Source organism: Battus philenor, unplaced genomic scaffold (assembly GCF_028537555.1).
Source record: "Battus philenor isolate CCGP_79_NKW_IND1 unplaced genomic scaffold, ilBatPhil1.0.hap1 SCAF_13, whole genome shotgun sequence".
Lineage (NCBI taxonomy): Eukaryota > Metazoa > Arthropoda > Insecta > Lepidoptera > Papilionidae > Battus > Battus philenor.
The window spans coordinates 11475663-11764020 of NW_027181675.1; the positions used below are offsets into that span (position 1 = coordinate 11475663).

The 288358-nt window shown below is 32.4% G+C and overlaps 4 protein-coding genes across 4 annotated transcripts; all 4 read right to left on the reverse strand.

The window, feature by feature from the left end:
* Positions 1 to 1857: 1857 nt before the first annotated feature.
* On the reverse strand, positions 1858 to 3558 carry LOC137933600 (cytochrome P450 6B5-like). The gene has a single exon (XM_068777616.1). It carries the CDS (start codon positions 3385 to 3387, stop codon positions 1891 to 1893), a length of 1497 nt encoding a protein of 498 aa, XP_068633717.1. The 5' UTR covers positions 3388 to 3558; the 3' UTR covers positions 1858 to 1890.
* Positions 3559 to 29675: 26117 nt separating this feature from the next.
* On the reverse strand, positions 29676 to 170641 carry LOC137933276 (irregular chiasm C-roughest protein-like). Its single transcript, XM_068777157.1, has 15 exons — positions 170276 to 170641; positions 109243 to 109364; positions 47726 to 47875; positions 44995 to 45178; positions 42491 to 42685; positions 41583 to 41777; positions 39309 to 39380; positions 38671 to 38791; positions 37527 to 37670; positions 36464 to 36648; positions 35531 to 35686; positions 34485 to 34601; positions 33478 to 33511; positions 32586 to 32783; positions 29676 to 31061 (listed from the first exon to the last, which is right to left on the reverse strand). The coding sequence occupies exons 1-14, from the start codon at positions 170337 to 170339 to the stop codon at positions 32594 to 32596; spliced, it is 1929 nt and encodes a 642-aa protein (XP_068633258.1). The 5' UTR covers positions 170340 to 170641; the 3' UTR covers positions 29676 to 31061; positions 32586 to 32593.
* Positions 170642 to 191579: 20938 nt separating this feature from the next.
* Positions 191580 to 191891, reverse strand: LOC137933498 (uncharacterized). The gene has a single exon (XM_068777457.1). The coding sequence runs from the start codon at positions 191889 to 191891 to the stop codon at positions 191580 to 191582; it is 312 nt and encodes a 103-aa protein (XP_068633558.1).
* Positions 191892 to 200696: 8805 nt separating this feature from the next.
* LOC137933499 (kin of IRRE-like protein 3) lies at positions 200697 to 240336 on the reverse strand. The gene is made up of 15 exons (XM_068777458.1): positions 240229 to 240336; positions 239934 to 240040; positions 237982 to 238141; positions 212548 to 212697; positions 211376 to 211559; positions 210049 to 210243; positions 209008 to 209202; positions 208085 to 208156; positions 207022 to 207142; positions 206114 to 206266; positions 204993 to 205177; positions 204037 to 204192; positions 202587 to 202703; positions 201042 to 201075; positions 200697 to 200886 (listed from the first exon to the last, which is right to left on the reverse strand). The coding sequence occupies exons 1-15, from the start codon at positions 240334 to 240336 to the stop codon at positions 200697 to 200699; spliced, it is 2127 nt and encodes a 708-aa protein (XP_068633559.1).
* Between the last annotated feature and the right edge of the window lie 48022 nt (positions 240337 to 288358).

The window sequence follows — 288358 nt, forward strand, 5'->3', positions numbered from 1 at the left end:
ATGTATTGTATTGCACGCTCGGCGTTAGAGACATCGAAAGCTGTGTTTAGTTTAATGATTTATAAAGTATCCAAAATAAATTCATTGTAACAATATTTGGCCTAACATAAAACGAACAATGTTCCTGTAGGTTTTTTTTATATGAGTGACACAATTTGTTTGCGGGTATTAAATATTATATATTTTAAATTTACCAGACCAAACTGTCAGAAATTAGTTCTATTTTCAAAATTCATAAATTTCAATTTTAAAATTTTACAAATATCCTATAAATCAACGTCAAATTGAAATCGGGCTCTAGAGGTTATTGCTAACCGAAGTATATTAATTACCAAAGGCTTCCTGAAATAAAGCGTTAGTCATGCCATACTTTAATATGTTCTGATGCAGCTACCTTGATAGTCACCGCAGGGAGTATATACGTCCATACAAGAGGGCCGCCAAAACAAAAAGGCCTTTTGTGTGAGCATATCGCTCATAAAACCGATAGCCGTTGGGGCCAAAAGGTTCTTGAGTGACGACCACGAGTCTGTAGACGTGGAGTGAGAAGGCTCATCCACTGGGTGGACCGACGACAAAGTGAAGATCATGGGAAGACCCTGGATTTGGACTGCAAATCCGGTCATAGTGGCGATCTTTGGGTAAGGCATATGCCTTGAGTCTATCGGCTTAAAAAAATAAGAAGAAGCCCCTATTTCGTAATTGTTGGCAAATCGATTATTTAGTGTTTCTCTGTTTATTTTAGAAATTACTGGTTTTCTGTTATATTTGTATTCAGTACACGTGTAACGAGATGGCCGGGCGTCACCGTAACTCACTTCCGCGTTGACTACGATGCCACGTAATTACCCTTAGTGTTTAATTCAGCGTAACGTTTTGATTATAAGTTATCTGTACATCTACGTTTATATATCTTCATATAGATCTACTCCCAAACTCAGAGCATAGACCTCACCATTGCTCTCGGTAACCTTCGAGGCTTCTTGTAAGGCTCCACTTATAAAATACAAGTATTATATATTATTACAACTTGTTTTCTCTACAATCTAAACTATGACTCGCCTGTCACCTGTCCACTCTGTGGTTTGACAAACATCTTCATTGAAATATTATCTAAGAAATTCATAATAATACGGTACATTCTCATAAAGATATATACCATAGCGCCTAGCATAATCACCCCTTGCCTAAAGTCCTACTATTCAAACGGAATGCCAAACAAGTTTCGAGTGATAGATCGCTAATACTCCGTTGAGGGTCCAAGTGCCGTCACTTCATGATGTGCCTGTACCTGTACTGATGTTCTTCGTGCTTGGCTAAAGCAAACACTAGCATACGATGATAAAAAAGGAATCTCAAGACGCCAAGATTTGAAATCATGAAATTTTTAATTAAGTAAACTGTCTTTCATTCTTACTTATTTAATTTATATAGGTGTAAAATTATAAATTAAATTAACTCCTAAAACTTTAATATAAATGAAGTAAATGACATGGGAACTTTAGTATTGCCTGGAGTTTAAATTGGTACTGTATTCGTGATGATTATTTCATATTAAGCGAAATAACATATAGTATTTTTTTATCACACTTTAAAAATATTTGATTGCTATTGCTATTGTACAAATTATGTCATGGTAGAAAATATGATGTTAACATTTTTAGCTTTCATTAATATAAATTCACGCCATCTATTGAGCACTTTGACAGACAATAGTCGCTTTGAAATAGTTCTCATGCTTTTAATTTTAATAGGTGGCAGTAAATAGAGAAATCAAAAAACTTTTATTCAATCAATATTCATATTTATTTTATAAAAATTACAAATACAATACAAACATGTTTAATAAAAATATAAATTTCTACGTACAGCATAATTTCGCTTAGTTGATTATGAACTATTTTTATTTATTCCAGGCAATAATTTGACATCAACGTTATCAGGTCTCACTTGGAACGATAACTTTTTGTAAATAATTTCTTTTCCATTTATTTTGGTTCGTGGTGTGAAATATCTTAGCATATGAACAAGGCCAGTTTTGATCTGGAGCCTACTAAATCTGGATCCGATACACAGCCTGTTGCCTTTGCCAAATGCCATGTAAGTAATCGGTAATGTTTTGTTATTGAATCTCTCGGGATCGAAAACATCTGGTTCCGGATAGTATGTAGGATCACGATGTATATCATATACAGGAGTGTACACGTTGGTGCCTTTGTCGACTTTTATATTTCCTACGGGTAATACTGTGTCTTCGACACACCTTCTGGAAAGGAATCCAACTGGAGGGTACTTCCTCATTCCTTCATTCACGACTTTTTCTAAATATTCCATTTCATTTACAGCGTCATAAGTCAATTTGCCATTTGTTTTCTCGAAAACATGATCGATTTCATCGTGAACACGTTTCATTATTTCAGGGTTTCTTCCTAATTCCAATAACGAAGCGAACATTGCGCTTGCACTAGGGTCTACTCCTGCCACCAGGAAAAAGAACGCCTGAGCGGCCATCAGTTCGTCTGTTGGCTTCAGTTCATACTCTGTCTCGAGATCATACAATATCCCCTGCTTCTGCAAACTAACGCAGATATCAGCGAAATCATGTTTCTTTACATTCTCCTTCTCTCTTTGACGTATGACTTGCTTGATTACACTAATGAAAAAGTCTTCATGTTCACCAAATAATTTCAGTTTTAAGGCCTTAAACAACGTAGGGCTAATCGACGATAGGGAGAATTTGAAATTGCTCCAGAATGTTGGAGCCAGAGCTGTTCTGGCAGTTGTTAGGAAAGGTGAATCGAAAATAGATTCTGTTCCTATACCAAAAATGGACGCCACAATGGCAGCGCAACAAAACGTCGTTAAGGTATCAAAAATATTACCGTTCAGTTTTTCCGGATGCTTGTTCAAATAGTCGACGAAATCTAGACCGCTTCTATCCATAATGTAGTACATGTTCTTTAATTTGGCTGCAGTGAAAAGTGGCGTCATACTTTGTCTCATCAGCTTCCACCTCTTGCCATTCATGAAGAGAATGCTGTCCGCGAGTTTGTCCTCCTCTGCAACGTCGATTCCTCTATGGCTGAAGGACTTAAAATCGAGATGAAGCACATGTTGGACGTTTGTTAAATCCCTTACGAAGAGGTTTGGCGCGGAGAAGGAGGCCATTCCAACTGCTGGTTCGTCAGCGTATTTCTTATATATGTCGCTGAACAACTCAAACATTGGTCGATTCTTCACTATGTAATCCCAAAAAATTCCAAAGGTCTTACTCTCTGCGAAGTATTTGACGCCGCGTCTCTTCCAGTACCTCTCATTGTATTTTCTGTTAACGTAAATATACGTCAATATCACAACAGCAGTTAGTAATACCAGAAAGAGCAACATTATTAAAAGTGGTTGAGTATGTGTGAGAAAATTTCACAACATTTACAATTTATACACAATTTGCTCAATTAGGAATTTTTTGTTTAATAAATCACAGAACACGGTATTATCGAACGAATTTGTTCTGTCAAACGATTCCAAACTGCTTGGAACGAAGTACGAGCGCACGCTGTTATCTACCGACATTGTCTGGACACATTATTATTATTAAACAGAAATAATTGAAACAATCAAAGAGTATTTCACTATGAAGTGCCTATTCTGGCAAATTATTGTTACAAAGAAACATATTGAATTATTAATATCTGGTATTGTTAATAGTACGTTTTAAACCGACTTCTTACATAACTTCCTCTTATGTCCTATTATTGAAATTACGATGATGACTGTTAATAGGCGGCACTGATACCATCATACCAGATAACTATAATACCAGGGAATAAATGTAGTAGTATCTGAAAAAACTTATATTCATCAAAGTGTGTAGAAAATTAATCGCATTTCATTTCAGTTAACTCATATAAGACCACTTAATAATTCTTTAAATAATGACGATGTTACCATCTGTGTTCCACTGATTGTTTTGCTACAGTATAAAATGTATAAATTATTTTAAAATAATTTCACAGTTTTTGAGAAAAATAGTTCCCTTATGCTTGAATAGTGCAACAATATCTGGCGTGTGAGCAAATTGACACACACACACACATGGACATTATTTTATAATTCCCCAAATTTAGTTAGTTGATCTTTTCATTCCGGAGTCGCTTTTTTTTAAAAAAAAATATTATTGTATCCCCGTTAACTGGGGCATTAGCAGCAAAAAGGATTCTCTATATATCAAATTAAAGTTATTGTTTCATTCGTCTATGTTTCAATTTAACGTGTTTCATTTCATTGTGTTAATATTTGTTCTTACATCATAAGTGTTTTAGTTAAATTTGAAACAACTCTGCTACTTCAACTCGCTAATACTGGACTATGTCGACTTTCGTTGGATTAAGAATCTTCTTAATTCGATCTCACAAAGATATACCGAACATGGCCCTCTCAAAACGAATGCATGTCTACAAATTTTGTTAAATCTATCATATCTGGAACGTGCCTAGACTATGACAAATATAATCTTAAATTATCAAGAAATGATTAGTCATGATGAGTTTAAAATTTTATTATTTATTCCATTGTGTTCTGGCCACAATTGTGATTTAGTTACTTGCCAAATCAAAACGACAGCATTCTGTCATTATGCCCTTTGTAATTGATAACAAATTCCCTGGTTCAATGCTCCCGTGAACACTTCCCGTGTGTTATAACAAATAGTTAAATACTGCAGGAATTCAAGATAAATGAAGGTTAAATAGATATTATCGATTTATGCATAATGAGAGTTGATCCACCTATCGATATTTTAATCTAAAATGTATGTTCATAACCATCATATCTGTCCTTAAGCGCCCAATGTAAGGCATAGAACTCCCAAACATCGCCACAATGACCCGTCGTGCGTTGCCCGCAGCGACTTATCGCGACTATCTATCTATCTAGTGGAGGACCATCTTTCGGCTCGTGAACTCCACTCGAGAACCTTTGGGCCTCAACATACATCGGTTGCACGAATGATGACCCCCCCCCCCCCCCCCTTACTGCTACTTCAGACACGCAATTGATTTAGCTAATTCTGATTCAAATCAGTCAAAGTATTCACATATGTATTAAAGATTACTACAATTTTATCCAATCAGCTGATTTCGGTTAATATATGTGCCTTTATGAGACTGTTACAGCTTCATTTAATACAAAGCATACGAATACAGAATCTGAGTAGTAATATTTATTTAAATAACAAATCGGCGCATCGTCTTGTGACGTGTTTATATGCGATTTATATAAATATGTTTATTAAGATTTGTTCTAGAACGTAATAAATAATGTTTTAAATTTACATCGATATAATTAAAATAATATTTATGGTCTGATAAGTTCGAAAATAACTCTAGGCATGGGTCAATAAGTATAAACAAAAACATTATTACAATCAATATATATTTCACTTTTAGCGCCATCTTGTGATGAATAGTATAACTACGATAAAATTTATTATTAATATTACTTTTGCAAAAAGTTAATAATAGAATCGAAATATGTACCGTGTAAATATAAGGCATCTTACATTAAAATCGTTTGTTACAAGATTTTTACGAGTGTACGATATTATCCTTTGTTTGCTTTCTCGAAAAATAGCGTGCAATGAAGTTCTAATGAACATTGCTCGTCTTATTCAAAGGATAAATAGCAGTACCTCGTTTTCTCTAATACTTTTCGTTATATGTTCCATTTGGGTAAATAAATAGTTATATTATTATAAATTTGGAAGCTATATTTTCAATAGGCAATAATTAAAATATACGTTAAACCTTTACGACTAATGTAATGTAATGTAATATAAGCCTAGATTGCCTGAATAAGTTACGAAGAAATTTTTATAAGCTGCTTATAGTTTTAAAACATTGATTTATTTGTATAGATTATGTTATCAGTTTTGCAGCATTACACAGCACTACACATATTATAAAAATAAATGATGTAATCGTAAAAATGCCATCTCATGCAGCAATATAAATATTATAAAATTTGATATTGTGTAGAAATAGCCTAGCGTTTAAATAAGTTGAAGTGCCGGTGGACAAACCAGCACGCAAAACAGATGGTGTCTGGGGTCTTGTATTCCTGGAAGCTTTACGACAGCGTTGAACATCCACCCAATAGGTTGATGGACGACCTTGGTAAGATTGTCAAGGTCGACGCTGAATAAGGCGGCTTCCAACTGTACTTAGAAATATTTGAGGGAGGCTTTTAACAATCAGTGGATATCCCACAGTTGAAACGATGACGATAATAACGAATAAAATACATTTTTAAATACATCAAAATATTACAAATCTATTAAAATTATCATAATTTGAACTTGGAGTTGATAAAGTAATCGCAGATAAGTATGCTAATCTTAGCATTTTGTGTAAAAAATGTTTTGGCTTAGAATCATTTTTTTTACAATGATTGTAGTGTCATGAAGCAATAAAATCGAATAAAGTCACTTAAATGATAACCCCGAAACATGTGCGATAAAATTTTAATGATTAATGAAATTTTCGAACTTTCTAGATACTTTTAATTTATCACCTAGACACAGGTCCCTCAACAACAGGAGCTTGATTGCATGACGTCATTGTCTCTATTACGTATCTTATGTACATTTCAAATGTCTATCTAGAATCATTAATATTAATTTCTTGTATCGCGGAGATAACGTGGATATTACTGCTGATTTTTAAATTCAAAATATCTTTATTCGGGTAGACACATTTACACGCAATTTTGAATCGTCAATTATTTTACCATTATAAGTAGTAAGCTAATACTAGTTCGGAATGTTTATCTGATAATAAGAGGCGTCTAGAAACTCAGCATTCGCTCTTATGAAATGAAATTTAACATTGTTTAATGTAAAACCTTATAATATCAACCATGTATATGAAAAAAGTGACAAAGTTCCACACGTTTCGATTAAATAAAAACTCTTGAATATTATAATAAAGTTCATTTAATAATATAGTTAATTTTAGGTTTGAAACTAAGAAAGGGAAAGTCTAAGACAGGGGCGAGCAACCTTTTTAACCAAAAGGGCAATTAAAATTTAAATATTTTTTGGCTGGCCGCATATAATGTAACACTTAATAATAATTAACTAAAATGTATTTTTAATAAACATTATAATAAGAAAATATGTAAATTTTAACGCAAAATAAAAATAAACAAGACAAGAATGGAAAAACCAATCTACTTGAAAATTTTAATGAAAATGCAGTATTTATCAGTAGTTATTATTAATTATTTATTTTTAGGTTTAGCATGTACCACTATTTTATTATAATTAATTTTATAATAATATATTGATGAGAGAAAGTCTATAAAATAAATTCAATTTTTAAATGATTGGCAGGCCGCTTAAACATGTTTAACGGGTGGGTTTATTAAGTTTTATATGATGAAATTTATTTTCATTTCTTGTGTTTATCATGTATCTTGCAACATTTTTAGATACGAATTTAATTTTTGGTCAATAAATATCTTATATTTAATATGTATCGAGAGGCAACCGGTAAGGGAATCTAGTCATTAAGTGGTAAATAGCCCGCACAGATCTGTTTTGTTAAAAAAAATATAGAATTAGTTTCGGCGGCACTATCTCATATAAAATATCGTAAGATAAACTGCTATCAAATAGATAAAATAGACGAATCGAGCGGTATTAATGTTCGTTTTTATTAACGATTAAAACTAAGTCGATTTATCACCGCTTTCATGTGTATTTTTACAACACAACCGCTTTTTTTCTGGGATGGTAACAGTAGCCTTACTGATATTTATAGATTACTTGGGCTTAAAAGGACAGAGCAAAGACGGCGATGAGCCGTACCTCGTTTTGGTTAGGTAAGGCTCGAAAATTCTTTTAGGCGCTTTGACACAGGTCATACATATATTATTTTCGTCACCGGATGGGATAGATAATGAAATCTGTTTGCAAAAACGTTCATAAAACATTCAGAAAGAATAAATGCTTCTGAAGTAATCACTAATGCTTCCATTAATTGCATTTAATTTGCAAATGTTTCGTTTTGCATAAATCCTTCATACCTATAAGCAGAACGACGTTTGAATTAAAACAAGTTCTGTTGTAATAGTTACTTAATGCATGTTAATATAATCATTGTCAGGTAGTTATGTTATTAAGTTTAAATATTAACATAGGCTCCGCGTTATATAATGACAATTAATATTATTGTTTCTGTTGTTATTTGCATGTCGATAGGTATTGATAAAAACGCCATCTAGTGATAATTAGCAACACTAAAACAATGTGTTAATAAAATGTTTAATTATGAGTTATTATGTATTTTTTAACTAGTATCGGAGCAAGAGGGCGACGAACGCTTATATTTAGTTTAATAAATTGAGAATATATTTAAATTATAACTAATAATTTGGTTTTGAATATAGAGAAAAATTATTTTCCTTATAACATTTAATATGAACTATAATAGTGAGCTACACGGAATTGTATTGTCTTACTCAACATCTTTTTTTTATTTAGGACATAATATTCGCAGACTGTCCAGTATACAGGCTAATTGGTAACAGATGTAGAATTTTTAGCTAAACAATTAACAAATCAGCCTGTGTTGTATCTTAAGAGAAATCTTGAAGGCTTGTACACCTGTTTGCAATAACCTTTAAACTGATTTCTTTAAAATATGTTACATTAATTTATTTTTTATGTTGCAATGCGAGAGGAAATCAACTTTTATCAGTACAATCTGCAGGGATATATAGTAAACAATAATTAATTTTAATATATAGTTATTAAATTTTTAAATCGCCTTTTCTTATTATTTATTTTGGGATAGGGTGTACCTTATATTAATTGACAGAAAATGAGCTATACATATCCAATTAAAGCTTTTACATCTATAACCATTTTTATTCTGGATAATTCTCTGGAAACTCGTTTGAAAAAATTTAAAGTACATAGTTTTTTAATCAAGTTTTCAATTATCCATTTAGTTCAACTATTATTCATCATTGGTTTCATTTCAGCCGTAGGAGACCCATTCTTATTCAAAAATTAGGCTTGAAAACCTATATTAGTAATTGCTAGAAGCTGGACGTTTGAAACGACCTCTAGTATCTTCTGACATGGGTTTGTTTTCGTACGCTGTGTCCGTCATTGATCTGTACTCCAGAACCTTTAATCGACAGCGGCTACCTGTTCCGCGCGCTATTCGACCTGCCCATTTGAACTTGCCTATCCGCTAACCTATTTGTTACTTTCATTTGTCTCCCATTACTATCTATTCAAAAAGAATAGTTACTTATATTTTTAGATTTATAAATGTAAGGACTAATAACACATTTAAAAACATTTATTCGGGCAATGTTTTATTATGTTTATAAAACATCAATTAATAAAAATTAGCAATGCATTCGAGTCAAGACCTAATATTATCGCATATATAGTATTAATTAAGGAAAACGAGATGTTTGGTTACAATACTTAGAACAAAAATCGGTATGTAGGTGAGGGGCATACGTATCGCGTTGGCGCAAAATCGGCCGGTTATTTTTGATTTTAAACTGCTCTGTTTACTTTTCTTTTTTATTCTTAACTGCAGACATTGATGTTTTGGGAAACCATTTTGTGTTTTTTATTTATGTTTGAAAAGTTTATGACTAAATGTATGTGAAATCTGTGGTTATTTAAAGTTATAACATTTTTTTAAATGTCAAGCTGATATTTCATCGCGTATTATGAGAGTGGTAGCTCAGCGGTAGAGGATTATGACTTGTGATTGTAGGTCCCGGGTTAGATTCCCGTAATGCAATCTTGTATAATTTACACTTTGTGCATTAATTATTAGGATTGCCACACAAGTTTCCAGAGGATGATTCATACAGAGATCGCTAACCCGCCTACCAAATTTGGCGGTTATGGTATATCTCCCCATAGATATCTTTGGGGGAAATCTATGACTTACTTTGTTGCATTATTAAGTATGTACAAAAAATAACTTTAATGTTATCAGGCCCACGACATTTTTTATTCACTCAATATTTAACAATTTGTTTTATGTAAATTACAAAACATTAACAAATAAATATATCTGAGAAGGAAAAAGATTTAATGTGATAATATAGCTATAAAATTTTTATAATATTTGTCTAAATGATCACGAAAGAAAAGCTAGTTTGTTGTGGGTTCTGGGTTCAGGCGTCGAGCTGTTTGTCTGGCGTCTTGAGTTGACAAGATAATATACTCTAATATTTGTTAAAGAGATCACAAAAAATTATTCCGACTGAGTTAATTATATTTTGTTTTCAGACCAGAGTGCTTTTGGAACTCTCGTAAATTTATTTTAAGTTGAAGAGTGCTGTCATCGTGATTAGAACTATATGTTTGGATAGTATATGAAAATTAGTGTTATAATATATAAATATAGAAGAAAACTATGGAGTATAAGAAAACTACTTAGTTTCCATCGATAAATTGCTGAATTTTTAAGTTTTACAAAATATTATTTCATGAAAATAAAAAAGTCAGCAATGTATATGCATGTTCATATTTTTGACGGTAAATTTTATTAGTACGGTTCCAGTACTTATTTTCGATGTTTTTTATCTCTCTCGTCGCTTCTTTGCGAATGAAAATAAAGTGAAATACCGAAGTTTAATAGCGCAAATTCTTTCTACGTTGTCGTTTTATAACGATTGAAATCACAAGGTGCTCATACATTGCTTTACAAAAATCATATTGCAATTGTTAAAAGCTATTTAATAAAGCTATAGGTTATAGCGCATAGGCATATTATAGGCCTTTAAAGCTACAAAAGCATATGTTATAATGAACATATGAACTGGCAGCGGTTCAAAGCGAATCAACAACTATTGGTCTAGTGTGTGTAAGTCCTTATGTCCGACGTAGTATAAATAGAGAACATTCAAAGCGATGTTGGAGCTATTTTATAATGTTTATAGTTGACAAGTAGTATCAAGGTCCTTTATTTTTCGTTTTATTGAGGCTGAACTAGAAATAAATGCAAATTTTCTAAAACAGTTTTCATTGAAATGTGTGAACGTGTTCAAAGTAATTCTTATCATAGTATAGATTCGTATATTATATATTGACTTCTTTATTAATATATAAATATGTGTCAATAATAGTAAAGTCAACAAAAAGGTAAATAAGCCAAGATTGTTATACATTAGACTGTTATAATATTTCGTGTATATATATTTCTCCTTTCATTCTTCACAATTTCTTTCATTCATCACTTTTTGATCTTTCGTACATCACCTTATTTTCGGTGTCTATATTCCTTGTTAAATTTGGTTCTAAGTACAGACAGCATCTGTTTTATTTGTTTCCTTTTTAACAATTTTGTATTTTGCCAATTTTTATTAATTTATTAAATTACTTCGATAGTTGACTTGATATTTTATAACATTTTGTGTTCTTGTGGTCGGGTAATGATGTAAAACGTTCAACATGTCATGGAGAGGATTATGCCCCAAGCATTTGTTCAGGTACAGAAACGGAGACCACAAACTGTCAACCAAACATTCACTTATAGGTTGGACAGACGCTCAGACAGGTGATCACAAAACGCTTGAATCAAGCCGCTTCCAACAGGTCTTATTAGATATCTATGGAGGAGGTGTATATCTGGCAGTGAACGTTCTACTTCTGAAATGATGACGATAATGCGTAAATTTACTCAATTTATTCTTCGTAATGTTTTCTTAGAATAATTAGCACTGCAATACTTTCCTGCCAATCGTATTAGATTTACTAATATTACTCAGACCGGACAAAAAACACGATATGCGATTTTTTTTTAATTAGCAACACTGAAATAAATTTCGCACGCTGTGTAATAACAATAATATATTGATACTCCCACTGCTTCCGCGACGTATCCTGTTATTGGTTGATATTTTAACATTTTAGTTATATTTTTTCCATGGTCATTTGTTAAAATGTTGACAATGATAATTATGATAATTTTTGAATTACGTCGTACATTGAATAGTGCGTAGCTAGATCACGAAGTCTACGAATCAAATGCATCGCCTATTCATCATTAATGTTCTTTAAATATTAATACTGGTATGATTGACACGTGTCTTCCTAATTGATTTCAAATAGGACCGGTTGGAAGCGGTTGCATCCAGTTCCTTACGGCGACTTTAACAATGTCGTCTGTCCACTTAGTGTTTGGACGTTCAACGCTGCATTCGCTGGTTCGTGGTTTCCACTTCAGAACCTTGAAGTCCCAGTGGCTGGCAGTTATCTATTACTATTACTCAAAAAATCAAAATACATCATATCTTAGATTCTTTTTACACAACAACATTTCGTCTTTTTTGTTAACGCTTGTTCTTATAGCATCGTTCCTAAAACTCGGAAGGGAGATTTAATATATTATAAACGTAACATATCGTCATCATCTTGTTTTGCAAGGTGACGAGCATTGTACTCGTTTCGGGAGATGTCACGTTAAACTAATTATTTTATTAGGTACATCGGAGTACAGATGGGAAGAAAATAGCTTTTACGTACCGATATATGATGATAGAAAGAGACACTGTGTTGGCAACAAGACGGCACAAAAGTGTTCATATTTTATCACATAACTGCATTATGATAACATAAAGAGATGGCGGGTAAAATTAGCGTCGTCGAAACACACTTCATGCAAGGATCAAGCCGTGGTTGTCTTTGACATCCCAAAATAGTAATTGCTTCATGGAACGATTTTAGTGCTTGATGGCTTTCAAAGCTAATAAAATACGAGACATCTAAAGTGTAATAAACAGACCAGCTGCCGTTATAGTGATTTGATGAATGAATGGATTAGGAAAAAGTGAAAGGAATAAATGAATCTATGAAGAATAAAACATGAATGAATAAATGACATTAAGAAAGAAAAAAGATCAGGACGCAAATAATATGATGAATGTACCCGTGTACCCAAGATAAATGAAGTAAGCCCCTAAAAATGGAGGCCAAGAAATAAAATTAAAATTAAAAGGTCTTGAAGTTCTGGAGGGAGAGTTCTGGAGATCACAGACTGGCAGGAGAAGCGTTGGATATCCTCCAGGTTGACAGACGACTTTGTAAAGATCGTCGGAAGGTGCTGGATGCAGTCCGTTCGAAACCGGTCTAATTGGTAATCAATGGAGAAGCATGTCCAGCTGTGGGCATTCTACGACTGAAGCTATGATAATAAATAGAAATGTATCAAGCTGTTAGTTCTCTCGGACATTACATTCTCGGAAAGAAATGCTGAACAAATTCTGATTAATAGGAGAGCGAGAGTCCGTGCCGAAGTCTTGTGCTTATTCGTTCAATGGGACAATCAGATAAGTTTGCGGCTTTTCTAATCCGATCATATAACTTAAGTAATTTCTCCACCACAGGCTCACGACGGAGTCCTCTAGCTTGGTCAATGTTAAAAGATTGATCAATATTTGTTTTTAAACATAGACATGAAGCTTATTTTCGAAACTTACATTGGTTTGTTTTTTTGATGACAATTTTATTTATGGTTGTATTTACTCTCACTACAGTACTATTAACAAAACATTTACTTTATAAATTTATAATTAGTTTGCATGCTCTTCTTCGGCTTCCACCTCGCGAAGTTACATAAGAAGCGGTACAGCGGTATCGGTGACACTATGGCAGGAATAACCTATTATCTTGTTTTGAAATTTCTACTATAATAAAACTATTTTGAATGCCTAGACGATGTGATTCTCGCAATCTAAATTACATCAAAGCGGTAGGATTTGTTTCACAATCTGCTATAAAATAAAAGTACACGTTCATAAATATATCGTGTTTATAATGCGTGTTTAAAATAACATTTCGAATGTTTATGTCATTCAGGATGACAGTTCGTCCCACGAGTTACAGCGGATATATAAATAACACTTCAATTATATTTTTCTTTTAATAAATAAAAATTAATATAGATTATCTTTTGAGATGATTTCTTAAAGAAGGATTTGGAAGGAGCCTCTGTCATGTGTCGTCTGATGACCTTAACAAGGTCAAGGTCCTTAGCTGCGCTTGCGGTTCACTTCAGAACTTGAATGATACTTGCCCACTACTACTTCAAGCCGATCTGCTAGCCTAAACAACACTATATGTTCTAAGAACTTAACCTTTCCTCATTTCAACTCTGAGTGTTTGGATGAATGCTGATAATATTTTATAGGAATGCTTTAAATATCTGAAGATAAATTACCGATAGTTTATATTATACGCATTAATAAGTATAGTAACATTTTAAAATAAATTGCCCGGACTCAGGCGTAGTCTGATGAATACAAAATTCGAATCGTATCGCTTGTTTCTTTCCAGAAATCTTAGTGATTTCTCGGAACCGAGTGCGAGGAAAAAATCGTCTCGTATTGTTCATTATCCTTTTCGTATTATTTCGTGTATAATTGTTTATTTGTATCATTATTTATATAACAATAATTATTTTTTTTAATTCTGGAATAAATAACTTAAATTTTTTTATATAATTATTATAAAATATATTAAAAAATTTATTAACGTTGCTTTGCAAATAATAAAAAGAAACATTCAATTATCTGTTAAATAGATTAATGCGAAATTAACAGTTGGTGAAATAAAAATTAAAATAATTAGTTTTATAACAATAATTTAATTTATCTTTGAAATATTTCTAAGTATTATCTGAAATGTATCTAAAGAGAACTTGACAAAAAATTGTCCTTTGTTCCGGTGCAATACAATAGTAACATTGTAATACAATTCCAATACAAATTCACGGGCGTGATCATTGAATGCTCAGCATGCTTGTATAAGTAATGTTTGTCTGTACGTAGTGTTAACATTACATAAACGAATATGTTATATGGTGCATTAATTTTTACTTAAAACAGTCAAATAACTTCTATAATAATAAATTTTAATTACTTATAATATTTTATTAATTTGTAATTTCTTTTATAAGCCATGTTATCATTTAAGTCAAGACTTCAGACATTTATATTCCAATCATAGTAGAGCATTTGTTATCTACAATTTGGCAAGATTCAAACAGTTACGTTAGTGAACATTTAATGTTCTAATGTAAATGTAGAATCTAATTTGAATTGAAATCTACAATCATTGAAAATTCTGTTGAACCACGTCCAAAATTAATGTAAAAATTGCATTCACAAGGTAAATCGTAACGAAGTACTCAATATATAATAATGATTTACTTATTATTTTTTATTTAAGATTCACAAACTAGTGGCAACACTTAATGTCACGCGAGTTTGACGTTGGTATGAGCAAAGAGGTAGTCGTAGACTCCAATTGCATTAAATAAATAAGTAGTTCCTCACACTCTTAAATCATAAACAAGATTTTAAAATTTATTTAATCTTGTCAACGGATAGACGCCCATAAAAGATAAAGGTTTCTCCCAAAAGTGCATCTAGCGATATCTCGCGACCTTAGTTACGAAGTCGGACCATCTAGTAGGGGTCCAACCCTAAAAATTTAAGTTACTGTCATAATTTCATTTATTTATTATTCATTTAAAACAATCATATTTATGATTTTATTGTCGTGGGCAGATGAATTAGTTATAAACTCTGTTACAGCTACCAGTGTCTTCAATATTTAAATGATGCCTTCAGATAATATAGCTACACCGAAATTATTTTTGTTGTTAAAATGTCATAAATAATTTCTATCGTTCAAGTCAAATTATGTGTTGTACTATGCTATTATGAGTATGTATGCGTTAAGTTACATATCTCAGACACTTTTGAATTTAAACGCTAAACACGTTGCGAATGCCAATTTTATTCGAGTACCTCATTTGGGAGCTATCGTGCACAGTCAATGGTTTATCTTGCTAAGCTACTTAAAAGCTAAAATACTTAACTTTATGAGCCTCCAGGCATAATAATTTAATATAAGCAATAATTAATTAAGCATTTTAATAAATAATATAATAATGTAATATTAATTAAGTAAGAATAAGCCTGGCCGTTGGGGACAAGTTTCTGGAATAAAGATCACGGACTCGCATGCGTACTTTAGGACGTCTACCAAAGGTAAACAGACGACGTTGGAGGACATTGGATACAGGCCGATTTTACCCGATCCTATTGGAAGGATATGTAGAGGCTGAAATAATCATGGGTACTGGAGTTTCTTTAATTAGCTAAGAAAATAATTCACAACACGTATCAAAATTTAGAAAGCACAAGTCAACAAAGGGTACTAATAAATAGTTACTGAAAAAAACGGATTATGTTCATACTTCTTCCTTCGTCCATGTCGTTGTACTTCAGACTTCCTTACAAAAATACTGTTTAAATATAAGGTTTGGGACATTAGCGGGAGAATCTTGTTAATTACAACCTTTACATTATATAGTATGCGTATTATTTACGTATATATAAGTTTTAACAAATCTGCCAATTTGCTATGTTTGCACCACTCTAGATTGCCTTATAGAGAATATCTATACGTCAATCCACCATTTTTTCATTTGTTACTATTAAAATTGACTAGACGTAACTATCTTTATTGACTCTCTCTACATGGTTTTAATTTTGTAAATATTAATCATTGCTTAGTTGTAGCAAGATCAAACCTTGTGTTTTTAGGGTATAAAAGTGATTTAAAGATCATGTTCAATACACTTCAAAGATATAAACCATCGTTGAAAATATACCTTACTATGTTTATAGTGCACAATTGTTTTTCATCGTTTTTGGTTGTTAGAAGTTCGACGTAATCCTTTAATCATAAATTTTACGAAAAAAGAGGAAATTAATAGTTTTAAGTAGGCCTTAAAGTGCATGGCAAGCGTAGCGTAAGACGTCCACCTATAAAGTGGACAAACGACTTTGACCTTGAGGTCTTCGAACGACGCCGAATGCAAGCTCAATCGATCCTGTTGGAAATCTATAAGTGACTTCTATTGTAATAATTTTATAAAAGGTAGTTTTATTCTTCTGAAATGGCAACACTACTCGACCCCGTCACTCTTTTGTGACAACTTCCGATAAAAGGATTGAGAGTGGTGGGGTTGAAGCAGCGTTTTGATTATTGAGTCGGGAGCTCGGTCGCTAGTTCGATAACCATCGAAGTGATAAGTTGTCTAGTGGAAACTATGCTAGTTGACCTATAAGAGTATTAAAAGTGCTGTGAATTTGAGTTTTTCTGATACTATGTTCAGCAGTGGATGTCCTATGGCTGAATGGTGATGATGATAAAATTCAATGTAATCAAATTGAATGTAGTCGTTTTTTAAATACTGTAATAAATATTTATTCATTCCATTATAAAAATATTTATTTGGCTAACGCATTTTTGACAGAAGTCTCTGTTTAAAGGTATGTCGTGTGTGACGTACAGATAGCGATTTTGCATTACGGATGTAACAAGAATAATATTTATCTCACCGGTTATTCCGTTCACCAGTCACGTACTGCGAATCTAACTTAATAGTGTGGTATTAATGAATCAAGTATTCTAATATAGACTGGGTTCTTTAATACTTTATTGAGTCATTAAATATAAATAATGTTCTGTGAATATTGCAGTTTATTAGTTATAGTATTTTGAAATGTTTTTTTTAAGTAATTTTGTATACATTAATTTGGATTAGAAATTTAGTTTTATAAGTTTAGATTTCGTATTTTACAGGTATAAAATATATTGATTTTAACTTTTCTTAAATATAGAATCTAATGCTAATGTAATAGCAATATTTAATATTAAGTAATTGGGTGTTGTGGAGTGTAATGACCTCGAACGATTTTGCGGAACAAGTTTCTCGATAGGACAAAAACTTCTTATTTACTACCTGTGCCCGGGACTTCGCGTGGAATTTATCAAAAAAATATATTAATTTTTTTTTGTTAAGATATTATTCTAAAATAAACCTAGCATATATTACTCCTTTTTACATCAGGTACTTTCCAGTGTACCTAATGTAATAAGTAGTACCTCCCTTCAAAATTGGTCTTATTGTTTTAGAGATTAACCGGAATGAACACACACACAGACACACAAAAATTAAAAAATGTGTGATTTTGGTATAAGTAACGTATATACGTATATTTACATCCATGTTATAAAAAAATTAGTTATTATAATATTACAAACAGACACTCCAATTAATTTTTATTTGTATAGATAACCAAAAGATATAATTTAATGACATAGTACATACGGAATATATAGTACAGTATTTTTTTTCTATTATGATATCTTTTCGTTTCAAAATAAAAGGAAAGAAATGCATCTTACAGTTATCGATTTTGCTGACCGTGACATGTATAATTGTTAAATATTTAATTAAAGATTCGTAGAATACTAAACTTTGTTGCAAATCTTTGAAGGATTTTAAACTTCACAATCATATTATACTTAATAATGTTTATTTGTAAATATAAATATCGAAATAAATTGTATAATAAGTTAATTTACCTTTTGCACATACCAAGGCCCGTCATCTTCTATGAAGACCTTTGGGCAAGGCCTTCCGTGTACTAGAAACAAATCTTGCGTCGTATCAAGCTTAACTCGTCGCTGGAATGCGTTCATGAAGAACAGGTCCAAGCCATCTTTTAACAAAATGTCCATGTTTGTCATTTCCGCACACGTCTTCCCATGCATAACCGAACCCATAGGACAACATTTTCTAAAGCATTTCTTGATATTGCAGACACACCCGTGATTTACAATTTCACCGCTAATGTTTTTCGTGTAAATATAATTTGGCGGGAATGAAACGGCATCTTTGATTATTGTGCCGTCGTCTAGAACTTCACCGCCTGTGAGTTGTATACTATTTTTGTCTTCGCACGGCTGTCCACTTAATTCTGATACCGCGAGAATTAAAAATAAAAATGTTCGCATATTTATTCTATAGCGGATCGAACTCCGCGTATTTCGCGCACGAACTAGTTTGCGAATGTTTTTGCGGGAAGCGTGCGTGACACACTTCGGCGTCGGCGATAAGTAACGCTGCACTGGCTTACCGCAGCTCAGTCTCTCGTTTATATGGAGTGTTTAAAATGTGATCACTTAGTATATTTGCTCGCACGTTAATTGAATTACTGCGGACGCGATCCCTAATACTATTTCCACGGCGTTCCCCAAAACTTTAATGCCGAATGTTTAGAGCATTACATTGTAATACATTACAAATATCAAAATAAAAACGACTGTAAACAGAAAATAAATTTATATTTTTACGCACTTATATTTTAAAATTCGTCATAAATGTAATACGGTTTATTCTGGACATACTTAAACAATAACACTGCTTTTGTAGTGACTATACAGGGTGATTGGTTAAAGGGGTAAAAGCTCTAAATCTACAGCTTATATCATGTCAATAAATACTATTATGGCGCCCTGTGCAAAACTATTGATTGTTCGTGTAATCGATTGTGTTCGAAATAATAAATATCGTAATGATAATAAATTAAAAAAGCGTCTTCTAAATTCGCATCGCTACATATTAAAATTGATTATTGTTCCTGCATATTTGAAACTGCCAAAATCTATTGGCTTTTTGCAGTCCCACAGGAAAAAAATAATTGATGTCACATACTTTAGAGTGACCGTATTTACACCTATTAAATAACCTACACATTCAGCGCTTTTGTTTTGCACCTATAACAAATTACCTTGAATATTATATCTCAATTAATATGAGATATCTAAGAAAAGGTTCGTTCTTATATATTAATGTTTATCGTATAAATATGCCAGATTTTAATCTATTTTCATCTTCGTATAGCCGTGTGTATAAGCGTTTCGTAAAAGCTACTGAAACCATTTCAAAGCGGTCCACGCTTTCAATCTCCACGATCTAAAAAAAAACAACAGATTTCAATCGCGGCTAAAATTGAATAGTAGGGTAATAAATTTTGTTGAAAGCTCGAAGCTTTATTGAAAATGAGTTTCTTAAATTTAAATGAAATTATTATTTTGAAAAGAACTAATAGTTTTAAGTAAGATTTTGTACAAAAGATAAATATCATTTAATTATTTTTTTTGAGTGCTTCTCAAAAAGAGATTACTTTTTTTAATCTTAATCAGCTATTGATGTAAAAGATTTAAAGAGGTCAATATGTTGCTTCTTTGAGGTATTACATCTATTTTTCATCATTTTGTATAAAGTGATCACTAAAACAAGTTACATTATTTTATTTTTCCATTGGAACGCGACAAGATATCAACATCTAGCGCTACAAAGTATGTAGGGACAGATAGTAAACAATAATTAGTTATAATATGTAGTAATCTGATATTTCGAAAACGTTTTTTTCTAATTACATTATCATTATGTTGTGTTATTATTCCTGAAACCATTGACTTTTGGATATGGTGTCGTCATTGTTTCTGCCCAAAGACGTTCATTGCAAGGCATAGGCCTCCTTTAAATATATCTTTGGAGGATATACTATAACAGCGCTTAAAGCGTTTATTACAACGCTTATACAATAATAGCGCTTATAGCATGTATAGTGCTAATAGCATAGGCGGGTTGTTGATCGCGATGTCGTACGCAGAAGAAGCTGTTGCCCATCCCGTAGAAACTTGTTTGTGGCCAGTAGCAATCTTATACAATTAATGGATAAAGTGTGAATTATATCAAACACTATCTCGGGAATAGAACTCGTGACTTTGTCCACAAGTCTCTGGCCTATTCCGCTAGGCTATGCTGCTTGTTAGATTACGTTGCGCTCGGTTGGGGTTTGCCCTACTTAAATTGAGAGCAAGTAAGCTATGCATTTACCAATTTTAAGCTTTTACATCTATAATCAACTTGTAGTCTGACCAACCATTATACTCGACTATTTAAAAAGTTTTGATCAATGAATCTATCTTAATCTGCTTATTACTATATACATAGCACCCGCGAATCTAAACTTTTTTGATTCTTATTCTAAACTTAAATCTTATTTAATAATTTAAATTTAGAATGAGAAACAAATATAAAATCGAGATCATCGTTGGACTGTGGATACCTGTTCTCATTTGAGAGTATTATTATCTGAATTTTTCGATTCCACCGCAGACGTAAGACTTACAACTCCGCAACTGTTGCGTATTATTATAAGTAATATTGCGACTGCATCGTAACCACGTTCTCATTTTGCAATAACTTTCGTTATGCAACAAATACCGCAAGTTGTTTAAAATTATAACTATACAATATTCAAGCACGGAGGTAAATGTTCTTAATTGTTTTACATTTACAAAGTTCCATTAATATAGTAGCTAGAAAAGTAAACATGTCAACCACGTTGCACACGTGAATGCAATCTATTGAAAGGCCTTGTGGGACGTCGCGAATACATTGCCATACATTGGTCGGAAATTATTAAATGTTGCCAATGATTTCTTTAGAAATGTGGTATATTTTATTTAATTTACATAAATTTTATATTGTTTTACGAAATTTGTAACTCACAGTCGCCAAATGAAACACGGAGAAGACTATATTCAGGATTTATCTACGAAATGAAATTAGGAAAGAGATCTACAGATGAATAAAATTACCGACAAAGCCCAGTGTTTTGGTAAATTGAATGACAGTGAGCTGGCCACATAGAACGAAAAAAAAACAATTCAAAATGTGTACACAGATAAACAAAAATGTTGATGCATATTTAAAATGTTCGCCAATTCAACAATAAGCAACATATTATTTACTAGATAACTGGATCGTAAGTTAGAATGTACATATTATTTCTTCTGAAATTGTAACCAAAGAATATCGCGAAATTTAAAGCGCAGTTTATTGTTTTTATTGGCTGCCCCATTATGTAGTAAGTATACAATCTAAAGTTCTCTCAGCAGTGAGTTGCGACGAATTTAAAAGGTCCCCTAAATGCCGTAGGACCACGGCATACAGGGGGCATCCAGGGAACATATACGTATAGTATATGTGAGGTGGGTGATCCTATCTTTATGCAAAATTGTTATTTGGCTTTTATTCTTTTTATTATAGTAGCGATTACACTAGCTATCCTGATAGACTTTGAGGTGTCTAAAGTTTGATATAGCCAATAGAGAACATAAATTAATAAAACTGGTTCCAACACAATCACTTTATTTGTTTTGTATATACCGAAATGTGTTTATATACTAATTGTGTAGTGGTAATCCAGCGATAGAGGGTTTCGATTCTTAGGAGAATCGTATATAATTCGCACTGTGTGCATTAATTATACAAGATTACCACTGCTCACAAACAAGATTTCAAAGGATAGGATTATGGTATATTCCCATAGATATCTTTAGGGGAGACCTATGACTTAATTGCTAGATTAGCACAATATATTTTATCCAATTGCGTCATTGTATGCAAGCTTTTAGTAATTGCATAACGTCAAATATTTTATTAACTCTGTGTATTATAAGGAGAAAAAGTTTTGATTTGAATATTTTTCAAGTTTTTAATTTTTTTTTCTAGAACCTTCTTCGCATCTTAAAGAAAGCATGAGAATGTACTCGTACTAGCGGAATTAGTCGAGCCGTTCTGAAGTTTTGCGTTTGGCGATACATTCGGCGATTATTTTTTGGTATAAAATGAAAGCTTGCTAATGAAATTATAAAATAGAACTGAGATCTGGTTATGGCTGGGCGAAACGTGGTGTTCAATAGGAATTTATATTACAATTAGAGTTGTAGTTGTCGAGTTTGTTTTAACACTTATCATCAGTGAAAAGTTACTTAGTCCCACAGCTGGGACATAAAACTCGTCTTTTAGATTAAGTTAGTCCTGTGATTTACTGTAAATGCAGATTAGTGTCTGTCACGCGATTTCTGGTTGAAAACAACTTTGTTTGCTTAGTGCCCGTGATAATATCATTTTCTATCTAATCTAGCTCGCGACTGACGACTTATTATTGGTTATATTTATTAACCACTATGCTATGTAATTTCTTTTATACTCGGTTTCTGATATTTAAAAAAATTATATTCCGTTTAATAGAGGTGTAACAAATGCACCTTTGAATATAACTCTGATAGTTATTGACCAAAAAAAGCCCCATGAGTTCGGTTTTGGGCTTTTCGTAGATAAGCTCCCGTTTGAAACTCTTGTAGCTTAAAGTTAAACGTAATCAGATTGAGCTTTCCTGGCATTGTTCTCGTGATGTACGTGATCATATTAATAAGAATATGAATATAAATGCCAGGCAATCCAAACTTTGTAAATATAAAGATAGATAAAAGTTGTAATTCCTGATAATTGACTCATTATGTTAATGATCTAAAGTGGATAATAAAATGAATAAAATATGCTCAGACAATACTCGAAATGTAATAATATTTTATTACTTGTCTGTGCTAAAAATAAACGTATTAAAATTGAAGCCATATACAATGCGCTAATAATCACAATGTTTTTGTATTGCATTGGAAATGAATCATTTTGTTTTTGGTTATAAGGTGTTTATATATAATTTTTCCTAATAGATATATTTTTATGTCGGAATGATTACCTTGTGGTCACGTTTATGTTCAGCGATATCTTAGCTGAGTTGTGTCTTTTGTCCATTAGCACCACTACATCTCATAACACAGGTGCCCTGTTGAGTTAGCTGCACAAGATACCGAGATATTCACTATAGAGCAAAACATTACTCACTCTACACGATCTGTATTCGAGGGCGGCCTCTCGCCCCTAATCCTGAACAGCGTGGGCGGCAATCCGCGGGAGGATCCTGATCCTTCTTCGGATTGCAATAGTCCACGTCGTCGTCCCAAGCCGCAAACACAACAATCACACTATACAACTCTACACGGGTACAACTGTTTCCTTTGTGCGAACGTCATTGTGCTACTGGAATGCGAGTGGTCAGTAATTTTTGTTTTGATAAGTTCACAAACCCTTAAGTTCCATGAAATCAGTACCAACGAAGCTTTTAAAGGCTCCCGGTCTAACAGCATCTACTTCAACAGAAACAATAGTTAATCTAGTCGCTGCGTTGCTGTATTTCTTCATTTGGTTTCTATAAACATGATTTTTTAAAAATAAAAACAATTTGATTGTTTTTGAGGAACGAAAGTCACCGAAAAATCCAGCGAATTAGCAGGTTAAACTAACAGTGGGTAGAAGACCATATAGCGTGAAAAGGGAATTGCCCCTGGCCTTATGGTTTTGAATTAGAGACGGCCACACATGAGGTAGACAGTGGCTTTAATTTTGAAGTCCAATTCAAATCGTTCCTATAGTAAATCTCTGGAGCAACCTTACTTCCAATTATAAAAATTTTACGGCCGAAATTATAGTGATGAAGATGATTGGTATGCTGCCATAATCGGTATATACATGTTCAACAGGATTGCAGGAAAACTGAGTCTAACACCTGTTAATTATCGACGATTTTCGGTTACCATTATCATTATTGAATTATCCCTTGAAATTTAGATTCGAGAAAACACGGTGTAGTCTTGAAATAGTAATATCGGATAGTTCAATGCATATTAGTAACTATAAAAGGATCATACGACATTGGATAGTTAATGAAAAATCAATTTCGTGACAATAGTCAATATTTAAACCGCTGTATCGTCTTAGGAAAGCACAGTGAAAGCCGAAGAAAACAGTGCAGGGGTGTCGCCACCGCTTGCATCGACAAAGGATTGACGGTACGGAGCAGCCGCTACTGACCCCCGTCTCGCCACGCGTATTATAATAAATTATATAAAATCGGTGGTGGCGATTGACAGTTTTAAAGGCATTTTCAATAATTCGACGTTAACGTTTATCTTGTAAATGTAAATATACAGGGAAAGTTTTGTGATACTTTGATGACATATTTTACCAACTTTTACTAGGAACACTACAGTGGCATTGAATATAGCCATATTTGTATGTCATTTTCGGGAGTAAAATTCGTTAGTATTCGTTATTATAATACAGTTGGCTGTATTCGTCATTGTAAGCATCTGGGGAGTGTACATCGTCTGGGGAAACGTGAGTATCGTATGCCTCATGCTCATGCAAATGAATATTTCGTTGTTTTATTCGGCTATTGACCTTGAGGTTCGTTATTAGTATTAAAATGGAGTAAATTTACTTTGAAATATTAAAAGCAGATAGTTATCAATTATCAGAAGAATTCAGTATAATAATAAAAACTTACTAACCTCCTATAGCTTTCGCGGTTGAAATATAAAAGTCGTCGAAACAATGACCAATGAGTTGATGCATGGTGTTGCAGTAAAATTTAACATTATTTTAATGTTCTGAAAAAATTAAGTGTTTGGGCTCGGTGGTAGGATTCTTGATTCGTGAAAAAATCTAAAATAAGGCACTGAATTGCGCCGCTTGTTGCTATTATTTATATTATAAATACTTACCTTAACACTTATTTAAGGCATAGAAGTTTTTAAAGGATGAATATATAGCCCATTTGCTGTCAATTATTGTATAGTACGCCCATTCTAAATCATTGGTTGACATTTAATAAATAATGTAACGTTAATATAGTAATCAAAAGCGTCTTCATAATTAAGATTGTTGAATATTAAATTTTTATATTGTGTACTATATGTCCTTGCAGACTTTATAGGGAAGTTATTAGCTTGTCGCATTCCAATAGAAAAAAAAAAAAAACAACTTAATGTAATATATTTCAAAGCGTTCCCTTTATAAACTGATTGAAAACAAGTTTAAGAGCTTTTTGCTAATAAATTAGCTACCTAATCACCTCTTTAAAACTTTTAAACCTTTTATCAATCACCTAGAGTACTGCGGTGTAAAACGAGTAATAGTTGAAAATTGCTCATTATATTAGGGGGACTGGAAAGTAAAGTTGTTTTTGACGACATATTTTACATAAAAACTGATTGATTTTTACCGCTCCGAAATTTTTGTTTCATCAATTTGTATACTAGATGGCAAAAGGTTGTTGTAGACGGCTAATATATTGTTGATTAGAAATAAAAACTTGTTTAAAATGTAGTATTGTATATATAACTTAAGAAAGCGACATTACTTTCCGGTACCCCTAATATTTTGTTAATACCTGATTGTTTGAGGGTAATTATTGGTGGAAGAAAATATTTAGTTAAGGTTGTTTAATCGTGGGTATAAGCAAGGATGCACTTCCGGCTCAAGATATGTCTCGTCGATCTCTGAAGAAGTAGTTCAAAAAGTGTGACGTGTTCACCAAATTTTTGTTAACACGTTCACTGCGGCTTGAGGCCGATTCAGCCTCATGGTAGACTTTGCACTGGTGCGGCGCGTAAAACTCGTGTTTTCTCTCTAGTGCGGCGGCTGTTTACATTCAACCGAAACATGAGGCAGAAAAGGCCTCAACCGCACTACTAGGAAGTTCAGCTTGAGGCTGATTCGACCTCAGCCGCACCAGCTGAAAGTTCTTCAAAATTGGGCCCGCAGTGAACGTGTTAATGAAAAAAAATATTTCTTTGATATATATATTAAATACTGCGTTCTATTGTAGTAGATGCGGCCACATGATTTAGAAATCACAATTATGCATAACATTTATGACATTCAATTAAAGATGCCCGTAGAAATTTTTGAGTATTGCTTTTCCCTATCCACATTGCGTCTATCGGCTTGTGGTTGGTAGGCCCTCCACTAGGTGGAGCGATGACATAGTTTAGGTCGTGGGGTGCCGGTGGATAGAAGCCACATATGACCGGTCATCGATGCGTTCCTTAGGCGAGGCCTATCCGTGGCGTCTATCAGCTGAAATGATGATCACGATTGCTATTCCTTCTCTTCGTGATCAAGGTTGACTAGTAAAAACGCTTCTGCGTATTATCTACGCTTTTTTGTTGTTTTTATTTAGGTGCATGTCACACTAAATAAAAATCAGTTTCCGTATGTTGCAAATATAAACAACGAAGTATAAATGTAGAAAGTATAACTAAAACTATTAATTTAATATTTTGATTTAATCTTGTTTTTTATGGCATCTGTTGACGACATTTATGTGTAAAACATTGAACTTTGATTTTCTTTTTCTTGTCAATAATACGCATTAAAATAAGGACGGTACGTGTTTCCTTGTTACAAAAATACCCTGGATAAAAAGTCACTTTATTAGTCTGAACTTAGTAATTTTTAATACTGTAATTATTCAGTACAATTACTCCGTGAGTCAAATGGTTTTCGTCCGGCCCCGGTGATGATCCTCAGGGAAATATCCCGTAATTTAACTGCTTAATAAATAATTTTACGATGGTTTTTCGTGTTAACTCGTCACTCCGTCTAATGTAATTAGATCCTAGTATATTTTTACTACTTTTCTCGTTTATTTGCTAATAATTGTTCCCGTAAAATGTTAATACATTTGCCACATGGAAGTACTTGTTTAATAATTCGACTGAGTTAGTCCACACTCTTGTTAATTGTTTAAACTTCGGTAATTTTTTTTGTTATTGATGTCGAAGTTAAAATTACGGATTTAAATTATAGTGTAGATTTCTGAATTTATATTGTACATAGAATAAATTTTAACCAAGTTTTGTAAACTTTCAAAGAAGTAAATTATTTTTGATACGAAAGATATGTTTATATTTTTGCACCTAGCACGAAAAGTAAGAAGATGCCGTAAGAACTAATGATATAAAATCAGTCAATTGACAGTATTTGTAAATAAGTTTAAACCGTTCCATCTCTCAAAGAATATAAAAACAAACTATACAAAGATTAATAAAGAAGTTCACTAATCAGAAAGACACCAGACGATTAGCGCGTATTTAAATAAAACTGCATATTAGACAGTCTTTTATAAAAAATATATAAAACTGTCGTTTCTTATTGTTTTGTTGCATAAAAATAAACTATCAAAGAGCGCTTTGATTTAGAAGGACTTTAACAGAATATATCAGCAAAAGCGCCTGTTTTTATTTATTAGCAAAATTTGTTTCCTGTTTAAAAAAACACTGCAGTTAGGAGAATTACTGTAAATAATGTATAATAACATCAAAATTAGACTCGTATTAATTCAATTATGTTACGTAAATATTGCATAAAATACCTATTATCGCAATATGCAAAATTGGTACGTATCTATAACTGAAGTTCAAAACATTTTTCAAATAACTATCTATTATTAGCACTCTATAGTTTTATATAATATAATGTAAGATTAAACTTGTACAAAATAATATGATATATTTTTTATAATATATATGTTATATTATTAATGCAACATTTGTATTTTATAATTATTTGTGATTTGAGATTAATAATATAGAATAATTATTACGTTAGAAATAGAATAATTATTAGTTTTTTTGATGGTATTTAATAAAAGATAGGACTACTTATCTTTTACATTTTTTCGATGTTCTATGGCAGTAATGGTGATTATGATGATATTAAAATAGGCATGGTAATAAAAAAAAATAATACGTAAATTTATAGATAATTCGTTAAACTTCTTGCCTGGGCTATCACGTTGAGAAAATGTTTACATCTGGTGTATTTCATCTTGTGCGAAACGAATGTAGGCCTGTTATGAAAAAATAAACAGTTTGGTACGTAAATATTGTAAAGGTGTTCTTTTAAATATCACACCGTGTCACGGTGTGTAGGTTTTTCACCTAATGTTTAATGACAAAATAAAATATTTTAAATTTCAAAACTAATTAGTATAACCATTTTTTGCGACGGTATTTCACTGGCCTTTTGGTGTTTATAATTTTCTTAGGTTTGAGGAGTAAGGGAGCTAATGGTGCCAAATCTCGTCTTAGCAACTACGTTATGGTGTTCTAATCCGCCCGCCAGAGAAAACTACAACCAGTATAGATACAATAAGAAAGTTTTGATCTCAATATAATACACGTAAAATACGTTAACATTTTTCTGTTATATATAAAATCCGTGAGGAGTATTTTGTTTTTAAGAGATTTTCAGATTTAAATAAAAATTAACCTACGAAAATTTTGATTATAAAATAAAAAACTCACTTGTTGTAAATATCGACGATTATTCAGCTGATATTTTCTCTTGCATGTAGAACCTTCTAAAATCTTAAATCTTGATGTGAGATTTACTTCTTCGATTACTTTTTCAAAAAAATATAAAGGCTGTGCAACATCGATTATTAAATCCATTTCTGTTTCATTTTCTTGAAGTTGAACACAAAATCTTTTACTTTCAGGTTTCATTGAATAACCATAATCTAATGGACAACATTTTGATATACATTCGCTTGCACAAAGATCGTTAGACCGATTCTTTATTTTTAATTTGATTGTATTATGGCATGTAATAGTAAGAAATGTATTTAATAATAAATAGACAACGAAAAGAAAACTGTACATGCTTGGAAAATACTTAAAAAAAACTTCCTAGTATAAAATTACTTATTACTCGTCTATGTAACTTAAAAATAGCTATTCACACTATTCAGCCACAATTCGTATCAATAACAACGTCACCGTTGAAGTTGAAACTAACATAAACTGCAGTAGCTTTCATATTTTATGGCCCTTTGTAATCGTTATTGTTCATTAGTGTAATTAAGTTTGTGTATTTATTACCGCAAGAATGTCTCTTGCACTCCGTGTGGTCGACGTCTGGGGAATTAAGAAAACAATAGACAATCAATTAAGAGCTTTAATACTGTTAAAATTCAACAAAATATAAATGTACAATAATGAAACTATTTACATAAGGAATTAAACTTCAACGAATTATAAGTAAATGAAAGTAAGATATTATATAAATAAATGCAATTTTAAGTACGTTTCCTTTGAAATAGAAAATAACTCGTATAGTTTTAAACCGATGCTCAAAGTTGAAGAGAATATCATATAACAGTTCCCGGCTATAAATATTGCACATCGACCTTGGGAAAGAGACAATCGGCTGATTTCGGCTTCGTAGAATATTATCTCTGTGTCACACTTCCTATGTGACGTTTTCTCAGTCGTGCGACAGAGATAACGCTCTACGAAACTAAAATTAGCCGATTGTCTCTTTCCAAAGGCCGATATGCAATATTTATCGTCGGGTATTGTAAACAGTTTTCATGATATTTGAAGCGCTTTTAGTATATTATGTGTTATAAAATTTATAAAATTTCATTCAAGATTTTGCTCACTATTACATAGTATACATATTTGTGCAAACTCTACTAACATTTAATAGTAAACAGCGAGAGATATTTTTAAAAAGATATCAAAATCTGATTTATAGTTACATTCATACTTCTAAGGAGATCTAACTGGAGTCTTAATTAATTATTAAATTTCTACAGCATCTGGAAACACATGATCCAGATACGCTTTATGGCCGTAGCTCTGTATTGGTTTTGGTCTCTCCTTTCTAAAGTTTACCGATTGAGCATATTCTTTGCTATTTTTATCAAATATTAACGCTATCTCTCTCACTTTTCCGGGTCTTGGTCTGCAATCTTCTGTTTTCAGCATCCCGTTGTACTTTAAATATTTCCTGTTCGTCAATCATATTTTCTAAATTTTTTCTCTGCACAGTTTCCGTTGATTTTTGTGCAATATTTTCAACATCTCTTTCTCTGCGTGTTGATGTACGTTTCGAAATTGATTTAACGAAATCGTTGTCATAAGTATTCTTTCTAGATTCAATATGTCGCGAAGAACTTTTATCAAGCTTCCTGTCATTGTTTTTCTTATTTACATAATTTCTACTACTACGCGCGTAAGCATTAACCGAGTCTTTGTTTTCATTAGCTCTTACGATTCCAAAGAACGGATCTTTGGAATATTCTACATCAATATTACTTCTGCAAACGTAATTCTTCTTGTTACTGCTGCCTTTGCTTCTGTTACTTCTGTCAGATTTTCTGTATCCCGGTTTAAATGTGGATAATTTGTTATCGTTGTTGTTAATTTCGTTTGCAAAGTAACGTGGATCGAAAGCGTGAGTTCTTTGGTGAGTTAAGGGCTTAGAAAGTGATAAATATTTCGGCGGCTGTCCGTGCTTATTTATAGTTATATCGTATTGTATATGCGGATCTAGTACCGCGTATACGTTTTCTTTGGCTTTTCTTTCCAACGACGCTAGTGCTGCCTATAAAAAAAGAAAAGCTGCTTAAATTTTGTTACTTTATTATTCATATTAATATTCATTAATTACTCGTGTAAGCCATGAATGCCAAAAGAGCCCAATTTAATAGAAAAAAATGATCAAATTGAGCTTCTCTGGGATAAATAAAATTAAAGCGCCTTCACCTGCTTTGATCCCACTACAAATATTATTAACTATCTCAAAAGCAAAGGTTTATGGATGCTATTGAATTGATAAATGTGTATCGTGGGATTGTATGCGAATAGCAACAAAATACTCTGTGTATTTATTAATAATTGTTTATTGTAAAAAAATATAAAGCGGATTGTACTAATGTTAATTGCTTTGTGTACAGTCAAAGCTTAACTAGACTAAGGAGTGGTGTCGTAAAATTTCATAATTTAAACCGCATGACTTTTATCGCATCTAATAAAGTTAATTGATTGTGGCTTGTTATTCATTAGCTGTAAAGGATTTGGGTGAGATATGAGAATGCGCAAGGAAATTTAATTAAAGCTGTTATTATAGTGACAATAAATGCTTAACTACTAAAATATTAAAACGTGGTAGTTAGATCCCATATTACAAAATAGCTTATGATCAAGACACGCTGGTCTAGTGTATTGACTCTCTTTTGGATGGTTGTTTATGATATAAGAGAATATTAAGAAATGATCAATCATAAAATGATCATTTACTACTTTCTAATTCTTACAAATCCGACTTCATGTGTCTTGTTTTTCGGTCCAAAATGTCTTTAATGTAAACTGTAATACGTTTGTAATAGTTGGACCGAGAGTTATTATCAGAAGAATGGACGTAAATATCTTCACTTTACTTCTATATTATCTATAATTAGAGATCACTACATATGTACTGACTCATCACGACATCACTTAAACTATAAACCTTTAGATGCATGAAATTTAGTACAAATATTTATTTTGCCTAATAGAAATCAGCTAAGATCGGTTTTTACGTAGGATTTAAAAACTATACCGCTTGTAGGTATAAAACTTGGTTAGAATATTTTCATTTAGCCATATGTACATTCGACAATTTTCAATTTTTCGGTTTAGTGTAAAATAACCATTTGAGATGAATAATTTTCTTTAACATAGTTAAATATCAACATTGATTTTGAACAGATTGATAATAATCACATGTTATATTTTTCTCCGACCTAACTCATCATCTCATCAGGATTCATATAAAATAACTCCTAAAAATAATTTGGCTAGCTGTAAGAAACTGATATAACTATTAATTATTCTATGTAATTACACATAGAATAATAAATTTAAATCTGTCTAAACTTTACTATCAGTGAAGAAGTTTGGAATAAGCGCCTAAAGGAGTTATGGGTACGAATAAAAAGCATTTTTAAAGGATATAAAAAAGTTACTTTCTGCTGTTAAAAGTGTCTTTAGAACTATTAGAGGAGACATACGAATTGAAGTCTTTTATGGGTCAGTAAGGTTCATAAGCTATTAAATGACACGGGTGGGTGTTAGTGTGTGTCCACACCTGTGCGATCACACGGTGGTTGGTGGCTGCAGCACGACGGCGGCGCGGCGAACCTGCAGCGCGCCGGGGGAGTATCGCGCGCCGTCGATATCCATGCCTCCACCTACCCCCACCACACTTGCGCCGGAAGTGACTCGGTTGCTGGCATGCGACTGCGGCGTGTACACTGCATCCGCCGGAAGTACTTTCACGTCGCTACTGTTAGATTAAATTACCATTAAAATATTATTAAAGTGATATTTTAGCAAACCGTTTTATAGCGACTAATCGGCTTAGTCTATTTCATTTATCTTAAAAGACCAGGTCGATTACTAGCTGACCTGATCAAGTCAATTCAATAAGTACTCTCGCTGTAACTACTGCTCTGCCAAAAATATTTTAATGGATGTTTTGTCGATCAAAAGCGTGAAGTCGCGATTGGTGCCAAAATAGCTCAAGTTTTTGGAAGGAAGTTTTAAAACCTTGACTCATATCGTTCCCCAACCATCATATTCACCTGATTTGGCTCCGTGCGACTTCTGGCTATTCGTCAATAAAGTTAAAAACCGAATCGAAAAAGATCTTGAAGGCTACTCCGGAAAAAGACTACTCCGACTGTTTCAAGAGCTGGAAAAAACTTTTGCTTTTGTTTTTTTTATCAGATTGGGATTACTGCGAATAAAATTGATTAGGAAGAATAAATAAATAATTTAAATTTTATAAAAAAATACAATTTTATCACAGTATTATACATCTTGCTCAGATAAATTAAATATCAACTTATGTATTATTTGTATTTAATTTTAAAGTGATACTTATCAATGTTCTATTTATTGACAATCATTAACCTACGAAACTAATTCACTTAAAAAGTTTATGAAGATGTTGTTATTAAACGAATAGTAAGTCTCACCTGTTTAGTTCATCAGTCTTGTATTCGACGCTATCTGTAAAGAAATAATTTTCATATGATTTAATTGATTAATCAAATATTTGCGAATATAACTCATTCTCATTTTTGTAAGCAATATCCTGTGCTCGTAGTAAAATTTTATTTGCGTTATGGGCACCGGAGATATTTCAAATAGTACAATTAGCATATAATTTAAAAGAGAACTTCAGGATTTTTCAAATGTAAACTCAAACATTTTTTATTCAACAAACGATTGATTACACCTCTCGTTGACGTCAAGTGAAGTCTACTGCTTGTTCGAATAAAATGCCACAGACCGGAGAAAAACAGGCGAAAGGAATTCAAATAAGTTATGTTTTTCTATTATTTAAAATCACATATTTAATAAACATTGACATCGACTTATGGCATCATTTCCAAGGTGTGAACGCTATATTCCCAAGGTACACTATCTTCTATAAAGTCATTTATGGTGTGGTAAACCTTAGCAGTGATGGCGTAGCGGTAGAGGACTGAGATTTGCGATCGTAGTTCACGACTTTAATTCCCGAGGCATAGTCTATTTATATCAGTATATAAGATTTTCAGAGGATGGGCAGCAGCGTCCTTTGCGTACCATAATACCACACTGCGATCGCCAACCCACCAAGCATGGCAGTTATGGTTAACCCCTATAGATATCTTTGGGCGAGGTCTAGGCCTTACAATGGGCGTCTATTGGCTGAAATAACTTAGCATTGACGCACATATGCTCTTTTACATTTTTTTTGAAGTTTTGCCCAAAGGAAGGTTTGTTAACTCGATAAAGCCGAGTTTTATGCATATAGAATTTGTTTTTGCGGTATTTATGTAGTGTACATCACAATTAAAAGAAAATCCGTAATGTTTTTAAGGACATACAATAATTTTTCATATACGTATTGATAGATAATAATATTTTAATTTTTCTCCCAAAAAGTCTAAAATTGAATGTTAATGAAAATTTTTTTGAAAATAGAATATCTCACCTCTCTTCCGTCGACAGCGAATAATGAGGCAGAGTAGAAGAACCAGTAGAGCTGCGATGACCAGAGCGGCAGCGATCAGGGGTGCCACGTGGGCGGTTTCTGTTAGCGAAAAATTCTCTGCGTGAAGAAATTTCACGACTTTTCGTTAGACATTTGTGAGTTTAGAACAGATTAGTTGTAAATTTACTAATTCGAATAATGTATTACATATTATTATTGTTTCTTTAGATTACTTAAAGCTTAACGTAAATAAAATCCAGATGCAAACGATTATATAAAATTTGATGTATCTAATTATTGTTTGCTAAAAAGCTGTAATACAATTAGAGCATTTTTAGTTAGCAAGTGAAGTTTTTGACATCCACGTTATAATAGCTGACATGAGAGTCAATTAGTGCGGTGCTAATGAACAAATATATTTTCTCTATCGTCGTTTTGAATTTTGCCTTTATAACAGTGGCAATTTTTTTTATTTCTTTCTTCGGAAAATATTTTTAGTTGCGTTAATTATAAATATATGACACAGTAGCAGTAATAGAAGTGGTAGATTCTTTGTTAATAACTTGACATCCTGCGAAAACACTTGATTGACACAACCTTTGTTTGAATTATGAGAACATTGCATTGTTAAAAAACACGAAACGAAAATGTCACATATTCTAGTACCAGAAATATATACTTGACATAGGTTTTGATCTGTATATCAGAGCCCTTTATCCGTAGCCAGAGATCTAGACGACGGAGGTGGTTGCACCTCAACCCTACTCCAATCTCATCAACAAAGTATTGGCGACGGATCGAGCTTATTCTATAACTGGTGGGAAGCTGTCTAGTATGGGAACTCTGTCTTAAGACGTTGAAGCAGAAGAGAAAATCCTATGCGAAAGCGTATCAGTAGTTTTAGCAAAAATCATCAAAGAATATCACTAGCTCTTTGCCGGGAGGCGATTTCCCCACGAGACAAATAAGAATATATATTCGTAAAATAGGTGATGTACCTAAAACAATCTGAAAAACAAAGATACATTATTGTACCAAGCACGTACCATGCACGGTGAGAGATACAGCATGAGATGAGAAGCCTCTCTCGTTCTCGACGTGAAGTACGTAGACCCTCGCGTCGGCAGCTGAAACACTGCTTATAGACAGCGTGTACCGATAGCAGCCGTCAATGTTCTCTGCCTCCAGAGCTCTGTACCGACCTGGGAAGAAAATGTAGATGAGACTGGTAATCTTAAACGCAACAGTATTTATATACACATTTATTCTTCACTTGTTTACGTTAAGAGAAGAACGCCAAAAAAGACCAGTTTGATACATACTTGAATCAAAGTGAACTCTTTTATAATGGCCTCCTACAATTCAAAGCTACGAGGATTCTAAAAGAGACGAGTTAGTAGTCAGACGAGTTTCTTTTGTGATCTCTTTCATAAATTAGAGCAATTATTTCCCGAGCTCTTTTATCAATCTTCTATCAATCTAATAATTCTTTAAACCACGAGTATAATATTCTTCAACTTAATATATAGCTACAGGCGTTCTAACCGCAACCTGAGAAGAACACGCAACAATCTGACGAGTTTTTTTTATGAATACTTCTATATTATTCTTAATACAGTAATTAGAATAATTCATTCACAAGTATAAAAATATTAAAGATTTGTAGTTGGATTTTTTACTAGTTTTTTTGATAACATTTTTTAAATTTATTGCCTAACAATTTTTCGAAAGAATTGCACTCGCACTGTTGTGGCAATGGGGGTGACGCATCGCTTGTGCAACTGTCGGCCGTTCGGAAAGAAAGGTTCTCGAATACCGATCACGAGCACGGGAAGGGAAATCGATGGATGCGGGTAAAACAAGATCACCGGTCATCGAGGCGATCTTTTATGACAATGATGATTTATTCTGCGATTAAATGGATGAACTCGTCGAAGACAAAATATAAAGACTACCAGTGAAAGAAGAAAAAGAGTTACCCATATGTGAAGGCACGTTGAGTCTCAGACTGCCCCAGAGCCAGGAGGCGGCTCGAGGCGGCGGCTCAGCGCACACGGCCGTCTGAGCGCGCGCCTCGCCACCCGACCAGCCGTGAGCGCTTACCGCATCCGGCCCCACCGGTGGGCCTAGGATGTTTAGCGTCAACGGCGCTGATTGCTGTGACCTGGTGATCATAATATCATTTAATAAATTAGTAAAAATATATTTGATTTTTAATATATCATTAGTTAACTTTAACCTCATTTACGACTTTACTAGTGCCTCAAAAGAAACTAAAGCTTTTTAGCGTACAGAGTTTATGTTCATAAACATAAATGAAAGAGTTATATGTCAACAAGCCTGCCGCTTCAAAAGTTAAATCCTGTAATGCGTACATAATAAAAAAAGGTTAGTCGGCGTATGTAGTAGCGGTGAATGAAAGTGTTTCAGATGATTACAAAGTCTTTCCTTATGCAAAAACTAATTATGCAATTTTTCCTATTTATGGAAAAAATATTCTGATGGGTTGGCTTTAGAATCAAAGACTGGTGGATCTTGGAGCCAGGAGCTTTCCACTAGTTGAATTTTGTAGGAGTGTAGGTATTAATTTGTGATGCCATAAAATACTAGAATTTATCATTTCACAAAGTAAGTATTAAAAACCACAAAGTTTTGTCAACAAAAGTGTTATCTAAAATGTCGAGCATTAGTTGAAGATATATAATGATATATCTGTTTATAGGAAATAGTAGTATGTGTAGTAAAATTTGTTAAAAAAAATCAATGATTTTAAATTTGAACAAAACGTGATTTTAATTTAGAAATATTGAAAAAAATATTTATACAAAAATAAATATTACCGAATAGCTAGTAATTGATTTTAAATATTTTACTAAGTTCCTTTTTGCAATTCGATAATTAAGCAATGAGATATACGGACAACGCACAGGTTGTGTCAAAATATTGCGACAAGGTTCAGCTTTTCATATCCTATAATGTTTTTATAAAGACTTACCGTATTACCGTTATACATAAATTTGAATTAATAAAATAAATAAATACCTTTCTTCTAGTCCGATGAAGTTCTTGGCCACACAAACATACTGGCCGTGCTGCGTGTATGACACATTGTATAGCTGCAGCTGAGGTGTCGACGATATTAAATACCCATCTTCTAGAAGATTATTGATGTTTCCCGATCTTGGACTGCCAAAACACAAGATTTTTTTAATAAATACATAGATAAGAATAGATTTTTAGGATTAAACAAGTAGAGATATATATATTTAAACAAAGGTTTAAACTTCCCGAATTATTGACAACTATTAAAGTAGCACTGCCGATGACGATTGAAAGCCCGGACCAGGAAGTTGGGTTAGGAAGGAGAGACTATACCTATTGTAAAGTCGGAACTAACCCATAATAGTGCACACTAGTTGCAATACCCCGTGCCGGTGAGAAGTAAATCCCCTTAAAAATCTAATCCGGAATACGACTACTTTGCGGAAGCTAGAAGGATGAGGTTACGACCTTTAGAATAAAGAACTATGCAGAAGAATGAAGTCTTTTGAATTTAGGTTTAGTTTGTAAAACAAAGAACTAAAATAAAAAGGAAAACTATAAAAATATGAAAGTTAGAAATAACGTCGTTGTTTCACTAAATAGATTGTTATAACTTTTCTCAGATTTAAAGCGAATAGCACCTGATATTCTAAATTTCATAATCTCGCACTGAAATTGATCACGTACATTTAAATTAAAAAAATTGTTTTTCATTGTACCCTAAAAATGTAGATATTAAAAATGAGCGAAATACAATGAGAACCTCTTTAGGTAATGTTAACAAAATATAATTAAAAGTATTTATTAAAAAATTAACAACTGGAATTAACAAGAAGAAATTTAAACGAAAAATTACGTCTTCGAAAAAAATGTTTTGTTAATTAAGAAGATCCCGGGTACTAGCGTTTTTAGCTGTGGACGTGTCAGGGCTAAAACATGATGATGCACATCTACTTCATAACTGCTAGATTTTCTATGATTAATCTGAAGCGTGATATATATATTTTGGATATATTCCCAAGAAGGTGAGCAATAATTTGGGGAGACTGATGGTCACCAGCAAAATAGAGGGTAAAAGGGTATGTCCAAAGCATTGCCATAAATATGTGACGTGATAACAGAAGAAGGAGTATATATTTCATACCTGTGATACCACTGATAAGACGGGGCCGGATTCCCTTCAGCTTTGCACTCCAATGTCACCTGTGAGAACAGGTTTGCTTCAACCACCGTATCTGGCCCAACCCAGGTGACTCGCGGTGGATCTAGAAAAATAAACAGCGAGATAAAAATAATAAGAAGACAGATATTGCTAAATTTATGATAGAATTTCTTGCAAAACGACACGATGTAGTTAACATCTAAATTACAAATATATTTATTAAGGTTTCAGCATTTATGACAGAAACACATTGTCACACACATATAGTTCTTAATAAATTACTTTATATAGATATAGGGCTTTATATGACATAGGGCTCAAAGAAGATATTTTTAAATATATATTGGACATATACTTCATAAGAATAAGGCCAGAAGGGTTAATTTGATACAAATTAGAAACGCAATGATCATCCCATTATCTAGTAATATATAGACTTTTTTGTGATCAATTTCAAGGTCTTGTTCGGATCTTGTGTCTTGGCACTGGTTTTAGTGCCGTCTGTGTGTTTGATTATGCATACCCGTCTGTCTCAGCTCTTACTTGCGGTTTTACATATTTCTGTGCTGTGTTGTTGGATTTTATGAGAGTTACTTTAGTTTTAATTTGATTATACTTACATTTAACATTGACTTCAATTTTCACTGAATCTGAAGTACCTAACGAGTTTCTTGCTTGACATCCGTATATACCTGTGATTAAAAATTATGTTATAATAAAGCTGAGAAAAACCAAAATAGCAATACAAAAAGGGTTATTAGAGTTTTTTTATTGATATTAGCTGATTGGAGTAACTGAGAGACACTTGGGCAGGTGGGTAGATGAGCTTGTTAAAGTCATCGGAAGACACTGGATGAAGGCTATTTCAATTAGGATCACTATTAGATATCTGTGAGGTTGACCTATGTCTAGCACGTTCTATGGCTGAAGTGGCAATAACGACATTATAGACATCTCATAGTGCGTAGACCAATGAGGCATTGGCGACTTGAGGTTCTGGAATGGAGAGAGTGCAGCGTAGAGCGTGCACCTACAAATTGGAAAGACTTTCTAGTTAAAGTCGGAAGCAGTTGGAAGTAGGCTGCTTATAGCCGATCCTATTGGAAATCTGAATCTATACCCATGTTCAGTAGTGGACGTCCTGTGGTTAAAATGATGATAAGGACAGTCAAAGACATACACACCAATACCTCGCTTTACGTTATTTCGTTTAGCGTTTTTTCGAAATTGCGTCGCTGCTTAATTAGTACTAATTTTCACTATGCATCATTAGATTTTCGACGTTGCTTTGTTTTGGGTTCGAATTTTTAATTTATTATTTTGATATTTTCTTTTTTTATTCTATGGAGAACTAAAAAATAACGATTCAACCAGCGGAAGGAGTTTTAAAGTCCCAGGCGTAGTTATAAATATCAATTACGAGAAGGACAAACATTTTACCAATTTATTGTAAAAAAAAGCCGACTTACGACAGAAAACACTGTGGACTCATCTGTCAGTGATTAATTTTAATTTCGTTTTTCATAAATTAATTGAAACATTTATTTTGTTTTAATTGAATACGTTTTAATTTGTTTTTTTTTTGTATGTATGTAATAACATTTTATATTATTTTTGTTTATTAAAAGTTTACTCCGTTAAATTATCTTTTAAAAAATAGTATTTTCGTAACCATGGAACCAATTTTCGATCTTTACATGGTTTGCTATAGAAAATTTTAATTCACTTTGCGTCTTGTTTTTTGAGAACCTAGCCAAGACGTGAAGTGAGGTATTGTTTTATTGCTAAATTTTATAACTTCATATATAGTGCGTGTTTATTCATTTGATCTCAAGTTTTGCTAGAAGTCTTACTAATTTTACGAATTACTGGTTAAATTTTAATGATGATTTGTGGTATTGAACGTTCTTCTATTTCATTTACTATTTGTAAATGTAATGAGCAATTATGGTTCTTATCAAATTGTTTCGTTTTTATGAAGAAACATTGATAGAGCAAATGTTTAAACATGGCAATTATACCAATCTATTTTTTATATTTAATTTCAAAGTCTTATTGCGCAAATTGTAGCGTTTTGTATTAAGATTGTGATCAACAAATCGTTAATGCAAAATCACAAATCTTAAACTGTTCACGGTGCCGGCGTATAAACCGTCGTCTGATCTTATCTTGCTGCCATTAGATGGGATTAGGTACGAGAACTATCGATCCGTGATATTGTTTGTTCTTACAATGGCAGTTGTAAACATTTAGGGAAATTACATATAAAAAATTTATAACAAAAGTGAAGATTTATAAATTATGTATAGTTAATGTTTTTAGCTATTATGGTATATTATTGGCTATATTTATTGAAAAATACTAAGTTCAGCTTTTTTCAAAAACTTTTTTTTTTGATAATTATCGACAATTAAAAATATGTATATTTCTACACTAGCAAAATATAGATTAAATATGTTATAATTTAATTTCTTGAATATAGGTGACATAAAATAAGGTGTTATTTTACTATGTCTTGCACTTCAGATGGATGCTACAAAGTAGAAACGATCTGTGTATTGCAGATTGCCGCAGATTTACTGTCGTAATTTTGTTTACGAGTAATTAGTTTATGTATATTCGGTTTTAACTTTTACGAATTTCACAGCTTCTTCGAACTAGGAGTCCGCAGTTAACAAATGTTTAAATTATTCGTGGCACGCTATTGTAATGCAATTAGCATCGCAGCTTCAGTTAAGTTAGTGTAACTTTTGAAGTGTGGTTATCGAGTTGGTACATGCTACTTCTAGTAGGTTCTGTATCTTTAACAGAATCTGGATCTGCTTGTTATATAAGTGTACTAAGGGCTTGGTCTTTGTGCGAAGGATTGGGAAGTGGATCTTATAACTTCTTACCAGAGTGATTCCTCATCACAGGTGCTAATATCAGCTTGGAACCACTGGTAGCGATGACCTGCCCGTCTTTCGTCCACCAAACGTATGGTTTAGGGTTACCATCTGCTTTGCAGTCTAATGATAAAGCGCTAGAACCTTCTTCTAAGCTGGAGAGTCCACTTGCATCAGCGCCAAGTATGGAAACAACTGGGACAACTGTAACAAAACAAAAATAAAAATGTTATTTTATTGCCCCCCTTTATTTTGTTTTTTATTGCCTGTTATGTCGCACAGCTCAATAATTGGTTAGCTTAGATCTGTTTGCAATAACTAAGATTGAAAGCTTCCACACGAGTTTAGATTCAGGTTGTTGCATCATTTATTTTAAATAGATGGAAGGTCGCTAAAATCATAGTCGCTTCGTGGCCTGAAAGTAAATGCCCCCGAGATCTCTTAGCCTTGAGCTGTCAATTGAAACTCGCTGTGTATTCAGTTTCCTGCGAGGAATGAATCACGGCTCATGGCTTAACATAGGTAAGGCCGTGGAAAGTCACTGAATGCGAGGAGTGCAGGATCGGTCATCGTAGCGATTTTTTGGTAGACCTATGCCTTGCATCGGGCGTCCATCGGCTGAATAGAAAAAGAAGAAGGAAGAATTCGTTATTTATTTATTCCACGTTTAATCACTTAGTAAAGTGATAACTCCGAAACATGTTACACACTTTTTTATATGTCGAATTGTGACTGGCCAATAATTTCCGCCAGAGCAGTCTGTCAGCGCTGCTACTATTATAGTTATTTCCTGGTATTTCGTAATTAATGGTATTGAAGTGGTAGATAATTTTCAATGGTATTTATGAAAAAGGTTCAAAACCTTAAGGCACATTCAAATGTACACATACATTGCGATTAGTTTGAATGATACTCACAAGTGACATCGAGCATCGTATACGAGTCCCGGTAGTAAGGGGCCGGGTAAGAAGGATGGTTGGCTCGGCAAGTTAACTGTTTACTATGCGCCGACCTAGTCGCACCCATTTCTAGAACAGACCGAGCTGCCCAGACGCGCGGTCTTTCCACTTCCGATGCATTTGTCTGACTCCAAGCCGAAAGGCGGTCTTTTTCTGAAAATAAATAAAATATAATTTATATACATGGTAAATAGTCATTGGTGTAATTTTTTTAAAAATTAATAGTATTTTTAAATTCGAATTACTACAATTAAAATTAATTATTACTTACTATCTGTCCATGCATAATTAGTACTGCTACAAGTTATTGGTCTGTAGTAATACAATAAAAAAACTTGTAACATATATCAGACTGATAACTTTATAGGGGATGATTTGAAATATGTGTAGGTACTTTGAAGCTTTTACGTCTAAAATTAATCATTCTGTATATAAGAATCAATCGACGTTTCTGTTAGGCCCTCTGTAAAACGAGAAAGACAAGTCATTTCATTCCTCGTTTTTCATGTTTAGTGTTGATATTTTTTATCACATAAGTCACCGACCATGGGAGTGTAAACAAGTATGTAACAGCTATGAATACATAGTTTGCATATAATGTCACTATTTGTTAATATATTTAAAACAATGATTATATGTCATTCGGGACATAAATCTTAAGTTGATTTTTATCTTTGGTTAAAGTACATTATTAAATTTTTACATTATTAATACCAAGGGGTGGTGAAATACCAAAGCGAGCGGAATTTTATATTAATATTATTAATATTATTAATAAAATATAAAACTTAAAAATTATACGAATATAGTGCTAATTGAAATTCGCTGTCATGTAAGAAATGAAAAGACCAAAGTAGTGCTATATAAATAATTTATGCTATAATTTATTACAATTTTTCCACGTATAGATGTAAATATTTGCTAGAATATTTATAACCGTGCAGTATAAAGTATTATTTTAATCATAATACTTGGCAATAAATTTTTCTAACTAGCGTGTTAAGAATATTTTTGAATATGATTACAGAAAAAAAGTCTGAGTTGTTATATTTGGATCCCTAGTATCTGTAAATTGAATGATACTCTTATAGGTAAGCTATATTTGATTCTAATTTCTGTTGAATTGATGATCCTTATTAATTATATGAATAAATGTATAATCTCTCTGGGTTGAAAGCCACTTCATAAAGACAATGTATGCGCTATAATTTACTACGCAATTCTAGAGTACTTTGGAGGATAACTTTGTAGTAATTCATTTGTGTTTTAGTTGGTAACAGACAACCTAGATAGTCTAACTTCTAAAGGCAACGCCGCGAGTGTTAGTGAAAGTTATGTTTAGCATATCTGTAAGCGATATAATTAGATTACAAGTGTTTTTATGTACTATTTGATAGGAGGAGTAGTAGCCTAGCCATAAAGAGCTAAGATTTCCGATTGTAGGTTGATTCCCGAGACACATTATTATATAATTCAAACTTTGTGCGTTAATTATGTAGGAGTGCCACGACTCACAAATAAGTTTCCAGAGGATGGGCAGTAGTGTTCGTTGCGTACCATAATAATACACTACGATTTGCTGGGTGTAGCAGTTATGGTAAAATTCTCATAGATATCTTTGGGGCAGGCAATTGCGTAGCTGTGAGTGTCTATCAAATAAAAATAGAGAGAGAGAGAGAGAGAGAGAGAGAGAGAGAGAGAGAGAGTCTCGTAGGTGATGCAGCGAGAAAGATACAGAAAGATCTTAAATAGTGAAAGGCATTAGGAAAAGTGCGCAACCTAGCACTTCAAAAGAAAGATTATTCAGCGATAGTAATGCGAATAACTTTAAATATCCTGTGTGTAGTGATTAAAGAATAGTTACATAATAACTTACAATTACTTACGATAAAAGAGGAAATCACCTGTTATGTAAACATATAACATTTAAATATTATAATACACTTGCACATAAACTAGTCAAATTTAATCCCTATGTGTAACGCCGACTAAATCACATAATTTCACAAAATATGCTACGAACACAAACGCGCATTAATTTAAACTTGCAACAGGAGGATGGTCGCGCTATCTTGATTTGATACATTACACATACCACTTAATGTCCCGTAGTGGCAACAGTTTGTTGTGTATATGGTGATTGGTCATAGGTGTAAAAGCCTTAAGAAAGTGAGTACATAGTTTATTTCCTGTCTATTTACGTACTTATTATAATTAACGTTTATATAACGTTTATAATAACGGTGTCGGAAATATTAAAAACGTAATTATGATATAATAAGAAAAAACGTTTCAAAATTCGGATTAATACTTACCAATACACCTACAATCCATCACTCTGTATATAGTAATAAAGAAAAATAAAATAAGGCTATATCTAGATGCGAATCAACATAATCTAGATAGATGATGATAACGTTAGTATCTTTAACATATATAGGTCAGAGATATAGTCTGATTACCTAAATACCACTCGATGTAAGCTGGTGGGTTGCCGTATCTGGCTTCGCAGACAACGGTCGCTCTGGACCCGGCCGGAACGGTGATGTTCTGCCCCGGCAGCACATGGGAACCGTTGAAAAGGATCCTGGGCGATTGCGGAGGTACACGGACCGCTAACGCTGCAGGGGGACTTGAAAGGGCATCCTGGAACAATATGATAACTCTTATAAATTTTAGTTATTATTTGTAAATATAAATTTACAAATGTGTTTATAAATTATTGTTATTAAATTTCATCATCATTATTTTATCCGTATAACATAAAGACCGATTGAAGCATTTGATGATTGACGTTATGCTGCTAGCTGGCTTAGGCTTTGTGCAGTTTCATCAATATTGAGCCCGCGGAAACAGGGCGTCAGCGAGCTAAAAAAATTACTTCTGGTGATCGTATCCAGTTACATCGGAGATGTTCGTACCGAGAGAGACTATACCCGTGTAGGTGTATAGGGTTGTGACTTAAGTGTAGTGCAAGTTGTGCGTAGCAAGGACTGCTCAGCGGTCGGAAGCTATAAGGGCCGACCCTGTCCGCATTTGCTAGAACGTGGCCTAGGCGGACAACGCCGCCAGTGTCGTGGGTTTGTGTGATGAGTGTTCGGTCATCATGCTTATCGCTGTCTTGATGTGCGCTGTGTTGAGATGGTGACGGGTATTTGTATAAATTCCGCTTTGAGAGCCAAGTTTGTAAACAGTGTCTTATGACGACTTTAGTAAAGTCCTCTGTCTCCATTTCAGAACTTGTAACCTTTCCTTATGTAATCAATACATTTTTTTTAATTTTCACATTGACGCTGTTTAACAGTTTATAAAAAAGTTAAATTGGTATGGTAAAAACATAATTAAAATTATAACTATTATATAGTTACATTTTTTAATTTCTTAAATTTTTAATTTATATTAAAATAAATTAAAAATTGAACACCGATATCTTAAATAGTAAATGCAATAAATAGGTCGTATACATATACTTACAATTATATATAATCGAACGAAAACAAAAATCTTTGGATAAAGTTCTGAAATATAAAATAATTTCATAATGTTACAAAATTATATCGGATTAAAAGTATTACTTTCTATTCCCCAAAAAGGGTTTACTGAAAGAGACAGTAAGTTGGCGTTAAAATAGCTTCAGGCTAAAACACATTTTTCCCTTTATTCTAAATGACAATCCATTATTTAGTTATCAACGGATTTAAATATGGAATGATTGTGTTATCCAGAGAGAGTAATGGCTTCTATTGAAGTGGAATTAGTGAAAATATTAAAACAAATATATAATCTTACTACATAAGTTTGCTATTAACACTATATAAATATATTTATATATTTATATATATGTATGTATATAAATGTATACATATACATGTATACAAAAGATACAGAAAAGTGTAAGGGAAGTTTTTCAGTAACAACTATATACTTAAACATTGATTTACAAGCAAATTACTATTAAATTCTTTTTAATTGATCAGCAAGCTAGAGAATTAGGAACGAAATAAAGTTACTTTTTTATCATCGTTGTAGTGTATTACTTAATAAATTAATAATAAGGGAGAACTGCATATGTTAATTCTCTGTAAGGAAATTTTCGGACGTCTTGTCACAATAGGAGACGTTAAGTGGAATATTTTGTCAACGTTTCTGGCTTCCTTTGCGGACGCCGACGAATTCTGACATATTACGCCCCAGGGAGTCGAGTGAAATGCGATGAATTATCCACTTTAAAATATTGCGGGAGAGTGTTTTAACAACCAGGAAATATCTACGCTTATCGTCTAGCCACAGTAATATTAAAAATTAAATATTTGTATAAACTCGTCGGAAAGTTATTATTCCTCTTTAATAACTTTGAGTGCTTTACGAGGTTTAATATGTGTCACAAAATGACTTACGGTTCTGAAATCATGGTCGCCGCTGGTGTCTGAAGATTTTGGAGTAGGTTAACCTTAGATTTAATCATCAAAAATAGTTTATGATCTTAGTAACAGTTATTTTTGTGTTCAATTACACTATGAGATTTTGATTTACAACAAATATTTATATATATATATACCAAAATTACATTTTAAAATTTTAATTTATCTGTCGTGTATGTCTACCGATTTGTTACGGTAAATACCTGAAATAGCTGAACCGATTTTGATGGGACACATACTGGCGAATAGCTGTTGCAATTAGGAATAACTATGGTTATACTAACTTTAGAAAAAATCGTAAACCGAAAAAATAAAACCAATTTTTTTGTTAAATTCCTACATTACTTTCTACATATTCCTACATATAGTAAATAAATAACAAACTTGTGCCGGATAATTAAGTTCCATCGAATATTTATCATCATCATCTCTTCACCTGTAGGAAGTCTGCTGTTTTACATGACTTTCTGCAGAGATTTTCAATAGGATCTAATGTCATTAAAAAGGCGTTCATTCTTCTAATTTCTTCCATATCGACTTTCTCTCGCCTTCTTTTTGTGACGCACATAAGTAGCCGGTGTAAAAGTTTCTTAGTTAATATTATTATTAATAAATTAATAAAACGAATACAAAACTTATCTGCAACTAGTTGACGACTGTACCAATAATAATCTAGTTTAAGTTACGATTGTGTCATGCATAGATAAGGAAAGTTCCAAACATTAGTATATTTTTATAACATAGTTCTTCATAGCCAAATTCGTGAACAAACCTGAACATCGTAGTTGCTGGCGGTAACCTGGCACTGCCATTGTCCGTCGTCCAATTGCAACGTGGCGGCTCGCACCCACAAGGAACAGTCACCTCCAACTGCACTATGCTCATTCGCCCATTCGTATTTCCCTCTGTATATTCCCACAGGCTGAAAGAAAAAAATTATTAACTATAAATATGAAGTAAATTTATCATAATTAAGCTACGTACATGTTATTCTACGATATCGAATCAAGTACAAGGGAATTTTTTCAAGTATAAGGGAATTTTTCATGGCCCCCGTTATTAGATTCGACATTCACAAAAATATATTTATATACATAACAAATCAAAGTTAAAAGAAATTTTCATATTTTTCTCAAAGTAAAAGAGAAAATATCGATCATTTCACGAGTAATGTTGACTATTTCATTATTTTTAATGTAGTGGAATTTTAAAACGAAATTTTATATAACTTTTTATGATATAAAAGGGACCAATACCATTTTAATTACAATTCGGAATATTGCAAAATGTTTAAATTAAATTGTTTTAAACGAAGTAATTGTTCATTTTCCCATTGTACCTAAATTTGAATGTTAAAAATTAATCTATTTCTCTTAAATTAATAATACTTGTTCTAATTTTTTTTCGTATTGTGCAATCAGTCTCAGATTTTAAGCAGATTTGTTCCTTTTCGTCTATCCTGTTTAAGGCGTTCCTCTGCAGGAGATCATCCTTCACCATCTATCACCTAGTTTTTGTATGTCCTAGCTTCCAGTCGTCTAGAGTACCTGACGGTTGCTAATGCTAAGTCATTCAATTGATTTTCCAGTCGTTGTATATATTTATTCCTTACTACTTTGCTACCTCCTTAACAATTTTTATGTTTGGTACTTTGTGAATTTCTGGGTTCGTAATAAACTATGGCATGCTTGCTATATACAGCCTTACACATCAATCTATAAGTAAATTCAAGAAATTTGTTAAGCACAGATTCTGTCGAAAGGCATTTTACTCTTTTTCAGATTATATTTAGGATAAAGATGTTTGGCAATTAATTGTTCTAATTTTGAGCAAAAAATATTATTAATACTATCATAAAAAAAAATTACTAACCAAAGTTTCTAGTTAGTTCTCAGTAGGTGGCGCGCAACTTATAAAACTTAATTTTAAGTTTTGTGAATACATTATAGTTGAATAAGCGATTACATATGACTGTGGGTATCTTATATAATAAAGTTATTATAGCGTTTACTTTGAATTAGTACTCTGTACATGTTTAATTTAAAAGTTTTCTATAATTATATGAGTATTTTCGAAGGATTCGACTACGAAACATTACATTTTGAAGTAAATAAAATATTGAAACATATAACAACAACATATTTATATTTTCTTTTGTCTGTTATATAATTGTAAATATTGGATATTCCTTTTTGATCAAACTTGGTTATTATTCGTACATTTCGAATAACATATTCATCATTTTACGCAGGAATCAGAAATATGAATTCACAATTAAAAAAATATTCATTTTTCATAAAGAATAATGGCAGCCGTATTTATATTGGAATGTTTATAAATTTTTGTAAACTCGTACAATTTCACTTGTGTTGTTGCAAACATTTTCGTGGTACAGTTTTAACACGATGTCGTGATGACGTCACACTCGATTAATATGATAATGAAAACCAGTAATGCGAAAGGCGGAACGCGTAGGAATTTTAGATCAGAATATTTACCTTCCTTGATAGAGATAATTCTGTAATTCTATTATCAGACTTAGTTCTAAAAACTCTACGATGTCTGTAAAAATGATTAATGTTCGTACAAGAATGGCCTCATAATTTACATCCATAAGTGGCAAAAATACGATTGCGCTCTTATTAATAAAAATATAAATCTTCCTTGAAGCCAGCTTAACTGTTTTATAAGCCTCGTTCATTTTTTTAGACAAGGCGCCTTAACAACTGTGTAACGCTGATACCAAGAACAAACATGTAAATGTACATATTTTGTATTACAAAATTTTATCTTCATATATATAAAATCTAAGGACAGTACAGAGATCTGTAATAGGCATAACACGTAGCAATATGTTTTTCCGACGACATATTTAAGATCTCGGGAAGTCGTTGAACTGTGTATTTGTTTCAATTGTTCTGTATATAATAAATTTAAAAGTAGTGTAATGTTTGGGTATACGTATGACGTACGTTTACAGATCCTGATGGTGTAAATGAGTTGTAAAATCGCGTAATCATTTAAAATTATTTATTGTAATGTAGATATATATTTAAACATTAATAACGAGATCAAAATTGTTGGCGGACGTTGGATACGGGTAGCGCAATACCGGCCATGGCGTTATTTGGGAGGATCGGATGCCTTGCGTATGTACATCCATATTTAACATCTACTAGCACTAGATGGCTGCCCGCTCTATTTTTCCTAATTAACTAAGTCCATCCAACGTACATACGTTCAAAAAAAAAAAGAAGTTCAAGAAACTTCTATTTGCGATGAGATCGCCCTTAGCACTCCATTTTGTTTAATTAATTTCATTTATTCTTACGACGTGTTAATGTACAATGAAATATAAATAAATCAATAAAAGAACATTTTGAAATTATTGCGTCGAACGCTACAGATTTAAGTGCGTTACAAAAACATTAACATTATTTACTATTTAATATAACCATGTACCACACTAAGCGATCTAAGAGCGCGGCGACTTACCAATCCAGTGGAATTGTAATATGTAGAGGTCAAAGCTGAAGCTACCGACGAAGTTATTGAGTTTCGCCACTAAAAAATAGATTATAAGCTAAGCACTCACGAAATTTACAAATGCCACAAAAAAAAACCACTTGTTTTCTAGAATGTGCAAAATAAAAAGTCAACGTAAAATAGTTTTATTATATGAGATCATTACACTTATTTATAATTGTCGGAATCGTCAGTGCAACACTTAAATTTAATTTAATGTAAAATATTTAAGTTGGACATTTTTAGTCACCTTGAAAATGCTTTTAAGTATAGAATGCTTCAAAATTGTTCACGACTAACACTGTTGTGAAAGAAAAAAAATCTTGTCTATAATTACTTTAACATAGATTGTTCTGTATTATCGTTTATATTTAGAACGCTGTTTAACATAATTTTGTTTCATTTATTCATTAATATTTAACTATAAACATCAAGCAAATTTGTACTATGTCATAAGAAACTAATTTAAATTTATATTAGGTATTGCTTCTGGCGTAATTATCGTCACTTGAAGAGAAATTTCAAGTAATTTATACAAATAAATAAAATCGGTGTGTTTGTTTTTAATATTAAACTAACGGCTTTTTACAACATGGATATGTATTATATATTGACCATATACCAAAATTACTTAATATAATTTTTTTGTCTGTTTGTTCCGGCTAATTTCTGAAATAGCTGGACCGGACTTTTATTTTAGAAAAATTATTAAACGAGAAAAGCTTCATATTTTATTGTTAAATTCCCCGTGGACAAAGTCGCGAGCATAGCTAAGGTAAAAAGAAAATAAATTAAGCAAGAAAGCCTATAAAGCTTACTATAGTCGTTTTATGTGGAAGTGTCCACCAAGGCCAACTCTTACGATCTTTTGTCAAACTATAATAAATAAACGATGAAAAAAAGGTACCTTTACGCACCTAAATCCTGATAAATATTCATAAGCATAAAGACATTTCAATACGGGAGCGAACTGAATAGACTTAATAGACAAAACATGTTCAAAGAAACCGGAAGGCGAGCGTGGGTCGATTGAAATACGGGTGTGTTTCAATCGTTCTGTATACAATAAATTTAATAGTGCGTTAATATTTGGGCTTTAAGTATGACGTATATACTTACTACTATTGGCGGTGTACCTGAGTTGTATAATTAGGTTATTATTGAAAATAGTTTATTGTGGAGTAGACATATATTGAAACGTAAATAAAGATGTCAAGGTTTGTTAGCGGATGTAGAGAGATGCGGGTAGCGCAAGATAAGGTCATCGAGGTGATGTTTTAGGAAAGCCTATGACTTGCAGTGGGCATGTATCCGCTTATATTATGATAGAGATGGGACAATTTTCTTTTAAATAGTTATTCAATAGAAAAAAATAAACAGTAATGTTCTTGCGAACTAAAATATCTATACTTACCAATAAAATAAACCAATGTAATATTACAATGTATTATAAATGGAAATAATTAAATTAATGCATAGAATATACAATAATTGAAATGAATTCCGATTGTGTAATTATTAATTCTTACCAATGTTTGTCTAACAAACGTATTTTTATGTCAGACGCTCCGCTGTAGTTTCGGAAGGAATCAATAGATGGCGCTAATAGTCGAAGACCTCGCATTATGGTTTAACTCAGGCACTCGAATGGCGAGTAATTAGTAAAGAGGCGAAATAAATATGCTTTAAGTGCCTATACAACGAAATGTAATTATTTGAAATCATTGTCACTGTGCATACATAATATCTGTTAGTTATTTTCATAAAATACCAGTTTATTACTATGAACAGTGGTTAGCTTAATTGTAAAGGAGTTACGTTCTGGTCCAATTCACTGAACACCGTTGTACTATATAACATTGAAATTGATCGCAAAGGGTGGAGAAAGACATCGTTACTACACTGCCATCATCTAGGGTGTAAAATTCTGAAGACTATGTGACATTTACCTTTGGATTAGTTTGCAGGGTCCTTACCCATTTTATTACTATTACAAAACCATAAAGTTAATAATCTGTAATAATATTTATTTAATACATTTATATCGATGTACATATTTATTGACTTGAGGCTTTTAGGTTGTTGCAAGTATAAGATATTTTAAAAAAATAAGAATGTTCATTCATAATGTTGTCCGCAGATAATAAATGTAAAATGAATGTTAAAAACGACTGGAAATAGTGTGATACAAATGTAAATAATAAAAAATAAAATATTACCAGAAAAAACTCGTCAGTAAACAAAATCAACTGCTTAATTATAAAATAAGGTAACCATTATCAATTACAACTTAAAAAACCATAATAGTTTGTGACAACAGTTTTCTATATTCAGTATTCTTTAACTTAATACGTTGAGTAACGACTCAAAACTTTGGGTAAAGAACCTAAAGAGGTTCTGGAGTTGACCTTGATTCGATCCACGAGGTGAATAGTAGACCTTATTAAAGTCGTCGGAAGACACTAGGTGCCAAAAATATGTATGGAGGCTTATGTGTGTGTTGGTGGACGTCACACAGATTAAATAGTGATTTTTTTATCATCTTTAATTTTAAGTTATGGTTTTATTCATGTCTGGGTATATCAATCCCATTGTAACCATCATATATATTCGCCATAACAACATCCAAAAATCATTATGGAGGCAAAACACCAAGTAGCAAAATCGAATGGCCGCTTCCGACTTAGGTTCTGACAAAATACATTACAAGTGCCAACTGTAGTCAGGACTAAATTTCAGTTGCCTAGCCAGTGATTTTGTTTTACTTAGATTTGTGGCAAATCAAAATAATTATGATGAATACATGATTTACATTTCATTGAAAAATTAGTTCGTAGGTCAAAAATAACGTGCCTGAAATACGAAGATATCTTAATACGTATTAAACACTATGCAAACATTCTAGTTTTTTACCGAAGATAAGTCACTTTATAGGTTAATGAATGACTAAATTACACCTTAGTCATTACGCATATAGAATCTTGTTTATCAGACTGTAACTGAGTCATTGTTGTCTGCATATCTGGATGGAGCATGTTTCATTTAAGTGCTCTTTAAAAATGTTATGGAGTCTTCAAAAAAGTTTGCACATCTAATGCTTTTATGGGATTCGATCTTAGGCGATATGAAGTTTTATCACTTCTCTTAGAACTGACTTGTAAAATATGATCATAGATGGTGGAAATTTGGCGGTTTAAAAACGCGAATTCGGAAATATTAACAGTAAAGAACATCAAACTTATTTTGAAAAGGTCGGCTATTTAAAATCTTCTCAGTGAATGAAGGTTTACTCCGTAGTCGTGAATTGTGTACTATATTGTAGTTATTCGCCTGACAGAGTGAATAGCAGAAGTAGTAGCAGTAATGCACATATAAAGTAACATTTTAACGGTAAGTTATAATCAGATAAAAACGTGTTTACATGCATTTTTTATCTGCATAGTGTTAATGCGTTCTTTTACTCTTATGTTAGTTCTTACCTAATTGCTTATTATAGGACAGATTTCTATTAAATCTCTTTCTTGTAAAACATTGGAGGGTAATCAGAATATTATATAAAATGGATGGGAATTATCATCAACATAGAACAAAAATAAAATAAAATATGAATAGATTATTTTATTTGTGCAAATAACAAACATTTAAAAAGAGTAGTAGCATGTAACCGGTAAATAACGATTGTTGACGCTCCTTTATCGCTTCAACAACAACATATAACAACAATAATGCGATCGCAAACCCGCCTGTCGTGGCGATTATTGTAGATCCCTATAGACATCTTTCGCCTATACCTTGCAGTGGACGCCCATAGGCTGAAACGACGATACTTAATCTCATCCGTAACTTTCACTCGCCTTCGAATGTTCAGTTGAAAATGCACCATTCACCATGTTACTTCGTCCAATGAAAAAATATAGTATTTTTTTTTAAAATATTATACTGAATGTTATTCATAAAACTCAATGTTGAAGAAAATAAATTTATTACAAAAAATGTCTAGTTATTTAAAAAAGTACGTAAATAAATTAGTTCTCGTAATTTATGGCAGTAAGAGAGAGCCCGTGGTAGACTAAGCTCGTACAATATCCCACGAGACATGATGCAAAAAGTAACCTAAATATTTATTTTATACAAAAAACATTTGCTAACATATTCTTTTGAGAAATATGGTTGTGAAATTTTCAAATCATCATGTTAGTTTCTCGAATAAAAACTGGTAAAAAATTCTAAATTGTAAGGAATTTTTATATGAATAGAATTTCTAACAGTAATTTTAAAGACATTGAAAGTTATTACAAAAAAGGAATGCGACTAAGTTTATCATGGGCCCTTAAAATCGACAATGCCATTATGTTTATAAAATTTAGTTCATCTGGCTATTTTCTCCGTTCATGAGTGAGATCTGTAGATGTAGGCCGTAGTTGCACAGACTTATTAAGACTAGGGGCCACTCGGGCAAATCATGAACTGATGGCAAGCCGGCCGCCAGCAGTATAGGTGATTAATTTTTTTTGGTTTTATTCTGGAATAGAATTCAATATTTTTCGAATTTACGAGAGTATTATTTTTGCTGCCGGCGGGCCATCAGTATTCGACCGGCGGGCCGCGGTTTGTGCATCCATGATGTAGGCTGTGCTCGTAATTTTTCTACGAAATCGAGTGTGGAACAAAAGTAAGGGACAAAGTCTACCGGATTATCAAGTAGAAGTTGCAGTAGGCAGGCTACATAGTGCGCAGAAATTATATCCGCAGGGGTTTTGAGGCTCTGGATTGGCGAACACGAACCCGAAAGCTTTTCGACGCTACGTTGGACCCTTTTACGGTCGTCGAAAAACGCTGCAGCAGGCAGATACCTACCTATAAGACTTATTGGAAATTTTCGAGGTGAGCTCATCTCCTGCATTGGACGTCATACGCCTAAAATTATAATAACATAAGTGATCATTATAAATGATCAAACGTGATAAGATATATGTATAATTGGGTATTTAATCCAATAAGGTAACAATAGAATTTTTTTTTGTTTTAGATATAAAATACATTTGAAAATCTAACAACGTAGAATAAGTGTTGCGGAAAATTACATTCACTGCGTTCGTTACCTTGAATTAAATTTTATTATCTGTTTACTTAGCATGAAGATAGCGCCCGGCGATGGTCTTTATTTCGACTAAATTGCGCAAATTGACGAACCGTATAACATAGAACTTACTAGAAATATTTTTTTTTCAGAGAAAAGAAAATTATGTAAAACCTGGCACGAGGTTTCATATGTAACATGTACTTCAATTTTTAATACATATTAAAATAAAAAAAAAAAAAAAACATAAAAAATTATCCAATGTATTCTAGTAATGTATATGATATTTATTTATGAAAATAGTGAGATTTTAACGAGAGACGGGTCATCTCGAGGTAAAATTCATATTTCGGAGTACAGAAGGAGCTTATTGTAAACTACTAACATTACATAAAAATTATGTCTACTACAAATGCGCGTTATTTTTTATTCATTTTTATATTATAATAAAGCCCGTATGAATATCAACGCTACTGCCGTTTACCTCCCGTCCTTCCACTAAACGATTATGGAAATATTTGATTTTAAAATCTAAATTCTGCTACCGGACACTCTGTATAAGCTAATCTCAAATATATATCAATTAGACTTCTTTTTTCTTTGTTTTATCGTTGAATTTGAGTGTAAATGTTGTGGTCTCTTACAGTTGAGGAAAATGTCGCAATGAATAATATGAGTATGGAGATTCTTAAATACTTAAGAATCTCCGTACATATACACATGTAAGTTTTGGGATCCTTAATTGAATAATATCTTTGACTAATACTGTTGTTTATATTTACAGTGCGATTTTATATACGATAATTTGATGTTTAACTCAAAATTCATCTAAAACATTACATTTGCCACCTATCGTTGCAAGATATTTAAAAAAAAATATACAGTGTCGCAGATATTCTTTCGCCTATTATCAGATCTAAGTCATTTAACCAAACCGGTGGTAGACCATCTTAACGTCCGTAAGAGGTGGAATATATTCTATTAAAAATAAAGAATTCTTGAATAAGAAGAATACACACTGGTACGTCTCATTACCACTCTTATTTTTAGTTAGTTTCTAGATTTTTAAACGGTTTTATTTAGTTCGACCCGTACGGAATTTAATTGGGTCAAAATTAGAAATTGAAATTTAAGCACCCTCCCGTTGTCAGATTGATCTGAAATTTGGTACACACATTTAATATAGATGACAATATAATATAATAAAATCAATAACATTATAAATCTAAGATGGCCGCCGATACAAAATGGCGGATTACATAATTTTCCTTAACCCCCTCAATATGGGTATCAAATGAAAGAGCTACACTATGTACTACTAAACACGATGATTATGTCAAAATTTTAAATTCAAAATGGTCGCCGTTCCAATGTGGCGGACTAGGTACATATTTTTCCACAACCACCACAATATGGGTATCAAAAAACCGTTTATCTTAAAAGTTTTTTAAATGTATTTATTTCTGGTAATTACTAGTGACTCCCTTTATGTTTCTCATCTCCATCCAAAAGTTGTCAGGTAGAGATCGCCTCGAGTGATAAGACCGCCTCTTGTACCATATGAATTGATTTTTATTTTTTCCTACATATTGTCTATGGTGTACGAAAAAATGTTCATAAATAAATAAATAATTAAATGACAGTAAACTAATTACCAGTGCTATTTAAACAGGATACAAAATTCTAAATGTAATCTGCATGCACAGGGTATAATGTACTTAAAAAAACCTACTACAAAGTATAAATTGAGGGTGTCGGTTGGCTTGGAGTATTTTCAATGTTTGTTGTGATTCTAACGTCCGTTCTCGCTGTTGATATTCCACTTACGTACACCTCTCTCCATGTTCTTTGACGGAGGTTCGTTATGTTTGGAATGAAAACTTCACCTGTCCCGCCTGGATATAAAATGTAGACATCGTTTTTAAACATAGAATATATTCATTTAACGACTATTCATTCTTTTACTTATATATGTAGTTATATATAAAAACTGTTTTCATGTGTAAAGTTAACTAGTCAATTTTTGCTTAAGCATAAAAAAAATTAGGTACTCCGAAGACGTTGACGTCAAGAAGATGATGATTTAAATTCCGTGTTAATAAATCTTCCACATAAATACATGTTAAAAACTTATAGAGTCCATTTAAAATATAAATAATATTATGTAATGTAAGTGTGTCATATTCAATCAGTTATATTATATTATTATGGATATTTTAATCAACGATGTATTGTAAGTCTCATGTAGTATGTATCATATCACATTCTGCCTTAACAGCTGTTAGTCAAACATCTTGCACAAGTATGAACAACGCTTATTCATATTTGTAAACAGATTTGTGATTACAAATGAGAAGACAAACATACGTAGTTAATATTGGTTTTTTGTTTTGAAATATGATTGATTCCCATGTTGATATTAAAAATAAATATTATCATCATCAATATAATTTCAACCGAAAACGTTCAGAACTGTTCATAGAACTCTCCGTACATTTTTAGGGAGTTGAAATTCAGGAGTTATGATTTTATGTGAATCGATCTGATGTGCTGAGATCAGAGGGAGAGGGTTGAAGCACTTCTTACGTTCACTCTCTTACTACACTGATTTAGCTGGCTCGTTATATTTAGCTATTTTTATAATAGCTTACTGTATTCTGTATATTTCTTTCTCCCGTCCAGATCTTTTTTTCTTTACTGACAATCCAATTTTGTAACATCTTGTCAAACGTTTACGGCTTCCGCATCACGAGATACTCTAAAATTTTTCATTACTGCGTGAAAATATTTTAACATGAACACGCATTTTATACATACTTAAAACATTACAGGAAATAAGTGTAATAAAGGACGTAAAAGATACGTGTTGATAAATTACATCTTTCCTCTAGGTTGTTGAAATTTTTGGGGTAGGTATTCGTGAAAATATGTTAAGGGAAACTGGGGAAGCAAGCGCTATTTGATTTGACCCATGAGCGCGCGGTGGCGGAGGGACGGATGTGTGATGATACCAACCCTTTATGTGTGAGTATTGATAAACTGTCAGTCAACGTAGTGTATACGTGTGTGTGTGGCGAGAAAGAGAAAGGTAAATAGAGAAGAAGGACGCATAATCACCATGTCAGCCATCCAATGCAAGGCATAGGCGTTTCAAAAGATAGCGACAATGAGTGATATTTGCGTTCTCCACATCTAGTGACTACCCGCGAGCTTGACTATCTCGTCGGTCTACCACACTGTGTCTACTGGCTTGTGGTTGGCACTCAAGAACCTTTCGGTCCCAACTGTTATCGGTTGCACCAGCGATGTTTCCCTTTCTCTGATAATTTAGGCGAGCAATTCTTGAAGCTAGGTCGGTGAACTCATGACTTCCGTTGCGGAAACTCCAAGAGGGCTATCTCCATTGCTTTTAAGGACCTAGAGCCTTATTATGAGACTTACAACTTGTAGACATGGGTCAGAAGTGAGATGGGTTTGTAATTTTTTAAACATGGTATTATCACTTTTTTGAAGAACAGCACCACCACACTCTTGTTACATATCTGCGCAGTCTTTCCTTCACGGAAGACGATGGTAAACAGATTCCGAAGGCGTTCCAAGACAGGTCATCTACCTGTCTTTAGAAGTTCACTTATAATTTCATTCTCACAGGGTACTTTGTATCTGTTTGAGGATCATACTAATCTCGAACAGGCTGATGTCGTGAAGATTTTTGGTATAGCGTCGGGTCAAACAAGTCCGTGAGTCTTTAGTCAGATTGTTGATGTTGGTTGAACGAACCACGTGTCTCTTCAAAAGTGCAATTTTTCTAGCTATGTCGGAATGCATCAGTACTGCATCTACAGATTTTACGTTTAATTTGCGCCCACCGTAAGACCGTATTTTTATAAAGTATTTTTATTTACGCGGCATACTGGCCGAGTTTATCGAAATATACATTAAAAAGTATCCGACCTCAGTCTGATTAATTGCAGTAGCTTATTCGAAATAACACATATACAGCTGGCGCGAATGAATACGCATTACGGGAATGGAATGAATTAAAAGGAAAATATATTTTTTAATAAAACCAAGACAATGGTGAATAAAAAAGTTTAATTTTACGGTCATCGAGTGAAATCGAACATCTCTTTCGTATCGTCCTTTACAAATCGGTTCCGTAACGCAAACAAAGAGGAGACAACGGCGATTAATGATGACGTAGAACAATGGCGGCGGCGCAATATCCGGCCGGGGATCGGCGCACGCGCATCTTCGTGGTTTATCGACCGTAGTGTCTTAGACCATATGGCTCTATTCTTTTTTTTCTCCCTACACTTATTTAACGTATTTTAAGCAATAGCGTATCATATTAAAGATACCTTTCGTATTCTAAATATATTATATTTTTAATTCAGCAGTTTCGTTTCAAATGAAAATTGTTTCGATAGCGTAAGTACTTGTATTTGTCAACCATTTAGGTTTCATTAAAATTAGGTATCCCCGCCTGTCGTAAGAGGCGACTAAAATGTCATCGGATTCGCGGGGTTTGAAGGTAGGAGCCTTGATCGTCCACTCAATGCGAACCCAAGAAGGACAGCAACGCGAAGTGATCTCGTGCTGCTGCTGCTCAGCGAGGTTGCCGTGGGAGGCTTTGCTTCCTCCAGAGATCTCTCTTGGTACAGTACAGGCACCTGCAAGTACTATAGGAAATCTGGCTGCCCCTCTAGAGCGCATGAACACGACCACCGAGTGGTTTACGGTGGGTAGGAATTACACATAATGTTGCCCTTTCCACAGACGGCAGGTTATCTTGTGTTCATCCAGAAGATTCTTCTCCCCCCCTAAACCAAAAAAAGGTACATTTATTTATAGACGCACTGAACAAACTACAATGAGAAAGATTCATCTGATATACGCTTTTTGATTCCACAAATTTCAGACAATAACTTTATTAATGTAGCTAAGAACTTTAAACATAAAATACAGATTTTTATTTATAATATTGAAATGTAATTGGTTAAATACTTAAATTATATTCAATTTACTTTTTACAAGACGATGCAGTTACGGTTACTGTCTAAAACACAGACATTTTAATTATTTCCGCACATTATCTAACGTATATTTATATATTTTTACAACAGCGTTTATATTTTAAGATTTGTTCATTTACTTCCATAAAACAATAAAAAAATTGCAAACAAAATTTGTGCTACATTAGTATTGCCGTGGATAGAAAAAAACTGATATGAACAGAATTACAAAGAATGGTGGCATATATTGCTGTACTATGTAAGATAACGACCTGTATTACAAATATTAAATCAGATTAATTAAATTTTAGATTATAATAAGTATTGAAAGTACGAAACGTAGTTAAAATATAATCCTAATTAAGTACACGAATTATAATTTATTATTCTGTTTTGTTCGTTTCGAATTTCATATGATCGTGTACGTCATTCGATTATAATGCTACCGAATCCGCTGTACCGCGCATTAATTATGCGTGAGTGTAGGCTGATCTGTTCGTCAGACTCGCGATGACGCTCACGGGAGTGTCGCTTATTCTATTTTTTCCGTGGTTCCTATCTCGCTGCGTTACTATAACGCAGTATGAAGGTTTCGATAGCACTATAAAATTCTTTATATGTCATAAAATAAAATAAAGTATAACTAAATAGCTTTGTACAATTCTCTCTATCGAAACAAGCAAAATGTTTCTATTATATTACATTAAAAGAAATTAAAAATAAATTTTGAAGTAATTGTGATTTATTCTGGCTTCCTTCATAGTACTATTGTCGAAAAACAACATCGGCTTTTATGAAATAAAAAAAAATATTTTAAACGTATACAAGTCATAGAGTTCAAATTTCTGAATGCTGAGTGAGAGAGATAACACACGTTAACAAAGTATTAATTTTTGTTGTACGAAACCTAGAACAGTGTCACTGTAATAACTTATCAAGCGATAAGAAGACGTATAAATTTTTTTTTATATCTATTTTCAATCATCTATGTCAAGTAACATTAAAATATGTTGACATTACCAAGCCTATAACTTCTGGCAGTATAAAGTCTGCAGAGACAGGTAGTAAACCATCAGTTTTTAGAGAGCGGCCGCCCGCTTCCTAACCGCGAACAGCATGGGCGAATTGAGGTTGGATCTGGATCCCTCCTTGGCTCGCCTGTGGTCCACGCTGCTGTCCCAAGGGGCCACATACAACACCAACAAAAACAATATACAGCTCTACTCGGGTAGAACGCTTTGTTTCGTGCGAATAGCTTCATGCAAATCGTAAGCGCCAGACCAGCTTTTTTAATTTAACTTTTTAAGTTCACGGATCCTTCCGTGAACTCAGCTCCGATGAAGCTGTATAAGCCTGAAGGCTAACTGCAATAACATCAACAGAGACTAAGAAAGATAGTAAAAAATAATTATTATTTATATGTAATAAACCGAATTTTGAAAATGTTTTTTTTTTAATATTTTTATTGCGGTATTTATTACTTCTAATATCTTTGACTTTTGATAATATGATAGTATGTACTATATATTATTCAACAGGAAATGAGCAATACATTCACTCCTATAAAACTTTTACACTGATATAAAACATTCTGTGTAATGTACGCAGTTGTTTCGTGTAATGAAGGTTTGTATTGCTTAAAGAGATAATCTTTTGTATCTTAAATTCCTGTTTAATGAATATTTATGAAGGTGCCAATTATACCTTTTACGCGCCTTTCTCAATAATAATGCCTTTCCGAATTATAATGGCCGGGGTTTAAAACGACGGAGGAATGTAATCGTAATTTATTATACCGAACTCATTAGGCTAACCATAATATATAATTAATTGCGAACGTGATAATCGTTGGTTGAGATGGAAACAATAATTAAATCGTCTGTATATGATTTTAGAGGGCATGGATAATTTCATTTAAGAATCATTAGTGCGATGGACAGACGAGAATACTAAAATTATATAAAATACATGTGTAGAGTGCAAAGAGAAACATATTTAATCTTCAATAACTTTCAAATTGTACTGGCAAGTTGAAGTTGCAATGATATGCAAGCCTATCCTGCAGAATAGATGTTCACTGGGGCTTTAAGGTTTTTAGGGAGGAGACCACGGATCGATTACCAACCGGTCTCATCGAAAACGAGGTAGGATCGTATATCACAGAGGACATCAATCCCTGATCATACTAGATAGAAGCTCCCAGTGCTAACGTTTTTCGAAGTGGTAGTAGTGGTATTAGCCTGGCAAAGGCGACCGGCCAAGTCGAGGTAGGACCTTCTCGGGCGCCCTTAAGTCAGAATTCTAAATGGGTATTACCAACAAGTGACAGCCCAATCTAATCTCCTCGTGGGCTTAATTACTCCGTGGAGCGTTCACCAAAGCGATCTGAGCTCGTCGATCTGGTAAAATAGAATTATGTAGCGGCCCGAGCCAATGCTCCCCTGGGAGCCCTCGAGCTTGGCTATTTTAAAAGAGGTCTTGACTAGGCACACTTTGCACCCTATTACCTCATACCTTCGAAATTTGCAAATGCCATTTGGGCGGCAGTAAGAATCTAGTCATAAAAAACCCCCGGATAAGCAAGCGAAGCATAGGACGTCCATTTACAAGGTGGACCTTGTCAAGGTCGTTTGTAGACTGCCAGAAAGCCACATCCAACCGGTCCTATAAGAGATTCCCTATGTCCAACAATGGACGTCCTAGTTTGATTAGTTATATTTATATTTAATATTTAGTTTTATCAATATATCTTTAAAAAAATTCTATAGATCTCGTATATCTAAAATTAGAACTCATAGAGTTTTTTAAAATACATTAAACCTTTTAAATTAATAGTCATACCATATCTATGTATTTTCTTTGTTAAAATTTTTCAAAAGATATTAGTATAAATTGTGTTTAATCATGGAAGTGTTTCTAATAAACAAATTTAATTCTGTAATTACGCTAATGTGAAACGGGAGAGGTTTTTAATAAGATAAGAACCCATACGAATCAGGTAGTTTTATGTTGGCGAAGAAACTGTGTCATAAATTAAATTACATGTTATTCACTGAACCCTGGCCAGAGGATTTGATAAACTGCTCGAACATATCCGAAAGTTTTCACGCTCAAGATTTGTTCTAAAGATTTGCTTTCCTTGGTTGATACTAAGAAAAAGGGATGAAAACGGTATATGTCTCTATTAAAGATATTCTTTAATAAACCTTACTTTTTGACTTTCTAAGAACGTGATATCATAATTCTCACCCTGCATATCAACTTTTAAAGGATTCTTTCAATGCTGCTCTTAAAGCCTAGAGCCTTAAAGCCTAGTAAAGTTCTATAAATAAGCACCTAAAATCCTCTCGTAATAAAAATATTTCACTGTTTTACATTTTGCTTTCACCGCATACAAATTCACTTTGAACATTTTCCTAAATATTTCAATCAAGGTTGTAGTGCTAGTTCACCTTAGTTCTGAGATCGGTGGGTGTATTTATTTTCTTTGAACCGGTGAGTTATATTAATAATACATTTCAATGGTTTATAATGTATTATTATTATATTTATAATCTGTGTAAACATGAAGGGGATGAAACTTTTTATTGCATTTATTATTTTTTCCTTGGTAAAGCGATATGAGGACACCTTAGTACTGATTTGGGTAAATTTACATCGTTTAAAAATTTATAATTCATGATTTTTTATACCATAATCTGAAAAAAGTCGAGGGAGTAATTGAAATTAAATTCATAATTCATAAATATAAATAAGGTTTTTCCGTTGAACTTCTCTATAAGTATCGTCATCATCATTTCAACCATATAATGTCCACAGCTGGAAATCGATTTCCAATAGAACTGATTAGAAGCAGATTGATTTTAACATCACTCCACCATGCGGAAAGATGTCGGGCGATGCGCTTGTCAGTCCATGGTCTCTCTTCTAGATTCAGTAGTCCCTAGCGATCATCTATTCTGCACGCAAATGACAGACCATGTTTAATTGACATAACTCATCGCTAGTAACGCATATTGGACGTAAATTTTCATCCTAAAGCACTTAAAGATATTGAACGAGAACCGTGTAGGTGGAAGTCTTACGCTGCGATAACATTACAATTTACTATATGCTTTTTATCACGACCGTTACTATCTATGTAATACTGAAGGGCATACAAATATCATATTTAAAACAGGGATTTTGATTATTTTAATAATGAAATAATTTTTGTTTTCTAAAATTTTTGCTGAACTTTCTCCTGTTTCATACTTCACATTTTCTCCTAAACCTTTGTTCACAATCCTTTCTTTTTCATCTCTCATGCTTCTCAAAAATTATTACAATATTACGTTTTATTTACTTTCATTGCACTACTTAATAGTGTTTTGCAGTAATGTAAGTCGATAACGAATATAAAAGCTGAATAAAGTCGGTAACGTCGTGCGTAAGATTTATTATCAAAGTTATCAATGAAGGATCTTGATTTACAAAGTCTAATATATTGACCGTATTTGCTGTTGGTGGTAAGGTGAGAAGAAAACAGCAACTCGGCAACAGAAGAAAAATATATTTAAATCAAAAGGGTAGTGGGCAGAAGGCCTGGTCTGATTTTAAACTGTAGCTTGGTATGCCCCTGAATTTACAACATAAATTCGAATTGGCCCGGCACGTGAGACGTCACGTAGCTGGTGAACGCAATCTACACAAAGAAGCGCGTTGGTGCGTGAGACGTCTCCTAGCTGGAGAACGCGACCGAGGCCAGGGTCTTTCTCCCGGGCAATGGATGTAAACTGCTGTGGCTGGCGCGCGGGCGCATTGAAATGTTTGTTATAAAAAGAAAGGTCCGTTGAACAAATAGCACGCTTCCACGATCCCATGCCACTTGAGATGTACCGATCCCCGCCAAGGGTTCAACAATTTTTTGCTGTATTGCGATTTATGTGACATTTCTCATGCTTACATTTTTTTGGTTAAAATATTAACTAAGATGTATGGGACGCTGACATGCAACGTTGCAATATCACAGCAACTCGGGCTAAGGGTTGGTCTTTTCGGTCATCCATGTATCCAATCCAAGATGAAATGCTCTTTTGCCTTTTACACAGTCACTCTACGAAGCGTACGCTTAAGCCAACTAAAGAGCTGAGAAATGTGTAATAGATGAAATAAATAATTTAACAGCCTTAGCCAAGTCTCACAAAAGGAAGCTTTTGTGTTTAGTCACTTTAAATATAAAGAGGCTTACAGCCTACATGCTGGAAGGTTGTATGGAAGATCTTTGAGAGAGGAAGTTTTGCATTGGACCTTCTACGACTGAAATGATGAGTCGTATTCTATGCTACCTCGGCTGGTAAAACTTTTAAAACTTTCGAAAAAAGGGTAGGGGTTAGGGGCGATAGGGAATATAAAAAATACGATAATATTTTAAGAGGACATTTTTTTAAAGGTACGAATTATTTTTTGTGCCGTGGGAGATATTCCATTAAAGCTGCAGTGCCTATAGGCAGATCGCACGGCATCGCGTACAATTGTGGGAGCGCCTTCGCACTACATCTCGTGAATTCATAATACGTATTGAATGTTTGACGAATTAGAGTACAAGGACCTAGCACAGCCAGGGAGCTAGGGAACTCTTAGATGTATTCACGTACGAGCGTGCAATTATGATGGAATGAGTTTAAGCGTAGCTATACTCCCGGAGGCTTTCACGCTCGAAAACTCCGTTAAAATGTATGAGAAAGACGTTTTAGAGTTTAAACTGAATTTTCCGAAGTAATTTTACGTTGAACGAAGTTGTTTGAACGCCCGCGCGAAGTGTGTTTTGTTTAGCGTTTGTTCACGTTGAAAAGCATTCGAATCATTGTTTGGTAATTTATAACAAATTGTTTGGCTTTAATTTAAACCGTACAGGTTTTTGAATACAGAAGTTTTCCACAAAAGGGGGAATCTATTTAAATTTTTATGGGATTTTTAAAAAAAAGGCTTTTGTGATTGTAGTTTTTATATATAGACTTTATTATGAATATATCATAATTTTATTGTACATAAATATATGTATGGATAGGCCCGCTGATAGTCGTAATAAATTCACTGGATTCGGGTAGCACAACATCAGTCAGGATCTTAATAAGGCCTATGCTTTGCAGTGGTGGTCCATTGGCTTATATGATGATGACGATGATGATGTATGTACATATGTATAAAGCCCAAATAGGGTTATATGGTAGGTAGTGGCTAACCAAATAAAAGTATAAATAAAATAAAAGAATGCGCTACCTTTAAATTTTGTTTTAGTTGGTTAAAGCTGAATACTGCTTATTGTTAAAAATTTTAAATGCGCCATTGCGATGTGAATTTTTGTCTGTAGTCTAGAAATCACTAGCAATAAACAGTATTTTTTACTTTTGTTTTTATTTTTAAAGAATGTCCTCCACTCGTCACACCAGCGAATTTCGATTTCATTGGCGTTGATTTATGGGACAACCGTATCTATTATTAAGAATGTAATTACAGATTTTATATAAATCAATGAAATAAATAGAAGCAGTGACAATCCTATATTATGAATGCACAAAGTGTGAATTATATAAGATTGTGTTACGCGAAGCAAACTGGCGACATACGATCGCAAATCTTAGTCCTCTACTGTTGATCTAGTACTGCTCACTTTCTACTTTAAATATACGATTCCATACACATTGCCCTGAAAAGGCACATAAAACTAGCATTAACGATAAATAGAAAGTTAAACACTTTTTTTTTTAATTCAAGCACAACGAATGCTGTAAAAGAATTTCTGTTAATGGGAGTTCCCCGTTGCGAGCTTCCAGTAAATCTTTGTAGGCTTTAAAGGAAAGGAAGAACGTTCTCAGATAAAACAGCAAACGTTCAAAAGACCAGGCGTTATTATGTACTAGCGTAATGTTGAAGAGATACAACTTAATGGCGAGTACGTTTACTGCAAGCCTTTATTTCTGCTGCAGTAATTCGTAGAAAACTTACGCGATGCAATAGAATATACTGCACGGTGTTTTAGATAACTTTAGGATAGGGATCTACAGACCGAATTATAATAAATGATATTGTTTTATCATCATCCATTGCAGGAAATTCTCTATTGGACATAGAATTCTCCGATTGATTTTCTACAGAACTGGTTGTAGGTGGCTTGCATCCAGCGTCTTATGGCCTTCTTACCGAGATATATCCACATTGTGGGGGAACATCCTACGTTGCGCTAACTGATGCGTGGTCTCTGATCCAGAACTTAATAATTTTTTATGAAACACAGTTTTATTTTTGTTATGCATGTATACGGCTATGTGTCCGTTACCCACAGGGTTCTTTACTGAAATCAGTGCTCTAGTATAGCCTAGGACAAGGTGATAATTTTCCAATATGATCGGTAGGACGATCTTCAGACTCTTAAGAGTCACGATTTTCAGACTACCTTAACAAGGATGTCTGCCCCTTAGTAGTCCTAAGCTATGCTTCGTAGTTCGTGGTATATTCGCCTTTGCCTTGCAGTATTCGCTTATTGCTTATAAACATATAATTACGAAAAAGTGTAATATTCTTATTGGTGATCCGCGTTATTTCAAAATTGTGTAAAAAATTTTGCGTTAATATTTGTTTCTCAGGTAACAACAGTAACTTCTATTATTACTAAATGTTTGAAAGTTATATGATTTATTATAATGTGTAAACGTGAAGAAGAGGAATCTTTTTATTTTTCTCCTGGTACATCGTTATGAGAATATTTTGGCACTGATTTAGTAAATTTACATCATTTGAAAATTTATGATTCATAAATTCTTTCAAACCTAGAAAACATCGGAGGAGTTGAAAGGATATAAATTTTATAAAATTTGTAAAACGAATGCATTTCTGACTGTTGAGCTTCTCTTTTGATTTCAAGGTGTCTTACAAAATATCCAACCTCAGTTTACTAGATGCCTTCTAGATGGTTCTAGATGTTTATTGCTCAAGTATTACTGCGGCGTCCTTAAATATCTTAGTGTTATCATAGTTTTGTACCTAAATGATGTCTATGTACTGTTATCTATATTTATTTATTTAACTATGTTTGTATACATGTATGTGTGTGTGTAGTAATATATGTAATTTTAATGTACATACACACTAAACTGCCCTCTTCTTTATGTTTCACATCTCCATCCAAAGATTATCTGGTAGAGATCGCCTCAAGCGATAAGACCGCCTCTACATGAATTATTTCTCTTTTTACTTTTTTTTCTAATTATTTTCTATGTTGTACAAAAAAGTGTAAATAAATGAATTGATATAAGTACTCGTTCGCTAGGGCTCCAAGATTCTGAAGTGCAGACCATAGTTGGTAAGACGTAAATCTACAAGGTGAACAAATGATCTTGTTAAGGTTGTCCAAAGACATCTGATGATGGATATCTTTGGAAGGCTCATCTATATTAGTGAACGTCCTTTGATGGCGGAAGTCATGATTATGAGTCATGAAAATTGAGTTTGAAGTACGCCCCCCTTTTGTTTAAGTTAAAACGTTCATATCCTACTTCATTACCCTATAAACAACATGTAAACATACGATATTTCTTTCATAAAAAACGACACCACTTAGTGTAACTTAGTTTCTTTTCACACGTGTGCTTATTCTTTTCAAAAGTAAGAAAAGATTGAAAGACATTCCAATGGAACAAACTTCACGAGAGACATAAATACACCTTTGAAATCCTCGGCAATATACACCTGGAGCGAATTTCTTTTTTAATCTATTTCGTCTCGATTCCTTTCGAGAGCGTTCCAACACAAAAATATTGAACGCTTCAAGAACATAATCATCTCCAATACTCCATAATCCATTTAGTTGGCCGATTCACATCGCATACGTTTTGAAAAGACCGGAGCTATTCACACAAACAAAGGGGCGTTGTATTCGATCGATCTTGAGCCTCACTATCACATATTAACATCGTTAATGGCCGGGAACAGAATAGAGACCTTTTATTCATAAGCCGACGAAAGGAGCTTCGACGAATAAAAAGTAACTCCCCCGTTGTTCATAAGACGATTATATTATGCCGGTGTCGAAGGTGATAACTGTAAGAACATGCGCATTTAATGTTCAAGTTTAGAACGATGTTTTTTTTTAAAACTGTTAGTAAAGACATTACATTATAGTCTTGCTACATAACGGTTGAATTTTAAAATGTGTTATAAAAATTCTTTTTTGTACATATCTTTATGTATAGATTTTACTTTTAATATGAATATTGTGGTGACAGGTTTTGGTTTTGGAAGCTGAACATTTATATTTTATTTCTTGCACCGAATTTTAACTGTTTACCAAATGGCATTTGCAGATTCTTCGTTAAAAAAAAACATTGTTTATTTTTGTTAATAATGTTATTGATAGTACCAAAATAAATAATTATTTAATTTTGAAAATTGCTATTATTATCGAAATTAATAGACTAAAGAATGGCACTTGTCGACTATCTTTAAGTATATTAAATTTACAACATATTACTATACATGGTGATCGTTAGTTTTTTTGATAACATTGCAAATATTTAAATTTGTATTATTATTTGTTGACCTTTAAATCGTCTTTTTACTTCATAAACGCCCACTACAAGGCACAGGACTCCCCCAAAGATATCTTAGGGGGTATATACCAAAGTAACCCCGCTTAGAGGATGGAGTGGCGATCGCAGTGTAGTATTATGGTACACAGAGGATGCTCCTGCCTATTCTCTGGAAATTTGTTTAAGATCAGTGGTACTTTTGTATAATTAATGCAGAGTGTGAATTTATACAGGACTGTATCACAGGAATAGAACCTACGGCCTACGATCACAAGTGACAGTCCTTACCGCTAAGCTATCACTGCTTAATTTATTTAAGAAGTACTAATTAATAAAATTTGTCATATATCTCTGTCAGACGTAGGCTTATAATGGGTAAATAGTTCGTATCCTCTGGGACAGTTTTAGCCTAGATATGATTTTCGATGTGATTGTACTAATGATATTGAGTTTCAAAATATCAGATCGTATGTTCTCTAAGAAAATTCCGCTTACCAGTCTAACCCAATATTAAGACGTTATTAAAACACATAAAGATAAATACTTATGATAAAGCGGGTCAAGTGATGGGTATGGAGGTTATGTGTCGAAATTATCACTTGATTCTCGTAAAATGTTATGGGTTTTTACTCGCTGACTTTTGGCTTGATATTATAACGATATTAGCGGTCACAAGGGGTCCATTATTTAGGGTAGGGATCCCGACGTCAGTTAGTACTGAGCGATTATTTTATGATGTATGCTTTAATATCCCCTTATAAATATAATGTTTATATATGTACAAGATTGCTATAGATATAACTACTTTTTTAATAAGCACCAGATTTTTTCAAAATGATTTTTCCCAAAAATTACTTTCTCAAATTAATGTTTATGCTTGCTTACCTTTCTTAAGTGCCTCAATACAAGTATGCATTAAAATGAATATAGACAAAATGAAGTGGATATCTAATATCCATGTCCAGCCTACTGAAGTAATTGTTGGAGGTGCTACACTCGAAGTTGCAGACGATTATATATACTCAGGATAAACCGTTCAGATAGGTAAGTCCAACTTGTTCACTTGCCAACCCCAACTCGGATAAGTTCGGGAAACTTTAAACATCTCGTCGGAAATGCCACAGTGTCTGAAGACGTAGATCTTTGACCTATGTAAATATGTTGCCAGTGGTGATATACGGATCCAAAACGTGGTTGCTTACGATAGACGACATTAGAAGGCTTATAATCACCCAGAGCAATGAAGAGAGCTATAGGAGATCCCCATAAGAAAAATTGCTGCGTCTGCAGTGGCAGTTGGCGGGGAATCTCTTACAGCCGTTGGGGCCGAAACGTTCCCAGTGGCGATCACGCGCCTGCAGACGCGGCGTGGATAAGCCTTCCACCATGTAGGCCGATGACATAGTCAAGTTCAAGGGGAGTCGATGGAAGCGTATGACTTGTAGTGGGCGTATACCGGCTGAAAACAAGAAGAGTTGCTCGAAAGTGGTTCAAAAATACATATATCAATACAGTTCATATTGCCGGAGATTGTGTGATCACAAGAATGAGTGTATAGACTCATCATACTAGTAAAATGTAGATTTTATTAAGACCTAAACATACATTCTTATATAAAGGCTTTAATTGAAGCCTCTAGTGAAATTTAGTTAACAACTTAATGAATATGTGGACATATAAGTTAGTGAGAATCAAATATAGATTTGACGCATTTAGAATATAACACATATGAAATGTAAATATTGAAAACCTGCGTAAAGAATCATATGAATTACTCAATAATCATTTCTATAATGATCACGTAAATACAAAATATATTATGCCGTCGGAAAACTCAACAAGATAAACAGATTTAAATTTTGTTTTGAGAAAATTTACAGTTTACTTAGTGATGTACTTATACGACGTTATCATGAACTAATATCGTTTTATACAGGCACTAAATGTCTAGAGAACAAAGGCCAAGCACCACTTCGCGTTAAGTATAGAGAATCTTAATTAACTTAATCAGCTGGCTGGTGTTATGAAGGTGGTACAAAAGGTTGTTACCGTAGAAGATTCTAAGAAATTGAATTATGTTTACCGTAAACAAAGATTTATATAAGAGTTTTAAATATTACATAATGTTTGTTACATTTTTTTTTAGAATCAATTGATATAACTGTAAAACGCGAATCTCTCAAGAACGAGTCTCTAACTTAATGTTACTTCGTATATTATTATATTCAATAAGGGAACAGAATAAGTGAGCTCAAACCGGCAAGCCCAGAGAAGCACCCACCCATAAGGACAGATGCAAAGGTTGCTTCCAAACGATCTCATCCATACGGATGGCCTATGTCCTGCAGTGAACGTCATACGGCTGAAATGTTGATGATAGAAACAAATTCTAGATTAATTTGTTTTTTTACGATTTATGTATCATCTGTAGAATAAAGTCTACAGAATTTAAAAAAGATGTATTATTATTACCAATACCTAAAGACAGATCTCAGTTTTTAATATAGTATAGTTGATTATTGTGTGTATTATATATGTGTGTTGAATATTGATTTTAAGCGAACATTTTAAAGTTGGAGAATTTAAGGGAAAGTGAAATATTTTGTGAAGATTGATTAGGTGTTGCAATTGATGCCTTTTAGAAAGAGAGTAAAGAAACGTAAAAGAGCACTTTCTTCGCCTCGATATCAGGTAGCATATGTTAATTATTTGTATTTATATAGTATCTTTCCCACGTAAATATAATAGATTTGTAGGTTTGCAGAGAATTGTATGTATTTATATGTATGTACACCGTAAACTGCTCTCATGTCTTCATGTCTCTCATCTCCATCCAAATGTTGTCTGGTAGAGATTGCCTCGAGCGATAAGACCGCCTCTTATACCGTGTGAATTGTTTATTTTTTTCCCTCTATTTATTGTCTAAGGTGTACAAAAAAGTGTTAATAAGCAATAAATAAATAGAGCACATAGCAATAATATGGTCTTTGTTCATGTGTTAAGAAATTATGACCTTACCAATGTACGAAACAAGAAGTTACATTTTCTTGAGAATGTAATTTTTTTTGTGAAACAATTACATTCCCGGTCTTTATTGATACATTATTATATATTTATTGATTTAACCGACTAATATTACGTTATTAATAATTTGGAATATGTACTACAGTTATTTTTAATAAGTCAAAAATATTGGCGAGCGTGTGGATTGTATAAACGGATTAAATAATTAAAAATGATGGTGGTAATTTAATTATAATTTTACAAAACTTAGTAACAGTAAACGAATACGTAACATTAAACTGATGGAACACACGAACATACAAAACTGCAAAGAGATACTAACTGTCAATGTAAAAAGTATATATATATATTAAATAAAACAAAAAAAATAATAAGACTTTCTATGTAGCCCAGTCAATCGCCAACATTTTAATTTCATTTATACTATTCATCTGAATTTTTTTGTTATGAAAGGAAGAAATTGAGATCAAATATTTAGATATCATATTCCTCATTTCAGTCATAAAAACTCCACTGCTGAACATGGGTCCCACTACATAATCCATACATAAAAGCAGTATAAATCGTGTGTCTTACAATGACCTTAACATGCTTGTCAGTTCATGTTGTGGGCGGACGATCTACACTACACTTGCAAGTCCGTGGTGTATATTGCGCGTTGATCTTCCTAGTGACATTTGAACTTGCTAATATATTAATTAATAAAAAATAATACATAAGAGGATAATTTAAAAAAAAACCGTCAAGTTATTAATAACTCAGAAATACGGAGTAAAAAATTAATAAATAAAATGTGAATAAATTATGTTGGCTATACATATTGCAAAAAAATATGAAATATTATATGAAAATAGTGGTTAAGCTGCGGCTTGCGAGCTACGTGCGGCTCTTTGAACGATTATTTTTTTAACTCCAATTGATTGTCGAATTATTTCAATATTTAAATATATTTTACCTATGTCAGCTCTTGGGAAATCGAAACAAATAATTCTTGTGAATAATAATAATTATTATTTTACCATAAAATTAGCGAAAACCAAACGCCGATCATAATTAACTAACCGGCATCTTAAGTATTATTAGGAGTGCTGTCATATACGTGTACCATTATATCTAACTTCACTATTATACATACATTAGAGAATAATTAAAAAAACTGGCAATTTATTTATAACTCAGACATACGGAGTTATAAAATAATAAACAAAATATAATAAGCAAATATTGCCAGTATAATGTAATAAAAATTAAAAGAAATATTATTTAATAACGCGTGACATGAGTCACTCTAGGAGATTGAGTATGAAGGTATAAGTGAAGGCTTGCATGCTAATCTATTATGCATATGCAAGCACGTTTTCGAATATATACAAGGCTGACTTGCAAATATTTTATTTTATATATTTTTTAATATGGTTATACACTACATACCAGCAATATGCATTAGTTTTTTGGTTTAACTAACAGTTTTCACAGGTTGAAAGTACGTAACCTATTATTTTGACTCTTATGAATATATTAAATGAAAAACAAACACTAATTGAATTTATCAAAAATTCTGCCTTTTTTATTATTCAGTTATCATATAGAGTGCTGTATCCAAAAATTATGGGACGTATTACCTTTATTTTTATGAAAAGAAGAAGCACGTTGAGAGTAATCGTTTGCATATGGTAAGCACACTTCATTAACTAGACACAATGAGACTTGATTTCGACAATTTAAACATGGTAATTTCAATGTGAACATCGACCGTTTTGGCAGACCGCAAAAATCGAACCACAAAAAAGCCTAACGAAACCGTTGATACACAACGCTATTGCCTACTTAATTATTTATTTAATTATAAAACACCGCATCAGATACAACGATAAAATTATACAATATAAATGACCTACAACAGTTTTAATAAATCATTCACTTTTTATAAGCTAGCATAAATATGACCAGGGCTACATACGCCCACAATGGGCAAACATGTTTAATTTTGTACATTGTTAAAAAAAACAATTGTAAACTTTAAATGTGCAATACTATTGGCATGCCTATTTAAAATAAATGAATAAATTTCTTCTTACCCATATTAATGAAATTATAAAAATTTTATGTTAATATATTCCAAACAATTTAATACTTGGAAGACAGTTGATATAGGCTTAAGAGAACATGGCATAAAATATTATAACACGTTATAGAAAAATACCATATTTTTGATGATGAATGATTTTAACTATAATTATGAATATGTACTATGTACCGTACTGTACTAAGTGTCAAGAGAATGGGCAGTAGCATCCTCTGCGTACCATAATACTTCACTGCGATCATCAATCCTCGTGCTAGGCGTGAGGATTATGATATATCCCCCCTATAGATATCTTTGGAGGAGGTATTTACCTTGCAATAGTTTTCTAGGGGCTGAAACGACGGCGATCAATTTATACATTCACTCTACTCTACTATACTATATACCACCAAACATTCTGTACATTTTTATCATGTCTACACAAAGATTCAAAACAAAGGTCTTATTAAAATCTGACTGAATATTTTTATTGAAGAACCGAAATTTAATATTTTAGAACAGATTTTCATTAATATCTAACAGATTTGTCATCTCTTTGCCGAAGCAACGATGAGTATTTACTAATATACTGAACAAAATGAATTATTAATAGAAGGAAGAAGAAATAAAATCAAATTATCGTAATAGAAGTACTTTTAGTAACGAAAATAAGATATTGTATTCATCAATGTAATAAATACTAAGATATGATGTTAGAATCTCTCTCTGGTTGATTATTTTTCTGCTTAGGATTGTTGAATTTCGCTTGATGTACTACATTAATCATATATATATCTTCGATATCTGACTTGCAATTTTTTTTTCATATGAGCAATATAGCTCAAAATTTTACAGATGGCTTTAAAAGCAGGTTTAAGATCTCCTTCGCTCTCTTTTTATCAATTTTCAATTGTTTTTCAGGCTACGAATGGCTGTGGTCTGGAATAATGTTAAAATGACTATTCGGTAATATTTAATAAAAAGCACTGCATTCAGCTATAAATTATGTATGCAAACATACCGTACGGTTTATGAAAGATATTAATGATGAAACGATATAAATTCAATTACAACCTACAAAATTTTTCTGAAATACGATCAAGTTTCGTAAATGAAATGCCTGTTAAGTGTTTTAAATAAAACTGAATGATATTTAAATGATTTCACGATTATATCAAAGATGTCGAACACAGGACATCGAAAATATTTGTGAAAAAAACAATTTGAACATTCGTTCAAAGCATATTTTCTATTCTCAACGACCTTCTAAATTTTTAGGAATTAGAAGTCACGTTATCAAATCAGGGCGTATAGCCTAAAAGTTTTGTTGTTCTAGAAATTCAGTCACGCGGTCAAGACGAAATTTAAATTTGGAACAAACATATTTTCTACTTTTAAATAATGAAATTTTCAAAATAATTATAACTTGGTATAGTTCGATATAAAAAACTTCACAAAACTTTTTGAGTGGTCTGTGTATTTAGTTCGCAATAGCCCTGTCAGATTATTGATTTGTTTAATATTAAAATAGCTTATAATCATTTAATAATAATTCGCTAACCAACGTTACTCAAATAAGTATTTGAATGAGAGTGCAATGCTGTGATTTTGTTTTTTTAAATATTGTTTTAAAAATTAAAAGTTCTATTTGTTAAATGTAGGTGATTTAAATCCGGCAGCTGACGGTGAACTACATGGCTTGGACTAATAATTAAACAAACAAGTCGAAGAAACTACGTTTAACCCTTATGTTATCGGTCTTTAAATACTATTTTATTTGTGTAATTAACTATAAATTGAAACAAAGGTTAGTTTTTTTAATACATTTCCTGGTATCTTCTTATCATTAACGTTTAAGATGTAATTGTACCTTTTGATACTGTGAACAAAAAGCGTTTGGTAATATAAAATTTTTAAGCAAGTTGAAAAGACCTTCAGTCAGTCTGATGGTTTACTTGTTTCTTTATAAAAAAATGATTTTGGAATTGAGACGTAATTTCTCAACATTCCATGGATTCCTTGTGCAAATGTCGAGTATATAGTAAAGAGTGATTGTTCTCAAAGAATCACTTCTGTATTCGTAACGCAAAGTACATAAGGAAGGAAGATGGGAGGACGGTGAGAAGGATTATACGGCTTCATGACCACAACTGCTCTACACACAACTGCACACGACTTAGTACGTGAAGATGAAGTGGCAGTATGTAGGTCAGTGAACAGTAGAACGCCTACCCACAAGGTTAACAAATTAACTTGTAAGGGTTCTTTTGGAAATTGTCATAGTTGACGGGTGCCCACAAAGGTTCTATTTAAGGGTCAAATCCATTACATAACGTTACCTAAGAAAATAACTTTAGCGCTGTGATGTTTAAAATATATAAATATCGAACACGTATTAAGAAATTTCAAAAAATTTATTAATTTTATTATTTTGTACCAGTAAATATATTTACGAGCTGACAATGTATTTTAATTGAATGTACGCACATACAATTCAAAGTACGAGTAACATAATACACATATAGGTATAAAGTGCTATGGTAACGGACGCGGTATCGATGTATCGAGGCATAACAACGCGCCCACTCTCCGACACGGTGCTGGAATACTAAAAAGTACAGTCACGAACACAAGCGACGCGGCGTGTGTTGCCTTTGAACCTTGTGTGGTCCGTGATGTACTGCATTCTTTAGTGATTAATAGGTGACTACGTTTTAAAGGGTTGAAGACAAGGCAGTACATCTGATTTTGTCACACGTTTCTTTTACTACTAACTAACCTGACATAGTTCGTATTGTTAAGAGTTATTGCCCTGTACAATAGGAAATTAAAAAATAAAAGTTATAGAATGATCACTTTAATTGTAAATTAATTTTTTAAATAAAAAGTAAAGATGCCTAAGAAAATAGGTTTTCTATTTCATACACTGCAAGACTTCAGTAATAGCATCATTATATCCTTCCATCCTTTTTAATTTAATGATTGTACACGATAATGTTTGCTTCACTTTCCAACAAATTTTTATAGTTGAGTCAAATGTTTTATTGCGTTCTGTGATCAAGGAAAGTGTTTTTCTTTACTATTTTTGAAGAAATATTGATGTTTTTTTCTCATAAGAACCTTCTTGGTGTCTTATAGAAAATATGAAATAAATTGGTTAAGCCGTTCTTGAGTATAGCGCTTAACAACAAATTTGGTAAATAAATTTTTAATGTGAATCTAAGTCGAGTGCTCTACCCAGTAAAATAAAAAAAAATGATCCACAGCAAGTCATCACTCTCCGAATCTTTTATCATCTTCTAACTTTCAGGAGTGGAACGTCTGCTACTGGACATAAACTCCCCTCATAAATTTTCAACAAGGCCGGGTGGTAACGGTCTACTACTCCGACGAACTTAACAAGGTCGTCTGTACACCTTATGAGTGCACTTCCTGTGATGCGCTTGTCTATCTATGATCTTCCCTCCAGATTTATCTGGTGTACTTGCACCGGATAAATGTTTTGCGATCAATGTGGCATGTTCACTGCTTCAGCTTGTCAATTTAACGGGCTATATGCTATATGATCGCGTTAAAAAACTAGAACTAATAATCCCTTAAATCATCAATAATACCGATAAAAAAATCTTTCTATTTATCCTCGTAAATCTAAACGTAGCCAGCGGTAAACTAGACGACAGATTTGAAAAAGTATTAATTTGCAAAGTGCATCATCTCACCGCAGTTTTAAGCGGATTGAATTCGTTCAAAGAAAGTTGACAGATGCAAAAGTAATCATTTCAATATTGCTTCGATGTCATAAGGCAATAATTTTAATATAGTTCTGTAGTTAAATAGATATCCTTTTTAATAGGTAATGATAAGATATATTGGATAGTTTCAGTAAGAATTTCTATTATGCGTTTTTTTCACGTAACAAAACTTTTTCGTTTTATATAACTAAGTGTAGTTAATAATTTTCATTATTAAAGTATTAATAATAAATTACCAAGTAATGGATCAATTTTTTTTGATTAATTTTGAAAGTTAACAAAAGTTGCTGAAAAATGAGCTATAGATTTCCCCTTTTAAAACTTACACCCATAATCAATCACTTTATATAACATATTAAAATAATAATACTATATATAATGTATGAGATGCAAGAAAACCTTTATGAGTTATTTATTATTAAATGCTTTGTTTTTATTATTAAAACGACTAGTATTTATATTATGTTTTATTGTTTTTATATTAAAACTTATTTTTCTTCTTGGTCATTTTTTAATGACATAGGGTCATATCGAATCATATCAATTTCCGCTACCAATTTTCTTCACGATTTTCGGTTATCGGAAACTTATGGAGTATTACACGGGTATATGTCACACTTTTGTAACTGTATTAGTCCAGCGAGTAGGTCGACGTACTATAGCCTAAAATTTACCTTCTCTAAGGTAAGAATATATGTTTTAATTTAATAACCATTATTGATGAAACGAATTGATCTTTTCTGTCTGGTAATCAAATAAGTTCAAGTGCAAGAAAAGTTCTAAAAACTTTCGTTGATTTATTTGAACTCTTAGAACAAATAGATTAAATAAGATGGTATTGGATAAGCCTTATGGTTCGTAGAATAGATGGCTTCTATAAGCTGCCAGAGCGGAGACCACATACCGGTAAGCGCAAGGTAAGCCATTCATCAACAAGGTGAAGAGATCTTCTTATTGTGCGGGCCCCTTTCCTGGTCATATTGGAAATGGAGGAGGTCTATGTACAGCAGTGGGCGTCTTATGACTGAAACGATGATGATCAATAAAATTTAAACAACTCTTTATAACAACTGTAAGAGTAAATGTTATGTAGTAGTGTTTTTAGGTGTACTATTTTAATTAATATTTTCGTCAACGAATTTTTTATATTTTTGTCTTTAATAATATTATGAAAAATTATTAAGGTCTTTTATTTACTGACTTTATAATTTTTTACGTAAGACATTTTGTGTGTTTGTTTAAGACAAACATTGCTCTGTACCGTACCTTTAATGTTAATTGTAATCTCTTTCGGAGAACATAAAACTAAATCAAACCTAAACGTCTAATCTCAAGTCACTTAGATAAAATACTTAAAAAAATCCCATAAACTAAAGTAAACTATGTAATGGAGTTATAGTTATGGTGAAAATCTAAATTGCATATTACTTTACAAATATGTACGACCTTAAAATATAGCAAACTGAAATTCACTCGTTATTAATTTAATCGTAAATAACTGGTAGCCGATACAACAATAGATCTATCAAAAACAATGTCATTGAGAGATATCTACAAAAGCCTTCCAATTTCCATCAAATCGAACTTTTTTAGGCGCTCGTGAAAGTAAATCGATTTGTGAACACGCTTTATTTTTCAATACGGCTTCACGCGTCGAAGTTTGGTCACGTAAAAAAATAAACTTTTCACATACATCACAAATTTTAAGCGTTGTAGTAATGAGAAAAGTTGCAGCTAGAAAAGCGGTTCGCAGCGAGTGATGCGAAGAAGAATTATCTTCGCACGTTGAATTTGTAACGATTTGCTTTAAATCATCGTGAACGTTCTTTTAATTACCTCTATTAGAGCTAGTATCTTCATGTATATATACATATATATATATGTATATATATATATATATATATATATGTATATATATATATATATATATATATATTATGGCCCCTTTATACCATCTAATTGTGGTCTTCTAGTATCATTCTTCTTACGGATGCTGGAAGACAAATGGTTACGTATTCTAGCATCCATAAGAAGAATAATACCAGAAGAGCACAGTTAGAACAAAAATAAAAATGGCTTCTCCTACAATGGCGTTCTTCATCGTAAAGTTACGAGAGATCTAAAATCGCGCTTATGTTAAAAGAGTGTTGGCTCTTTTAATAAACGAAGACGGGTGTTCCATTTTTTTGTCACATTCACAATAAGCTTAAAACATAGTAGTAGTCCAGTGTATTTGCAAGTTGAAATGGCAGTGAGCATACAGTCAAGTTAAAAATAAAAATCAAAATATTCTTTATTGGAATAGGTTACTACAAGCACTTTTGAATCGTCGAATAATTTAAAAAGTCGGAATTGTTGACCCTGTAGAAAGCTACCACCGACACAAAAGGCAGTTCTGCTCAGAAGAACCTGCGAAAAATTCAATAGTTGCTCTTTATAAATATAGTTTTATAAATAGTGCTTCACAATAATTAGCTTCCTGTGTGGCCATCAACAACATTTAATTCCACGCATTAACATCAGTACAGTATTCTTAAAAAGAATAATAAACTTTTTCAATATTTTTTTTTTGATAATGGTTTTAAATTTGTGGAATATCTGAAATTTTTTGTACAAACGAATACTGTGTGCCATAAATAAATAATTTTTTTTAACTTTTCAAAACAGCTTAATTTTATTTCTTGTACTAACACCGTATCTATCACTACTTTTTAAAAAATTTCGTGTTTTTGCGGACAAGTACAACATTATTGTAGATATATTGAGATGAGATAGTGCTTAGAACAGATGGTTTCTTGGACCTTAAGATTCTGGAGTGAAGACCATGAACCGGCAATCGCAACAAAGAATATCCACTCCACTAGTTGGACAGACGACACTGTTAAGGTTTTCGTGAAAAAGCTCTATGCAGGCCGCTTCCAAACGGTTTTACAGTATATAGGGGAAATATATAGGGAGGGCTTATATTCAGTAGTATACGTTATGGCATGCTCATTACGCAAAGCTGATTTATCAAGATTCATTATGCAAAGCTAATTTATCAAGAATTTGTATAAAAAATGAAGCTCACTTAAGCGCATTATATGAACCTTTTAAACAAAATTAGTTAAAACGCATTCGCTTTTAGTAAAGTTGTTACAAAATCTAATAGCTCCGGAGTGGCCTTGCATAGTGAATACCGACAAGACGTGGGAAAGACAGCGCGGTTACATCACACGATAGTAGCCTTTGTTAAGTTAGAGACAGTTAGTCGTTAACTGTCACTAATTTAGACAATTATAATTAAAATCTACACATAAAAATAGCCATTTTAATGTCGAAAGAAGTTTTCAGTAGAACTCTATTACTACCGACATAAGTAAAACGTAGTGAACAAGATGCTAATGTCAAAATATTATAAACTATCTGAATTGCTAGGTTCCATAAACTTATATGAAAATCAACAAAGTATATTATGTGACAAAATTATGTAGCACCGTTGTATAGCTGAGAATTCAGATCGGTAACTGTTTTAATATTTCGCCGACTAATCAGACGCCATGACAGATTGCGAATTGTAGTCTGTCGCGTGTACATTTCTGTTTTCACGAATTTCGATTAGTTTTATTGTTAACTTATCTAAAGTTTTTTTACTATTTAATTTATTTTCATAATTCAAAGACAATATATGATTCATAATTTATAAAAATTATTGGTCAACAACAGTAAAATATAAAATCGTGTGGCCGACTTAAGTCAAACCACTTTTATTTAAAAACTTGTAATTCTGAGCCGGGTATGAATCGGACCATCATCACATATAAAAGTGTCCTTAACTTCTTTAGAGAAGCAAATATTGATCACTGAATTTAAACATGTAAGAGAACCATGGCTTAAACAGAAACACCATACGTGTTTCTGTTTAAGCCATGGTTTGAACAATATATAAATATTATCAACATCTTGTGTTTTATAATTTGATAGAATGAAAAGTTTAGTACTCCTATAATATCAAGCTTGAAAAAAGAATCTTGTTTACATATAGTTATGTACTAGCTATGAAGTATTATTAATTTTAGTCGCCGCGATGATCGACACCCGCTTTCATCTTTTATCTGTGAATTTACGCAATTTCTTAAAGTAGATGCATTTTGAAAGGCTAACCAACCTATAAATAGACCGAATTTAACAGATTAATCACGAGATTGCAATAACTTTAAACATTCACGATTTAATCTCGATTCAAATTCTCTAATCTGATGAATTCCGTGACCTCCTCAGACAATAAACAATAAATTGGGTTACAAAAACGATAACAATGACAGACGGATCACTACTCTATTTTTTATCCGTTCATTAATTTACAGATTTATAAAAGGATGCTAAAAAGTCACCATACTAGCTCATAATAACATCCTTCAACTTATAGTTCGGTAGGTTTCAAACACGCTCTATTCTGAGAAGTGTTGAGTAGTGGCAGCTCAGCGGCAGAGGACTTAGACTTGCGATCACAGGTTTTGACACAAAATTTTGACTGATACTGCTCACAAAACAAGTTTCTAGATGATAGGCAGTTGCGCCTGCGTACTATAGTACCACTCAACGATGGCCAACCCGCCTGCCAATGGTAGCGGTAATGGTATGTCCTTCATATAAACAAAAACTCTTTTTAATTATATCAATTCCTAATGATTTTATTGTTGTATTCCTTCATTATATTTGAAAATAATACACTATTATCATTAAATTTTAGACTAGAAGAAATGTAGGTTGCGATAACGTTATATAGAAGAAACACAGCGAAGCTCAATTCGTGCGAAACAGAAATTTATGTGAACAGTGTACATTTGTGTCGGGTAATATTGTTTGCATACGTGATTTATTCTTAATGGAACATATCACGGGAATCCTCGCTAGTTAGCTACAGAAATCATGCTACGTAATAACCTATATATTTTCTGTAGTTTTGTTTGTTTTACGATTCTTCAATTATCTTTACACGTAATTTAGTTTTGGATTGAATTTTTTTTTTTTTAATCTGTAAATGTAACTTACTGATCGTATATATAACTTAATGTAACCAATGTATCTTAATCATAAATTTAATTAAACTTCCAATACTGAAATTTGTTCTCCCACTTTGGCCCTCATTGACAAGCTCAGTATTACAGATCAAATTTCCGTTGGAGCCCCCTGTTCACTTGACCATGGATCGAAACGCAGCGTAAGACGCTCACCAAAAGGCGAATAGACAAACAAGATATGGTCTTTGGAAGAAGCTAGATGCAGCCCGCGTCCTATTGGTCTTATTTTAAATCTATGTCCACCAATTGAGGTCCTATTGATGATATACCTTTACATACGTGCAGACATAATATTAATAAGTTTAGACATAACATAATAATCATGAAATTCGTAATACGCGTCTTGTATCTATTTATGTTAATTTTTATGTGTTATTTGTCAGCTATATAGAACCATGGAAACAATACATAAACGATACCCAGGATTTTAAATAACGTAACCCTGTAGTGACACCGTGAATTAAAAAAGTTACACGATTAAAAGCTTACAATACAAACAAATTAACCTGCAAAAAATATTTCTTATTTATTTAATTTTATTTTAGGATTAACAACCTTATAAGAGCTATCACTTTCTAGTGTAGTTTGTTTCTTACCACGTATTGAGAAAATCAATGTAAGTGTTCTATTATTACCCATATGTCCAATAGCAAAAGTTTATAATATCCCACGACACTAAACCAACCTCTAATTATACCACCCGATTTTCAGAATGTGCAACATTCACAATATTTTTAGTGCCGATATCCGATCTGGACATTTTTGGAGATTCTAGAAATATGTCCAAGGATAAAATACTTAAGCGCTCCGTAAATTATTTACTGATATTTCCAAAAAGTGTTCTTAGTTAGAAAGTATAAAATTAGGTTTATTATTAAGTGACCATACATTTTTAGTGTCTTATTTTATAAATATTTAGAAAGTCGCTTCAGGCTTTTTCTGTTTTATTAATTACATGTCGTTCAGTCGTAACGCCTAAATACGTCTTCAAAAGGTTACGAAATCCTTCATGGGTGTACAGGTGTCGCATATATAATAAAGTTTACGAAATATCTTAAACCTCTCATTTCTTAGTTAGAAATTTAAAATTGAAAGTATAATATTAACTTGTTCGAAATGTGTGGAACCTAGTTCGTTGACTCATTTACATGAGTGATATTAATATATACACATTAAAAATTGTTAAAATTCATTAAAAACAACTGCTGCTGAGTTTCTGTCTGGCTCTTTTCAACAGATTAGAACTTTCGAGTCGGCGGTAGCTTACTATGTATAGTGTTAAAATAATCGACTATTCAAATTCACATGTAAATGCCTACTTGAATAAACAAATTTCAAATTTTGATTTTTTTTTAAAAAAAATTACATAAAAGCTAGCTCAATCACAAGGGCTGTATCCACTTGCAGTTGGCAAACATATTTATATTTGTACAATGTTTAATGAAACTAATATAAACTTATACTTAAGTTATAGGCGTGCCAATTTAAAATAAATGATTAAATTATCGTGTAGTATGTAATATCATTGAGTATTATTTATACACACACACACACATATATATGTATATATATATATATATATATATATATACACAAACGCACACACACACACATATACATACATATAAAAGACAAAAGCAAAAATATCCGTTACTCGTAGTACATTCTTAGATTGATATTGAATATGATAGACACGTGACGTCGGATACATCAGCGTACTAATGTACATAAATAAGTGTATGTATGTATCTTAATACATTCCTGAGCGTCCGTTGTTAACGCAAGGCTTCGCGAACCGTCAGTTCGGTAGGCGAGCTTAAATATGTACTTATCTATCTCAATCATTACGCAGAGTCAAGTTACGAATAGTTCCGGCAAGGGAATGTGCTTATACCTACAACTTTCATGCGATACTGTGATATTGCCGTCGAGTTTCTTAGAATTAATCTCGGAATTAATTAAAACTGTATAGGTGCGGCACATCGAAGTTCGTCGTACTGGCTTTGCATGTCGTTAGAGTCTGTGTGCAAGTTACAACATGCGCTGTATCCGAAATGCTTTTGGCGCTTGGCGATAACGAGGCGACTATATTTTTCCTCAATTGCTAATTTTTGGCTATTTAAATGACTCAATATTTTTATTTTTGATTAAAAATTTTGTTATAACTTTTTATGAGTATTTTCAATTTCAATAATGTTTACGGATTAATCATAAATATTTAAACTTAATCAGCTTATAAGTTTACTCAAAAAGTTAAAATTCCAAAGCTATGAACAAACATTTAAACTTTTAGGTTAAAAAAAATCTAAGATTAGATTTTAGTATTCGTTTAGAATTTCGTTTTATCCCTTTCATGCTTATCTCTCAGTCATTGATAAGGGGCGTAGATAGCGATTGAGTCAACAGGTAATGGACGTCTTAAGTTGTTTATCGGAGAGCTGTGACTAATGGCCTATTGCGGTGTCGTTTGGTTTTACGTTGTTTTGTTATTTGTTTCACGATTCACCACTGTTTACTATTGGGTTTAAATCCTGTCTGAATCATATATAGATAGTATGCAAAAAGTTGTCTGTGATTTTGAAAAGCAAGAAAATACATTATTGGCTTAAAAACATTTTAAGGGTGCAACAATTGTTCAGTAGTCGTACGTTGGGAAATAATAATAAAAATTATAAATGCATTTACTACAATTGTTTGCAAAAGGTATGAGTCAATTTTATTGAAATATCTTACATCAATGAAAATAAAAATGAAATATTATTTACGAAAGATGTTTTTTAAATCAATATTTTTTATTTAATAATATACAATATTATTACAACAGCGCAGCAAAAATATATATAAATTGATGCAAGTAACAGACAAATTCTCTTTTAAAACAAATTAAAAAAATATATAACGATAACACAGAACCCTACATTGTTAAAATAAGTAATTGAAATTGCGCTCCATTAACAAGAATATTATAAATCAAGTTATATAACCACAAATAATTAATACGCGTAATGTTATAAATTATAAAAACACCTGAGTTACGTGATGTTAAATGTAGGTTCATTTAAAAGTTATGGTGTTAATAGCTGTGTATGATTTAAAACCCTATTCGCGGGTTTATTACATATTTTTTATGTTCTGACTATGATAATACAATCGATGCATCTTTATAAACATACGGCTTTATAAAGTTATATATAAAAACTGTTTTACTGTTTTTCGATGTTTCTATCGAACCATCATCTTATTGAGGATTATCGCAAACAATTTCTGCTGGCAAACAGCAATATAAGCGTTTTTTTTTTGTTTTGGCTGTAGTTTTGTGACTGGTGAAAATGACTTAACAAATAGATGTTTTATATTTCAAATTGATAGATGCACGAATGGAGTTCTGCGAAGACTTTCATATTTTTAAAACTTTAGATTTAATTCTAAAATGACTCTTGGATGTTGTAGATTTTATTTAATATTTAGTTTTTACTGAGAAGTTACCCCAAGGACTCCTTTTTGAGCCACAGCTCAAGTCGCATCGCATTCAACATTGCCGGGTTAGGAGGCCGCTGAGATCTTAGATCGTTTGGACGGATGCTCTTACTTTCAGATTTTTAGTGACCATGCGCGAAGAGCCCAGATAGGGAACATAGACCTGGGCTGTCATTAAATTCGCGTAATGGTCTGCAAGAGAGCCGAATTTCGAGAGGATTGGTTGTTATAGCTAAGTTAACATCACTACCACTGAAGCGATAGCTTAAACATTAGCATTGGGAGAAGAAATAGCTGAGGAAACTCCTGCAACGTTTCTATCTATAATAATCGAGAATTATCTTCCTAGATCTTCCTAAGTACAGATTAGTTTAGATTTGCGCTAATTTTACTCATGAAATAAAATCAATTTTCAAAGGGATCTTTTTGGTTTATATTTGTTACCTTATCGACTTTCATGCACTTGTGTTCTTAGTTACGACGTACATAGGTCATAGTAGTTCCGAAATACGTTTAGATTTGTTAATTATTATAATTGGTAGTCTGGTTTAGGCAGAATAAACTCACTGAAACTCAAAGATACCTTGATTTCTCCTGTGTTATGTTCGGATACAGGTTCAATGATATTAAAAAGTTAACGTCATCGAAAGACATTCGATGCTGACCACCAACAACCAGTCCTATTGGAAAACTGTGTGAAAAAGACTTTTGTCGAGCTGTGGAAGTTTAACGGCTAAAGTGATGATGATAGTGATGAATTATGAGTTTTTTAAACAAATGGCAGTTATCCATTATCTTATATGAATGAAATTAGGGCTTTATTTATTTTCATTAGACTCGACACAGCATCGATTTTTTTTATCGAATATTAATTCTATTAACAAAGACATTTAAGAATATTTTGTTGTCATTGTCGTTTAACAAAAGCGACGTTTATTTTTTTCATAAAAGAATTTTTCAGTAATGTATACGTGCTCGAAACATACTTGGAGAATATGAACACTTCTGTGTTGTAAAAATACCGTAATGTGTTATTGCGTTCGGTGTATGTTATTGCCACTTGCGTATACGATGAAAGGAAATGCAACTGTTTTGTAACAATGGGAAGAAAATTTGTTTCAGGATCTTTATATTTAGTATTAGGAAGTAAATACGATAGTATTAAATTGAAATTGTACTACGAAACATCTTCTCGTCTAATATCCTATTACTAATATTATTTCGTTATTTATGTTGTATTATTAAAAAAAATGGTTATACATACTTCTCCAAGAAAGCAAAGGGTACAATTGCCTTGACAATATACAATGAGTGCTTAGTAATCAATATGAGAAATTAATAACGTAATTGTTTCATTCGCCAAACAAAGCATCACACGATATATTTTATTACCAATTTATTACCTTAAATGCTTAGATAACTAAATGCATTGAGTTTACACTTCCTAATGTAAAAAGTCAAATTTGTTCTTGCTTATTTATAGCATCAATAAAATTTTAAGGTTTCTGCTTTAAAAAAAAAAACAAAAGACGCTCTTATATGTCATTATTACTAGAACGAAGATACATATAAGTATTACACTAACATGCGGTTGTTTGACAAGTGAATTTTTTAATTTAATTACACAATACTTTGTGAGAAAAAATAATGTCTTAAATAGGCCTTTTAAGAGTTCTAAGACTTAGAAGATTGGTAACATCCCGTAAGAAATTTATTTTGTTGAATATCAACGGAGTCAAATGTCTTTGATTTTTCGCATGATAGTTGCTTACTGATGGTGTCACATACTTTCCTTATTTGAACTGTCTGGTTAGTTATTCATATCTTATGCGTTGGTTGATTTTATTTATATAATATTGTTGTATAAAATATTCATATTATCTTCAAATTTAGCGGTCACTGGAAGTATTTAAGGTAAGTACACAATATTTATGACGTACAACAGCAAATAAGAAATGTTGGTTCAGATCTAATTAAATCTATAAATATCATGTTTTTATAAAGGTTATTTTTTTATTCGGAACGAAGGCAAAGGAAGGCAAAAAATCACTGAAATTTATCCCTTCATTATTAAGTTATAAATGGTGTAACTAACACAACATTGTTTAATATATTACAAAAGAAAAATAAAACCTTTGTCTAACTCTTTCTTGTGTATGTGTTTATGCTTCTTTTCGGGACATGCATTTTCAAGTACCAAAGTTATCGAGACCAGAAGACCGCGTATCGTATTGTACATTAAACACATTCTAATTCTGGAATAATTTAGAACTGTGTTGGTACAGATAAACGGTATATGAAAGGTTTCTTAAATAGGATATCTGCAAAGATCACTATTACAGAATGGCAAGTTATTACCGTAGTTTTTTTTTTTAATTTCATCTAATTAAGTTTTAGTTATTTAGATTTTATAAGTAAAAAGTATATAACAGAGGAAGGGATGGAGGCAATCAACCAGACTGTGTGTGCAGTTTGGCGAATTTTGAATGTGTTTTTTGTCAGATATATATGAAGAAAATATATAAGTTAAAATGAACTTTTCTTATTTGTGTAATTGTATTTTTCCGTGTTTCAAAACTTCTCTTATATCACCATGCTGTATATTATTTCAATAAATATAAGTACTTTTGTAAAAAAATGTTTTTGTCTGCATTCATTTACAGTATTTATTTATAGCGGCTCACGAAAAATTTATTATTTTGAAAAATGTCTCGGAATATCAAAGTACTTTTCTAGCTCTGGTGCCTATATAATTTGTGACTGTCATTATATTTTTTATTTACAGGGTATACACCGCAGAATACAGCCAAGTATAAATAAAATCAGAGAGTTTGTTTTTAATAAATAATCGATAAGGCATGATGGTTCCGGAGTGGGACCGGCAACCGTACCGGACGTCCACACACAACGACTTTTACGGAAGACGTAGAACGCAGGCCTCTTCAACCCAATCCTTTTGGTTACCTCAGGGAGATCCCTACGTCCAGCAGTCTTACAGCTGAAATGATCACGATGATAAAATAAATGATTGATCTAGCATGCATTCCTTCCAAGATATTATAAGGTTCAATTTGGCATGCAGATCCTGCAAGATACTTTTCCAGGTAATTCTAAATTCAAACTACATTTTTTTTAAAAAAGACTAGCTATGTTAACTTTGAAAAGTAGTTCGCATAACTAGTGCCGCAACGTTTAGAATCGAGAGAGTGTACACCAAAAAAAAAAAATCGTTAAGATAAAAAGTACAAGCTGTAACACCGTCGCATATGGGCGCGTACGTGAGAGCCCCGAAATGTCAGCATATTGTAATGGAAACTACTTTTGTGATCCAAGACATAAGAACCGGCAGTAGAGGTTATCAGATTTTACGGTATTGCATTCAAGTGTTCCGCAGTACTGTACGCTGGAAATGGAATAATGCATTTCCACAACTATGCGCCGGCAGAAATAGAGAGAATAGGAAATTACTGATTGAAAATATTAGCTAAGAAGCTTCAATAGTAACATACTCGTACCAATAAATTAATTAATTTCAGTACTATTATTTTTACCAAAGCATTTATATACACGGAATTTTTGACGCGTTTCTTAACCTTTAAAAACAAATCTTTGTTTATTTGTGCACTTCGTATAGTTATATAAAGCAGTGAATTTCATGTCTAAGACTCTTACTCTTTTAACGGTACAGATATAATTTAATGTAGGTTAGTGAAATAAGTACTTATTTATAAATTTATTTACTTTGTTACCATCTTGTGTAATGACGGACTTAATGCCTAGAGTGGTGCAGAGATTATGAGGTACGTAAACCTATAGAAAATTAACGCAAAATATATAAAATGCTATATTATAGTTTTTGCACCAAGATGATCACAGCAAGGCATATACCATAATCATCACTCTTGGCTAGCGGTTTAGCGATCGGACGCTGCTGCATAATCTTTGGAAACTTGTTTGTGAGCAGTGACAATATATAATTAATGCACAAAGTGTGAATTATATAAAATTAATTCCCGGGAATCGAACCCGCGAACTATGTATGCAAGTCTCAGTCCTCTATCACTGAGCTACCACAACTCAAAATATTTACATGATAAATACTAAACTTATTATCTAATTATTGTATTATATACACAAATCACATATACAGTACACAATATAATTAAAATAAAAAAAACATTAAAGAGAAAATACGAGAAAGAAGAAAAAAAATTGAAACCTGATTTATATATATTTACGAAGAGTATCATATAATAATAAATAAATTTAATATAATAAATAATATTTAATTACTCAGTTTCGCCCTTTTTTCCGTCTGTTTCCGAATGTACTCTGATGATATTATATAATTGTTTTTATAATATAACCTCTGTTAATGGATAAGTTATGTGACAGAATTCACTTTGTATTTTTTTTTAATTTACGTGGTCATAAACTAATTTATGTCTTTTTCAAAATTAATACTCGCACATTAAAGATTAAAAGAAGTCGTGACTTTCAAACGACTAAAAATATTAAAAGTAAATATTTTAAAATTCATCAGATATTCTGGGAAATTTCGTTAAGAATTCCATTATGAATGAATTTGTTAGATCACGTTTTTTCTTCGATCACGTTTAAACTTCATCGGTTGTGAGCTGAGACAATTTCTCGTTGTTGTGCTATTTTAGATAACTTCTTAGGGTACCTCTGAAACTCATGTGTCCATCTCAGAGTCGCTGAAACCAGCGAGAGTTTGATTACGAAACCTTACATTAGCTCCTTCTTCTCCTTGTATTATACACCCTACCAATATTAAGAAATGTAACCTTTTTCTGAAATTTTATCTATGATTAGCTACTGTGATATCTAGCGTGGTTTTGACCTGATATTTCATACCATCCAGTGAGGTAATAGAGGTGGTAGCAAACCATGGTTTTTAACGAGCTTGATATATTCAAAATATACATATTGGTCCGCTATTCTCTTACGACCGACACCAAGCCTTAGTCGTCCGTAGAACAATGGCCCGGTTCAGCGTGACTACAAGGCGTGACCGTCCGTACCTCCCATAGCTGTTGTTTACGCGGTGTGCGATATGACAGATACCCATACAAGCAAACATATGCTTCTGTTACCTTTTGTTCAACGCGTTTGTATCATATTCTTTCCTTACGCGAAATTCATTTAGACATCACTATCACGAATTAAATTTGCTAGTGAAAAATTTAAAATAATAAATAATTGATAAATAAATATAATTTGCAATAGGCAACCCTGATTCCGCAAATGAATGTCGAAACTATATTTGGCATAGTACAACTGTGAAGCCAAAACGAAACCGTCATGTGTTCGTTCTGCACATGAACGGAAGTGCGATACATTCTCGGCTAAATTAAGACGTACTTAAAAGTATTACGGGTAATGAGGAAATCGATGCCTGCGTAACAGCAACTATAAAGTACTATTCCATAATTATTTAGCGGTTCGCTATTTATTAATAAACTTCTGACCATAGCGAATACAATAAAAAAATGCTCTTCGATAAGTAAAGAAATTAGGCGTTGGAACATGTGATGAGAATAGAGCATCTGCAACTTATTAACCTAATTTAAAGTTCATCGTCAGCCTGGAATGACTTCAAGAGTGAAACAAAGTTGGGGCCTCAATAGCAAGCTCAGAATTTTTGTTAATTTTCTTCAATCAGTAACGAGTAGACCCGCGAAAGAGCAAAAGTAACCATATTTGGTTAAATACCCGGTAAGTTGAAGTGGCAATGATCGGCTCCATAGCGCGTAAAACATATGGCGACTGTGACCATAAGTTTTGCGCGGTTTTGGATTAGAAAACCCACCACGTGGACAGGCGAAGCCGTAGGAAGACGTTGGAAGCTGTCCTGTCCGAAATATATGGGAGCCTGTTTTCAGAAGTAGGATGCATTATGTCAGAGATGCTTTCTGGTTGAAATAATGATGATGTTAATTAGATCCGTTTTGTATAAATAGAGTTCTATTTTTGTAAAATGCAGTTAGTCCTGTAAGTATTTACAGCTTCGTCGAGTTTTATTTATCAGAGTGATGAAGACGTTTAGCATACATCTTTTTAATAATAACCAAGCCCTTAGACTTTCTGAAGCTTCGGCTTGATCCTTTACATTATTTTACCAGATTGGTGCACTCAATTCAACGTCACAGTTTTTAGTATTATTTGCAAAATTTTGTATATATTAAATGTAATATGGCTTTAGTATCGCAGTCTACGATATTTCTTCATACTTTGAATAATTTTACCACGCAATACATATTTTAACAATGTAACTAAGAACAGTATTAATGTCTTATTATAGTTATCACATATACAATAAAACATTGAATATCTACAAATAAAACGGATCTTAATATTAATTCAAATAGAAATAGATGGCCATTTATAGGTTGTCATCCATATGTTGATTAAGAATTAAGAATAAAATTAATTTAAATTTGGAATATAATGTACATTATCTTGTAAAGAAAGAGGCTTTACAAACGCTGTACTGTACTAATACATATATTATATTGTATTTATTTTGTGGTTTTGAAGGATTACTTTATACTGCAGGTCAATTTGGTTCTAGTTTCTTTTAAATGTAGTTTTTCTAGCTTTTTACAGATGACGTAATATGAACAGTTGAACATTAAATCGGTCTCCATTGATATTTTGGCGATATGTGTTTAACTAACTGCTTAGTGGATGAATTTGTTTGTAATTTTTAACTAAAGACAAGATATACTGCAGTTACGTAGAGATAGTTGCGGAAATTCTACATTTACTCAGTTGAGGACATATTAATCGTGGAACGTGTCTAAACTCACCCGCGGACCGTGCCTGTTGGCGTACTCGAAGACTTCGAGTCTCAGCGAAACAAGTACTGAGTTTAAATGGCTTAAGTTGTTTTCTGTTTATCAATTTATTTTATTTCCTAGTTTCATTGACCTTATACAAGCTGTTTATATATTAAAGAAAATTATGCCTATTATTATCATTTAACAATAATACGTCAATATTATGAAAGCTAATGTAATTTTTTAACACCAAAAATACAAACATAGTAATACAATTATGCTGTTATATGTAATACGGCGGACCCTATTACTTATCATGTAAGAATAGGTTTTATCTATACTTATATACACTTATATACATCACCTTGTCATAACATTTAGAGTATAAATATAGTTAAACAAATAACTAATTTATGTATTATAAATACAAATGATATATAAATGTATGCGTATGTATGGATCGTAAAAGTATAGATTTATCGGGCTCGAATTTTATTTTAGTGGAATAATTAATAATACAAAAATCACATTTCTTTTTTTCAGTTCGAGTAGTCCTACTATAACAAATGTTAATACTCACTAATATTAACTATGTATAAATATTGAAAAATACAAAAATTTATTTTGCCAATTTCTCCATCTTTCTTTTTTCCATCGAACACGGTTGAAATCCATTCAGTTCACGCTAAGTATTTTGCTACTGATTTTATAGTGTGAATAGCCAAGAAATGGAAGAATCTTTTGGTATCATTGTTTCCAGCTAGTTATAACTCGGGAGACTTCGAGTCGAGAGTGAATAGGTATCTTCTAGGCAAGCATGTACTATCGTAGACCTCGTCATTAACATCAGGCAAGTAAGAGGTCAAAGGAGTGAAGCTGTTGCTAAATGAAAACAATTGAAAAACGCTTGCCCTTGTTGCAATTTGTTTATACAACTAATAAGCATACAATAATGTGAGTTTTCAATTAAATAAGCAACATTGTACTCTGTTACATTGTAATAAGGATGTACTTGCAACAGCAAGTGACCCAATAAAAAATAACTGCTCGAGTTTAATAAGGTTTTGTTGTAAGCCTTATGGCTTTTACAGCTTTTGTTGTCACATTATTGGTTTGTCCTCTGTAGTTGACTGTAGTTTAAATAATATATGTAGTGTCCCATTTTTTGCAGTAAAGTTTATTCACTTTTCGCTATAGTACTTGACTGTAAGTTAAATATGGAATTTTTTATGATTTGTAGTTTTCGATTTAGCAAGATATGAAATGGTTTGTAGATAGAATCAACTAACATTGAAAGAACCTATTAATTCTTCTTTAGAAGCACTTATTTGACAACTCAAGATTAGCTTTGCCACGACGTATTACCAACAAATCTTTATTCATTTTGGGCACATCGCCCACTAATATCCGGATAACTTCAACAAACGACAAGTTGCAGTGAAAGTGTACGGTAAAAGCGAAGTGTTAAGTTAGTGTAGGTACATGCGTACTTTAATAAAGATATTTTGAGTTTGACTTTTGATTTCATACTTTGGAAGAAAATGTTTTATCAGGCAAACAAATAGTACATCTCTTACTGTACTCTTTAGAACGGGTATGAGAAACATTACAAAATAGCAAAAAAAATTAGTGGTAATAAAGAGAGGTAGAAGTAGTGAAGAGGTGAATATTTCACCTCTTCAATGACAATAAATAGAGAAGCTTCATAAATCAAAATGAGAAAGTCTGTGAGGCACTAGCCATTTTCCAAGATAAACAAATAAATGTAATGCGTTGTTATTAGTAAACTCTGTATTTTATTAAATGGCGACAGGTTCTAGTCTTTTTCTTTCAAAAGAAAACCGTAAATACTTCCTCTACTATTTTTATAGATTTGCATCGTTGATGTTTTATCAGCGCATTTGTTAAATTAAATTTATTAAAGTTCTTATAGCAATAACTTGTTGTTAAACGTGCTAAGAGAACCTATTCAAAATATCGCTTATGACGTTTGTCCTTCCTTCCTTTTTTAAATAATAATAATAATATATGAGTACGACGTTTTCAGCTATTCTTTAAGGTACATCATGAATGCCGCATTTCTATGATTCGTATATTTAGAGACTTCAAATAAATCAATGTATATTATAAATATTGTAAATGTTAATTATAGCCTTTATAATTTATTTATTTCACAAGTGATTTTACGCTTTTAATTCCAGTTTTTGAATTAATAAACCAAAACAGGTATTTAAAAATGTCTTAAAAGTTATAAATGATCTTTTAGAAGACCAAGATGAATACATAACTTTATAAATCTGTTATTAACAAAGGAAAGTTAAAATTAGTCTTAAAACACAGACTAAAAAAGGCGAGACGATTACCCGTAACTACCTGTCAGCCTTTCAATTTTCAAATCAGAAACTTAAATGGATGTCAGAGGACGCTTAGTAAAGTTTCCCAGGAGGTAGGAGTGAATCACAGAGGCTCGCGTGATTGGCTTAATAATGATGGCAGTAATAGCTCGAGTCCTTTGTCTTTCCTGTTGGCATGATTGCGGTTTGCTTTTGTACGATTAGAATGCATCACGACATTATTGGCATTATTTTTAATAAATGACACTGACAGTATGACACATTATTTCTTTAGTACAGAAGAAATACTAACAATTACAAAATATTTTTTTTTATAAAATTGAATGTTTTAATACTCTAATTTGCCTTCAGGGTAGTTTTTCTTATTATTCTTCTGTCCAGAATTTTCCATATCAGATGAAGTGTTGTGTTTTCTTATTCATTTTACTAAACTTCGCTGTACGTCTTTTTTTGGGATATCGTAGCATTCAATGTAATTGATTAGTACACTCACTCACAGTAGTTCTGGTATATCTCTGTGCACTTCTGTATGTCCAAGTTAAATAATTGCCGATGTACTTAGGTGGCTTCTCTTTGAAGTCTATGTGATTGCAGGTTTTCTTTGAAATGGTAAGCTACATCGCACACGTCCTGATAATCACGCTTATAGGGAAAGTAATATAGATATACCTGTGATCAAAAAGTAAGATGAAATTGTTATTTCAAATTACCGTGCGTTAGAAAGGTAGAAAAGGCCAAAAATTTCAAATTTGAAAAAAGCATCAAGTCTGGATTCATGCCGATATGCTCAATTTTTAAAAAAAAAAATGTTAAACACATGACTCATGTCGTCTAATTTGGCACCGTGCAACTTCTGGCTATTCAGCAAGCTCAAAAGGCCAATGCGGGGACGCTTTGACACGATTGAGGAGATAAAAACCGTTTCGAAGATGATTTGCTTCTAGTTTCTATAAATACTCCAACTACAAATGATTCTTTGTTGGATAATATTGTGAATTATTCATTAAAAGGAGATTATTTGTTTGTGAATTTAGAGTCGTCATTTCAGACCATAAACCACCCCTATAAAGCATAGGCTTTACTCAAAGATATGAGGGAATATAACGTCGAAACTTTTTTGTGCGCGGTGGCAATTCTGTATAATTAATGCACAAAGTGTGATGGATATAAATTTATATTCCGACAATCGAACCCGTGACCTACGATCGTAAATGTACTTTACCAGTGGGACACCACTACTAAATTCAGGCTATGGCTGATTAAATAAAAACGTATTTTTAAAGTATAAGCAAATAAAGAGACGTTCTTCGCAATATTTTAGTGTTTACTGCAAATCCTTAGACCGACCCAAAAAACATCGTAAGATACCAGTATCCATAGAAAAAGTCATCAAAGTTCAATAAATATGATTAAATTGAACAAGGAACGAACAGGAAGTCATTTAGCAAAATAACATATCAGAGGACGTAGCACTTATGTGTTCTGATAAGAAGTTTTTTCTTAATATTATAGAAGATAGATCTTGCACACCAATTTTGTTAAAGCCTTTCATAAATATAATAAACAAAAGACTTACACTAAGCTGCGCCGTCGTTGAGATCGACTTAAAGTTCATAGTTTAACGGAAAGTTTAAAACATAGATACAAGAAGGAGAAAAATGTTGTTAAAAATAATATTACATTGCAGAGTGTTTGGTTATGTGTCAAAGCTTTTTTTGGTCAATGTATAAATAATTTGTTGACAATTAATGTATAGTACATCGTACCCAAAATGTATATTTCAATTATAATAAATAACGTAATAATAATAAGCATAGTATTTTAGACATCGGATTGAAAATTTTGGAGTTAATAAATGAACATAATAATGTTATTAATAAATTTACTATCTGTCCTTGCAGACTTTTATTTGTTATTGTAAGTTGTAAGGTCGGTAGCAAATTAATAGAAAAATAAATTATTGGAACACGTTTCAAAGTGTTTATATAAAGGTGATTGAAAATAGGTGTAAAAGTTTTAAAGCTCTTTGTTGACAAATGTAATACATTCACCGTGTTGTAGTTAAATTGGTAACTTATTATCAAAATATAGAATTTATATCCAACGAAATGTATTTTATTCATAATAATTAACTAAAAGAACAATTAAAACAAAAATCGTTATAATTCATTATTAATTTGAATTTGAAAAGAATATTTAAAATTAGCTTCACAAACAAGGCTTTCGTAATAACGAATTACTTCTCTTAAAAAGACATTCAGGATGTAATGAAACTTAAAATTACCCTTTTTTGTAAACTCTGGGCCTAACATCCACTTTACGACTTAACTTTTGTGTTTTAGGATATATTTCACTTGTTTCTTTTTTTTATAAAGGCCGGCGTGCGAACTTTTATCTAGTTACAAATTTAATTAAAGTTATGAGGTCTCCCACTTTTCTTTTGATGAAACACGACAAACGCTTCGATGAAGAATTTGGAAAAACTTATTCATTTATTCATAATATTATAAATAAAGGACCAATTACCGTGACCAGTTGCGTAATTCATGTGTTTGATGATCCATCGTCTTAAAGCTATGAGGGTTCCAAACGCACCGTGATGTGAGGAGAGCCCACAAAAAACTCAGACTGGTTTTTTGTGATAAATTTTACAATATACTTTATAAAGTAGTAGTAGTGCATCTATAGGCTGAAAGGAAAAAGAAAAAAAAAGAGTAATTCATTCCCAAGCTTTAATATCGCTGAAAATCCTACACATTAAAATAGGATTTTTACAAGTTTAAGTTTCGATAACCTCTTAAATTTATTATTAGATATATTAGAGAGATTACACATTTTTAGGGTGTAATTGGGAGTGTATTTTAATACTATACACAATTAATAATTATATAAATGTACTTATCTTATTGTTATTATCGAATATAGTTTTACTAATATTCCTTTAAACTCGGTATTACTTTTTGTTTGTTTCGAATATGGGATAACAAAAAAAAAAACAATGAAAAAGCTGCCAGTACACAGTTTGTAACTCCGAGGGACCAAAGTTCCCCGGGCGTTCGGGGTAAATGATACATTCGCAAAATTACTACCGCAGTGTTAAACATTCCCCAGTTTTCGGGAAAACAAATTTTATAAGCGAAAATATTCCACCACTCGGACGTGCCGTTTCGAGCGGGTCTAATCTCCTTCACCATCAATAGCACAGACCTTTATTAGTCCCAAGTCTCCTCATATTGACTTCCCGCCAATTTATATAGACTGTTATGGACTGTTATGGTCAGGGCTTGTTCTGTGAAACCTTTCGTTACTGCTATCCTAATTTAATAGACAGTTTTTTTATTACATTTAGTAATATAATAGGTTTATGATGAAGCTCTTTCGCATTTTGTATGAAAATTCGTGACAAAAATTTTGGTCCTATTTGGTTCGATGCCATTGTTATAGAAAATTTTTGAGATATGGCAGTCGTCTTTTGATGCTAAGCTGACCCTTCGTAAAGAATTCTGAAGATATTGAAGCAAATGTAAATCTGTCAGTACAAGGTCAGGCATACGTGAAGATACATTATCATATCTCAAACAAACTCTTAATTTTTGTGGAGTGGCTAAAGATGAATGTAGTCAGTAGTCAGTTGTAGTATTTAGCCACTTCCGCACATGCAATGGTAGTCGTGCAACAAAGTGCACCGCCCGCCAGCCCGCTGATAAATGCGCATGCGGCAAACAATGCGAATTATTTAAGTGGCTAAATATTGGTCCATTTTTTACTTAGGATGGACTTCCGCAAAATGACGTCTGATTCTATTAAATAGTCTTCCTTTATCATAATGATATAATAATTCTCGCTATTTTCCCTTGTTGCTTCAACTTATGAGGTGTTGGCAGTTGAAACCATAATTTCCATCATAGATGCAGAATCACTTTATTACGAGGGTTAAACCACAGTATATAATATCTGATGTACTTCGAATATGACTTTTTCGCACCTTTTTGTCATACACAATCCACTTCTATCACAAAAAGAGTTCTGTTTTATTAGATCTTCATAAAGATTTAAAAACGCTTGCATTACCTTTTTCCGTTGACTTTCTACGATACCCAAATAAAAAGAGTGTTTATAGACTTAGCTATTTTTAAATAGATCAAATATATTTTGTGGCCAATATACATTAATCAGTTTATACATAGTATCCATGAAAATAATTTTGCTGACCTAATGCTAAAATTGTGTATTATTTTAAAATAATAATGTGGTGCTTATAAGTATTTAGAAAAATATTTAAACTACACCTCATCACACAAAGAAATGGCTACGCACTAATACTTCTGCTTCGAGGGATTTTCGTGAACGAAACGACCTGTCATCGGTAAATAAAGATAAACGAACAAGGATGGAAAGGATTTTTTTTTGTTTTTAGTTTCATTTAAACCTTAGAGCTGTACCCCTTTTTGTGCGAATTCACTATTGGGAAAGAACGCCTCTGTGTATACCAACACGCTAATATATCAAACATAATTTGTGTTGACAAAGTACGTCTTCTACATTTTTGCAAAATAACGCGTCTATTTTAATGATTTACCAAATTTTGAGTTTTAAGACTGCAATTGCTACTATATAGATTCAATCTTTGACATCGTCTCACAAAAATAATTCAATGTCTGACCCGGTGTTCGCATGTAACACCTTTGAAATATAGAATTGTTGGTTATAGATGTAAAAGCTTTAAAGGCGTGAATATATATCTCATTTGTCAGCAAAAAAGTTTTAAACCATATGTACAACTTTTGTAAAGTGCCAACTCAGAAATATGTTATAGTGATTTATTTTACTATTGGAATGTAACATACTAAATTCTTTCAATATAAAATCTGCAGAGACATAATAGTAGTTCGTATTTTAAAAGGCTTGACCTTACATTATTTTTGTAAACATTGATATTTCGGTGGCGTATACCATACATAAATTGACGAGAAATTAACTTTACATTCACGTTTTAACTTTACACATATAACCAATCACACTGCTTGACTACATATAATATATATTGGTTAATATAATGTGGGTTCTTTGTATAAAAAAAAAATCACTAGGTCCGTGACTTGGTGGCTTCTGCAAAGATAGGAATGTTAGGGAAAAGTTGGGCGCGTGCCTGTAGATACGAGTGCAGGCAAATTAAAAACTTCAATAAACAAATCCGGCTCAGGCCGCGCAGTCGTGACTAACCCTAGTTAAGATTCCGATCTCGTTCCCGCTTCGGTCGTTCATACTAAATATGTCCCATTTAGGATGTAGCTGACCAGATAACCGTCGGTTAAACGCTGGCGTTTTGTTTTATCATTGTTAACGAGCGCCGGCTCTTATCGCGGTTTCTGTTAACAACAGAAACTTTCGCCGAGCTAGAATGCGGTAACACGGCTCCAGTTTAAACGATTCATACCTTTTTTTGTAGTCGGTTTAATTATTGAAAACTTTTTGGTGCAGGTAAAAAAATATAAGTTCTATTTTCAAATTACGACAGTAAAAGACCTCTCTGACTTTGAATAAATGCCGGAGTCGCATTAGTAGTTTACGCGTATACGGAATACAGCACGCTGAGGGCATCCAGCCAAAAATCTCTCATAAGGAATCGAAGCTCTGGAGGTCAATAACGACATATCAAACGACTTACTCATCATCCCAATTTCTGTTCTAGATAACATGATGTGCAATCTAATCCGTGAATCTCACTGCTAATGCCCCTGCGGTACAGGCCTTGCCTAGTGTTTGAAGCATCAGTACTCACGTTGGCACATTTACATTATTATAATAGAGATCATCTCGAATTCTTCTCGTGATGTACACAAGTGGACCTTAGTGAAGTTAGTGGACCTTAGTAGTAAGACCTTATGTGAATTTTAAATATTACCACCTTGTTTATCTAGTACGTAATGAACAATGTAAATAGGCGAGTATCATTTGGTTACATAACTTTAAGAGATTTACAATAATTTTTGTTACGAATAATGATATAAAGAATTAAAGGTGATTTTGCATCACGAAGCGATCGCGCTATGCTTTTACCTGATGCATAGTCATAAGTAATAAGGAAAGTAATGTCGTTTCTGTCGACATATTTTACAGAAAAACCAATAAATTTTTGCCGCTCCTGCATTGAAAATTTGTAAACTACATTGCATAAGGTTTTTTGATAACAAAGGTGAATATATTATTTAATAAAGATAAAAAACTTGTTAGAAATGTAGTCGTGAGAATTTAACGTAAGTAAGCGGCATTACTTTCCGGTCCTCCTAATATATAGATCACTGTAGCCCAGCGTCCTCTACGGACACTTGCGAGCGCAGATCACGAATTCGATTCTAATAAAATCTTATATAACTCTAACAATTTGTGTATTAGTTATATAGCATTACACACAAACAAGTTTCCAGAGGATGGACAGCAGCGTCATTTGTGTACACGCCTATCAAGCGTGGCGAATATGATATATCTCCCCATACGTATCTTTTGGTAAAACCTATAACCTGCAAAAGGAATGTTTGTTTATTTGTTATTCCCCGATAGAGTCAGGTCACGTTCTTGTCGTTGGTCTCTACATGCACTTAACGTATAAAATGGAAGAAAATTCGGATTAAATAGGAGTGTATGTGATAATGAGCCATTTTCGAGCACTGTAGAGTTGAAATAAACTTTTGAGTGTTTTAGTTTAAAACTATTTCGAAGCGAGTATGTAACTTTAACTACAATTACACGTTAGTATTGTCTTTTTCATTTATCTTTAATTACTTGCTGTGTATTAAGGAAGCTTTGTAGTTTGCTTCATGTCTATTTAGCATTATTAGAAGTACTAGTCCATTTAACATAATTACTTATCTATTTAAACACTAATAAAATTTATAACTTAATGTCGAAGGCATTATTTACCAATTAACTAATGAGGTGTAATAAATTAATTCATAAAAGACAAAAAAAATGAAATAGTATATAGATACCATTTATAAAATAAGATTTTTTTACTCTGACATTAAATACACTTAAATACAAAACATTTCGATAAAATTAGAAAAAAATAACTTTTAAATTTTTATACGTACCACCGAGTAAATAACACAACTGATGCTGGCTGTAAAATATTTGATGTCAATTAAAAGCAAAGGTGTGTAAGGTAATTAAAAAAAATCGAGTACCAAAGAGAATCAATTTAAAGCCCAAACAATGTTTTATTTTATGACACTCTGAAATATGTTTTTTTTTTCAGTTGGACTGCCACAAACTAGCAACATTTGACAGTACGAAGTTTTCTAACAGACAATAAAACTGTCTAACAGTGAATATAAAATATAAATAAAAAAACAAAAACGTGAACAGTATTTTGAGTAACTGATGTATTTTTATCCAATGTTTTATTAAAATTATGTTTCATACACTTCAGTAAATATAATTATATATTATATTTACTTGTAATAAACATGTTCTTTAATAACTGCGTATCGCAAAATTCCAATCAAGTTTATTTTTTAATTTCGTTCAGATAAAACGCTTTCTAACTTTACTTAGCAAGGCGTCTCAAAGAGAAATTTCCGACTCGGTGCATTCACTCTTCTCGTCTTACCACAAGCAATACTTGCAATTCAGTTAACACACGAAATTTGGTCAGTGGTGTTCAGTATTATTGAATTACGCGTTCAGTTAAAATCGACCATAGGAATGTCTAGATACGAGTTTATAGTACATATGTGAATAAAACACACATTCAACTAAAAGAATTATTACTTTTCCTTTCGTTATTAAAAGAAAAGCCTTATCATCCTCGAAATTAGGGCCTGTTGCAGGCGGCCAGCATTCGTAGTCTGTCCAAGACCTAAACTTGACGATTCGTGGTCTCCTCTCCAGATTTTTAATACCCCACATTATAATTCGATAAGTGCAAGAGTTCACGGAGATTTTTAGAATTATGAATGGATGGTATGACATTTCACGTTAAATTAAATAGTATTTTTTTGTACAGAAGAGACAAAAAATTGGCTTAACGTACATCTCGTGACAGGCAAGTGGTAATAATGTATAGCTGTGGTTTTAGCATACGGGTTGACTAGTTATTGGTGTAAATTCTTAAAAGGAGTTAACATATGGCTTATTTGCTGTCAATTAATGTATTGTACACTGTATCAAAAATCCAACCGTTTTAGAAATGAAAAAAAAAAACGTTATTATAATATAGTAAGTAAAAGTGTTTCTTAAAATCGAATTACTTAATATTTAAATGATTGTGGAATGACAGCGGGCGGGGCACATCGCAGCTGTAATAGACGAAAAGTTTTCGAGTGTCGACTTTGAGACAATAGACGCGTCGTGGTTAGATCCCTCACTTGGTGGACCAATATAATTAAGGCAGAGGGAAGTCCCTAGATGCAGGCAACGCAAGATAGGTAATTGTGGCGATCTTTGTTGGAGGTCTATGCCTGAAAGAGAGCGTCTAACGCCTAAACGAATAAGTTAATAATGGGTTAGTATTTGTCTCGACAGAATTTGTACTGTCAGAAGTAATAGCCATTTCGGAGTGATCATTTAATACGGAGTGTTTGAAAATAGATGTAAATCATTTCAAGCATTTTACTAATGAATGACCTATAGATACACCTATTTAAAGACTTGACACGTATAATTATTCACCCTGTATTGTATGTTAGTATATAAAAAGCAAACATTAAGCTAGAGAGTGTATTCAAAGATGCAAGTAACGTAAAAATCAAGGTATTGTGATCATTTAGTTCATAGTGAATGAATGGACGTATTGAAATTGAAACACGCAATACTTGGTTGTGAATGGCGCATCAAACGAACGTTAAAGTGCACTGACGAGAGTATCGCAAATGAGTTAGAACTGCAGCCGGTTGAGCTCGATTTTCCCTTTATAGCTATCGGCTATTTGAAAAATTGCCTGCGTCAATCGACCACTTCCCGGTCATAAGCGCCTAGGCGCTCCTCCCTTTGGCTCTTTACCTAAAAAAAAGTTACGGGTCGTTTGCAATATGAGTTCATGCGGAAGGTTTTTAGCCACTGAAAATTCACCTCGGTTTTGTGATGATTTTTGTAGCGATTTTGAATACACTCTATATAAAATTACATATTGATAAAACTAGACTTTAAAAATAAATAATTGTACTGTTTACTTTATTTATATACTATAATTATACTACGCATGATTTTTTATAGGTGTTAAAACTTTAAAGGGATAAATGCAGCTCATTTTCTGCTAATTAATGTATCTTAAAACTTATCCTGAAATAAATGGTTTCAGAAATAATAAATGACGCAATGATAATGTTGTAAGAATAAAACTTTCAAAATCATTTGGTCTATAAACTTTTAGTCGTCGTTCCAGTCCATAGTCCAACTACAAGACATAGGCCACCCCGAAAGATATCTATGGAGTATATACCATATTTATCAAGCTGGAAGGCAAGCCGGCGATCGCAGTGTGGTTTTGTGGTACGTAATGGATGCTGCTGCCCATTCTCTGGAAACTTGTCTGTGAGCAGTAGCAATCTTTAATAATTACTGTATAAAGCGTGAATCTTATATGAGATTGTATCCTGATAATTGAACCCACGACCTAGGATCGCAAGTTTTGCATAGCCAAACTTTTAGCCAGTTTACTGAAATAACATTATGCCAAAGGAAACACTATACCGATTTTTGCATGGATAAGGTAAAATCAGGTTTAATTTTATTTATTTTAAATATACCAATTATTACAACGGACATTTTAGATTAAGAACTAGATTAGGGAATAAAAGTAGGAATGTAAATATGTTTGTATATAAAGTAAATATACAAGAAAATATAAGTAGTAAATGGTAATAGTCAAATAAGGAATACAAATATGCCAAATTCCATCTTTACCTGGATTATAGATGGCATATATACACAATAAGGTTTAAGCGACGTAATATTGTAATCTAATGAAGTTAAGATAGATAATAATAATTGTGTATTTAAACTATATAATTATAGATTACAGTTAGGTTAGGCACAACCCTAAAGGAAAATTACGTATATCCTAAATAAGTAAAAATGTAAATAGAAATAAAAATCGTACCATAAAGTAACCATAAAAATCATTTAGATTATACGCATGTTAAATGGTCTCTGCCGATAAACGTTAGAGGCATAAACGAGCGCGATAAATTAAGAAACAACACACATGCGCCGATTCTTTTTTAGGTTCTTGATTCTAAAAAATAACAATGGAGTAAATAAAAGAGATTCAAATAAAATGCTCCAGTACTAAGTTACTTATTTAATATACAGAGACATATAATTTTATGAAAATAAAAACTGAAGCATTTGTAATTTTACTTAACTTATCCCAACTCTATAAGCGGGCGGAGAAAATAAAGCTTTGTCCTTTTAATGTAAAACCACATCTGTACTGCTGAAAGAGTAATAAAAAAATATTACAGGTTTTATTCGGGGCCGAATTCAGTGCAAGTCATGTCTGGGGAATAGGGAGATTGATGTCGGTACCGTATGTCCGAAATGTTACCATCGGTTACCGGAAATGCTGTGTTTTAACTTTTTTTTTTAATGATCTCGAATAAAATGTATTGAAATTTTTATTTTGCTACTCGATATCCCGGTAGATTTCGTACTGCCAGAATTTATCAACCTGTCGCATTTCAATGGAAAAAAAATAATGGAACATATTTTATTGCGATCTTTTTACTTAATAATTAATTGTGAAATAAATAAAATAATTTTCTGATTGATAAATAATGATCGATGCGTTTGTTGAACAATAATATAAACTTGTGAACTATCAAGAAAGTGAAAAAAGAACTGTTGAGCAGTAGTAAAACAACGGTAGAGGACCGAGACTTGCGATCTTAAGTCGCGGGTAGGATATCGGATTGCCACTGCTCACAAACAGTTCCACAGGATAAGTACCAGTGTCATCTGTACTATAACAGTACACTGCGAGCACTAACCTATCCGCCAAGCATGACGAATATAGTATGTTCTCCCCTATATATCTTTGGGAAGACCTATGTCTCGCACTCGACCTACGCCTGGGCGTTTAGGCGCTAAAACTAATAACTGTCAAACGCGCGTTAATATCGACAAGGCGTCAAATGTGAAAAGTTTTAATGTTCATTATATCTTCTCAAATTTATCAAGTTACCGCCCATTTTTCTATTAGATCCTCTGTTCAGATTTAGAAAGTATATAGTAGATTAATGAAATCGATCAACTCATTTTTAAGTTATGTCATTGCCAAGAGATAGAGAATAAGTATATGTGGATTAAAGATAAAACTATTTTTATGTTTTATTTACTCGTGTTGTACCTTATTCATCGCTTTTGTTTTTTTTGACGTTTAATCGTCAAGTCGATGGAATGGCACGAGAAATGTGAGAGTGAGAAGATTGTTACGCTGCTAAGAATAAAATAAAGGCCTGTTTTCGGGACCCCCGTTTTTTTGTTTGTTAATCTATGTTTAGAAATTACACGCAAAATAATTATATAGAATAGATGTTTATTTTTGGACAAAAAGTTCTACATAACATTTTGTGTAATTATTAGTTTTGGATAATTTTTGTTATACGTTATTTCATATCTGAAATGAATTTTATCTAAGGTTTTGTTTGAAATTAGTAAAAGGGTGAAATGTAAGAGTTTTTTATTTTGTGAATAATAGACTTGGTTAGCCCGCTCAGCGCCTCTCCCAAGCAGTCGCTTGCACATTGACTGTTGCAGAATATCTATTATTTATTAGTTGTTCATGACGAGTCCCTCGTTTTCATAAGTACTTGTCGTTTGGCTATGCTCCGGTTGCAGATTGTTTGTTATTGAACCTGTTGAACGTGGAACCTTTGCACTCATGGTGGCATCAAATCTTCACTTAAAGCATCAAGTAACCGTCGAATAGTGTACTGAGAAAAAACTGTCTACGAAGAACTGCAGATAAACCATTGACTATTAAATACGCTTCTATTTTGTACGCATGTTTTTTTCATGCTTAATGGAATACTATAACTAAAATCCGAGCAAATAATAAAGCTAATGCCGACCTTTCTCTATTAGCCTTTTAACGTTTGCAGAAAAAAATAAATTTTAATTTAAATTCTGCCACCGGAAACCCTTAACAACTAGACAGACACTACCTTATGTTATTCATAAGCCGTGTTTTCAACCTAAATACTGTTTAAAAATCATAACCGTAATTAATTAAACATATCATTCAACTTCTATATTTTTTGTAATCAACGACTGATAAATTGTAAAATTATTTTTTTTTGAAATCAAAACAAAAGATGGATTTAATTTTTTATGAAAGAATACAACAATAATTCCGAGGATAAATAGTAAACAGTTAAAGTATAAAAAGGTATCATATTCTCGAATTTCTAGAGATGTCGTATTTAAAAGTATGAAACAAAAATATTTAATCACTTAGTAATATAACTAAATTAATGTACAAATTGATGATGTGTTCGTTAAAGATATGTTAAATAATTTCCCTGGCACAAGTCTCAAGTTAGATCTTCTTAGAGATAAATTCTACCTTGTTATCCTTCTGCCATGAGCAGACGCCCTTCTTGTCGGATATCCGGCACTTGAGCAGCGCGTCCTCGCCCGGATTCACCTCGGTGTACGTCGGTAATTCAACAAACCGCTGCACTCCATCTGGAATGAATTCCAATTTTTAGAAATTTTTTCATCCGGAAAAATCATACGAAATAGAAATAGCACTGAATGAAATTGGCCGTAAATATCTATGCGCAGATGTTTTAACAGCGTACCTTCATTTTTATTTATTTTATAGATCCGATTTAAAATTTATCGGATTTGTAAACTGTACAATGCAGTCATTTTTTTATAGTTTTAAAAGCACTTTTGGTTTGTCCGACAATTTTAGTTGTTTTAGAATTGAAATCTCCCTTAACGTTACTTTTACTTTAATATTTATCCAGTGTCTATTGCATCTGTGGACAATTCTCCATAGATGTTTTTAAATATTATTTTATTCCACATTTTTAATTTAGCTGTGAGATACTTCATCATTATCATTTCAGCAAAAAGATGTCCAATGCCGGACATATGCCCAATGTATTTTCAACGATTCAATCGAAAGCGGCCTTTGCAAGGTACAATTTGTTAGTGGACGTCTTAAACTGTGTTTGCCACCCCTTGGTCTTCACTCTAAAATCTTAGGCTCCCATTGTCCATCTGTCGTAAGCGCTATGCGACAGGGCCTTTACCACTTCAAATTGCTAATTAGCTATGTCATTTGCTTTCTTTGGTTGACGGATCTCCCCTTTCAGTTTCTATTCGTAGAGACATCCCGATTACAGCCATCTGTCATTGAGTAACAGTGAAATCCAGCGACATCAGGCCTAGCAAAGACAGTTGTGTTTTCTAGGCCTCAGTAACAATTTCTCAATGAATATTAATTATTGAGTCGTATTACCAATCTATCAGATTTAACGTCAAGTATTTTGTAAGCCTTTATTAAATTTGGTTTAATTTCTCATGTCCATTCATGGATGTTAGGCCTGAAACACAGTGGACAATAACATAATTCAAAGGAAATTGAATTTAGCCAGCCAACAACCGAGGCGGGCGGAGAATGCACCATTCTCTTTAATAACAAGGAGTTAGTTCTGTGTAGGTGATTGCTTTAATTTGAATCATAAATACGTTATGTATTACGTTCGGAAATGCAATGTGAAATTCAAAATTTAAATATAAAATCAAAATTTGCAGAATATTTTCTCAACCGTAATATGATTGAAAGGCTTCCCCGGCATCGTTTTCCTCCCTCGCAACCTCGTTGGAACGTCGTAAAGTGCACATTATATTCTCTAATACGCTTTCTTAATTTTTAAAGCAAATATTACAAATAGATAAATTTATTATAATAATTATTAGTATCTGCGATGAGTATAGTAAGAATATGTGGAATTTGGTTTGTTGACTCATCTGCAGAGTTGATATTATAATGTACATTAAACATATGTGTTGAGTTTCTAGCTGGCTATTCATAGTTTATATAATAGTTTTAGAAGACATATCAGCTATCAGACAAAAAACTCATACACATCTAATGTTTTACGAGTACATACTTCCTCTGATTTCTTTGAAAGGATACGTGAGGTATAGTGGTTACAATAAAATGGTGATAATTTAAAAGGTGTGTAGATAGTCCATTCGCTTGTGAAGACGGCTTGGCTTAAAGTGTCTTATAGCCGAACTCGGAAAGCCTTTTAGGTATTAGTAACATCTCTAAGCGATGATCATTTGTATTCATGGCACGAGGAGTTCGTGTATCGGTAAAGTGAAGTGCGAAACGAAAGCAACAAATTTCTTTTTCAAATTATACGGGCACATTCTGTGCACGACACATGCAGATTTGGGTCGTTGCGAACTATATTAGTTCGGTTTTCTTTCACGGTATAATATGTTTTTTTTTTTAATTTTTGCTATTGTATTTTTTTTTCTCTCTTGCTTTGGCCTCCTATACAGAATGATTAGTTATAGGCGTATAAAACTTTAAACTGTTCAAAAATCAATGGATTCAAAAAAAAAAATACCGTAATTAATGTCAAGTTCCTGAGATGATACTATGACTTACTACTGTCGTGTGTCGCATTTCAAATGAAAAACGATATTAATTTAACTTATTTCAGAGTGATCACATTATACATGGTCATTTAAAATAGTTGGAAAACAATTAAAGAACTTGCTGACAATTTACCTTTTTCGTTTTCATATCTATAACCTTGTATAAAATAGGACTTCCAACATGTCCTATTAAAAGTCTCGGAGGAGACCTAAGTACAACTGTGAGTATCTTACGTCCAAATGCAATGTTGAATAAAAGACTGCTTTTAGACAGATGATACAAGCAATAGCATTATCTCTGAATCTCGTGCGAATACCTCATCTAGTCGGGTTATAAATTCTGTTACGTAATGAACACTTGTGAAGTTTAAATAGGGTACCCCACGACATCCAACTGAACGAACTTACCAGTCGTGGCTATTCTCAAGATGGATTACGGTAGTACCTATGCTTACGTTATTAGATCAGTCCCAGAGCTAATATGGTATTGTAATATCATATTTCAGCTGTAGAATTCCCAATAGGACCGGTTGAAGAAGGCTTTGAATCCATATTCCGACGACCTTATTAAGGTTGTTTGTCCACCTAGTGGTTGGACATCCTACGCTGCGTTTGTCGATTCGTGGTCTTGACAGTGAAACCTTAAGGCTCCAGTTCTGTGCGATAAATGAGCAGGTCACTGCCACCTCAACTTGCTAATCCGATAATTTATGTAAGCTGCATTAGTTCGTCTAGTGATATCTTCATCTATGATACGAGCTCTTAGAGAAATATAGGGCCTAGCCCCTTCCATGACCCGCTCGGCGTCTGTGAAATGTGTGGCGTACGTGCCAATGTAATATATACTCTTTATTATTATTTCAATTGTACACATAAAGTACACAATTGAAATATATTTTATGTATATATGTGGAATTGTCAAAAAAGGGCGGCGAGTACACAATTAAAATATATTTTATGTATATATGTTGGTTTGTCAAAAAAAGGTGGCGCTCCCGAACCCGTCTTTATTTTATTTTTAACAGCATAACAACCTTTTTACTCTATACGTCATGAAAACAAAAGTGACAATAAGGTACGTAAGTAAATAAAACTTAAAAATTATCTTTAATCCACATATATATGATAAACAAGTATACACCTCCGCTTGTTATTATAGTATCCGAAATACTACAGTGACAATTTTACTAGCCTTTTGAAAACTGGCGGAGATTTATCTTTTCTAAATGGCACAGGAAATTAGTTCCAAAACGTACAGCCTCAACAGATAACCATTATTAAATTTAATTAAACAAGGATCGAAATAAAATTATCCTGCAATGTTTCATTAAAGTATGGGAAAAACACATCAACCTTACATTTCCGTTATTTCAACAAACAAGGGCCTTAATTATGTCCCAGTCAATCAACCTTTCGCAGTGTACAAACAAAGAAAACTGAATATACGGGCGACAATTTAAGTGTACATATTTTAAAAATCAGGACAAAAATGCTATTGAATATTTAATACGTTTAATATTGTACACGGAAACACTTTTATCGTTTTTGTAATGTACGTACATTTGTAACGTTTTTTTACATCACTTATTAATGTTGACAGCGTTGGAATAAATGTGTTATATCTTTACTTTTATATATATCTTAATGTATTTTATTTGACGGAATTGCACCTTTTGCATCCCACCAGCTGAAATTCGTACAGCGTTAGGGAGAGGTATGTTTAGCAATTCTCTAAGACATAAAGACTATATATGACAATGTAAACCACGGAGTGTGTACCATAAGTCTTCCACTAAGGTGGGCAGAGGTTCTTGTTAAATTTGTTGTCTGATATTGGATACAAGGCGTTTACAACCTGGAATCCGTAGAGGAGGCCTCGCAAGACATCTTAAAATCAATATTGGTAGTAATTTTATTGCAGCTGTGCAGGTGCTTAGGTTCGAGAGGACCATAGATGGTGGAAGGAATGAGAAAAGACTTGAACCTATCCGTGAGTAATTTTGCCCTACAGATAATCACATCAAAATATAATAGCAAAATAGTCTAACAAAACTTAGATGAGTTTATTTTGCGATCGCCTTAAGAACATCTTTAATAAACAATAACCATTTAAAACATCGTTCAAAGTAAAATAAGATTGTTTTAATGTTTTTATATAACGACACTGAGGTCAAGCCTATGTGTATTCTCATAAGGTTTTATGAAATTACGTACTCTCTTATCAAGAGCAATAAAATTGCGAAGAAAATTATTCAAGGTTTAACGAGTAGTTAGCTGGTTGAAACTCGTCTATTCGCAAAAGGCGCGATCCCTTTTTTATAAGTGGTTTCATTTCCCCGGTAAAAATTCATACGTCGGAGTTGCTCGGGAAATTTTGGCCTCGCGCCCGCCCGCCGGTTTGTCTTAATAATCGTAAAGTAGCGCAATTGTTTTTAATAACACCACCCGTCAAAATATACACTCTGTTATATCGTATGTACATTTGTTTCATTCATTTTAAAGGTACCTAGATTGCTATAAACTAGCTATAGATTTAACTCTTTTACTAAGCATTCTTTCCATTTATTTTATTTATTGTACACTCAACAATACATTTATATAGTTTCATAATGAAAAAAAAGTGCAATTCGTGGCCTAATCACACAAGGCAGTTTTTACAGACAACCATAATATGGAAAAGGCAGAAGTATAAATAATGGGTAGTTACCTATATAAAACATATATTTATACGAACATGCATACTTCTATAGCCTATATACTCTAATAAATAAAGTATAATATATTTTAGGGTATAATACATACTATAAATATAATACTTTAATTTTGGTCGCATTTGCCGCGGAAAAAATAAAGAAACAGAGGAAGAAAAAGAAATGAATGAACAGATGGATAATCATAGGTCTAGCAAATAAGTCTTAAACAATTTATTAAAAATAGGTAGTGAGTTAGCACGTCTTATATTCAACGGTAAATCATACTTTAACAAAAACCTACAATGGTTCCAAAAGAACTTTCCAAAAAAAAACTTTTATGATCCTTTGTAGAAAGGTTAAGTTAAAGGTTAGGTTAAGATTAAGTTAACTATAGTTTAATTTGAACCACGAAAAGGCCTGTGTAGCCTATACGAGATCGAATCAGGAACGAAGAGATCTGCAGACAAACCAAAGTAACCAAAATAGTCTAGCGGATTGGGAAGTTGAAGTGGTAATGGCAGGCCAAAGTGTGCGCAAATCTGAGCCACTGGAACTTCAAGGTTCTAGAGTGAAGATCACGAATCTGCAAACGCAACGTAGGATCTGCAAGGTGGAGAGATGTCCTTGTTAAAATTATTGGAAGACTCTAGATATGAGCCGCCTTCAATCGGTTGAAAATCTACGGGACAAGGCTAGTTTGAAATTATTAATATTGTTTTGTGGAAGCCTCGTCAATTTTTGATTTTTTTTCATGAATGATTAAAAAAAAGAAAAATAGATTTAAATATACAGATTGTAAGAAGAGAAAAAAATAAATAAAATGGTTCAACAGATACGAAGTACGTAACGGATAAAAACCGTAACGATTTCGTTTCTCTTTTTTTGACGCCGGTTAAATAAGATTTCTGTTACTCGCTCAGATAAACACAAGATGTTTTTCTTAATTCGATTTCTCTCTGTTTACACATTCTTATAAGGTTCCCTTGAGGAGACTATGGACGGAATATATTGTGTTCATTTGTCAGACGGTAATCACATACCTAATAATGCTTAATAAGTAAATGTGTGTCGGACATGTGTTAGTTTGGTTAATGAACACTTCGTTTAACAATATACTTTAGTTAGAAAGTTAATCTATGAATTAATTACTAATTTGTTGTTGCTATTTTATTTCTGTGAGTTTTAATTGTTTTTTATGCATTTATTATGATGAATTTAGATAAATAAATATATAAGTATATGTAAAACGAGTTTTAAATAAAGAAAAAAGTAAATATGTTGAGCAGTGGTGGCCCAGCGGTAGAAGACTGAAACTTGGATCGTAGGTCACGGGTTTGATTACCGGGATACAATTCATTATAATTCACACTTTGGGTATTAATTTTATACGAATGCCGCTACTCACAAACAAGTTTCCAGAGGATGCGTAGCATTCTCTACCTACCAATACTACACTGCGATCGCTACCCTAATACAAACTAATAAATATTTTTTGGAGATGTGTGTACCTATCTTGTCTATGAGCTGAAATGACGATATAAAATGATTTTAGTGTGGGTTCTACTGAGATTAAAAATTCCTTCATTAGGGAGTTCGATCTGATTTATACTAATTTGAACTCTTCTGGGTTTCTTCTCATAACACGCACAAGTGTTCACAGTAAATGAATCTATGGGGATAATTATGTAAATAGATGAAATAAATTATTTTTTTCAAATGTTATTATCAATTCTATTCATTTTTACTCCTTCGCAGTCATCATTATTTATAAAAAATGAACATTTGACATATTGCTCGCTTCATTTGTTACAGGTTACAGACTCGATCAACTACAGACGCCAACTATACATACCTGCATAACTTTAACACCGTTCACCAACTTAACAAGCAATCATATACAACTTAAGGTTTATATTATTTATATATTTCATTATAAAGTTTCTTTAGCTATTAGTACCATAATACATTTCAAAGTTTCTTATTAAAATGCTACTTATATATTTACAGACACAAAAGCCTTATAAAAACATACATAAATTAATCATTTTTATGTGAGTAAAAAAATAATTAAAGGAAAGAAATATTTTAAAGTTTACTTGCAACAAAAATAAACAATTTCGAAAATTATAACCAGCTTAAAAACACATCTTAGCATTCTTATTTAGACTTTTGTCATCCTAGCAGTATTTTTAAATCTAAATTTATATCCAATCAGTCATTGGGATTTAAATAGTTCGCTTCCTCCAGGTTGCAATGAATCTTCGTGGTCGATTGCAGCTCGAAATTTCCGTTTGGAAGAATTCATTTTTAGTGGAATCTTTAATATTATTGAACGAGGCTCAAAGAAACTTAGTTCAGCCATCCTGATCAGCCGATCTCACCGTTGGGCAACTTATTAGCACCAGCGAGAGAGGATATTATCATAATTAAATCATCATTAAGTTGATGCTAAATAAATTAGATTAAGAAAGGTGTTGCTTTAAATTGTGATTTCAAAAAGTTTGTAAAATTATTTTTCTTGTGTTACTATGCTAAAAAAATATTAACATTAATTACGAAATACAACCGTAACATTGTACTGCGGTCGACACGAATCACAAGCAGCTCTAACTAAAAGCATTTCCATTTAATAGGGCAATGCTAAAACAACATTAGGCTGCGGAGTTGGAGGCCGGCTTACCGTCAGTTAATTAACTAAATAACAGTCTTAAAATTCCACCAACAACAGGAAAGCCATTCATAAAACGAGGCCATTACAGCAATCCATTCGTGGATGCATGATAATGCACCGCACTGCACCAGCGGGTGTATCTCAACCCATGCCGGTATCCGCGCACCGCTTAAGCCACTTATGCACCCCCATACAACCACCCACTACTTACGACGCGGTATTAACACGAATTTTGCCATATTTTCGGGAAAACATTCCACGGAATATGATTAAAGTGTGTTTACCCACAGCGTAAACTTCCGAACGCGGCGTGGAGTTTACAATTTGTTAAAATATTCATAGAATTACCGTTCGCTTATCAAATCATATTAGCAAACATTATGGACGGTGCGCAAAATTGATGAGCCTTTTTTCACTTTTGCAAATAACCTTTACGATGCTTTTCAATATTTTTCAATATAAAAAATGTCACTTTAAAAACGAAATTAACAATTCTGTAAAATGTAACCATGTAATTTTCTTGTAATTTTAACAAAATAACAAAAAATAAGTATTGGTTTCTGAAACTATAGGTTGTTAACAATTAAGATAAGTTCATACGATAGGAGAGAACGACATATAGTGATTAGGTAAGTCCAGCTTTGAGAAAGACTTCAATCCAACTCTTATAGACAGCATTCGGTAAATTACAAAACATGTTCTCCACTCCTCTAGATCCTCAATATGAAAGTGTACGACCGATGTATGTTACCTGTATTACTGGCACTAAAATGTAATCTTTCTTCTGTTCACACAATCACCTAATGTGACATGGAGAAAGCCATGATCAGGATTTATCTAAAAGATCTATTCTTGTATAATCACATCCGTAGACGATTGACAGTTATAGAGTTATACCAGTACATTAGCAAGTTCAAGTAGCAGTGAACAGGCCATATATTGCAACATAATGCCGTTGAAAGCTGAACGCTCTGACGTCTGTTCAGTAGGTAGACAGATGACTTTGTTATGGTAGCGGAAATACGTTGGATATAGGCCGCTCCCATAAGGTCCTATGGGGGAGGTTCATATCTAGCAATGAACGTCATACGGGTGAAAAAATCATGGTGATTTCGCCTAGGTTCGCTCGTTCAAATTAAGAGAGATACGTAATAAACAGTTCAAGTTTGTAATAAAAGAAACGTACGTGAGTCATATCTCAAAGTGTTGGAGCATGTTGCATAGGAAGGATATTACGTTACAAAACTACGAAGCACTGTCACGGGTGAACTGTATCACTTACAATTTAGATAACGCTCCGTTTGTTTCGTCACATTCTAGTATCAAAATAAACCTACATAGCCGCTCTTGCTACTACCTGCCGCATAAACATTAACATAATACCGTCGGATAACAAATGTTTGTTTGTACATAAACTGTCTTTCCGAACAGCGAATACTGTAACGGTGCGAATAACAAAGTAACGTGAGTGCCGTAACAAGGAATCTGACAAAGATATTTGCATATAAAATATATTAAATGGCGTGCACAGAGAGAAGTTGCGGTGTGAGGTGTATACGACCTAGAAATTAATTTCTCAAAAATTATGACTTGTAAATGTATTTACATTTTTTTCTTTTTTAATTTTATTATTAATAAACTAATTCGTTTACATATACACAAATATTTAAATGTTAATAAGGCTCAAAAGTTTTCATGTAATACATAGATAATAAAAAAAACTCTACGACATAGTTTACAGTGCGCGGAAAATAAATGCCAGTAGTAATGTTTAAGTAAGGAACATTTAAATAAATCTGTGGAATATAAATATATACTTCTTTTGAACAACGTTCCTACCGCACTAGGATAAATAAGTATTGAAACAGCTGTGAATAAAAATAGTTTTCCCATTAGAAATCACTCAGTGAGAATAATATCCAACAGTACCACTTGAGGCTTAAATCATTAGGATAATATGAAGAAATACATCAAAATAATAAGGTAAGGATCTATTGAAACACTATACACAAACACGTAAACGGTATTAAATTTTATAAATTCTGAGTTTTCCGGCATAACCTCGAGATATTTCAAAATAAGAGTGTCAAAGGTCTGAAGACGTATCGAGAATAGACTTTTCAACGTGATATTAAACGTAAATGTAGTAGTAAAGGAATAAATATTTCATTACTAGTTATTATTAAAAACACTGAAAATTTGTATAGCCATATTGTTAATTTTTGTAATATAATAAATTCATTGAAACATAATGATAATAATCATAATGAATCTCACATGCTATATGGTCAAGAATCTGTAATCCGATATTTATGAATCACTACAGTCCATCGTGTTGTAATACGATCCGTAAGAAATTACAACGCCAAACATACAGTTTGATAATAGTCATAAAATAATTTATATATAAGTGACCAGTGGTAGCCCAATGGTAAGGACTAAAACTTGGAGATTCTTAGATCTTAGATCTTAGATCGCGGGTTCAATTTCCAGAGTACAGTGATACATAATTCATATTTTGTGCATAGATTATGTAGCACTGACACTGCTTACAAAGAAGTTTCGAGAGGTTGACAGCAGCGTCCTCTGTGTACTATAACACAACAATCCGTTTCCGATCATGTAAAAACCAACTTATACAAAAATATTTTAACAAATCTTCAAACTAACATACATTAACACTAATCGTACCAACACTTACTACTTTACTTAGTAGGAATAGGTATCCTAGATATCTATTCCTACTTCATCGGGTCAAATGACACTATTTTACATTTGCTGCTTGAATGTATGAAATATGGTTGTTAGGAAGGAAATAAAATTAAAATGTATGGTAATTGATCAAAATAATATATTATTGCCCATTTCTATTATAAACCCAAAATGTGCAAAAGCAATAAGATAATGTATGCATTTATAATGCAAAGTTCAAAATGAGTCATTTGACCCGTTATGGTATGTTTAATGTTAAAGATACACGTGCGGAACATTTTTATTTTAAGTACGACAAAAAAGTTTTTTTCTAACTTAATATCTGAGGGAGGCAGAAGTATTGCGGTGGACATATAGCTGAAAGGATGATGATGATAAAGAATTTATTTTATAAGTAAACTACTAAAACGCCGCTAAATTGGTATAGGGGTTCGGTGATGAAAAATATCGTTAATAAGCCAAACGATTGTTTGTAACTGGGCCATATGTGTTTTTGCACTTATGTTATTGTTCAGATCCACGTGTAATAAATGATTAAATAGATTATGGGTGAATAACCCGTTGAAAGTCCAAATTTGCAACACAGAGCAAGGTTCATGAGACCATACACGCAACAGCTAACCGCAACCAACTGCGTTACTTCGTATAAGGTCACGACCCCCAGACATGAGGAATACTACGTGAGGTAAAGGCAGAAATAGTATACATTTTTTAAAGTAAATTCTACTTTTTTATTGTGTTTTACCGTGCATGGTTTGCGACTTATTTACTTGCATATACAGGATGATTAATTATAGCCTTAAAAGCTTTAGATGGTTAAATGTTTAACACATTTGCTGTTGTAAATAATAGATGGTACAACCTATCCAAAAAAACCTATGGTTTCAGAAATAATAAACATCGTAATTACAAAACGGTAAGACACAAATTCAAAATTCAAATTAAGACACATTAAAATGAATTATTGTTTACTATTTGTACTTGCAGACTTTGTACTGTCAGGAGTTTTTAACCAGTCGCATTCCTATAGAGTTTTATAGTAATTACTTTATACAGGGCAATTGAATATAAGCGTAATAGATTTAAATAGAACATCGGCAATGTTAGAAACAGATCTGTGCTGATGAATGGACTTGTATGGTAAGTATTCCTTGAAGATAAACGAACCAAAAATATTTAATCTGTTATTAATTTTCGGTACAATTAATTTATATGTGTGAAGTCTCCTTTTAAGTAATATACATTTATTATTTAAAGAACTTCGCTCTTGCGTTTAGATTTTTGCGAAATTATCATTACATTTAAATATTTCGTAATATAATGTGTGCGTGTATGTGCTATATTGAGGTTTGCACAATGGATTCTACTGCGTCGTAGCATATGCTATTCGACCAATCAAACATAGCAACTTGTAATGGTGGTTTGCTAGATAATACAGATTGGTCGGTTATAGATGTAAAAACTTTAGAGATGTGAATTTAATGCAACAGTCTGTGGCGAATAGCCACATACCCAAGTAAATCTTATTTAACATTTATAGCGGCAATATTTAGTTAGTTTAGGAACCGGTTGTGGCAAACGGAAGGAAGGAAAAATGATAGATGGTCAAGCAACAACGTTGAACATATAAAACTGTATGAAGTAAGAAAGTATACAGTAACAATTTTATTTTACTTCACCAAGAGTGACGCTTTCAAGTCTATTAACTTCTGGCAGTAAAAAGTCAACAGGGACAGACAGGAAAAAATTGATTTTAATATGTAATTATTTGAATTTTAAAACTTTTTACGCATTATGTTATTTATTATTTCTCAAATTATTGATTTTTGGATGAAGTGTTACGTACATTAATTGAAAGAACCTATATATTATATAATATATAATTAGTTTACATAAATTAATTAAATAAGTTAATACTTTTTTAAGATTTTACATAAATTACCCTGTTAATACTGGCTGCTTTTCATATTGCCCCACAGCAAAGGTTAATTAAAAAAAATAAAAAAGTATTGATTAAAAAAAAAAAGTAATTAGAAAGAATTTCAGAGGAAAATATATGCACGCTGACAAATTACGTTGTTAACCGGTGCTCTACTGTACCTGACCCGAATGACGCGCAATCAAATAGGTAAGCATAACAGTTCATTTTTCAAAATAAACGACCCACACAATAAGGCTCATCAATCATTCTGCCTAACAAAAGGCGAGTTACGAAGTGCGAACTGCCCATGCCGAGATATTAGGGTCCAGTGTAAAATATAAGAATCGTTCCGTTATATGGAGCTTTAATAGCTTCTGAATAGAACTTCTTTCTTTCAACTTTTTTTATTAAATATTAACAAAAGAATATTATCTGTATATGTATAGAATAAATTTCAGTTTCTCTTGGTCACGTCGTAACTTAAATTAATTATTCTTTTACTAAGATTTTGGAAACTTACGAAAAAGTTTCCTCAATACTGTGTTAAATCTTTTTTAGAAACAAAAGCATAGCTTCCAGTGGGAATTGCGTTAGTTATGTTAATAAGTAAATCGCAAGAGCAGTGTTTTTTGCCTATTTCCCTGCAATAAGTCAATAATATTTATTTAGGCACCAGAACTAGAATTAAAATGTTGTTTTTTTTTTTTTAACGGAACTACGAACTCGCCTAATTTAAAGCAACGTTGTAGTCAAAGATGAAGTACGCAGACTCAGTTGGTATTTACTCGCTCTGACCCTGAAGAGACCTGGGTTATAATTCTCGTTATAAGGAAACCGGAAGATCGTATCAAATCTGACTGTGCTGATCAGAAATTATTAATAACATTCATGCATATTTATCAAATGTATACATATATATACATATGTATATATATGTATGTATATAGATATGTATATATATATTTATATATATATACATATACATAAATATGTATGATGTATCAAAAAGCATTAATGAAGCTTCATTTAAATGAAAGTCTTTTGAATCATTTTATGAAGCTAATTGCTTTCTGAAAAAAAAAAACATATCAAGGAGTTTAATGTTTACATTAATTGTAAAGATTTTTTACACTTTATCTTATTTATTACACTTGTATCCAACAAGAGAATAATGTCGATGAATTCCCAATTCAATAGAAGCTGAAAAAACTGAAGTTTCGAAAGCGATTGTAACAGCCTATTCGAATAAAGAATATTTTGATTTTGATAGGCAGCAGCGCTCTCTGCGAACCATACTGCGATCGCTAACCCACCTTCCAAGCGTAGCGTTTATGGTATATCTCCCTCCCCCCAGATATCTTTGGGGAAGACCTTTAACTCGAAGTAGACGTCTACGGTCTGAAATGATGTTGATCAATATTTATACATAATTTTTTTTTCTTACTATTTGAAATTTCCGAAACCATTGATTTTTGGATTGGGTGTTTTATACATTAATTGACAGTAAATGAGCTATATATCTCATCTCTATCATTTTCTACTGAGACTCTCTCTTATTCAATTTTACGTGAGTTTCAAACGCACCCTGATCTGAGAAGAGTCAATTCTTTTTATCATAACTTTTTTAAATGTCTTTAGTTGTTATAGTAATTCATACTCAAGATTTATTCTCGCTTTAAAAATCTTTTACTATGTCATATGTTTTTATTATTGTTTATATTATTATAATTGAAACAATCGTGTTACAGTTATGATGTAGGATAGTGTTAATATAAGTTGCAACTGAAATTGTATTTGCAAACCTAAGGCAGTTTTCGTTTCTTTTTGCTATTAAATAAGATAAAATCATCCACAATTGTAAAACCGCAACAATTACTTAAGCATTATCGACATTGCTTAAGAAAACAGTTGTATATAATTTGTTTATGTTTTACGTGTATAATAGATCTATCACTGTATGACGGCGGGTCGTGGGAAAGGCGTATAGGTCACGCAACTCCTCGAGAACTAATATTTGTGTTAATTTGTAACGCGTGATTGTTAACACTGTTGTATGTTTGGACACGAACACGATGATAATTTATCATTGGACTTATTGACCTATTGTTCTTAATAATAGCTTGAGTACAATCGGCGATGTGGTTGTATAAGTCATAGAGTGCTTGCAGTTCAAAAGGTTCATCGAAATATTTTTTCTTCTTTAATTTACATTTTATTTCTCGGAATTACATACATGTATATTTAAGATTATTTCATTCGATTTAGTCAAAGAAATAAGAAGAAATAGATTAATAGTAGGATATCCGCTGTAGACAAAAAACCTTGTCAAGTTGACCAAGCGGTCTTATTGGAAATCTACGGAAAGGCATATGTGATATGACAGTGAAATTTATAGTGAAGTTTTAAGAGGTGTAGGTACGTATATGTTATGAGAACGATAGAATAAAAGTGTTTATAATTTAGACTATTCTATGGGAAACTAAAATACCTAAAGTTCCCACAACTAAGGTAAGCAAGTACGACGTCAATGAAATAACTTGAAATAAATTCATTGTATAACAGCGAAATATCTCTATAGGCTTTTAAAGGATTTAGGCATGTAATGAGAGAATATGGGATAAATTTTGTAACCTTTAAAGCATTACAGTATTGATAAGTATATTCAAAGTTTGGTTAAGTGGGAGAAGAGTCTGGTAGGCGAGACGAAACGCAAATGCGTTGTGAGTCGTACGTCTTTCTCGCTGCAAGACGATGGATCCAGGACTGCCAGTGCTGGATCCATCGAATCCATGGAATGTTGAAAAGCCTTTAATTCATAATAAAAGCTGAAAAATATCCTACCTTAACCTACCTTATTATGATTTAAATTTATTTCTAAATATTAAATAGTTTCAAATTTAAGAATTCCAGATTCCACTTGAAAGTTTTTTTTTTCCAATATAGGTTCGTTATTAAAATATCGTAAATTAGTAAATATTTCCTGCTTTTCTTTATAATTACTATATAAAATATTTTAATTAGATTTTGGGAACAGAAAGACGTATACACTTTAAGCGAAGTATATAATAATATAATATAACCGCCTCAGGAACAAATAAATTTCAATATAGCTAACAGCTAAGGAAAATTTTGAGAAAAACATACGTTAATACAATGTGGAACCTACATGGTTTCACGTATTCCGAGAGTTGTGTCAAGGAGGTTGTATGTGAAAAGATGAAAGAGCTAATTAACAATAGCAGTGCGTTATTATTACTATGTTAACGCTATTAAATATAACATGTTTACTTTTTTCTTTTTATTTTTTTATAATGATAATATTTTTTGACATTAGTACATTTTATTTTGTTTTTACTATGTTTATTTTTACTAAGCCATTTTTTATTGATTTTAACTTGATTAATTGATTTATTATTTTTATACCGTTGTAATAAATATTTATATAAATAATTAGGTATATTTTTACTTTGTATAAATAAAATTTGTAATATTGACACTCGGTTAGCGTAGTTTTATGATGAAAGATAATAAAAAGATAAAAAATATATTCTGTGTAAGTCAATCGATGTCCCATAATAAATATTTGAACTACTTTTAGTACTTTTTAATAACGTACATTTTAAGTACAGTTAATGTTACAAAATTATGAAGTAACTGTTACTTTTGTAGCTATCACTACCTAAACACTTAATGACGTTAATGACCCGATGATAATTAAAATCGAATTAAAATGGCGTATTGAATTCATCAAATGTTAATAATATTATTTTTATTAATCGATCGCATACAACTAAAAAAATATATATTAATAATAAATTAAATAATGTTTACACGATTTATTAGAAGCGAAAACTACATGCAATAAAAAAGTAAAATAGGCACATTTACGTTGTGACTTTATAAAAATTAAACATTATGAATAGGAGTAATAATTCCTATCTTTTGAATTTTAAATATTTTTTTTTCTTACAGAGTTTTATTGTAAAGTTTACACATGCCACATTGGCGTGTGATCACCAATTGAATAGTCGTGCAGACATGTTGACAAAACATACTGAAATACGAATCATTATTTTTACATTCTGGCATTGAACATGAACACACAAACATAAGCATGAACATATATAGTAAGTGAATAATCTATCTCTACTGAGAGAAACAAAAATTTTTCATCGCTTCGTGTTGAAGTCAACAGCCTGGATTTCTATAAAATATAAATGCTAGATAGATTTTTTTATTCTTTCTTGCATAGATCGATAAACAATACTTATTTTAAGGCAGATGATATTAAATATTTAAATAGCTCTATTTATGGACAAGTTCTTTTACTTATTACATAATTGATATATTAGACACAGACGTCTTTCCATTTTTAAAATGAGAGTTGATCGTCCAAAGTTTTATTTCTCGAAAGGCAAATACATTGCTGATATTTAGTTTAGTAAGGACGAAGTTTTGGAGCAACGAATTCGTTGTAAGCAAAACTTCCAAATTAAATAATTTAACAAAATACCACCACTGGATCTGTTTTGTAAAGACGTGTTCAAGATTGTACGTACACAATCTTGAACACGTCTGATACAATCTTACAATTTAAAATAAACTAACATTATAAAAAAGGATCAGTTTAAAAAAATACATTATTTAAAAAAGGACGATATAGACTTGATGTTAAAACTTGGTTATAAAGCTGTTATAAAAGTTATATAATATTATCATATCATATACACAGTTTTTATGGACTTTCAAATAAAAATAAAAAATATGTATTGTTTATTTTATACCTAAGTACTACATACAACGAAAACACTTATTAATTTTATAGTAATGTCTAAATTCAGCAAATGTTTTTACAAAGGTTCAACTAGGAAAGCTTGTGCCGTGGGGTTCCGTGGCATCACAGAGAGATTGTTTTAACTACGTTAACAAAATGATTTCTATAGTAATACAAAAATAAATATAATTGATAATTAAAAACATTAGATTAATTAGCAATAATGTTTCAATGTCTAATGGAATAACGGTAAGCATATCATCAATTTAACATTTTAACTTCAACATCATTATTATTTAAGTCGGACTTAGTCATATAAGAATCGGCAGGATGTGGCTTGCATCTAGTGTATTTCGACGACTTTAACATAATTATTGTCCACGTCTTTGTAAGTATTAATTGTATGACATTACCTATAGTACTAATACATCGTCGTACATCATTATAGTTCATCGAGGCCTACTGCAAGGCATTGGTCTCCCCTAGAGATATATAGGAGGGTATACCACAATTGCCACGCTGGCAGGCGGTTTGTCGATCGCAGTGTGATATTATGGTACGCAGAAGACGCTGCTGCCCATACTCTGAAAACCTATTAGTGAGCAGTGGCAATCCTATATAATTAATGCACGAAGTGTTAATAATATTAAATTGTATCCCTGGTATCAAACCCGCGACCTACGATCGTAAGTCTCAGTCCTCTACTGCTAGACGACTACTGCTATATTAGTATATACTCTATTAATATATATCATAATATAATTGTTAGATATTTTTGTATCTAAATTATAGTACATAATAATAAATTTAATTCTTATCAAACATTATTGTTATTATTACCAATGTAAAAATTTGAATTATTTTTACACATTTTCTTTTTTAACTAATTTGTTTTACGTATTAATGTAATGCGAGAAATAAAGTTTTTGTTTTTAGTAAAATCACATACCTTGGTAGGTTGTGTAAATATTTCTGTACATATACACGATTTCTCATTAAAAATTCATTCAGCTTTGATATTTCGTACTTAAACGAAGACGATATTACAGAACATAGTACAAGACGCTTAAATTGTTTTCAATAGAATAGCTGCGTTTATGTTCACTGTATTATTATTTTAGAGACACATCAACTTACTCAACGCCAATTTACGAACTTACGCATACATGAGGAAAGATGTACAAATGAGATACCATCTATTGTTATTCAAAACAGTCGTCGCAGAAAGTTTTGCAGTACCTCGAACTAGTTTAAAACTATTACCCAACACGCTAAGACAAGCTTTGAGGAGATGCAATTCAGCAAAGATTCTACATAAATATATAAGGTGATTGATTATAGATATTGTGTGTTTTAAAATTCGGATTACTACATATTAAAATAATTAATTATTTACTATCATATATATTATTCCTCTGCAGACTGAGACTTGACTGTACCTGCACATTTTATTAGCTTTAAGAGTATAGTAATACTAGTAGTATACTTTAGTAGTATAGTAATACTATTATACTTTAAGAGAGATCACTACGTACAGGGTGATTGGAAAAAGGGATAAAAGCTTTAAATTTAAAGCCTCTTAGTAAATATGAGCCATACATGTACCCCTTTAAAGGTTTTACACTTATTACCAATTACGTATATCGTAGCTCATAAAGAGATCGAAATCTATTCTTAATAACATTGAAGCAAGGCTAATATCATTTACCCGTGAGAAGATGGAACAATAAAACCTCTTTCAATAAACATACGTAAACACGGAGATTTTACTTCTGTTTTTGTTTAATTTTGACAAATTCCTTTTATTTTCCTATTATATTATTTTATGTTTGCCATTTACACAATGATAAGGAGAAGCGAGGATCCTTCATACCATTTACATCACTCCACATTTTTTTAAATATATAGACGAGTTATAACGGCTTATTATAATCTCCATGTATAAAAAATAAATCACTATTTCCCTCGACGGCGATATAATTTAAGAAAAACTATCGGTTCATTTAATTTATCATTGACTATTGAAACTCCGCGTTTGACAGTTCGCTATGAACTTCGTGCGTTTGAAAGCAAATAAATATTATATTTAAAGTAAATAATCGATACTTTCATTGATTTCTTTCACGTATTATCAATGAATTAAATGACTATTCAGAAATAAGACACTGATTATAGTTAAACACGGAGCGTAACTGAAGAATAATATGTTAATAGAAATACATAACTTCATTCTTTAGTGGTAATTATATTCAAATAACATAATAAAAAAACGTTTCGCGATGAACGCAAAATGCCGAATCCTAAGTTACATACTGGAGGTCGTTCGACTTTATTATGATAGGTTCATGGTACTACAAACATTATTTAAAATAATAATTAAATAAAAACATAGTATTTAAAATCAAATTTAATTACAAAAATAGACTTAACGAACCTGTATAACTCGGTCTTGAAAATCTCATTTTGAGCATTAATAAAACGAATATGCTTTATGGTGAAGAAAATAAAGTTCTACACTTTGAAAAATTGTTCTTGAAATTATTCCATTTGTAATGAATTTTTAAGAGTAGTTTGACGTAATTAATTACGTCTTAGTCACATATAAACACGATAATACTTCGATTTAATAGATTAATATAAGGAAACTGAACCACTCTGAAAAGCAAAACAAAATTCACCTTTCTTAAAAGCGCAAGAAGAATACGATTTTTTGTCGGACATCAAATTTTCTTATCGAAAGAACTTACACTCTGTGCGACCCATACTTTACAACATGCTGTATTTTTCTCAATTACTCTAGATTTTTTAGATATAAGATCTTCTTTGTGATGACATTCTTCTATTTATAGTCTAACCATCTATAACTTAGTGCTTTCAGCTACCTCTTCTTTGTAATATCTTTTGCATTGTTACAGAATTTTTATTACGGTAGTAATTTCTTTGGCAACAGTTCTGATTGAAATTCAATCAAATTTATTGACATCTTGGTCCGTATAACATTGTAGTGTGATAATGAAGTCTATCCATAGAGAACATTCGACTACAGAGTCTAAATATGTTAATTAAAAAAAAAAAAAAAACTTAGTATGCGTACTAAAAAAAAAGAGTAAAAGTAGTTTTAAATTACAATTATTACGAGAAAATGATAATTTTTAAAATTATTACAGAAAAGATATTATGCGGGTAAGATTACCTGCTGATTTTCTGCAAGGAACTCAGTTATTTGTCTAAACAAACTGTACAAAAATTGAAATATGCGTGTCATTTTATACACAGTTTATACTGACTAATTGAACACAAACACACACTTATATTACAATAAACACGTCAATATAGGTAACAAAATAATAATAATTATTAAAAATATTATCAGCATTATACATTTAAATAATTAATTAAGCACAAGGATTTAATACGGCAAACATAAACTTGAATTAATGGACACAAAAATAATCTATCGGACATCTTTATTGATATTTATAGCCAAAACCAATAAGAGGACCTCAATAAATATGTATATTGCAACATTTAGGGGTTGTAGCATAACAAATATGTAAAATACATGGAACCGCTGAACGCAAACAAGCAATAAAAATGTATTATGCAAGCAATGGCTCAAAACAAACGTCTAGGATCTATTCTAATAAGAACTAGTTCGATTGGAGCACCATTTCAGTCCTTATTTCATTGACATAAGAACTATATTTTATTTCAGACTTCATTCAGTTTTATTTACTGTAAACAAATCAGTGAGCATCGTTTACGTGTCATTGAGTTTTAACGTGTATATACGTTATTATTGTTTTCGTTCGACATTTGAATTTATCGCTTTCTAAATGCGGTATTTATGATTATTATTTTCACATTGTACGAATTCTGGAATAAGAAGAATTTTAGAATCGTTGAGATGTAAATATTTATCATTATTTTGATAAATAAAAAAGTAACGTATTTAGATTATTTATAATATTTTTGACAAACTGTTATATTTTTGAAACAAAGTTCTTTGGATTTTGATTGTTTTAGTATTTTTTATGCATTTATCTACATTTACAGTATTTTTTAGATTTATTGTCTTCGTCATAATCATCATTTCAACAGTAGCCGTCCTCTGCATTAAAACCATTTTATTTTCTGGCCCCCCTTTTAGGGGCTTTTCGTACTTCCCGTGTTTGTACATTGGGACTATGTTTACGAAATAATTTTATTGCAGATTTTATTATTTTCGCTCACATCTTTTTTCCTTCTCATTGTGATTTAATTAATTATTTCTAATTCTTCCAAAAAATTCCGTAATTTCTTTAATTATTTCCTAATCCTCTTATTTATCACCTAACTTTTTCGTTAAGACCGGTTGAAAGCGGCCTGCAACTGCAACTGCAAAACTCCAAATGCAACTTACGATGACTTTAATAAGGTCATCTATACACCTTGAAAGGACATCCTTCGCTATGCTTGCTTATTCCTGATATCTACGTCAGAACCTTCAGGTCCCAGCAGGCAGTTCTGTGCGCTACGTGGCCCTTACCCACTGCCAGTTCAATTCGCTAATTCGCTGGATAGTTGTATTTATATTTATATTATCATAAATATATTTTTTATCTTTATATCCAAAGTTAGCATACGTTCGTAAATTTGACTTCAAAAAATTATCACATTGTATTTGTGTGTGCCTTGGTGACATTTAGAGTTTACGTACACTGGAAATAACAATACGATGAAAGAGTAAAGTCTAAACTCCTTAATGGATAAGCATGCTCCAGGATTCCTCGGCTCGGGCCGTGTATATTTTGATCTAACTTGATAAATAGATGCTTTATCGGTTTTGGGTGATCGTCTAACTCTTAAGTCACTTGGGTTGATGTACAATTAATGAAGGATAAAGATGTTGTGAATATATAGGGATATTGATTAAAATTAAATTAAAAAATAAGGTCTAGTTAAAAATTACCATTCGGAAAACTACATCTTTTCATCCAATACCTCCTTAGTACCGCCATAATCAGTAAATGTTTCTAGTGATAACATAAGACTTTGAAATGTCGCTTCAGGCCCTGAAAAGCTAGCGGTCGCTCAACGGGACACGATGAGAGCTATATTCGGGATTTCTTCACGAGATCAAACAGAATGTGTAGATTCATAAACCAAAGAAAGTAACTGATATACTCCAGTGGATTGGCAAGTGAAAGTGGCCATGAGTAGGCTACTTAGTGTGCAGATGCCTAATAAGCCCTGTGTAGGAAGTTCACCAACAAGGTGGAGAGACGAACTTGTCAAGATTGTCAGAAGACTTTGGATATATGTCGATGTCAACTGGTCCAATTTGGAAAATATGGGAGAGTTCTATGTCCAGTAGTGGACTGCAAGTGAAATTATTATGATAGTTGAGAAGAGAAATTACGGCCCTAGGTTTTCATAATAAATCTGGTTCAAAAATATTTAAAAATAGTTAAATTAAATGATTACCTTCGTTTTACTAGATATAATATATAAGGTTATATATAAGATATAATGCTGCATGGGTATCAACACATATCAATCGAAAAAGAAATTAAATACCTTTTTCAATTTTGTGAAAAGGATTCTTGAAAAAAATATACAGTTTTAGTTCCGCAAAACACATTCGGTACGTGAATAATACTTTACATAAACATTTTCCAACCCCTGTAGCGTAGTTCGAATAAAATATGTATTTGTCCTCAATACAACCTTTTCCTCACTGACGTTTGTTGTACGTATTGCTATATGCTTATAAAGTGCTTTTTAAACTTTATGGTTGAAATTTAAAGTACTTTTACAAATCATAGCAAAATGAATGTTATTTTTGATTATAGAATTTTTGCAGAATATCAGCGATATTTTTAATCCGTTTGTTTTTTTTATGTGCATAAAAGTTTATTGTATGTAAATAATGTAATCGTTCAATAGATTTGATCAGTTTATTTTTCTATTTGTAAACGTAAAGTACTATTTAGAAGTTCAACGTTTACAACTTCTCCGGATTCGCAGTAGATTTAAATAACGTAAATCATATATAATTGTTTCGAATCATCGATTGTTATATATACATATAAAAATAATATATGCTTGTATAAAATAGATTAACAACTAACTTTCCAGCTTCTCAGCATTCTATTGATACATCGTGCAGGTACCGGATACATTGCGCTTAAGGAAGGGCGCAAGGTACGGTGCTCGGTGCAAGATTAATCAGGTCTCCTTGAAATGAATTGGTATTCATCTTCACCGACTGCTCATTTTCCTGTTTAATCAAATTACAAAGATTTTTTTAACTTAACCTATTATTACGTAAAATGCTAATCTATCAAATTCTCGAAGAAAGACCTTTATTTTTATCCATACTTTTAGTTTGCTGCCAGACAGCGTAAAATGTTTATTTCGATAACATTCTATTATAAATAATAAAAAAGTTTTTAAAAATTTACTAATTAAAAAGTTGATTAAGACCAACGTTATCCTGCCTATAATGATATCAATATACAAAATAACGTCTGGTTCAGTTACGTATTAAACATTTTATGTAACTATTTTGTTAGTTTTGACAGACAGATGTTCCTTAATAACGGTGTATTTATTTTTCAGGAACACATAGTATATATTACCACTTTATCTTGATTAATTATAGGCAGTCTCATATGTAATTTGTTAATTATATCTTCGTTTATTTATTTATTCGTATTCTTATTGATGTAGAGTTAATTATAGTGACCTTGCACTAACAAACGTATCAAGGATATTATTAAAAATTATCACAAAAAAAACCACATTTTTTGTGGGCTGTTCTCATATCTGGGAACATTTCAAACCTTCATTTGATTCACATTTTTTTAAAACTGAACTCTTTAGGTTTTCTTAGATTTTAGATTTGGGCTTTATACACGCTAATATAAACATCACGACAACATATATACGCGCCATTACAACATTCAAAAAAAAAATCAGCAAAATCGTTTAGACGCTTCCGACAAAATATTTTTATTTTCTTTATGAAAATAAATGATCACTATTTCTGAAGGATAAAATATTATAAAAAGAATAAATTAATAACGATGACAAGTTGTGTGCTATACGGATAATGTGACACAATTTGTTAGCAATAACTTCGTCTAATACTATGTCAAACAAATGTTTGCTAAGTCGAGCAACCGGAGTTGAGAGAGGGATTTTTGGTACTCGGATCGTAGTCATAACGTGGATATGCCTTTACAAAGTTATAATTATATATTATAGTCAACACTGTCAAATAATCAATTTCATAATAAAAATTATACTATTATATAAATGTTAGTATGGAATTCAAAAGTTTTTAGTTAATTGAATCGTATGGAACGTAGTTGGTTGACTCATTTACACGAATGAGTTTATAATAATAGCAATATACAATAGGGATGCGGAAGTGGTCGCACGAACCGTTATTTTAAAAACTGTACATTGTTAGAACGTCGTTAAAAACAAGATACCAATAATTTAAAAAATAACTTCAAAAAATAAATTTAGTTTACAAATTAAGTTAAGAAATAGTTTAAGATGCTTAGTAAACACTGCAACATGCAAAAAAGTGAGCAAAATTTTTTTACGGAACTATTAAATGTAATTGTAAAAACAAAGGCACGGTGATATTATAATATACATATAAGGATAATATGTAATAATATATTATATAACGAAAATTGTAATACACAAGTAAAACAAACATTGTTAAATTTCATTTAAAATAGCAGCTGTTGAGATCCAGGCCGGCTCTTCTCAACAGAGCAGTGTTTCGAGGCGGTGGTAGGTTAATGCTTATAATGTTAAAATTATTGACGATTCAAAAGCCTACATAAATCTCTACTAACTTACTCAAGTGAAGGTAGTTGAATTTTAAAGTTGACTTTGAATTATAATTTTGAAGGTCATAAACATAATCACAACGTGGAAATATAAATATACAATGCTAAAAAAAAACAATTGTTTTAGTTCAAATTTAACGCGATAGTTCGATGAGTCTATAATTACAAATAGCGGCATTGTTTCTATAAATTCAAATGGTGATATAAACGCTTGTAAGCTGATCGATATATTTGATAAATAAATTGAAATAGTTACACCCATTTCCAATCGCTGTATAAAAGGATTTTTTAATGATGTCGCAAGTGTAGCTAATAGCGCTTTTAGCTTTTATACTCAACTCTTATTAGCATAGTAGCTAATAGCCTTTTGTGAAATTGCTTATACGCTTTTAACGTTATTGTCAAATAGAAATAATGGTCGATACCGGTAATATAATTGAAATCGTACAACATTAAGTGCATTCGATGCAATGCGGACGGGGCGGTAAACTTAATGTAATTTTAATGACCCACTGCAGGCAATCAATTCGGCTTTTGAAAATTAAGCACTTTTGGTGAAAATTAATTACTGCATAAACTATGATATCATTCCGACTTCGGGGACCTTTCCGGTCTTACTGGAATATGTCAAATGCGTAAAATATACAGTATTAGATTAAAAATTTAATTTAATTTATCCAATTACCATTTTCTGGTAGTTTCCATAAGTTAGTCGTAACGGATGATCAAATGACCAATTCCCTTGCCAAAGTAATTCGACTGCACATAAAAATAAATTTTTAACTGTCGCTTTTGTCTGTGAATCTCAAGAAAAACCTATCCTCGCTCTCTTATATTGCCAATTTTAATGCTAAATTGTTTTTATAACTGATTTTAAAATAAACTTTTTATATGAAAAGTAGTCAAAACATCACATAGTAAGGACATCAATTTTTTCGATGAACGAAGTGTATAGAGTCTCTAAATATAAACATGAATCCCTATTTATTTAAAAAAAAAACTCTTTTTACACATTGTGGAATTAATAATTAGTAAGTAGTAATTCTTTATTCTCTACTAGTCAACTTAGAGTGGTTTGGAGATTTGTAATCTCCACACGACTCTAAGTAGGCAGATGTGTAAATGTGACAAAAATTATTCAAAATTTCAAAAATATTATGTATTATGTACACGTGATAAAATCTATCGAGCTTGTTGTTAGTTTCCTTTACGACTTGACATAAACATCATATATATATATATATATATGAATAATAAATATGTGTATTTCTCAGTGCGTATTGCATAAATTTATTATTGATATAATAATTTAAAAGAAAAACTTATGTGTACATACAAGTGCCCGTATATATTGTGGCTTACATCTAGGATAAATTTTTTTATATTGCCGTAAATCATGAAAACGTCTAAAGTAACCCCTCAAACGGAGCTTACCTCAATAAAATACGCAAAATATTTCTCTCCTGAATGTATTGAAATTGAGCTTATGCGTCTGACATGTTGAATTCCATCTCCGTACTTCATACATGGTTTTAGCAAATAAACGTATAGAGGATGATTGGTTTTAAGTGTGGTCTTTAAAGTGGTGAATTTATTGAAATTTTTTCTGTAATAAAACACTAAAGCTTTTATACCTATTTCCAATCACTCTGAATAATATGATTTTTTTAATATGGCCCCCGCTATTGGGAGCCTCTCGTACCCCCTAACTGGTGTAGGACATAGACTTTTGTTTTCATTTATTTAATTTTTCACAATCTTTTTTTTATTTTCGCTCTCTTCATTTATGCATCCTATGTTCTTTCATTCGGTGTTCATTCCACATTTCTTCTTTCATTCTCTTTCGCTATGTGACCTTCCATTCCTCTCTCATTATACAATAGTATTTTATTTATTTTATTTCTGTTATTTACATATTTTGTTTTACATTTATTTCACTTAAGCTGTAATTCTATTTATTTACAATTTACTAAAAGTTGTTACCATTATAACTTATTTTCTGTTTACATTTTTATTAATATTATTTAGCTTTGGTTTTTTTGAGTTGCTTTTTTAATTATTTCTCTGCAGTAAGAGAGGAAGTCATATTTTGTCAATTTTTCTTTTATCAGAGAAGCTATGGTTTCCTCCGTGATTTTTACGCCAGAATAAAATGATTGCTCTAATATACGTAACATGAATTAATTTTTATATTACAATGCTTTAGGTCAAGAACTTGTGGTAATACAAAATCTGCAGGGACAGATAATAAACAATATTTAATTTTAATGTGTATTAATCCGAACTTTGTGACAGCTTTTTCTTACTATATATTGCGTTGTTAAATATTTCTAAAATTGTTGATTTTTGGATACGACATACCATACATAAATTAGCATCAATTGAGCTATAAATTTAACCATTTAAAGCATTTACATCTATAACAACGAGATGAAGGAGATGTATTTGTATCAATATTATTATTGAATGTTTTAAAATGTTTTGCATTAAAAATATATCGCCCCATTAAATTATCGTTGCAGCAAAAACAGAAGCAACGTTTAATGAAACAATGACTTAATTCGTTGAAACGAAATTATTGAATATCGCGCATAACGCAGAATAAATTCGTTCGTGGAAGCTACGAATACAAAATGATAACGATTCATACATTATTATTAAATGAATGTAACGCGAAGTATTTACAAGAACGTATATATTAAGATATATAGCACGCATTATTGGAAATAATACGAATATAAAATGATAATTATTTTTCATTTATGTATGTTTGTCAAATTTGTTATTTGCATGCACGCACGTTCACACAGATATACAAACGTATTCATGCACGCACATGTACATATACACGCAATTATATCACCTAAACTGATGCACAAACGCACGTTCTCACGTATTAAAACGTAAAGGTATTTGCTGTTTAAAATTTTTACATCATCTAAATCAGACAAAAATATTCGTTTCTCTGAGGCTTCTTCTTCGTTCTTTTTTTCAAAAATGCTACGATGTCCAATCTTGCGCTACCTGCATCCAGCGATTACCCAGCTTAGCTGTGTCGTCATTTTTCCTAGGGGTAAGCCACCCGCGAGTGTCCACCAGGCCGTGGTCGCTATTCAAGAACCTTCGGCCCCAACAGAAATAAAATTCAAATTCAAAATAAGACATGCGCTTTTGGATCGTCAACTTTTTTACCATTATACATAGTAAGCTACCACTGTCACGGAACGTTTATCTGTTGAGAAGAGCAGGTTAGAAAAGCAACAGTTGGTCTTTTAAATAAAATTTACCAAATAATATTAAACATGTTAACGAGTCAACAAACAAAGTATCGTACATTTCGATCAACTATAAATTATATTGCTATAATAAGATTTATTTTATAATGTAATTTTAATTTTAATTTAAAAAATAAGAAACGGAAGGTCTGTGATATCTTGAGAAATTTTATACGCCTATATTCATGAAGGATTTGTTAACTCTTTGAAGATAAAATTTAGGCGTTGAGTTTTTTTATCGTATTTATCATTGGGCAAAACATCACCGCAATGCCGTTCATTTATTGAGTTTTATTAAAAAAAATAAGACAACTTTTATTCCTGATACAGGGGATTTGTGCCGATTCCCTTGTCATGCGGGTAGGCTTACTTTTTTTCATCAACTGCTTCTAATAGCAACCACGGTGGGAGAGATTGAGACTATCCTATGCGCAGGCTACAAAGAAAATATGTATGGCTCGAAAGCATTCATATTACAGAGTATTATAGAAATAATGCGTTTCCATGTATTTCCTTGGAGCCTTAAAAAAGGTTAGCATTAATTGATGTAGTGAAATATGTCTATAAGAATTATTGACGCTTTTTAAAATAAAAAATAAGCGTTTGTGTCAAAAAACATCCTTTAAAATGGTTTGAACTGAGTCTAACGATATTCTAACTTTTGACAAACACACGCTTGGCATACGCTGACGACAGATCTATCAACCTAAGAAAAAAATTTACCTCACTTTTTGATCACAGTATATAACTTTTCAGATATGTTTGAACTTGGATAACTTTGTTTTACGCTTCAAAAATCAGTAACTTGACAGTAGAACGCAGATCTTTTTTTTGACCGGACGGTCGCTGTTTACCTTTCCGACATTAACAGTTTCAGAATATGACAAGGCTTTCGAAGTACTTTGGAGAAACAGAGGTAAATCCATGAGTAAAGTCAGTAAAAATGACTCTCTTGGCAGCCGTTTCGCGGGCAATAACATAAAATTATTGCCAGATTTCAAGGTTGCCGAGATTCGTATGGTCTGCAGAAATAAAGATAAGCTTCTTATGTTATTCTCTAGGCTATTTAAACTTAGTAACCTTTTTGTGGACACCAGTGCACGGTATTACAACACACTCTTATGTAATGACTTTGTATTATTATGTAATTAAGTTCATTTAACAATAACTTTACATAATTATTTTACTATACAGAAATTTTTTTTAAATTTTGAAAGATTATTAAAGTGATCATAAAATTTTGTTATTAATTGCTCTATTACTGTATTAAGTATATTGTAAAAGAGGCCACAAAAAAAACTATCCGAGTTTACTGTGACATTTTCTATTTAGGAGTTCAATTTGATTCTGGTTTCAAATTGAGGTCCTGGTATTTTCTCATGACGTATACAAGTAGGAGTATAGCCACCGAGAAGGTTCAGCTTGGGCACTCAATGCGTGCGTTTAAAATTTCCTTTGAAAGTACCTAAATTTATATAAGTTCAGTATAAACTGTACTTTACTGGTGGTAAAGTATAGTACTTACTGTATGGCGACCACTTAAATATAAATACGTCTACTAAACAAACTAAACAGTTTGAATATGAAACAATTAAATGAACAAGTTCGCATAAGCCACAATGTCACGACACTTCAGCACAGTCACGTAGAATGCTTGACATTGGCCTCACAAAACGAAAACAAGCGACTACAAAAAGCTCTCGATGTCACGCCTATACAAGTCGGACGATTCTCACGCGGTGCCCCGAACAAACAAAACTAATACGCGGCGCCGTAACTTGAGAAGATCCGTTTGCTTTCTCAACTGCATCGACCATTGCTCGCTGGACTGCTACCTTGAAAATTTCTTAACGTACTATAGCAGTAATGGTAAGAAGCTATGAGATTGAATCAACATCGTCGTAAGAACAGCGATAGAATATCCAACGGCGAGTCTAATGTAATAAAAGGAAGAATAGCCGCAAGCTTCGACACGTTCGAATATAAGTCAACAATTTGACCATCCCGTGGGAACCGTCCGTGGGCGTCCCGGTAATTGCCTAGTTTACCTACAGCCTTGCGGGCCCTCAAAGCGAATATTAGCACCATAATTATAGGCCTCCGTCTCTGGAATGCGAGGGGTATGTGCGGATCGAGTCGATTATAGGTCCCGAGTGAATTATTGAGAACGTCATGTTTTATTTGTGATGTAATAATACACGACTGCTAATGGCTGAAAGGTACAAAGCGAATTCACAATGAACCTTCTTGTTATGCTGAAATAGAAATAAATTCGACGATCTCCTTTGTAAAGAAAGTATTTTTTTTCTTTCCTCATTGTAATATTTTAAATGTAACAAAATTGATTGTAACTTCAGAAGCAAAATAAAAAAATGTGTTTTATAACTAATCCTTAGAAATTTTACGAATAACATCAAAGAAGTTTTATATATATATATATATATATATATATATATATATGCATATAAATTGTTATAACAAATTAACCGTTTGGATTAACGATTTCATATTATATTTTAATAGAACTTGTATTTATCATATTTAAAAATTTCGATAAACATTTATTTTAAAACATTTTTTATTAAATAAATTCGGACACGTACTACGGTTAGCAGGATGTTCACATTATTCGAAGATTTATGACGGATACTCCACACGACACGGTTCAACACCGGAACATCATTGTGTTCATAGGTTTATTAAAAAAAATGCGTAAGTGTGAAACTGGTCTAGTGGTTGATATAAAAACACTTCTGTTATCTCCGCGCCCAGTGAAGCGAGTCGGTTTCCATTCGCTCTCGTTGCAATAAGTCAATATTTGTTTTACTCGGCTCCTGCGATGACTTTGTGAAACGAAATTAGATGATAGAAAAAGTGAAGAACGTAATAGGCTGTGTGAGAATTTAATCAATTTAAAACTCGAAAAAACCGAATCGGGGAACGCTGGTAATGTCGCGCTAGACGTTTATTACGTGACATTGTTTTTTTTTAAATAAAAGTAACTTCAATTAAATAACATGTTTACTTGACGTAAATGATTTGGTCTCCCTACAATAATATCTATATTTTATATGACGAATAGAAACTATATAACTCTTTCAATATTTAGTTTGTCGCACTTATATAAATAGGTGATAGGAACTGATGATTGCAGTGGGTATCAACAAATCTCAAGAAGTTTGGAGATGCTTTAACAAAGCTATTGCTATAATAGGTACGCCAGTAAAGATTTACGTATTCCTTCTTATTTTTCTTATCATAGTTCTCAACGGACAATATATGTCGTTGCATTCATTTTTTTCTAGGTTTTCCTTGGTGTGTTTCTTATAATCGTCCGAGAAATAAATAGTTACAGAAAAAATAAGAACATGTTAACTACTTGTCAAATGTGTCGTTAAAGATGTCCTTTAGAGATAACTATGGGGAGATAAACCATGATCGCCGCGCTTGGCAGGCGGGATAGCAGTCGAAGTGTGGTATTATGATACGCAGAAGACGCTGCTGCCCTTCTTTTGGAATTTGTTTGTAAACAGTAATAATCCTATATAATATAAAAAAGTGAATGAATAAGTGTGAATTACATAAGAGTGTATCTTGTATACCGTTGGGCTATTATTGCTGTGTTAAATGTATATCAATTAAAATATAACAAATCATAGAGTAAACATGAATTTTCAACGTAATAGCAAAAGAGCAAGTATTTTACTTAAGGATGCCTGTACCAGCATTAATCGATTTTAAATAGATGTAAACGCATCCATAACAGGCCTGTATTAATTAACAAGATAATTTATGAATTTTCTGCAATAGAAAACCCTCGTAAATCCATCCAGCGCACACAAAAACTAGAAACTAACCAACTAAATCTACAGTAAAGAGACAAACCAATAAATATAAAACAGAATTCGCATCAAACAAAACTCAAACATAGACACAAATAAAAAATCGTAACATAAATTCCAGTGAAAAAGGAACACTTTTTTATTTATCTCGTTATTTACATTATTCATTTAGAATCATTTCCAATGACAGCTTGTTTAAGTCACAAGAAGAATGTCAAAAGAGTCTAATTTGATAGTAAATGCACTGAGATTGAACTCTCCTATATTGGCATATTTCATGTTAAAGCTACGATCTGTATCGTCTATTTAGATTCACCTTTAAAAGAGTACTATGTCCTCAACGGAAAGATCAAGAAGACTTAAAATTAATCAATGCGCTAAAAATAAACCTAAAATATAAACGATGATATTTTTGGTCTTTGTGAAGTAAGAAGTAGGTTATAACAATCGAGGAGTAAAATTTGGAAGTAGCGCTAACCTACACAGTAAGAGGGTACAAAATCATGAAAATAAATTGCTAACAATGCTTATAATATTTGAAATGTAAAAAATATTTTGAGTTTTGAAATTAATGACTGTTAATTTTAGCTGATCTATGTCCGGAAAATATAATATGGCCGTCTTAAGAATTTATAATAAGAGATCTTTTAATCACCGTATTCGTTCTAGTCTTCTCTAAACAAAGGATAGGACTCTTTGTCTTAAAAGGATTAATTAGCTAGACATTTACCTGAGATCTGGAATAGAAAAATTATTAATTTAGTTTTATCTTTACCTTCTTGTGACGATACTTTGCAATATAACTAGTTTAAATATTACTATTTACATTTTCTCTTTAATTTTAAAGTTATGTTCTCTATGTGGAAGTTAGTGGTGTTGTGTGCGTGGTTTCCTAAAGTGGTCAGATAAACTATTAATTGTCGTTGAAGGACACTGGTTGCATACCCGTAGATGAATAAAAGTAACCGGGGTAGTCTGGCCAATTGGCAATTTCAAAAAAAAAATTAAATAGGCCACAATTTTTGTTTTATTTATCATCATTATCGCAAGCTGATTGCTGATTCATAATTATAAATTAAAATAAGTTGTGAAATAAATAAGACTTTATTTTAATCAATCTAAATCAAGAAAGAAGATGATACGTGTTTAGTGAACAATTAAGAACGCTTTTGCAAAATGTATTGAAGTTATATATCTATATATAATGGAAATTGGTAAATATTTCTTATTTCATAATAGCTAGAGAATAAAGTGCTATAATTGCTCTTTGACTAGAGTATAAAGAATATTTGTGAAATTAATTATGTAAATAACTTGACTTTATTTTGTTGTTGGCTCTTCTCGGATCAGAATGCGGTTACAACCTTCGCAACTTTGCTATAACTTGAAATATATTATTACAGTGCAGCTATGTTTGTTTCTAGTCTCTATCAAATTAGAATCTTCTGGAACTTTTCTTTTATAAATAAAATAAATAATTCACTATAAATAAACCAAAATTATTAATATGAGGGGAACGGAAAACAATATCGTTTCTGTCAACATGTTTTACAGAAAAACCGGTTGATTTTTACTACTCCGGCATTGGAAATTTATGTACTAGATAGCAAAAGGTATATTGTTAATTAGAAATAAAAACATGTTAAAAATGTAGTCGTGTAAATTTAACTTAAGGAAACGAAATTACTTTCCAACCCCCTTAATAATTATTGTCATCGATCATATGAAACAATAAATCGAGGAAAAGAACGTAAACTTTCCCTAGAATCAATGTGATGTTGCATCTATATTCATTTAGAGTATGTTATGTATATTTGGACGTATCATAAAGTCAACTTTGTGTACGTTTTAAAGTATATTGTTAAAAAAAAATTATCGTGATTGCGTAAATATATAAAAAACACGAGTATTACGTAAATATTACAGAAAAAAAAGTAACGAGCGAATGTTGATTTAGGATGGTGCGTGCCCACGTCACGTACCGGATTATTTATCGACACGTAATATTTGCCCAATGATCCATCATCTATCATATTGTCAATAACTTATCGTGCTTTGGATAACATGAAATGCTTTATTTAAAAAAAAAGTATCTTGTTTTATTTTTATAGATAGCTTTATACTAATATTTACTTTCTTAGATAGCGGTCAACGATAAATAAATCTCTTAAAATTTTAACTGGAATATAACCTTTCAGCGCTTTTAAAACACCATGTTAATTTTTAAAAAATAACTTAATTTTTAACTATGAGAAGCTAGTCGGAAGGCGAAACTTGCATAAGCTGGAGCACAGCTGTACTTTCCTTTTAAACCAAGCTCAGATAATAACTGGATACCGAGGATTCTTCGCGTATCTGCACTGGTTTAGACTAAGAGACAGTCCTGCATGCGAGTACGAGCCGAATATGGAGGTACATTGACCTCTTGTTGGACTGCCTATTGCTGGGCCGACGCAAATACGCAGTAGAATGCAAGATGGCAAAAAATTAAGATCTCTGCGGCCTGTCGGAGATTCTCTTCCACAATAAACTACGGTAGATTCTCCTCCCATAGTCCTAATTCACCGAAGGAGAGGATACAGAAAAGAGAAAAAAAGCGCGTTGTCCAAAAACGGACGTGAGATGGTGCCTAGCCCATAAGCTACACCGACTACAGAAGTACATTTATAAAAATAAAATATGTATGAAGAAAATATTTAGGCGGTAATAGAAACGTAAGGAAGAATTTAAGTTAATTGTTGTGTAATATAGTAAAGTAGGTCAAAAATAATATGTATTATATAAAAATAGAATAAAATTATGTTAGTTATTAGCGAAATTAAACATTTTATATTATCTAGAATACAAGATAAGCACTAAATGTTGGTTAAATATTCTATATATTACAAAGTAAATATTAAGAAAACAAAAGAGCTATTCAGCCATAGATTTAAGAACTCTCGAGGTGCACATGGCTAAAAACGAGAAGTTTTCGTAAAGTTTTTATACAACGTTTATGTTAATTACTTGAATCTAACTTACCCTACATGGGACTAAAGGTCCGATTAACTCAATGTGCAATATTTCGATGCTAAATAATCGATACAATACATAACTATTGTTATATGTAATATAACCGAAGTGTAGCTATAGCTATAGATGATGAAGCTACGATATAGCTATAACAATAGCCGATAAAGTTGCGATATAGCTATAGTAATAGCGATAAAGATGACAAATAGCTATAGCTTAATATATTTAATTTTGTTATTATAAACGCTTATAATTAGAATACAGTTATTTATGTCGTATTTTGTGAAACTAGACATTAGCCACCTGAAATAAAAAAAATTGCGCATTTATTATAAGTTATTAGTTATTGCAAAAATATTTCAAATATACTTTTCATAAATATCGCCAGTTTATTGGTAAATAAAAAAGTATGAATCAGGTATTTTCAAAATATCCGGTAGGTAAGTAATGTATACAAACGTAACAGAATGATCAGCGGAAGGCAAGCTTAAGATATTCCGACTAAGGAGCTTAGCTTTGAAGTAGGAAAAGGTAGGTAGCATTTGGCGTCGGAAGGTATATCATATGAATAACATTTGAAGACGGTACCGGGCTTTCTTTTATATAATATTATTCGGTTATTTACTGCAGTGGTTTTATATTATTATATCTATAAAATGTAAAAATAAATTCTAATATTGATATATTTATTATTATTAACAACTTAAAATCATGTCAATGAACATACACAGCACACATTTTTATGTAAAATACAATCAGATTGAGCTTCCCTATAGTGGCATCTTTGGCCTATAACAAAACAGGTCGATTTTTTTGTGGTCACTTTATCAATGCTATTAACACAGTACAGTAGTAAAGCAATTCCTTCAAGCCTTTATTAAAAATTTAATTTAAAATAATTATAAATATTATGAAATCTAAAGAAAGATATAAGAAACTTATCTTTATTTCTTGCGTTAACCATATCTACATCACTATTTTTGAATCAAACCTGTGATTGTATGGTTCAGTTCTTCACCTCTGTGTTACTTCTCAGTGTAAATCCTGTGTCTATATTACATCCATCATTTATATATACTTGAAGTTATCATCATTCCACTGCATTCTATACGCATCCTCTAAAAGATCATCAAGACGACTTGTCTTGCGCTTGCGCATCCAACAACCTTAACTACGTCATTAGTCCACTTAATGGGAGGCCTATCCAAGTCGCGTCACCCACCACCTACTTATAACTTAAGTAAATCATAATAATTAATCCTAATAATACCACTAGAAATTTATAGGGTGTGAACCAACAAAAACATCGAACAATAGAACCGTTAATAATTACTCAAAGTTATGGAATATGCATCCTTCACTGAAATAATGGAGGCGTGTATCTTGCACCGGAAAATACGAATCCCATTGAATTTATTCGTCTTGCTCACAAAGGAAATGGGTGTGTATTCTCCAATATCCGTTATGATATTTTGTCTATAGCATCGGCGCTATTTGTTTATATAATTATAAACAAAACTTTATTTATAACTGATAAAGTTGTATTTATTCTTTTTAAATTGTATAATTTATTTTCTATACAAGACAATAATTAGTTAGCGTGTTAAAACATATTTAAATATTTTAATTTTATCAAACCCGTACCAAATATGTATCATAAAAAACAAAATTTTTACTATAATTTACATCATCATATAGGCTGATAGGCACCCACTGCAAGCAGTGGCAGTGATTACAGCCGAGTCTCAAAGCTTACTTGACGTTCTCTTATGTAGAAACAACTGCGTTAACTTCTACGGGAGGCGGGGAAGTTATAAAACATTACTAGTTGTAAGAAAGCGATTCCGACTGCAAGTCAGCCACCACACAGGCGATGCACCCCGCCTATTGCGTTTTTCAGCAGATCTCCTCCTTTCTGGTTCAATCTCGCATCATATATCACATATTCTATATTAATTGAACAACAGTCACGCTTTTACCTATTCATAATAGTTATGTTAAAGAAATTAAAACGAAAAATTAAACAGAGAATTAAAAAACGCAAAAGTATTTCTATAAAATTGCCTACAAGATGACTGAAAGTGCAAGTCCACTGTTGAACGTAGACTTCTTCTATATAGGAAGAGTTTCACTAGAACCGAGTGGAAGCGAAGCCTTAAAAAGGCCTTTTAACCTTGTACGTGGATGTCTTATAGATGTACCTACCGATCATAGGTCTCCGCTCCATAAGCTTAAGGCTCCAGAAGCCATCTGTTCTGTGCGTTATGTAGCATGCCCACTGTCACTACAACCTCACAATTACAACTTTGCAAATCTACTGGACTATGAACACCAACTTAATACTTATTCATATTTTTAATCTATTTTATATTTGACTCTACTCTAATTCGCAAGGTGTTATAGTTGTGGAGAAGAAGCAGGAAGAAACTCTACTAATTTTAGTTACCTTACGAATATCCTCATTACTGATTAAATAAAAAATTCCATGCTCTCTCTCTCTATGGCTTATAGCGACTATTAGCTTGCTAATGAGGCTCGAAGTCTTGGTATTAATCAATTTATGTTTAGAACCGTTCTTCTAAATAGAGGACAGAGAGGTATGATTCTATTTCGAAGGTAGGAAAGAGATAAACATATTTAAGCCAGTAATTAAAAGCATTATTTTTTATGCTTAATTTGAATTATAATTCCTCATTATAACAAAAGGGAAAGTGAATATGAATGCAAAATGAACCAATTATGTCTTAATAGAATAAGGCGGGGCGATAATAGAAATGTTAATACTTTAATGTGTATGATGCATAATGTGAACGTTTCACGGTAAACATTAACCGATACGTTACTACGAATATAAGATAACTGTGTTCAATTCATTGCGCGTACAGTTACGGTAAATAGACAATAGACGTGAGAAATACCTTACAGCGACGACCTTGGATTTACAACGGCTTGAATCACACGTTTTATCTTAAGGCGCAACCAATGCGCTTTTAAACTTACTTTCACTGTTGTAATTAAGATATAGATATTATATTATTGCTTAAAACAAACGGTATTTTTAGTAAGTAATTAGAAATCGATCAACTGTTTAAATTGCAGTTATAAGGAAATAGGGAAAGAAGTTTAGTTTAATAGTGCACCAATTGCCATTTATATGTGTAATAGATGGCACGTATAACAACTGGCATTAAAATAAATAAATTTAATTTAGAATAAGTTTAAGAAATATAAAAAAGTTAAAAATAGAACTATAGATAAAATGCGCAACAATGTCAACTATTTGTTGTAAATAGAAGACATGCAAAAGTAAGAAAAAGGAACCGAATATAGATGAACAATTAGCCATAATCATTTTAAGAAAAAATAAATAAGACAAGGAATTAGCGGTAAGAAAATGTTTTAATTATTAATTTTAATTTTAATTAGAAGTGATAATAAATGTAACCAATGTAAAAGGTCTGTGCCATTTGGAAGCAGAACATCTCTCTCTCTCTCTCTCTTTCTCTTTCTCTTTCTCTCTCTCTCTCTCTCTCTCTCTATATATATATATATATATATATATATATATATATATATCTATCAAACACGCGATGTTTTAAGCGAACTCTTGAATCCGCAAAGTTCACAACAAATGTCAAATGCGCAATTTTAATAGTCATTATACTTTAAAGTAAGATTTGTTTATTGCCTATCCTATCCTACCCATGATCTCTCGCCGTGAAGCAATCTGCAATGATGTTTATCATGAATATAACAATAAGTTGTTATAACTGCGATATCATCTCTGAAAATGTGAATAGTACATAAATAAATAAACTACTGTGTGTTAATCTTTAACCCTGCCGATTATCAATAGTAATTGGTACGGATATAAAATCAAATCAGTTCGTACGAATTCACAAGGTCCGTTTACACAGCCTACTGCACTAATTCACCCGCGAGCCGGATCGGTCATCACAGGGGACGTGAAATTAATTACTGTTTAATTAACTATAAACCTTCTAAATTCAAATTTTGATAACGTTACTGGCCGATAATTTTAATTACCGAATTAAGATAAACGGAGATGGATTTTAATGCCTCGGGGATTTACGTATTATTAATTATATAAGTAAACATATGTGTCATCAAAAATTGATTGTTTAATGTGAATTATATATTAGGTTAAAATTGCAATTACAAAAGTGTACAATACAATGGTACTTATATTTAAAAAAATATCAAATTCAATAATATTTTAGTATATGATATTATTATTCTTTCTAAAGCAAGCGCGATCCAAGTCACTTTGAAGTTTTAATTTATTATAATCTTTATAATTATACTTATATTGTTATTAATCCCTGTACTGTATCCATACAAGGGTTGCCTGGAAAAGAATTATGTTCTTTACTGTTATGCACTCATGTGTATATATATATATATATATATATATATATATGTGTAGCTATGAGCATGTGAGCGTGAAGAAAAGGTGTTTGCTGAGTCCTTAAGTATCGGAAGTGAAGACCACGGACAGATGACCTTGTTAAGGTCGTCGGAAGACGAAGAATAAAGGCTGCTTTCATAAGGTTCTATTGAAAATCTATGGCTGAAATGGTGATGATATACATATCAGATATAAACGATCACGATAAACATAATCCGATGAGATGCAAAATTTTCTAACAGAATATTGTAAAATGGTGATTTTTTTCGAAATGAAAATCAATTTAATACTATTATATACTATTATTACGAATTAGTGGTAATATTGATTTTATTTATGTAAATGAAATAACTCATAACTGCATATAGTTGTCGATCACCTAAATAATAAATTTATTCAAAAACCTGACCGTCTGTCCAAACATCGATAGACTCAGATAATAAATCATGTGTGATGTAATGATTTGTTTTATTTACTTACGTTACGTGTCGTATCTGTAATAAATCAAAATATTTAAATGGATTTTTAATGGGAAAAAAATACAGTGAATAAAAAAATACTAGCCTTTAAGATTGCTGTCAAGTGAATTCGGAAAGTATTTTAGGAAAAAGGTAAATAATCAATTAGCAGTACTGCATCGAGATTAATACGTAATTGGATCAATTAGCCGTGTCGGCGGTAAACGACGCGTGTCTAAACGTAGCGTTAAAGTAACACTTCGCTAATTTGATTGACGATATGTGATTCAATTAGTCTGCCGATCAGCGAAATTCTATTTCCGGTACGAAGATCTTCGCTTGTTTTCTTCTTCCTTATTCTTGCTCCACGAACGACGTCGTGACGGTTGTTAAGCGTTTGAATATCGAACGACATCATAGCAATTATTATTTAAATTACTTTTTTTTTATATGTCCTTATTAAAACTATGAAATAAAATTATTTTAAACACCAAAGAAAAAAAAATAATAAAAAAGTGTAAATGCGTTCAACGCGGAAAAACGATATTTAATGTTTATATTCATCAAAGATGTTTTCTTCGTAATAGGTATATCTTTGCAATAATATTAAAAAAACTGATTATTTTTCTCAATTCACGAATTCAATCTTTATTTACATACTAATAGACGCCCAATGCAAAGACTCACCGAAAGATATCCATAGGGGAAAATAGCGTTATTGTCACGCTTGGCATTCAGGTTAGCGATTGCAGCATAGTAGTACACGAAGGACACTGCTGCCCATGCCCTGGAAACTAGTATGTGAGCAGTAATATTCCTATATAAAAATGCACAGTATGAATAATATAATATAGTACCCCAGGGAATTGAACCCGCAACCTTATATCGAAAGTATCAGTCCTCTACCACCAAGCTATTACTGCTCAATCTTTATATGTTTCATTGTAATTTATTATCTTGCCAGATGTCATCATCACCATACAAACTAAAAATTATTCATATTTAAATAAATATTAGGTAACGAAAGTAAAATTATATATTAATACAATAAAATATTATTACAGTGTATCTGCAGTCTTTTACTACAAAAATGTGTTGACTTCAATTTTTTAAAAACACAAAAATAGCACGTACAACTTTGTCACATTTTAGTCCAAATAAAAAATGTAGTTAACAATGTATTTTAATATTTTTACACAAAAAAATGGCAAAAGTTCAATACGTGATGACTCGCAATAGAAGCCACTTTGCCGTTTCAGCCCACAGAGACCGCTGCAAGGCACGAACTTCTTTCGAAGATATCTTTGGCTGGATATAACATAAACGTCATGCTTTGCAAGTGAGTTAGCGATCGCTGTATGGTGTTATGGGGTAAGTACATATAATATTACACTGCTGTTCATCTTCTGGAAACTTGTTTGTAAGCAGTTGCAATCCTATATAGTTAATGTAAAAAGTGTGATCAGGAATCGAACCCGTAACCTACTGTCGCAAGTCCCACTCCTCCACCGCTGGACTACAACCGCTCACGAGACATTTATAGCAGTGCATTCATTTTACCAGCTTCAGCTGGAGACCTCCGAACATTAATGGTCACTCAGTATTAATTGGGTTGACTGGTAGAGAATGCCTATAAGGTAATAAATCTGCCATTACACAAATTGTAAAAAGAGTAAATAAATAAATTAGTAGTTGAGTGCAACGACATATGTGCCCATAATTATGAAAGTGGTCGAAGTCATATACTTCTTGTTTCTAGATATTTAATGAATCGCTTTTGGACAAATTAAAAAATATTTTTTTAAAAAGCGACATTTTAATTTATATTATTATTAGTCTTAATTAAGGGAAATTTATTATGAATATGAAATTTTGTATGAATTTCATACGATATTGTTGTTTTTAAAGCTTGCATTGACTTAGACCACTTTCATAATTATGGACACATATATTGGCAGTAATGTTTATACAGGTGATTGGATATATAAATATATATTAACTTTAAATGTGTAGCTCATTTGTCGGTAGCAAGGCTTAAAGTTCTTACACCCATTTTCATTAACTCTGTATAAAGTGATCACTCTGAAATATGTTACATTACATTTTTTCTATAAGGATGACAGGCCAATAAATTCTGGCAGTACATCTGAAAGGACAGATAGAAAAGAATAATTACTTTTAGTATTTAGTGAATCGAATTTTGAAAACGCTTTTTCTAAGTAAGAAAAAGACCGATATTTAGCCACTTCCGCACATGCAGTGGTAGTCGTGCAACAAAGTGCACCGCCCGCCAGCCCGCTGATATATATATATATATATATAAAAGATTTACAACAAATTTTTATATTAGAATGCGATAGGCCAGTTACTTATGGCAGTACAAATTTGAAAGGACAGATAGAAGACAATAATTAATTTTATTGTTAAGTGATGCAAATTTTTAAAACGCTTTTTTACTATATTATCATTACGTTATTAATTATTTCTGGACCCGTGACAGCAAATGAGCTTTATTTCACTCCTTTAATTATTTTAGACTCAAATTGCCTCCTGCAATCGACCGGCCACTGGTAAAATATATTTCCAACCAGTAGAGAAAGTCAACTAAAATAGTGAAAAGTTGGGAAGAAAAGTAGGTCCTGAATTGCTATTAACTTTACTATGCGATGTAATAAGAACTTGTTCCATCAAAGTAAAGTTTTCCCAGACGATGGAAGCTTTTAGAGAACAGATATTTATGGTGGCGTATGTGATTTACATTACACAAGCTGGTCGGTGTTCGAGTAAAATTTCGTACGCGAATAACCCAAGTTTCAAACTTGCTAGGTCCGGGGTAAATGTTTTTATTAATGAAAACGTGACATGAAAATCTATCGTCCGCATATGTTTACGCCAAACTCCCTCAACCCGTGGGTTCTTTTTTTATTTTTAAAAACGTAAAACAGGGTATTTCGTATACAAATCCATGTGTAACTTGATGTTTATTAAGTACAAAAGATGTGTCTCTGAGGCCACGAAGTCACCGATATATTTAAAGTCGAAAGCCCTTAATAATAATTCTTAATATCTTATTTGTGTATATTTTTAACATACTCAAATGTTTATATGCTTTTTCCTAAGTGTTTTACTTGCATATTCTTTAATAAACATTTTTTTGATTGTCACAGCTCACAAATAAGTTTTCAGAGGATGTTCACAGCGTAATCTGTGTCCATAATACCACATGGAGATTGCTAATCCGCTTGCCAAGCAAGACAATTATTGTATATCCTCCCATAGATACAGATATCTTTGTAGGTGGTCTAGGCTTTGTAGAAAATGCCTATATGCTGAAAAGACGACGAAATTAATGTTTAATTCAAAAAGTGTCTGTTTTCAAACACGTCGAACACTACTCAGGTAAAATATATCTTAGATTCGTAACTATAATTCATAATCTAGACTAGAGGCTGTCATTTGGTAACCAAACGAATTTAAGGGTGTTATTATAAACTACCATGTTGATGCCTTTCCTGTATCAACAACAGCACAAATTAATTAAAACGTTTCACAAACGCAAACTCTCATATGCACAAAGAGTAAAATAAACATCATGTTTAAAGTATTGAATATAAATTTTTCATTTTATGTTTCCATAAGCGAGGTCTTGCAAATATTTTATAGCTTGTTGCACCCGCTTTGACCATTAATCGTTGTATGGAATTGCCGAGCTTTTGAACATTAAAACGTATGTAAAAGGAATGCTAATATTTAAGGCGATGCTTATATTGTTATTTACGATACGCTTTTTATAATTTATAGGATCGCAAAAATATTAATGATTATTGTAACATATGTCTTCCGTGTTCCGGAACATTTTTTTAAATGATTGTGTATCATCATTGTTTGAGTTTCAATATATTTCGTTACGGTCTTGATTTTTTCACTCATTTATTTATTAATATTATTAATTTTTACAGATCATTTACATTGACCAAGTGTTTATATTATGAGAAAAGTGCTAGAAGAGTACAATTTGATAGAACCTAAAATCGAATTGAACTTCCCTTTAATGGTATCCTTATTACGACTTATCTACAAGATATCAAAATTCAGAGGGGTTTTTTTGAGGACACTTCAAACATCCTTATAATAGAAGGACAATGCATTCTTAAGTTTTATTAACATAAAAAATCCTTCAATATAGTTTGAAGGATAGAACTTTTAAATGAACTTTTTAAATTTATAACAAGTTGATTTAGATACATTACATGGGAGAGTATAATAATACCATACACAGTTGTCCGCAATACAGCCCACAGAAGACAAGAAACTTCACAAGACGGTGAATCTGTTACTAATGAATTTTTACTCGTTACATATAAAAATATAAAAACGTCCAACAGTAACATAATATAAAATATATTTAAGTAACCTTTTGTTTTATTATGTATTTAATATTCTTTATTGTACACGCTAGCATGCATTTAATATTCATAATCATGCTGCTTGTGAATACATTGCTTTTATATTAAATTTTTATAAGCCTCATAGTTTTATTTTCATTTGAGGACCGTCATGAGGGACTTGATGTGTAGTGTCATATACACTGTCTATAAAATTGGGCTATTTATATATAAATCCACTCAACTATAAAAGAAGTCGTATGTATTACAGATGATGATGCTCCATTAGATCATAGTAAAATAGAAAACTGTGTTCACATTGACCAGGTAAATTAAGACTTTTACAAAGTTCAGACTCTTTTATATAAGCGATACAATGACTCTAATATTAACGTCCTATTTTGCTTAGCTTATCTGCTTTTGGCTGAATTTTTCTTTCAAATTAAGCTCACAATTCGGCCTTTTTTAATTTCCTATCTTGTGCATAATCAATTCATAGAAGAAATAAAGGAAAAAGAATAGACTTACTGAACTGTGAAAGTATTCGCAAGTAGATTAAAAGCATTTGGTTCAATCAGTTTAACGAATCATAAAAAAAAATTAATCTACCGTATGGCGAAATTGGCCGGAGGAACGGTTTAAGCGAATACATCATACCACGTCCCGTGGGTGCAGTTGTGTGCGACGGGATAAAGGAAAAAAACGTGTACCAGGAAATGGGCGGCGGTGTTCGTTTTAAATAACAACCCTTCGTTCCTTTTTCAAACGAAGCAATTATAGCTGGTCTGTATACACCTTTTAATCCGAAGAGTTTGTGTTTAAGACCAATTGGGAACGATAACCATTGAATCTTAAAACATAAACACGATGCAACGCCAATCCTTAATGGCAATTTTAATAGATTGCAACCAATACCCTCTCATAAATAATATATTAAGACATAATTGTATGAAGTAAGTAAATATACAAAAGAACTAACATATTGTAAGCTGTTTGAGTAAATATTATATATATATGTAGCAAAACGATATTGAAAATATGTGCGACTCACTATAGGCTATCACAGGCTTATTAATTATAGAAACAAACAAACAACTTGCCTCTTCAACAGCGTCAATTAAAAAAAACCACAGGTGACTTAGATCACAGGTTCGATTCTTGGGGTAATATCTTATATAATTCACACTTTGTTCATTATTTCCATAGGATTACCACTGCTCACAAAAAGTTTCCAGAGGTTGGCAGCAGTATCTTCTGCGTACAATAATATAATGTGATCGGCAGCCCGCATGCCAAGCGTGGCTGTTATGATATTTCCCTCCATAGATATCTTTGGAGGGTCATCAATTGTCTGAAATGACGACGATACATCTATCATAATCATAATAAATATTTATTTTGACATTGACTAGTCAAAATAAGTACTCTTAACGAGAAATCGCAATATTTTCTTTCGTATACATATGGATTGACTATGAATCTTTTTTATTTCTTTTCATTTCCTTGCTACCAGTGAAAGTATTATAAAAGAAAAATAATTTTGTATCAAAACTAACAATAACATTTCTCGAAGATAGTTTCGAAGTCTTTCTATGAACTAAAAACCGCAGGAAGCGCTGGAAAATACGCTTAATTTTTTAATGATATTTTATTTCTTCAATCAAAAGCTTATAGTGCAAAAGTCATAGGAGTATTTCTTTTCACTGATGTTGTAATAATCATCATGACAGCGGATAAATGCCCACAGTAGGGCATAGACCTCCGCCGAAGACTGTGCTGATCCTATCTAGCGACGACCACATCGGCCAATTATGACGTCGGTTATATAAACGCTTCCATGAACCAGTGCAAATTAATGGTTCGAACTTTGTATTTTTAAACACTTAAATGTGTATTAAAATATTTAAATTAGACTTGTGATGAATGCGTTTATAATTACTTATAGCAAATATAATTATTTTTTAAAGTTTTATAATAGAAACAAAAGATAAGCTTCCACGAATTAAATCCGCATCGTCCATCGTTCTGTGGATTGGAAACCGCAGCACGAGCTGTATAAAAACAAACCTTGAACAAAAACTGCACGGCTCTGTTGAGCTGTCGACTGCAGGAAGGTTGTGGTTGCGATGTCGTTACGATAACTTTTTTTTTCTATCATTTAAACACCTTGTCCTCTTTGGTCCACTGGTTAAATGTTTTAGACAGCATAGCAGACTGGTTTCTTTTTCTCAATAGCGATACTAAGAGACTAACAGATAAAAGAAACTACGAAAGACCATCTAACATAGAAAGAAAAAGGCAAGAAAGATATACATATACCCAAAGAAGAACCGACAACATATTAAAATTGCTAACTTTGTTTGGATTCGGACTTGCATAAGAATATCTGATGGATCTAGGCTCCCACATCTCAGTTACATTTCATATTTACTAATTATTTTAAATGAATATATAATAAATCAACCAGCTACGTAAATTAATCATAGTACATTTTTAAGGAAGGTGACTGACGCTTTACTAGTATTAACAGATGCGCTTTAAGGACAGAGCGCATAGGTTGAATCAATATCTCCCTCGGAAGTCTTCTCTCAGACCTAAGCATGATAATTGTATTACCAAATTGGACATAGAAGTTGTTACCACTCTACTAATGATGACGTAAATAAAAATACAATGTTTAGTTCTTCCTCTTTAGCATTACAAAATGATGAGAAAGGCGTAGCGATACAATAACGGTCGGTGATAACAGCTGATCGTAACTGTCCATCTCTAGATATTATCATACATTATTTTGCGCAATTTAACACGGATATTTACCATACATAAATAGATGTAAATCCTCACGTCACATAAGGTCAGAAATGATGGAAGTTTTCTTTGAATAGAAGTACAATTCTATATTGCTTAGGTAGCATCTGCGATTTCTAACGACGTAACTAAATTCCTACGATTCTACTCGATATATCAGAATTCTATTTTTAAACTAATAGCCTCTAGCTTACTTTGTATTTAGCTTTAAAAGTTGGGCTCTTTATTATGAAACTTTAGAATCATTTTTATTATGTCTATCAAACAAATTTACATTGTAAACCTAAAACTATATATCTAGGCTAAAAGAGAGAAAAATATTAGGCGCTTTGTTTTCTTTAAGTGTTAATATTAAAATAATTTCTATAGTTTAACATTCGTATAATTCAAAGCGTCCTAATACGATAGCGATAAAAAATTTTGTAATACATTACAGATCTGCTAGTGTAATCTACACAAGAGAGATAAACAATCTCTTAGAGCTAAAATTTCGTGAAGAAAAAATATAAGACACATCATCTTGTCTATATATAAAGTAATAATAATAAATATGAGATAAATTGCGATATACACAAGGTTTGCACTACATATAAAGATATGCTCGTCATACATTTTTCAGGTTTTATAAAAATAGTAACGATTTTAAAGTAAACTCTGCATGGTTTTTAATAAACGTATGTGTAATGCATCTTAGCTGTTATGTAATAAATTTAAAAAGTTTATAAATCTAAACTTATGAAAAATTTGTATTACTGATTGCGAAGGATTTTTAATAAAAATCGTGTGAAGACAAAAGTCTTTGAACAACCTGTGTTGCCAGTGATAACATACGGGTCCAAGATATGTTCCCTTACGACTGGCCTCGTAAAAAAGCTAAAGATCCCCCGAAAGCAATAATGATGATCAAAGTCACCGACGTAGTTCGAAGAATTGTTTGTCTGAAGTGGCAGTAGGTGGGGCACGTCGCTAGTGCAACCGATTGCCTTTGGGGCCGAAAGGTTTTATAGCGGTAACTACGATATAGACGCAACGTAGTAGCACACACACACACACAAGCGCGCACACACACACGCACACACGCGCACACGCACAAAAGACTCGTCTGAGTTTATTGACAATTTTTTCAGGTCAAGAAGCGATTGAAATTCGCGTAGGCTAAAGTTGAATGAGACCATTATTTGGTATTCTTCTCATAAGTGGTCACTGAATTATCATTACGGATAATATTAATAAAATATTTTGTTTATTTCTTCGTAATGTTATAATCAAAATAATATCTTTGTAAATAATATGATGTTATCAATATTATATATAAATAAGTAACAAATATATTATGACTTCTGTTTATTTTCCTCCTTCCATTGCTCGCTACAAGGACGGAGTTCTCAAATTCATTATTAATAACCTACAGATTCCGTGCTTACTTCAATAACAAAAAAAAAATTCTTTATTATTTCACGTACTTTCCTCCGGGCGGTTTCTTTCTGCGTATCCTTTTGAACGTACATATACACGTCGACAATAAAATGAAAACGTATATAAGTAACAAGTCTTTCTGTGCGTTGGAATGTTTTTAATGCCTCCCACGCGGTTAACAAGGCATTAAAACGAAACATTTTAATAACCTAAGTGTAAGATAAATATATGTTTTTTTTTTTGTAATTATCAGAATATATTATTTATTAATAGGTGAACAGCTAATCATGTAAGTTTTATATAAAACAAAACTTAAGCAAGAGATCTTTCACAAATGTTGAAGTAATTTTTGGTTTAGAATTTTTTTTTATTTACATCCAGGCGTAAGGTGAACATATATCTTTGTTAAGGCCATAGCAAAGCAGGATATAAGCCGCTCTCAAACGATCTTCTTGGAAATATACAGAGAAGGCCTACATCCACCAAAAGACCTTATTCGGCCCAAATGAAAATGTTGATGTGTTTATTTATTTCTAATGTGTTAGCGCGTGTATTAGCTTATACTGTGATAAAGCTGTCAGCTTCCGCTTTTAGTAGCGATATAATTAAAAGATACATATTTAGACGCAGAAATACAAATGGTACTATACAGAATGATATATTATAATATAAGTTTCATACTTACTTTAAATTGGTCAATGTATCAGCTCATTTAGCGTACAATACAAGGTGTATTCAAAAATTTACGATTTCGGGGATAAATATTTAGAATTATAGTTTACTATTTATCCCTGCAGATTCTATACTGCCAGAAGGCATTGGTCGGTCGCATTCCAATAGAAAAAAATAATTAATATTATATAGATATTTCAATTTGATAACTTTATACAGAATGATTGGCATATGAATTTTACACCTATAACCAATAATCTTAAATAAACGAATAATTAAAATTTATCACAAAAAGAGTATTTATGTTACCATAATGCAACTAATATTTATTTATACGGTAATGAGTATGTGTGTGTGGATGACTGTGTGTGCAATTTATTAAATGTCATCATATTTTTTTTCTTTAGAAGCCATTTTTAAACTATGCGTTTATCTTTTTAGAGTGATAGAATAAATATCTTGTTTATTTTTACTTTTCACTAAGACATTTCTTTAAAATATATTACAGAGAAACAAACACTTATACACTCCCAGAAGGCTTGACCTAAAATAAAACACTGTAAGTTTTCAGTGAACATCAGCGCCTGCGATATCCAGTTTCCGACTACACACTTTACAACGATAGTTTAAACATATGTACGGTACATAGACGCCGGCAAAATGTAAGTTGGAGCCTCTTCAAAACGTATTTCGTTTATAATGTTATCACACAAGCGCTACTGGAACAGTTTCAACATTTTGATAATGGACGCTATATTGATTTTAAGATTATAGCCGGACCCTTGGGCTAGCTGACCTTTCGAACTTTTCAACCTGTGTTAGTACTCCCTTAAACCTATGTGGGTACTTTATTAGCGTGTTACATAACATATGTTAAACAAGATTATTTTCATAAATATATTGAATATTATAAATTTCGTAACATGAAATAGAATCTTTTTTGAACATAAATAGATTTATAATGGTGCCATTAAAAGTATCTCTAAATGTTATCGATTATAGCAATATTATAGGTATTTTTTTCGTTTCTTTCGATACTGTTAAGGTGACCGGAAGACGCAGGATGAAGGCTGCTCCAACCGGTCCTTTTGGATATACACGGGAAAAGCCTGCGCCTAGTATTAGACGTTCTATGACTTTTATATAGTTCCCAGTGCTTGAACACAAACCTCCTTTGTCAGATATTATTTTTAATTCACCACGCGTAGTCTTTTTAGGTAAATTTTCAAATTCACAGTCATAGTACATAAGCAAAAATTTCTATAATATTCTAAAATACTATATTTAAATTAAGTCATATACAGTAATTATTTAGTTTACAAAAAAACAATACGTCGAATATTCTAATTCGATGTTATGAAATGTAGTAAATACTGTATGAAATATTTATGTCTTAAAAATATGTAGAAGTAATTACAAAAGAACCTAGCTGAGTTTATTATAGTCCTTCTCGGGGCAGACTGATTTTTTAGTCGTACATAGATATTTAAAGATGGAGGAAGTGACTGTTATACGAAGTTAGATCTGATTCTAGTTAGTATCAAGTTAGACTTTTTTATCATTTTTCTATACCGTAAAAAAGCGATCAACAACCACTATAAAAAAACGCGGCCCAGTTGTTGTGGCGAACGTGTATGCTTTTCAAATCAGAATGCTTTAAGAACTTTTACAGTTTTAACTTGAACGATAGATAACGATAAATATATATATATATATATATACATATACATATATACATTTTTATTTATTTATATGTTAAGTCGCTGCAAAGGTTTTTTATTGATCTATTTTATATCTGTTCATTTACATTATGTTTGTAAATTAATGAAAGCAAGTCGTTACTACAAGTGACTTAAACATAATGTAAATGAATAAATAGATCAATAAAGAAACCTTTGTAGTGACGTAACATATAAATAAGTAAAAAAATGTACAAGAAATGTATATAAAATATATCAGACTATATTTTACGACGCAGAGTACTTCGCTTTATTCCTGCCACAATGTGAAATGAAAAATGTAAAACGTGTTTCGCCTTCAAGAAATCACTCTATATTGTGTTGAGTAATTGTTACTGGGGTAAGATTTCGGAACGTTTAAGAAATTCTCGCATACACTCATACGATTTCTTATTCTTTTTAATTTCCGCCATTATATCAAAATATTATTTATATTTACTTTAATATCAAAATGAAATAATATCATAGCTGTCTTTGTACTTGAATACGTCAAATTTATTTAATTTTTCTTTTAGAAAGCTTTCATTTCTAAATTTAAAAAAAAGGTTAAAAGAACGTCTGCGTATTAAAAAATAACATTGTGTATGATATGATTCTCTCTATAGAAACGCCTACAGGCAATTTCAATGTTTTTTTTAAATATAAGTTAATTTTAATTACAAAGAGAAGTATGTATATATTCATATATGTGCATACAAGTACATATATATACATGTATATTTATCAGAGTGTGTATGTACGCGTGTGTGTTCCTGAAGAGATTTTTTCTTTCTTTTGTTTGTTATTCATAGAGCTGAGATATTGGTCATCTGTGGTGATAGACTCAACTGGATGTTAATAAGAAATAGATGTATCATCATCACACATATGTGTATGTTGAAAAAAATATTTTTTGAATTTTAAAAAGTAATAATTAAAAACCTAATTCCTAAATATTCCGTTTGTTCGATTATAATACGGCGTTTCCTTTATAAAAATACGAGATACTTAATATAAATGTTTGCAAGTAAAGTCATTCTTGGTTGCTATCCAATATACTTAGTGTGTTATATTCTTCATGTTCTGAAAGGCAACCAAATTTAAGATTTTCTTTAAATTTACCAAAACTTCGCGAATTATTTGACTACTACTTTTAATATCTTATATCACATTATTATATGGCCCGTTCGTATATCTATGTTATTTTGCGTATATCTAGGTTTTTTATTACATTATTTATATTGATCACTTGTGTATGTCATAAGACAATTACCGGAAGAAATAATAAAAAAATATATATTTATAGTATATATATTACATAATAATATTAGCTATATATTATCACCTTGAAAGAGCACCACGAAGAGTGCAAATCGCAAGTTGAAGTGGCAATTGGTATGTCACATAGCTTGCAGAATAGATGACCGCAAGGGGGTTAGGGTTTGGGAGTGGTGACCACATAGCAAGTGTATTTTGGGACGTCTACCCTCAAGGTAGACACATGAAGCTTATTAGGATCAAAAATAAGACAAACAGAAGCCGATTTTTACTGGTCTTATTGAAAGTCTATGTATTGGAGGCCTACTACGAGCTACGGTCTGAGAAGAGCCCACATTAAACTAGGACAATTTTTTGGTCACCACTTTCACAGTTATATTTAACACAGTATTTATATCAGGGTAGAACGACGAAGTAGAAACAAATATCTGCAACAACTACCACAAATTTCCCCCAAGCCAGCTGGCCCCCGTGGCGGCAACTGACCAAAACCCTCCAGTAAATAATAAAGAACTGACACAAAAAATTCTATACATTGGAACATTCAATGCATGATCTATAGTATCCACAAAGGAGCGATGACGTCATAACTACAGCAGGAAAAGAGTGGACCAAGCTAGCCAAAAACAGAGAAAAGTGGAACAAGCTGGAGGAGACTTTTACCCAAACTGGAGTTCCCATCGAAAGAAAGTTTTCAATTGAACCAACATAACAAATGAAATAAAAATTAATGTAAAATTTTATAACTTTATCAAATAGTACATTAAAAAAATGTTAAACTTACTATAGGTGAAGGGAAATTAGAAAGGTTGAAATGTTATAATTGTAGCAGTTTACATGTTATTACTTTAAAATCATTTATAATAGAACCGTTTCACAAGTCAGTTTAATAAACTTATAACATGATACTTAATACTTGGTTACCGTAATTGAGTTCCAAATTCGGCAACAGCTGCTCCCGCTAATTACCTATATCATCTACCTATACGTGATCATAATTAATAGATGTTAGTCTGCATTTAATCGATAATTCGTGATCTGAATCAGTATTGAATTAGGAACAGCTCGTTGTGAGAACTAACAGACTGTTTTAAGTTACTGCCTTTATTAAATATTTAGGACAGACATTACATAGCGTTACAAAATTTATTATCGTGTGTTTTTCTTTCTTAAACTAATATAGCATAGTTTATTGCTATATTATTAAAATGCTACTCAGGTTTGCTTGAAAAACACGGTGTATCATTTATAATTACCATCATAATTCACAGCATATTTATTCTCACATATAATCATCATCATGACGTCTATTGCTGGACATAGGTCTCCCACTTGGATTTATAAATAGTTCAGGTTGAAGCGGTCTGCATCCATTTTTCGACAACCTTAACAAGGTAACCTGTCTACCTGGTAGGTAGACGACATTCGCTGCGCTTGTCGGTCAGTGCTTTTCCCGAATCTTAAGGCCCCAGCTCTTATTTGATCTGCGCAATATTTAGTCTACTCACTTCAACACAGTTGCTTTCCTCACAGAGTAATCCCAAGCATGGTTCGTCCGACACACATATCAGTTTATAACTAAAACTATTTAAAAAAATCAAAAGTGCTTTCATCGAATAAAGTGTATCAAGTTACTGTAATTAGGTCGATACAAAAAGCTCCATCATTATAAAATTAAACTCGATTTTTGCAATATGAACTAAACAACATTTATTTAATAAAATTTAACACAAAATTTAAACACAAGTTTATACATTTTAATAAAAAATGTATTGTAAATTTTTGTCGTAAATTTAACATCATTCTTATTTTTAGTTGTCTCTCGTACTTCAGCTGTCTTGGGTACACAGGAGCTAGTTTTACAAAATTTTATCTTTCATCATATTATTTAGGATCCCGTCTATTTTCCTTCTCAGTGTTATTTATTTATTTATCCTTTATTCACAATTTTTTTCTTTCCTTTAATTTTTTCCTCATCCTTTCACTCATCATGTCACTTTCGTTGCATTCTCACCAGAATACTTCAGGCTAACATTATGTTTATTTTATTCTTCACATTCCTTTATGATTTAATATTTACTTCTCCTGTATTTATTTTGTCTATTCTTTTTCCCTTAACGCCTACAATTTCAAGTCATTTAATATGATAACAAATACAGGATGTAATAATAGAAATTAACGTACTTGTGCAAAGAAGATTTCAAAATTTGTTCTTCGCTAAACGATGTTTAGACAAACTGGCAGAGCGAGATATCTCAAACATTACTACACCAAATAATTTTAACAGTTTCCATTATGTTTCGCTTAAGAACACTGTTATATGGCTAATTATTTTAACAGTAACAAGGATAATACTGTTTCATAACAATTAAAATTTTAATATTAATATATCATAGTGTTTAGAGTTTATCTTTTGTCTACCTAGTCCAGCCGTAAATTCTCTTACTGGTTGTTTACATGCATTAAAAAAAAACATTAATATGAATTTTAAACATTAGCTTCTACGACAAAAAAGACTTCTATCCCGCCATTATTGTGTTTATTGTATAGAAATTATTTGTTTTAAAAATGGAGTCCAGCACTAAAGAGGATTGCAGTAATTGCACTGTACAAAGTAAGTAAGGAGCCAAAAGTCATTTTTGATACATTGAAAAAGCTAGGGATTAGCCGAATGTTTGCGTGTCGAACCATCCAAAAATACACTGAAACCATATCTGTTGATGACCGTAAGAGTTCCTGAGAGTTAATGCAGTAAAGGCCAAAATTCGTCGTAAACCCATATGGAAGCAGAAAATCCTTTCCAGAGAATTGAGAATCCCACCGAGGAGACGTTCTCGGACTATCAAACAAGACTTAGGTCTAGGGGCTTATCGGAGAAACACAGCCGTTCGTAAATCCATCGACGGATAACTCAACCGTTTCAAAGCGTGCGTTAAAACTAAGGGTGGACACTTTGAATAACTAGTTTAGTACGTTATCATATCTTTTTCTCTCTACGTAATCGAGTATAAAAACTTTGAAATAAAATTTATTTTTTATAGAAATTATCGGATTTTTTCTTTGTAACAAAATTTATAGCTAGACTAGGTATTTATTCATATCATAATCCATTTAGGATCATTTACAATGTTCAATCTTGTACGTACCAAACTGCGCTTCTATATGATGGCATTGTTCAATTTAAAACTACGGGATCCTAAAATTGTCTAAATCTGTAAAAAGTCTATAGTAAATTTGAAACACTTTTTTTGTAATCACAATATCTTTATTAATGTACAGCCTATTTATACTACGGAATATTTCTAGTAACATTTATGAAGTTAAAAATAATTTCTCTTCGCTACGTTCCGGGAAAGAAGACGAAGCGAAAAGGAATAACGTCAAGTTAGATGTCACTGCGGGTGCCGTATGCCATCGGAAGTGAGGAGAAAATCTTTTCCATAGAGGATAATGTCAAATATATAGAAAAAAATCAATTTTAGTATTTATAACATCAAAATTACTCATGTAAAACATCTACAAATACTACGAAGATCTTACAGATTTCAGACCGAATTTTATATATAAATTATGGTAATTTTTTTGATCTTACAAAAAAAACTTGATTCTGAATTAATTCAATTTCACGCCATCCTCGTCATTTCCCCCATAGGGGCTATATATGGCAGTTGTCTAGTGCCATATATAGCCCTCTACATAGATTACAATAAGCAGCCTGCATTTAGCGTTTTTCGGCGACCTTAAAAGGGGCTTTTGTTGGCCTTCAAGGCGGACACCCTGATCTGCACACTGACATTCCAACTTGTCAATACCTTGGGGCTATGTCAGTTATTTTCGTTAGTGTATGGATCTCCTAATTCCTGTTTCGTTCTAAATTTAAATTATCACCAAGCCCATTAATAATATTGAAATATATTCCATGTTCGTTATATTAGGTTTTAGCTTCATAGAGAAATATTAAATCATTGTAGTTTTGACTTACAGATATACCAGTTCATTATTATTCCTTTTGATAAAATAATACCATAACTATGTATTTTCACGTTGGAAATGGTAATTTAGATAGTTACTAAAGTAAAATATGAACATGGGTTGTTTCAAATATTTCGTGAAAATCCGAAATTTCGGACATTTTATTTGTTACTCTAGATTTCTCTTTGTTGCGTGAGTAGTATCTAATGGTACAGGCAATTTCAAATGATGACTGAAAATTGTACAAAGCTAACTGGGTTATCAAATACTAAGCTGATATGATTTAATCTTTATTATGTAATAAGTTTAACCATTCGTAACTGGAGGTAATTATTTTTATGAGGATAATGGTGAATGCAGACCGTCTCCGAATGTTATTATTGGCAATCAAGTAGCAGGTTCATGTCCAGCTGTGGACATCCTATGACTAAAATTATGATAACCTTGTACGGTGTACATTATAGTACATACTCTATTTACGATAATTATATTACATATAATTTTAATACGCAAAATTGTGGTCATATCTTTAATTATTTAAGAATCTCCAACGAGAGATATACATACTGATGAGTACAACAGCAACATGTTCTTCAACTGTAGTAAACCACAACCTGCAGCATCAAACACAACCACTAAAAGGAAAAAAAGCTATCAAATTTATTCGCAATCAAATTAATATTAAACAATTACTGTGTTCTTAATTCAAATTATAAGTGAGCTACTACAGACAGTATGTTGCAGGACTTCTATCATCACTTGGTTTAAGTTAATATGTATTAAATACAAATAAGAATTTTGTTAATCGAAAATAGTATTGTGAAATATTATTAGTAACAATACTTTAATTATGAGAGGAGATCAAGCGTATGTATGCATAAGCATCATGCATAAATTTCCTTAAATTATCAAATTTAATCAAACTTTCCCCGTCTAATCGGAAAGAGACTATGTTAGTCCTTGATAATATTTAGCTTATCAGTCGACTGAGTAAGTTTATTAGGGATTACTAGCCATTAAGTTTTGAACACGGGATGATTGGTTGGTGATAGACATAAAAGCCTTAAAGGCTTGAATAAATAGCTCATTTGTTGTCAATTAATGTACGGTAATCTATTTAAAAAGCTACGGTGTTATAAGTAATGAATAACGTGCTGATGATATAACAAGAAAAAAATTCCAAAATCCAGATTACTATATTTTAAAACTAATTATTGCTTATTATTAGTCTCTGTGGACTTTATACTATCATAAGTTATTGGGCTATCGTATTTTAATAGAGTTTCAGAGTGAACATTTTATAAACGGTGATTAGAAACAGGCGAAAAATGTTTTTGCCAAAAACTGAGCATTCAACATTTTAGATCACTCTGTATAAGGAATTTTTAAGCATTTAAATTTGTATACAATAACACTTTAGTAATGTTGGATCTAGTAAATATCTCAAAAGATATTAAAACAAGTTGTGAAATTGAATTTCAGCCTCTTTTATCTTGAAAAGCAAGTACACAAAGCCATATAAGAATTACAACGGTTGCTTTGTACCATTTTTTTTTCTTTTGAGTATTCTTCTGGCGTAGGCATTCTAAGACAGGCATCCTTTATATTTTTGGCTGCGAAAGGAGGCACTCGCCTCTTTGTCAAGGTTTTCTTATATGTTCGTACAGAATCAGCTAAATAATTGATGCCCATGTCACTTACATACGATGAAACATGTTGAATAAATATTTTTATATTTCACTAACAATATTAATTTACTGAAACTTTGTTACTTTGTTTTAGACGCACAAGCGTAGCGCTTTCTATTATCATACATCAGTTTTTTTTATTTTATTTAAGTGCATGTACTTCACAAAGCAGCGGTAGCCCAGTGGTATACACTAAGACTTGCGATCGTAAGTCGCGGGTTCTATTCTCGGAATACAATTTTATATAATTCAAACTTTGTGACAAAACAAGCAAGTGTGTACAAACAAGTTTCCAGATGAAGGGCAACAGCGTCCTCTGCGTACCATAATACCACACTGTGATCGTCCACCCGCCTGCCAAGTGTGGCGATTATTTACCCCCCCCCCCCTAAAATATCTTTTGTTTCATCTATACGACATTATGGAGAAAGGAATAGTCGATGTGCGCTTTACATGAAATATGTAATCATCTGAAAATGCGGTAAAGTATAATAGCAAAATTTCTTTATAACCTACTGATGGATTTATGCCAAGAGTGAATGTTAGCTCATTTCTGGAACGGCTTGCGTTGGTAGTCATTATAAGTTTGGTCAGGTAGGAAGAGGAAATCGCTGAAGGTGATTTGTATGAAGGCAGACCTGCTACGCATGTCATCAGCCCCGGACACTAAGTAAATAGCTTCTTTTTAGACAATGCAATACACTCAGTACACTCTTGTAATGCGACAAGTAAGATACCACATTTTAGAACATTATTATCAAATAAGTTCCTTATTGTGAATAATTATGTAAAACTAAAATAATGCAAAAAAACTTGTAAAAATAACAAAGGAAATCACGCGTAGGAAATTACGTACTATGTTACAATACATGAGATAGGCAACGATGCATTGTTCTACGCAATTTCATAATACACGAATCGAAAGATAATCATAAAATTATGTATTAAAATTGCATTATCATATCATTACTAAAAACATTCCATCTCTCAAACGCTGTAGGAGGGAGCTGAATTAAGATTATTATCGTTAGATTGGCCAGAACAAAACAATGAATATTAAAATATTCATCACAATCCGGCTCTCTTACAACCGCGCGCTGTCTTCGCAAATTTTAAGAAAATTATTATTTCTCCAGTTTTCCTTATAATTAATTACAATCTAAATTTTACATACAGACCGTTTGTTTTTTGTTGTATATTATCTAAAAACAGAGTGTAATGTAAATAGGTCAGAACCGGCCCGGAGGAGCTCGGTTTCACCGAATATAACCGTAAATCAGTAGAGTTGTAATGTGTACGATGTGGAGAGCAGAAGGAAATTTAGAGCATTTAAAATTGCAATGAAACCGTTAAGCTACAATAGTCGACGACGAAACGTGGACGGTAAAGAGTAATAATGGTAGCGCACCATCATTAGAAGCCTTAACTTATTTCCATCAGGACCTGTTGGAAGCAGCAGGTATCCAGCGTCTTCCGAAGACTTTAACAAGGTCCCAAGCACCTTGAAAATGTGGTTGTATAATATGATATTCACCTCAATATCATGGAGCATCTCTTGGCAACAGCCCACTCTCTTTTAAAATGCTTTTACTTCGATATGTGAAATAAGACTTCTTGGAAAAACTGTGGAACACGTAGCTCAGGATGAATTATGATGAACGAATATCTTGCTTATGAGTTCGAAGTGCTTTTGAGTCTCCTTTCTGAAGTTTTAAGCACTTGCACTGAACACACAGGAGCACTATACTAACGATTGTTTTACCAAGAGCTGGAGAAATAAATTGCTAGAATATTGCAGTAAAGTCTTGTTAAAATGGTCATGATCAAGACCCTATATTATCTAGGACTTTACCATGTAAATCACAAAGAAGTTTATAGAACGTATGCATATGTGGAAGTGTTACTTTTACCCATCAATTTCAACAACGTTCATTGAAAAAGTTATACAAGAAACGTACCGTTAAACGTCTATTGCATTTGGCAAAGATTTCTTCGGCGTGGAATATTCATATTGTATTTACTTTGAATTTTGCATACAGATTATTCTTAATGTTGCTCAGAGATTAATATTGTGGTTTGCTCCAAACCCTGCTGGGTTTTTAATTAGAGATTTATATTTAGGAATGAACGTAGTGAAGATATTAAAATTCGTTTACCTTTATCCGTCTTTCCTTAACTTTATTAACACATCAACACAAATTTAAGAACATTAATTTTTATACAGAGAGCTAGGTTATACGTATTAAAATTTAAATGGGTACAAATAGCTCATTAATCGACGACAATCTTTAAAGATCTTACAATTTTCAATCCCCCTGCGTAAAGAAATCATTTTAAAACATGTAAGTAATACTATTCTTTTTCTATTTCAATGCGCCAGGAAATTTACTTTTGATAGTACTAAGTGTACAAAATCATATAGTAAACAGTAATTATTTCTAATTGTGTATTAAAACTAATATTGATTACCTTATTAATTATTACTAGAACAGTTTATTTTTGAACAACGTATGTCATACATTAATTGACAAAAAATGAAATACGTTCACCCTTTTAAAGATTTTGCACTTATAATCAATCATCCTGTAGATAGTAAAGTTATTAGTTGTCATAATATCAAATTAATTTAGTAACAGCTTAGTCAACGTTAAAATGGATGACAGCAGATGCGCTGTCTCTAAAAGGCTTCATCATAAGGCCTTCATACTCACCTCAAAAGAACAATTACGAAAAGGTTGTATGAAGAAATATAACGTTTTAAGTTAAAATTCATTTTTTAATTATTTATTTATTTAGCGATTATTTATAGTATTGATATTAAGATTTTTAGTACTTTTTAAATTAGTCCTATGTCTAAACTAGTTTTAATAAAAATTGACTTATAATTAAAAACACAGAATACAGTTTTTTGCCATAAAACTTCCGCCGCTGAACATCCTATGTAATTAGATATTTTAGCCGTAAAAATTGTAGTTCATTGTTTTAAAACAAAATAAATTAAAAGTTAAAGTTTTTTGTTATGAAACGTTTTAAAATTATAGAAAATGTTATTCATATGTATACACATATTTACATGTACATAATAATATTTTTCCTTTTTTTAGGAAACACGGCTAAGTATTTTAATAACATTCGTAATTATTAATTTAACGGTGTTATAATATTAGAAAGAAATATTTTCAACAATGTCGACGGGACAGTAAACCACAAATTGTACGCACTGGTTACGTATCTAATTAGTCATTACATTAGTCATGCGATAAATAAAGAAAAATCATTTTGCGACGCAAGCAATAATAATTTATTTAAGCAACCAAAAACAATTATGTATTTAATTTTTGTTTTAAGTAAAACATTATTTACATATTCCATAAAGACATTTACAAAAGTACTTACCAACTTTCACCGCTATAACACACAGCCACAGAAATATAATAATCTCGAATCCCATATTCCTCATTTTTAAAACAACAATATTTCACTTAACATTACACAAAATTATTTACAATTCGTAATGTTTATCTACTTTATAACTGCCGTGTATTGGCGCGCAAAAGTTAAGTCTCTCATAATATTCACTTTACAGCTCTATAACTACAGTTAAGTAAAAAAAAAAACTTTTGTAGATTTTTCAAAATTAAATTTCGAACGACTTTTTTTTTAATTTCTGTCACCGGACAAGCGTTCGAGACGCGCGCGAACTTCCAAATACCGCGTGTAAAGGAACGTACACACTGTGCTCTGGTGATCGACCCCACCGGAACCACAGTCAATGGGCCCGCGACTGCCGACTCCATGTGCACCGCACCGAAACGCGCCTTCCACAAACTTTGTTTTTCCGTCGCTTTCACTACCTTCGACTCTATGCTTGTAATAATAAAGTCTAATATTATTTTATTATAAGAATCAGATGTTTTAGGCGTAACAGTAATGTAGAGTTCGTAGTTTTATAGAGCGTACGCGCATATAAATACATGCACACCTATTGTCGTTAATGTCAAGAAGGGCTACCATTGAGAAAATAAAAAAACAATGGCCTATGGCAAAAAATAAAAGAGCCGATTAAGATAAGCGTTACGCATTACAATGGAATGTGATTAGTTATGCAAATATTCATTGCTGTAATTTGATAGTATTTATATAGCGGTATGGAGTTCCCATAACACTATACGAGTGCTATATGAATTCGATTTGTTTTATATTGTTTTGAACTATATCTTTTGTGGTATAGTTTTACTAGAGTATAAATATGTATGTGATGCCTTTATTTTATAAGAATACGATTCCAGGGTTATTGGTCACTGATATCAAATATTTTACCCATCGTCATGCAAAAGGCCGGTAAATTCTGGTTGCATAGAGTTTGTTCTGGTATATATATATATATATATACATATATATACATATATAATGTATTTTAATACATAGTAATTCTAATTTTGAAAACGCTTTTGCTTAATACATAATCATTACGTTTTTACTATTTCTGAAACAACGAAAACGTGTACATTACATTAATAGAGAGCATATTAAATATTATTTCACGCTTTTTATACCTTTATGAAATCGGCTTATTTTAAATCGTTATGAACTCCAGTTTAATGTTAAAAAAACTAATAAGTATAATTGTTGTAATACATGCATGTATATGTATGTAATTAATTTAATGTAATATATTATATTTAAATTTTATTTTATGATTGAACTGAGAGTTCTTGGTGATTGCGTCGAAATAACATATAAGTTAATTTATATTAGAACTAGATTTGACTTTTATTTATTACAGTACAAAATTAGTAAATAGACTTTGTACAAATTTCAATGAAAATGAAAGAAACATCTAAAATTATAAACATAAAATAAAATAAATCTAATTGTAATCTTGACTTTAATTTTAAAAATATTACATTTTAATTTTAATTGTTGATGTCATTGTTATTTATGAATTTTACAGTACGAGTATTCTGTCTGGAATATTAACTTCTTTTTTTAATCTTTTCAGTCGATAGACGATTACTGCAAAGAATATGCCTCTCCCAAAAATCGCCACGATAATTGGTCTTGCGCTGCCCGCATCAAGTGACTTTCCGTGACCATGTTACAGGTCTAAGTGGTCGCCACTAGATAACCTTTTGGGCCCCGTCGGGAGCCGGCTGCACGAGCGATGTTCGCTTCTCATTGCCATTTCAGACGAGCATATCTTCGAGCATCGTATATAATATACATACACTATGAACTACATTACACACTTTAGTTATATCTAATTAATAATAATAGCTATATTGTAGTATTTCTTATTAGTTGAAATATGAACTGTTCTTTTGGTACAGTAGCCCATTATCGTATCTTTATTTTAGTAAACTAATTTATTACATTATGGTCAGATCTTACCAAGTATTAATAGACACGAGTACTGTGTATGTTTGTTATAAATATACAAAGGATATATAATTGTTCTTAATTTGAATGTAAGTGTTTTTGTGCTGACGCTTCGCGCTGAAGCGTTGTTATTAAATTAAAACACAAAAATGTCCCAAGTCTCATTAAGCTCACAGTAGCTTAACAAAGCCATAGAGAGTGCTATGCTTGTAATTTTTCATAACCACAATGATTCGAAGACGTACGAAATTGAACGAAATAACCAAGGGGATAAAGAAGTTGAAGTAGCAGTGGAAAGGCTGTAGATGATGGCCGATGGAGGCTAAGGATCTAGAGTGTAGACAATGGACTATCATGCGCAGCAAATGACGTCTACCTACAAGGTGGACAAACGAACTGGTTAACGTTGTCGGTAAATTGTCAAAAGCAAAGCAGTGACAGATGAAAGAAGGAAAAGTGGGAGAAATTGTGAATTATAGAAGGAGAGAAAAATGAAATAAAATCCCGAAAAAAACTATTAAGTAAAAAAAACTAAATAAAGTTCCTGTTCGAACTAAGATAAAGGAACGGAAGGCCCCGAAAACGGGGCCATAAAAAAATTCCCTCTTGTAAATCTGCAGAAGAGGATGTTCAGCATTGAAAACGAAGTCAATGTCTCTAATTTACTATCATAAATTATACAGTGTTTAAAGGAGACATAGCTAGACATTTATTGTATTAAAAAAAACCCAACACAATGACAACTAATATATGAAAGCCCAGTTCTTACAACATATTTAAGTTTAGCAAAATGTATGACCACGGTAAACATCGATATTTTCACTTAAAGCACCTATTTCCGGATAATCCCTTCCAGAAACTTCCCTTTAAAGGCCAAACAATATGATTTCCTGTTTACAGATGTCGGGACTGAGCTAAATTTGCGATTATTTTCCATCCGTGTTATTGTAGGACTGGGTGTGAAATTTCTGAACATTATTTTAACACCTTCATCGTAAAAGCCACTCCTGTTAATGTACTTTTAATTGAAAATCAGATTATATTATTTTACAGCCTTTATGCGTGCAAATCTAAAAAAAAAAATACGAATCTTTTTTGGTAAAAATATTAATTATTTATTTATAGAAGTGATCATCATCGTCATTATCATTAGTTAGACGTATGTAATACTTACCTGTATGCCATTTGTGATAATAATTTATAATAATGAAAAAGTGGACTTAAAAGTCACATAAATTAATCACACATTTAGCGGAAATCTTTATTAAACTTCCGTTTGGGACGTAAACGTTCTCCTACCAGAAAACTTAATGCAAATGCAATCCAGTGTCTTGCCGAACTTGATTACGTCGTCGATCTACCTGGTGGGAACTTTACCAACGCAATGTCTACCGACATGTAGTCGGCATTTAAGAACTTTTCCTATCTAATGGCCGCCGGCTGCACGAACGATATACCCTGTCCACTACCACTACAGACGAACAGTTCTTCGAGCTACGTCGTTACCTTGGTTCTTATACGGATATCCTCATTTATGATTAGATCTTGGAGCCTCACTGCGAAAGAAAAGGCCTTTCCGTTGCTCTCTGTGATATTGAGCCTTCTAATAAAGCCCATTGTCAGCGATCACGTCTCTAATCCGTATGACAACATATAACCGATATATATATATAACCGATCGAAGACCTTCTTCAGTCAAATTTTTATTTATTTTGTAATTAATTACAAAGTTTTTTAAAGTACTTACTAGTAGTAAATGCATGATTGTTTTTGAATACATGACAAATTAATCATATTTTAAATTTTTGTTAACTTTTCACGTCAAATGTCTTCTTCTTTTCGTCCTTCTGTTTCTATGGCGTTCAAGTGCCTTGAAAGGTAAGACTATACTTTTTTAAGTTATTGTAACTCAATGTTTATTTCCGATATTACATGGTCAATAAAGAGTATTAAATAAATATATATTGAAATAAACCACGCAAAAGGCACAAGTGCGCACGCAAACAAGTGGGTTCTGATTAAGATTTAAAGTCGAGTAGAGGTCGAAGCCGAGCGGTCTAATATTTCCACAAATAGTTCTCATCTTCTCATGCCCAACGGAGCGATACAACCGGAGAAAGGTACGAGCGTAGTCAAAGACAAAGTGAAAGTCTGGTTTACGTTTTACTACAATATTAGTTTCCATTGGTATGAATAACAATGAAATTTATACTCCGATTACTGTTAAGAAATCGAAAATTACTTTTTAATTACTTCTATTTTTGAAATATAATGAATTTCGCTTTTGTTATGATATTAAACGATACGTTAACAGAACTCCGCCAAAGCTTTTCAATAAGACAAGTTGGAATCAGCTTTCATCGAATCCTTAACATGGACGTCAGTATCTATATATATATATATATATGTGTGTGTGTGTGTGTGTATATATATATGTAAGTAATAAAATGTAAAGTGCCACCCAAAACCAGATAATGTTGCTCGCACTGCCAGCACTGCAGCCGCAGCGACCGCAACGGTTCAGGCGCTTCAGGAAAAGCCTGCGCATCCTCCTGCAGCGACGCTGCCTCCGGTGACAGCACCTCCTCCATCAGCGTCGGCGACCTCAGCCTAAAACACGTCTGATGTCACTGGAAAAACCAGGACGTTGTCACGGCCTGCGCCCCATCCATCGGCGATGGCGAGCCGAATCAATTGCTCCTAGCAATCAGGCAGCAGGTCACGAAGCTACCGCGAACAACTTCCACTACGGCGTGGCGCTTATTTGGGCCTCCACTGGCTGCCAGAAGGACGACTCCGTCAATCGCGCCATTTGTCGGCGTAGGTTGCAGGTTCGATTCCGGGAACAATCTCATATAATTCGCACTTTGTGCATTATTTGTAAAGAATTGCCACTACCCGCAAGAAAGTTTCCAAGGGAATGAGAAGCAGCGTATTGCGTGCCATAATATCACATTGGGATCGCCAGCTCGCCCGCCAAGCCTGGCGATATTTATGCAGGCCTATCCTTTACAATGGGCGTCTATGGGTTGAAACGAAGGCACGATGTAAGTTATATTTACTTAAATTATCAGTATGGTATGTAAGCATGCAAATTATAAGTTGCTATTCAATGAATAATTGTGAGTAAGCGTTAAAGTTAGGTTTGTTTTGTTAGCGAAACCATTACTTTACTTTTTACTTTTAAAAATGAACTGAGCAACGACTGAAATTTGCGCGTAAAGCTTTTTCTGTGTAAGTTTATGGGACGTGCTTTGTAGTGTGTATGTCATGTGTATGCAGCATTTGTTTTATTAATTATATGTTATATAAAGCACACAACATACCCTACGCGTGCGTTAGATTTTCAAGATTGCGTTTTTTTGGGTTCGAGTCTTCAAATATTTTGGTACAGAAAATCTTAATTCAATTTGCGTCGGGTATTTTTTGGAACGTAAACACGATGCAAAGTGAAATATTGGTTCATAAATTGTTTATAAATTAAAGGGGATATATAAACGAAGCGAGATCTTACCGTTAGTTCATTGAACTTTAATTATTGTTAAGTTTTGGTTTACACACTTTTTATTTATTTTTCTCTTCAAAAAAAAAAGACATCTTTACTCTTTTTTACAACAGTATTAAGTAATACCAAACGAATTTAGTAAGGAGAATATTCGCAATTAAAATACATAAAAATCAAAAACAAAATGTTATTTATTTGAATAAGATATACCTTCGAATCGCCAATAAACTTAAAATTTCTGCATTGTTATATCTACATGGAGCTACTACAAGCTCGGAAGGCAGTTCTGCTGAAAAAAGCAGACGAGTAACTCAACAGTTGCTGTTAAGAAATATTGCTTTATACGACAACATTTAATTCCACTTATTAACATCAGTAAAGCAAATATAAAATTTACTTTTTAATAATGTTGATTCGTACTATCTAAATCTTTCTACTAATAATATATCATATCACGTCTAACAGGACTTCACGTATGCAATGTCAAATCACAGGTACGTGATCTTTTTAAAAATCCATCCTCTTTATGAAAACTTCAAAAGTTTCCTTTATTTTCTTCTCAAATAATCTAAGACTCTAGTACAGATTTTGTAACAGAAAAAAACTAGTATTTTCATCACGAACGAAGATTACTGTAATATACAAGATGATTAGATTTAGTTCTAAAAGCTTTTTAATTAAAAAATACACCATATCCAAAAATTTATGATTTCATAAATAATAAATAACGCATTGATAATTTAAAAAGCGATTTTGAAATTCGAATTAATAAATTTTAAAATTAAATATTATTTTTTATCTGTCCCTGCAGACTGACATAAGTAATTGTCATGTTAATCTAACAAAAAAAAATTGATGCTATATTTCAGAGTGATCATTTTATACGTGGTGATTGGAAACACATTTTCCTGACAAATGTGCTGTACATATATTGAAGGTATACCTATAACAAAACAATCTTTTATTTTCTATATTTTCTATACTCCAATGTAAAGGATATTTGTATGAAAATTCAAATCTGTTGGTAGAGGAGGTTAGGCAACATAACGCGGACGATATCTCCAACAAATCCATGTATTCGAGTATGTAAAGGTATTTCCGATACGGTACGAGCTGGTCTTATCTCGGCGCTGTGCTCGAACTATACAAATGGCTGCCGATGGAAAAAAAAAATTCAACATCGGTTCGTTACGTCTATCCTGCGGTTCTGAAAGCTAGAATTTTTTTTTCTAGTACATTTTCACTAACAACATTAACTTATATGTATCGGTATCTAGCAGATGACTTTGAAGTGGGGAAAATAAAGAGTTTTGATTAGAAAAGTCTAATATTTTAATACTTTAGAAACATAGAAGTATCAATAAGTTCTCTCTGTAATTGTTAGGAAGTAAGCCCTTTGGCTACTCCATAGTGACAAAATTACATGGCAATTTAAACACTTGCGGAAATAATATCAAGAAGGGTTCCCAAAAGCGTGTAACGTACGAGTGGCTCGTTATGGCAACGTTTGTCAACGCGGTGTCCTATAGCATTTAGGTGTTACTCGAAATGCATCGTTTCTTATTAAGATGATTGTTCTTTCTTCACTTAAAGTGAGACATTGGTTTGGACTCGACGGTTTACATCTGAGTGATAGTATTTATACAATTTCAAGTGTGGCAGCTACTTTTAGTGTTACTCCAGGTAGGTCATATGTTAATAAAACAGTTGTACTCTGTTCGTTTAAAATGTGGCGCCGGTTAGTACTTGCGGGTTTACCGACAGTTCAGTAGTAGATGCAGCGGTCTTTCCTCTTTTTCAGGATTGCACATGCATGCAGTGCATCCTTCAGTCAAACTCGATGATGTGGAGAATGCGCCATGTCTTTTGAACAAAAGGGTTTTGAGTATCTGCCCGGTTAAAAGTATTACATAAATAAATGAAATAACATATTAAATGTAAATAATTAAAAAAAAATACTTATATATTCTGGACATAAGTTTAAGTTCGACATTAATTTTAGCATGAATCTTGTGTACCTTCGAATGTTAGGAAAGCTCATAAATTTTATGACTCGAAACTCAACAGAGGAGGGCTTTGAGATATTGGCATTTGAGACGAGGGTGTATCGAAGTATCCCCTTTCTACGTGGGCAAGGTGAAAACAAAAAATAAATTTTGTATCCCTTGTACATAAGGGTGAGTCAAAGGTCGCATTGTCTACACGAATGGCTTTCTATAGTTTTCTAATTCAATTTGTATGTTTTGCTTTGGCTACAAGTGTTCGGCTACATAACTTTATTAATAATATTATAGTAACAGGAACGTAATTTTATTCCTTCTTCTATAATATTTATTTTAAAGGCAACAGTCGTCCTTAGTTGATAAATCTATATTTATAATCTTAAACTTTATTATTTTAACAGTATTATACAATATTACATCGTAGCGGTAGAGCCAAAACACACAAACTAAAAACACTGCGTTAAGTTTAACTACAAAAACGGTGAAAAGTGAAAAAAAAAACGGTGAAAAAAAAAAGAAATAAATATGTAAACAAAATAAAAATAATAGTAACATGTACATAAATAAAATTAAAATAAATATTGTAAAACCTGAGGAATGAGGATGAAAAGCATTGGAAAAGAGAGAAAACGTAAGAAGTAAGGAAAATATTGAAGAATCGTAAGACGCATGGTAGAAGAGCGGGAAAATAAAACAATATATGTGAAAAAATTAATTAAAAGAAAAATAAAAGTTCCTATTCCATACTAGTTAGAGGTACGAGAGGCGCCCAATAGCAGGAGCCATAGAAAAACTAAATCTAGCTTGATCTCAAGGTGAAAATAGGTAGGATAATAGAAGAGTAAAGTGTCGCCTTTCTTAAAGGTGCCAACGCCGCTCTGCATTTCAAAATTTCTGCAAATAAGTTGTCGAGCAAAATAAAGAGCCGGGTAAAGCCCCACCACAAGAACACAAAATGTTATAGTAATATCAAATCAACTATTGATGGAATTTACTTAATAAATGAAAAGTAAAATTACAAAAATAAAAAAAGTAAATTAAAAATTGTTAACAAAGAAAATACAATTAAAAAGGTGTTGTATTAAGAACCAAATATAACAAGGAACATAGATGAAGGAAACAAAGTGATGTACGAAAAAAGATCAAAATGTCATGAATGAAAGAAATTGTGGAGGATGTAAGGAGTAAGGTGAACAGAAAAATAATGTCCCTGCCTCACACAAAGCAAGGGGAATGATAGAAAAAAGAGATATAAAAAAAAGAGATTTCTTATGGAACATCACATTTACTTGATATACCTGTATGTTATGTAAGCGTATTAACTACAAGCTTTTTTAGTTTCATTCAGGGATAGTCATAAGATTTAATTTTTACCTACACCATTATTTTTCTTTTGAAATATCTGTTCCTAAACTCAATAAAATATTGTTTATAAAATTATTCTTGGTTTAATACTAAACTTCGTTTAGTTTTGTTACTTTATATTACAACTCACCCTTACTTAGTAATAGTGTAAATAAAGATGCGTTTACATCGGAGCAAAGTATACACATTACGTTTGCACAACGCAAAAGCGATCCAATTCTCTTAATACAGTTTACGCTCCGACTAAAACCCCCACGATGTTTCATTACAGCTATAGCGAGGTCTCGGGACGTTGTCATACAACTGCAGTCTCACCAGTAATGGCCGCCTACATAGTTCTGTCTCGGAGGACTAAAGAAATCTCCTTCCATTGCCAAGTAAATGAGTCTTTACGTCTGGGCCTCACAAATTGACGCGGAAGGGATGGGATATGGGGACCTAAACAGAGGGACCTGGACAACAGAAATTCATAAGTACTGACTCTTCTCAGCCTCCTTGAGTGGATTTGGTTTTTGGGTCCGCCAACCACAATTGGGCCCGTGTGAACCCGCTTATTTACCCCTCTACTTACGTGACTCCGCCTTGACTGCGACAAACGCTACCAACTAGGCAGAGTCAGAGTCGTGACCTGGGGCCAGCACTTTCTTCCGGGCCGGCTATGTAGCATGTAGTGTACTTTAGCCGTCAGCAACTGGGCCCTGGTGAAGCTAAGAGAAAGACGGTTGAAAGTACGCTATACTAACTTTATCCTCCATATAAACTAAAAATGTATGATTCACTCTTAGCACTATACAAGGTTGTTTGATTGGTTATATTAAAATTAATTATTGGTTACTATACTTACTACAGCTGCAAAAACTGCTAGTGACGGAACGCAAAATCATGCGGAAGATCTTGGGACCAGCGAGAAATCAAGACGGATCTTGGAGGCTCCGAAAGAATGCCGAAATTGAGACTTTAGTAGCACAGCCAAATATCATTGGCGAATATAAAGCTCAACGAATCCGCTGGCTTGGTCACTTGGAGCGAATGGGATCGGATCGGAGCGTGAAGGTAGCGTACCTGGAAAAACCGAGGGGTCGAAGATCAGTGGGTAGACCCAGGTATCGCTGGATCGATCGCGGTGAGGCAGACTTGCGCGAATTGAATGTCAACCAATGGCAGACGATGGCGCAAGATAGAGGAAAGTGGAAGTCTCTCGCTTCGGAGGCCAAGACCCAATTTGGGTCACTGAGCTAGCGGAGTAGTAGTAGTAGTATACCTACTACACCTGCAGACTTTGTACTTCAAGAAGTAATATATCAGTATGATACCTATATAGAAATCATATATATATACATGATGTTTAGAATAAGAGGTAAAAGACTAGTTTAAAAGTGTACTACATGTTAACTCCTTTAAATATTTTAGTGCTATAACTATTCACCCCGAATAAGGATTTCAATAATTATTTGTTAAATTATTATTATCGTAGTTATTTAAGCAAAAATGTTTAATACATAACTTTCACATCAATAAAATTAGTAGCTAAAATCACATGCGGTATATTCATATCTTTATTTTTAATAAATACATTTTTGTTAACGAGAGGTTGCGTATACGATTCCGTGGTAAACAAAATCTCAATATAACATCAGTTAATTTCAATAAATATTTTTTAAGTAACGAATGCTTTTGAAATGTTGCCGGGCGTAATAAATTTTTAAATTTGAGTTTTCCGTTGATTTTCACTAATGGACAAAGGATTACCGTTTTCCTGCCTCGAGCGACACATCGATGCCTGCTTTCAGTTATGGTTAAAAATCAGATATTACAGTATGAATGATATTGGAAATATTTATTCTTTGATACAAAAATACGATAACTATCTTCTTAAAACTGTGATAGAAATGGATAACTGAAGTGTTTGAGGATGTACGAAAGGAATGGAATGATTGAGAAAGGATGATGAAATTGTAAAATGATAGAAGGAGGAAAAAAAATATTGTGTACTATGGAAGACGAGAACTAAAATAAAAATTCTAGTGAAAAAAAAATTATTAAGAAATACAAAAACCTGTTCCCAATTAAATAGGGGGTGGAAGGAGAGGTCCCCAATATGAGGGCCATAAAAAAAATCTTTTTATATTACATATCTTATATCTACATAAAAAGGGAACAGGCAGTAAAACATTTTATAAGATCGTATGTGGTATTATACATTAGAAATGGGCCTGGCCTAGATCACATTGCGTCCTCTACATAGAAAAAAAAACAAACTTGTTAACGTACAGTTGACGTCCCCTGCAAGCCTTCTTCTAAGATCTCCACGATGACCGGTCTTGCGCTGCCCGCATCCTGCAACTTCATACGACTTCCTGCGACTATGTCATCGGTCTACCTAGTCTACCTACGCTGCATCTACCACTAGATTGAAGTTATATCAATTCGACTAAGAAAAAATTGAAGTTGAAAATAATGTTCCACGTATTTTTCAAACTCTAATAACAGCTTATTATGTTTTGTATCGCTTACCAGTCCGCCTTCGATCACCAACTCGCTTGTTGGAAAGCGACGATGTGGTGGAAGATGAAACAGACCTGTTCACTTGGACCTTGAAACCTGGGTTATATTTCTCAGGAAAAAAGGAAGCCGGCAGATTGTTTCTTACTCAGGATGTGCGGATCAGAAACGTAGAATCGAAACGCTTAGTATGCCTCTAAGGGAACTCTACCGTATAAAGGTGGTAGCGGGCCGACCTCCCATTCGTTTTACAGAGAGACGGGGATAGTGGGATAAGAACGTGGATTTCCGCAGCGTATTTCTTAAGACGAAAAATTCTCGTCGAAGCTTGAAATCGCTTAGACAAACGTAAGTTTTGTGTACAAACTATAACATGTAATTTCTTAGAATTTTATGGATTTACTGTGCGGTTGCCGGGTTCATAGCGCTGTAGTGAGTGTGGCGGGGAATGATAGTAGGAGCTGACGACCTACAATTTTTGTGAAGGCGTACTTGCGATTGGCAGTCGTCATCACTGACCAGACTTCTTGAAGATTGAATCTTTTGTGTTCTTGGTGATGTACAAGGAGTGAGTGAGCAATACCACTCCATCACCCGCTAGGAGAGTCAGATAGTGTATTCGCGCGCGGCGCACCTTACCACTAAAAGAGAACTACTTTTAGACACAAAAGAGGCAAGACCAACCGTAAACAGATTTCTACCCTGGGGCTGGTGTACGGTTCCAATCGTATAATCTAACGGTTGGGAACTTAGAGGACGGTGTAATCTACAAATAAGAGTAGGTTGGAAAAAGTTATGTCCTCTTCCTACCTAATCAAACTTTAAATTATACTATCAATGCTACTTTGAAACCTATTTTAAAAATGAGCTACTAACCTAGTCTGTTTCTTTTGTTAAATACTATCAAATATAATAATAAGTAATTAAATGATTATTAATCCAAAAAATTTACAATTAAATAATTTTTAAGTGAAAATAAACTTAGGAAGTGAAATGCCAATCTAACTTAACTAAATTAAAAAATGTAAAATCTGAGTATTAAGTTTAGGCATTTTATTCCAGCTAACCAGCTACATACGCCCAGATTTACCTTCTGACGGCGACGGAGATAAAATGTGTCCCAAACTTTAGAACGGTTTATCCAGTGCTGTGATATAGCTTTGCCAAAATTTCGTTGGCACTTAACCGGGTCACAATCTGTTCATTACCCTGATTGTTATATCACAAAACTGAATCCTTTTTTTTCTATTAAACGGCTCATCGTACAGACGATTTGTGAATCCATATCGATACAATTTAGTTTAACGGTCTCCGCGCTGCAGTCGATTGAGTTTTGTGTAAAATAGCATACAACATATTACGAGGACTTTTATTTATTATATTCCAGCTTACATCAACATCTAAATAAAATATCAGGTATAACTTTAACAGAATAATAATTACGTTATTAAAGTGACGCGTTTTATTTATTAATAAAATGTTGTTACTTACTTTTGGGGTAATTTTATATTTAGCGAACAATTGATCATTTAAGTTTTTTACGAACTCTACAACACTATCATCATCATAATCATTTCAGCTGTAAGACGTAAGACGGCGCTGGGCATAGGTTTCTCTCAAAGATTTATAATAGAACCGATAGGAAGCGGTCGACAAGGCCGTCTGTGAACCTTAGGTGAAAGTTCTTCGCTGCGCTTGTATATGTATTATATCTAAATAGTTAATAAATCAAATAAATAAGTAAATGTAAAAATAAGAGATATAAATAAATTGATATTATTTAAGGGTAGTAAATAGTATATCAGATAAAATTTAAACGATGCTTTCGGGAGTATTTTCGTATAGCTTATATTATGTTATCCATTTATTGAAATTACTATATAATTTGAATAATTTATTTAAGGCATAATTTGATACGAAAAGAATCATCTTGTGTGCACTTACAATAGAATTATTCAGCTTACAAAAACAATTGCTTCGAGGATTGCAAACAGGCCCTTGTTTGAGAATAGCCTAAAACAAACTCAATCAGATTTTCTTAATAAATACTCTGACAAATATCCTAATCGTTTTGAAATTCCTTTTTTGCAAGCTTTTGCTTTTTAATTGCGAGGTTGTTTTTGAGAAATTACACGAGAGTCTATTGTGAAACCGTACATAGTTAGGCAACCAGCAAAAACTGAAGGTACATGGTTTACTAATTTTATGAAGAAAAATTTATAGATGCCTTAACTAGATATGAGAATTTCACTCGTTAAAAGAAGAATTTTTATTACTGAAATAAAGCGCTTTACAAGAACATGTATTACATCTAATGGGTGGCATGTAGTTAGTGTTGACCTATTACAATAGCGTTAGTGTTGTAGAAAAAGCGTAATGTCACCAATTCTGACATAATTTATGTTCTCCTGGTGATCACAATTAACTTCCGAAACAACACACTTTCGGAAAATCTCAAATGCGACTAAAAACGTAACAATGCCTTATGTTAATGTCCTTAATATAAGATATTGTTACGTTGTACAAACAACTACAAATGTAACAACCCAACGGAATTGCTAACCGACAAGCAACTTACTTAAATTCTTCCACAAATAATAATCCATTTTTAATAATTACGCGACTTTACAAGGCAGGCACATTATTATTACTGTGATCGAAAAGTAAGGTGATTTGTTTATGAACTTAAAATTTCTTATTTATTCTTCGAAATCTATTACATCCTCTTCAAAGTAATTCCTGTCCAATAAAACTACTACTTTTGCTAACGCTTTTTCCGGTCGCCCCAAACAGTCGAAATTGTTACCTTCCGGTAAGTTTTTTTATCTCCTAAATAGTGACAAAACGGCGTCTCCGCATTGGCCTTCGAGTTTGCTGAATAACTAGAAGTCGCACGGAGCCAGATTAGAGCAAAACGGTAATCCAGGAAAGATATGAATCAAAATTTTTAAGATTTGTTTCCAAAAAAATTGGAGATTTTGGCACCAATCGAGAGTTGATAAGAAAAATACTTTTGAGACAAAAACATCCTTAAAAATGGTTTGGGCTGGGCAAAATGATATTCCAAGTTTTGATAAAAAAAAATTTGGAAAAAAAATTACCTGCCTTCCTAATGCCTAGGAGTTTTAAATGACAATTATTTGACTATTTGATCAAATTAGTATATAATAAAGCAAGTAAATATATTTAAAGCAAGTTAAGCTGCAACTCATGTCATGCTTGTATCTATATCACAGAAAATGTAATTTAAATTACTGGAATGCCGATGTTTGAGTTGATTTGGAAGCTCTATATATATGGTGATTAGTAATATGAATAAACACTTTAAAGGAATATGTGAATAGCTCATTTGTTTCCAGTTAATGTATACTACGCTCTTTCCAAGTAGTGTAATTGTACAATAAGAAAAATCTTGACAAAATTGGAGTTACTGCATATTTAAATAAATAATTGTATATCTGATAAATGCGATAAAGCGTTTTCATAATTGAAATTACTTCATATTTAAATTAATTATTGTTTATCTGTTAAAAGGCGATAAAGCGTTTTCATGATTCCAATTACTGCATAATTAATTATTGTTATAGTACTATCTGTAACTAAAAAGTTTATAATGCCAGATGTTTCACATCACGTATATCAAAGTACACAACATGCCTAGAAAATCAAAAAAGCCCAGATAGTATATGAAGTTTGCTTATTTATACATAAAATTAAAATTATTGACTTTGAACGTCTAATTTTAGCGATATAACAAAAGGTTCACAGGTGGGTCACGTGGCCTCTTACGAAGGATTATGAAAGTTCTGTTGGCGGAAATCGGGCAGCCACGCCACGGTCTACAAGATATATCCTTGTTTTATGTTGTTTGCAAGTTTATTTATTATTGATGATGAAAATATTAAAACAATTTCCATTATAAAGTTGTGTTTTACGTTGTAAATTTATCGGTGTCTAAAGGAGGCTTTTAACTAGAAAACTAGGGTTCTTAAGTAAGGATCAATATTTAGCCACTTCCGCACATGCAGTCGTAGTCGTGCAACAAAGTGCACCGCCCGCCAGCCCCCTGGTAAATGCGAATGCGGCAAACAATGTGAATTACACAACTACCACCGTTAAATCACTCAACACGTGTTTCACACTTCCACGGGGCATCTTTAGGAGTTATGTTACACCGATCAGTGCCAAACACAAAGTTAGGCTAAGGTTCTTGAATTTTAAACAATATTTCAACAAAATTAGAATATAATTTTTGCTATATGCGTTAAGAATAAACCTGACGTCATTAAATATTGAAAAAAAATATTAATTTTTTATTAGATTTGAAAACCACACCGGCCCGCTAGACAGCGGGGCTACGCGGCTTACTGCTATAAGCTTTTTGTTTGATAGTTACAATATGTAGCTTGAGGGAAATGTTTTTTAATTAACTTTATACGCGACTCCTTCTTAAATGGTTAAGTGAGAGATGGCTCGCTGGGGAAAGGGAACTTTCTTTTTCTAGATTGTTAAACGTATTAATGTGACATATTTTAGAGTGATCACTTTATACAGGTGATTAGAAATGGGTTTAAGATATTTAAGGCTGTTTTCTCACAAATGAGCTTTACATTTACTCCTTTTAAGCGCTTACACCTTTTATCGATCACTCTGTATATATCGACAAAGGAATAATCGGAATCTATCTTGATTTAACATGATATTTCTATTGTTATGAACATAATTAACAAAATTGATTAAGTTATTTTATTTACTTTTCTGCATTTTATGCATAAGCATTGTATGCATGTTCATCGCGAAACATAACTGCATTGATTTAAGAAGTAGAAAAAGTACTTGTTAACTTTTATTAGCTCTTTAATAACTTTAACCGATGTTGAGATGCAATCCTTCTTCTCTATTTGAAAGAGTATTAGGCGTAAATGGACAGGCTGTCATAAATGAATGATTGAACGAGTCATAACCCATGTCCCGGACTAAGTGCATGCTATAGTGTGCGCTCAGGTGTAAGTCACTTCCTGAGGAAACAGTGGGGAATAAACGTCAAGCCGTCTTTTCTCAAGCATATCTTGTGCGTCTTGTAGGAAATAAGTTATTACTGTATTATTTATTTCGTAACATTAAACGAAACAGTGATTTAACAATGTTGCAAAATTTCTTAAGATTTTTTTGTTATAAACAAATTAAAAAGGTTATCTATCTATAATAAAATAATTGTAACTGTTTGAAATTTTAAATCACACGATTTTTAATTTTAAACTTAAGAAAACAATCGTCACAATAGTGAAATCAGCGCCATCTGTTATTTTAGAGTGAAACTTAAGCAACGTTCATGACTTGTAATAATTCACGTTATTATCGATTTTCCTTTTTCACTTGTTTTAAAATTTAAATACAATATAAAATTACAAACCATAAAAGTGATGGGTAATAAAATGTTAACACTATTCTTGGGACCGTTTTGTAAATACATGACATAATGTTTTTCTTCTATCTACTAGATGGCAGTTAAACCAAACGTTGTGATAACATGCATAAAATTACTTAGGCTTTATTTAATATTAAAAATAAGCCAAGAAGGATGTTGATGTCTCTTTTTTGCGGTAAACGAAATTAATAGTGACACGCAATTTTATGTAACGATAACTACACACCCGGCGAATTGAAATAAAGTTTGTATTTTTGCAAAAAATATACACAATTGTCTTTTTCTTTTTTTTTCCACGCGTGTACATTTCATAAGCTTGACTAGTTTTTTACCCGCTACAACTTTTTTTCATCTTCCATCTAGCCAGTCATCATTAGAAAAGGTTGTAATGATACTAACGCAAAACTTGTTCGAAATATGAATGCAATTGAGAATCGTTTCGTTAAATACGCTGACGATCTCTGCTAGAGCTTAGCTGTTCTAAATGCTATGAGGCTATAAATCTATTAATATAAAAAGCAGCTAAAGTCTTGCTCTAAAAATTAACCAGTGTAAAGTTACAGTACCGTAACATAAAAAGTGGTAGCCCAGTGGAAGAGGACTGATACTCGCGATCGTAGGTCACGGGTTCGAATTCTGTTTTACAATCTTTTATAGTTCACATTGCGTACATTAATTATAAAAGATTACGATTATGTTAATATCCCTACATACATCTTTACGAGACGCCTGTATCTTAGTGTAAGTATATAGGCTGAAACGACGTCTGTGTCATAAAATATATATGTGTGTATATACTCTATGTATATTAGAGATTTCCACCTATTTATTAACTCATGACGATATCTGTGGAATCGTAAGGCACAGACTAAATTTTCTAGAAATATTCCTAAGATCATGAAAGGTCATCTAAGAAAAGAACTTCACGAAAACACATTACATAGAATTGAGAGTTCATAGCAAAATACATGTTTTGAAACTGTAGCTTTTATAGATATAAACCTTGACTAGAACTATTTTGTTCGCATATTTTACCAAGACTGGATTTTATAAAATGACATCCATTACAAGTAGTGCAGACCACACAAATTACAAAAAAATTCACACATTACCAGCTATTCACTGCACGCAGTGAATAGCTGATAATGGTAATGTGTGTATTTTTTTTATTTAGAATCAATTATATTTATAGTAAACAACATAGCTACTATTTTTCAGGTTTTTTTTTGCTCCATTTAGCAATATTCTAAAATTAAAAGGCAAACAAACAGAAAATACAATTAAATTTGTAGATACAAAGCTTTATGTGATTAATAGCAATGTTTTTTTATAGCAGGGCATTTAACTGTTAGCAAGTAATTCTTGCCTAAATACCAACTATTTAGAGATTTAACAGATTAAGTCAGAGCAGTTAAAGCCCTTTAACCAAGACTTTTAATTATTTAAATAAATCTAAAAACCATCAAACTTTAAATCACATTTGGACGCTCCATGGATTAGGCAAGGGGCTTCCATTAGAGTTGACTGCAGCTGGTTCCTCAATGTGTCTCTAGAATCCGAAGGATTCGTACCTCGGCTTGGTCGTATAGCAACAATTTTGCTAACAAATCAGCTACACATTCCTTTAAAGTTTTGACACCTATAACTAACCACCTGATATAGAAAGAAATTATCATACAGGGTTAAAAAACTATTGCATGCTTAATTTATTTATATATACAAATATTTCATGATATAGCATTAGGCCTACTAACAAAATTATAGTAAAATAAGAAGTTTCTGTGCGCGTTGTCTTTCAATGTACGTTTTTATTTTTCCTTTATTATTTTTCATGTGCAATAATAAACTAAGTAAGATCAGTATCACTGAGTTTAGACTTTATCTGGATAAACACAGTGTTTGGCTCGACTTATAATCTTAAAAAATAAAAATACAAGAACCTAAATAAAAAAAAATTAAATGTTATAATCTTAGATGAAATTACATGAAAGACCTGTTGAATAACATACACTAACTAATAAAATACATATAGTTAATATAACAATATACATATTAAGTTTATTGTGATATGTAAATACAATTTTAACTTAAATTAAAATTCTTGGCTTATATATTATACTTACTGTCTCCCGCCCACTTCATGAACTTAAAAAAACGTCCTGTGAATCCTCTTGCAGAAAGATTATGGTACAATCCGTTTTAAGCAAATGTCTAATTTCTTTCTAACGCTCTGCGCCTTATAGTTCCGGATATACCCTTATGAGTCAAAAGTATATCTAACTTCTTGTACTTTTGGATTAACTTGTATGATTTAATTTTTTTATTACTGCTATATAGGAAGCTGTAATATTGTTAACATCTAGTACAAAGACGTACTGAATGCATATATATACAAAGTTAAGTAAATAAGTTTAATTAGATAAATAAAATGAATTTTAAAAATTGCGCGGGAAACAGTATTAGATGAAATGACTGTTAATGTTTTACGCATGCGCAAGGTAGAAAAACACACCCCTACTGCACAGGCTCAGAGCTTTCGCGGCTACAGTCGCGAACGGTCATCTGCTACGCCTGTGGAGCTTTTTCGGACAACTTGAACCTTTCCGACTCGACTGCAATACACAAGGTAAACTTAGCTTCTAATCAATTTGTTATAGCTTTACATTGTTTTATTTATATAAATACATTCTATACATTGTTAAAATTCACCAAATATTTGCAAGGAAATAATGTTAAATCATTCTGATTTCGATCTTAAACTTTTGTTTTTTTTTTAACCTTCAACCCATAACATGGTAGAGTGCATTTATATATACACGTAGTCATATGCGAAATGAGTGACAATAGTATTGATTGTACTGACCCTGTCTGCCTCTCGGAGAAATGACCTTCTACTAGTTACATACAAAAAAATAAAAAAAATTAAATAATTGAGTTTTAATTAATATAATTGGTATTTATGAAATATTTTTATGTAAAAATTAATGATAGACGTGATATATCATAGGAAACTTCAACCATTTCAATTTCCATGCATTTCAAGAAAGGTTTAGCCAAAAATAGTTCTGATTTTTAGTAACGTTGTAAAATTAACTTTTGTTAAAGATATTTATTTAAGTCAACTGTAATAGTCGAGATCAGTTTTGTAACATAGTTCTACAAATAAATAGTGAATTATTATGTGTACGATTAAAAATAATTATTTTCGACAATATAAACCAGTTTTAAAATGGTTAAATACTAAAATTATATTCGTTGTATTTGTAACTTTTGTTTTAAGTTACAAAAAAGGGCCAAAGAAGCTCACGAAATCTTAAAATTAGCGTATGGTGATGATATGGTAATGATGTGTTGATTTTAAAGGTTTTCAAGTGTGTTTACAAGTGGTATAAGCGATTCTAAAGCGGAAATAAATCGGTAGATAATGAACAAAGATCAGGGCGTCCTCTGACCTTATAAACCGTCGAAAACATGCAAAGAGTGACAGAAATGGTTTCATCAAACAGGCGATTGACGATTCGAAAGCTGCCTACAACATTTCCTAGATCATTTACGGAGACAGAGACCCGAAAATGGCCAGAGGGTTTTCTTCTGCATCACGGCAAAGCATCGTGCCATACATCGCTACTGATTCGCAAATTTTTGGCAAAAAAATTTGACTGTTTGTCCACACCCGTCTTTTTCTCCGGATTTAGAATCATGCAATTTCTGGCTCTTCTCAAAAATAAAAACTAAAAGGAAACCGTGGTGGCACAATTCCTGGCATTAAAAGAGTTATGATAAAGAAGCTGAAGGATCTTCCGAAAGAAGCATTTTAGAAGTGCTTCCAATCATGGAATTAACGTAACAAAGAAAATGCTTTGAAGGACTTAATATTTTGTTCGAAATCAAATTAGGCATCGTATTTTTTGATCACACCTCGTACAATGCATAAGAAATACTATGAATCATTGATTGTTGTTACTATAAAAAATAAGACATCTAAGTTGGATTTTTTTTTCATAACTAAATTATAACATAAAGGAACATTTTTAATCATAAATTTTATTTATTTTTCAGGTTTGGGCTAGCTGTAGTTTGCAGAAAATTACAAAATGAACGAACCAAGCACAGAAAAAGAGAAAGAATCACCCAACAACAACAATGATGATGATGAGCCAAGCAAGGAATCTGATACAGTTAGCGGAGAGACGAATAAAAAGGAACATTCTTCACCAGAACCTGTCGCTGCCGTATCGAGTGCTAGAGATCCAATTTTCGTCGAAATACCAGAAGAAGATGATGATAATGCGTCAAATAATATTAGGGATATTATTGAAACATCACGTAAACAGTTTCGCGAAGAAAAGTATAGAGTGATGAAACGTATTTCTCCTACTCTACCTGAAGCTGTGAAGGAACAAATGAGACTAGAAGAATTAAAAGAAATGCAAGCCGAGAAGGAAGTACCCTTCAAAAAGTTTAAGAAGTTTTAAAGTAATCGTAGATTAACGTCACTTAAAAGATACAGATAAGAACTTAGAAGATTCTCCTCTTTCTTCTTTTCAGCTGTTGGTCGCCCACTGCAAGGCATAGGATCTCCTCCAAAGCTCGCCATGACGACCGGTCCTGGGCTGCTCGCAACAAGCGACCTCCTTTCACCTTAACTATATCGACGGTCCACCTAGTTGGGGGGTCCGTCCACGCCGTGTCTACCGACTCGTGGTCATCACTTGAGAACCTAGCTATGTACTCAACTCTTCGAGCTACGTCGGTGATCCTTTTTATTCTACATATCTCCTCATTTCTCATTCGATCTTGCAGCGTAACTCCGAGCATATCCCTCTCCATTGCTCTCTGGGTGAACTTGAGCTACCTAGTAGGGGGCGTACCAACTGCGTCTCCCGGCTGGTGGTCGCCACTAGACGAACATTCGGACATTAATATGCATTTATTTTCAGATACGCCATATGTGCTCTTGCATTAGCTTTATAAATTCAATTCAGATGATAAAAATAAAAAAGACATTTCGTAAATATAGTGTTTATTGTAATGATTTTCGATACAGCAATCTTAATTATAATTTTTGGATAGTAAATAAATAATCTTGATGATTTTTTTAACACAGGGACAGGCGCTATACTATGTGTCAAATATTACACTTTATATACTTAAGTTTTAGAACAAAACTCTGTCACCAGAAGCCTCGTAGCCAAGCGAAAAACATGAATTTTACCTTTTTCTTACTACTGCTACTAAGTTCTACTAACTGCCTTTTTATCTGTTTATTAATAGACTATGCAAGTACTGGTAAATTGTCATTTTTTCCTTTAAAACCTTTCACAAAGTATTAAGAAATTTATAAAAAAATGACATTGATAAATTCATCCGCAATTTATGGCGAAATGTATATTACTTTTTGTATGCATGTATTTGTTTTGTGTATATTTTTTAAATCATGTACGAATTGTTAATAATCGTTTATTAAAGCGAAAAGAATTGTAAATATTGGTCATAAACCTACATTCTGTATTTACTTGAGTTGTTTTAACAATTTTCATAAATATTTGAGTATGATTTCTTTGTTTCTTATGAAATAATAAAGTTACGAACGAACATTTAATATTAAACGGCTGTGCGAAAATTAAGTTACAAAACACACTATTATTAGATTTTATAAAAAAGGAATTTTCGAAAGTAATGTATAATTTTTATAAGCATGAAATGTAGTAAAAATTATCAGAAATGTGGCGTTTTTCCGATAATCCTTTAATGCAACCCTCTAATCGTTTTAAATAAAAAACAAATTAATTATATTTTGCTCATAGATGTTTTATAGCCCTCATGGAATAATTTTGTTCATTTTAGGGTGATACTTAATTCTATTGTATGTACATGTTAGCCATAAATATAATATACACTGGAAATGTATGTTAACCCAAATAATCACAAAATATATAACGTATAATAAACAATAAGTTATGGTGTGTGTTTTTTATTTCATACACTTTCGAAAATCTGTGATATTAAATTTTTGAAAGTTATAATCATTACCAATTTTAATGTTTTTTTTATGAATCGATATGAATATTTGTAAATTGTTTTTAATGTTACGAAATCAAATCAAAAATTTTGATTCAACATGTTCTATTTTTAAAAAATACAATTGATTACATTCCAACACTTTCATTGAAACGAGCTATGACAATAGATTTTTGTTAAAATATATATTTAATTAAGTTACATAAAAAGTGTATAAAAGAAAAAACTACGTGAAACAAATATTGCCCTACGGCAATACGTAGACAACAGGACAGTTGCTTTATCAAAGGGTGAAGACGTAATAAATAAAAAAAAAAAAACACTTTTATTCATAACAAAAATATTGCTCTTTGGCTAATTTATAGACAACAGAATATTGGTGTTCTCCATAACAAAGGTGAAGTCTTAATAAATAAAAAAAAACACTTTTTATACATGACATGGATATTACCCTATGGCAATACATAGACAACAGAATATTGGTGTTCCCTACAACAGGACTGAAAATGTTATCAATAAAAAAAAAACACTTTTATTAATAACAAAAATATTGCCCTTTGGCTAATATATAGACAACAGAACATTGGTGTGCTCCATAACAAAGGTGAAGTCTTAATAAATAAAAAAAAAAAACACTTTTTGTACATGACATGGATATTAACCTACGGCAATACATAGACAACAGAATATTGGTGTTCCCTATAACAGGAGTGAAGATGTTATCAATAAAAAAAAACACTTTAATACAAATCACAAATATTGCCTTTAAGCAAAACGAAGACACCAGAAGAGTAGTGTTGCTTATAACATGGTGAAGATTTGATAAATAAACATATATGTCATTAAAATTTCCCTACGAAAATACATAGACACATGAATGACAATATTGTATATAAAAGTATGGAAGATATAATAACTAAAAAATACACTTTGTTTAATTATCGTTACATGAGAAAACAAAATAATGTATTTATTTATGATTTTTTTTGTATGAACATCTACATAGGATCATTTACCACTATTATATATCATGAAAAAGATCAGAAAAGTCCTGTTTTCAATAAACTAGAGGCAGATCTTCTAACTTCCTTGATCTTAATAGTACGAGGGTTCTATACGTGCCTTGATGTGCAAAGGGTCGAACAAACTCAGACAGTTTTTTTAGTACCACTTTTATAATACCTGTATTAGCAAAGCAATTCATTCTCAAACTTCATTATAACTTAAAAGTCCTTTAAAAATAGGGCTTTTTATAGATTTTTGTGTAATGAAGTCCTTTAATTTATTAGAAGATAATTTAGGGACATTACATGAGAGTACAAACACCCCCTTTACACAGTTGTCCACATAGGAGTTATCAAAAAATCATTTTTCAACTTTTCAATTTAAAAAAAATAATCGAATTAAAAAATCATTAACAATCAAAAAAAAATTGCGAATATTTATGTGAAGGTCCCTTAATATCGAGTTAAACTGTCAATTTGTTTAGTAATATTTTGCTGCATTAATTTTATTAAAAGTGCAAGGCTCAAATTCATAGGTGCATGACTGTTCTTAAGTAAAAAAATACTTTTGTCCATTATTTTCTATGAAATATTAAACAACGTAGTTACGAAAGATGCATTACGCATGCGTGTTTCAAAAGGGTCTCGAAGCTTGTTTCAGCATTGGTCACGTTGAGTAGAAATCAACCCTACTGGACAGAGGCAAAGCGGCTGCTGTGCTAGACGGACGAGTCCCAGGTTAGTTGAATTTATATTTAATTTCTGCGGCTGATCTCGACTTCCACTTCTATTCTTGCACTACTTTTTTAAACCTTTTTATTAAATTTTCTTTGTTTATATGACTATGAAACTTTGTAGTTATTTATAAGTATGATTTTTAAATTTTGTATGGTAAATTTGACCAAACATATGGTGTCGCTTAACTCACGTTTATGGGTTCAGAAATGGTAAAAGTAGTTTTTGGTAACTCTAAAGAGGTTGTTAGTGTGTTATATATAATGCTAAATTATATAATATAGAAAATTCTATGTATATAATGTAATACGCATATCCTTGGAAAGCTTCACCTTTGCGTCCACGAGGTCACGTTTTCTCCCGCTATTTCTGTGCTGTAACGAATTTATGATTTCAGTCTTCATTTCCTTACTAATCTTCTTTTATATAGTTAATTAAATAAAGCTTATGTATTCTCTAGAAAAAAGTAGTCAACCTTTAGTTCTTTACTACCAGTGATTCGAGTGTCGCCAGACCCTGTTTTTCTTTTAAATATTGTTTGAAATAAACTTAAAGTGTATATAGAGCTTTTGGCAGTTTAGTGTTATTAACCTTTCATTGGAGCGATACGCGATAACGCAGACATACCCGTATTTCATTTGAAGTTCGAAAACGATAGATATCTTTGTGATCCTAGAATAATTTTAGTTATGATAAAAAGATATATTCTTTTACTAACATAAATACTTCTTTACAAACTTTGTAAACTTAAATTAAATTACCAGTAATAAGTAAAAACAATTTCTCAAAGATTTAACATTATTTTTTTTTATTTTGAAGCGACTATCTCATATTAAAATTTAATGGAATATATTCTAGCTCCAAACAGTTATGCTCTAAATACTGATAAGTGATAAAATAACACATACTTTGTTATCTTTTGTCCAGATACAAGAGAAGACTAGGAGAAAGAGAAAGAGCGGGGGAAAATGAGTGAAATGAACGTCGTAGTCCCATCACTTGACGATATCAATGTTGAAAATTTGATGAAGGAAAAAGAAGAACATGATAATATTAAAAACGAAGTTGTTAAGGATTTGCAACCCCCTGAGGAACTCCTCGAAGATTCAGAACATGTAGTGTCAACTTCTGATCAACCTCCTGAGGATGTGAAACCAAAAGGCAAAAATACTAACATACCGCTTACTTTTTGTAATCCCTCAAAAAATTACGCGATAATTGGTATAAAACGCTTGCGTTCGTGATTCATTTACATTTTTTGTTATATTTATATATAATATTGAAAAATAATTAATCAAAATTTAAAGTATATTTTCTTCATGTCTTAGCGAATATTTTTAAGTTCATTGCCATAAAATTGTGTATATAAATAAATGATTTTTTTACATTCTCATATAATTTTTCCAGACACGGAAGCAGAATCAGAAAGTGAGAAAATGAATGAAATGAATAACAACGCTGAAACATTCGATTATTCTAATATTGAGGAATTTTTAAAGAAAAAGGAGCCCAATGGCATCCAAGCCGAAGTTATTAACGACGGACAACCCCAAGTAGAACTTTTTGAACATTCTGAACCTGGAGCGTCAACTTTAGGTCAGCCTCCTCGGGATGTAAAGTCAAAAGCTAAAACATCCAAGAAACCGCTTACTTTCAAATCCCGTAAACAATTTCTGGATTATCTTTGTGATTCTAGTATAATTTTGTTTCGATAAAATAATTCGTTTTTTACTATTATCAAAATTTCTTTACTTTCTTTACTCATTTATCAACTTTTAATATATTCTGATGTTCAAATTTAAATACCAATAATATTTCAAAGTTACCTTACCATTAAATTGTTAATGTAAATAAATAAAAATTATTTATATTTTGTTATTATTTTTCCAGACAAAGAAGAAGATTCAAAGAGTGACTACTCTGAAACATTCGAGGATTTTAATATTGAGGATTTTTTGAAGAAAAAAGAACCTGATGAGACTCAAAGCGAAGGAGGTAATGACGGACAACCCCCCGCAGAACATTCGGAACCTATAGCGTCAACTTCAGGTCAATCTTCTCAAAATGAAAAACCAAAAGCCAAATCGAACAAGATACCGCTTACCTTCAAATCCCGATCCCGCGGTGATGACGGCAATCCTTCAATGGAAAGCGTAACAGCTAGGCTTCCGGAGCATGTATATAATGAAATAAGAGAACGGAGCAGGGGTAACCCTAACGCTCAACTGTTCATTATAATACCCGTTAAGAGAGTCAAGAGGTTGTAAAATGTGCGGTCACATCCCACATTGGTGACATCTCTAAAAATATGTGTTGTATTAGTCATGTTCAATGTAGTGAAATTAATATCGTCTTAAAAATTTAACTTCTGTAACACTTAACTTCTTCTTGAACTTTTAACTTTCTGTAACCTTCTTGGTAGTACTTATAGTGTATTCAGTTTAGTTTTCAACTCAGTGTGTAACTCAAAAAAAATCATCGGTTGATTTCTCTGTAACTTTAATAATTTCGCGTTAAAATTTAAATTATAATTGATATAGATAATAAATTAAAAAAAACCTCTCGGAACTTTTCTGCATGTGTTACTAGCGATACAATTAGATGTTCAATGCTTACTGTGTCAATAAATTCTAAAGAAATTTGTTCTTTTTTAATTTCCCTTAGTCATCACATATTTTTTAACCATATGAAATATTTTTTTATTCCAAGACAATATGCAATCAGTTTTTTAGTTATTTGGATTATCTAAATTGTCTACATAGTTACTAAATTATAGATTAATAAAACAATATTAGGGTTGGCAACTAAGTAATTGCGGATGCGTTCAATGAAAAGAGTTTTTTTTTTTATTTAGAATGAAGTTTAATCTGTGGAGTAGGTTTTTTACCTGAACACGTTTACATTACATCACACCTTATTACTTCTATAACTATTTATCACGTAATTCGTAATCTTCCTCCCCTTCCCTTTCTTAAACGCAATTAAAGAAGAATATTTGAAATATTTCAAAGAAAGCGAATAATTTTTGTACTATACTGTAATAATTTTTTACTTTTTTATTTTTATGGAGGTGCAGATAGGTTAGGTTAGTTACATATCACTTTTGTTTAAATGTTTTTTTTTTAATTCTTTGAAATTTTTCGATTATGTTTAGGTAATTATTTTCATTAATGTTTATTAAGTTTTGTTTATTTTTCACATAAATAAGACTAAATTAAAATGGAAAAAGAAAAAGTACTGTTTGTTGGCATTTATCGGGTTTTACTTTATTTTGAATATGCCTTGTATAAATTGAGAAATAGATATTTAATGTTAATATATTAAATACTTTTTGTATTGAACTCGACGCAGGTAATCTTGCGAATTGTAACAGCTTCATCGAAATGAGTTCGTGGGAACAGAGTGGTCTGCGAACTATAAATATATGTAATATTTATTACAAAAGCTCTATACTGGCTGTACAGAAAATACGGTTTTTAAAATTTTTAGTGCCATATTTTATGATATGAAATTAAAAAATCTCATTAAGACACTATTGCTTTATAGTTTTGTTACATGTATGCAAACACAAAACCACTTATCAAACTTTATAACATTTTTTTTTTAAATTCTCAACCCCAATTTTTATGTCTTAATTTTTTTCACTACTGACATAAAATAAAAGGCTGTGTTTGATGTATGTCCCTCATTTTTCTTATGTATTCCTGGGACATGACAATATTATCACACCGTCTTCTTTCAGGGCAGAGATGACGTCATTTGTAAGTGATTTTGTTATCAATGTCCTTATTTTTATAAAAACTGTTTTAAAATTTATAAACAGCTTTTTGGAAGAACATCTGTGTTTGGTTACTCCTATTTTCGTTTTTAGTGATGTTGATAAGGAATTAAATTATCAAAAAAATATTACTTAAGCCATGTTTTGACAACAATTAGAAATAATTCTCCCTCACACGATATATTTCGTTAATTATTACGGAATACCAGAAAACGGTTTAATAATTAAAACTTCTAAAATTATAGTTTATATTATTAAGTGTGATGTAAATGATGACGATGATGATATGTTATGGTTAGCTTTTAAAATAACGTGTGGGTTAATTTAATATCTATTTTTTTATTTCAAATTACATAAATCATGTCTATGGCATAAAAATTGTCACACATGCCCAATAGAAATGGTGTACAGGAATGTACAGGAAACAGGAATACACACAGATTCGTTTTGATACTTCAAGCTAAAAATCGACAATATCCCAGCTGAATGGTTTTTTGTGCAGATATTGTAAATCTCCAAGTAGCGAAAAAAATTACATATCTATTTTTTTTCGTTAATATTATCATTCAGTTATTGATTTTGTTATTTCTATGACATAAACTAAAGTCTTGTTAGAAAATTCATTAAAATGCGCAGTTAAATAATTTGATCTAAATCTCTAAATTAGCCTTATTTTTTGTGATAGTACAGCTGTTAAAAACAATATATCGTCATATCTTAAATTGCCGTTTTTCACAATTATAAGTTCATTGATTGCAATTTAAATAGAAATTCCCTAACTTTTGAGCTCTTTAGTAACAAATATTTAAAAACAATTGTAGCATTTGCTATTTAATAGATAGTTCAGGCCCAAAAAAATAATTCGAGGAATCTTTATAGAAATAAAATACGATACTCAATTTTTGTATTTGGAAACAGTCGCAAAATCGATTCGATCGATATTATCATATACAATTTATTTTAGCTGCAAGAATGTGTCGGAGTAGTACAGTACAATATGTTTTATTTGAGGCCTAAATGTTTTGGGGTAGAGACTACGATTCGGTAAGTGCAAAAAAGGAAGTCTATCCACAAGATAAAGTCTACCTTGTTGTTGTTGTTGTTGTTGGAGGCGCTGAATGGAGGTCAGTTCCTATCAGTCCTTTTGAAAACCTATGGGGGAAGCTATGCTACGTCTGCAATGATAATGATGTTATGTTATACTACAAATGAGTTGTTCAAATTGCTAGAATAACTATCAAGCTTCTAAAATATTAGAAAATAAAACATACACGTGATTTAATTTGTCTATTAAATAAATATTTACAAATTATTTACTGTAGCATTATCTAGTAATAAGTGTATTTCTATCTTTTACATTTTTCGATAATTAAAATGACGATAATGTTTACAAATTAAATTTAGAATGATTCGAATTACAGTTATAGTCTTTGGTTCCATTTACAAATTTTATCACCTACACTACAGGTACAATATTGTTTATGAATTAAAAAAAATGTATTATGTACATTATATTACAAGTTTTGTCATGTACGCTTACTTAAATGTAACTATCTTTTACTTAAGGAGAACATTTTTTTGTATGCATATTAATTTTTATTTATGAAACGAGCAAGGTGTTGCAATTAATACTGCCTATCGAGTAGAAAAAATATATTAAACAAGCTGCAATTGATAGACTTGGTGACCAGGGTAGAGTCAATAGGCCCTGGAATGGAGACCACAGTCCGACTGGAGCACCAGTTTCAGTAGAAATCTATTGGGGAGAAATAGGCCTAGGTATAAATCTAGCAGTGACGTCCTATAGATAAAATGAAGATGATGACGATGGTGATAAGACTTCCGTATTTTATTTATATTAGTACAATACCTAGCTATTAAATATTTTATATCAATAGTATTATAAATAAATAAATAAACGAGGTAAGCGTGGTTAACTTTAGTGTTCGTCCGGGTTTTGAATTTAAAAACCTCGGGTATACTTTGTTGGCTATAAAAGTTACCACGTCGACGCCTAACTCGTTTCAATATTTTATTTTACAAAATAAATTTAATGTTCGCTTTGAAATTTGTTCATCAAAATATTGCGGAAGCGCATCAAACTGTAGTGGGTGGTTGAAGAACAACGGCGGCGTGTCGGACTTGCATGGCGGCGGGGGAGTAACGTGGGCAATCGACGTCCACGCTAGTAGCGGCTCTGGATCCCACGGGTGGGTGTCTGCCTTCAGTATTCATACAATGGGACTTAGACCCATACAGAGCGTCCGCAGGTAAAACCTTCACTTCACTGATAAACAGATATAAAATATATTTTTAATGAAACAATCAGATGAGAATAGTCTTATAGTACGACTGAAACAGCTGTACCGCGTTTAGGGAAAACGTGTATTTGCAGCACCTGGTACAGCGTTTCCGGTCGCACTATATCAAAATTTTTCTTACCTGTTCAACTCATCAGTTTTATATTCTACGCTACCTAAAACAAATAACAGTGTTTTATAACATACTCTTTAAAATATACGTTCGTACTTTAATCTATTATATGCGCGCCAATTTGATTTGCTTATATATGTAAATGAGCATAATTTCATTCATCACAAAGTTTGGAGTTGACCAAATATTAAAGTTATTTATCATTCTGTTATGTGCAAAAATATTATAATTTTATCATAGTGAAAAGATCAGTTAATCAGGCGCACCAACATTACCACAATATACAATATATGATGTCCCAAAAAAATACTGTATAGGTTAAAAACTAAATTAGCATTCTGTAGAAAATAGTTCTCTAGTAATAATTGAAAAAAAAAATCATCGAAATGGAAATCTTGACATTCTAGTTGAAAAAAAAATTGTTACTTTCATGTATGTGGTAAAAGGCGCATTTTGCCATTTTGAAACCATTTTGAAGTATGGTTTTGTCCTTCAAACTCATCAAGTCTTTATTGGCATCAAAATTGCTCATTTTTTTTGGAATAAAGGCGTTAAAAACTCTACTTATATCGTTCCGCAACTACCGAATTTTCCTGATCAGGCTCCGTGCGACTTCTGGCTATTCAGCAAACAAAAAGATTAGCCTTCTAAACATAATTGAGGAAATGTAAACCAAATAGAAGAAGGTCTTGAAGGCTGTATTAGGTAAAGACTTTTCCGACTGCTTCGAGGATTGGAAAAATTGTTGGAAAAATGTGCGTTTTATCGAACGGGGATTATTCGTAGAAGATGAAATTGATTTGGAAGAATAAATAAAGAATTTACATTTAATAAATAAGTTTGGTTACAGGCTTTAATTAATTTTTTGATTACAGTGTTATATAAAAAAACCACTAACACCCTACATTTATACTCGTATTATTAAGTTTTAGAATAATAAATAAGTGTAGCTGTTTATCATAACCTAAAAGAAAAATAATATCGTTTAATAATATGAATATGAGATAAATAATATTTGTTAATAAAACAATGTACCTTGTCAAAAAAGGTTATTACCACCTGTCCACAGTAGCTAAAAAGCTTCAAAAAATGATTTCAAAATGTTTTTTTTTTATTCAAAAAAACAAATTATGTTATGTAAAAACAAACAATTAAAATTAAGAACAAAAAAAAATAAACAGATGATATGGCGCGCCACAAAAATAATCGGTTATATGTGTAAAAGCTATTGAGGGTAAATATATCTGGTAATTCATTTGCTGTCAATTAACCTATAGTAAACCCAAGCAAAAAATCAACGATTTCAGAAATAATAACTTACTTAATACATATTAAAATTAATTATTGTTTACTCTCTGTCTTAGCAGAAATCTGTCGCATTGTAATAGAAAAAAAAAAAAACAACTAATGTAGCATAATTTAGGTTAATGAATTTATACAGGGTGATTGGATAATTGTAAAGGCATTTACCACTTACACGCTTTTACACCTATAACCCTGTATACGGTGCCCCAAAAGTGAGCAGGGCCCCAAAAGTGAACAATGAGTCCTCACCTCTTCGTCGACGACAACGCACTAGGAGGCAAACCAGAAGTACAAGCAGTGCGGCCCCGACCAAGGCAGACGCTATCACTGGCGCCACACGGGTAGTCTCTGTTACCGAAAAATTTTCTGCGTAAAGAGATTTTATGAGATTTAATAATATTTTTTATTGGATAAGGCATAATATTTAAAAAAGGAATAAAAAATAAACAAGAAAATTAAAAAGAATTAAAATTGTTGTAAGCGTTGTTTCACGCCTGCATAGCGTGGCCCACCCTAGCTATTCCAGTCGTAATTTCGAAAAATCCATTCTCTATAAATTTTTATATGCGTGAAATATATTCTATTTTTTATTCATTTTTAACCGTAGTCTATATGTACAGTTAAAAAATGTATAAATATTTATTTAATGACAGCCTGTCAACCTTTTTGCAGGTTAAATTAAGTAGAAAATGTTTCACAACTCTACATGCCAGAAGAAATATTCTTCTAAATTTCAAATATCTATGAAATTCAAATATCTCCTATTAAAGGATCATTTTTTTTTCACTTTGAAATTTTAAAATAGAAATTTAGTTTATACGTTACATATGTGAAAATATTATAAATATAAATAAATGAAATTATTAAATAAAATATAATTTATTTGAGTTACTTTTTACTAATCAGACGCGTTTGTATATTCATTTGTTGAATTTATGTCTGCCAAATCTATTTCTGCCTTGAAGAAAAAGTGGGGAGGTTATTGTTACGTTTATAATTAGAGAGTACAAATACTATTTGTAATATTTTAACCCTTGAATCGTATCACTTCCAATGAACCAGGTTTTATTATAACTATAATTATTATAATTCTCGTTTTATACAATTAAAATGTTTTTATTTTTATTTGGTTCACTAGATAATTCGATTACACAAACCAAAAACTATAAATAAAGAAAGTACATATAAGAAATTAGACGAAGTGTATGAATTTTCTACAAGTGGATATACACTTTACTAGGAACTAAGTAACGCTGTGATTAATTGATAATTAAACATGTTGTATAGGAGTTATTATTTCAAGCTAATAATGAAATTTATTTATTTTTCTTTAAGCATATCATTGGAAAGTTTATCTAATACGCTATATCGGCAAGACGTGACCACAATAGGTTTACTATGCAGGCAAGTTGAAAGTGACTGTTATTCGGATGGCTGTTAAAACGGGGCCTAGCAAAGTTTTATGGAATATTTTAAAGTATGGTATGGTTGTGTACACTTTTTTTCCTTCATTATTTTCTTATTTTTTAATTTATTTCAGAGACAAAGATAAACGAGAAATAAAAATAATATTGTGGTGTTGGCATTAGGTTTTACTCATTTCGGGTTAAACGTTTCGATATGTAATAGGGGGAGTCGTCGAAGACCTTATTGCCTTTGTTAACTTTCCTCAGATAAAGTCCAAAATATTAACACTTACCATGTACTACGAGTGAGACAGTTAGAGATGTGAATCCTCTCTCATTCTCTACGTGTAGAATGTAGTCTCCCGCATCAGGAGCACCAACGTCTTCTATACGCAGCACGAATCGGTAGCAACCTTCCAGGCTCTCTTTTTCCAAAGCTCTGTACCGACCTAGAAAAAAATTTCGTGTTTTATAAAATCAAATAAATTATCGAAGGGGATATGCGAGGGTTTTCTCTACAAAATCAAATTAACAATGATATCTGTTGATAAAAGAAAATAACCACAATAGCCCAACCGATTGGCAAGTATAAAAAACTCTTGTCAAATGTCACAGAGAAAAAAAAATACTGTATAGGTAAAGACAACGAATTTTACTGATTATTATGCTGGGTGCACAATGCTTAAAAAATATTTTCTAGAAAAATTGTAGTTATGACAGTCTTAGTTCGTGAGTAAAAATAAACATATGTATAATAATACAAATACTAAGTTATAGAATAAAGTGAATTCAAACTGTATTATGTATCTATAAACCTATGTCGTTGATAATGATAACAAGTCATTCTTTCGCCATGAAGAGATTAGTGTATATATAACAAAAGACCGCAAATGGCTTTAGGAGACGTTCTTAAAAAATGCACTTTTTAAGATGACCTATATTTTAAAAATTATAAAATTCCACCCGTCAAGGGTGTGTAAAGGCGGATAATAAAGCAACTAGATTATAAAATTTAATGATGTGAGACTGCCAGTATATGTACTCGTATAAATATTTATGTGGAGTGTATGTGCGTGCGTGTGTACAGCTATGTGAGTGACTAAAAGGCGCCATATTTTTTTAGACGGCTTGCACTGCTGCACACGTGGCATTTGAAGATTTCGCGGGTGCGAGGGACACGGAGAGAGTTTAGCATATAACCTCTTTTTAGGTAGTGAACATAATAAAAGAACAATGTTAAAAAAGGTACCAATCTGCGATGGGACGTCTAATCGCCAGCTGCCCCACAACCACGACGCGTCGTTGGGAGGAGGATCAGCGCACACTACCGCGTGGACGCTGGCTTCACCGCCATTCCACGCGTGGACTGTGTTGGCATCGATGCCTACGGGCGGTCCCAAAACCCTCAATGTGATCTCTTCTGAATGATGAACTCTATTGTAATGGTACAAACATTAATAAATTTTAAAAATATTTTTATGTTATCATAAGTAAAAAGTATGTACTCCAGTTTTTTAATAATAAGGCATTTAAAAGAAGTGAACACAAACGTATATGCGTAAACAGTAAATCTTAAAATTAATTCATGAATATGAGATAGAGACAGTTTTATCTTATTTACTAAACATGTGTACACATTATCACTTACTTTATGTACAACTGAAATAGTTTTTTTTTAAATCTATAACCTAACAAAAAATGTAACATAAAACATGTAAACATTCTTTAGTACTATTTAAATAAATTGTTACCCAAATAATATATGCATGCTCATATTTTAGAGGCCATAGCTAACCGACTAATTTTGAGATTTTTGCACGTAAATTTGGCTAGCAAATTAGTCATAATAACCATAATGTCAAAATATCGAAATGTGCACACAACAGATATTATTTGATGTTTAAATTTAAATATTCTTTATATTTCTCGAAGGAAATTTTCTGAACTCTTTTAGAGGTGCTTGATCTTAAAATAATTATAGCGAAAAAATTAAAAAAAAACTTTAATATTTGAAATTACTTTCTTTTTTATTATTTTTAATCGTTTTTACATGCATAGTTTATTATAAATGTAACTTGAATCCGCGCATCATTATCTTCAGAACAGATGATCGTGATACCCTTGATACGGTGTAATCGTGTATATGCTGTGCATACCTGAGCACTTCCTACCTTTGGCATTGTGGAGGAAAAATGAAAATTGGTGTCTAGAGTCAAGTCAATTTGGTCTGACCAACAGATGGAGCTACGATCCCTCGGACGGTGGACTTTCCAAGTCATCAATTGTTCAAGACCTTGGCCCTCATCTATGGCTATGTTACTAAGAAATTCTGCTCACTTTCTCGCTCTATCTCAATCTCTCTTTACTTACTTCTCCATCTGCCCGATGTAGTTTTTGGCGACACACACGTACTGTCCATGTTGATGATACGAAACATTATGCAGTTGAAGCTGAGAGGTAGACGATATTAAGTACTCATCATCAAATAGTCTACTATCACCTACATGTAGATCTGCTCTTGAACTGGAAACACCAAAAAATGCCGGTTATAGTACTTACATAACACACAATCTTACTACAGGAAGACTACCTATCATATAAAGAGTCTCAAAAATCTAGGAGAAATAAAAAAACGTATAAATAAATTATTAAATTTAGCTTAAGTACCATATGTCGATGGCTTGATTCCGAGCAGTTTACCCAAAGCAACGTATCATACTATGACCGTAACAGGATCGTTTTAGGCAAAAAGATCTTTATAGTATCTTGTTGTGTGCAAAAATCTGACCCAAAGATATTTATGGGTGATAAAGACTGCAGTGTGACGTTATGGTGCACAGAGAACACTGTTGCCCATCCTCTGAAAATTTATTTGTGAGCAGTCGCGTTACTTTATAATTAATGCACAAGGTGTGAATCATATAAGATTATATTCGGTTTATTATTTATAATTAAACTCGCGACCTACGATCGTAAATCTCAGTCTTCTACCACTGGGCTACCACGGTTCCAAAAACGTATTATTCGTAACGAAATGTCTGAAATTATGCCCATAAGGCATGAGCAACTGTGAAACGTTTTATTATACGTTCCCGTATATTTTAATATGTAAATGCCTGTGAAAAGTCTCATTGTAGTATAAAAGGAAAATTGGTCTTTTAATTGCAACTGATGAAAACGTACAGATCTATTTTTTTATCTACGATTTAAATATTCTAGTTAGTGAAATAGCCTATAAGTAATATTTAAATGTGTGTGACATTTCAAAAATAAATTACCTGTGGTACCATTGGTACAAAGGGCTTGGGTTTCCTTCAGCTTTGCAATCTAGTGTCACTTGTGAAAAGAGATTCGTTTCAACAATAATATCAGGGCCCACCCATGTGACTCGTGGTGCGTCTGGAAGCAGCATTAAAATAGATTTATTTAATTGGTTCTTTTATCGATAATGGTATTTTTACAACGAAAATTTCATTTGTCAACTCATATTATATGATAGTAGTAGGAAAAATTCATATTTTTAGTATAAATGCTTTAGAAGAAATGACGGATAAATATTAAATCAACCAAAAAGTTAAATACATTGACTAATAAAAATGTATTATTTGAAATTTGAAAATTTATTATATCTTAGGTTAGTTAATTTCAATAGTGCACGCAGTAAACACAATTTTGTAAGCACCTAAAAGAGGCAGATGATTAGTTGAAATTAATAATTAGTTGGCGTTAATTATTGTAAACTGTTAAGATGCGTCTACTTTTTTAAAGGCTTGAATATATAGCAAGAAATTATATTATAGGCAATAATTTATTAAAAAGTTTTTTTTTAAATCGCCGTTTGCCAAATAAATATTGTTTCTTTCTCTGTGTTCACTGTTTTGTTAATACAATCATCAAATAAATATAAAACACCCCATTGAGATTCTTGTTAGTTCTTCTCAATCAGTGGCGCATTACAACATTACTGAAAGCTGATGATTATAAATTAATATATATTAATATATATTAATAAAATAATATATATAAAGCTATTTTAACTTATAACTATTAATTATACTTATTTTTCAATGTACTTGTCATCGCTAGCTGAGGAACGTTAAAAATCACAGTTTAAATAAGAATCAATGAAAAAACGCCCCAAATCAAAGATTAAATACAAACTATATATGTAGAATAACATTTTGTTACCGTGTAAACGCATCCTTGCCCAATAAAATAAGAGCGCGAATTCTGGTATTCGGTTAATGTATGTTAAATTTTAATAAATATCGGGTCACTTATACAAGAATAATCAATACAGTGACATATAGTCTCATAGAAATATATTTTTAGTGTACGTACACTTAACATCTATATCAATTTTGACGGAATCAGAAGTCCCCAGGGAGTTTCTCGCCTGACAGCCATATGTACCTGTAAAGAATATACAGATTAAAAATCTGATATTTACCATTGTCCGTAAATGTGGCAAGGTACTCTTTAATATCAAAATGATCTGTTGAGATAAATTTGTTAGATGTAATGGGGATATAGAACATTTGTTTTAGCCATCTACCATAAGATAAATAGATTACAGTGAAATTTACGTTATGTTTGACGTAAGTTCGTCGTATTCCGTGGGTTCTGACTTCTCCCTGCCCACTAACCATATCGTAAACGATCCTATCGATGCTGTATTAGAATCCTATTCCATAACTGAGCTAATATTCGCTCTTGACCGGCCTAAATCCGTCAACATGTTGACAGATTTCGCTGTTTTATCTCCAGCTCTTTCTTCCATCGCATACGAATTCACTATGTATAAATTCCTTGTTATTACGTAAGCTATGCCGAAGTACTTTATCTTATTTCTGTGGTTGTATGTGTATTTGTTTCCTAAGGAATAATAGAACCTCAATTAGATGCTTATGAAAACAGGAAAAAGTCTAGTCTAGGAGACTTTATTATCTCTGAATATGTCTGGATTCTATATTGTCTCTTATACATGTCCATCATATGTGTTCTTTTACAAACTTAATTGGTTTTTAGTTTATTGTGACTTTTTTCTCCGGTCTTGCTATTGACAGACCAGTAATAAATAAGTTAATACATTAACAATGTTTAATAAAAACATTATCAAAACAATCATCTAAAAAGTATACTATATAGTTTTTAATGCAGTAAAAAGTTTTAACACGGATTATACTCTTTGCAGTTTTTAAACTTTTGTGATAAAATAGATATTAAATCAAGATTAACATAGCTTAAAACCTTTTATATCTTACCAGAATGATTCCTTGTAATAGGCGCGAGAATGAGTTTAGGACCGTTGGTGGCGAAAACTTGTCCGTTTTTAGTCCACCATACATACGGCTTTGGGTTACCATCGGCTCTACAGTCCAATGAGAGTACGCTAGCATTCTCTTCTAAGCTTGATAGTTCACTTGCATCGGCACCCAATATAGATACTACTGGAACATCTGTCAAAAAATATTATTATGTTTTTAACTTAATCATTTTCCAACCAGCTCGATTATTGGTAAAATGTTTACACATATTTTACCCATAGCAGTATTTTAAAATACAAAATCTTACACATGGATCACAAGAGCAATAAATTCGAATGGACTAGCAGGAAAAAGAAAATTCAGTCGACTGTCTATTTACTCTGCCGATATTTCTCTTGGTGGTGGGTTTATGATATCCAAAGAAAGTGACAGAGACATGAAAGAAGATGAATGAGAACTTCACTCAAAGAATGGTCCATATTGGAAATAGGTATGATAGATAACCAATAGTTTTTTTGTAAAATCGCTAATTACATGTCGAATATAAAAATGAATATGTATGGAAAAGGCTTGTTATCTTTACTTATTCTAGAATTGCATTGTATTTCCATTAAGTCGAAAAATAGATACTCCGGAAAGTATTGAAAGACTTCTATGATCTAACCATTAAGCCATTAAATAGAGAATAGTTATATTTATTTGGAATTTGGAAGCGTAGTAGCTTATTTAGTTACCGATATGATATTACACGTTATCTAATGTTTTCAAGCCATAACTTTATAAATGGTTCTTCGACACTCATATGTAAATATAAAAGTATACGAACCCAGATGTGTTGCTAGGCTTAAAATTAAAAAAAAAACGGGTGGATTAATTCGACAACAACGCAGAGGTTTTGTACTTTTTAAAAAGCCTACTTGAACTCGTCAATGTGAACACGGCTTTCTATTTTACTAGTATTTTCTTTACGCGATTTATTCTATTCGCGTAAAGACAATGGTTAGTAAATTAGAAAGCCATGTTTCATATTTCACTTACAAGTAACGTCTAGCGTAGTATAGGAGTCTCGGTAGTAAGGCGAAGGGAAGGAAGGATGGTGTGCTCGGCATTTGAGGTGCTTGCCGTGTGTTGATCTGGTTGCGCTCATCTCTAGAACAGAACGCGCCGCCCACACGCGCGGTCTCTCCACTTCTGATGCATTAGTGTGACTCCAAGCTGTCAGACGTTCTTTTTCTGAAATCAAAAACATACTCATGATGTTTCTTCACGCTTGGCGGTATAATTTATAACATTGATACTGTTCCTTTTTTACTTGGATATTTCTTATTGAAAAACATTTTTTATTATAATTTTTTGCGCTTTATGTATATGATTCGGCCGATACTCTACCCGTTACACAAGGTGCGTACCCAAGGTTTTACGACAGTGGTTTCGGTAGCATTACTTATAATAAGTGTGACTTCATATTTATTTTATATCAGGGATGGGAAATACGCGGCTTGCGATCCGCTTGCGGCCATTTAAAGATGTTTATGCGGCTCGCCAATGATTTCCAAAATTGAATTTGTTTTAACGACTTTCTCCCGGCAATATATTTTTACAAAATTAATTAAAACATATTGGTAGTAAATACTAAAGAGAAACATTTTCTCTGACGCGTTACATCTAAAATTATAAATCTTATGTGTGCTATGTGATGTTTTAGCTTTTGACGGTAACTGCAAAGTAAATGATAGCTGTTCGTATGTTTGCGAAAAAATATCTTCAATTATAAAAATATTTGAAAATGACCACCGATCAAGACTGAGTTGATGTTTGATTAAAAAGCTGCGTACATGCAGTTACCTCTTTTTGATTTTGTTCAGCTTGTCGAAAAAGCAGTGTCAGATTTCTCACTAAAATTCGATTAAATTCATTTTTCTGTTCTTTTCTTGTTTGTTTTTATTTTTTATTAAAATTTGTATATGCAATCTGGACTCTCAAATTTGCAGCTCGCCAAAAAAAAATTAAAATTCGACCGTCGATTAAAAAAATTCATAACCCGTGCTTTATATAGTTATTTCTATAATATGACTCTTAATAATTCGAAAATAGAAATCGGGTCATAATTCGGAGTTATATAATTACATATAAAATTTAAATAGTTTGGCGGCACTTAAAATCGAAACAAATATCTTATGTAACTAAAAGAGTTGAACCTTCCGTATGAGTCTTCAGACTTTGTTACGGATAATATATCTATAATTAAACGCTTTCAGTACTCTATCGACTCAAACTCTTTGAAGCTATAAATGATAACAGACATACAGTATTACTCAATTAGATAAAAAGAAATTTCACAAAGATGTGTTTTACTTATGTTTACCTAAATACCACTCGATGTAAGCGGGTGGGTTGCCATATCTGGCTTCGCAGACAACAGTCGCTCTGGACCCGGCCGGCACCGTGATGTTCTGCCCCGGCAGCACATGGGAGCCGTTGAATAGGATCCTGGGTGACTGCGGAGGTACCCGAACCGTTAAGGCTGCGGGGGGACTTGAAAGGGCATCCTACAACAGACAAAAGGTTTCACTGAAATTATTTGCCAACAAAATTCATCAATAACATAAACAAGTTATGTTGGCACACGTTAAAAAATTAAAGAGAAAATGTTTTTTTTTTGTGTTATATCCGTCTATAAAAACTGATTTCCTGAAGCTATTCTAAAGATAGTATCTACACAGGGTGATCACTTTGAAATATGTAACATATTTTGGATTTTGAATTCGACAGACTATTAATTGCTGACAGTATAATGCAGGGATAAATACTAAACAATCATTAATTTTAATTTTCAGTTTTATAATTTGGAAAACATCTTTCCATACTATATTATCATTAGGTTATTTATTAATTTTAGAAAATATGATATTTTAAATGGTGTGTACTATATATTGACAGTAAAACTTCCTCAAAGGTTTTACACCTATAACCAATCAACCTTTATAGAGAGAATTGATTCATGTGAGCAAAAAATTCAAAATTCCTCGAATCTAACCATCCTGATTGCCCAAAAGTTATCGAGGATGTTGATAAAAGAATTAACATCTGTACGTGTGGTCGTTGTGGACACAGCTTTTAATAATTTTTAAACAGTGTTTTTTCCACAATTTTTTTGTAAACATTTTGTTTAAATTTCGAATTAAAACTAAAGTTACGAATTAAAAATCCTTCTTAGACAAGATGATTGGTTTTTTAAAAGGCTTCATTAGGTGAGTGTTTTATCATTAGCTGTCACTTAATGTACGTATACTTTATCCAAAAATAAACGATTTGAGAAAAATAAATAACGATGATATTATATTAAAAAAGAGCGTTTTCAAAATACGTGCTATAAATTACATATCAAAATCAATTATTGTTTACAATCTGCCCCTGCAGAGTTTCTACTGCCAGAAGTTATTGGCCTATATTTACTTATGAGAGAATAACCTCCTAATGACATGTGTTTGTGATTCAGCTTGGTGACGTCACCGTCATTGCAAGTTTGAGATTTACCTGAACATTGTAGTTGCTGGCAGTTACTTGACACTGCCATTGACCATCGTCCAATTGCAGCGTGGCAGCTCGAACCCAAAGCGAGCAGTCGCCTAAAATGGCACTGCGCTCACTGACCCACTCGTATTTACCTCGATATATGCCTACTGGCTGAAAATAAACGTTTAATTTTTTATTCCATCAAATGTTGAAATAAATTAAACCTTACCCTAGATAATAAATATCATGATCATCATCACCATTTCAGTGATAGAATGTCCACAGTTAGACAATCTTTCGCATAAATTTCCATAAGGATCGGTTGCATCTTCAGACTTCTATCACCTTGAAGTAGACTTCGTACATTGCACTCGCCGATTCGTGTCTCTGGCCGTCAATTCTTCGCACTATATCGCTTGCCTATTACCACGTTACATTTGTCGTTAGATCTCCTCTTTCCTGCTTCGATCTCTTATAAAATCTGTTGCACTATTATATATTCTATAACTTGATTTCTGATTACTCCTTCTTTAGCATCAAACTGGACTGAATGGTAGATAAATTTGAAGAGTGCTATTGACTTATTATAATAAAATAGGAATAAATATCTTTAAAATTAATAACCATAAACCATACAAAAATAAACACTTTTTGAATGAACCTTTTGTTGACAAATAGAATTGTTAGAGCAATACACAGCATTTTAAAAATTTAAACTCGCTTACCGCACAGTTGCTTTAGATATATGTCGGATTATTAACCATACAAATTAAAATTCGAAATTATTTATTCAACGTAAGATGCTGTATATTTCTTATTAAGGTAAAAATCAGTATATCAACTGTTTAAATGATTAAAGCCTCTTAGAATAAGTTAAAGAAACTTGGCGCAATTACATGTACATATTTAAGTAATACGAAATTACTTATTTAAAACACATTGAAATAACATGGACTCGAACACATCAATCTCAAGGAGTACAGTACTCTTTGTATTCGTTTACAGTATATTAGTAATTATAAACATTCTTTGACTTTTTTATATTTAGCATTATAAGCATTTTGAACATTATCTCGGATCCTATTGTAAAAACGTAAGCATTGCCCATAAAAAATTTGCTCGATGTAATCAAGCCATACATTAAACTTTTTTTTGCTACTGGTGTTAACATTGTGTATATCACACTTCCAAATATAGTCGGTAATATTTTTGAGTACTAACAATATATTAAAATATTATATTTGTGTAGAGATGTTGTAAGTCATTCTACTTTATTACCACTATAAAAAGTAATGATAATCGTGATTTCGAATTTCAAAATGGTATCTAAAATTCGCTTACACGTATATATAAGACGAAATGGTATAGTAGTGCACCCAATGGTTTTATCATTTATCTAAAAAATAAGAATATCATATAATCTTGACAATGCTGCTTGAGGTCAGAAATGAAAAGAGGCGATATTTACCATAAATGAACTTTACAAAATTAATGTATGTGATGGATCACTTAAAAATTATGTAACAAAATGTTTTTCTACGACACGTGATGACATCTCGAATTCCCCAACTAAATCAAAAAGGAAAGGAATTTCACCGGAATTTTCTCTTTATTTCCTTTTCCCAAAAATTCGTGGTAAATTCCAATCTGCGCGTTGGAAGCTAGCCCTGAGCGATTCGCTGCGAGCACGGACTCGGTCGCACAATCGCTGCGGCCTCTCAGTTCAACTATTGCCCCGAACTAATGAGAAACTGCCGTCCATTTCGTTTTCCGATTGAAGCCACGGGAATTTTATGATACGTCCGTAGTCATTCTTTACGATACACGCGGGAAATGATTGCCAATAAAAAAAGATTTTTTATTACAATTTTGACGTGATAAGACTTAGATTTAAACTAATAAGTGTTTTCTAAAGAGAATATATATGTACTACAATGAAATGAAAAACGAAATGGTAAAAACATAACACATGTTATTGTAAAAGTATCTGCGAATAAAATAAATACGTAATAGAAGTAGTATCGGCTATAGATAATAATTAAAATAATAGAATAAAAAAAACCGCTAAAGAAGAGAAATGTGTAATGGAATAGAAACTGTTGAGTAGAGAATCTAAAATAAAATTGAACAACCACGAGCTAAAAAGGAAACACGTATGATAGTAAAGGTAGTACAGAAAAGAAAAGAGAAAAAAAAACCTTTTATTTCTTACTACCACAAAAGAAGTCGTTTCAGCCCATAGACGCCCAGGACATATGCCTGCTCCAAAGATATCTACATGAGATATATCTTAATCGCCGTAGGCGGATAAGCGACCGAGGTCTGGTATTATGATACGCAGCAGACATTGCTGCTCATACTGTGGAAACTTGTTAGTGAGCAGTGGTAATCCTATTTTGTAAGATTGTATCTCGGAAATCGAACCCCGTGACGTACGATTGCATGTCTCAGTCTCTGCCACTAAGCAGCCACCGCTCGTTACTACCACCACAAAACAAGTATCGGGAACAAATTTAGATCTTAACGTATATAATTAAGTATATGATTCAACGATTCTCTTTTTCACTAACGAATGATACCGGAAAAACAGCGATAATAGACTTCCGTCTGATATTATCAATAATTCATTTGATGAGAATTTTTATTACCTGTCGCAGAAGTACGTCGGAAGAAAATAGTGGCTGGAAAAAGTTCAAAAAATTTCATAGAGTATTACCCGTTTTAAATTTGTTCCAAAATGCACCAAAAGGAAACATCAATCGTTTGATAAGTATACTGAATTGTCTGAAATAAAATTCCATCAATAAACCTATTGTGCGTATCTATTGTATGTCCACTGTTGGACATAGGCCTCCTATTTCCATTAAATCCGGTAAAACTCGGGTCCACTTTTTTGGAGAACGTCGCTGGGTTATGTTTGTAACTTCTGTTCGTCTTCAGATTCTCTTATTCCTGATGCAATCTCGTAAAGAAATTCCTAGCATAGCCATCTTCGTAGCTTGCTAAGCGAATGTGAGATTCACAAGATTCGATTTGAAAGACCAAGTTTCAAAGCCATTGTTCGTAGACTGTGACATTGACATATGTAAGTAATTTTAAAGTTCATCATTACATTGCATGTAAATTTATCTATAAGATAGTATATGTAGTGTTAATAAGATAAATCGAGTCACATCCATCGACTCCTCGCAAACTTATTATACCTTTACGGAATTAGACAACACAACTCGCTAATAATAACAGGAAACGTTTCATTATCCACAACGGAAGTTCTATCTCTGAGAGAAGTTTTGTATCTCTTTAATTAGCAATTGTGCGTCACGAATGTCTGATACATTATTCCGGTCCCATCAGATTCGCAATTATGAATTTTGTTATTGAAATTTATCGAAAGCAATTCGACGCTGTGAATTCCCATAGGCCGGCGTGGCTTTGTTGCATTATAATCAATGTGCGCTATGAAAATAAATATATTTTGGAAACCGATAAAAGTTTTGTCAGAAAATTTTTATATTTTAAAAATCGCACGAATTATTACAGGTATTTAGTATACATAGCGTTTATCACATTTAGATATGTCTGTCTACGTGTGATTTATTTCAATAAGTCGATGCCACATACCTCGAAGGCACGATACAATAAGTTTATTTCTAACTTTATTACCCGATCGAATAACATCACAAACTTTTAATGTTATTTGACGACCTCACCGTATAATTAATACCACTAAATCACTGATATAGAGATATATAAAATATACAAATAAAGAGTTTTAAAATTCAATATCATAAATTCAACAAAATGGACCCGCCAATATGCACTTATTTGTACAAAATATAACGGCCAATTTAATAAAGTTAATCAAGTTCGTCATTTGTACTAGTATATACATAGCTAATTCATCAACAAAAAGTTTAATGCCTATTTCTTATCACCTTTCATGAAGTGATGAATGTGAAATATGTTATATTAATTTATTTTCTATTGAAATGCGAGAGACTAATTACTTCTGACAGTATAAAGTCTGCACGGGCACAAAAAGTAAAAAATTATTAATTTTAATATGTAGTCAATTGAATTTAGAAAAGGCCTTTTTGAATATACAGAGATGTTTAAAGATATACATGTTTATATGTATGTAAACAATACAAAGCATAAATATGATTACTATAATACTTTCAAAGATGTTACTCGAGTTCGAGTACTTCGAATATTCGAGTACACCGTATGAACCGTAACTCGGTTACGGGTCCCAAGTTCTACATACAAATGTAATTTTCGAGTCTTCAATATCAACAGTTATATTCCTAAGTTCATGCTGCAAATAGCTTTATATATTGTAGATGATTACAGGAACACATGTCATTTTTGGAAATATTCAGGTATTTAAAAAGATAGAGGGACAGGAAAGTAACGTCGTTCCTGTTGACATATTTTACAGAAAAACCGATTCATTGTTATTGCTTTGCATGCGCATTGAAAAATTGTATACTAGATGGCAAAAGGTTGTTGAAAACGAAGGTTAATATATTGTTGATTAAAAATAAAAACTTGTTAAAAATGTAGTCGAGTGAATTTAACTTAAGGCGACATTACTTTCCGGTCGCCCCTAATAGAAAGGAACAAGAATAAGTATATTAAAGAAATATCAAGGTTAAATTCAGTAAAAGGACGTTGATTCCTAAACACAGGCCTCCTCAATAGGTTTAGATCTAATAGAACCAGTAAGAACTGGCCTGTATCCAACATCTTCTAATGACCTCATAAAGGTCGTCTCTCCATCTTGTATGTGGATGTCCTACGCCGCGGCCCATGACTCCACGTCTGAACATTACCTTCGGATATTATTACAGGTTATTGGATAAACTAATTTGGTGCACACTGCCTGTAGTTAATATACATTCAGGTATGAAATAAAGGCTTTTCAATACATATGATATCTATTTGGAAAGAAAATCCATGGGTAGACATAGAGTGATCTTCCAATATCTACGCCATTGTAATGAACATTCCTTTTTTAAAAAAAGACTGTACATCAGAATACTGAAAATACTTAAAGGGGTAGAAAGATATTTCAGAAACAAAGGAACGATGAATGGAGTCAATAGAATACGCGAATAGAATGGAACAAGAAACTTGCTCGGGGCATTTGAACTAAGGATTTGTTTGTTGCACTGTGCAAAGTAAAAAAAAGTGATAAAAATTCCCCGCCTTATACTTCATACGGTGTCGTTGGCTAACAAAATATTTTCGTTTTAAAATTCACAAGGCGATTGCGCCACGAATAAACCATTACATTTACAATGCATTTTGGATACTCTACTAGAGGTAAAAATATATATAACAAGTTTGTAAATTAGTGTAAAATTATAATTAAAAGATTATTAATTATACTTAACTTGATTAACTATTATAGTGTCCAGTTTTCAACAGATCAATAACATGTATTTAAATATAATCCTTTATTGTTCGTGTCGAATGAAAAAAAATACTTTTAAGTACATACAAAAAATAATTCAATATTAATTTAACATCATTTATTTCTTCTACGCGAGTGATAGTCATAGAATTAGTACATAGTATTTACAATTTTATACTTTATTATAATTTTGGTAAGTTTTATTGGAAATCTATCTATATATGTTCAACAAATTTAGATTTTTCTGCAATGTTTTATAAAGTAAATATTTAATGTTGTGTTACTTATAAAGAAATACATAATAGAACCATTATTTATATTGTAACTTTTAATGTAATTTTTATTTATGTGTACTGCTTATGTACCTAAATAAATAAACAGTGAATGTCCTACGGCTGAAATAATGATTCATGCTTTCTTGTTGGACAAATGAGTCCAAGATTAACATGGTGCTGGTTGAATAATTTTACTGTCAGTGCAATAGCGGCATTTTGACCAACATTAGTTCTGTATTTTTTTATTCTAACAAATGGAACTGGAAAATTTGTGTCAACAGAGTAAACAAAAGTTATATTTTGAAATACATTTATTCGTCATGCTATATTTGCGAGCCATTTTTCGAAATTTGAACACGCAATAGAATTTTTTTTTTAAATTAGTTTATTGAGATTATTCAAACAAAAGTACAAAATTATTTAAACAAAAGTAGAAATAATAGCAAACGTAAATGACAGCACTACTAATAATACTTAAGATGCCGGTTAGTTAATTATGATTGATATTTTGATTTCGCTGATTTTATGGTGGAATAATAGTAATAATTATTCACACCAGTAATTTGTTTCGATTTCCCAGGAGCTGACATAGAGAATATGAGTTAAAATATTGAAATAATTCGATAATCAATCGGAGCCAAAAATAATCATTCAAAAAGCCGCAGTTTGTCCACCCTCTTTTATTTTTCTTACTAAATAGATCACATAAAACGTAACAAAGGGAATCTGTCAATTTGAAAAGAAACTCTCTGTAGACTCGACCTCAGTTCTATCTTTTGCACCATTTATTCATTATAACCATTTTTTAAATTGAAAACTTTGTACATGGATCTTAAATAGATTCATTTATATTAAAATAATAGCTAGTATGAATGATGCGACAAAGTTATAAACAGACATATTTGTCAAAAGTGTAAAGTAATTTTTATGTATGTTATAAAATATATTTAACGTGTACCTAAGCCTTTTCTAATATCGATATAACAAAGTTCTTTTTATATTAAAAGCGGTATTAGGGAGACGACATTAAGAAAATATTTCTACATTTTAGATAAGCGATTTGATGTAGCGTGAACACAATACTCGATTCTGAGAAGGAAGCTCGAAGCCTTTGGCACCCTCGAGAAAAAAAAAACAAAATTTGCCATCAATATATGCCCGTACTTACTAGTATTTGTAAATTGATACCTAGTTAACTCTACCAAGCAGTAGCTGAAAAGGTAACGAGGCAGCATAAATAGGGATGGCCCCATACGACATTGCCAATTATAGAGTTTCTCAAATAAGACCTGTTCTACGTTTTGTTCCTATTGGTAGTGAAATTTCGAAAGTTTCCGAAATAATTTTCCAATTTTTCCGGTATTGAGGAAAAAATTTGAAATTTCAGAGCACGAGCTGTTCATGCCTTCGTTAAGAGTTGAATTTGTACAGGAGCAGTTTGAAACAGTGAGTTGGTTTTTTAAAGTACTCTGCAATCTTACTACGTGAAATGCCCTTCATATTTACCTGCTATTATTTATAACAGAAGCAATTTATAGAACAAAGTTATTTTGCCATTTATATACTAAAATTTATAATACTGTATTGGATTAATATGTTTCAGTATATTTTATTAGAATATAGGAAAAATAGTTTTTTGGTCACATTTGGTCAGGAAAAATTGGTGAAAAATTTACAAAAAATTTTCACCGTTCTAAAATTATATAGACTGGCAAATTAAACGTAGCAAAACCGAAAAACTTTACAGGAAGGGATTTCAATCCATAGTAGAAAGAGAAACGACACAAAGGAAGAGAGAGTAAACAGTAAGCTGTAATCAATTGTGGCATTTATTACACGAGTAGATATGTCGCAATATAAAAGGTACCCCACTAGGAGGTCCGATAATATAGATATGGTCCCCGGAAGTCGCTGGATAAGGCCTGTCCACCACCACCTAATTGTGGTGATATATGGGTGAAGCCTATGCCTTGAAGCGAGCGTCTATCAGCTGATGATAAAGGGTTTAAATCAATTTGCCACTTTTTCTTTGTTATGAATCTATATATAATGCTTGTAATGCTGGTAGTGGTGGGTTTCTCTATTATGAATCAATTTTTGATTAGTAGAAAAATATGTTATTTTAAAATTACTTCGTTCTAATATGTATAATATGGAAGTAACCGTTGTTAGTGTAATTTATAAGCTTTCAAATGTTCAATCTTAGTTTAAATATGACATGCAGCTGTACAGGATTTAGTATTGAAGAACAGTAATTATAATGGAGCATTGGTGATGTAGTAATGGGAACCTTCGCTTAATTTTGAACGTGGATTGTTAATGATAAGATTAGTTAGAAATAAAAATAAGCACGTTATACTTTTGTCTAGGCTTCATGAAATTAATAACACTTTTATTAGAAACTGTGTAATGTTTACATTGCCATGTACAGAGATTGAATTATCGAGTTTTAATTTATTTTTATTTAACAAAACTTATATTAGAAATCATAATAAAGTTTAAAGGATTTTAATTGATATACAATTGTTATCAATATTATTTTGTAGAAATACAGTTGTAATTTCGTGTCTATTGACACTCAAACAATATGCTATTAGCCAGTAGTGGTAAGATAGATTATTTTGATTTGATATGATAATGAAGCAAACCAAGATTCAGTGCTATACGTCATCATTGGTAACATATATCGGGCGTAGAATTTCGTCTTCGGGCACTGAGAGATATTAGATACTACGCTACATAGATATACTACCTAATTATTACGCATAAATGTAATCAAATACTTTGATACGTTTTAATTAGGAACACGGTATAAATTTATATTTTTAGTAGAGAAAAAATATCTAGAACTAGATCAATTAAACGCTGAGCGTATGTTACTGAATATTTAAATATTTAATTTCACCTCTTTCTTTGATGGTAGAGTGTACGGCAAATACTTTTTATATGGCCGCCGCACAGAGCAATGCATGCTGGTACATTCATATCACGATATATCAAGTAACGCACTCTCGGAGACGCAAATTACACCTTCGTACGCCTTTCATCATATTAATGGCCTTCGAAATCATAATGGCGCGCGCAAATCGACGGTGCGTGGGTTCAGGAGTGAGATCAAAATTTATTATAGCGAAGTCATCAGGTTAGATCGTACATATGATTAATAGCGTACGTGTTTTCCGACTTTCGAAACATTAGACGAATTAAAATTTTCTTTATGGGAAACTAGCTAGCTTTGGCATACGGTTTCGTTTACTTTTATAATTTTTGTGACATTCTTGATAGCTAAGTGTTTTATTTCTTACTATTTGGAGTCATCAACCCCTGAGGTTGCCGATCATTCTAAGTAGATATGTCACTAAGTTTCCTTCGCTTTTTCTCCAAGTGCTAACACTTACCGAATTAATAGTAATGATAGATAGCAATAGCAGCCGACCAAACTGAGGTTCGGCACTCAGGCGCCCCTCTGTTTGAAACCTTAACCTTAACTGTTCTGAACACTCGACGACCTATAAAACAGAAACGTAGCTAATCAAAAATTCAATATAAAATCGTAAATACATACATATTGATACGTGATACAAATTATTTAGCATATGCTATTTGTCAACATTAGCCGAGTTATTTTCCAAGCTGCAATCTCAATGTCGAAATAAAGTAATGTTTACATACAACAGCTTGTTTAGTACAGTAAAAACTAAATTATTGGTGAAATGTTATGTGATTTAGGCGTTTTATAAACCCTCCGTTATATTTAAGTTCTTTAATTTAGGTATGATTAGTAAAAATAACTTATTAATATCCCCCTGTTGAATTCTAAATCATTTACCATTCAATCTAAGGTTGTTTAGAAACCACAGAATGCGAAAAGACCGCCAATCGTACTTTTTTATTGTTGTTATTATGTTTCAATGGTATCTTTATGTGATATGCAATAAAGAAAAAGATATCTAATAAATAGGATAGGTAAAGAAATTATTTGAAAAAATAATATTTAATCCAATTTATGCTTTATGTAAACGCATCCTTATATATGAGTTATATAGTATTGACGCATATTTAATAAAGTGATAGTGATTAAACTCCTTATTAAATTTCTATTGTTTTTAAATACATCAAAAGGTTGTCTTAAAGAAATCGAAAAATGAAATAAAAAATAGTCAAAAATTCATTAAACGAAAATATCATGACATAAATATGATGTGACTCAATTAACGCTTTATGTAAACCCGCCTTTATTTTCAAACAAAGTTCCATAAAATGTAAAGCCAAGATCGATATAGTACGACAATGCAGACGATCAATTGAACGATTCGTACCTGACACGGGCTTCACCACACAATGGCCCTTCTCGCACTACGCAAGCACTAATGCCGCGTAAACTTGCAACGTAATTGACAATAGATCCCTCGAGGGCCAGACCTCAGTTTCTTGAGAATCCACTAAGCTGTTCTCTTTAAAGGCGTTCAAATGAGCAAATATTATGGTGTATGAACAATTCAAATCCTTTTCTGCATTCCAAATTTAAAATAAAACAAAGGCATTTCATCAGTTCATACAATCCATACATCGTTTATGCAGTTTTTTCACCGATTGATGATAGTTTTTAAATAAGGAATACATTTACTGTTTATGACTTAACCTAGATCTTTTTTATTAGTAAACCTAAGTACTCTTACCACAGCTCTGTAAATATTTTTTGTTCAGATAATAGGGAAAGAAGAACCATTACTCAAGCAATTTAATTTCTGGTATCGTCATATTGGAAGTTTTTAAGTTGACAAGTATGGTTTAAAGCTTTCCATAAAAACATTTACAAAAACCTCATATCATCCTGTATACGTAATTTTTTTTAGAAAAATCTACTTTTACATATAAGGATTTCGAAGTAAATTTCAACTCATCACGATATCTTTAAAACTAAAAGGTTTAAATACTTGAAATTTGCTAGGAATATTGCTTTTGTTAAGTAAAGATCAGGTAAGAAATTTTCAAAATTATTAAAGTAATAAAAAGTTTATGCTAGGCTTTGTCTAAAATTCAGGATGATGAGATCCGTAAATGAACGTAAGTAGTGAACAGGTCACAGCAGGCAGATCATATGGCGGCTGGAGCTTTAAGATTTTGAAGTAGAGACTACATTCAGGCAAGCGTAGAATGTTCACTCACAAGGTGGACAGGTGACTTTTTTAAAGTCTGTGGAAGACGCTGAATGAAAGCCGCCTATGTCCAGCAGTGGGCGCCCCACGGCTGAAATTATAACTATAGGTTTTTAATACGTCGCTCAATTAAAAAAAAAACTACATCTTAATTATACTATTAAAGCGAGTTTATCACTAATATAAAACTTAACTTACATATAAAATATTACAAATCTACAAACCGTTATTCTGTAACTAATGCGCTATCGATTTATCGAGCCATAGAAACGCCAAAGACTTATTTTGGTTGTACAGTCACGGAGGTTATAATTTATTGGTACCAATAGAGGCAACGTGATATTCCGAGTGATAATATCGGATAGGAGTAAACAGAATACTTACAATGATTAACACTGTATTTATCACAGTCAAACAGATTTTTTTACGGGACTGATAAAGATTGTACCTAATGGTAAGTGATGCTTTCATACATTAAAATAACTGGCCTATAAGAAATACGGGAATCCTAAAAGTTCAGTTAAAAAAAAAACTCTCGTCAATGTTTCCATTTACGATCGTTTAATAATGAATGCGGTTTTAAATGTTTAAGATATTTTACTATAGTAAGTTAAAATAATATAACGAAATAGGTTTGTAATACACAAAAGGCCAGGAAAAACATTTTTTTAAGAATAAGGGAAAAGCAATATTTCATAAATTGCCTCGTATATTGATTTCTTAAAACTGAAATTTTGCAAGACATCGCGGTAACTTTTGAGACTTGATTGTTGTTTTCGCAATGTTCAAAAGACGTTATTCAATATAATTTATTAAAATAAGATTACCAATCTATTTAATTTCCTATCTTAACCTAGATAATAAGTTTTAAGTCAATATTACCTATTTTTTATTACATTCTTTCGTGATAATTAATCACGGGCTTTTGCATTTCCAATGCCATACACATTCCAGTTTTTATTAGAAATTTAAGAATTATGTATTATGTAATTAAATAATAGTATCATCATTTCAATCGTAAGACGTCGTCCACAGCTGAGCAAAGTGCACACAAAACATTTTGTTTACTATCTGTTTCTACCAGAAAATATTGCAATGAAAATTCTAATTGAAAAATAAATTAATAAAAACATATTTTAAATGTTTCATGAATAGTTTAAAAACTTTGAAGCTTTAACAACTGTAAACACTCTGTATTTTGTATTATATGTATATGCATGCATCTTCTCTTTGTTTTTATAGTTATCTCAAGGTATTATTCTCAAGGTATTTGACTAAATAATTTTAATTTTTATATATGTCTAATAAATATCAACGCGAATCATATAAAGTCGTGATCTTATAAAGATATCGTTTGTCACATTGTAGGCAACAACAAATGCGTCTCAGATTACGATGTCACAAACTCGTCTGATGCCGACCCGAGTTCATTGCGTCTTTTGTTTCTTTGTGCATCATGCAGGTATATGTAGCTGCACTTTACTTAAATAACTTTACGGCAGCCATGTCTGCGTGAATATCAAATGATCGGGACAAAGTTTATCTTAAGTTTTTTTACTTTACATAATCTTCTATCGGAACCTCTCTTATTTTTTAAAACATACCTATAATTATGCTAACAACAGCAGCGTATTATTTTTTCGAATAGAAAGGCACTATTCCGTGTGGGTTAGTGCGACCTATCATTTTATATATTGTTGTCAATCAATATGTAGTACATTATATCCAAAAATCAGTAACTTCAAAATAATAAATAATGAATAATAAATAATTATTATTTACTATTTGACCCTGCAGGCATTGTATTGCCAGAAGTTCTTGGCCTGTCGCATTTCAAAATACAAATTAAATTGATGTAACTTGTTCAGAATAATCACTTAATGCTAAGCGATGGGAAATAGATGTAAAAGTTTTAAAGCTATGACGCCTATTGCCTATCGCCCTATAAGTCGACGTAACTGCATTCTAAAATCTTGTAACTGTTGAAAAAAATATATTTATATATTTATGTATGTAGTTACTAAAGGTGGATAAATGTAAGTTGCTTTTTAGTGGGTATAGGACACGTCGAAAATTCTCGCGCGCCTGAGTGTTCGAATCTCTCGAGACATTGTTACGCTGTTAGTTGAATATTAAAAGATTCGGAAGTGTGCAATAATCTACGAATTAAAATTAGTGATGACAGATTTGCTGTTAAAAAGTCATTGAAGCTATTACTCGTTATTCTCGCTGGTATTCTTTTATTATATAATTGCATGTAAGCAATTAAGAATACTAAACTTTATTCTGTTTTAGTCTAAGAATATTTTGATATCTCAAACATTACTGATAAAAAAAAACTATCTTTCAATAACCTTCCCGGGGATATGTGTAATAATTTACCAAATTTCAAGGCGTTTGTATATATGGTTTTTGAATCTATCGAGTACAGACCATCAGATAATCATTGATTTTGTTAAATGGTCTTAAATTGTATTTGTGTTATTATAGTTATAAAAGATTATCGAATGCATGCATGGTTATGCTTACAAATCGAACCGACTATATAACGATATATAACGTGTAAGGCAGGCGAAGTTTGCCGAGCTATTGTATTTAAATAAAGCTAGGTACGAAGTTAGCACAAGCGATTCTACGAAGCAACTTCATTTTGAAGTTAAGTCACGTAAACACTGGTGAAGTTAAACGGACAGATTTCTACGCAAAATGATAGTTCAGACAACTTGCTTATTTTAACTTAAAATTGTACTACCGTGTTTAGTTTAAGAATAATAAAAACTTTTTTGTTTATTCGTTTATTTATTGAAGTAAGACAATTTAATGATTGTAACCCCTACTGGCGGTTTCATTACATATACTAAATGTAATGAATTATCGTCGTTGTCGTTTCAACTCGTATAGGCCCACTGCTGGGTATAGGCCTTCACCAAAGATATCTATTAAGGGTGATATACGACAATCGCCACACTTGGTAGACGTGTTGGCGATTGCAGTATAGTATTATGGTGCGCATAGGAAGCTGCTTCCTGTCCTCTGAAATTTTTTTTATGGGCAGTGATAATCCTATATAATTAATGCACAAAGTGTGAATTATTTAAGATTGTATCTTGGGACTCGAAGCCGCGACCTACGATCGCAAATTTCAGTTCTCTATCGCTGTGCGACTACTTGTATATTAATATGTACTCTGTTAACATATATCGTAATATTTAATGGATTCAGGCGTTACATTGCGGAAGTCCATCCTAAATAATAAAGGACCAATATCTAGCCACCTCCGCACATGCAGTGGTTGTCGTGCATGAAAGTGCACCGCCCGCCAGCCCGCTCGTAAATGCGCATGCGACAGACAATGCAAACTACACAACCGCCACCGTAAATTCACTCAACACGTGTTTCACCCCTACACGGGGCATCTTCAGGAGTTGTTACACAGATTAGTGCTATGTTATTTATATGTCACCTCCTCCCCACCACAACTTAATGTCACGTGATCAACCACGTGGGTATTTTTATTTTACCCTCTCTTACGCATTTGTTATATTTGAGATTTTACGTAATAGACGAGTGCCCCGACCGATTCCCCAGACAAACCTGCAATAATGGAGAGGAGGAGACATTGACCTGCTCATTAAATACAGGTCCACTACCCGCGTGTCTTATTATTTCTAGCCGTTCCAACACGTCCATACGCAATCCTTTGCTACAGGTGTGCAGCACGTCATAGGAATGACCATGGGGCAAACTATGTCCAGTCTCTAATAAATGTTTAGAAAAATGAGATCTTTCAGGGCGATCATTTCTATATGCGGAAATATGCTCCTTATAACGAATGTTGAAACTTCGACCAGTTTGCCCCACGTACACCCCTTCACACCCACCACACTTCAACCTATAAATACCCGACTTTTTGTCAACCTCTGTTTTTTCCTTGCCGTTGCAAATCGCACGCCGAATAGTGTTGTTGGTTCTGAATGAAACAGAAACGCCGTTTTTTCTTAATATTTTAGATAATTTTTCGGATATTGGTCCCAAATACACTAAACTAGACCTACAGTTTTGGACACCGCGCTCAGGTGTCACCGAGTATAAAAGGCCCCTCACTCGCTGGTTCATCTTCTTCCTAATTAAACCATCCACCATTCTCCGCTCGTAGCCATTTGCAACAGCTATTGCATAAATAGTATTAAGTTCTTTATTATATGCTGCTACATTTAACGGGTATGTCATCAATCTATTTATATATGAATTGAAGGCCGCAAGCTTATGTTGCCAAGGATGACAAGAAGACGATGGGATTACCAAATCCGTATCAGTTGGCTTTCTATATATTTCAAAAACGTGCTGACAATGTTCCTTTTTGATCGTGATATCAAGAAAGTTAATTGAATTGTTAATTTCAACTTCTAATTTAAACTTAATTTTTGGATGAAATTTATTTAAATTAGTTACAAAATTGTCCAAGTCTTGCCTTGTACCTGTCCAGCATATAAGAATATCATCCACATACCTATAATAGTAAAGGATGTTACTATTACCCACAATATATTTATTCTCATAGTTGTCCATGAAGATCTCCGCCATCAAAGGGGATAACGGAGATCCCATAGCCAATCCTTCACTCTGTCTATAATAACTACCGTTAAACCTAAAATAATTTTGTCGCATGCAAATTTTTGTTAACGTTGCTATTTCGTTTAGCTCCTCCGGATGCAGTGCCCTTCTCTCCAATAGATCTGATAATAATGATAAGCTCTCTTGGTAAGGGACATTGGTAAAAAGATTATCTACATCCAGAGATAAGAACAACGAGTTTTCTGGTAAGGTAACATCCTTCACTTTATTTATCAAATCGAGAGTATTTTGTAAACTATATTTTGGAGAAAATGCCGATTTTGATTTTATTATACTTTTTAACTTTTTAGCTAACTGATATGCTGGACAGCCAATGCATGAAACTATCGGACGTACCGGAACATTGTCCTTATGTATTTTAGGTAACCCGTACAACACAGGTGGCTGCGGATTCATCGGAACAATATGTTTTGATGAATTTTCGTGACTAAAAACGAACTTGGAACTATCTATAGCTTTTTTGATTTCTGTGTTGTAGCGGGTTGTTGGGTCCGAGCGCAGAGCAACAAAATCACCACTGTGAATTATATTATTGACTTTTCCAATGTAATCATTGTGATCTAAAATAACTATACTATTACCCTTATCAGCTTTCGTAACTATTAAATTATTGTCTCTAATTTTACGTTTTAATGATTTCGCCACTCTGATTTCGTCCACAGACGTGTTACTAGGTGAATCGTGCTTTTTTAATTCCTCAGCCACCACCGCCCTGACCGTATTACCTTTACCATTCATCACGCATGCTATCTCCGAATCTATTGCTAGTTCCTCCCTTTCTTTTTGTGTTAGTATTGGTGTTATGTTATATTTGCTACCCTTCTCCAGAAATGTTAACTCTTTGTTGGTTAATTGTATGGTAGTCATGTTTTTTACCCGTGGGTAGAAAACATGATCAGACTGCCCGTCACCATTACCGGCGCTGCCACCGTTATTACATTGCCCTACTTCTCTATGTACACCACCATTTCTGCCACCAGTTCCACCACTCGGTGTTTAGCACTAATCTGTGTAACAACTCCTGAAGATGCCCCGTGTAGGGGTGAAACACGTGTTGAGTGAATTTACGGTGGCGGTTGTGTAGTTTGCATTGTCTGTCGCATGCGCATTTACGAGCGGGCTGGCGGGCGGTGCACTTTCATGCACGACAACCACTGCATGTGCGGAGGTGGCTAGATATTGGTCCTTTATTATATATCGTAATGTAACTTATTTAAATTTTTATACCTAAATTTTAGTATTTAATAATGGAATTTATTATTATTAAACTGGTCACACGAAATGTTATGAATTGTTAACAAATATTATTAGCATATTTTTAAGGCAATCATTACATACTATTTGTGATACAAAAATATGAAACTAAAACATTGGACTAAACATGTGATATCAAAGTTTATAACGTTAAAAACCATGCCTGAATTCAATGTATCGGTAGTTATAGATAGCACACATAGAAGGATTTTTCTTTTCTTTTTTGGCTATAAAAATTGTTCGGCCCAATCATCCGCTGACCAAAGCTTTGACGGCCTCAATCAAACCACTATCTTTGCCTCTCGACTTGAAAACGATCATGGTGATCTATTTATGAAAAAGTCTTTTTTTTTTAACTTTACCAGTATAACTAAGGAGATATTTATTATATTATATTTGTCGCGTTATATTTATTATTAGAAATTTCTTTTGCCATACAAAAAAGGAAAGTACAAAAGTAAATATTTCATTTCAAACAAACGGCCGTTGGTGTTAATTTTCGTTTAGTGTAGCGAAATGGAACTTTGTATAACTTTTTAGAGCGAGCTTACGAATATTTAGATGAATTAACACGTTACAAAATTAAGGGCAAAATTTAATTTTTTTGCTAACACGGTTAATTGTATGAATGGTTTCATTGGTACTTTACAAAATATACCTAGAACAGTTACTAACTTCTTTTATTATTTTACCATGGTCTTAAAGAGGACTTTTTTATTTACGATAATTGATAGCGATCTCTAGTTCTTCTTCTTTCTTTATTTAAGGCGATGGACGCTCACTGCAAGGCATAGGCCTTCCTCCAAGGTCACCACGATGACAAGTCTTGCTCTGACTGTATACAGTGTCTATTGTCTATTGTCCTATTTGAAGTTTTTGCTGTTAGCCTTGCGGCTTTCACAGCTTCGAAAAAGAGTTCACGGAACGCAGGGGTCCGTGAACTATATAAAATTACAGTATTCGAGTTTCCGAACCCATATCAGTACTCGGCGGGAGGACAAGGAAGTCACACAGGTAGTGGCCGCGTGATAGTAGCAGCGGGGCTCGCCCAGCCAGCCCTCGAGGACACAAACCCAGCGCGACCCAGTCGGTCGGCAGAACTCGCGGCTAGCGCGCCTAAGTAGGTCTGTCTATTCATTGTTACTGATAGTGTACTGAATGAGGAGTTAAGTGTGGAGGGCAGTGTGGACCACTCGGATATAGCAACTCCCCGCCACCTTAACCATATCGTCGTCCACCTTGTGAGGGACTTACGCCTCGTCTACCAGTCATGGTCGCTCCTTGAGAACCTTTTAGCCCTACCGGTCAGCGATGTGGCCCGTCTACTACCAATTCAGACGAGCAATTCTTCAAGCTATATTTAATGGAATCAAGCGTTACTTCGCGGAAGTCCATCCTAAGTAAGAAAAGGACCAATATTTAGCCACTTCCGTGGAGGGGTGAAACACGTGTTGAGTGATTTGGTGGTGGCGGTTGTGTGATTCGCATTGTTTGCCACATACGCATTTATCAGCGGGCTGACGGGCGGTGCATTTCATTGCACGACTACCACTGCATGTGCGGAAGTGGCTAAATATTGGTCCTTTTCTTTCTTAGAGCTATGTCGATGATCTTGGTTCTTTTGCGGGTCTCCTCATTTCTGATTTCACGCAGCGAGCACTAGTTAATGTCACAAAATAATGACAGAAGAGTCAATGTTTTACGTACTAAAATCTTCTGTGATTAAGTAAAATTTAGATGTATTAACATACGTTACTAAATTAAATGCAACACTAAACTTATTGCTAGCATACATTATAGCGGATAGATAGAAAGAAGTCTGTGTTAAAGTCGTCGAAAGACGCAATATTAAGGCTGCTTTCAATCGGCCTTATTAGAATTGAATACTGGAGAAGGAACCTCCAGCATTTGATGTTCTACAGCTGAAATTATGTTGATGATTATAAGAGAAACCAGTTCCATTTAAACTATTTATATAGAGAGCAGGTTTAGGTTTAAGCAGAGATGGTTTTTTTAATACTCGAATCCCAGTAAACAATTATTAACATATTTTTATTCTTGAAATAATAAAAATAAAACATTTCGTTTAATTTACAGCAGCGGTAGCTTCTAGGACACAAAAAAAGATATAGGACAGGTTTTTTTGTGATAACACTAGACAGAATGTTCGTGTAAATTGGCGGTTATTTTATAAACATACAAGAGGCCATTAAAGTTACTAGTGATACTCAATTTTGTTTAAAAACTGTATCGAGGTAAATTTTCGGTACGAACTGTTATGTGAAGAAATAACTTAGTTATATGACACTCATACCCACTATAATCGCGTCTATGGGCGTAAAAGGCACTTTAATTATGAAATCTCAAGAGATTTGACTTACGAGGTAAACTCGTAGTGTCATAGTTCTAGGCTTCATTAAATTAGTAAGTATTTTGTCGGCAACTGTACACGTACACTCGCGTTTAATGTGTCTGAATTATCATGGAATAAATTTATGAAGATTATTATACAAATATATGTATTAAAAATCAATACAAAATAGAAGATATTTAAACTTGGCAATTCATTGATCGGCTACTTTCTACGAAGTGACCACAAAAAACTCCTCAGAGTTTGAAGTGGGCTCTTAGATCAGAACGTGCTTAGACTTCTAGTAGGTTTAAATGAAATAATAAAAGAGTTTAATTTTTAAATTAATTAAATTATGAAAGAGCCTTAATTTATTGTAATTGTTATTAAATTGTGCCTTTCTGATAATTGTCTCGTGACATAACAGGTTGCCAAATATCTCCCTTCCGCTTTTTTGCTCTTTATTCAATGCTTTAAAAAATGTGTTACAGTGATCGGATTTAGTTCAAATATGCGCCGTTTTGTTCGATAATCTGTTTCCATCTAGACGGCAACTACATAATACCTCCCTCGTAGAAGCCCCCCTCCTTATTTGCGAAGAACTCGGACAGCCACTTTTCACAAACCTCTTTTGAGTTCAACTTTACACCACCAAAGGCGTTCGCCATGGACAGGAACAGGTGGTAATCACTTGGCGCTATGTCCGGGCTATATGGTGGATGTGATAAAACCTCCCATCCGAGCTCCCGTAGCTTCTGACGAGTCATCAACGAAGTGTGTGGTCTGGCGTTGTCCTGGTGGAACACTACACCCTTCCTGTTGGCCAATTCTGGACGCTTCTGGTCGATCGCCTGCTTCAAGCGGTCCAGTTGTTCGCAGTAGATGGTAGAATTAAGCGTCTGGCCATATGGGAGCAGCTCATAGTGGATGATTCCCTTCCAATCCCACCAAACACACAGCAAAACCTTCCTGGCCGTCAATCCCGGCTTGGCCACTGTTTGGGACGATTCACCGGCCTTCGACCACGACCGTTTTCGCTTGATATTGTCGTATGTGATCCATTTTTCGTCGCCAGTCACCATCCGCTTCAAGAATGGGTCGAGTTCGTTCCGTTTCAGCAGCATATCGCAGGCGTTGATTCGGTCCAGAAGGTTTTTTTGCGTCAAATCATGCGGCACCCAAACATCAAGCTTTTTTTTGTATCCAGGCTTCTGCAGATGGTTTAAAATGGTTAGGTGACTAACTCCCATCTCCTGGGCGATGTCACGAGATGCCACATGCCGGTCTAACTCGATGTAGTCCATGATTTGATCGGTATTTGTCGTCACAGGTCTTCCGCCGGCTGGCTTATCCATGGTGTCGTTTTCGCCGGCTCTGAATCGTCGAAACCATTCCTCCGCGGTTCGAAGTGATAGAGTACCATCCCCCAAAACACCATTAATCTCACGGAACGTTTCTCTAGCGGATTTGCCTTTAACGAAGGAAAACTTTAAAATGGCGCGAATTTCGGCGTTAGTGAACTCCTTGTTTACACGTCTATAACTGTTGAACGCAATATCCAAACTAATCATTCATAGCGTCGTTTTGTAGGTTATGTCAAGACCTTTCAAATCATGTATAGTATTGCCAGATACGAGCTCTGTAGCGCTTTGTACATAGCCGCGAAATTCAAAAGACAAAAAGGCGGAAGGGAGATATTTGACAACCTATTATATGAGTTTTATTAGAAACACAGAGAATAATAAGCTTTGCAGTCGATTTACTTTTATTATGCGTTTTGCAAATGGTAGGACAATGATGTACTCGTATTACAGAAATTTAGTAGAAGATCTGGTTGATTAATTAGCTAGAGAGATTCAATTGCTACAGTAAAAAAACAAATCTATTGTTCCTCTTATAAATTTAATTATATAAATTTTACAATAAATGCGAATTATTCATATTTTCTCAATTTAAATACAAAGTTTTTAATATTACAATTATTCGGAAACATTCACGTTGATTAGAGATTTCTATCGCGTAAATTGTTCCAGTGATTTGTTTGTTTCCACCACTGAACGTTGTGTATTAACTGAGGACTTTTGTATTAAAAAGAAATTACATTTGAACATGTTTTTCAGAGTCGAGCGTTTTTTTTTCGACATTAAAACGAGTATTCTTAACTTTTCCCATAACTTTTTGTAATTACTGCAAACACAAATTCTTACACAACTTTTAAATTGACACATGATTAGGGATTTATTTTTCTTGAACTTACAAACTTATCGATCACACTTATCGCACACGTTTTTCAAACAAGAAGGTAACTGCGCACGCGACCGGAGCTTTCGATAAAATCACATTAGTCGCTTTAGAGTTATACCCTGCCCACAGAGATCAACCGACTTAACTTCAATGGGTTTTCTGTGGGGCTATATTAAAAGTAGAGAAAATTTTAATAAGAATGCCTAGACTTTTTTTCAAACAGCATGTATACTTAAACTAAAAACATCAGGATACCAAACTTTTTAAGAAATAAAATCTGCGTATAACTATATTAAATTGTTCAATACTTTTATTAAAACAATGTGTTAAATATAAGATTTTATATTTAAATTTAAAAACATGAATCTACTACCAGATCCTTTACAATACAATGTATTTTTATTAAGCATTGCTATCACTACAACAATGTTAGTGATATTTTGTCGTTATATCCGGTATGCAAAGATATATTCTACTTCAAATAAAATCATCGTCTTAGCGGAAGATGTTACAATGTCTTAAAACTACAAAATCGACTGCGGCGCACGATCTTGTTATATAAACGACCTGCTATATTCATAGCTACTTGAAGTTGGATGTTTAAGTTTGGACTAATTTTTTAGTTCCACTTCACAATTTTTCTACATAACTTAATTTAACACATTTACAAATTTTAAGTGATGTGCAGACTTCTCTAACTTCCGTTTAAACTTAATTACCCAACGAAACAAATTATCACGTCTCAAGTGGAACTTTGCAGAGAGCTTTTAATTTCAGTGGCATCGCAAAAGTATGGGATAGCATTTCTATCACTGGTTGTTAGATGAACATCTCCGAATGTTATAGAAGTAATACAAAAACAGCTGATTAAGCTGTCTACCTTTGCACAAAAGTATTTCGTGTGAATAGAAGCTATTTCGTATATATTATTGATATAGCATTTAGATTTAGCATTACATTAAATAATAAGATGTGTTCTTATTAACAATATAGCAGCATTACAATTTCAGTTGGCGGTCTTATTGTATTTAGATCTGATTTCTCATGATTATCATCTTGGAATCATTTCGTAAAAAGTAGTATTTTAATAGAACGGTGTCAACTGATACAAAGAAACAGTTACTTTGTGCATAATATAGATAATAATATACATGTAGCTAATAATGTAAAAATAACAAATATTATTATAATTAATCTATACGAATAAATAAAATTGGAGTCGGTTTGTAATATTAAAAGCCGCTTTTTAGGACATGTTTATGAATATGCATGCGGTACTTATACCAAACAATTTTTTTTTTCGTTTTAGCCTGTCCGTCTGTTTGTTCCAGCTAATCTATGAAATGCCTAAAACGATTTTGACAGGACTTACGAGTATACTGACAGATAGTTGATGTAATAAGAAGTAACGTAGGCTACTTTTACTTTATAAAAATTCTTGAACGAAATAAAAGTATGAATGTTTTTTTGTAAAATTATAAGCGAATGAAGTCGCGAGCACAGCTTTAATGTTAAAATGCAGCTTTATGAGCTTTATTTATTTAATCACAATGAGGTTCTTCAGTGCACACATAAATTTCAATATAAGATTTACCATAATCATCATGTCGGCCGATAGAAGCCAACTGCAAAGCATATCTCCCCCAAGAAGTCTTGAGCTACCTGCATCCAACGACTCCCGCGATCTTATACCGTCATTCAATATTAAAAAATATGGTTAATTAAAATTCTGTACATAGTCTAATAAGTGGGGAGTTTAGCATTCACCAAGGTTGCCGACGTAGATAAAAGACCTAACTGTCTGAAGTGACAGTGGGTGGAGCACATCGGTCGTGCAGCCAATGGCCGTTGGTACCAAAAGGTTCTAGAATATTCAGCCGGTAGACGCGGCGCAGGCAAGCTCCGCATTAGGTGGACTGATCATCGTGGCCATCTTCCGTCGAAGCCTATGCCTTGCAGTGAGCCTATATCCGCTGAAAGGACGAGAATAGCTCTCGCAAATTATACGAATATAAATGAATCTGTAGACGTAATCTTTTCAGTCTTATTTGAACTCGATTCTAAATTATTGATCCTACCATACGAGTATATCACTAACTTACGCATAAATCATTGCAGTATTATTTCAATTTGTTTTACGGTACTTTCAATAAATTCATATATATAAGAAATTTATTTTAACATAATTGTGAGTTTCAAGTTTCAAATTTCTTTCGAACGAGGCTACCGAAGTATGAAAGTTAAATTTATTTCGTATTGAAATTTCTAAATGAAACATACTACAGAAGGGCGAGTTCGGACCTAAGTTTGTACGGCATCTTAGCGATTCAAATGTTTCGCAGTCGCACACGCGACTACACCAACGTTGTATAAATTTACCGACTGAAGTAATTGCAGTGACTTATTTCTAATGTGAAATTATTTAATAAAATCAGAAATATTTCGTCGGACCTTGAGAGATGATGTAAATGAAGAAATATAATGAAGATATTTTATAGCTTCAGTACTAATGTATATGAATTTAAATTTCGGCATTGGTCGGAATTTGTTTTATTTTTCTATTATAGTTCATCTGGTCTGCTCTTTTCAATAAAGGAGTGAAGTATTCGATGGTATGCCCTTATATATGTATGCCCTTCTTCCACCCCCATTTTATTGGTAGCAGGGATTTTATTGGGACAATTCCTTTTTATTTACAATCTCTTTTATCATCTTTCATTATTTTACATTTGTACTATTACATTGTATACGTTTTATTTACTCCTTTTTTCAATCACCTTTCATCCCATCCTCAGTCACTCTTGATGTGTGTTCGGAGCGTACTCTTTAAAGAAAATGTTATGTGGGCTTCGGTGTTAAATCTCTTTTTTCAGCTGTTAGTGGCTCATTGTAAGGCATAAGCCTACCTCAAATATATATCTACAAGGGATATACAATAATCGCACGCTATGTAGGAGGTTTTTGATCGCAGTGTGGTATATTATATCATTAATTCACAAAGTTTGAATTATATAGGGTTTCATCCGGTAAACGAACCCGCGACCGACGATCACAAGTCTCAGTTCTCTACCACTGAACTACCGCTGCTCCAACTCCGGTATTGAATCATTTAAATATAACCATATTTGATACAGTATAAAATCTTTTTATTTGACAAACTAGACACTTATATGTACATATTAATTATATTTTCCACTTAGGATCATTTATAATGAAAGTGAGAAGAAAGTCCTAACTTCATAGAAACAAGAATCAGATTGAGTTTCCTTCCACTACCAGTGTAACTAAAACGCCCTGTAGCTTAACAATCTCGCAACAAAATCAGACAAACAGTTTTTTTTTATATATTTTCAGAGCACTTTCACAGTTTTCTTACTACAGAAGTGAAACAATTCATTCCCATCTCTCATATTTATTGCCACAATCTTTGTTACCGAAAAATTCCTCAACACTGTGATACACTTTTTTTACATTTTTGTTTAATAAACAATTGAGTATATTTTAAATTGTACACAGTTCCGAACAAACGAATATATTTTTTCGTTTTATCTCATTTCGGCTTTTTTAATCTCGTGTATGTTTGGCTTTGTGAATTTTTAATATATTAATTAATCTACCGTACAGTAAAACTAATTAACTAATTAATTTACAACTTGTTGTCCCCTGACCTCTTCGCATGGCTCGGACTGATTTTTATGAGTGTCAAAATATTATTATTCCATAATAATTTTTCTAAAATAAAAGTTACTCATTATTAAATCAGCAGTCTGTCGGTGTTGTCCCGTAAAAATCAGTCTAGCCATTTCAGAGATCAGACAGATAGACAAAAGTAGTGTAATTTTGGTACATGTATAGATATATTTTATATTGATGTGGTAAAAACCGCTCATTTCAATTTTACAAACAGACAATCCAATTTTATAGATATAGTTGTAAGGAGGTGCTGTAGATACACTTCCGCACATAGATATTCTATAAAATTAGTAGCGATTTACATAATAGTAACAAAGTTGATACTATTCTAAGTATTTTAACTCATAGCTTATATTGTTATCTGTGCATAAAAAACAATGTTACATTGCCAAATAACTTTTTGTATTACCCGTAACAAACACTTACCTTGTTGTCTTTTTGCCACGAGCAAACGCCTTTCTTGTCGGATATCCGGCACTTGAGCAGCGCGTCTTCGCCCGGATTCACTTCCGTGTAGGCAGGCAGCTCCGCGAATCTCTGCACGCCACCTAAAATAAGTTTCACTAGTACCAGGAAATGGCAAAACCTTGTTAGATAACCCTAAATATATATAAATAACATTTACATTGTTAAAATACTCGGAATTTCTCTGCACGACCGGATAAAGAGATCCGCAGATGAACGAAAGTAATTGATATTACCCAGTGGATTAGAAAGTTGCAGTCGGTAGGCCACTTACACAATACGGAAAAGATATCCTGTGTAGTCCTAAGGTTGAGTGAAGGCCATGGACCGTCAATCGAAGCGTATGACATCCACCCATAAGGTGGATATTAAGGTTGTTGGATACAGGTCCCTTCCAACCGGTTTTATTGAAAATCTATGAAGGAGAACTAATTCCAACAGTGAATGAAATATAAATACAATAGGATAACCTACAGTGCAGTTACTTTCAGTATACTGAAATACAGACTCAATGCCAAAAGTGGTGTACAAAATTAAATATTACTATATTATACTTTCAAAATAATTAAAATACTAAGGCCAGTCTTAACATACGGCAGAGAAACTGAGTCAGTAACAAAGCGCCTAATCCGAAGTGGGAGAAATGAACATGCTTCGGTGGATGTACGGAGTGACGAGACTCGATAAAATACATTCGCTGTAGTCTCGGTGTACGTGACATCGCCGATAAGCTTCAAAAAAGCAGACTTCTTTGGTTTGGACCCGTAAAGAGGAGATGCTCAGAGAACGTAGGGAATGTCGAAACCAATCTCAATATACCAGGTTCCAGAGCCAGAGGGCGACCGAAAACTAGATGGATCGATGTGGTCAAAAAAGATATGCGGTTCTGCAATGTTTCCGAAAATGAAACGTCGGATAGAGCGAAGTGGAAGCGAAAAGCGAAGAAAGCAGACCCCGCCGTCACATGGGAATAATAAATATCAAGGAGAGCGAGATAGAGAGAGAGAGAAACTTTTAAAATATTTGCATCAAAAAAATTGGGTTGTAGGTAAATTAGACTCCATTGTTCCACTATACTTTATACTGAGTGACATTACGGCGAGTGGTAGAAAAAAAATTTTTTTTGAGTTACCATTGTAAACATTGACGTGGATGACTATACTATAAAAATTGTTAAACTAATAAGCCGTTTTGTCCTCTAAGGCAATAATGAATAAGGATACCGTTCAGGTTTTTATTACAACAATATCAGCCTAAAAGAATATTGACTATGGTATTTCAGCCAAATGTTATATCAACGCATAAAAATGTGTCACATAAAAATATTGCTATAAAAATGTAGCTGTTGACCTAACTGCAATTAACAACGCTTTTAATTACTACAACGTAGTCTATTATCATTTTAGACCAAGCGCCGGAGTAACACTTCGCAACGTGCGAGCTTGAATTTACCACAATGGCCGCTTACCAACGACCAAATTATATAACTACTGTTATGTTTGTCCTATATTATTATTATTTGCTAGCTGCCAGGACGAACAAGGACTTTATAACATGTATTGTGATACGGCAAATCCTTTGAAATAATCCCTGTAAATATCTGTGATACTGAATGTTTTTAAAACTGGCCAGTATAAAAATATCAACTTCAAAATTCGAAAAAAGAACCTTTTACTAATTTTTTCACATGCTTTACGTCATCCTGTCATTTATTTTTAGAAATTTAAAAATAAAGTTTTTGCGCCATTATGAACTCGGCACTCAAAAATTTTTGTTGCATCAATTTTTAAAATTTTCGTCTGCAACAAAGTCATGACAGATTTCGGATTGCTGTTGATGATAAAGTTTCATCTCATGTCTCTTATTTTTACGCTTAATAGGCGAAGCATTTGACCCATGTTTTGCTAGCTTACCCAGAAGAAACCCATTCACTCTTGTCTTTAAGACTCCTAAGATATAATTGTCTGGCAGGCAATGACAACGACGTCCGGTAGGTTGTCCCATTCTTTGGCTGTTCGCCCTATAAAAGTATTAACAAAATGAATTGAAGGGTTTTTAACTATGTACGGATGTTGTACAAAAAATCCGTACTTCTTGTTGTCCGATGGAAGGAAGAAGATGGAAGAATTATTTGGTGTAATTCCTTTCCACGCTCTTCATAATGCAGTCTGTAGAATAAAGATTAGTTTTTTGATTTAAACTGATTACTTTTCGCCGATGCTCCAAGCTTTGTAGCTTGGTGTTCACCAAAGGATGGTTACTAACTAGGCTATTGGCTCGTTTCTGCGTGGAGTCCCAAGCTACGAGCTGGTACATCGCCTATCCATTTCACAAATTTCTACAGTGTTCTTCACATAATTGGACTTGTGCTACATATAGCCTCAAAAGCTATCCCGGTGTAAATACTGCCGAACCTTCCCCAGAATAATTAGCTTTTTGTCAACTAATTTAGCTTTGGATCTGCTAAAAAACATAGAGTTGAGATTTACTATTTACAACTGGTTTAATAAGGTTAAACGTTTTTGTACTATTCTCAATAAAAGACCGTGTGAGTGTCGTCCTTCAACAGCGACAATTGAAACTAACATCTAAATTACTGGCACCTCATTGCACCACGCAACTTTCATTTGTTTCTATATAAATATATAGGACTAAAGATTTTCAATGAGACTTCTAAGGAAAAGTACAAATATTTTTTAATATTTCAGTTTAATTTCTGGTATTCATGAAAACATAAGTGTCACCTCTTGTATGATAGTTGATATATATTTTAATATTTATAGCCCAGCAAAAAAGGACTGAGACTTGCGATCTTGGATTCGATTTCAGAGATACGATCATACAATTCACATTTGTGCATTGATTATATAAGATAGCCAGTTCACAAACAAGTTTCCCGAGAATGGGCAGCAGCATTCTTTGCGTGCCATAATACCACACTTATCTTAAAACCCACATCCGAGGCATGAGAACTTTGGTATATCCTCTAAAGACATCTTCGGGGGAGGCATATACCTTCCAGTAGACGTCTATTAACTGAAGCGACTACATAGAATTTCAACGTAAAATTATAGTCTTTTATGCAACTAGTTTTATGATTTTGGTAGCTTATGAAAAGCTGTGAACGTTCTTTGGTAGATAAAAATTATAACAAATATAACAAAACATCAAAATGCATCGATTTTTTTCGAATTTACTTATTTTGAGGAACAGAAAAATGTACTAAAAGGGGAAAGAAATCATTTTTAACTATTCTACATAAATTATTGTTTATAAAACTCTCTACAGCTTTTAATACATAAAACATAAAAAATCATGTACTTTAAATGTAGAGTAAACATATTGTTATTGTAGTGCTACCGAAACTGCTGTTTCGCGCCATACAATAAACAGTAAGTTAGGGCCTGAGTAAAAAAGAGCATTAGCACCGCCACCGCGAGTATTGATAGCAGAGTGATACAACGGAGTGGCGTTTTCAGTAGAACTATAAACTGAAAGACGTTATTTCAGGCGACTGAATAAATCACGTTATCTTTTAGATTGTATTACGTTCGAAAATTAAGCTGGTGTATTATCTATATGCCTTCATTATTAGCTATAAAAGCTTGCTCCCATATTACTCTATATATTTGGCAATATCTCGTGATATATTATTCAGACTAATATGTTCTTTATGTCATTATGTGTGACTTCGCATTAACATTGAATGTGGTAAGCTACATATAAAAAAAGATTATCCTGGTAAGAGATCTGTTCAGCTAAAACCCGTTTAACTGGCCCACCTCTCGTCGGGATTTAACCGACTAAAATGTGGTAATATACTGCGATTTTTACACGACTTTTTCGCCGTAATATAAATAGTGCTTCGGCTTAAGTAATAAAGACGATTTTAAGTGGTAATAAGAGGTGTGTTATTGATATACGTATTTTTATTATTATCACAATTTCAATCGTAACACATCGACTGCTAGATATAAGCCTCTTTCGTAGATCTACAAAAGAACTGGCAGAAAGCGATTTGTATTCTTTATCTTCCTCCAAACACAATAAGGTCGTCTCTGTTTATTTTGTGGATGGATGTCATGTGTGGTCTTCACTTGAGAACTCTTCGGTTCCAGCGAATACTTTCTACTGTCTCCTGATCTCCTCAATCTTAATTCGAACTCATAGACAAATCCCAAGTATATATTTGAATTTAATAACTGATTTGATCCAATATGCCTTATTATATTTTTAATTTCGTAAGCAATACGGTGCTTTTGAACATCTGAAAAATGTAACCCATCACAGTTTTTTTTAATGTAAAAAAAATGAAAGCGGCAAAGCACCGCGTTTACATTTGCTAGACTTTTCTAAACACACATTCCGGTACATAAATTTGATACGACATTAGTATTCTCCATACGCCAACTCTCGACGCAGCCAGTGAAGTGAGAAATGAAAGTGACATTAGTCTTTCACGATTTATTAGATCAGATTCAAGTCACATCCCGTGTACTAGACCTTTTCAAATTACAATATCTACAATATTTATTGTTCAGCATATTATTTTTGTTACGAAAATACTAATAAGATTAAATGTTGTGCTCATTTGTTCTGCTCATTTGTCAGTGCTTTAAGACTATATATTTGGGATTTTCAAACAGTACAGACAGCGATTCTGAACACAAATCCTTATTTTATTTTCAGCAGCGTAACCATCTTTTCACCTTATATTTCTCATGACATCCCGTCGACTTGACGGCTAAACGCCAAGAAAACATAAGTGACAAACAAGGTACTTTTATGAAGTTATGTAAATAAAAACTTATTTTTTTTTAATCCACATATATACGCACTTTAAATAATATTTTGGTAACACTGAATGTTTTTTCAACTGACCCTCTTCTTTAATTTCAAAAGTAGAACCCTTTGCTAATCTTTTCCCGTACACTAAATCATGTTTTATATATTTTTGTAGAATGATATTTTACGATTTTTTTTGCAGTCTCAAAGTATTTAGTTTTTGGTAATGAAGCTATGTCTTGTGTTACTACATACTCCTTTAACATTTTATGCCTATAACCAATCCCCCTATATACGGTAGCTAGCTCAGTGTCAATTTATATATATTACAAAATATATTGATCATTTATATTTACACACAAAAATACATTTAAAGTACCTTCTTACTAGGGCCTCTCATCTTTACTATTCTACCTTTTAGTCCCTTAGTTATAATTCACGTTAAAAATTGCTGCGAAAGTCTTTGTGTTATGATCCCTTGGGACAATTTCAGTAATAACATATTGCAAGCATTTTATAAATGAAAAAGCAAAACTTTGTCTAACATAATCGTAGGTTTAAAACATGTTAGAGACGCTTGTATTAAAACGACACTTTGTACACTACAACGATAGGTTGAGACGTATACTTCTGCATATCACTGGTAATACACAGAGTGATACATTATAAAAATAAATTTTTAAATGTCCTTCTAAAAAGGATCGAGGGTTTGGATGTGATTCGAAAATCGTTTAGTATTTATTTTCTAAAGTACAAGAGAGGCTAAGACCAAGACCCGATTGTATTTTATTACTTACAAGTTCCGATAGACTTTGTACTGCCTGAAATTATTTCTCTCTCGCATTATATTAAATTAATATTTTTTCTACTAATTAATGATCTAGGAAGGGAATAGGAATTAAAATACGAGTTCATTTATATATATATACATGTATACATATACATACATACACACACACACACATATATATATATATATATACACGATATTATTATTAACATTTTTATTATAATATTATTAATATTTAAATATATATGCAGTTATTTAATTAAATATATTTCGTTTTTCACACTGTTATGAAGCTACGTTCGTCGGTTTAATAAAAACTCAAACGTTGAATTACAGATATTCATTGCGGTAAAACGACGTAATTTTAACAGCATTAAATAAAAGCTCGTAAAGCACCTAACTTAAATTAATGTGCGTTAATAAACATAGTAACGGCGCTAAAGCCTCTCTCACATAGGTAGCTAGGCGATTAAAAGTAAGCCGGGCGTGGCTGTGTTATACATAGCACTCTTGTACTTGCATTGCAGCAACAAATTTACGCGACACGTTTAAGCTACTTCATCCGCGACTTATTAACTTAAGTGAGGACAAGCATTTATACTTTCGAATATAATAATACTACTCTTTAATCCATAACTTGGAAGGCTAAGATGGTTAATTTATTTTTGCTCGCATACGTTAAGAGCAAAATACCAGTTAATCTCTATTTAATATAAACTAATACCAATATATGATCCGTCATAGCGACAACTTTTAACACGATAAATCTGCGAAGGTTCGAAACGATACCTGATCTCAGAAAGATCACAATTTTTTTTTTATTAATAATTTTCATCAATATCTTTAATACAGCAATATATTTACAAGCTGTATTCATCACCATCATTATCACCGTTTCAGCTCACTGCAAGGTACAGGCTCTATCAAAGATCGCCACGATCAGATTTGCGTTGCCCAAATCAATCCACTTTCTGCAACCGCAACTGTGTCTTCGGTCCACCTAGGGAATGTCTTCTCACGCCGCGTCTACCCGAGAACCTTTCGGCCCTTTATAGCTTTATCATCATTAAAAATCCTTTTTACTGTAAAAAGTATTTACGCTATAACAAAGTCTTAGGGTATTAAGATCACATAATTTTCTGATATTACAACTGGAGTATCAAAAATAAATTTTATTTCAAAAAGAGCATTAACATTCCGATATAGCACTGTTAGAGTAAAAGTACTTGATGCTATACGTGTTGAGGATTTCACATAATCTAGGATTTATTTTACCTCACATGTACGCATGTTAACATTGTTCACTTTTGAGCGCTTGTATATTTAAATTTAGAACATTTTTATTAATTTTTTTTTTTTATGAATGTAACTTATAATTTGTTGATAAAATTACGAATACAGCACATGTAATTGTTTGATCTGGGTACAACAGTCGTGTTTACGAGTAAATATATCAGTGTCACTTTCGAATATTTATTTTATTTTATATTTTTTTCGTATAAACTAAATATTGTATACGAACTTTTATGAGTCGTCCTAACACACGAGGCATTTTCTTCCAGACAACCATAGTATGGAATTTTACATATATACTTATAATAAATACTATATAATATACATTTCAGTATAATGCATTTTATAAATACAATAATTAATAAAAAAACTGACTCGGAACTTGACTAATTAACTAATTGCTAATAAAGTATGTTATATTCACTTTTCAAATTATAAATGACATGTTGGTTGCAGATCTGATGTTCGTTTATTGTTTAGGCACAAGGTAATTTGCTATTCTTGATCCGTGTATCAGCTCATATAAAATTTAAGATTAAATAATTTGAACTCCGACATCGGCAATTTGGTTTGTTATTCCAAATTTAAATTTATTTCAAGTCAATGCTAATATAATTCCGTTTCGAAGTTGCTTAGTCACTTGTGATGTCAGAATTTTGTAATACAAGTTTCATAGTAGAATCAACATTGTAGCAACTGTTTAAAGAATCAATGAGTGAACGGACTTGCGACCACAAACGAGCGTATTGTGCGGTTTGGTTTCCGTTTTTAAAAATTTGATACAAGAAAGAACTCAGTGGGAGAATTGAGACGCAAATCGATATTATAGAATATAGTAGGAATACTACGAGATTGTTTGTTTACCAAATGTTATGATTCTCATAAGGACCGTGCGAATAGAACTATAGTATGTCTAACGCTGTGGTACAAAGATACCAGAGTAATGGTTACTGTAATGGTCGTGCAGGAAAGGATGCAATTTGTGTATATTTTTATAAGATGCACCACAATATATATGTAATGCGGTAGCCAGTCGTCTTGCGAAGTTTAATTCGTGCAAATGCAAAAGAACGAGATACTACAAGATGTTTTAATTAATCTTTTGTTTTAAAAATATTAAAATTCATTAATTCGACATTGGAACTTTTAACAGGATTCTCTTTGATCGTGCATTTTTCAAATCTATTTTATTTTTGTCTCTACTCTTATTCACTATTATAACTATTAAGAATAAGAATGAAATATCTTCTAAAATGGCATAATAATTCAGATTTATTTTTGTGTACAATTCCTGTTAGATGCAGCCTTAATGTGAAAATCAAAGCCATGGATTTTAATTCGTGATATACAAGATGATTTTTCATTCTTCTTATCTACATTTGTCTGCAAAAATCTTTAAATCTTTGGTACTTATCAATTTCAATTACTCTTTAAAATTGATCACTCTGATATATGTTACATATATTTTTTCCCACTGACATTCACTGGCCCATAATTTCTGACAGAACAAAACGCGTCTTCTTACAAGTTTTTCATTTTTTTATTTGTTATTTCTGAAACCATCGATTTTAACCCTTAATTAGGCGCATTAAGAAAATCACTCAATTAGGCGCATGGGGTCTTAAATGACCCCAAAAAAACATTGGGAAAGGAGTATCAAAAAGGAATAAAACTTAATGGATTTCTATAGTAATTAATAAAGTTCTTTAATATACTTAACTTTAAGAAACAAAAACTTATTATGACATTAAAAATATTTAGAAAAAACTAAAACAGTAAACCTCTCTTTAAACTAATTTTTTTGGCATAGCCGAGATCAACTTAAGAAATAAAGTTTATTCAGTCTCATCAGCGGAATCTTCTGTTCTGCATCCGACGCAGTAGATCCTTGAGTATTGCTGACAAATAAATTTACGATATTTGAAACATTTTGTTGGCACTTTTTTGTCGTCCTTTCTAGGACATGATGAACAGCGCCCGCGCTTAGCTGTCGATTGATAAACCGCTTTGTTCACATTATAAACTTCATGAAGCCGTTTTTTTGTTGTTGCTGGTACAGCACGTAGTTGTATGCGACGTTTTTGGTGATCTTCCACAAGTGCCGCAGCTATTTTCTTCAAGAAAATCCGTCTTGAATATGTCAAAGTCTTCTCAATATTAGCTTTGTGTATGACAAATGCCAGATATGTGTATACTCCAGGTAAATGTAAAACAATATTTTGTGCTCGGGTCCTTACTGCGTTCGATGGTGGTAATTTACACCATTTCATTTTCGGGCCATTTCTCTGAGTATGTCGAGATAAAAAATGATTATCTTCCGTCTTCCGATGTCTTGGATATGTTCAAACTCCTCAATTTCGCTTTCTGAATTATGAGCACTATCAATTACAGTATCGTTTAAAGTTTCGTCTTGCGAATCCGAAGCAGCAACATCTTGCTCTTCATCAAGCACTTCATCCAGCCATTGCAATACTTGTTTGTCGTTAGGCATTTCAATTCAAAAAAAAAAAAGAAAAAGCATAGAAAAAACTCAAAAATACATAAAGAAATCATACCGTATCAAAATACACACATACAACGATAAATAGTAAACAATATACTAATATAAACACAAAAAAAATCACAAAGTAAAAACTTACCTTCGCCAAAAAATGTAACGTAACTGAGCGCATGGGGTCAGCTCTCTAAAGGACAGCGATGCATGCACATGCGTTAATGTTCTGGATGTGACTAATTCGTGTACCCTGGGTGGAGTGAGGAAGCTAGAAAGAGCGTTAGTACGCTCTGAAGACTGTAAGCCATAATTTTTTGAATTTCAAGTGGCCCTGACCCCATGCGCCTAATTAAGGGTTAAATAGGGTGTAACATATGTTAATTGCCAAAAAATTTGCTATACATCTAACAATTTGAAGCTTATTCCTATATAACATATTAAACCTATATTACACATATCTATTTCCTATTACTATTTAAGAGATTTTAAACTTTATTTATTACAACAATTATCAGACATAATAACATTAATATTTTTATTTTGAATTAACCATCCAGTGGTGAAAGTTATATATTTTCATTTGTATTTCGGTTTATATATTTTTTTTATTATAACATAATTATTAATATTTTTTTATTTCATGAAATTAATTTGGACCGTTACTAATAATCAGCGTAGTATGGTTTAAGCTGTATTGCAGTACATAGGTGAGTAAGGAGTCTTATTGTTGGTACTTTGAATGTAATTATTTTAATAATTTTTGATCCATTACTTGTTATAATTGTAAGCCAATAATCAATCTTCTTTTCTTTTTTTCAGATAACAACCAATTAAAATTTTAATATTTGAAAAGGAGTAATTAATCCTTATTTATAAACATTTAAAATAACCATCATCTAAAATGTGTAATGACTTCTTTACAGAGATTTCCATGAAATACCGGCGTGAAATACTGTTGCAATGTAAAACTGACAACTACTCCGCATAAAAGCACACGTTACTCATTCGCATCTCTCAACTCTACTAAATTAAAATTATGAATGGTTGGAATTGCGACATTAATTAAATCGCTCACCAGGTCGTGAAAGGCATTAGACTGATGAATGACAAGCGCTTTGAACGCTACAAACGCAATATTTAAAGTAACATTATTAGTTAATTATTACAAATGATCATATCACTATATAGCTCGCCGAGCTTATCAGTCCGTAGTCTTCTAGAACCTTAAGGTAGTAACGGCCAAGTGCGCTATGTGGCTTTCCAACAGCCAATTCAACTTGCCGATCTGCCATAAAACGTTTTAATATATGTTTATATTAACGGGACCTGTATTTTTAACAAGTCAACAACATATTCATCTTCGTCATCAAGAACCTTTTGCCGTATACAAATTTTTAATGCCGGATAGTAAAAATCAATCGGCTTTTCTGTAAAATAAGTCGACAAAAATGACATTACTTTCCGGTCCCCTTAACAGAATACGTTTATTCTCATAACTAATAAAGTCATCAAAGGAAAAAAACTTTTTTCTTTCACAATGTAGTAACCGTAAATGAGATCGATCATTATTTATTTCTCTCGCATCGCATTTTCGATCTAGCCACATACAAGTCATATTTCAACTAGGTTAAATATATATTATATGTTAATCTTCTCCTAAAATTACATCCAGTTGTAAAATCAACAGAAGCAATCAACATAGATGTCAGAAAACACGTCCGCACCGCGCAAATGTCAGATGTAAACTGACGTTTTGCACTCAATAGAAATAATTTAAAAAGTATTTATTAATTCTGCTTTTATTGAAATAAAAAGTTAATTTTGATTTTAAATTTCACTTCAAATCAAAAGCATCAAATTTAGATAAACTACTCAATTCATATTTAAATTTCTATAATCACGCTTATTATAGTCTTAATGCTGGTTGATTTTAAACTTCAAGATTATTTAATTACAGATAATGAAGCATTAGGTCTTATTAGTATAAAATAACGTTTCATGTTTCCAAAAAAAAAGTGTTATTGACTTTATATACGCAAATAATGTTACGTGTATATATGTGTGTGTATATAAGGGAAGAAGAAGTGACCAAAGGTTAAGTTTTAGAGAAATAAAACTACTATCTAAAACGTAGTCCAGTCCCTAAGGACGAAATTTACTTTCGTAACCATTACCGAAACGTCAATAAATATGTATATGACAGCGTTTTGGGGATTGGGGAGTAGATAGATATGTAAAATATTCACCGGTGGGCCCAGAAATGAAATAAATAATACATTATTCAGAAAACGACCCAAATAATAACAACGCACCGTATGTAGAATAGCGTAATGGTATCCATAGATTCTTTCTTATATAACTTAAGATACGTTGTCTTGAATATTTTTTTTTCTAAATCTTATAAACATCAAAGTTAACGACTTGACTTTCTTAATGCATATAATAGTTTATATATAGTTTATATCATATTATTATATGATATTTTTTTTTAATATGCTATGTACTAAGATGCTCATCTATAAGGTAATGCAGGTCGTATACAACCAGTCCTATTTGAAATCTACGAGAGAAGACTATATCTTGTGAAACTTTGTAAAAATTTTAAAATCCGAAATCTGCTTACTCATTAACTGTTCAGAGGAACAAAGTTCACTAGATAAATTTCTAGCTAAACAATTAAACATAATATTCTAACATAAACACATGTTTTCTGTACATGGAATAAAAAAATAGAGAGGAAATATTAAAAATTATGCCAATAACATAATTTGAAGCAAGACGAGTCGATGCAGTGCGGATATCCGTTGATATACCCTAGATCTATTTTTAATGGCGCCGCGCGGACTATTACATTTTTGAGAAAGCTGTTATTTGCAGCCAGTGAGAAATAAATAACAACATTACCAATATATAAAATAACGCTATTTATTTTAGTCCATTAAAATACCGTTATTTTTCCTTTTACTTTTATTAAACATAGCTTTACGTAATATATTTTAAAGAGTACTTAGTTATGCGCGAAAGCTGTGAAATGGTGAATGTTTAGCTTATCTATCAGTAAAAAGGTTTAAAGCTTCTACAACTTTTGCCAATCACCCTTTATGTAGTATTCAATCTTAAATAAGTTACAATAACTTATTTTATCTATTTAATTGCGCCAGTATAATAACTTTTAACGGTATAAAGTCTCCTGAGATTAATAGTAAACAATAATTTATTTTAATATGTAATATGCAACACTAAATCTTTTTACACCTATAACCAATTGCATTGTTTTATTCAATTGTTTATAATTCTATTGTAGTGTCGTAAGCTATTTTGTTTTACAACTGAAATGATGATGGCGATGATAAAGGAAAGAAATGATAAAGAAAAACGTTGCGAAAAAAAAATACTTGAATTCAGACCATAACTAATAGAACGCAATATTTCTGTAACTATATTCTCTTTATATATACCATGGATATGCAGCTATGAAAATACAGAGTGAATATGCTATTACTCTGCCAGCGCGTTTACCCAACAAAGGCTGCATCGCCACTTAACATCAACGAGATCGGAGTCAAGCGCTAGTCTATCATGATTAAAAATGAATACGAATAAAATTGTGCGAAAAAGCTTTTCGCTCATAAAATGACTGATTTATTTATGTGTACTCTTATACAAATATATATAAATAAATCACAGTTCACACACAGATAACTTAAATGTTCGACTAGTAACGTTCGATCGTTCAGCTAACTCGTGGTTCGGTATTGCAAGTTTGATGAATTTTAAAAGAACTTAACATACTTGATATCAATTTCCTTTTAATAGATTTAAAAATTAGTAATCCTGTAAAATTAGAAAGTTTGAAATAGGCTTCATGTGTCATAAAATATTTAATAGTCGACAGCCCAGCGATTTCGCGGTTTGAAGTTGCAGTAGGCAGCTCAGATAGCGCGCAGAAGCACGGTTGCTGGTGCCTTAAGGTTCTGAAGTAAAGATTGTGGAACGGCAAGGGCTTCCAACAAGGTGTCATCTGTTGACCTTGTTAAGCTCACTGGATAATGGCATAAATACAGGCTGCTTCCTACCGATCAAATTATTAATGATCGTTGATGATGAATTGATCCTATAATTAAGTGAGGACTATGTCCAACAGTCGAAGTTCTATAGCTAAAATGATGTTAATGATGTATTGTGCAGGAGAATAAGGATTGTTTTATTCAATTTAAGATAATATTAGGACTATTGTAGGTAATTAAGTTTAATATTATAGGTAAACAAATCTATCGTAAATCGTATACAGTTTTCTGTTTTCTTCGGGACATAATAGCAAAATAAAAGCCGTGAAATACCAAAGAAAACACAAAAATTGGTGAATTAAAAATAATGTTCCATGAAATTGAAAGCGGTCTTAAAAATTTGATTTACAAACCACAAAAAAATCTCAGAGGGAGGGAAATACTATTAAAAAAAAAACGATAAAGCTAGTTCCCCTTTGCGATAGCGACCCTAATAAACGATTTATCATAGTATACCGCGAAATTAGAAAACACCTTTCTTCGCAGTACTGCAAATCATGCATTCATACAACCGCAAAACGAAATTACCGACCAATGTTTGCTAAACTGCACCAGTCATATCCGCTTTCATATTTCCAAAGTGTTTTTCTCCTTTTCTCCCTAAAGAATGATCGTAGAGACACAATTACCTCCCCAACTGTACAATACAGAGGGGTAATTTTATGGCTTCAACGGTTTTCCTTCTTACAGAATGTAGAATGCGTATTCGATATTGGAATATTATGAATATAAGTATGGTAAGCAGCAATGGTTGGCTAGCATTAAAATGTTTCAATTTTCTTCGCCTTAAAAGCACATGGAGAGGGTTTTGTTGTATTTTTATTTTTTTATTAATGCATCCATAGTTATCGAAGTGGTTTCACAAGTTTCAATACTTATTATGTATAAGTTTTGTATGCAACAACAAATTGTCTATCAACATAGGACCCATGCAACTGATATGCTCTCATACAATCTTAAGTGCTACAGATTTTAAGACATTGCCTATGAAATTTCCGTTCCTCAACCCTTATAACTTTTGAATACAATATTACTGGCTTTTAGATTTATTGCTCTAAATTTAAATTTACTCGAAATAAATACAACTTTGTCTAAAATAGCTACTCACTGTTTTTTAACGTTTTTTATGACGTCATTCTGTTAATGACATTGTTATAATATAGACAAAATATATAATAAACTTATATGGAACATGTCATGTAAGTAGAACATTAATTTCAATTGCTTAATTCTGGGCAATACCTGCCTCAAGCAAAAGTCCAATGAATATATACATATACTAATTACTTCATAATAAATATTAAATACGCGTCTTTACATTCTGAAGAGCTTACTCAAACTGGTCTATAAACACGACTTTATAATTTAGTTGGTCGAGAGACATGTCACTATTTTTCGCGTGTAAAAGTGTAATAATCATCGGTGACCAAAATATCTATCTTATCAAATTTATATTAATAGAATTTATCGGAGTATACTTCAGCAATTTTTTTTAAGTAATAAATCATAAATTTCAATTGAGAGTTAAGTATAACGTTTTATTTAGTGTATTAATACTTAAGTGAGAGATATTTATGACTATAAAGATATTTACTTTGTTCTTGTACAATAGAACCTGTGCAGGTCTTATGAAACCTCCTCAAGTCGTGATCACACGAATAGAGTAGCTATTCAAACGCCTGTATGTCAACACTCCGACTGTGAATAGGAAGCGATGACAAAAAAAAATAAGCTCTCTTAACCGCCTTACAACTGGGAAGATTCTCACGCAACGGCACGGACAAACAAAATTTAAACACGCTTTGTAATTCGAGTAGATCCTTCCACTTTTTTTTTTTTCGGGTCGCTGACAAGGATCTCTTTACGGTCCTTCGGCGTATTTAACGCACAATATTTTTCTGTCTTTTTGACACAAATATAATATAATTAATAAAACGTTTGACATTTAATTTTTTTTTTTAAATTGTATTGTGAAGAACATATAAATAAGTTTCAGTATACCAATATTTTCGCGTACCGAGTGTGGCGATTATGGTATATCCCCTCATAGATATTTTTGGGGGGGACCTATGCCTTGATACCACCATAGTAATCAGTACGCACGTACGTAGTATTCTAATTTATTTATAAAAAAAGGATTTGTTCAAAATTTCCTTACGGGACCGAATCAGAAACGAGGAGATTTGTAAAAGAGATAAAGTTATAGATATAGCTTAGCAGATTGCCAAGTTTAAGTGGCCAGTTAGCAGGCGATATGGCGCGCAAAACTGCTATCGGCTAGGCCTTAAGATTCTGAAGTATAGACATGCAAGCGTAGCGTAAATCATCCTAACCACCAGCTGTTGATGATCTATGGTTTAAATTATGATGACAATGTCACGGGTAGGACTGATGTTGAATGTTGACGTCTCTCTTTTTCGTTCTTCCTTTTTCCTGGGTACACAGGGATAACAGCTAAAATCACAACTTACTTAAATTTCTTATTTCCTTACTTTTTATTCTTCCATCATAATTTCATTCAATCATTCCTTTTATGTTCATTACTATTTCTTGCTGTCATATCTGTTATTTTAAGATACCTTTAAACGTATTAATTATCATTATTATTGATCCCGATCTTGGTAGACAAGGATAAAAAGCCACGCGAATCTTTCTCAGTAAAATTCGTTGTTCTTTTATAGGCACGTAAGCATATTCTGAAATAATCCACGTAATAATATGACATACTCGTAGAAATCCAACAGCTTAAAATCAACCGTGAACACAAGTGCTGCAAAGCACTCTTAATTTTGGAAATACAAATAAAAATAACTTGTAATATATCCATTGTAAATTAGATACATTCCCTATGTTATTGTGTAAATATAGGAGTTATTAGTGCAGTTATATTCGACGTTATTGTAATACAAATAATTTTGTATCCGAATTCTCGTCGAATTTCCAAATACATTTCGTGTGTTTAATCTAATTGACATGAATATTGTAGAATGCGTGTATATTCAGCTTTATTCGCTCTCTTTAATATTCATGGATTGTTCTCTAAAATAAAATAAAGAAACTGGTGAAGCTTTTATCAAAAACTCATACACTAAATAACAGGCTCTTGTAATACAAACGCTCATAGTCAATTCAAAATGTTTATATTATATTTATGCTTTATTATAACGTCCCTATCGTTTTAACTATGACATATACAGTTTGATCGATTATAGATGGCTATATCGTTATACAGGCTTTAAATGGGTTAATATGTCGCTCATTTGTAAACAAAAACTTTTAAATCTTTTATTCCTATTTCCTTGCACAAAGTGATTACAATTATGTTACATTTATTTACATTTTTGTAATGCGAAAGGCCTATACATTTTGAAAGAACATAGTCTGCAGATTTTGAACTATAATTACTTTTGTTGTTTCTGTCCATAGAAGCCCAATACAAGGCATAGGCCACCCGTAAAAATATATGGGCGATATGCTTGTTGCTATGCCACGCTTGGCGAGTTGGTGATCGCCGCCCATCACCAGGAAACTTGTTTGTGAGTAGTGACAATCATAAATAATTAATGCACAAACTGACACCTAATAATCAAAGGTTATATCCCAGGAATCTTACCCACGACCTATGATCGCAAGTTTCATTCCTCTACCGCTGGACTAATACCGCTCAATTATTTTTTTATGTGTAGAGTAATTCGAATTTCGAAAACGTTTTTTCTCGCAATATATTACGATATCTATAATAGTTGGAATCGTTGATTTTTAATTATTTTAAATATTAATTAACAGAAAATGAACTAAGCGTTCACTCCTTTAAAACTGTTATAACCAAATATTCTGTATACTTTTTTTTATATTTCGTGTGTAATATAGCTGGCATAAATATAAGTAGTTAAAGATAATTTCCGAACCGACTTAGTAAAGGTTAATAAATATTTAATCATATTTATTTAATACGAATAAAACAACCATGGTTTTCAATGTGTAAATTTGAACAAAAACGTATCTATGTACCCGTATTCCGCTGCTTCCTTTCTCAACAAAGCAGATTTACCGGCATTTGATCCGAGGCATTCACAATCGACGAAGCGTTACCAACGAATACGATCCACACACATCCGGTGTATTTGCTTCACGGTAATTAATAGCTACTTTAATAATAAATATCGACATTTATCAGTTGTAATCATATCACGATATTAAATTATTAAACATTAACAATGGCAAATGGCAATGATATAATAAACATAATATCTCTTTTAAAAAATCAAATTACTCGTACTAACCAGACCAAAACTTTTTTTATATATTTTCGTTAGAGCACAATCAAAATTCGTCATCGTTATAATAATTTTATTCATAGTACGTCCACAGCTGGGCAAAAGCCTCCCCAATAAATTTCCAATAAGACCGGTTTAGAACTTTCCAGCATCCAGCGTTTTCTTACCACCGTAATACTGTTATCTGTTCATCTGTAGTAAGTAGATGTCCAGTTCTTCACCCTTGGTCTCAACTTCATAAACATAAGACCCCAGCAGCCTTCTGTTCCGCGTGATATAAGCCTTCTCACTGCCATTTTAATTTGCCAATTATTATTGAAATTATATAATTTTTCGAAGACTAATTTTAAATTACCAAAGCTTTTATTTTGTTAACAGCAACATTTTCAATCGTCTCCTTAATTCCAAGGTCTTCTTCATCTCATGGAGCTATTTGGTAAAATAAATTAGTTGATAAGATAGTTATATCTCTAATGAACCGAGAGTTTTTGTAGTCTTTGTACCATCACACTGTTGGAGATAGATTGGTTGTATCACTAACTATTCTGTTAACTTTATACTTATCACAAGGCTTACTAGAAGTGGCACATGAGGAAGCACGGAAGTCTCTCGAAGTAAATTTCGTGAACATCTAATAATTGTAAAAAAAATTGAGAGAAAATAAAGACAGTAAGAAAAAAATCTATTTTGGTAACCATCACATTTCTTTAAATAGGTTAATATTATATTTCATTCCATTTTATTACCAAAAACTTCAAGTTCTTGAACAAAAGGAAATTTTTTTCTCAAAATACACCTACACTCACAAAAGAGTGAATAGAAGGCACCAAAAATTATAAACTTTGAACTTCCAAGAATAAGTGTGTCCTCAAAAATAAATAACAAAAATAGGCCTGTCTTATTACTTTGAGACACGTGAGATTAATAATTCTATAGCGTTTAATCTGAACAAATCATTTTATTATCCCATTTCACGTATAATTCCATAAAAGATAATTCTGGAAATCAAATTATCAATAAAGTGCTTTTGAATATTACGTGTTACTAAGTTAAAAGGTGTTTCGTTTTTAAGTTCCACATTGAAGTGGTTGCAAAAATTAAATAAAAATAAACGAACGCCTGTGTAAAAGTTAAGTATTTCAACCATTAATTCAAATGGACTAATGAACGACCTATTCCGCTCATTCAAAATTAAATTCATTCATTCAGAAAGTTGGTCATAAGTGCTCTAGCGATGCTCCATAATACCGCAGCCGAGAGTGGCGCTCCGCGAATCATTTTAAGCTTTATGATTTTTAATAGATGTTAACAGAAATCGTATTTAATTTCCTTCAATGTAATGTTTTCTATACGAAACATCACTTTAATATATCCATGTAACACTTACACACATTTAACAAACTATTTTAAAAAGTTAATTAAAAACTGGTAATTAAATCCTTCGAGAGAGTATTTTTTATTGATAATCCACGTCTGGACCTATATCTCACCCACAGATTTCCAAATGGACTCGCTGGAAGTAGCCTACACCTAGCATCTTCCAACCTTAACAAGATTGTCTGCCCACCTTGTGGATAGACTTTCCACGCTGCGCATGTCGTTTTTTCAAGTCATTATTTAGACATAAAACTTCCACTACTGGACATAGGCCTCATTCACGGATTACCAAAAAGAATCAGTTGTCTTATACCTTCTATGTGGACAAAGGCCCTAACCGTCACCTATTCTTCTCGTTATGTGATCTACAGAATATGACATCTATTATTAAATAAAAAATTAACAAATGAATATTTTACACTGTGCTTAGTATACAGGAAAGGAATGTTTTTTTCTGACTACTATATAAGAACATAAGATATAAACCAAAACCTGACAGTTTTTTGTGGACTATATACTGATCAGGACAAATTGAAACTCTAGCTAGAAGAACGAAAAAAAAATTTGGGCACAGCTGGTACTTTTTTTGACGTACTCAAGTGTTCTGTTAACATTTTTTTGACAAGAATCTTTATTCCACAGACATTAGCATCCGTGCATTAGTTTCGATTTATTTTGCTTACGTTTTTGCATATTACAGTGTTTACTAAGTCTCTTAAACTACTTCCTAACTTAAATCGTAAACTGTTTAAAACTAAATTAAAGTATTTTTTTTAATTATTGGTGTTTTTTAGGTTTGTAACAACACTATAACAATGTCTAAGACGAGAACAATCAATAAGAGTCTTTTATTTCATAATAAAAATAATGCATCATTAAGTCAAGGTTTTTTTTAAATCAACCGTCGATATTATAATAGAAAGGGAGGTCAAATAGTATTCCATATTTTTAAAAATCGGCCGATTTCAAAGGTAAGGAATGACTCAGTTCAAGTAAAAAAATTTAATACTTTGTTTGTATAATCGGCGTTTTCTACTAATTTACTATGATCCTTATGCATGAGTCATAATTGCAGTGGAAATCAAATTCGTTACAATGTTGCTCTTTTTTATTTATTCTCAGTGATTTAAAAGACATTTTAAAACACATACGAAACAATCATATAGTTTTTTTTTAATATAACACAATAATAAGCAGGCACTCTTGACATATATAAAATTGCATGCTACCTTAAAAATCTTAATCGAATTTTAAAAAGAAAACAAAAAAGTTTAAAAAGGTACTAATTAAATTGGTTCAGTGACTAAACCTATTATGCGACACGAAGTCATGATTAAACAAATGAACACAGCAACCCAATTATAACAGAGATAATAGAATGCGCACAGATAATAAAATGCGGAGCAACGAAATGCAGAAACAATGCGCAGTCTGTTAGTGTGTGTAACACAAACACGTGCACACACATGCAATAGTAAAATTTTCGTAGCGACACACACATCGCGCGCAGGTCTTAATTTCTAGACAATGCTTTTGTCATTGCATTTTAAACAAGACTAATTGATATTTGGTTCAGAATGTAGATAAAAATGCCTATTGTAGACTATAGAAATCGAAATATTAATTGATCTTTAAATAAATGTCACCATCATCACATCAACAGACACACCCACGGCAACGTCTTTCTCAAGGATCACTACAATAATCGATCTTCCTTTGCATCCAGCAGCTTCCACAACCATTGTCATCAATACCACCTGTGGGCAGCTTACCCACGCTGATTCTACCGACACGTTGACGCTACTCGAGAACCTGGAACGACTTTAAACATATATTCTATTGTAATTTAAATCAATTGTCTATTTTTCTCCTGTACTCTAGTACTCATAACACTGTTTTATTTAACGACTAAATATATATTCAAGCTAAGAGAGGATAATGACGAGAATAAGGTGATCCGTAGACGAACATTACTACCTAAGAGAACATAGTTCACAGAAATGACGGCTGCTGAGGCGTCAAGGTTTTGGAGTGGAAACCACGGAACCGTAAATACACAGCCGGACGTTCACCTGTAAAGCGGACAGACGACCTTATTTAGATCGTCGGACGAGATGCAGGTGATTTCTTGTCAGTCCTGTTCGAAATTTAAAGGTTAAGCATATGTCCAGTGGTGGACACCGTGGACTGGAATATGTTAAATAATTTTTTAACTATATTAGGTTCCATGTCACATTTTATTTACGTACGACACACTACGGAACAATTTTTCACTTTTGCTTTATTCTAATTGAATATTGCAAGAAAATGTTTATACTTTAATATCACAATATGATTATAAATCCAACAACCCGCAAGTTTACTGCCAGTCACGTGTAATCCAGTGTATAGCGGACGTATAACAAATAGATATCAAGTAGGGGAAACAGTTTTCAGGTCACCGCTCGCCGTATAGAATAATTCTATACCAGAAAACCTAAGGAGAGATTAAAATGATACCATTTTTTTATTATATATTGTTCTATGTTGTGGATAAAAAATACCTCTGTATAACTGTCTAATATTTGTATTCTTGTAAATATTTACATTTAAAGTAATTTTGAAATATTCAAATTCAAGAATTCACTAGACTAATGATCCATTTATGGTTATAAAAAAAAACTTTAATAATTTACAATACCTTAGAACATCATTGATGCTATGGGCATTGGTGTTCATATGTGAAGTGCTGAATACGTTAACTAAAGACTAAAAAGTATATGTTTTCGCTGCCCCTGACAATCTATCCAGAAGGCATATTAGTTATTACTAAGCTGAATGCGGCTCCTCAAAATTGTTTAAATCTAATAACAAATCATCATTTTAAAAAATTCTTCTCGCACTTCGGTAACTTGATCGCAGTAAACATTTTTAATTTATCCTATGATTTATACATAAGAGAAACAATTCGTCTCCATGTCAAAACGTTCGACTGACTTCATCTGTTAATAAAATCAACTTGGTTCTTCTTTATTATATCTAAACACAGTCATTATATGCGACTAAACGTCACCAAAGCCCATTAAAACAGTTCAAGTGCGACGAAAGACTTTCAGTCGGAAGGTAGAGAGACCTTGTTAATGTCTTCGAAAAACCGCTTTCCGTCAGACTTTTAGGGGGGATTTATGTTCAACAGTATACAATGGCAAGCGATGATATTTAATGAAATATCATCGTCTGTCGTTACATTTGTTTGCGCGAATAATTTTTATTGACACTGAATAAAATGAAAGAAATATAGACTGTAAATGTCCATGAAACTGCATCTTAACACGGCAAATACTTTAAGCTTTTCAATGTGGAAATATCGTAGTAAATTCAAAGTAATGAATCTCGATCTTTTTTCAATTCGTGGTAGGGGTTCCTTCAATTCAGCGGTGCAATTTTAAAGTGAATATGTAATGAGACACTCGAATAACGATTTGAATGTAAAATATCTGAGGAAATTCTACTTAAGTTTAAGTTTTTTTTTTCAATTCTACTTTAATTTTTTTACGTAATTCTGTGGTTTAGCAAATTTAAGTGGCATTGGGCTGTATACATTGCAAGAAAAACTGATGGCCACTGGGGCCTTTTTCTGGACCACGGACCGGCAAACGCTTTGTAGGTAGTCCACTTAAAAGGAAAACGAACATGTTACGTTGTACGTTGTATGTACGTTGGATGCAAATCAGCTTTCAACTGGTCCTATTGGGAAGCGGTAGCTTACTGGTTGGCAACCAGCGAGTTACCGCAGCTCCAGTACTTGCCTGATTAACAAGAGATATATGCTAGATAATACCCACCGCAGCCGGCTATAGTTTAGGCTAGATCCCGTGATGGTAATCAAGAGCCATCTTATTTGGTATCCCTAGCGAGGATTGAATAGTTAGTGCGTTCTGTGTGTCGTACAGGAAGTGAATGAGCCTAATTCTAGCACATGCACGGGGCACACATCTTGAAGAGTATTACTGTCAGAGACGATGAGGGCAAGACGTAGCGAAAATGGGTCTCTGCCCTCAGACAAGTGTACTGAACCCATCGGTTTAACCTAATGAATGGGAACTTTGGGAATACTATAGATTGTATCGTCCTATTGGAAATCTATAAAGGAGGCCTTCAGTGTGTTCAGCTGAAATGTTGATGGTGATGAAACTTTGTACTGCAATCATTCAAAGCTGTAATTTTGTTTTAATTTTAATAGAATAGTGTTACCCAACGCACGAGAGTGGTGTAAAATTACTTAAAGGCAGAAATAACTTCCGCCAACATGTCCTCTGAAGATACAGTTAATCCTTTATCATACATCTTAGTTACGTCTTAATTAAACCTTTGTGAGGTATGCAACAAAGTATCTGCTAAACAAACTTGTGATAACATAATGTTATTAATATGTACCAGGTTAAAATATAGGTTAATAGAAAATTTAGGCGTTATGATTTGTGCGAATTGACTTTATCTATAGGATGATTTGTAACAGGTGTAAAGAATTTAAATGCGGAGAATGTATAGCTAATTTGGCAGGAAAAAGCTACAAATATGTTAGAGATAACTTTGTATAAAGCGTATTTATATTATTTATATCATTTACATTTTTTATATGATTTTTTTTAAATCATTATTGAAGAGCGAAGTAATTGTAACCAATTACCATCTATACAGCCAAAATTGAGTGGCCAATGACAAATATACTCAATTTATTAATATTTCATAAATGAAAAGCTAAAATTAAAAAAAGCTGCGTTAAAAATACTATATATACGTCTTTTCTTTTGTCATAATAATGACAATGTGGATTAAAATATCTGCAAATAGCTGTCAAATACTTGAAGGCAACTACAATCCAAAAAGGCTTGCTAGGTTAATTAAACAATAAAAATTATGTACCATAAACCACTACAGTGGAAGTATAATCGCGTTATTCTTAAGGTTCCACAATACCGAAATAAAACCTATTTTGGAATTTATTATTGTCTATTATCAAAACTTTATAATAATTAAGGTAACGGGATGGTAGAAGGTAGTCGCTAGATGCGGGCAGTGCAAGGCGTGTCATCGTAGCGAACTTTTTGAAAGCTTCTGACTTGCTGTGGTAGTCTACCGGCTAACATGAATAAATAAATTAATGTAATTAAGAGATTAAATCAATGTTAGCTTAATCAATTGTGACAAATCAAAAACTAACATACAAAGTGTGTAGGAGCAGCGAGTTAAATATCTAATTAAATACAGTAATATTAAAATGACAAGTTATTATACTTGGAAGATATTGAACTTAAACCCAATATTCGCTTTCGTCAAAAAGCAGTGTACTATTTTAAAAGCTCGACCGAACAAACGGCGCCCGCGAGCTTTCTAAGCTTGCATTAATTCTGTAAGAATTTAAGAAGTCTTTTCTTTCGATAACACTTCTCTTTTGCCGCACCGATTTAACTTGCTGCCCATTCTTTTGCCTCTATTCCCTCACTACGTCTTGATTTTTCTAAGTTCGCAATTTCTCACAGAAAGTGCTCGTTAAAAGTTGGAGTGCTTCTTTACTTCTAATTACTTGGTTTCGTGGCAGTTCATTTTTGCTTTTTGAAAAAAAAAGAAAAACTAATTGTAAGTTTAAAACAAAGTGTACAAGGTAGAAGAGCAAACAAAATACACTTCTCTTTTTAACGCGCTCAAGTTTTATCATCTAAATTCATTTCGAAAACTCACCGCAATTTCTCGATTACTTACAATTGTATTCAATGTTTATATTTTGTATTATAACGAAATGAAACAACCAAAAGTGACAACATATTTTAAAATAATCCTAATTTTAATAATGTCACACGCAAGCAAGCGAGTAAGCAAATAATTAAATTTTAGAAGAGCAATGACGTTGACGAATTTAGTAGTAATAAATTATCTGCATGCGTATATGAATATAAGATGCGTTAGAATATTACATAGTATCATAAGATTTTTTACATTATTAATCATATGTGAAATTTTGTTTTATAAATTTTATCTAAAAGTGAAGTCATGTTCCAGAATTTAAATTTGCTCTGGAAACAAGTTACATGAATAACTTCTTTTTAAAATTATATGGTTGGGTTGACTAGTAGAGAACGACTATAAGGCATTAAGTCCGCCATTACACTAATTGTAAAAAGGATTAATAAATAAACAAAGGTTATTCGAAATTTAAACAAAGATTATTCCAACTACTTTATATTAATTGGCATTCTTCTTCTGTCTCATTCTCTTATCTTCTTGATCTTTTACGTTCTACTCTTTATTACAATGTTATTGGTGCGAAAATATCTATATACCTTTAAGATATAAGCCATTGATAGATATTTACGGTGGTTTTTTGGATCATTTTATATCAAGAATGATTAAAAAAATAAGTTTATAAAAACAAACTTTGATACTTTACTACTATTTTTTATCAAATATCGTAAAGGAAACGACTAATAGTGTTATAAGTAAATACTTTATTTTCTTCCACTCCAAGATATATAAGATCGTGTACCTGAATTTCGCTAACGAAATATTACTAGTTAGCTTATACAAAGCCAATTAAATTGAAACTAGGAAAATTCCAAGATATTTTTTTTTAGATGACGTTACCTTCACATCTACTGGTAGAGAATTTAGCATGTTCGTGAACAATAATATCCTTAGGCGCATGACGCTACTAGCCCGCAAGGGTGCAGCCTTGCATACTGTACTCCACACCCTTTCATAAATACACGAGTCTGTGCACCATGGCACGTCTGTTAGGGTTGTCACAAATGTAAAATAATTAATTAAAATAAAAAAGTAAATCTACAATTTTTCAAATAACCCACAAATGTTCTATACAAATTTATGCTTTCCATATCACTGGCTAGTTTCAATTTAAGTTTGAAATCGATTATTTGAGAGTAAAAATAAATTTCTTTAAATAGTTATAGATGGACGCATTTTCAAATGTTTTAACGTTTAATTTTTTTCTATTTTGTATATTACAATAACAGACCAAAATACTAGTAAGATACTTATGACAATAATGTTATAAAATCCAAGCGAAAATCATTTCTAAAAAAGAGGTGAACACCTTAAATATGATTTAAAATTTATTCAAAACGGAAACCATTATTATTTTTAACGAAAATATCATGATCATCGTTATCGTAAAAATACTATATAAAAAATACATCGCCAATCAAAATTTAGTCAGTCAAAATTTTGATTTTAAAGAACGACTAATAATCCATTTAATCTCAGTCTTATAAAGTGTGAATTGCATAATACTCTGTGATTTATATTTCAGACAAAAATATTTTATTCCACATATATGAATAAAATTAAAATATTGACCAAAGCAGAGAGAATTCAACGATGATAAAAAATCGTAACATTTAAGATTTTATTCGGTTAGTCAATAATTACAGGTAGGGTGTTATCTAGAATTGGTATAACAAAATGAGTTACTGTTACTGTTGTCGTGATCACCTGATTAACAACTCACTGTATTATGTACAATAAAAGCTCATATGTAGTAACAGCTTTAAAGCTTTTACATTTCCAATCCAAAAACTGAAATCCCTCTGAAATATATTTTTTTTCTTTCGGTTTGCGACTAGTCAATAAATTCTGACAGTACAAAGTCTGTAGAAACAGATTAGATTTTTTTACTACATTATTATAATAAGCTGTTCATTATTGCGAAAGGTACTAATTTTTGGATATGTTGTACCATAAATTACTTGACAACAAATGAACATGGCTCTTCTGTCCAAAATAATTTACATTTGTAATCAATCACTCTATGTAAAACATAGCATCGAAGTCGATAAATTAAATTAATACCGTATGAAGATCTTTTACGTTTTTATTCAGCAACATCGGCAACATGTATTTAGTTAATAAACACGGGTGTGGACCAGAATTTTGTATTACAAACCTGGACTGAGTATTCCGTAGTACGTAATGAATTTCTTGATCGTCTTCTCTTATATCTAAGTTAATTAAAATCAGGAAACTATTTTGAGATAAGGTCTGAAAAAGTAAACAAAGTTTTTAACTGCGGTAGCCCTAGTGAATTCAAGCGAACACTTTAATAGAAGTGTAACAGCTGTCTGGTCTTTAATAAACTAAGTGAAATTACGAAAAAAAAATATCTGAAATATTTTTAAGGAAACTTAAAATCATACGTAATTTTTTAATATATATTTTGTAATTTGTTTTATTTGAAATTTCGTTGATATTTGTTATGCATTATACCAATCAGCGCGAATGAAAAAAGCCCGACGAGTGTAATGTGCGACAACAATTGTAAAGAAATATAAAGATGCTTTTACAAGCGGCAATCTATTTTAAAAGTGTACAAGCGACCATTCACGTATTTTTTATTATCGTATTTTTGATTGACGAAAAATATGTTCTAGATTTCCTAACAACTGAGTTTACCGCTATCATGCCGTCAATTTCCGTAATGAAGCAATTTATGTTACAAATATTAATTTACAGTAACAATTTAATTAATCTGTATTTATAATAGTATACCTTGGATAATCATTAAGAGTATATTCAAAAATGAAATACGACACTACACATTTATGATATGAAGTAATTACAATGTACATAGCAAAGAAACCAAATTTCACATTTATGATACAAACATTTTCTACCAAAAAATATTGTACGTAAATATATTTCTATGATACGAAATTTTTCTGATAACAAGTCTTTATGAGTGTTTATAGCCAAAATAACCAGAGAGAAATATCTGGTAAAACATTTGCGAGTTTCTGAATTGTTTAGCGCATACCATATTTGCTCTGTTAGCATCCATATCAACGTAACTTTGTGTTTAATCTATAGATGCATCGCTTCTTCCAGTTAGAAATTTTCCAGTCTGTTTGACTTGGAGTTGGGAACCAGAGTTAGTGTATCGAGCTGTATGCTTAGTGGATGGTTCTGAAGAGGATTTTCTATGGTCTAAGCGTCCGATGCATAAATTAAATTAAAATTTGAAAGGTTATACTTCAAACGATCTAAAACAAAAACGATCATATCATTGGTAATTTCAATCCTGAAGAAATTAACAAGGCTATGTAAACCAAAATAGGATCACCTCAAATATTATTATTCCATGCTGGTCAGGTCATAAGGCGCGCACTACCAAAATTTGGTTTGTGCAAAATGTTCCAGATTTCATAAAGGTTTATGATTGACCCTTTGGACTATAAATAGTAGCCTGTGCTAGAGAACATAGCTTGCTCTAAGCATCACCCAAATATTAAGTTGCTCAAGAAATGTTTGGAGGCAGCAGTGACCAAATTTCCAATAGAAACCATTCGTAAATCCTTCGACGAATGGCCCGACCATTTAAAAGCGTGCGTTAAAGCTAAGAGTGGATACTTTGAGTAACTAAAGACTAGTTACTTTAACGTATCTTTTTTACTCTACATAAACATAAAACTTTAAAATAAAATTATTTTTTTAGAAATTATCGGATATTTTCTTTGTAACAGAACTTATGGCTACACTAGGTAATGCTAAGACAATCCATGTGTCAAAAGTAAGTGTAAACGCCTACTTGAATAAAGATGTTTTGATTTTGGATATAGAATACGTACCGCGACGACTATGGTGGTCCTGGAAAACAGGTTCACTGCATTCAGAAGGTTTTTTAAATATGCCACCATCTACTGCTAGAACAACATCCTACCGCTGTGTCGAAATAAAAACAATAAACCTAGCTTTAAATACAACTATTTGTTATGACATCAAATATATTTACTTATCATCCAGGTTTCAATCGAATAGTTCAATATTGCCTATTGTAAAACTTCGGTGAATTGTCGAAAATTTTTTATCCGCATCTATGCGTTTTTTTACAGGTCTATTTATTTATTTAAATATTTCATATATAATATATGTAAAGCGGTAAACTAAATGCCAAGGGCATGTTCTTCTAATAACTTAATTTTATCTTTATTTTATGTTCAAGTTCTACTTTTAATTGTGATTTGCAGCAAAGCAGTAACGATTGTCCATATAAATACAAAAAACTGGGTCTCGTACTGATCTGAAATCAGCGCTGACTGCAGTAAACTAAGAGTTTTCATTGTTGGTACTCATATAATATCTTGCCCGTGTTAATTGTAAGCTTAACAAAAAATACAAATGTCTTTTCTTTCTTTCCTTCTTTTCAATTTAAAATAGATACCAAATATCAACAAGATATTAATGTCATTTTATGTAAGCACTTTCACCTAGTTAATACACCTATTCCCCGATTTACACGGTAGATAACTTCCTGAGAAAAATGTGTTAATCGAAAAGCTTGCAGAAAATTCATAATTTTGCTAATAACAGTTGTGATTTTATTCAATATTTTTAGGTGTACACAGGCATAACAATATAATGCATTGACAAGTAAAAATATTTAATATAATACGGAAACACTGTTTTTTTATATAATTACAATACATTAAACAGAAGAACAAAGAATGAAAAAGGGGTTTTATTATCCTTTATCATTGTCAGAAATTGCTCTCATTCTTTTTTCGGAATCGAAGGTTCGAATTTACTTTCATCGCTCGAAGTTATTTGTGCCGATTCGATGTTTTAAGCAGAAATATTGACATTATGAGAGATGGTAATAAAATCGGTTATTAAAACAAAAAAAAAACTTATTTGAAAAACCGTGTAAAAACGAAAACGTGTAAAACAAGTACAGTGTAAATCGGGGGATAGGTGTATAGTAAAATAAATTATATTACAGAAGCTTAGTTACCAAAAAAGAGATCTAAGCCATGCTTTTTCAGCGCTCTATCGCCTAAGACACGGTAAAATTGTAAATATCGATGGTAAAACATTTTAAATCAATGAAAATAAATTTGATACGACTTTTTGCTTGTTATGGCCACATCTAGCTCTCTGTCATATCCAAATAAAAACAGTAAATGCCAAACAAACAATACATTTGTACACTAGTACTATGTAAAAGATACCAGAGTCCAATACCGTTAACAATTCACCTAAAGTTTATTTCGGTTTTAGAGTAAGTTTTACCGAACTTATCTTGAGGTAATTAAATCTAGGAAGTGAGTCGATAACCATTTCCAGTAGCTGGATCATTGTGAAAACTTCACATTTCTTCTTATATCCAATACATCTTTCTTCTGTTCCCGTTGTTCATGCAGATGATTTTTATCTAAATCACAGCCTTGTAATTTCAGAACTTATGTATTCCAATCATATTCTTACCGTCATCTCAGCCGTAGGAAGTTGTCTGCTCGATATACTTCTCCCACAAAGAAGCGGTCTGTATCCAGCTTCTTTCGACGACCTTAACAATGTTATCCAACGTATGCGTGAACGCGTCATTGACTGCGCTTGTCGGCACGTGGTCTCCACTATTAAGACTCTAGCGGCTATCAGCTTGTTTTCTGAAACTCCTACTGAAACTTAATTTTTCCAATCCCCTGGTCTATGGCGGTTACACTCGTGTATGGATATTCTCATCGCTGTTTCGGTCTCGCATAAAAATCACGAGCATCTTCATTACTCCTTGTTCGACTGAGAGCTCGACAGAGTCCAAAGAGTTTCATGTAATAAAGGGTATATATCGTTAAAGGAAAGCCTAGTCTACTACTAGTTTCTATTAAATAAGGCTCTTCTAATATTTTTTTTTCTCGACGTAAAGAAGTGGTCACTGTAAATTATCCTATTTGGATGCTAATATAAAATTAATTAACAAATGAAATAAATTTGTCTTTCGCCAGTTTATGTTTCAAAATTTAAAACTCAAGTAGTTCATGCCTTGGCCGTAATTTTCAAGTTTTTCCCCGGTTTAACTGTTTTTTTTTTTCACCCGGCTTCTTGTTTAAAATAGCACTTAAAATTCTTGCATAGCACCGACCACTAAGATCGTGTTGAATTCGTAACTGCCAAACACAGTAGAAAGTTCTTTAACCTGTCATTTACTTTTTAATTCATTTAGCTACCTATCTCGTTATCGTATTGTTTCTATTTTATGTTTATGAGATGTGACATAGTACAATAGAGTGTATGTTTATCTAAATATATTACAGACATTTTGATCAAGCATTAACGATTAAAATCAATACGCTATATATGGGTTATTGGTTAGATAATATTCGCCTTGAACTTTATCCGTTTGGTAGTTAACGCGCCTCAAATTTGTAGTTTGTTATAGGAATTCATCAGGTCTATAATTAGGGCAAAAATTTTGACGAAATAGTTAGGTTTATTTCTTTTTTTTTTCTGGGCGTTTTGTTCCATTACAATATTTATTTACGCATTCGTAATTTGAACTAATATATTTTATAAATAAGGCAGTCATATGTGATAACAACTTCGACGAGAATATTTAAATTGTGTGTATTTAATTTGCGAACTCGGGAAAACGTTTGAAATTTCTTTTGTAAACGTTTTCTCGAGTTATATTTCGCATGTCTTATGTAGTATGTTGGTTTATAATTAGAGCAACGTTTTCCTTTTGTTCTGTTCTCTTCTTAATGATGTGAAGCTGGGTTTCTTCAGATGCGACGAGTGACACAGCCATGGCGGGGAAGTTGCGGTTATTCTTTGAACCGGCAAGTGAAATATTTTTACATGCGGTGATTAAAAATTGTTTTCAAAAAAATACATCGAGATTGGCTCAACGTGCTGTATATAAAACAAACGTTTTGCAAAAAATAGTAATACTTAAAAATTCTTTTGACTATTTGTTGTACATAAAGTAAAAGAAAATATATTAAATAATCAAAAGAAGAAGTACAAACAGAGGTCTTAATCCAAATGGCGATTCTTCCCAGACAAGAATTGAATGAATTAATTCTCCAAGGACAAGACCGCCTTGTTAAGGTGGGCGGAAGGTTCTATCAAAAAATTATGGAGGGGGCCTATATCCTGCAGTCAATATCATACTATATATAATACTGAAATGATAAATATAATAACCCTACATGATAAAATAGGCGGTCATATTGATAGAAGGGGTTAGAAATCCGAACATATATATTATTACATACTTACAATTATATCATAAAAATAATTATATACCGTGATAAATAAATTACACAGTTTAAATAAAACATACATAAAGCACATAAAGTTTTATACTATTTTCTGAATTTTAAAAACAATATATTAACGACAACAAAAGATAAAAAAAAAAACATAAACAAAACTAAATGACAGAGAAAATATTTTTTAAAACACTTACTTCCTTCCTGTACGTTAATAAACAGGAACACTAAGTGGATAACGTTTTTTAACTCCATATTGCCACTTTGTTTTCCGGAGTAAAGCACTTGAAACCATCAGTGTATAGTCCATAAATAATATTCACATTTTCGTAATTAAATACTTTTAAAAATTACAATTTATTTAACATTATAAATGATATATTAATCACAGCAGCTGGCGGTGTAACCTAAGGAACATATTTTATACGTCTATACACGCTGGAACTTCGTAAAACCGTACGCAGTCACCCGCATGCTACAAAAAACACAACCGCAACTAAAGGCGGTGAGCCCTCAACTGCCGATTCCACTGCCTTGCTGATACTTCCCCGTACCACGCTACTCGGTAAAACGATAGACCCCTTGCAAGCAGCGATGTAGAATCCAATACTTCTGTAGATCGAGAGAAGCAATAACGTTCAAAGTCGGTAGAGCGTTCGTATATAAAAAATCTGGTGCATCCATTCTTTGCACTATCTTCAGATGATAATTAATATAAACAATGATAAAACATACTAAAAATGTACCAAAATTAATTTATCCTTAATTTATCCTTTGAACACAAAAAAATCCTTATTTCTTCGCTGTAGTCGTTTTAGACCATAGGCACCTATTGCAAAGGACAGGTATCCCATAAAGATGGTCCAAGAATTCTTTGAGGCTTGCTCAATAACTTTGAATCGGCCTCTTCTCACCCAAATTCTCCCATAGTGGGTGCTTCTCGTTACTACCCCCGTACCTCAGTAAAGGCCAAGAGGCATCCCAAAGACGTACTCCTCACGCCCATCACAGGATTCCCACTGAACACGTAGCACACCACACCAACTGCAGACGCTCACAACACTGCAAGCGCTAACCACAAAGCACCTGCCACACTTCGCACAGGATATTGCGTTATCCACAATAGAACAAAATACTACTCTCCACACCACAACACCTGTTCTTAGGGTATGGCCGCTCGCTCTCTAACTGCGAACAGTGTGGTCGAACCGACGTTGTATACGGATCCATCTTTGGCTTGCCTGTGGTCCACGCTGCCGTTCCAAGTCGCATACACAACATCGACACTACACAGCTCTAGGCAAGTAGAGCGGTTTACTACTTGCGAACGATATCGTACAAATGGAATTCGTCTGTCGAGCTAATTTTTAAGTTCACAGACTCTTCGGCTTCGTGAACTCAGTTCCGATGAAGCTGTAAAAGCCCCCGGGCTAACAGCATCAACTTAAACCGAAACCAAACAAGCAAGCTTAAAGGTATCTTGGCAGATGGGTTGACAATTGCAGTGTGTTATGTACAACAAGGTACGTGGACGATGCTACTGCACATTCTCTGAACAATGGCTTTCCCATGTAATAAATGAACAAAATGTGAACTATATATAAGACTGTACACGGGAAATCGAACCTGAGACCAATCGCAAGTCAGAGTCCTCTACCGCTAGGCTTAATAAAAGGCTTTAAATATTAATCAGACGTGTAGTACAATGAATACACAGGCTTAAATATTACGTTTAAATGTACACATTTGGTTTGTTTTAGTTTAATAAACTTTTAAAAAATACGACATGGTAATTATTTACAATACACTCCCGTATAATGTATGTTAATTATACGAGAGTGTATTGTAAAAGCATACAGAGTTCGTAATAAAAGAGTAACTAATTTTATGAAACCTACTGAAAGATATAACAAGCGTTTTTGTTTTGTCAAGCCTTATTTATATGTCTATTTTACTTAAATTTCTTAGTATTCTGCGCATAGAAAATATTATTATAATATTTATTTTTCAAAACTATTCTCTGAGAGAGTCTCTACCATAGTTGTTTATTTTTTGGTCTGGACTTTTACTGTTGACCAAATGGCATTTGCAGGTTCCAAGGGTTCGAGATGACAGGACGCAAGAAACGCTAAGACTTCTTTTAAGGTAGTGAAAATCGAAGGCTCCCGGAAGACCATCGACTCGGGTCGCTACATCTCTATTGCAGCGGATTCGGAGGTCGCCGACCTCTTAAATAATTTCGGCTGACACATGTATTGGCTCAAGAACTTCACGAAGAAACCTCGGCTGGTACTCATATTATAATATTGCATTAGCAGCTCATCAACATGAAAATCGTATCTGTATCATAAATGACATATTAATTACTTTTTATTTTCAATAAAATTAATTTTTATATGGCACGAATTTTGTCTATCTATTTCAAGCGTCAGTTTTTACTGCATTATTATGTAACTTTATAATACAAAATATAAATTACAAAGTTTAACAAGAATTTATAATAACAATTTAAGTTTAAGTTGTTAATAAATTTACTAACATTTTTATCTGTAATATTCGAAAAAATCAATTTATCCGTCAAGTCAGTTATTACAATAAATAATTAAAAACTCCACTAAAAAAATTTAAAGATATTCCCAATTATAGTGGTGTATTTTGTAAAATATGATAAATAACGTTGTCCTTTATACTTATAAAGGACAACGTTATCTACGAGTATATTCACAGATACTTATCTGTGAATTTAGAAGAATATTTTGGTAACATAATATACAGAGTGATCAGAAATATGTGTTAAAGCTATATAGGTGTGAATATACATTATTTATTAATTTATAATAAACAAAATAAATAAAAATGAAAATCAATGGTTTCAGTAATAACAAATAACGTAATGATAATAAAGTAAAGAAAAACCTTTTAAGAATCAGATTACTACATATCAAAATTAATAATTACTTATTATTATTTCTGCCTCTGCAGATTTTGTAACATCAAAAGCTATAAGCCAGACGAATTCTAATTGAAAAATGTATACTTCAAAGTGATGAGTTTATACAGGCTGGTTGGAAATAGATGTAAAAGCTTTAAAAATCTTTTTGTTAATAAATGATCTATACATTCGGTATATTAAAATGTTTTATATTTACTGAGCTTCAAAAATTGCAACATAAAATACCTTATCCGATAAACATTACTCAGGCTATAATTTGATTGCCAATATTCCACAGATATTAGCGCTCATATCTTTGTTTTTACAATTGCATTATTAATTTTCGTATTTTTTTTTCACGCGTTTCTGAATGTCACAATGTTTATTAAGTCTCTTAACCCTTAACTTGGCAGATTTTTTTTAATATTACATTAATATTCATACCACTTGACTTTTAAGACCCAAGAATGCAAACAGAAAAAACTGAACAAGCGTTCGAAAATTAAGAAATTACCTAAACATTCACATACAAATGATTACTTTGCGTTCAAAATTGATGCCACTATTTTTCTTAATTCTGATGTATCTCTACAGATACATTATCAAGAGAAGGGTTAAAGTATTTTCTAATTTAAATCTTACGTTCATAATCTTTGAATCGCTAGCACTGTGCAACTCCCTTGAGGAGCTCGCCAGTGTAGATGAGTTGAGAGCCTGATTTTGAGATGCCTAATGCCTTGGTCCTGGTTTTCATACTTAAGCAATACAGGAATTATTATGTTATTTACTAATACTTTTGTGAAATGTGTATACATAATGAAGGATTTAATGTCTTATACGGATTTGTGTATAAAGCAAATTGCATCAAAGTAATTAGTAAGAAAAGGATCAATATTTAGCCACTTCCGCACATGCAGTGGTAGTCGTGCAACAAAGTGCACCGGCCGCCAGCCGGTCGATAAATGCGCATGCGGCAAACAATGCGAATCACACTGCCACCGTTAAACCACTCAACACGTGTTTCACCCCTCCACGGGGCATCTTCAGGAGTTATGTTACACCGATTAGTGCTAAACACAGAGTGCTAAATATTGATCCTTTTCTTACTTAGGATGGACTTCCGCAAAATAACGCAGTATCACAGTGGTTTGACCATAAAATGCAGGTATGCCCCCGAGTAGGTGGACCGATGACATAGGGTCGCAGGAAGTCGCTGGATGCAGGCAGCGAAGGACCAGTCATCGTGGCGATCTTTGGGGCAGGCCAATGTCTTGCAGTGGGCGTCCATCGGCCGAAGAAGAAAAAAAAACATGGTAACGAAAGCGTTTTCAGAATTCGGATTATAACATATAAAAACAATTTATTTTTTATTATCTATCCATGCATACTTTTTAATGCTGTAATGACTTTTGTATTGTCAAGTCGTATTCCAAAGGAAAAATACATTAACCTAACACTTTATACCAGATGATTGCAAGTAGATGTAAAAGCTTTAAAGTATTTTTTCCAACAAAGGAGCAATAAATTTACGCCCTTTTACCAGCCAGCCAGCTTTTACACTTATTTGGTATTATAATATATATACAAGTAAAATGATAATGATCATGTCAATTCTTCCTCCAATAGGTTCTGAACTTTCGTTTTTAAACATATTACGGTTTGCTGACTCTCGAATTCCGAGGAAGACTTTATTCCAAAGTAGAAAGCTTTTCACTGAAAAAGAAGAATAAACGAAGTCGGAGACGTACCAAGTAGTAAAAGGTTATTTGATGGTGGCAAATTTCTGTTAAGATTTGAGTAAAGGAATTTAAACTAAAGACTCAAGCAGGAAGGCAAAGTATTATAAGTATTGAATAAATTGTAATCGTAGCTCGCGAACAGGCATCATTTGAAATCAGATAGTTGAGCAAACATGTGATCATATTTACGAAGATTAAAATTGAACCGAATGCAGTTATTGACAAGGCAGCCTGCGGCTTGCGCGCCTCATGCAGTTCTTTGAAAGATTATTTCAATATTAGGAATTACATATTTGAGGCAATCATTTCATTCCATATTATTATTCAACAAACATAAACATTATCACTCAAATTTCTACAAACATGTGCTTTATTATATGATAAATAATTTACATAAATATTAAACAAAATATAACAAAGCTAACTTTCTTTTTTTGAAATAATGTACATCACTAATATCCCGCGTGTAACGGTTATTTGTAGACTTAAATGTTAGCTATCTCATAATAATTTATATTTACTTCAGAACCGTTTTTAATATTTTACGACCAAGCATCATTCATCATTTAGCTATAAAGATTAACATTTCCATCCTAATATAGCTGCGTTCTCAATCTGTCTTCATTACCTTGGCTTCCGTTTATACATACTCCATCTGTCTCTTAAATAAAAACACCACGCTATTATTTAAAATCACGCCATCTTGCGGTGGCTTTCAAAACTACCTATAAAAACTTGAAAAATTCAGTCTTGACACGACAGATGCATATTATAATTCAACGTCATCTATTGAACAAAAGTTTATTTGTACTTCAACTTGCATGATTTATTTCATAATACTTATGCTAAATTTTGTTAAAAGATTTATTTAAAAAATAAATTTAAAAAAATTATATACTTTAAGAATTTTGTTTCGATAATATGTTTAATATTCATCTATTAATTACTTTTAATATACCAAAGAACAGACAAATCTGAAGTAAGTATTAAATTCTTAGAAGCTTTTATTGGACTTCAGAAATATAAGAACCAATTATAAGCAAATCGATTAATTAATTACTCTCTCTCTCTGAGGGATTTAGTCTGATCAGACAGGCGGGTACTGAAAACTTAGAAGTTATTAATTTTTCCTGAGTTCCTCTTCAATAATTTTTCACTTTGAACGCCTAACAGAAAAGATATATATTTTGAAACTCATCTAGATATTGGCTAGACGAAGCCTAAAAAATGACGTTTCATTTTATATCACGATTTCTTGTGTTGTCTGATGTACGTTGTACTTATATCTTTATATTTGTACGTCTATATAAATTTTCTCTACAATTTTTGACTTCTTAAGAATCTGTGAAATTTTGAATTCGGCCACTGTCTATTTTTTATTTTTACGTTTACAATGCCATTACAGTAAGCGCTATAGAGCTGCTGAACTATAGCCTGCTGAAGGATTTTCTCCTGTAAAGAGTAAAAATCAGCTTATTTCTGGAATTCTTCCTCAAACCTGTTACACATGTCGTCAGTGCCGAGTGCTGTACCCGGTGTCTCTTCTTACAACGCATTAAACCTGGCATCTGCACGGTGAATCCGTGGAAAGTTAAGTCGTCTTGTTTCAGCCCATAGACGCAAACTGCAAAGCACAGGCGTCCCCCAAAGACATCTGTGGCGGGATATACTACATTCACCTTGTTTGGCAGACAGGTTGGTGATCGTACTGCGGTGTATGGTATATATATATATATATATATATATATATATATATATATATATATATATATAATGTCAAGTCTTATAAGACTGCATCCCGGAAAGCGAAACCGCATCTTACAATCGAATAAATGACAATAAAAATAGGCCTGCGCTTGTCGAATACTGGAGGTTGAAAAGGTGATCAAAAGAAACAGTACCAAATAATTATACACGTCGGGTAAGCATGTAAAAATAGGTGTAAATGAAAATAAAAGTAAAACGATAGTAATAAAATATATATATTTTTAAAAAGAACATGAGAAAGCATGTAATAAATTTAAAATCTTGTTGTGAAAAAAAAATGTAATGATTATTATAAAATAAGGATATAAAGTGCATATTAAAAATTTAAAGCCCTGTAAAAAAAAGATAGGCGTCTACGAGTAAAAAAACATCATGTTTCATAACCAGGAAATAAAGATCGACTAAGTCAAACGTAATCGGAAACAAACTTTTTGGACTTCATCAATACTGAAGATTGCCTGTAATCTAGTACCGACCTTAATCCGCTGGATTATGATTTATATTCAGTTTTGGAGACTATAACAGACTCTAAACGACATGATAATTTTCAGTTCCTGAATTCATAAACATTAGTAATGAAGAATTTGCTTTTAAAAAGAGCGCGTTGATTGGTCTCAATTTTATACGCCTGTATCAAACAACCTTCAATAACTTCATATACTTTTAATTTTGTTATATTAATATGTAAGTAATCAATGGTTTATGTTGTAGTAAAATAAAAGGATTTTCTTTGTAAAAATTAGATTGCTTTGTTTATTTTTGTTAAGAGTCTAGTTCGGATGATAGATGCCTTAGGATAACCAGGTGAAAAAAACTCTGCGGGAATAAATATTTTTAAACGAGTATAAAATTGCAAATGTAATTAATATATAAATAACCTGAATGCAAACATGTCTTTCCCAAAGTGTAGTATATTCTATGAAGTCATTAACAGAATAGTAAACCTTCACTCACAAACGTTCTTTAACAATCGTTTCAAGTATGTTAAAAGGAGCTTTCTAAAAGTTATCTGTCGTTTTATCGTAAAAGCTTCTGCATCGCTCATATAAATATTTACTAAATCGATGAAAATTCATCTTTATCTTCTATACAGCTAATAGACGCCAAATACAAAGCAAACAAGCCTTCCGTTGTTTGCTTCCAGCGACCTTCCGCCTCTATAACTATGCCGGCTCACTAAGCGAAGAGACTACCCTCGCCACGTCCACTTTCCACGTCTCCGCTTTGATATGGAAATTTGTTTTTGCTTCTGTATTTACTGTATATACGTGATGTACTTAAATAGCACGAATAGCTCTAATTTGCAGAAAAAAATCGTGAACTGTGAAAGTAGCTGTAATTAACTATGGGTTTGTTCTATATTGTATTATAATTGCGAATATTAAATCCGCGACTGATTGTAAAAGGATATGGAATTAAAAGGCTTTTTTTTTCTTATTACAGCCAATATTCCAGAGGATGGCAGCAGCTTCCTCTGCGTACCATAATAGTACACTGCGATCGCCAAGGTATTTTTGTCATAAATATCTTTGAAGGAGTCCAATGCATTTCAGTGGGTGACTACGGCCTGAAACGAGGAAAAAAAATGATCTATCATCTAACAGCTACTCGCTATTTGCTCTCACAAAAAAACTGATATCTGTTGTCACCCGTGTACTAAAATGAAAAAAAAATATGTTTTTTCAACAAAGGAGCGTCTTATTTTTTTTTGCCAACACACCCTCACCTTTTGACGATTTTTCCTTTTTCATAAGCACCTTTTAAACCCTTACACGAGCCGATTTTCTCCGATAACGAGGTCGAAAATAACTTATTTTTATGTACACTCAACGATAAATAATTAGGCATCTGTTTGCTCCGATTTGTATGTACCATCGAGTTGGTATATAAATGGCGCTATGTATCCCACAGGTATTTAATGTACCAAAAAAGTTATAGTATATATTTATAAATATAACATAAAACTTGCAATAGTAGGCCATGATTTTTATATACATCTATATACAAAAGATATTTCTACTTATATACTGACTCATCACGATATCTCTGTAACCATAAAGTTTGAAGACTCAATATTTTGTTAGAATTTTTTTTATTATCAATTGTAAATCAGCAAAGAAAGGATTCTACAAAATTTTACACACAGAGACGTTTGAAGTAGTGTTCATTAAAAACATTTTTTTAAAAACCAAACTTTTATAGGTATTAAATTTGGTCAGAATAATTTTTTACATTATAAAAACAGAGAATCTGGTTTTTGATTCGGTTTTGAAATGATTTAACGCTAAATTCATAAGACGTGCTAACTCACTACTTCGTTTAAGAAAATGGTTAAGAACTGTTTATTAGACCTATCATTATTTATCCATTACTTCATTTCTTTTTCTTCCTCCGCTTCTTTATTCTTTCTGATGTGTGATCCAAATAAGTTGATGTTTTTATTTATTATTGTATTACATTTATAATATGCATTATACCTTTTTTATTATATATGTATGTGTTATATACATATATATCTATATTTAAATATGTATATCTAAATAGTACTAGTAGTATATATAAATTGAATAAATGTATGTTTTGTACACTTTAACTACCAATTACTTTTCCATACGATGTTTGTCTGTAGGAGATTGCCTTGTGTGATAAGACCGCCCATTGTACATTTTTGTATATTATTATGAAACTATTTGAATATATTCTAGCATATGCAATAAAGAACATTAAGTAAATATAATAATAAAAGAATAATACCCACAAAAGTCAGTGTGGATCATTCGAAGGAGGCGGGAGAGTCAAAGTGAAGAATATCTCTATATCAGCGTGCGCCCCATTGTCGTTAAACAGGGCCTCTTCCACAATAACTTCCGCTTTTATAAGCAGTCTCTTTTGCTACTTTGCTAACATCTTTATTCCGAACAATCACTTGCAAGTATACTCTCACATCAAAGATTGTGAATTATTTTCATTGACTTTTTTCAAAAATATTATTTTGCGTAATTTGAACGATGGTTTACTCTTTTTTCAATTACATAAAAAGCTTGATGTTGTGGTCAGTCAAATACCTTTAATTTCAACCAGAATGTCCTTTTGACAAGCTGCTTGTATTTATTTATTTCATTATCATCATCTCCTCAGCTACAGAACGTTTATTGCAGAACATAGTACACTTATATATATTTCTAATCAGACCGGTTGGAGGCGGCCTTTACCAAATTTATCGACAACATTAATTAGGATGCCTATCCATCTTATAGATAGACATCTTAAGTTGAACTGGCCGGTTCAAGTTCTCCAGTAGAGAAGTTTAAAAAGCCACGTGTAATACGCAAAAAAATTAGGCAGTAGTGTTATCGAAAAACACGAATTCTTCCAGTGAAAGATTCTTCGATTATCTCTAAAAGAAATTAAAAGAATCAAATGTATAAATATCAAAAAAAATCCTTTTCCTGTTTAAATAAAGAATTAATGATCGTTATATTAACTATACAATCTCATAGACATCACCAGTCATAATAAATTAGACATCAGAGGGCGGATTTCGAGAGAATCCCCCTTGTCGATACAACTTATCGAATACACAATATACACATGTAACGCGGCAATGTCGTTCGCGCGGCTTACAAACGTGTGCATTTCATATCAATTTTCTACTAAATGAGTGCTAATATAATTGGAACCATAAAATTTAATTTTGAAACATATCGTCACGGCATAAAGTTCATAATTCTGTACAACGAGTCCCATCTGAGTCCGGACGTGCCCGACATATGTCTACATGGAATTAATTCTATACGTTTGTCTGTCAAACTCGCAGGCATCCCGGGCCCGGCGGGCTGCAAGCGAGCCCCGGGCGTTGCTACGGCAACAGCCGGGTGCATCCCGACGCCCTGTCTGGTCGGGGGGGTAATCCGAAAATTCGTTCTGCGAAATTATTTCAAACCGTACCACTCTGTTAACGACTTCCCAATAAACCTCTCGACAGAATAGCAATGTAGAAGCGCGTTTAATTGGCGAATTACGTAAATGTTTAGTTTGGAGTGGATAGCGGCTTTTACTGATCTAAATAGGGCTGATAAAACATAAATTATTATTGAGTATTTATAGGCTTATGGAATGCGTTACCGTTAACTATGCCGTGTTCCAATTTTGAAGAAAATTGTTTATTAAAGTCTTTTTTTTTTCTTACGCATGTGCCAACTTTGTTTGTTTATGTTATGTTAGTGTATCATAGGTGTATATAGTGTGTCATAGGCGCCCACTACAAAACTTTTTCTTTCTCAAATATTTTCTCAAATCGTCTTTGGTGATTTGCAGTGTGGTATTATAATGTGCAGAGAAAGCTGCTGCCTATCCTCTAGAAACTTGTTAAAGAGCAGTGATAATCCTGTATAATTAATGTACGAAATGTGAATTATATAACTTTATATTCCGGAATCGAACCCGCGGCCTACTAAGTATTAGTCATCTACTACTGGACTACTACTGGCGTATTTATCTTTCACGGAAAATTACACTCTTTTCACACTACTGTATCATCTCAAGAGAGAATAAGAAAGCTCTGTATTTATTTCTGAAGAACATTTAATTTTGCCGCAAAATTTTTCTAAAAGACAAAAGTGTGAAAACAGAAAAAAATAGAAGGTATAATTAAGTGATAGAACGTGTAGAGTGGTGCCCTTTGCGTACTTCACCCGCGTGTTCCGGCGCAAAGCCGGCTTAAACCACCTCTCCCCTGTTACACGCTGTAGACAGCGATGAAAGCACTTCGTAAGAGATTATTGTTGTAAACTGTACGTTTTGATATTGTTCACGAGTGTACTTATGTTGTACTAAGTATGCTATTATACTTTTACATTGGTACATTAAAATTCGTGTTCAGAAATATTAAATACAAATTATTTATTTCACTACATTTACTTATAATTATTACACATACATTACCATGGCGGTTTTAATACATTATAGGTATTCTCTCTCTAGTTAACATTGTACAGTGCCGAGATGACTATAGGCAGGTGTGTAAATACCGTAATAGATACATATGTAATAAAATACATATAAAATACTATATACACGACGATTTGTAAGTAAAAATCTTTAAAGCTTTTTCACCAATTTCCAATTACTCTTTATAAAATGTGCAGTTTTAAATGCGCTAGTATAATTTAATCTTTATATTGGAATGCGAAAGGCCATATATATACAATTAAGGATATTTTTTTTTTAAATTGTTGATTTTTTGTTAGCGTGTACTATACATTAATTAATAACAAATAAACCAATAGAGCATAATTTATATATATATATATATATATATATATATATATATATATATATATATATATATATATATATATATATATATATATATATATATATATATATATATATACTTACAGTGAATTGATGAGTCTGTTTTAACCCTATGTGTTCTGTTATGTTTAACTGTAATTAGCTGCTTAATTTATTCTAAATCAATATAATACTTTTATGTTATATATAATTGTAACAGTTGTGATTGGGACAAATTGAATAATAAATAAAAAAATTTAAACTTGGTTTGTATATTTTATTTATTAAGCAACCATACAAAAAAATCTTCATTGGTAGTGTATTATACAGTGGACATCTCACTGGATAATAGATCTATGTGACAGAGCGAAGTCTGGTCGTGACATAAATACAACAAGGTGCGAGAGTCGCAGATCGATATCGAGCGCCTGACCTACTGTCGGGGTTCCGGTTGCTTTTGGGGTAGGTTCACTTTGACAACACGTCGGGGTTCAAGGCTATCTCAAACACAAAGCCGTATATAATCTAATCACGTTATTAAAATAAGAATATATATAATGTTTAAAATTAGAATTGTAAATTTAGATTTGTTACTACAGATTTAAAAATCCTTATACTAAATGCTTTTTAGGCTAAAAATAGTAACTTAAATTTTAAGTAAATAGGATGGTTTACATTGAATAGAATGAAATAGATTTTAAAATATGACTATAAAAGATATCATTATGAAAATAGTCCAATGAATATTATTGAGTTAAAAAGGGTTCCAAAAATAAACACTTATTTTTTTCTAATGATTTTTTTTCGTAATATATAAATATGATTAATATATCTTCAATATATACAGATATATAGGAGATTTACACAAATCTATTGACTCGTCACGATGTCTTTGAAACGTTTTGGCTAGAGTCTTGAAATTTAGTCAAAATATTTATTTTCCTACGTACAGGTCAACAAAGAACGGATTATACGAAGTTTTTACTTGTAAGAAGATTGAAGGAGCATTTATGAAGCGAGCGGTGGATATATTAAACAGGGAAATTTATGGCGTAACATATATTTGACTTCAATTTAATATTTATCATGATTAAATATATGTTATCTAAGAATAGCACCGATAAATAAGGTAAATTCTGATTTTTTTTTAAATCAATTCCAAAAATTTGTTAAATACAAATGTAACAAAAAGTCTATAAGGATTTCAAGGTAAAAATACTTTATTAATAGTATTTTACGTTTAAAATTGTAATTCTTATAATTATTTTCATTATGCATTATAAATTTCAAACTAAAATTAATACACATGCGAAAAACGAACTATTGATATTTATATTATCCTGTTCTCATTAGTGGCTCCCAGAATTCCACGAATTCATTTCGACCGAGCTTTGTACCTGTATCGTCTCTCTTTCTCTCTCTTTCAAAAGACTCCTCCCCGCTTTCCGCGAATTCATCTGGCGTTCTTGTTTGCCTTTGTCGTTTATTCCGCGAAATCGTAATGGAAACTTTATTATTTGTTATTTGCACATTTTCTCGTATAAAATTTCGACACGAAAATGTTTATATAATATAAAATATATGTACTAGTATTAACAATGCTACTGCGAATTTTCATACAAGTTATATGATATTAATAATGATATTGCATATAGATTTGATTATTTTTATGTTATCAGGACATAAAAATGCTACAAAATTTACAAAAACCTTCTGCTTAGTCTTAATACTTGTAGCATATGATAGATCTGAACAAGGTAAGCCATATGTCTTGCCTTCTCCTTCTAGATTATGAGGAGATTGTCGCGGTATCTCAGTACGAGATGCATATCAACGGCTTTGAGTGTAGATCTCTTCTGGCCAACTGCTTACGAATACGTATGACAAAATACATAAACGCTTGTGTTTCATTTACCCTGTTTTGTTAATTGCCTAGTCAACCGAGTGCTCTTATAAGGTCATGAATGCGAAACAACATCGCGAGGTAATTAACAGTCAGAGCCACCTATAAGCATTGTTTGAAACTTACAATGTTCTGAAAGCTATATATCAAGTTTTAAAAAATTTCTAGAATTGTAAAAATAAATATAAACTACATTTATATTTCTTTATATTCATAATTAGACGGTGCTAGGTAGTGGGTTAGTTAGTCGGCAGATGCATACTTTGTGAATTAGATAACGTTGTCAATGCTTAGGAACAAAGGAAAAAATCTTTAGTCTAACCGGCACATCCCAGGAATTAAAATACAAAAGATAACAAACCATTTTGAACATACGTAAATTCTTAAGACGGAATATAACAACCAAATGATGTTTATTAACAATTGCATTAGATTTTTCTAACCCCTTAATTTTACATACAAGAGTATCAGTTTGCAATAGAAACTAAAACAGTACAAACACACCTGAATTATTCAAAAATAAATGATGGACTCACACTTGTTGAACATCCTGTAAGTTGATGCAAACATACAGCATATTTTATTCGAGCATTGAAGCACTAAATTCAGTTATTAATGCTCCAATGCGCGATATTATAATTCTCGAGTTACTCGATCTAACAAGATCGCACGAAGGAGATTTTGATGCGCTAAAATTAATTTATGTCTTTTAGATAATACACGATATAAATTTCCTGCTCTTCATTTATTTAGTTTTTTAAATTAATGTATATTTTGTATACAAATGTTTATAAGCTATTACTTGCGTTACATTATATTATACCTGAGAGATACCAAATAAGGTTTTGTGTATTGACTTGCGAAAAATTTGAAAAGTTAACGAAATCATTAAAATAAATGGATTTTTTATTTATTACAATGCATTTATTTATTATGTGTTGTATTATAACTATGTTCAATTATATTATAGTCAAACATATTTAGTACATTTCGTAAGTATTTTACTGTCGGGTATTGTATGTTACAATTTTATTTTTATTTGTTCTCTTCTTTATGGCACCGCATAAATGTTTAATTGTCGGAGAATATTTTTAGTACCCCATTATACTTTGTAGAATAAGTGTAAAATTAAATAAACAAATAATAGAAATAATTGAGACCTTTAACTTTATTTTTAAATAAACAAATAAATTTATTTGAAATTTTCAATTTTCATTAAGTAAATAAGTGAGAAGGCGTTCAGTTTTTCTGCCATTTTTTCTGACGCTTACGCACATTCCAAGGGTGGAAATATACGATTAAACTAAAAAATTGTAATTTTAAAATAAGATTATTTTAGAAGATGCTTTTCTGATTACATAAGTTTTATAAACTGTTGGTAACTACGTATGGCGTATCGAATTTTAGACGCGTTTATTTCAGTCTACATGACTGACCCGCCACCCTTCCGCTCTGTTCGTAATTTCGTTATCAGCATCCTGTCAGCGGCAAAAATCGAACTTAATTATACCGGGAAATGCACGGGGCTGCAACCCTTTGGGCAAAAATTTTAATAACCCATCCATTAAACAGCGAGTGCGTTTGAGTGACTGCTTTACAAAGCTCAGGTGCGTTGCCGGAAATAATTTGTACTTTATAATAATAGCGACCACCCCGAGTTCATTAAAATGTAATGTTTTTATTTTAAAAAGATATTATTATCGTTTGTGCAATAATTTTGATGGTGTTATAAACTTGTATGTTTATTAAAATACGTATGTGTTGAATATCTTAAGTAAGAAAAGGACCAATATTTAGCTACTTCCGCACATGCAGTGGTAGTAGTGCAATAAAGTGAAGTGGCTAAATATTGGTCCTTTTCTTACTTAGGATGGACTTCCGCGAAGTAACGCCTGATTCCATTAAATGTTGAATATCTTGTTTTAAGAGGATACTCAGAACAATTTTTATTACAGTTCTAAAATAAAAAGTCTACGACTTTGAAAACCATATATCGGTCTTATCAGTCTATTACCTCTTCAGCGTATAACTTATTTTCCGTCATTTTTCTTTAACTTCCTTGTTCTACTATGACATCGTCAGCGAGTCGAAGAGAGGAAGAGAAGTATCGGTATTTTTATGCACCGTTCTCCTTCACTGTGACTAAGAGAAGTCGCATTTCGGATGCAACGGCAGTGGTCCAATGATAAATTTTCCGCAGAGTGCTGAGAGGAATCTATAATTGTTTATTTCCTGCCCACGTAAAATAAAAGAAAAGAAGAGGTATATCTGCCAGCATGTCCGTGAATAATATTCTGGATGATGAAAGAGCATATACCGTGTTTTACTCACACCCTCTTAACATTTTCCTTGTGTCTTTTATGTATCATATTGGAGAAAGTTTCTGCTAATCTAATTTTAAATTATTTATTATCTTGGAATAACTTGAGAATATAACAGTGGTAACTTTATAAAGAAATAGAACACCGAGCAAAGTGAAAAGGTTTCGGAGTAGAAGCCTGGACATAGTACTGGCTATATTTCATACCAGATTTAATACTGCAGTTTAAAATTCTTTTATCTGAAGCCAGAAATATATCCGATGAGTCATTTATATTAAATCTATTCGTAAAGGTGGTCATGTACTTCAACGGAGTAACCGCGCGAGTACCGGAGATACAATGTTTAACCTAATTATTTTTAACTGGCAGCCTCCTCTAACTTCGTTCATTCAAAAGAGCGCCAAGCCAGTAATTTCTATTAAGAAAAAAAAATAGCAACGCATTTGTGCTTTGACATTATTTAGAACTTACGTTCTTTCAAACAGAAAACCTTCGTTTCATTATGTTTATGTCCACCTACTTAAGGATCGAGTAGATTCTTTTCAAGAATAACGTAACTTCTTAAACTACGACAACAAGGTAGAAAAATTTCGATCAAAACTTTAGACAAAAATTCCAGACTTCAAAGTTCACCCGACACGAAGTTTTCTTTTATTTTCTACTTTTACAGTAGACGTACAAAGTGTACAATGTTAGCTTTAATATTAATGAACTTGTAAAGACTGAATATCTAATATATTATTTAAGTTAAATAAGTAATAAATATGAAACATTGTATTTAAGTATATGCATTCGTTAAAGACTTGAACTCAATTTAGAAGACCTTTGTCTTTCACTAATATGTATTACCAATGCAAAGAAACGTAATTCCTCATGGGTAAACTCACAAAGGCTCGTTAATGACAGAGAAGATTATGACCGGGATTTCTTCACGAGATCGAACCAGGAATGGAGATATTAGTAGACGAACAAAAGTAAACGGCAAAGCCTAGGTGATTTGTAAGTAAGCAGTTGATATTATATTATAACAAATTATTCATGTGGTATCCGGGAGGGCTTAAAATTGTCGAGCGGAGACCGTAGACCGACAAGCGCAACGTAAGAGGTCTGTCAACCCAAAAGGTGGACAGAGGTCATCGGAAAACACTGGATACAAGACGCTACAAATCAAATGGATTTCTCTAGAAGAATCTATGTTGTATATCCAGCAGTGATTGTTCTGCGACTGCGATCTTATATAGACTGCTAACATGTCTACCTATTGAAAAGAAATGTTTGAAATTATATCCCGTTTTTTTTGTTGTTGTAAAAACTGTCACAAAAGAGTGAAATGTAAAATAGATAAATAAAAGTTTTCGAGTGAAAACATGTGACGGACTAATAAATTGCATTCGTCTAGCACTGTACTCTGCCTGGTGCGACCATTAGGCTTAAGCATCTGTGACGTATGGGATTAACTTCGGTGGTCCATTTGCATCCATGCAACAATATTAGGCAAATTACGTCTGACTAGGCCTCTGCAGCTGTCAAGCAGTATTACTGCTATCAACGTGTAGTATTCTTACATAAAAATTTAAACATTTTTGACAAAATTAAGAAAACTTAAAATGACAAAATAATAATTGCACCGCAGTAGAACTAATCAAAATGGAATTCAATTCTTAAGAAATTAAAAATTGACTTATTATCAAGTAGAAGTTAAAAATCGAATTTTTTTATTTCAAATTACGTTTAAGTATCATAAGAAAACAAATCGATTCAACGAACAAAAAAAAACTGATTGAAATAATTTTTAATAATTTTTAATTGATGCTATATTCATATTTCTTTAAAAGTTCGTTCCAGTAATTTTATTACTCGCATTATGAATTGTATTCGCATTGCTTACGCTGTAATAAAAGTCTAATTTACTTCTCTTTATTTAAAATCTATTCTGTTACTTTATATAAGGATATCTATTACCACGACTTTTATTGTATAATTCAATTGTTATATCGCTATATACAACCATAATGTGCTTCTGTTTTTTAGTTCTACGTCATATCTTACGTTTGACTATTGTAATTTTATGTCTATCGCCAATAGATCTAAATAATTGATTTGTCGTCTCAGCCTATAGACTCCAACTCGACCATAGGACTACTTAAAGATATAAATTGGGGGATAAACCATAATCGCCACGTTTGGCAGGCTGATAGGTGATCGCAGTGTGGTATTATGGTATGCAGAGGACGCTGCTGCCCATCCTCCGGAAACTT

Excerpts from the sequence above, each read along its gene's own strand:
- LOC137933600 (XM_068777616.1), bottom strand. The coding sequence starts at position 3,387 with ATGTTGCTCTTTCTGGTATTACTAACTGCTGTTGTGATATTGACGTAT.
- LOC137933276 (XM_068777157.1), bottom strand. The coding sequence starts at position 170,339 with ATGAGGAATATGGGATTCGAGATTATTATATTTCTGTGGCTGTGTGTT. Across the intron at positions 45,179-47,725 it reads CCAGCAACTACGATGTTCAG|GATGCCCTTTCAAGTCCCCC; the intron begins GTTTGTTCACGA and ends ATATTGTTCCAG. Across the intron at positions 38,792-39,308 it reads AATTGAAGTCAATGTTAAAT|ATCCACCGCGAGTCACCTGG; the intron begins GTAAGTATAATC and ends TTATTTTTCTAG.
- LOC137933498 (XM_068777457.1), bottom strand. The coding sequence starts at position 191,891 with ATGGAGAGGGATATGCTCGGAGTTACGCTGCAAGATCGAATGAGAAAT.
- LOC137933499 (XM_068777458.1), bottom strand. The coding sequence starts at position 240,336 with ATGTACCAGCTCGTAGCTTGGGACTCCACGCAGAAACGAGCCAATAGC. Across the intron at positions 211,560-212,547 it reads CCAGCAACTACAATGTTCAG|GATGCCCTTTCAAGTCCCCC; the intron begins GTAAATCTCAAA and ends TGTCTGTTGTAG. Across the intron at positions 209,203-210,048 it reads TACTACGCTAGACGTTACTT|ATGTTCCAGTAGTATCTATA; the intron begins GTAAGTGAAATA and ends ATTTTTTGACAG.